General features: G+C 41.7%; 3 protein-coding genes across 3 annotated transcripts in view; 1 reads left to right on the top strand and 2 right to left on the bottom strand.

Moving 5' to 3' along the window:
* The window catches only part of LOC130157847 (prokineticin receptor 2), an 8,635-nt gene extending 6,118 nt beyond the window's left edge, over positions 1–2,517 (bottom strand). The window contains exons 1-2 of the mRNA XM_056357832.1: positions 2,358–2,517; positions 173–831 (exon numbers count right to left, since the gene is read on the bottom strand). Of these exons, the coding sequence (XP_056213807.1) occupies positions 173–669 (497 nt within the window). The 5' untranslated portion in view covers positions 670–831; positions 2,358–2,517. The remainder of the gene's footprint in view (positions 1–172; positions 832–2,357) is intronic.
* A 95,051-nt stretch (positions 2,518–97,568) lies between these two features.
* Positions 97,569–119,337, top strand: BFSP1 (beaded filament structural protein 1). The gene is made up of 8 exons (XM_056357855.1): positions 97,569–99,170; positions 106,505–106,565; positions 110,055–110,150; positions 111,008–111,100; positions 111,814–111,921; positions 114,338–114,558; positions 115,955–116,040; positions 117,949–119,337. Exons 1-8 carry the CDS (start codon positions 98,800–98,802, stop codon positions 118,878–118,880), a joined length of 1,968 nt encoding a protein of 655 aa, XP_056213830.1. The 5' UTR covers positions 97,569–98,799; the 3' UTR covers positions 118,881–119,337.
* Positions 119,338–121,416: 2,079 nt separating this feature from the next.
* On the bottom strand, positions 121,417–230,548 carry PCSK2 (proprotein convertase subtilisin/kexin type 2). Its single transcript, XM_056357564.1, has 12 exons — positions 229,987–230,548; positions 209,408–209,512; positions 177,040–177,153; positions 175,275–175,383; positions 173,219–173,256; positions 155,120–155,196; positions 148,478–148,566; positions 145,620–145,795; positions 133,608–133,823; positions 132,228–132,328; positions 129,502–129,729; positions 121,417–124,834 (listed from the first exon to the last, which is right to left on the bottom strand). Exons 1-12 carry the CDS (start codon positions 230,158–230,160, stop codon positions 124,348–124,350), a joined length of 1,914 nt encoding a protein of 637 aa, XP_056213539.1. The 5' UTR covers positions 230,161–230,548; the 3' UTR covers positions 121,417–124,347.
* Positions 230,549–288,358: the final 57,810 nt, after the last annotated feature.

Genomic DNA, 288,358 nt, shown 5'->3' on the forward strand with positions numbered 1-288,358 from the left:
GACCTCACGTGATTAAATTTTTTATGAAACAAGATACCCAGGTCTGCGTAGTACCTACCTGGACATCAGCAAATCCTGCAGAACAGCTGAGTATGTTCAAAACCTAGAGATCTGGACAGCCAGCCTCAGAAGCTCTGGCCATCTACTTGCGTAGTCATAGCACCCTACTTACCTGTCAACAGCTATAGCCAGGAGAGCATTGGTAGAAACATAGAGGGAGACGGTCCGAAGGTAGTTGACTGAGGCACAGAGGACGTGGCCGTGCTCCCAGGACAGCTGCCGCACCACATAGTAGTCCATCTCAAAGGGGCAGCACACAATGGCCACGATGAAGTCTGAGATGGCCAGGTTGGCAATCAGCAGGTTGGTGAGGTTTCGCAGCTTCTTGTAGCGGGTGAGAGCAGCAATGAAGATGAAATTGCCGATGCCACAAACCAACATGATGCCAACCAGAGCCACCCCAATCACAATCTTGGCTGCAAAGAAGGTGCGGGTTTTGGTCACGTCATCTTCACTGTCCAGTGGCAGGTCATAATCGCTGTAACTGAAATTGAAAGGGAAAGAGAAGTTTCGCAAGAAAGTTAAATCCCCATCGTGGAGATTGTAAATTGCTGCGAAGTTGAGGTTGACAGTAGCATTTGTTTTATGTTCAGCTTGCTCCATGGTCATGTCTGTCTTGTTTTGACACGTGGCTTGGCTGGCCCTTGGTTTCGTGTTAGAATTACAAGGCGTGGCAGGCGAGAGACCTCATCTAAAGCTTCCTTCTGAGCGGTGAGTCACCTTGTCTTTGTCCCCATAATATTATAGAGCAACAGCCTCATTTATCTCCTTCTGTGGGAACAAAAAGAGGAGAATATTTCTGGAGAGGAAATAACAGAAAAAATAATGTGCTTGAGGGAAAGCAATAGCCACCTTACTGCCCCACAGCTCTATAGCTGGCTGTGCACAGTGGGAAGAAATGCACTGTGAAAGGATGCTTCTGTTATCATAAAATCCCTTGAGTTGCATAATACACTGGTTGTTACACCCAGCAGTTTTATTTACCAGTGATGAAATTTTGTTTTCAGCACACAGCGAAGTGACAGTCTAGGAGGGGTGTAAAATCCAGTTTAAACCTTTGCCAGCCTTCAGGCCCACAGGCTGTCATGCTTATGCAAGGTAAAAAAACTAAAATGAGATGACACCTCAATTTGCTGAAAAGTACCTGATGTGCCTTTTGGACAAAGTTTTTGCTTTATTCTAGGTGTCTCGGTCAGAGCGATGTGATAGGTGAGAATGAAAAGACAACTGATGTCCTGGCTTCTAAGTACATTTCTTAATTAAGCAAGAGTTGCCAAGACCCAAGAAAACAGTGAAGCCAGCACTTTCCTTTTGGCAGCCATTAACTGAGTAGGGGGATGAAATCTTCAGCCAGCTTCATCTATTATTGTTTCTCTTAAACCAGTGGAGCTCTGACAATTTGCATAGGCAAGATTTTGCCCCGTGACCCAGCTTGTAGGGCTTTGCGGTGAAGGCAGATCTGCCATTCACAAGGAGAATGCTTCAACAAACAAGCTCTTGAGGTGAAAGGGAAAATCTTCCTTAGGCAAGGCAAAGCGCCATGCATTTTTGAGAATGAGGAGAAGCAGGTTCCCCTCTTTGTACTGCCGGTTGTACCAAATGTTAAAAATTGATTTATTTTCCACACTGAGGAAAGAAAAAGATCTAATCTACTCCCTAATTTTGCCTCTACTTTGTATCAAAATGCTGGGAGGGCTAACTTCTTGGATCTTCCCATGCCACATTTGGGAATCCTCACACCAGAATCCCAGCTGTCGGGACAGTCCCACCCCATCCCAGAAGGGAATTACGGGGCGTTATGACTTTTTCTGCTTTGAGACAGTGGGTCTTCCGGGTGTCAAATGCTATTGAACAACGCCCATCATGGCTACAAAGGACAATCTGCATAGTGGAGCTATTGCATCCTTCTTTCCCTGGAGCCACCCTCAGCCCCTGATGTACCAACACTTAATACATTTCTGAGAGAAACTCTCTTGTACAACTTCTGTCTCCACATTGCTTTTCAAACTGAGAGTTGCAGAACAACAGAATAATAGAAAGCCAAAGCCTGAAACTCAGTAACAGTTCAAACAATTGACTGCCTTACAAGGCATCCCCACAGCTGCCTGGAAATGTGAACATTCATTTAAGAGAAGTACTAAATAAATACTTGGATGCAAAATCTATATGTTGGTCAAAGCAAGGTGCAGCATCTGTTTCAGACAGGTTTCCCTGCAAAATACCAAGAGAGAGCTTTAAAATAAATACAGACAACACAACCATCTACAAATTGACACAACACTATCAGCTAACTGTACCTGCAGTTGCTCTCATCTTCTTGGAGGTCTCAGGCACCCTGGGGATAGCCACCAAGTTTCTCCCCTGCAAATGTGCTGCTGTGACCAGAGCAGAGAAAGGCTCACTGAAAGCAGCCAGAGGGCTTTGCTGAATGATCATTTCTCTCCCAAGCAGGTTTGCCCTGCTGCTCAGGGGAGGATGGCTCTGCTGTCTCTGTGCATGCATCTAAAGCCTTTTCTTAGTGGGAGGCACCTTGAAGCTGTCCATGCATTTCTGATTTTAAAGAGGCAGTGCAATACGGAGACAATAGAGCACAGCCTTTTTCTCTTTTTTTCTGCTTTAAACCCCCTGAATGCATCAAACTGGCGGAGCGGCTTTGTTACCAAGTCTGAGCATGGAAGGTATAAAAACCCAAGTCTGCACTTGTTCTTTGAGTTTTGTCTGTGCTGGGCAGCAGCTACCTACACCTGATGTGACACAGAAGCAAAACACAAACCTCCCAGAGGAGAGAAGGGGGAGGAAGGAGGTTGAACTACTTTCCCAGGAACCTTTCTCCATAGATCTCTCCCCGGCTATTGTGTTTAGGACTGCAGCTGTGGCAGCTCCTGCAGAAAGAGGGTCAAACGTTGAATAGCCATAAATCAGAGGACCCATGACAGCCTTCCTTGCCCTCTCAGGGAATTACTCAGAGCGGAAAAGCGGTAGTGAATCCTTAAGGACTTTGTGTCCTTTGCTAATGCGGCTTCCTTATTGCTCTGAAGCACTCGCACTGCAGGGAGCAGTTCTCCTGCTTCCCAGCTCTCCAGAAGGAAGGAAACACACAGCAGATCCCCTGTCCTCTTCTGCACCTCCAGCCTTATTCACATTAGCTGACATTTTCCAAGATGCATAGTTAAGACACATTATGTGGGTGAGACCGTAGGAGGCTGTAGAAGGTCATGAAGAGTGTAGAAGTTTTGCAGAAAATTTTAAATACGTGCCCTACAATGCACACTCACAAGACTCAGCTTTCATGAGCTTATGAGCACTTACCTCTGGAAAAAGGAGATAATGAAAGAAATCTGTTAATGTGAAATACGTCTGGGGTAAAGAGGCCACTACTGAAAACTTGTAGAAAGCTAGAGAGTCCCCACTGTCTGGATCCAGCAGACAGCATTAAGAATTTCATGGCAAATACTTTTCTTGGCTTTATTTTTAACAGTCAGTGTAATAGGTGAAAAGCCATTAATGGATTTTTAATATCCTGAAATGGTGCAACTAAATGAACAATGAGGAAATCAGATACAGTCCATTTGTTGATTTCCGTCACAAAAAATGTAAATATAGTAAGTATAGGGAAAGACAAAGTTAACTTATGGTGTACATCAGAACCACATCTCAAAGATCCCTAAAATGAGCCACATAAACCTTAAATGTCCCTTAAGAAAAGCTAGTACACTAAAGGGAGCTTTTGCAAGCTTTACATTAGGAACGTGCATGATCTCTTTAAGACTTTGCTCAGCTGTCTCACATTAAGTTATCTAGTGAGTTAATCAAGCAACATGATATCCAAATATTTATAATCCTTTAGGCCCAAACTGCAGCTGCTGCAGAACTGTCTGTCCCTGCTGATTCAAGGCAAGTTGGCACTGGATCCCTGATAACCAAACTACAGCCCCTCTGGATCTGCATTTCATGCTTGGGACGTAGGTTCCGAACAGCACTTGTTCACCTGCCATGCTCCAAGCAATTCTGTTATATGTGTCAAACTGTTTCTCAGAGAATACTAGTAAATACTGTGAAACGGTGTGATCTGCGTGTGCTGTGCAAGGCAGTGGTTTGTAGCTGCTGAATAGAAGCTTTTGAATAGAAGTTGTTGAATAGACAATGAAACCAATGGTGCTGAGAGCTACCTTTACAACCAAACGGGGAGAATGAAAGTTAAAAGGTGGGTCTAGAGCCTAAATAACTGTTCTGGTAACCTGCCTTGCTATAACAAGAGCTGGGGCAATAGTGGAAGGGTTCTAAAGCCATGGGGTATATGCAGGAGATTTTCCCAGCTGCAGATACTGTATAAGAAGTTCCAAAGGCTGCCTTCAAAAACCGTAGTCTCTTGTGACTTCTGGTGTAAATGTGATGAAAGAGCGGCTCCCTTGGGCAGCCGGGCTGTGGTATGGCTGTCCTTCTGTGCACAACTGGGATTTTTGTGGTCCCAGATTGCCCAGTCCAGGAGCTTTGCAGCCTACAGGTCTCCTCTTCCTAGAACCAGGCACTGGGAGGCTTGCAGACACTGAGAAATCCATCCCCACAGCACATATATGACATACGTTTGTCACATGATTACACTCTATTACATTGTATTTCAAAGTCCCTGTTATTTTCTAGAGAGCGCATGATTCTGATGTTGGATTTCTGCATAGGACCAGGTTTCTCCTTTACAGCATTTATTGGTGGTTCCCTGATGGTGTCACAACATTTAACAGTGTCACAATGCATTTCCTGAGACCAGTGCCACCAGTTTGACTAATTCAGGCTGAGAAAGAGAAGCTGATACTGAAAACTATCATGTAAACAATTTACTTCCTTTTTGTTAGTTTTTGTGGGTTTTTTTCATTAGTATGCTCACAGTTTGAAGAGGGAAGTTATTTGCAGGCTAAATGATGCAAAAAAGATTGCAACGTAAAGTACTTGTTTAGAGACTTTCAAATAATGAATTTCTAAAACTAGTATTTAGCTTGGGAACAGACCTAAGGACTTTGGCCTTTCATTTCAAAACAGCAAACTCACCAGCTACTGTCTAATTTTTCCTAATTGCTAAATAAATTGGACTCTGAGGGAGGTAATTAATCCCAGGGGATTTACGTAAGCTTTGCATAAAGTATAGCTGGAGTTTTACAAAGGTTGCTAATACAAATCAGTTGGTGAAATGTGACAAAAGCATCAGACATCCTGTGATTTTCTGGAAAAACAAACAAAAGGTAGCAGCACTCATGGGTTACAGCCATGTGTATTTCTGCTCACTGTTCCAACCAGACATTCAGCTCAGGGGCTTTACTAAATCTGAGAGTGTGTAACTGACATTAATGTTCAAGAGGGCACTAGACTTGCTTACATAAAGAGTTAGGTGTATTTTTCTAATACATGAAAAGAGGCCTTGTGGTACTAGAGAAAAGTGACTTTTGCATGGAGCTTGGCAAAAATGTGCACACAGGAGTAATCCCACCATACTCAGCTGTTCCAATGGTGACTTGGGCTGTGGAATAGTCCTGGGAAGGAGAGAGCAGAGAGGTGTTTGCCTTTATTCATGGATTATGTCATCCTGCTACACACCTCTTACCACCTCTTTCTGCTTCCTTCCTGAGTGATCATTTCTTGGCTTAGAAAGAGGGGCAAAGCATCTGAAGGAGCAGCAAGAGCAGGCTGTCAGCAACCACAGTAACACTCTGCAAACTTGGTGGTCAGTGCTGTTGGAAAAGCAAAGAAAAGCCTTTTTTCTTTCAGAGCTGCACAGGTTTCTGTGGACACTGGCATTCAGGCAGATGTCACAGCCAAATGACGCAAGGTTTAGCAGAACTGCACAGAGCTCACTTAATGTGCAAGGTGACCCAGGGGCATTCAGCAACTTCAAAGTAGAAGACATTTTCTTTCTCTTTACTTGTCTCTTTTTTCCCAGTTTTTATTTCTTTTCCTGTTTTGTTCATCATTTTGTGATTGTGTAAGAAAATGGTGTTTATTTTGCTCAGCTCAACTTAACAAGGCAATCTTCTGTGAGAATCACACCCCTGCCCTCAACAACGGTCTATGAAATATGTAGAAATAGCTATAAGAAGCTTCTGTTCCTAACTAGCACTTACCACCCTTACTGGAGAAGCCCATCTTACCTAAAGCAAAAGTGGAAGTATTTGGGGCAGTGCAGGAAAGCAGGAACCAGCACTGGGAATGTGCACAAGTTTTGATGCCACAGTAGTATAACATGAATGATCACAAAGAAAACATTTCAGTCTTTAAACAGTCAACATTTTATTTAATTATTAAATATTACTTTTTTTTCCTCCTCTCATTTGAATGTGTTTGTTGTGCTTTGTGGCTTTTTTGTAACTCAGCTTTCCTTAGAGCAAATGTTTGTTACCACAAACCCTTCTCTTGAGCAGAAGGCCTCTGAAAGGCCAGTGTCAAGTGCTTTTCTTCCCAAACTGTGCCTGGGCACACTCATAGTTTGGTGGATACTAATGTGCCGGTCATGGGCAGTGGCAGTGTGCAGCAACGTATCTCCTCGCTGTGGCAGAGGCAGAAGATTGCTGAGCCCACCTTCTTTGCCCCACTCACCAGCTTTATTCTCGGCCAAGACTCTTCGCTGCCACAACAGTCCCAGTCAGCTGTTAGGGACTGCTTAATTTTAGACTAAGACTGCCAAGCCCATTACCAGAGATTCCCAAAAAGCCACGTCACTGTAAGTTCTGTCTCTCCTGTGCTAGACATGTGGAATAGCAAAGATCCGTGCTTGGAAACTTTTGCCAATTGGAGATAAAGATCAGTTTAGCCAGTTGAAATGTTCTGTCTTGGTATCAGCCTCTAATGAATCTTACTACAATTACTTTGAATTTCTAGGAATGCCTTTTCAAACTCAAAACCTGGAGGTTTTACCTGGAAATTGGAAATTTTCCTTTTCTTCTGCCTTTGTTTCATTATAGAGAAGAACACTTACAAGGTAAGGTTTACAATTGCAGAAGGTGGACAGTTTGTCTTTATTTCTGAACATTATTCTAAGAGAATTAAGATAAAATAATGTATAGCTCATATAGAACAACATTTTGAAAAGAGATCTCAGGATTATCATCTGATCTATACTGCTGTTCCTGGGCTGTGTTATATATACCCAAACAATTCATAACAAATGCTTTCCTGGACTGTTGGTGAAGAAATTTTGTAATGTAGAGCTCACATCTTCTGTATGAGACTGTTAAGTGTTTCTTAGCTGTACCAGATAGAACTTAAATGGTCCTAGTTTAAATTCCTCATTTTAATATCTCTGATCCAGATCTGAAGTCTGCATCTGGCCTCTTCAAGAACTGGTTTACTCACAGCCCATATTCAAACCCCTTTGAATTTAGAAAGATCTAAAAGGATCTTAATATGTCCTGTATCTCAGCCAGGCTTGTCACTTCTTTGGATTTTAAGAGACAGTCTTGTTTATTTTGGATCTTACTCAAAGATACACTTAGTACATTTTCTCTTTCAGTGGGTGCTGTGAGCTGCAGAATGCTTTTGGAAATGAAGCAGCTTTTTAATTGAAGTGCCTCAGTAGGAGATACAGCCTTCCAAAAACCTGCCGAATTCTTTGTAAGTCTAAGTGGGAGAAGTTGTATGCTGCATTTCTTAAAAAATTTAACCATCATCCATTACAGCTACAGTCTCAAATTTAAGCTAAATTGTCAGCAATCTCCTTTGCTATTACTATTTTCTGTTGAGAAAGCCCTTTGATTTGTATCATCATTTGCCACAGACAGAATCCTGCTCCTTCATGTCTCCTCTTTTGAGTATTGTGGTGGTTTTGCCATTGCCATTTCATTGGCAATTTGGCCTTTCACCCTGTATTTATATGTCAGGCAGAACTGTTCCAAAAATTTCCCTCTGCATAAATTTCCCATTATCCCGCTTTCACTTAAAAGACACCCCCCTTTTCCTTATTTCTACCACCTCAGCATAAACATGCAGACCAGAGCATGCCACTCACTCTGAAGCCCTTGTATGTCAAGCAGTGCGAATCACGGAGGTCTGGCTTGCCTAGGCACATGCAGAGAGGCGTCTTATCTATTCCATGTCCCCAGTTTCTCCCTGTAGCAAGATGTGAGGTATTTAAAGCACATGCCCCATTCCACTGCCTGAGATATTTTTTTTTTTGATGATTCATTAAAAGTTAATAGTTCTCCTTTTCTCAGAAGTTATTGGAGATTTAAAAGGCTGACAGAGTTCAGTATCTACCTGAGAAAGGGATTAGTATACTGTGAAAGCCTTATTGCAGATATTATATATACTGCTTGTTATTTCTGCACACATTGGAAATGAATTCTAACCCAGCAGAGTAATGCCTAATGGTAGTTTCATTTGGAGTTACTCAAAGCATGAAACCACAATCTTGGCGTCGGGATGAGTCACAAAAAGATGCTATCACACCTTATTTCTGACTTTAAAAAAGGTTTTGTGGTTCTTCTGATGTGGTGTCAAAACTTCAGGGCCGGATCAGCCACCTTCTCATAATATTTTTGAAATCTGAGAGTAGCACTGTAGAAGTGACTGCTCTGACAGTAGTTGAAAGGTATGTCCGTGCTCCCCAAACTAGGTGGAGATGAAGAAAAGCCATCCCAGAAGGAGCACATCCATGCTTTAGGATGGTAGCTGTGCCCCTCTGGGCACCCCAGGGCTGACTGCTATGTGCATGGCTGTGAGTGTGGTGCAGCATGCATGCTGCTGCCTGTCCATGACTCTGTGGCTCCATCTTCAAAGGAGACAGATGCTGGTTTATCTGAGAGGGACAGCTCAGGGGCACGGATGTCAGAGCCCAGGGGTGCAATATATCGATGGAGTTAAATACCACGGGCCAGGAGCCACAAAATGACTGAGAAAGGCACTTCTTTGCTATTTGGTGGTGGCAGGAAGTCAGACCTGCCCTTCTCTCTGCTGGTGGTCGCAGCGGTCCTAACAGGAAGACCATTGCCCATGGAGCAGTTAGTGATCCACAACCAGTTAACCTGAGTAAGTATAGAGTGTGCTGTGCTGCCCTGCGTCCCATGTATAACTTGGCTTTCATGCCTGTGTGGTGCTGTGCATATTCCCTGCTACAAGATAATCTTGGGTGGCTGATTGTAACAAAGGAGCCTGTGGGCAGCATCCCCTCAGTACTGGCTATTATACCACCTGTCCGTCCTTATCTTTAACTAAAAGCGCAGCAACAAGTTCTCATATAAACAACCTTTTTGTATGATAGTAGGAATGATGAACAGAATTGTTTCGGTTTTTTTTTTCCAGAAAACCCTGTTTAAGCTCAGAAGATCAAAGTGGGATCACCTTTCTATGGATGGCACCGGCATGGTGTGCGGCACCACGGTTGGAGACCCATTCAGTACTGCACAGCTTAGGGGTCCCTGTCTGAAGGGAGTGTCAGATCATCTTGTACTATCTTCTCTGTAGTGTTAGCTCTAATAAGTGGCATTTTAGGTGATAATTAACAGTCTGAGTGCCTTGCTGACTGGCATCACAACAAATTAGCACCTCCTGGTTCAAAACAGTGGTAGTCTGTTTTTCACAGAATATTTAGAAACCATGTGAACAAATTATAGGCAGTAGAAGAATGTGGCATGGCTACAGCTGGGTGGGAAGGGGCGGCCCTTGGTTCCAGAATTACAACTCCTTGAAGAATAAAACATAAGCAAAGTCCCAACCTTTTCTAAGGTTGTTATTGCTTCTATTTGGTAGAGACCAAAATTTGCAGGGAATGGTATTGCTTTGAAATTAAACCCCATTGATCATAAGCATCTTAAAAGACCTACTGTACAGGGGGTTATGACACAGTCACACCACCACAAAACTCAGGAAGAATGGGCTGTTCAGCCAAACCTGCCATCTCTCAGCTTCATGGATTAATCAGCTAGAATGCAATCTCTAGAAGTTTTTTAGGAAGAAATTGAGGTGTTCAGAGTTCATTTGAGCCTGTTGACTACTGATACCAAGGTAAATTGGTAGAAGCTCACTGTGAAAAATACCATCCTGTGGCATATAGTGCACAAAGGCCAGCGTAGTGGATCTAATGCTGTTTGCGAATCAGAGCATAATTTAGCTTCTGTGAGATATCCTTTGGAGGAGCTTCTGTCCATGTGGCTGTAAGAGGGAGGCAGGGGAGAGAAGCCCTTGCAGGCTTGTGTGTTAGCTCCCGGGCTGGGGGATGTAGCAGGATGGCCTGCTGATGGACAGCCTGCTCTTTCCCACAGTATTCTTCTGAGCAAACTTGTATTTAAATGAACTTGAAATTTTAAGCCCAAAGTTTTCCCAGAAGAAATATTTCATATAAGCCCAGCTGGCCTTTTTCAAATGAAATTGTTTATTAACTGATTTGTTGTCATTAGCCACCAGGAAGCACCCATATAAAGATACTTTCAACTATATAAAAAATTCACAGTTTCCCAGTACCCTAATCTATGTAATTTTGCTGCAGGGAGTTCATTTTGAAGAGAAAAGGATGACAGATTAGATATTTGAGTACCATTCAGAAGGTTTTTTTAAGGGTAATTTCCCTTTCAGACCTACTAACCCTCTCTCAAATCATTGTCAGATTCTTTTCTATCCAGTACCTGAAACATTACCTTACCACTGCAGGTTTCTATCTTACTTTTGTATACCTTTTACTGTTTTTAGAGCTAGCTGCATATTCCAGCTCTCTAGCTGTCTGTTGAACCTGACACAGCCTTCAGCCAAAAAATACAATGAAAGAAGATAACTGGAAGTTGCCCCCTCCCTACTGCACAGGGACATTAAGCAATGTTCCTTCTGCTAGGGCAAATGGATTTTCCTGAGCTTTCTGTATTGGTTTCCTGGGCAGAGGAACATTTTTTGCTTGTGTTTTTATTCTGTTTGGCTGATTGAGTTAAGAGGTCATTTGCTAAAACACTCAGAAAACCAGACCATGTATAAATTTATTTCAGCCCCTTAGTGAGAAAGGCGCAGACACGATGGTGTGAAACATTGCGTGAAGGAGACCTGTGGGAGGCAAGGAGCCTACTCTATCCCCTGCTAAGGAAAAGCAATTTCAAAGTACACTTCGAAAGTCAAAGGACCAGTGCTCCCCAGAATACTTCAGCTGCCTGTTGTCTTCAGGGTATGCATTTTTCTACAGTGAGACATGGCATCCTACTAGTCTAGTTCTAACTGAAGAGATTAAGTCAGGAGGTCTAATGTCAGTCAGATGGAGATGTGTCAGTCTGCTCCTCCTCAGCAGTTTGCACCAGCCGTAGGACAGTCTGTAGTATAGCTGACAAGTCAGCTGGAAATATACGAGAAAATATTGAGAACCTTCCGCTATACCAATAACAGGTCCTAAAACCAGTGCCACTTATACCTGGGGCTATTCAGAAAAAAACCACCCAAAGATAATTTTGATAATTTTAAGGGTTGCTGCAGCAGCTTTAGAGTTCCTTCCTCTACCTGCGTTGCTCTGCACTGCCCCAGCACTGTTTTTTTTTCCTGAAACTTTACTAATATGAACAGAAATACCAGGCTGCTGAGCTCTGGTACACAGGTCCTCTTGCCTGAGGCAGCCCTTCTGCTGTTTTTTTAAAGAAAGTCTCCTGATGCTGGTGGGGTGGTCTAAGGTTTAAGCCTTAATGCTGGCAGGCAAGAGTCTTAAATTCTGCAATTAAAATGGCCGGCAACACAAATTGCCGGCTATTAAAAACAACGGTTCATAAAGGTGAACTATTGAAAAAGATCTTATTGGGACAAGATTAAAAATTAATCACATTATTTGGATTGCCTGGGATTGCTCAGAGATGATAAACCTCTCCAGAAGTCACACAGGCAGATGAACAAGTTACTGCTAAACTGGGTGGGGGTAAGGGGAGTTGGAAAGGGTTTTTTCTGTTGTGGATGTTCTGGCACCATGATAAGGCTGCTGTAGTTAACTTTATATTATGAATGTTGACTATATGAATTATGAAATGATACATTTGAAACAACGTTGAAGCCTTCTCTATCTGTCAATGCCTGCTTCACTCCCCTGCCAAAGGAAGCGACAAGATCTGTCTTTACAAAATTGATGTGATTTAAAATTTAAAGAAAAATTGTTTCTACTCTTGTCCAGCAAATATCACACAATGGATTTCAAGAATGACTCAGATGTTCTTCAGGAGATTATGTGACCTAACACATAAAGGGAAAAAAACTCCAAACCCTTTAATTTCCTGTAAGTTTCTGCAAGTTGTCAATACCGGATCAAACATTTCTGTTTACCTCCTGAAGGTTAGATTTTACTTTTTATATGATGATGCCTCTCAGTTTCTGACAGATCATTTCCGTGAATGGGATAGAAACATGGTTAATAGAGCCTACAGGACTGTATACAAATGGCTGAAAATTTCCACCCCTCCACCCTCCAGCATACATCAAGTATGAATTTCCCACAGTACCAAAATCAGTATTCAGGTATGCATAACTTTTAAAGGTTATTTTATTTTTCTCATTTGTGTGGTGGGTAGAAATGATGAATGATGGGACGAACCTTGTATTTCTCATTACTCTCTTTGGTAGGGTAAACTACCAGGCCAAGATTTCTCAGAACAGATAGTGATGTTGATCACTTTCAGCTTCAAAGCTGGCAAAGACACACTTTGTAGGGTCCCCTCCATTGCTCTAAACATCAGTCTGCTCTCTATGGGGGGAAAAATAATTTCAATCTCATCTTTAAACCGAGCTTCTAAAAAAGACAAAAAGATAAATCCCAGTTCTTCCAAATGTTGATTCCATAAACTCAGTCTCAGGGCTCTGTAGGCACTAATAGCCCTTAATGACCCTAACCAGACTCACCTGGAGCCTCTGCCCACACCCCTGCCCAGGGACCCAGGAGCCCAGTTTGGGGTCAGTCCTGGGCACATCCCCACCCTCTGCATCAGGCACACTGTAGCTGTGCCTGTCTGCTACGTTGCCTCTAGCTGTGTCTCCTGGATGGACCGTAGATTCATATTGCAGCTTTGCTTCCGGATCTCTTTCTTCCTGTTCTGGATGGATCTTGAGTTTCTGTCTGGAAAACTGCCTTTGCTGCAACATTTGCTTTGAGAAGAGTGCTTCGGAAACATGGATTTTATTTTGAATCTGTTATCTGCAGGCTCAAGAAGGATTCAGGTACTTCTTAGTTTCAAAGCAGTTTCTTATCCTTTATGGTCTGATGTATACAATGTGTAAGCAAATATGAAGTCATGTATATGTGCTGGGTTTAGGAATGATATTAGAATAAGCAGGTAAAAAACCCTGCTTTTGTGGAAGAATTGTGATGCTTGGAAAATAATATTTTTGAGATAGATATGAGATAAACATTACTAAATTTTAAAGGAAGCTCCGTAAAGCATACTTACTTGATGTTATTGCAATCTGGCATATAATTTTGCTTTGAGGCAAAAATTCTTCCCAAATCAATTGCAAAGTCTGCACACCAAAGAGAGAAAGTTTACAAAAATATGCCACTATATGTCTTGATATATGAATCAAATAGCTTGCCAAGGGCAGGGAAAAGAGGCTTAGATGCCCATACTATTAGTATTAGAACTTAAAGGTCATGGAAATTGATGTAGGGTCTAACAAAATTGTATTTCCAATAATCTTTGGGTTCTCATATATTAAGCTTGGGACTGGAATTTAAGGAAGAAATTGTGGGGTTTTGATTTGGCTATTGACTCAGTGGGTAGCTGTGGTTAACTTGCACACTTCCTTGCTTTTTCACTGTGAAATGAAAGGGTAATACCAGTGTCTTTTGAAAAATGTTTTGATACCTGAAGATGACAAGCACCACATAAGGCAGTCATACTATCATTTAGGTCATGACGAATTACTGATTATAGCTTCACAGTTAACAGGTGCAAACACCTGAAAAATTTTCAGAATTCATCTAACTCTAGACATCCCTCCTACCCACGCTGCAGGAGTCAGTTTATGCTCACTCTTGTTTCACAGGTCTGTTGAAAGCAGTTCTCCAGCTGTCTAAGGATGCACAGGTATTTGCAACTGTAGAACCTACATTACCCACAAGAAGGAACAGCTGGCCTACAAAGCAGTGGTTTATGTGAAGCAGGGTCAGCTTTGGTGATGCATAGAAGTGGGTAGCGTTCAAATACAGCTTTTTGGATTGCTGGAATATCACAAAGGGAGGTATTGATTGTTGGATGATATGCTGAATCAGACCTATGTTGACCAACATATGAATCTGTTTATGAACTGTTAGCTCAGCAAATCCTGGGTTGTACTAGGAGCTAGTATTTAAATTGATTTAACATTTATTTTCTAACAGTTTGGCACCACACCAGCCAGAAATGTCTCAACACTTATTCTAAAACTATTTTGCCTGGGATAACACACTTTACTCTGTCCTTGAGATTAAATTCAGGTCGCACAATATGCAGAAGCAACTGCTTTTGCCTTTCTAAGACTGTGGAAGGAAACTTGAAGAAGTTGTTTTAAATTCCTCATGGTTCTATAAAGCTTCAAATTGTTTTTTTTTTTCTGTTGAAATAGCCCTTTAAAGACATTTCTTTATGGATGTGATGACTGGCCTCTGGAACCAGTGTAAATGCATTATGAAGTAATGACAAGATAGTTGGAGATGTGACATGGTTCAACCTCTGGTAGTATGGCGAGTTGCTGAAACACTCTGGTGTAAATGCCAAGGATTTGACAACATGTTTCTTGAACAAATTTATTGAAGACAACAAATACGTGAATTAAAAGGCAGGGATGAAGATGTGGCAGAACGCACTGATCTAGCAGAATATTGTTCTAGCTGTGTTGTCCATACATAATAGAAGACAATCTTTCCCTGTGCGCACCCCCACTTCCCTAATTATTCTTCAGGAAAATTGTATTCACCTAGGCTTTTTAAAATATGGGAATGAAATTACTTGATTCTCTGCAAAAGAGCTGTAGGAATTTAGCTGAAAGAACAGGAGAACTAAAATCAGCCTCAGGAGAAAACTGAGGGAACAGGAGCTAGTGACTAGGGACAGATTCTGTTCTGAATTTTACACAATATTTTACCTGCCATCAGAAATTGTCTTACCGAAATGTCTTGCTGTTCTTTTCTGTTTTGGACCTTAATTCACTGCTGGGCTGTCTTTTCCACTGTGGAGAAGAATATTAAGAGGGAATGATTTTAGTTGTGAGTGAAGTAAACTGTGCACCTTCATGTTACATCTCATGTTGAGAGACCCACTTTTACCTTGGGAAGGGCTTAAGCTAAAAACATTTTCAGTCATTAAAAAAAAAAAAAGGGCAGAATGGGAAGTACTGGCAGTTTGTGCCTTCAGGGCTGCAAAACAAGCAAAATTATACATGATTGTAAAAGGCAAGCTTTAATTAGAGCCAAGCAACCGAAAAACCTGAACACATGGAAGAAAATCAGTCATCTGCTTTTGTTGGGAGCAGGTTGATAGAAAATTGTTTAAACATCATTAATATCAAAGGGTGACTTGTCAGCAGATGAACTGCATAGGAGATAACCGTGAACAATTGGGAGTTTCTGTGTAGATGGAAATGGGGACAGGTTATGGGTCAGGCTTGAGACTCAGAACCCCACCGAGGCAGGTGACCTACAACAGAAGTTTTCTTCAATTAAAGCTTTTGGTGTGCTACACAGGTGACCTTGAAAACTGCATCAGAAAAGACATTTTGCTTCTAAGGTGCCGATAGCTCTGTTATAGGCATAGTGTTTGATGGAACCAAATGTAATATCAATCATGCTTATAGCTGGATGGCCCAATGCCAAACTGCCGATTATAGCTTTTAGTCATGTGGGTTTTATTCCCAAGCTCCAAAATGTGAGATGAACTGTTTGTTTTCCTTAATAGCATTTGTCTTTTCTCCGTGAGTTATTCCAAGACTTAGAAATACCTAGAGACCAAAATTAGAGTGTATGGACCTGCCATCCCACTTTGCAGTGGCCTCTCTAGTAGGTTTGTATGAGTGAATTGAAACAGTTGGATCCCCAGAGTCCTGGCATCCGCAGTGCATTTACTCCTGTTCCCAGTGATGGTGAACGCTAACCTGGCAGAGCAGCAGCATTCTGTCCTCAGCTGCTGCTGCTTTTCCTTAGGCATAATTAAAGAGAGTGCAGGCATAGGGAGAGTCAGCCTCTAGAGCCATATTTGCAGGTCTGAATTAATTTGCAAGATAAGTTGGGAAATTTATAGAAACGTTCCAAAGCTCTGAGGAAAGATTAAGAAAACCTGTGATGCCATAAAGTTAAAGCAAGTTGCGGTCCTTCCCAAGGGCAAAAAGATTTTTACGGTGCCTATATACGCACCCTGTAAAATAAAGATAGTGTTGATAATGATATTTAAAACATCACCAGTATTTTAGTCTATTGAATTACTTTACTAATCTCCAACCTATATTACCTTCAGTACTGCAAATGCTGGGATTAACACGTTGTGATCTTGAATATGCAGTAGTGATTAGGAATGTTGCAGGTACACTTAGTTGATTCAAAGAGTTAGTGTAGAGATACGGGAATAAGGACAGTGTATTCAGTATGCTGAAGACCTTCTCTCCCTTTACCTGCTTCAGTAAGGAAGGTTACTATTCTCTTAGTTCCTAAAAGGGGTTAGGGTGTGCATAAATGCCACCTCAAAAGGCTTCATGCAGGTTAAATAAAATGGGGATGAACAGCGATTATGATCTGGGCTCTTGATAGCATGTTTCTTTCTGTGAAGTGTTTTCCATGCTGTTCGGACATCTGGTTGGCCTGTGATGGCCATGTCCAACACAATTGGGACTGTGTTGTTCTTACTGGCATCTGGCTATGCAGCTGTGTCCCTTCCTCTTGGGTGAAAAGCTTGCTACTATCATCCCTGCCTCAGCTTCAGCAGTGTTGTACAGTTATGCTGCAGTTTACTTCATTACTAAATGCTTGGATCTATTTAAAGTTAAATTTTGGCAGAGAATATGGGTATTCTTAGCACCTTGTCAGAAAGGCTTCTCGTGTTGACTGACTTGATGCTGAGTAGTCTCAGCTGGCTGCTTCTTGTTCCAAGTAGCAAGAAACGTATTTGTCTTTACCTGTATTTGCGTTTAGACACTGCTGCCTTCCTGGCCTGGGAGCCCAGTTTGAGTAGAAGCTCCCTTCATTTACAAGAGAAATGCCATTAGAAGGGAAAGGTCCACGAACTTGTTTTCAGTTTGGTATTTTAATCCATAGCCCAGCAGCTTACTTAGCCTGATTAGTCCTCAGCAGGGCTGTGGGTTGAAGGACCAGCAATTCTTTGAGATTCAGTCAGTGCAAGAGCAGAGTAGACGTTACCATGTTACCTGTACAGATCCGATGGTCTTGGACTCAGCTGCATTGTTGCATTAGACAATGGGTGGTTCTTGTTGCATTTGTTCTTTCAGAGAAGTATGAGCAGGTTAAGACTGTGCCATGAGCACACCACTGGCAGAGAGGTTGAAGGCATGACAGTAAAATTTTGTATTGAGAAACTGTGCACATGGAAAAAGTGCCTGAGGGAGTCTTTTGAAACCAATGCCAGTCTTCTCTAGTTTGGAAACAGGAGGATTTCTTAGGAGGGAGTTATACTCTATGGGGTTCAAAAAAGCTACTACAAAAATGAAACCAGGTATATAGGTTACATGTTTTTGTATAGTTTTGGTTCTTTCACATGGGCTGAAATGTGTTGGAGTCTGGCTAAAACTGTATTCCAAATCATGTCCATTTAGTGCAGGGGTCCTCAAACTTTTTAACCAGGGGGCCGGCGCGCGGATGAAGTGGCAGGCAGTCATCTGCGGCTGCTTGGTTTCCCCCCCCCCCAACCCCTGGCAGGGGCGGGGGGTGGGCGGGGGTTGGTTTCTGTAAATACTGGGCACCGGATTGAGGGCCCTGGGAGACCGTATCTGCCCTGCGGGCTGTAGTTTGAGGACCCCTGATTTAGTGTCTTCTGCCAGAAGAGAGAGAAGCAGAGGCAGAGTGCCCTTGGGAGCAGAAGCCTTCCTGGAGCTCCCTGCAGTGCTGAGGCCATGCATGCTCCTGTGTGCTCTGCCCCAGGTGCAACACTCCCCTCCCTCAGCACTCCTGGGGGTCCCCACATTCACCAGACCCCCATGAGAAAACTCCAGGTCTTCTGGCTGTGTGAGATGAGGTATGATGTGGGATGTTTAAATGTGCTGCTGATATTCTATGAAGTGCCTATGCAGGTCTTCATAAAACCTCAGTCACCTTCCTTAGAGAAACTGTGTGACTTAGTGCCAGGTAATTACACCTGTTGTAATATACTGAGGTTGGCGCTGCTTTAATCTGTGAAAATGCCACTTCGGAAAGCATATGTCAATGGATGAACTCATTGAACTTCTAATTCGCTGAAATCTTTTTTTATAGTCTGTTTTAAACCTTAGTTACTAGATTGTTTGTGAAATGTGCATTTAAATTTCTGAATGCCTGGTGCTGTGAATCCATTCCTTGTCTGTTCATCCTGCATCAGTGTGATGCTCCTAGGGAGCATTCACATAATCAGTACAGCCTTTTCATGCAGGATGGATCTTGGAGGATCTTGTGAGTTTTGTTAAATGTAAGATAAACTACTCTGCCTCCAGCTTTGGCTTTCTTTTCAGTAATGCACTGCATATGCTAAAACGTGCCGCAGCTGTGAGTTTAATCTTGGGCACCAAAAATACCTCTGGTAACATTAAAGTAGGACAGTTAGTCTAAAATTTACGTTGTTCACTCCTGCTGCAAAAAAGAATGGCAGTGCCTCATCTTCGTGTTAGTCTGACCTGTGTATTTTCTTTTTTCAAAAGTTAATGAGAGGAAACATTTTGCTTGCTTTTTCCTGCTTTTTCCTTTTAAAGATAAATCTGTTCTGTGTCTCAGAGCTGCTCTTTTAGATTATGGGGTAGTTAATCAAAGCTGAGGCTTAACATTTCAAATCCAGCTGTTTTCAGCAGCAAATGCTAATGGGTCACTAAATGCACTTAGCCTAGATTAAATATGCCTTAAAGCAATTCTCTTTGATTGTGGAGGAAACTTTTCAAGTTAGCATTTATCTTCTGTTTATCATTGGTTTTCCTTAGACTTTTGAGCTAGCATAGGTTTACAGCTCTCACAAAGTGCCCAGCAAGTTTGCAGCATACTAGGCAAACAGGGTATATTCCAATACATAGTTGTAGAGGAAGAGGGGTGAATCTTCAGGTGGTGTAAAGCCACTATTGCTCTGCACTGTTTGCAAAACTACGTAGTAGTCTGTCTACTCTTAACGAAACATGTGGCTTTTACTTCTGCTAGGGTTTTTAATATGATTGCTGGACATGTGAATGGTAGACCTGAGTTCTGATTTTGCTCTGTGGTTCAGGATTTTTCACAGGAAAACTTGGTATCTTTAGTTAGGTATCATTGACTTAGTACAGCAAAGTCTATTACATTAAAGTTTCAGCTTGTTAACAAAAGGAATACAGGCTGGGCTTCAGCATTCACTAATTTCCAGCATTTGGGAATGCTGAGGCTTAGCTTGGTCACCTACACTTTTTGAGGAGATAGTTTAATACTTCTGTTGCTGTGCAGAAATATTCTCTATCCTCTGCTGGGTTAAAAACCCCACAATAGTCTTCCAGTCTTTCTATGTTTTTATAGCTTTGTGTTACTATGTATTGCTAACCGGTTCCTACTGATCTTATTCCAGTACAGCTAAAAACATACATGAAAGCCAGACATGACAGTATAAATCCCTTCTTGCTTTTCCATATCTGATATAAGAAGTCATGCTGCTCCCCGTTCAGCTGGTAATGCTTTAGATTATTGGAGTGAGAAGCTATAAAATAGATCCTTGATAATGCATGTGTGAATTTAATGGTTATGAGTAGGTTAACCTTGATCCAAAGGGAGTGACAACCTTGTCTTGATTTATAACAAGTAGTTATGTTACCAAAGAGATGTAATTGGCTTTGAACATTCTGTTTTATCTATAGTATTGTATTGCATTAACTGCTGTACTTTTCATAGAGGAACTGTCAGAATTTCTCTGAGTCAACATCAAATGACCTCCGAAACAGAGAGCTGGCTCTGTTTAAGTCTCAGCACTGATCTCACACTGGAACATCCGATATAGATGTTTGATAACTGCTCACTGTTTATTTCCTTAAATAAAGTTGTACAGGTTCAGAAGGCATATATATATATTCAGAGCAATTAGGTTTTGTAAGCAGTGTTCTGACCTTTCTCTGAAGAAATCTCACTTTTCAGAAAGTCTAGCATCTTGATTACCCAAAATACAGCAGGTAGAATATGGAGCATGGTTAGAGGGATAACATTCCTTAGTAATAAACAAACCTTAATGAAAGAGAGCATTGAAACAAGGCATTACAGTATGACAGCATATCTGTTAACATTTTTTGCAAGCATCAGAAGGCACCTGACTGTACTAATATTGCATGGCAGCCTGAATGCTCAGTGACCTCCACTTTTAAGTGGATTTGCAATTTTAAAAGCCAAAATAATTTCACTAGACTAAATAGGCTATGCTTTGAAGCAAAATGTTACTGCCTATCTTGCCATATCTTCACAACTGAAAACTGCTTATGGCTTCCACATTCTCATGCCCTTTTATTTAATTCTGCGTGAAGAGTATGTTGAGGACAGGAATAGCAATAATGGGAGAATATCTCAGGCTCCTGGGATAAGAGGTGAGAAACTGTTATTAATCTCTCTTAATAGCTGTATTTTCAAAGATCTCATTTGTTGAAGTTCACTGAATGGCAAATTGCTTTAAAATGGTAAGAATGCAATCTATATTAAAATAAATAACTGGTGATAGATGATTTTATTGCTTTGTTCTTACACTCTAAAGTTATGAGAGAGATTTTATAGCCTTATTAAAATGGAAAGGACAAAGTAGCATGTTTATAGTTTAGATTTGCATACTGTTCCATGTTACCTGAAAATAAAATCAAAGATCAAGCCCACAAGGGATATATTTAATTTCATTTGAGTTACTGGCTGTATGTCAGACCAGCTTACACCACAGTTTCCATCCCTTCTGAAAAGCAGTTTACTTGGCAAATGGAATTTGAAGTCACTGATCAGGTTTTCAACTTGGCTTTCTACCACCAGGTAGATCTAGTAGGGCTGAAAATCGGCCTACTGTCTTCTGCAAGATGCAGGGAGGAGCAGGGAAGGAATAGCTGAGAAGTTACTAGAGGATTGTAGTTTTCTGGGGAAGCTTAAGATGCCCCGACATTTCCTAAATGCTTGTGAGGATCAGCATGTCAGTGGCTTGTATTGACAAGTCTGTTGATGGAAGATCGCTGAAGACAAGTGCATCCCTCAGTTTCCTGCATAACCAGAGAAGAACCCTGGTGATACTTGCTTCTAACTCACAAGTTCTCTAAGCCAGAGTACATCTGGCTGAAAAGCAAAGGGTTTCTGGTACACCAGAGTAACTTAAACACTTTAGAAGTGTATTGAAAACACAGCTGACCTACTTTTTAACTAGCTATCTCTGAAATAAGCAGATGTTTTCATACTTCAGTTTTCCTTATCCATTTTCCAACACAGTTTTCTAAGGATGACTGGCCAGTATTTGTATTTGAGTAGTTTAATGTTTATCGTTTCAACTCTTTACTACGTTTGCTCATTTTTCCTAAGCAACTGACACATTTCTTCCTCTTTACTTCCAGCTATTGGGGTATCTATTTCTTCCTGATCTTCCTGTTATTAGTTGTAAGGTCATCTTGCATATTTTATATACCTTCAACTTTTTGGCTTGTTGTCTCTCGGTTGACACCATCTGTATCATACTGCACAGCAGTTTGTCTCAGAGAGATGGGTGCTGAAGAGATGCAGTGAAGAAAACCAAATTAGCTTCCCCACTGCTGTTTGTAGCCTTGTAGCAGGGGACCATCCATGCCTGAAGGGATTTTGTTCAGCACAGAGACATCAAATGCCAGCATTGGGTATTGCACTTGTGCATCAGCAAGAGGGCAGTCCTGAGTTTTTCTGGGCCTTCTTGGTTCCTTTGGATAACAGATTTATTTGCGATATAGAACAGAATATTAGACCTTAGCTAGATCTTTTGAGACAAATGGCACAAGTCTTCCTTATTCTGCAGTTATTTAAGAAGGTTTGTGGTTTGTTGGTAATGCAGGTGAGTTACAGAACATCACTTTTGAATAGCACAGTTGTTGCCAATAACTGTCATACACCAGAACTGCAGAAAAGCAGTTCTGTGACTATGGTAATATTTCAGTTACAAGGTATAGGTGAAATAAAACTGCAGTCATTCTGTCTATAGAATGAACATCCTTGATAGTACTTCACAATCTGTTTTTCTTCTGATGTGGAAAATTTTAAAGGATGCACAGATGGGAACTTTTCACAGCTGGATATAAGTATAGCACACTCTGTTAGCATTTCTGCCCCTGTGCAGTCTGCAGAACAGCTTCTGTGTCCTAGGGCAGGGCACAGCTGCAGTCGCAGTATCTCCTGCAGGCTGCAACTGCCTGGCTGACAGGCCCCGCAGTAGGGACCCAAGGAGTCCAGCATCCTGGCTGAGGAAGGACATGGGTGCTTGTGAGGTGATGCATTTGCACAGCCTCCTATGTGGGGGTCTGTGAGCCTCCTAAACCTTTTTCACTTGGCTGACCAGAGCATGCAAACATGTCATGCTTCAAAATGCTAGTTTTGTGACAACATCCGTGAAAATAGGAAGAACTTGTTTTGTTCTCTTACCTGCTATTTAGTTGTCTGGTTGCAAGTATGTATTTTCACCATTCATTTGTTCTGCTGCTTTATAATCATGATGATCTTTGAAGCTGACTGAACTGGATTGCTTGTGCCTCGTGAGTGGCCAGCCCTACAAATTATTACCTGACTCTGAAGCTGAAGGGGTGATGCATTTATGTAAAAGAATTCTCGTGCTTTAAGAAAATTAATGTTGCAGGACATGCGATTCACTGGCATTCCTTGTTTTCTGCTAGGCTCTGAATTTAACTGAGTTTATGGGATGTGGCTGTGCAGTGAGAACAGTGGCTGTAAGAGATGGAAATCCAATCTGTAAATCACTTTCTTAAAATCACTCTTTCCACACTTGACTTCTGTCACTGTATACTCACTAGTTTGGTCACTGCTGATGGGATTACGAGATGTGAGTAGGGAAAACCTGCTATTTGAGAGGATGCCCTTAAGAGAAGGAGATAGCAGCCACATCGGCATTGTAATTTGGGATGTGTTAGTGCTGTTGGAGCAGCAGGAAACAGCCTCAGAAGCATTATATAGATGGTTTCCTGCATCTTTCCCTTCCTGTCAAAGCTCCCAGGTACTGGCCTCTACTTTGGCGTTTCTAACCTGATGTGATTTCCAGCTGCTGCCAAGTGTGTGCTTTGTGAAACTGTTGAAAAATGAATTGCTGATGTTAGTATCCTAGTAAAAGAAATGATCCTGTGGCTGTAGAAATGTGAGATTTTAATCAGAGGAAAATATGTGTAATGGTGGAAACCGTGATAGTTTAGTACTTATAACTTTCAGAAATCATTCTACCCTGACCAGATAATAGAATTTTATCTGTTCAATCATAAGTTGGAAAAAAAATAAAATAATCCATGCTGGCTGCAATGTCCAAATTGGACTTTCCGGATAATTATTCTGAAAATTGTCTAAATAGTATAGAATCTGAAGGCTTCTGAATAAATATAGTTAATTATATGAAGATGCATTATTTAGTATTCTGAGAGTTTATTTGCCACCCTTTTGTTTACAAAGAGTTGTGCAGAAGAGGCAACGTTTGCTCCTTTTTAATCCATGTAGATGTTGCATATTGGTCATGGATAATTTGTTTTCATACAGAAAACCTCCAAAATGAATGGATCATCCCACTAATTCATGTTCACAATAAAGCAGGGACTGAGACATATTTCTTCATGCTAACGCCTAAACGCTCCTCTGCTTTTACTTATCTACTCCTGCAGCTTTAAGATAACTTTCCAAGCACTTGAGCTAATCAAGAGTGTACATGGTGTAAGAGAAGATATACAGTGCTTTTACTGTCTGCCAGACCTGAACAGCTCATGCTTTGGCACATGTTTCATCAGAGCTGACAAGCCCCCTCCTAACACGCTCGGGATTAGTCCAGATAGTGAATAGATCCTGAATGATGATATGCATGTGCTCTGCTCTTGGCAGTCATTGCAGCATTGGCAAGGATGGGTTTATGACGCTCTTCCTTGCCAAAAAGGTAATGGGAAACAAGGTGGAATTTCTAGTATGTTCACATTAGTGCCGAGCCCGAGCCATGAGGACTGGTACCCTGTACATAGGCTGAGAACTGGATCCAGAGAGGGGGGCTAAGAGCACAGAGGATATAAAACTGAAAAAAGAGTCTTTAGAAATATTCCCAGCTTTTTGACAATCAAAAATGAACATTTCTTATGCACATGGTAATGTGACTTTGTTTTCCCAGGGAGGCTGAATTTCAGCACTTCATACATACCTGTTCAGCCTGCTCTTTTGTAGTGATCTGATTGCTGTTGATTACTGGTGATTGTCATGAGGGGCATGGCGATGGATAACTGTAACCTGTGCATTTCATCATTTGTAAAAGATAATCTGTTTATTTCTAAGGGCAGAAAACCAGCTTAAATTTTCACAAAATCAATATTCAGAAGCAGAGAGCCTTGAAGTGATGTCTGTGCCAGACTAATTGGGATTTGTGTTTTGAGATTTGTATGTGCTTTGCATGCAAGCATTTGGAGGAAGAGCTAGTTGTTTAATGAGGGAGACAGGGAGAAATTTTTAATTAAGCCCCATTTTAATTTAAAGAAGTGAAATCTTGAGCTTTCATACTTGTATTTAGGATTCTTCCATGGGTGTTGCAGGGGCCATATGAATAGCTTTCCATGAATAAATCCTAGAAATACACATGCTGAAGTGCTCCAAGTTACTGGGATGTCACTGTGCCCTACAGACTGTTGCCAGTACACTGGTGAACTTCTCCAGCAAAGCACAGGGCACCTTACGCTGACCCTGCCTTTGTCTGACAAGTGAAACGTTTCAGCTTTTGCACATCAGAAGTTCAGATGTGAGGATTTTCCAAATGGCATGGCCTGCCATGCTGCATGCTTGGTCTTAAAAACAATTTACGTAGGTAGGGTGCAAGTATTTAAAAGAATTCTCAGCCTTGAGGATACTCTTCTTCCTGTGAGTGCCTTTCCTGTGCTAGGAAAATTCACTTGTTTTTCTCTTCGGTCACTGCCTTGTATTGTCACTAATGAGGATAGATTGGAAGGAGTGTATTCCAAGCTTTCATCTGGATTTACAGAGTGCTTGCGTGCAACACACTGAAACACCCCAGTCTGAAACTCCTACAATTTGGAATGGTTAAGGTCAGAATGATGCATGTGCTTCACTGTAGCTGTCATGCTATATGCATGATCTTGACGTCTCTTTATTACGAATGATATAATGCGATTTCTTTGACTGTGCAATTAATACCTTTTTATCATCATGACAAAGAGTTGCCCCACAATGATTCTGAAAAGGTTGATGATTATTTTAGTCAAGTTTTTGTTTTCTCTGCAATTCATGACTGTGAAACACACGAGCTGCAGGAGGAGTTGCCTCCTGCATTTAGAGGAGGGCAGTTTATGCCCTCTGCTCAGCCATTACTTTTTTGGAGTCAAGCTGGATGATAGATGTGGGGCAAGGGTGGGAAGGCAGAGAGAAACTTGAAACCTGGGAAATAAAATACAGTAGTTTAATTTCTCAGTAGATGTTTTTATTAACAACACTGCAGGGTTTTTGACGACCCAGTGTATTTTACACAGGACAAGTCTGAATTATAACTCAACAAACCTGTTACAGTGGAGCCATGGAATCCTACTCCTTTGGGAAAGTCTTTCTGTGCCATCCATGTGTGGTAAAAAGCAAACCAGATAAATTCTTCACAAAGAAGAAAAAGGCAAGACCTGTTCTTGAACTCTTCAGCTGTTGTTACAGCTACTTTGTGAGAGATCAGTCTTGATCATTTAGAAGATAGCGCTGAAGAAGGGCAAACCTTAGGTTTGGCTTTTTTTTTCTGGCGGAGGCAGGCTGTGTGGGCTTGTGGTGAGTTTTTTTTTTTTTTGTTTGGTGTTTTTTGTTTGGTGTGTCTTGGTTTTCATTGGACAACTGCTACAATGAGAAAAAGCCCCTCAGGGCAGGAGCTGTTCAACTACAGAGGTAGGAAGACCGGTGGTTTCTGGGGTGCAGCCTTGGTATGGGGCAGTAAGAGTGTGTGGTAGAAGGTTGGGTGTTCCGTCTTGGCAGGGCTCTCTGTTTTATAAATACAGAGCCTGAAGTGACAGCTTAGGTATTCTGGGATTTTTTTGGTGGTGTGTTCTTTCATCAGCTTTAAAAACTAGGTGATGTTTTTCCAGGGTAGTGCCGAGTGAAGGAACACATTTGTTTGCCTCTTCAGTGAGAGTTAACTGCTACCTGAGCTAACGTGCTTTTCAGAGAGACATCTAGCCTTGCTGCATGCCCAAGAGTGATGGACTGCCACTATGATGGGCCCATATGATACCAGCTATATGCTTTCTCATAGCTTTGAGCACACAGGGCACACAACTGTAATGTGCACATTGTCCCTGGAGGCAGATTTGCTGCTCTCCTTGAGGTCAGAGCAAACACATTTCTGCAGGCTCAGGATCATCAAGCAGCAATGATGTAGGTGAAATAAAAGATGTCTCACTCCCTACAATACTTACTTCACAAGTCGGTGGAAGTGGGAAGAGACAAGCTTTGTCTCTTTTGGATGTACCAGTTGCTCCAGAAGAATACTATTGCTGCTTCTACAATCCCGTTAGAAGTGCAGGAGCCAATTTTCTGAAACACATAATGGTTCTTTAAACTTTTTTAAAAGGTGATAGGCTGCTAATGAATGAAACACGGCAAACTTCAGTGCAGGCCACATGTATTGCACAGTTCCAGTTATCCAGTCTAGTATGGTTTTTTTTCTTCCATAAATTATCTATTTTTGCATTATCATTCAAGTATATTGCGTGAACGTGTAATTACATACAGTGAGATGCCAATTAGCAGTAATGTTACAACAGGCATTTACAGGCCAATTTGACACGCATTTTCCCACCGTACACACTAATTATTAGCATTGTATTTCTCAGTAACACCTCCACGAAGTGACAGCAGTACAACTCGCCAGTTCAGTATTTCTGTTGTGTCTATACAGCTAAACTGCTGGAAAAGATAACCTATTATTTTAAAATCAGCACTGGACAGTTCCTACTGTATGCATGCAAAGTTACAGCAGACACATTGGAAAGAGCAACATAGCTGGAGGCAAGTCCATAGCAAACATCAAATGCCAAGCAGTCAGTAACTCAGTTGTGGGGACACTGAAACAACAGACTTTGCAGGTAGGAATACCTATTGGCGTGTTCCTTGAAAAGAAGGTACGACTAGTGTTTTTTTCCCCCCTCATTAATTATAAGCTAATAATTTATTGTATCCTTAAATGTCTTTATTTCCAGTGAAGAATGCAAGCATGCTGTCTAATGTGTAATGATGTGTTCGGAGTGTTCTATACAAAAAAATAATTGCTCACATCTCAAGAAAAAAGTGGTAATTTCCAGTTCTTTAGTCCACAACACTTGCTGCTTCTCTTTTACTGGAGGCTTCTGAAAGTGTGAATGTTCTTTATACATGATATTGGAAAGTACTGAAACAGGTGTTCTTTTTCCTCAGTTACTTTGTAATTACAGTTGCTAAAGTAGTAGTAGGTGTCAGTCCGTTTGACACTAGTCATGCCTTTTTAAGGCTGAGAATATTGAAAGGAGGAAATCTTCAGATGTTTATCAAAGATACACCATTCAGACTTTTGATCCAACATCACTTCAGCCAATGTGAATCATTGTAAGTAATGTATATAGAGGTATGAAAGCAGATATGAGAGACTACATGTTCTCAGGCTTTATTTGTACATCAAAAGGGTAAATAACTGCCTCTTTGGTGTGCTGGCTGCAGGGTGAATAGATCTTATGCAAGGGCTTCTAAATTTGTGCTTCTGACACAGGTTGTACCTTTTTTCTTTCTGACACTCAATGTTTTTATATTGTGAATTATCAGATAGCTTGATTGAAGCTATTTCTACTTTTGAGTGAAAGAATGATAGTTTTAGTAAAAGGTTTGAGGATGTAATTGTGAGTAGAGTACTAATTATATTTTTCTTAAGAACATCTGTGCGAACAAAATCATTCCTTCTATAAGTGTTTCTAGTATGAACAGCAGCACATGGATTGTGTCAAAGTGAATGGTAGTCGATCCTGTTCATTCATTTTAAGTGTTTCTCTGAGGTGAGAACATATGGAACAGCTTCTGTTGGTCTTGCTGTGGCTCTTCAGTAATGTATCTAAGGCAACCCTTGCAAATTAGGTTAAAAGCAGCATGCTTTGAACAGGGGATGGGTCTGATGTTCCTTCCACCTAAATTATCCTATGATTCTTATATTTATGTGAAATCCTATTATATCTAAAACAACCCCATCACTTACTCGGGCCTTCCTAGCTGCCACTTCGCTCCATTCTACAAGTCTGCCATGACATAATTTATTAAATATTTGGGTAGGATACAAGGAAAGCAAGAAAATTCACACTGTAGTGCTCAGCTGTGTCTTCTTTGTGTCAGGTGTTCCACAAAGTAATGGTGCTTGTGTGATGTAGGGAGGCTTTTTCAGGTTATATGATTGCTTTTGTCAGATTGAGCCGTAGCACCCTGCTCACTGAAAATGCACACTTGTGGGCCTTTGCTCATGTCCCTGCAGCTCAGTTCCTCATCTTGCAAATGGAAAATGGAGAACATGGAAGCAGGCATTGGTAAGAGCTGTGCTGAAGCATGGTAACAAAACTATCCAAGTTTAGGATTAGTATCTCTTTTTCCAATACGCCTTGTAACCCAGCCAAGCAGTGTTTTCTGAGGGGAAAGTATGCTGATGGATATGGCTTTCAAACCTATGTGAGACATCCTCACTCCTGGAACAAATGCTAAATTTGGTTCAGCTGCAGCCAAGAGGTAGAGCACTGGGTGACAGAGCATTTTGACACCTTAGTTCCTGGATCTGTGTAGGTCCTCAGGGGAAGTAAGCAGATCATCTCACTCTCCTCCCTTTCTGTTTTGGATGGGATGTACATGGGGCTTATGCTCAAATATACTTAAGAGCGTCAGCACAGGGTGCAGTAGGATAAATTATATGTTGCTATTGGGATGCACTCATGTGGACCCGTTGATTCAGTTTCTCAAAAGCTGCACATTACAAAGACTAGTTCATTTTTGACATCTGCACTAGGTCCATACTTCAGCACTGTATTGACACCTACAGTATAAACAAATCTTCATTGCCCTTGGTTTTGGTGACATACCAGAGAGAGGCCCTGGCCTCAGGTGGAGCTTTTACATGTCCCTGTAAGACAAATTGGAGTTGCTGAATAGGGACTGTGGTTTTACTTTAAAAGGAATAATAAAGGAAAAAAAAACCCAACACTCAAAAGATGATCAAAATGAACATTGCCAGTGCTTCTCCACTTGCATCTCAGGAGGGGTGGGGTGGGGAAGCTTGCTTCTTCCTCCTCTTTTAGTCACCCTCCTTAACATCAGCTAGACTCAATATTAGGATACTTGGATGACAGCTCTGTAATGACACTGAATCTATTAGCTCTCTGTGGGGTTTCCTGGTGGGCAGTATCATGCTACATTAAGAAACTTCCTGTGACTTTAATACAGAATCACCAAATTGTTTATTTATTATAACTTTCCTTTCGTTACTCTGATTAGAAAATGTGGTTTATAGGAAGGTGTTCTTTATGTTCCTTCTTAGTCTTATGCATTCTTGTTTTAAAAACAAAAAACACAAACAAAAACCAACCAAAACACCCCCACAAACCAACAAAAACCCCCAAACCAAAAACCCCAGTCAAACCCCCCCAAAACCACCACCTACAACATAAATTTAAGGAGTGTATAGTTCTGATACAGAAAAGGTGGCAGAGGGGGAATTATAGGACAGGCAACAGAGAAAAAGATAGAGAAAATTAGAAAAATATTGGTCTTTTAATGAGTCGGGTAGCACTGAAGCAGATGAGGGACTGTGCAGATAAAGCTGAATAAGTTACTTCAGAGCAGTGGATAGGATGGAACATGTAATAAAATTAATATGCCTTGAGTCCCTCTGGGTTAAGCTTTGCAGTACAAAGCAACAGAGCTGAACTGGCATAAATTAGCGTAAGACAGAGGGTGTCATTGGTTTGAAGGGCCTTCCATTCTAATTGTGTGTGCTACTCTGCTTATATCACTTGGGAGTAAACTCAGTTACATGTGGTGTTTCATAATTGCTTTTTCTGCCAGAGGAGCAATTCTGATCCCTGCAGGCTTAGGGTGGGTTTGGTGGTGTAATGGCTGGGTTATCTGTCCCAGCATTTTCCCTGTGGAACAAGGCATGGCCATTAGATGTTTCTCTCTGAACCTACTGACGTTTTTTTGCCAAGTGTTGATGGTATGTCCTTGCTCTTTTCAGTAGCGTGGCCTTGCTAAGATGCTTGCTGAATGGGGGGAAACTTCTGAAAGCTGGCTACAGCTTGGTATGAAACCATTCCATGTAATCCTTTACTCAAGTGAAAAGACTTTGTTTTGTGATTAATTCTTTAAGAAATTATAGTTGTTATCCTCCTTCAAAAAGATTCTGTAGAAACCCTGCTTCAGTTATGAGATCTAGTTCTCAAAAAGCACAGCTTGTAGGGGCATAGCATACTTTTGCCTAAAGATAGGCTTATGACCCTAAAGTCTAGCAATATTGCATTTTTCATTGCTGAACACTTACCCTTCCAAATAGCTTTGCCAAAACTCAATTTTTCTCCAATTCTGCTTTCAGTTCTCACAGATCAAATTATACTGGAGTTCTTAAAACATTCAGGTACCTCAGCTGCCTTCCTGACCAAAAAACCCCAAGCAGGAAAGACAGCTATAGGCTGACCACAGTTTTATTTTTATTCAGCCCTGCAGCTGTTATCTCTTTGTATACATAGATGATAAATACAGATGTAGGCACTTGAGGAGATTTTGCTTTTATTCGCTTGTGTGCGTGTGACATCTGAATCTCATGCCCTAGGGACTCTGCTATTGCAGTAGTATAAAGGGCCTTTAAATATTACTACCTCATTTTGATGGATTACCATAAAAAGACTTGAGTGTAAAGGAGAATCAATTTTGTTGTGATTTTAGTGGGAATTAATCACTGTGAATTCATGATAATCTTGTTATTCTCTTTAAATTTGTGTAGTCATTAAGAAGGGTTTGGGTTTTGTTCTTTTTTTTACTTCCTGAAATGGATTCTCACAGCCTCCACTGCAGGAGCCCAGCTCTGAGAGTGCTGTGCCATTCGCTTGGCCTGTGCAGTTCTTGGGGGAGAATACTTTTTGTTGCAGAAGAGGGCTGGAAAATAGTAGGATCAAGTTTTGGTAGCCCCTTGTAGCAATTGTGTTCTGTCTGTTGGCTCTCTAGGCATCCAGAGTCTGTGTTCATCACCAAATATGCCTTGTCTTGCAGAGGAGAAGACAGGAAAAGGTTTACGATGCTGTTAGGAATTACCACTTCAATCGCTTTGTGTGGCCTCACGTTGTAGAATTTCTTCCCAATCTAGTGTTCTGTTGTTTGTAGTTATGACCAGTGTTTGAGTCTCAGGATGCTATTGAGAGTAAGAGTGGTCACAGCAAAGTTTAAGGATTTAATCAGGGTAAGTCAAAGAATCCTTCAAACTGGGTTATAAAATACAGGATGAGAAAGAAACCAGCTTTATTTCTATTTGGATAAAGTTGTCATTGCCATGAGCAGGCTGAGAATTAAATGCTAGGTAAAAACAAGGCAAAGAAACATTGGTATCAGATGGCTATCAGCAGTTAGAAGAACCTTTCTGTGTCTGTAGAAAGTGCTTCTGTATGGTTAGAATCAGCCTTTATTTTCAGTGAAAATAGCTTACAAGTAGTGTAGTTATTTTCTTATTATCCCAGCCAATGCTTTTCCCCAGTTATCACTTTCCTAGTTTGTTCTGTGGCAGCTTGTCTACTGCTAAGTTAATACTGCATTCCCATACTCAAAACCTACATTTTTTTTTCATGTATACTGAAGTAAATCTAATTGCAAAAGAATGCAGAATATTATCCACGGATCACTTCCACAAACAAAAAGGACCCAAGGAACTTAAACCCCAGCAATGTTGGTTTTGTAATTTCCCATGCACCTGCTTTGACAGAGTAAAGTACATTTTACTGAGATACTTGTGAAGGAGTTGAATTCATCTTTTGTCTTGATCTTAATGACACAAACGTTCAACACTCAATATAGCAGATACAGATAGTGAAGTAATACCAGGCTACCAAGTTCAGGCAGTAACAGTTCTTCACTTTTCCAGTAATTTTATGCATTTGATCTCTTTATTCTCTGAATGGTTTTTCATGCTGGTATTAAACATACTTCCACTTCTGATAGTCTCATCAAAATACCTCTGTTACTATTTTCTATGAATTAAAATCTCTAAACCTCTACATTTTCAAAATTTATCCAGTGTTTTGCATGGTTAAGATACAAATCAGTTTATGATTTTTTTTTTTCAAATTCATATGGAATGTCATTTTTGAAGCTCTAGACAAATATTTATTCAATTCTTTTGTATGCTTTAGAAGACAATGTTTTGAGCATTGTGTATGACATCGGGGAGCTCATTATCATTTTGATCATAACAGTGAGAACTTCTTTATGTGTAAGAACAACAGCTGGCCACAATGTTTTACAAGCACACACAGTTTAGGAAAAAAGAAGTGCAGAACAATTACTTCTATAGACTTTGCCTTGCTTTTTGTAATCTTTCAGTGAGTATTTCAGCTCAATTCTTTTACGTTTGTCAATCCTTTTATTTTGAAGAGAGGAAATCAGTGACATTCTCTGTTACGGATGTAATGAGCTGACTCCAGCCAGAAAACCAGCACATGAGAGCTGCTCCTGGGGAGTTATGCAAATCCTTCTCAGCATTATCATTGTTCAACAAAAATAAAAACAATCCTACTGATTTCAGAGACATCATTTCTATACTCCCTGATTTCACACAAACATGCTGCAGGGCTTTAACTGCTGGCTGTCCCCTCTACTTTGGAGTTTTATCAACAATTAATCCACTTTGCAATGATGCTTAGCCACTTTAGGAAGAAAACATTATTGTTTGGACTGAATGCATGTTTATTTAAACAACCTGTCAACTAGATTTTTCAGAGTGAGGCCAGTACAATTCCTCCGGAATCCATAGTGTCCTAAAGCATGCAAGAGATCTGCTCCTGCATGATTACCGGTCCAATCTTCTTCAAACCAATACCTAGTTTGATATGTTACTCTGGCTTCAGGCACTTGGAGATCACTTTGTTTTACAAGCCACTTTAGTGTTGCAGCATCAGCACCTCAAAATCTTATTAATCACCTTTACTCCCATTCTTTATTCTGTTTGTTCATATATCCATGTTGCTGTTTGAACAATTTCCTTTCACAAGTCTCTGCATGAACCAAATGTAGCTCAGTTCTGGGAAGCTGCTCTAGTCACATTGTCCTTGTGATGAATGCTGTGTTGTCCTCTGTCAGTACCATGTTGGAAGATACCTGTGGAAGTTTAGGACAAGAACATAAATACTCTCTGGAAAAAAACCCCAAACCCAGAAGTATAGATGTTTTGATCCTGACAATCATAATCCTGATTATCCTCATTTCTATCATGGTCATGTTTAGAAGTTTTCTTCTGAAAAAGTCTTCAGATCATGAACTTGTCGTAGTGGGGTTTTCTTGGTTTGTGTTTTTTTGTGGTGTGTGGGTTTTTTTGGTTTTGTTTTTTTTTTTTTTTTTTTTTAGTAGAACAGAACTTTCTTTGAGGCACTGGTTTAGTGCCTTGAAGACAATCTCAGAATACCTCTGGGTTTGGAGCATAGAACACTGTTCCCTCATTTTATGGAAGACTACAGGTGCCTTGTGCTGAATTTCTGTAGTACCTTCTGACAGGGTGGTGACTGGCATCAAATTGCTAGTCTGTCTATTCACCAATGATATGAACTTCCCTTCATGTAATGATCTTGATACTAAGAGTAGTAATGAGTGACTAGGGGAGGAAAAAAAGGAGTAGCAGAATAGTGGAAGAGAAAAAAGGGGGGGGGGGGGGGAAGCGCCTCTGACAACTTTTTATACAGAAAAAAGTTTTAAAAAAGACTGATAACCTTTCTTTGGAGAAATGAGCAGGCAACACAATAGCATGACAAAGCGTCGTTTTAAGTTCATGGTCAATAAATTCAAGAGATAATAGTTTGGGAGAAATAATTTCAGCTACTTGGGCACCTTGCTGGGTGTTACATTAATGGCAGTATAATGATATTTGCAGTATTAGTGGCTCCCTAGCTGAAAGGGCTTGCCACATAGGCAGCAGCCATTGAAGAGCAACGAAATAAGAGGGTGCGTGAAGAGCGGGAGGAAGATACCAGAGATTTAATGACCTGAAAGTAAAACATTTGAAATATAATTACATGAAGAACATTTGTTTTTCCTCTTGTGATTATGCTTGAACAACAAGAACTGCAGTGTGTGCAAAGGAATTGGGAAGTAAATAATAGCTAGGGACTTAAAATCATGTCCTTTCTTCAAACTAAAGACAATAAGTGTAGTATTTGATTTAAATGATCTCTTTCTGCTAAGTAAGGGAAATGGAAAGTTGTTTAAGTCACAAGAGACCAGATCCCTTGTTACTGTGTACACAGATATACTCCAAGTAATTTCAAGGCGGTGGTTCTGATTTATTCCAACGGCGCTGTGCAACAGCCCCACAGAAGTACTGGGCTACCTCACTGGCATGCAGTTTCCATTTGCGCCTGGAATGAATGAACCGTGCTCATGCGTCTCAAATGAGGGAATGAGATTAGCCGTGTAGCCTTTGGACCTGAGGCTGTGTAGCTGGGAGGGGGGAGAGGCCAAGCATTCAGAAGAGGATGTATTTCACCATTTTCTCACTCTTCTCTGAGTTGAAGTGTTCCTCCTACTATCGCCAAGTGTGGTCTAACTGAAGAGCAGATATTGAGTAAGGTGTGGACTGCCCAGGGACTGCTGTGCTGTGCAACCAAGCTGGAAACTGCTGCAAGATTGGTTTAATTGTATAAAGTATGCTGCTCTGATATACTAGGGCTGTTAAAAAAAACCACCCAATATTCCCAGAAAAGAGGTTGGTCTTTAAAATCAAATGGCTGAAAACAGCAATTCAATTCAAGCTTTAGTACTTCTGGGAAGGGTTTTATGATGTAGCCAGAAGGATTGAGTTTACTTAATTTTGATAGTTTTCTCCCAAACATTGGCTTGCTGGGACCAATGCATGCCAAGTGCCACCATATAACTCTTAAAGGTTCCTTCAGGTGTCCTGCTCATGTCCCAGCTATTTGCTGGAGGCCTCTCAGCAGGGCACCCATCCTGCCAGTCCCTTGGGTGCTGCTGGTCAGCCTTGCTTGCTCTCCTTTTCTCACATGTGTATCATGGGTGAAAGTGGTTTCTCCTAAACTTACACTTCTGTCAATTAGACAGCCAACCTTAAGCAGCCTGTCCTAGGTTGAACATTTTATCCCAAACTTCATGCCATCCCATAGTAGTTCTCATCAGACAGTAAAGATGAAGCAGCCTTCAGAGGTGCCTTTTGAGCTGATTGACTGTAAAGAAGGCAGGTTGCTTGCTTAGTGCAAAAATCCATTCTCAGCTGCTGCCTTTCTGCTGCAGAGCAGCTAATGTTGAGATACTTCCCTGGCAAATGCTTTCAGCTCTTCTCTGTAGAGCTCTAAGTGGCTGTAAACTGACAGTAAGGTGTGTACGAAGTCGGCCTGCTGGAGGCTTAAATGCTATATTTGATGTTCACCCAGTACAAAGTAAATTTTTTCCCTCAGAAGTAAATATATGGTATTCATCCCTTTCATTTCTAAGGGAAATGATGCTTCCCCTAGGGACCCATAAGGGCTGAAACAGGTTATTTGAAAAGGAAAGTATTTTCATCTTCAATCTGCTCCTAGGTGCAGCTCAATACAAAAACCAGAAAGTGTGACAGGCAGGCTGTCAAAATCATGCTGCCTTTAAAACCTCTTGATCTGTTTAATACCCAAAGGCTCTTCTGTCATTTGGTTGTAACACACAGTGCTGCTTTAAGACTGAACATTACAATGAATTTATTTTTTTTTTTAAATTACAGTGTCTTTTCCAGTAGAGTAGGAAAGCTTTTAACCACTGTCACTGAGGCTGGAGGCAAAATCGATAACTACAATTTTCTGGCAACATGCACTTTCCTTAACTTTACTTTCTAGTAAATCAGATAGTTTCACTCTTTTTTTTTTTTTTTTTTTTTTTTTTTTTTTTTTTTTGGGGGGCCTAATTCTCTCTCATGCAAGAAAATGCACTTGATCATATAGTGGATTAGTACAAAATAATAAGCTTTACTAGTCTTACCCAGCCTTGCCACAGGTTTTTGTGCTTGCAGTTGTGTCAGACTGGAGTGAGAGGGTCTTCTGCCTGAATGCACTGGGCATTAAAGCAGTCTTTATCTACTGAATAGATATAGTATCCTCTGCTCAGTGCAAGCTGACCATGATTTCTAAAATTGTTCTAAAGAGACATATTTGTCTGTTGTTGGCATCAGTGCGTTGAGTACTTCTTTGTAATGGTAGTACTGGGGAGATGGTACTCTTGGTTTCCATCAATGAACAGTTCACAACTCGGTACATATAGGAAGTGGTAAATGGACTCTGAAGAAGCCACTTATGTCCTTTAATTCTCTGATTATGCATTAAACTCTGTGTGGATGGAGCGGGCCCTAATGTCCCAGAAGGCAGGAGTACCATGACATTAGTCAGAATAGGCTGTGTGACACTAAAATAAACAGGTACGCAGCAATGGAAAGGTCAGAAAATGTCTTGCATTTGTGACTGCTGGCTGCTAAAATACCTCTTAAATTTCAGCCTCTGTCTAGGTGAAATAGATCTTTTTCCATCAGCAGAACTGAAATCCGTTTGCCAGAATGGGAAGTGCCAGAGCTGTGCCAAAATTCTTAACTCCAGTGCTGTTTCTCCCACAGGGCAGGCTTTCGCAGTTCCTACGGGGATCAGGGCACTGGAGTCAGGTGCCAAAGCTCTGCGGAAGGAGGGGTGTTTTCTGGCTCACCCCTACAGTTAGCATTTTTTATGGACCACTACTAGTCCTGTAACTCCTCACACTTTCCATAAACTGCAGACAGAGACTCCAAGTTCCTGGAGCTACATCAAAGCTATATGGCTCAGGAATGCTGCTCTCTTTGATTCTCTGCCCTGGTTTGTGAATATGTGAATTTAGACAATGTTTTAAGGGATGAATGCTGGCAAACAAAAAGGGTTTGCAAAAGTAACCTATCTATTGCACTAAGCAATTCTTCCTTCCTGATTGTGCCTGGCATGGAGCAGGTAACAAGCAGGTTGTGCCTCAGTGGGAACATGTGGGTAGTCAAATGTTTGCTCAGTCCAGGCTCTGATCTTACCTTGATATGGACCAGTGCAGTTCGGAAGCTAAATAATGGGATTAGTGTGGCGGTGTGCACAAGCAAATGTGTTTTACCTCTGAGCAGCACAGCGATACTGCAGTTGCGCGGCTTGCCAGCCAGACCTGCTTGCACCTACCTGTTTTACAAGTGTGAGCAGAGCAAATGCACATCTGTCTGCCCTCCTTGGAGTGCACATGTTCTTTCTGCTAATATGGCTGCATGGTCACTGGTAGGCTTAGAAACAAAAAGTAGCGAAGTGTACTTGTCTGTCCATCCTTGAGGATGTTAAAACAATGGGGACTGCAAGACAGTCCTTCAGAATTGCTTGGCTTCATTTCCAGTTATCTGTGAAATGCCTTTGCCAACGCCAGGGCATTGTGTATGGCTCTAGTGTAAATCCTTTGTATTTATCTGTTTTTCTCCAAAGCATGGAGGTTCCTCAAGCACTTAATGCCATTGGTTTAAAACACAACAAAGCCGTTTAAAAGCACCAGAGCATATTGAGGATCATTGGGAATTCAGGGTGTGCTGCTGTTTTTGGCAAGGAGATCTAAGCTCCATAATCTTCAAGGGTATATCCAAACAGGTTCCCTCCAAAGGGTGCCCTGAATATCCTGGTAGGGCGGGACTGAGATACTCTGAACAGTGGACTCTTGCCTAATATGAAACATACCTCAGTCTTTCAAAAAAAATCAAGAACATAAGTAAGCCCAGCATTAAACCAGCCAAAAAAATTGCGGAGTGTTGTACCTTTACCCCCTTGCTCTTGACAATATGTTCCCTGCTGGGTAAAGCACCAGATGAATCCATCATTAACCACTGAAGCAGTCAGTCTGCAAAGAATCTCTGTCAGAACTGCCTGAAAACTTTCTGTGCCCCAAGTCCTGCCTCTAGCCCTTATACCTGGCACCGGTCTTCAGCAGACACCAGCACCTTGAGGCTAGAGGGGATGCTAATGTTGCAATGTGATTATTTTTGCATGGATAGCAAAGTCACAGCCTGCATGTATACGCAACCTAGGAACGTCCTCAGGTCCAATGGTGTGATGCTGCGTAGAGGAGTTAACCACAGTTAGGTTATTTCAATTTTAAACAGTTAATACTTTTTTGGGGTTTTGGGGGGTTGTTTTCTTTTGTGGGTTTTTTTGGGGTTTTTGGTGGTTTTTTTTTTTAATTTATTTATTTTTTTTTAGCTGAGCTGCTTTGTTTCACATAGCCGTGCTATATAAGTGTGCAAGTGATAGGGGGTCTCGCTGGGTGGTGGCAAGGCTTGTCACATTCAAAAGCCACTGAATAAAGTGCACAAAAATAGTGAGATTTCCTCTTCTACTGATGTGTGCAGTATCAATTCATGACTTGTGGCCCCAGAAAATCAGACGGGTGGCTGGTGTCAGAAATCAGAGGTGTCCAGGATCAAGGGTTTCTTGGGCAAATCTTGCACCAAGTAACATTGGAATAAATCAAAGTCCTGAGCCTGGGCTTCCCTCTGCAGAGGGGAATTTCCCTGTACTTGGCTGCTGTATAGAGAAAGTGCTTGTGTCCCATCCTGAGCTGGGGAAGAGAGAAATATAAGTAGCCTTTGCATCCAGAGTAGCAGAAAAAGTCTGTGTTATGCTTGCAAATCATGTTTCTCTGAGGATCACTGAAAGGTAATAAATCATTCACAGGCTTATTAGGGCAGCTGTCTGTGGCATGCCGTCTCTGTGGATGTAGCTGAGCTGATCTTTATAAAATCAGCTTTTCAAAAAGTAGGAATTATTCCCAGCTAACATGATACTTGGTTTTGAAACCGTCACTTCATAGCTGATATTGGGGGTTTTTAGCCAGTCTTTTAAATAAGTCCTATCTTTTCCATTTCAAATGAATGTTCTTCATTAAATGCTTTCATCACTAATTTTTTTTTTTTTTTTACACAGACCAAAAGATAGATATCCGTTTCCTTGGACGCCACATATTCTTCAATTTATATTCAACAAAGTAATGTTGCACATTTTTAATAGTGTACACAGAAACATTTCTCTTGGTTTTTATGATGTTTTAATTGAGGTGAAAAGTCAGTGCTGAGAATTTTCATAAAATGAAAATTAAAAACATCTGACTAGATTTGAAACATTTTGCCTTAATTCTGCCCTCTCATTTCTAACATTTACTTTCCTTTTAAACCAAAAGTGATTTCAAAGCAGAAAGGAAGCAGAGTTTATCAGAAATATGAAGAGGAACTTTTTCTAAATCTTCATAGCTTAAAGTTCAGATGAGAAATTCCTCAAAACTGACTTTTGCTCTGTTTAATTTTGTTAAAAATAAATCAGTATATTCCAATAAGAACTGTCTATTAAAAAGATTCTGACCAGCAAACGTACCACAGCTTGTGCTTGTGCATAGTCTCCCAAGGGGCCTCTGCAAAACTTTCTGCTTTGTTTTCCAAGGGGACTCATTCCATGCATGTTTCAGTTGCAGTTTTCCATGGGTAAAAGAAAGCTGGGACACACCCTAAATGATGAAACACAGGAACTGTTCATTGCCATCTGATCTGAAAAAAGGTTATTCAGCCCTGATACACTGGTAGGTTTCTTTGTGGGGTGTAGTGTCTGTCCACGTAGCAGTGTATCCATGTGGCATGCTGGAAGGGCCAGTGTAGCCCTGAGTGTGGTATGAAGAGGCACATAACAGCATTAGATTAGCTAAAGGGAAAAAATCTTTATCTTTACCTAGATGTCATTTGAAATTTCTAACATGTTGCACAAACATGAATTACTCTTTGCATTTACCGAAAAGATAAAAAGTATTGATATTATAAAGCCGGCATGGGGTAAGGGCCATGATACAGTTATTACTGCTGCTTCCAGATGTAGGACTTATTAAGCGGCAGCAATTCCAATTTAATGTGAAACTTCATCTTGCATCAGAAAAATGGTTTTGTTTTTTTTTTTCCAAAACATTCACCATCTGCCTAAACAGTTTCTGTTGAAGATCTGCCAGTGCCATGTGCTTCAGAAAATTAACTTGAGTGTTTTATACTTTGGGCATCTTGGCTGAGTATGTAATGAGAAAAGAAAACAAGAAGCAATGACCTGCATTGCCAACCCAAATGACTTCAGCAGAGAACTTCTGTATATTTGTCAGAGCATTGTCTCTTAGAAACCTGTGACAGACACTCATATTTTATTTAAGCAGGACAGAAGAAACTTTAAGCTCCCAAACCTTATGGCTCTGGGGAAATTGTAATTATTATTTCTTGGGTAGCTTGTTATACAATTTTAAAAATCAGTTATTCTTATGGCTTCTCTGGGGACTTGCCCTCTTGACTCCTCAGAGCTGGCAATTACAGTGTCTGGAGAAAGGGGATGGAGAACTCGAGTAAGATTCTCTCTGAAATGATCTGCAGTGCTGCAGGGTGGAGGCTGAGATGCAAAATTAGGAAAACTGAAAATGGATGATGAAATTTAGTTAAGTGGAGACAGACACTTGCATGCTGAAGACTCTTGACTAAGGCTGGCTTTTTGATGGTCTAGACTTCAGAAGATTTGGTGTCTGTCTTCAGACAAGTCCAAACAGCAGTTGCCTCCCCTGCCACATGCACAAGGAAATTCTGGCCTCACTGGGTAAGGGAGAGTGCAAGAGCTATGAATCCATGACTTGGAAGTCCTTCTCTGTATTATCTGTCTAATTCATTTTCACTGTTATAGAAGATAAGTAAATCTATCTGTGTGGAAAGTAAACCAGGTTACAAACTTTTTTTTTTTTTTTGGAGGCTGCTTAGATACAGCTCATGATGGTGACTGCCCTATTCCAAGTAAAAAAGTATGAAAGGATCAACACTCACCTAAACACAAGGTTAATGTGCAACCCTAATACTGGTTGCATTTCTTGTCTCCAGAAGGTAGTGTTCTTCTGGGTGGTTTCACCTCTAAAAGTTCTATGTATGGGTGGACATAAAAGTTTGTGTTTGTACAAGTGGAGATTTATTCAAGAATAGATTAAATATATGGCTCTTCCCTGTGTTCCAGCTATCTGTGGGACCAGGAGGACTAGCTTTGTTTGTGTAACAAGGAGATGAATCTTAATCCCATTTGAGTGTATGTGCTAGACAAGTAGTGAATTCACAAGTAGTGAATGCTGACCTGTGCAGGCAGCTTACAGACAGCTAACCGCATAGATATTCTCTAGACCCATCCCTCTGCTGACAGCTTATATTCAACATTTAAGAGAGACTGAATCATGGAGCTGTATTTACTGAGAAAAAACCCAGCTTCATCTTCCAAAGCTATTTCATTGGGTAACGCTTTACTTGTCTCCCTTCAGAAGTTTCTCACAGATGCTGTATTTCTGGTTTTGTGCTTTGACATCTTGAGAGTTAATACACGTCTCAAAGCCACCCTGTTTTTCTCTCTCTGTTTCTCTCTCTCTCTTTCTGGCAGTCACAGATAACAAACACAGAGTATATCATTCTGCGCTGTATCACCATGCTTCTATCACTGTGAGCTCGTTTTTTGTTTGACTTCTGGTTTCTGTGGTTACCATCTAGTGGAGAAAAATACAACAGGAACATGAATAACATACAATGATGTTAGAAAAGCTATTAATAGCAATTATACAATTCTTTTTGTGCCTTGAAAGTACCCAAAGCATTAGTTTCCTCAAACGCCCAAACCAAATGTAGATTTATTTTTTAAAATCTTTTTTCCCCCTGTAATTTTCTGTCGTATCTTAATGTTTGTCACCCTCTTCCTCCTATACTCTGGGAGAGGTCCACAGGTGCCTACACTTTTCTTTATCTTCACCGTAAGTACCACATCCTGCTGCAGTGTCCCCATCTATGAAATGCAGAGAATGACCCCATGATATAAAGTCATAGGAAAAAGACCAACATGTGTGGGCTAGGAGTTGCGTTAAGGTGATGACAGATGATGCTCCGAAATGGAGAAAAAGTAAGAGCAGGGGGGGGAAAGGAAATAATTGGAGGGTGCCTTGTGGTAGATTTTTTTTGAGTGCCATGAAATGAGTGGAGGACTTCTATGTGGTCTGCCTTGGTTAATCTTGTGGGCTGGGTGGTGCTGAGGAAAAGTGACTGCCAGATAGATATTTGCTATGACATCAGTGGGGTAAGGTTAAGAGCAATTGGGCTCTTTTAAGAAGACATATATGAGAAATAAAGCAATAAAACTTAATAGAAATTGAGCCCTTTTATTCCAAATAAGGAGAACCTGTGCAATGATTAATCTGTTCTACCTAAACTGGGCAAAGTGATAGAAATGCAATTTAATAGGCTTAAGTCCCATACATGTTGTACTTTCATCTAGTGATTTCATTGGGTATAAACCTCTTTCATGCCCGGTAGGAATAAAAAATGAAGCTACATTTGGCATCTTTGAAGATGAGCCTGCTGTAATTTACTGAAATTTATTTTTCAGTGCCTCAGAGATATCATTTGACATGGAGGTGCTTCAGCTTTACCTGCCTGGCTGTTTATCAGAAGTGGGAATAAGCTTCCCACCCCCCCCATAAAGAAGTCTATATTGATTTCCTGTTCAGCTTCTCATTATTAGCAATAAGTTGCTCTAATAAATACTTGAGGCTTATTCATAACAACAGGCAAAGATAAACAGCAGGCTGTGGCACTGAAATATCATAAGACTTTGGAAATAGCAATCACTCTATTCTTTGTGCATACCCCTTTCTTACATTGCTTTTTCCCCATGTGGGGATGTGTCCGGCATCCCAACTTTGACCACTCGGAGACAAATCAGAGGCTTTATCCAAGTTCTGCTGCAAACAATGCAAATGTCAGTTTACTGACTAGATATTTACTGTATTTGCTATAGTAAGTCCCATTTATCTGTGTATTCATGAACAAGTCCAAGTTGATATCCTGAATTTGAGTAAAGCAGTTGGAACTTCACAGCTATCTTCAGAGCATTCAGGGTTCTAGACTGCAGCAGTGTGGGGACCTTAAGAAGTCTGACTGCCTTGAAATATGATTGAAGTTGGCACCTACACTATGCATTGCTGTAGCTTAGAGTACATCTGAGTTGCAGAATAGCATGTATCTGTCTTTCTTTGGAAAACAGACATGAGAAAGGCACAGGAAACAGAACAAAGGCTGTCAGTTGTTTTTTCCCCAAAACACTTAGATAATTCATGGTCACCATCTACAGCAGACAGAGCAGACCCACAAAAAAACAATGAAACTGAGCTTGGGGTCTTTTTAGGGAAATAGTGAATGTCATACTTTGTCCTGGCATCATATAAGGGATGAGGCTTTTGGAGTTTGGGTGTGTCAGGTCACAAGGCAAGAGTATATTGGTAGTTTTTGAGTGAGTTCAGGGAGAGGGTCTGCAGACGTGGGATCCCACTGAGCCCCTGGCCTGTGCAAGTTATCTGTGCCTCTTAGCAGGAAACGCTCTCATACCTGAGTAGAGCTAATAATATTTCAGGAAACACCTGAACGTTTCTTAGGTCTATCTGTGAATGAGGACATGTCTTCATCTGTTCAGGGTCCCAAGACCGCTGCTGTGACCTGGTGATCAGTGTCTTGTAGAGTCTGGCCATCTTCTCCTTGAGGCATACCTATGCTAGAATGTTTGCCTCTGCTTGCTCCAGCTTTAACAGATAATGCAGCCCATGGGATGATTAGTGTATAAACCACTGTTTATAATTCAGGGGTTTGCACGCGGTCACATAAACCATCTCAGCCATGGGAGCCAACAGGGTGTGTGCCCACAGCCAGCAGTTCTGCTGGTGGAGGCTGGGAGAGCACTTGGGAGATGGTAATCCATGTTTGCTTGCCCTGACCTCCTCCTCCCAAGGTACCTGATTTGGCCACAGTCAGAGGTAGGGAAGTGAGCCAGATGGCCATCCTTTCGTTCCCGAGGCAGTAGAGTGCTTGCAAGTATGTTCAGCTTTTCATTCCTGGAAGGCATGACTCACATGACATTTGCTGAGGCTGAAGAGCACACACAAGGGTAGACTCCACAGCTCAGGGGATGTGTGAGTGTGTAACTCCACTGTGTGTCAGCCCCTGGAGGTGTTGGCAGTGGAGCTTGAATTTTCTGAATTACTTCAGTCTGCCCAGCTCTGAGCAGCTGGGGTTACATTTTACCTAGTGTAATCCTGTGTAAACAGTTTGATAGGTGCTCCTGTGAGTGAGATCCTCGTCTGTGTAAAACCACACAGAGCTACTTTTATTATTCGCAGCTATGCTCTTTTATATAAGGGCAGGACGTGCCCAGCTATGGAGGAAGTCTCCAGTGTCTTACAGCAGCACCTGCATGTTTGCGTCACTACTCGCTGGTGATGTGCTGCGCTCAGGCTGTCCGCTGTGTCCGAGATGGCAGGAGACAGCCGGGGGGAGCGTGTAACCCTGGCACCCTGCTGCTTTGGCAGGGGTTCTCGGCTGGTGCCAGCTAATGCTTTTGCAGTGACCACAGCACGACTTTCATTGCAGCTCACCTCAGCTGTGTGTGCTCTCTTGGTACTTACTCTACACTGGTCATTTAATTATCCACTAATTGTGGAAAAGCAGCTGACCCAGACTGTCTCAGCTAACGGAAGGCTAGCTAAAGACTTCATTTAAAACAAAAATATCACAAAAAACCAAACAACAACAAAAACAAACAAACCCAAAACACACAACACAAAACCCAGCCCAAACCCCAAAATCTAGAAAAGCGGTTGGTATAGTAACTCATTTAAGAACCTAAACATTTATTTAGCCATCTAAAAACTAATTTAAAAGCCTAAACCCTTATGAGCCTGCAAGATATGGTTAGATTTTTTTTTTAATTATTATTTTGTTTAGAAACAGCCTGTTTAGCATTTCTCTGCAGTATTTTGAGAGAGGTATCCTTGGTGCATTCTGGTCTTCTGGAAACCAAAACAAATTAAAAATTCCTCCAAAAGAAATACCATAGAATGCCTGACCTCCGATGTAATGCAGTAGTAAACAAATGCATTTCAGAAAGTTTTGAATGCCAGATTCTTGTTCTGCTACCTCAGCCTGAGCTGTGTTGCTCTGTAGTTACCTTAAGGAGGGAAGGAAAGGGCAAACCTCTGATGTTCAAGGAGTCTCACAGTTGTGCTTAGCTGAAACTTTGCAGCTCTTCCTGTTGGGAAATCTCAATGGCACAATCAAGAAGAGGCAAACACAATAATTCAATTTGATTTTTTTGTTTATTTGTGGTTTTTCTGTTTTGTTAAGCAAGGATATGTAATCTGAAAATTTAGGAAGTAGATGGTGAGCTTGTATTGCTGCAGAGGAAGCTTGGAGGGTAAGAGGAACTGTGGAGGAAAGGCAAGAAAATGAGCTGCTGTCCATTTTTCTTGTAATGTCTCGCAGCACAGCACTCTGCTTGATGGGTTGGGTTTCTACTCTCATTACTCAATTTCATGCAGTGCAAGGAAGTGCACAGTTTTTACCCTCTTTACCCAGCACGAAAAGGATTCGTTACGTATCAATCATTACATTATTTGCTTACAACTGTTTCCAGGTTTACTACATGAGGTCAAGGGAACCAAGAGTAACAGTGCTAATCACCAAGCTCCCAGTCCTGCTATAACAACTTTACTGTTGTCATTTGCATGTAATTAACATTTATCATGGTATTTTAAAAGCTCATATTAATTAGCCAGGAAGATTCATGGTGTTTTTCAGTATCGTTACTATCAACAAGTACAAAGAATTATTTTTTATATTTGATGTAGGTTGTTGGTATTTTTTTTTTCCCTTGGCAGATCAATAAGGCCAAAGGCAGCACTTCATTGATTAATGGTTTTTCTCCCTCTCTCTGCTTCCTTACTGGATTAGAAACCTACAGAACCGATTTGATACAGATTGTATTTACTGTGCTTCGTTTTTTTTAGCTTCATAATTTGATCAGAAAATTGAGCTGAAAAATAGCAGTCACTTGATATGCAATACTACAGCCAGGTTCCTAACCCAGACAGAAATCTGCACATACAAAAGGAAATAATTCCTTGTAAATTAAAGCACAGTCAGAGATAAAGTAATTTGGTGAAGTAACAGTAATAGCAGATGTCTAAGTTCAGAAAATTATTATCCATCCATGTATTTTGATTCTTTGATGTATAATTCTGTCTCACTTTTACTAGTTGCTCCCTTCTCAGTCATTATTTAATATCTTCAGATGTTAAAGAGAGGAGAAAGGGAGCACCTGGCCCCACCAGTTTGTCTCACAGGGAACCATGTTTTGGGGGTTCTTTTGGTCATTGAATCTTTCCATACTTAAATCACAGTTTTATCTGGGGGATCTCTCCTACAGTTTTGTTGCGTTGTAGGCTGCTTGTTCGGTTGAAATCATCTAAACAAGTAGTGTCTTTGTGATGTAAAGAAACGCTATTTGTAATCACGTTTTACAAAGGGGGAAATAAAGTACCGGCCCGGCAGAAACGGCAACAGATGCAAGCGAAGCTCTTAGCAGTAATAAACCAGAAGCTGTTAAATGCCTTGAAGTATTGAAAACTTTGCAGGAAATACATCTGCCTTTGTTTGGAGGCTCAGCCTTGCCAATACAAATGCTGGATACTTAAGGGAAAAGATCTTCACAATTTTGCTGATGAGAAATTGTGCGGGGTTTACAGAGAGGTAAGAGTTTGCTAATAAGCAGTAGCAAACTCTATACTGAGAGGCAGTGATTTATTACATTCAAATCGTGCTAGAGCTGGTAAGCCTGAAGAGGTATATCTGTATGTGGTCCCAGGTGTCTGAGCCATTTTCTTCATCCTCTCACAGGTTTTTAGTACTGGCTGTACTGTCGATGTGTAAGTGTTGATCTGTTGTTTCACAAATATATTTCAGTGGTGCAGTTCCTGCCCTTGGGTCTGCTTCTGCAAGGCCTTTTTTAGGGCTGGATTTGAAATTTTGTTTTTAGTGCAGTGTGGAAGGACACTTTTATACATTTATCAAAAGGAGAATCTCTCCAAATTAGACATGAAAGTCAAGAGGAAAAGTTGCTTTCCAGCACAGCAAATAGCTTCAAAGTTCACAAGAAGAAAGAGTTCTCCACCCTTTCAGCTTAACAAAAACAGGGCTCAGCACTGTCTGCAAAATTTGCTAAAAGCTGTGTTAACTCTGAGTTAATTAACATGCCAAGTGACATGTTACTGTGGCTATACAGCTACAGTGGTGCCATGATAAGCTGGGCATGTTTACTTTCACGATAGCACTGTGGACACATCCAATAAGTTTACCATAGTTGTAACTCTCTCTTTTAGATGCTAAATTGACTCAGTTTCCTCTGGTTTGCATTCTAAAGCATGTTCTCTAGAATCTGGAGACCTTTTCTTAACTTCTGAAACCTTCCCATAGTTGCAGCAGCATGAACACTAGAGCTATTGCCTACACACAGGTAATAACTCCCTATTGCAATATGACAGTCATCGACATATACAAGGGGATTAATGATAGGAAGAGGTTAATGAGAATAAAAAGTAGAAAGGATTTTCATAACTGTTTTGTACGTTGTTGCAGAAGTTTAAAAAAGGGGGAAAAAGTTTTAATTCTTCTGACCTAAAAAAATGCTGTAGTTTAAGGAAGACTATATTACCATGACATTTTTCATTTCTTACAAAAGTTTAATTATTTTTGAATGCCTTGATGGTAAGTCTTCAGTCAGCTCTGACTATTGATCAAATGGCTGAAGGCCAAGTGTTATTTACTACCCAAGAGTTACTTAGACCATAGCACACAATCAAAGGCATTAGCCCAATTATACAATGATTATTTTGGAAGAAGAATATGCCATTTGAATCCATAAATAATGCACTTCACCATCTTAACATTGTGAAGGGGGTACTGGCACTGAGTAACTGCAGGCTTCTGAGAAATTTCTTTGGGGAGATTTTCAAAGATGCCATCAGGGAGGCAGGCGTCTGGCTCCTGGAAGTCAGATGACAAATGGGTATCATTTGAGCTGAAGCATACCTGATGCCCATTTACTTCTGGACTGCTGCTTTTTGCCAAGGACCACTGTTGCCACATGGTCTTTCATGTGTTCTGGAGTAAAATGGGGACTCAGAGTAACAACTGCTGCTTGAACCTTCCCTATATTCTTGGTGAAGGACGTTAACAGCTCATCTCTTGGCAGACTCGTGTCTGTTTGCATATCCATGCAGACTGACAGTGTGCAGGAAAGGAGGTTTTCCTGGGGCTGCCGTCCTCCTTGCTCAGAGCAGCTCAGTCTAATGCTGGAAATGCCAGTTTTCCCCATGGATACTCACTCACGTCATGTTCTCGCAGACAGACCTAAGGGTTTCATGTTGCACCTTCCACTTGTGAAGGTGGTTACTTCCTCCTGCCCATACCCCTGGCTTTGTCCTCCAGCTGATTCACCTGTATCAGCTCTTGTGTTTGGGTAGGTGCAAAATGGGTGAAATCAGTCCACCAGGCCAGTGGACAATTCAGCTGGCAGTGCTGAAGGAGAAATTCTCAGATGAACGTTGATTTGACTCACCGTCCTGCAGCTGCAACATCAGTAGACTTAATACAAGCAAAGAGGAGGGAGGTGCAGGACGGCTTTGATCCATTACATTGGATGAAGTGCAGATCTTGAGCATGCATAATGGGTGTCTAATAAAAGACACCTAGGGTAAAAAAATTTGCAGTAATTCTGAGTAATCTTGGTTGTGGTTTGGGCTAGTACATTGAATGTATAAAATACTGTAAAAATACTACCTAATCTGAAAAGCTCAAACCTTGCCAGTCAGATGCAGAGCAATGCTGTAGTAATGCATGGGGTGCCCACAGGGAAATTCTTAGTGTTGTATCCAATTGAGGATCCACACTGGTGCAAAGTAATTTAGGCTCTGGAGTCTATAGGTGTTCAGTGAGAAGAGTGAAGTATCTATCGTGATGGGTGAGGGATCTTTTAGTAAAATAGTGTAAGATCTTGGTTTAAAAGGCTATGCCTTAATGCACAGGAATATGAATTACATTGACATTTCCTGATTTTTTTTTTTGCTGAGCTTTAGTACTTGCTGTGTATTACTTTGATTCTATTTAACACTGAGTTCTCTGCTGGAGCATTTGGTTGCCTATATCCTCGGTGTCTTTTCACTTTTCATGAACATAAAAGTGGAGGTAATGTCCAAGTTGAACACTTGGAATATGGACTTCGTGATGCAGATTTTTAATTTATTTACATGAGTAAATGCCTCATCTTTACATTGTCTGTTCTTGTCATGGAACTAAACTGACTTCCCTACAGTTGGGATTTCTGGAAAGAAAAAAAAATCCTATCTATTTACCTGTGTTAACATGTACACAGTTGGTGTTTGACCAGTAGCATTGTTTGGCCATGATATTTTTGGAATAGACAAAAGGCATCCCTGTAATCACCACCTCACTTCTTTGTCTTGGCTTTTTCAACTTGGGAAGTCAACGGCAAGGTCACATAGGAGAAATGGGAGAATGCTTCTTAGCAGGAATCTCTGAACAAGATTTCAGCTAGGAAGGTCAGATTTGGGTCTTGGCCATCTTTCCTGACTGCTCTGGGTCAAATGACAGGAGCATATTGCCATTACCTAGATCCTAACTGGGATCACCCTGTTATATTCAGTGAAGTTACTCTAGATTCTGTATTTGTGTAACTGAGTAAGGGAGATAATGCAAATTTTGACAAGACAAATGAAAGCCAACAGAAATTACATGTGGAATATATAGACGGGAAGGTTGTTCGTAAGGCTAGAAGAGCCGTATAAAAAATATTTTCTCTAAGACGTTGACAACATAAAGAAAAGAGATCAGCCCAAATCCATGAAGACAGGAAATAAATAAAAGTCAGACTTTCAACCCAATAATTTTTTAGTGATTATTCTGTATTGGGGACGTGACTTATTCCTTATATTCCTAGTTTAAGAGGCTGTATTTAGGAACTTCTTTTGGTCATAAGCACCTTAGGTTTTCTTCACTGGCATGTCCAAAGTAGCATACACAGTATTTCTTAAATGCAAATAGAGAATGCACATTCTTCTTTGTTTTCCAGACACTAGTTTATAGTGAAGTACTGAAAACTCAGTGAAATTTTGTTACTTATATTTTTCAGTAAGGAAGTCGTAAGACTAGCAAAAACCTCTACCAGTGACACTGTATCGGAAATAAATGTTGTGCCTGTTGTAACTTTCAGCAACAGTGTACATAGTTTGGAAATTTCTGTCTGGTTTTGCTTTATATTGATCAAACAAACCTTGCTTTTGATGATTTCCAGACAAAAGCAAAAGAAAGTGTGGTTTGTGTAGATTAAAATAAAGCTTTTCTGATTATGGACACAGAAAATTTTTTAAATATAAGACTCCATGCAAGACCTGATTTTCATATGTCCAAAACATCCCCTAACCCCTAACCATGTATTCATGGAAATGAATGTTTAGGCATTCTTTGGAAAAATGGAGATTTACTATGCTACACCTGTTCATTGCTCATGTAATAGGCAACTCTATATATATTTCATTTGTAGGCCGAGTTATTACCTATTTCTATCTAAAATATTCACAAAGTGTCTCTGAACAGTTTCAGAAATCATCCATTGTAGGTTCAGTTGTGGTGTGCAGTCAGTATTCACACGTGGCTTAATGCACGGTGGCAAAACCTCTGCTTTGCAGCTCGAGAGAGCATAAACATGGATGCTGCTAACAGAGGGGAAAGGTGAGGCTGAGGCTCTGTCCCCTGTGGAAAAGTCTGACTATTCTCTTTGCTCTGTTCCTGGGCTCTTCCCTCTGGCCCCCACTGGATCCTCCTTGTATGGGCAGGCATGAACCTAATGAAACAATGCAGTCATCTGGGGCAGGAAAGTGCAAAAAGAGAAAAGTGAAAAAACAAGGAGAAAAACAATTGATATCAGGGGACAACAAATAACAGTAATAAAGAGATTATGGAACGGCCTACCTCTGTATTCACAATTAGAGAGAGAAAGCTGACTTGTGCAGACCTTTGGTTTTTGACACGTTTTACTTGCTTTCAAGTTATTACCCTTGAGTCTGGAGGTGGGCAGAATGCAACTGTACATTTATGGAAAAATTTGCCCTTTAAGGCAAGTCTTTTACTAACTTCTGGAGACAAGAGTTTGCTTATGCCTCAGAGTGAGAGAATTCACATTTTGTTCTAGACAAAATGTATAATTTCACTGGTAATTTCCTCTTTTTTGATTATTAACAGAAAGAATGTGTATTTTAAGAGGAAATGGAGTAAAAGGTACAGGAGGTTAATGAAAGCTGTCCCTATGTTCTCCAACATGAAAGGATTGGACAGGAGGAGGACGTACAGCCACCCTTTACTGCAGATAGCCATTTCTGCTTCTCCTTCCTGTAGTTACTTGCTTAACCCATCCCAGAATATTTTTTTTTTTAATGAAGAAATATCAAAAGCTAACTGCTGCGTGCTGTGGAGCAATTGTTATTTATGTCCAGTTCTCTGTCTTAGGCCACCTGTCATGGAATTTGACATCAACTGGTTTCAATTGCACTTTTAAATGGGTTTATCATCTGGGGGGACGGGAACTTGTTTCATGATGGTTTATTACTACCAAAATACACTCCTGGCTGCCAGTGTGCAGAGGCTTGTAGCGCAAAACTGTGCCAAGTCTGAGATTCCTGTTTTGAGAGCCGTGAGTGATGCAGCAGGGCAGAAGTACCAGATTTCTACCTGCACTGGTCACCCTGTATATATTCAGTCTTCTCACCACCTTGTCTTCCTGAAATCAAGATGCATCACACAAACACACCCCTTTTCATACATAACTTTTTCTCCACTGCTGATACTGTTCTCCTCAACTCCCCCAAAGCCAGAATACCTCTGCTCTCTGGATTATTATGATGAGCTTTGTGTTTACTGTGTCCCTCTGTTGGAAAAATCAAGTTTGTGCTCACAAGCCTAGTGGAGAAGAAAAACAGCCTGTGGAAAGAAACTTGAGCCCATAATACATCGTTTGTATCTATTGTCCAGTGTCAAAGTAATTTTTTCTCATACTAAAATAGCTCTTAGCATGTTCTCACCCTAAATAAACTAATATCATAAACACAACATGAAAACATAATATACTCTGCAAGAGAAGTTTGCTGCCAGCTGCCCATTTGCAGACTTAATAGGTGTGCAAAGCCTCTACCCAAATTTGGCCAATACTAGGAATTGAGTTTCAGCGGGAGAAAGAAATAGGCACTGGGACTGGCAGCCTGGCAGTCACACAGAAATGTGGTCATACAAGTTTCATTGCTGCAGGAAATCATGCCATAATCTGACCCCTCAAAGTCTTTGTCAGAATTCTGTTTCATGAGATGAACAGCTTCTCTTTTTTTCAAAATTGAATATTTAAGTGTTTTTATTTTTTCTTTAGATTTTAATAGCATGTGATAAAAACAGTAAGTACAATGAAACACTATGGTAACTCACCATTTGCGATGTCAACATGTTGCCTCGAGATGAATGTCAAAGTTGATGTCCTATGTTCTGATTTAAGCTAAAATCAAACAGCAATATTTCAAAAGAGTTCACACAGGAAACTCCCATCTCCATGTAGCAGCAGATCTCCAACTTTATTGAAATATTTAATAAGCTAAATGCTTCCCTTTGCTTGACATGGCTAATAAAGTTCCAGTAAATTTACAAGTGGTAGCTGTTTTGAATAAAATCATCAGGGGGCTATTGGCAAATGCAGCCAGGCAGGTTTTGCCATACGGCTGAGTAGAACTGAGGTTTGCCTCCCCAGGGAGCACTTTACAGACCGAAGGGTATTCCTGAGGGTACCTCTGTATTTTTTTTGGGAGGGGATGCTAATGAGGGGACAAGACCTCCCATCTGGTCCCAGCACTGCTGCTTCAGATTCTGCTTGTTGGTTACCCAGACTCTGGGGCTTATTCCTTGCTTGTGGTTTGAGAAATGAAAGACTCAATGAGCCTTGAGGTTAATGTTTTCTGAAGGTGATGGGAGTGGGGGAGCTGCTGGGAAATAGGTAACATGAGGTTTTTTCAAGTTTCTTCTTTTCCAGTATGTGTTTTGTGCATCTCATGCCTCAGGGCTGATAAACCTGTACTGTTTGTGAGCCCTGAATTCATGGAAAGACTTTTAAAAGTGTATTTTGCAAGAGGCTTATTGGGTAGAAATCGTTAAAGAGAAATGAAGGATTCTTTTTGTGGTCCTGCACCGAATTCATTTGTAGAATCAAGTGCGCTACCTATTTGTACCCACAAATGCTGGCATCAGGGATCTTTTAAATTGCTTAATGTATTGATTAGGTCAGAGAGAACAAGTGAAGGGTGTTTTCTGTCTGACTTTCTGTCTGACTGAATACTGACAGAAGTATTTTGTAGGAGTTCTCTATAAACCAATTCCCCATGTTTGCCTGGTACTATGTTCTAATTTTCCATGACTTGAGCAAACCAAAAAACTGTGCCTTTCTGTAAGGTTCTGCAAAGTGTAGCCAACAAGAAAAGCTTGGGTTAAAATGAATTTTAGACATCTATTCTTCCAAAGGAAAATGAATTAGTTTTGATTGCTTCTCTTTGGGCATGGGTCATTTCAACTCATATATAAACAAGAAACATACACTTTAGCTGAGACATCTGAAACACTTATCTTGTAGACAGGTGATCATTCCTGAGACCACAAAGCATCTATATTGTGGTTATCTGTTATCATTTGCCATATAGTAGCAGCTAAAAGCCTCAACTGAGATTAAAAGCAAAGTTTTGTGCTAACACGCTGTGAGAGGCAGCTCCTGCCCCAAGAGATTTATTACTTAAACAGAGATGGGTAAATAACACAGCAAATGTGCAAGGAACCTGTGGGGAGTGTGGAAATATTTCATATGTAGAAATGTGACACTTTACAGAGCTGAGAGCTCCTTGAGAAGAGCTTTGCTCCCTTTCGTTTACAGCAAGAGTCAAGAGCAACCATCTTCTGTCATGGTGCTGCTAAGGAGTCACGTGGCCCTGATATTATTCTGGAGAAAACAGGAGTTTGAGTGTTGACTCCATAAATATCTCCCTCTTCTGAAAGCAAAAGCTGCAGCCTGCAGTTTACTATTTTTTTTGCTTGTAGTCCCACTGATTTAAAAACTATGTAAAGTGGTTTTCTGCTCAGGGACTCTAATTAGCCTTTAAGTGCTAACACTGGAAAGATGACTATACTGTTTTTCATGTTCACGTGGGATATCAGCTGGGTTCTCTGTCACACAGCTTCTGGGAACATGTTACAGTTTAGGAGCAGGAGATACTCGTTTTGATTTTTATCATACCAGAAAAATCCAAAATTTAGCTAACTGGGAGTGAGTGAGAGAAGCATCAATGATTAACAGTGACTGAGAAAGGTCCAGCATTTGAATCTCATTTGCAGGCTCTAAATGCTCATTTACCTTTACCCTGTGCTTGTGGGCCACTTAATGCCTGGAAAAAATGATTCTCCCTGTGCTGGGAATGCAATACAGAAAGCTGTGAGAAAAGAGGTGGACTTACAGTGCATGTGAAGAAACATCTTTGAGTAAAAGGTCACTTATTTCACAAAAGGTGCAATTCAAAGGGTATGAGAGTGTTTTCAACAGAACTTCTGATACTGTGAGTCACCTGTTGTAGTTCTAGATGGGTCTTGAAAGTACCTGCGCTGTGATAAGCTCAGAGATGAGAGCAGCTTCTCACGTTATAGCTGGAGGGACAGATGTACAAACTGTGTGGTTTGTACACACCTCCCTCATCCATCACCACCATGCAGCTTGCACAGTGTAAATGAGCATTTGTAGCCCTTTTCAGTGCAATCCAGAACAGAACAGCACAATTTATCACTACTTAGCCCCAAAGTAGATTATGAGCCCTCACACTGTTTGCTTTACTGGAGCTCAATAGCTTCCTAACTGTATAAAGATCTGGTTGTATAGAAAGGCTTACCCTGCCTGTAAATCCCGTACTAACCTGTCCGGATGTGCCTGTAGCATCATAGATAAGATTTTCAAGAGGTTCTAAAAAGAATGCATTTGGGAAAAGCTGGGAGTCAAGGCATGCAGTATCCATGTTGGAGCGAGTAGTGCTGGAGTCAGATGTAGCCAGCTAGGGACTGTTTTTTCCACTCCTGGCTTTCAACAGTGACTTGTGACTCTGTGTTGGTGTGTTGAGTTGCTGGGTAGTGGAGACGTTACACAAGCTGATGGTTTGATACCATTGCAGCTCTGTGGTCATTGATATCCCACTGGAAGCTGAGGACCTTGTGAGGGTATATTCACTATATGCCTTTACTGTGAAATTCCTATTTTAACTGGTCTTGGTGTTTGCAGTTTCTTTAAAGTCAGTGTTGTGGGCTTTAGCAAAAGCTGAAGAAGGTATTTTTCTCTTCCAGCATGAATGATACTTTTCAAATGGTAATCACCAACGTAAATAAACTTTTATTTACCTGCTGTTGGATGGCAAAGTCAACATGAAGAAGTGATAAGGCAGCTGGGAACAGATGAGAAAATAATTAAGCTGTAATGAAAGACATAAATCTAAAATGTGTATGAGGATAATGATTTTTCTCAAAAGAAATATGTGGAAACTGAAGAAGAAAAAGATAGAAATGTCTAAAGCTTTCATATTGAGTAAGAATTAAATGAACCACTGACCAGACTTGAAATGACTGTCTTTTACCAGGTTTTATAAATGCTGTGTTGTTTTTTTCTATTATTGCTTTGACTGTTGTTAGCTACAAGTGAAGCTACAGTGAACTACAAGTCATTTAACTGAAATCTGTTCCCATGAGATAACAAGTTTACTTCTTTGGTTTAAAATTATTATAGTGTGGAAAAATATTTGTGCTTACCTTGTCATATTTAGTTGATATGTATTTCTGAACTATCTTTTGCTGCGTACCATTCTGGAGTTTGGACCCTGCTCACCAACTTGTCCTGTTTTAAAAAAGTTTCTGACTACTCATGGTAAACTTCTGAACCTTGAGGGCCACTTCTTGACTAGCAGGAACAAAACCTCCACTTATGTTTTCAAATTCACATTTGCAAATATCTCGAGGTGCAAACAGTATAATCCTTTATATTAATGACTCTACTTGATGGAGAGAACGTGTTCACCTTCTTAGCATAATGATAGCATGGTGATTTTTCTGATCTGGCTTTTTGTATAGTTCCAGGAAGCCTTGCTGCATCTGTAATAGTATAAACTGTCACCAGGGTTTAGGTTCACATCTCTTGAGTTTGTCTCAAACTCACTTTGATCCCTTTCCTGCAGCAGAATCCAAATAAGTTAATTGATCATCTGGCTTGTTTCTTACATGAAAAACTGCTTGCCTGTGTGATCTGTCACGTTTTGAGTGTTTTTACCCCGTGGTGATCTGACAGGAAGATTAGAGCCAGACATTTCTCATCTATTTATATTTAATCAGAAATAGCCGTTAGCAAGTTTGGGACTTTCAATAACTATTTCCTGCTTGTGTTTATTCTTCCTTATCATTGCTTTCCTGTAATTCTTACATTAACCAGTGATGATGTATTAATTGATTGTGAGGTTGTAAACAGGTGGTTGAAACTGGTGAGTGCTTTTGATTCAATATAGGAACAGCAATGTTTCTGATAACTGACACTGCACAACACCAGATTTTTATGTTTACTCATAAACACACTTTTGTTTAGGTACTTCAAATGGCCTTGATGGACCTTAATAATTATCTTGGAATAAAATATATCTCCTAAAAGCCAGTTAGTGTCAGAATCTCAGCCTAAGCAGCTTACCCAAGACGTTTGCAGTTTCTGAAAAGTTCATCAAAACATTGAAATCAATTCTCATAAATTTTAGAATAGTGCATTTTTATTTCAGTAAATGTTAAGCACCACAAAGAGGTAAGTTGCTGCAAGCAGTTACTCTAAATCAAATTGGCTTGGATACCATTCAAAAAACAATTTGCATTCATTTTTAAAATAGTGTGATAATGAATTGCATTAATTGTTAATGTACATTTTCAATGTCATTACAGAACACATCCTAATCTTTCCCCACAGGATGACCAATTGGCAGTATGTGCTGAAAAGAGAAATGAAAGAAGCCTGAGTGTGATTATTTGATTGTAATGCTCAAGCTCCATTACTTTGGAGAGTGATTTTGCTCACGTGCTCTGAACTCTTGCAGCTCAGTGATAGAGGTCCCTGGCAGATTTACGTGAGCTGCTCACTTTGCATCAACAGGATTAACTTCATCAGGATTTGTACAGACTGAGCAGCAGGGCTAAAATGTTGTAAGTATCAGCTATTGTGTTCTGACACTGTTCAGATAACCCATTTCCCTTTTTAAATACTGCGTAAAGTGTTTGTCAAAAGGTTGTGATGTGAAGTAAAGCAAGAATTAAAATATGTACCCCGAAACTGCATACCATGGGGAGTTTAAATTATAAGTGCACTTAGTTTCACTTGTGGCTAGGGGTTATTTGGGTGTAACTTTTTTATTCTTTCTCCGGTCTCTGTACCACACTTGGGGGTCCACAGTGTTGGTGGCCTTCATCAGATGAAAAATGGCTTCCAAGCTTTAAAGGACCTTGCTTCTTTTGGCAATTAAGTGTTTATTGATTGTTAATTGATTGGTTGATTAGTTGGTTAAGCATTTGTTGTGTATTGACTCCAGCCACATCCATGAGGGCTATCCATGCATACAGGCTAAGCATAAGCAGTTGAGGAGCAGAAAAGTGTGAATTAATCGTTGAATCATAGGATCTGAACTCAGATTCTTGGAGGTATTACTGCACTTTCTTATGATTTATTTTTTTACCTGAAGAATGAGAGGGTCTTCAGGAGTCTTTTATCTGGTGGTTTATGCATATAAGCCATGCTGATAACTGTTTCCAGGAGCAGATGAAACAGAAATTTCCATTGTAGACTTGTTTGGAAGTGCTGGAATTCACTAGATCAAAATTAAGAACATTAAAAATATGGTCTGTTTTTGCTAGAGGTCTAAAATATTTAAGGGAAAAACTTCTTTAGAACAGTTTATAGCTATGAAAACCTTTTGCAGCGCCTCTGATAAGGTCCCTGTACTGGTTGGCTCTACTTGTACCCTGACTGTTTGAATTTATGCTGGTTGTCAAAACATAAAGCCTGGAGAAACCAGTGAAATATGAATGAGAGGTTTCCAAAAGCAACTCTTCCCACAGAACTGCCAGATACTGCTCACAGAGTTCTCTGCAAATCAAAGGTCAGGTGTTTGGGACGGCATATGGGTATGGGAAGAGACTGAGTGACATTTGGAAAAGGAAGGCAAGTTGAAATAGTGGAACAGAGAGGATGAAGAAAAATAAAGGATGGAAAGGTGAAAACTGTAAGCTTCCAAGAGAAAAATGAGGAGTGAGTGCTGTAGTAGTACAGAACTTAGAGCCATCAGGTACTGTTAAGGCAAGGATTTCAGTCTCTTTGATAAGTCATGCAAAGTAAGTAAATAAGGAGGGAAGCATGCAGAAGGCATTGTAAAATCTTTTCCTCATGGAGGAAACATAAGCCAATTCATCTGCTGGTGGGTGCCAGCTGCCCTGATAGAGGAGGACTGCCATAACACACTAGGGCCATAGGCTGCTTTGGAGCGTTGGCCATCACGTACTCTCATGTTGAAGCTGAACATTTTCCACAATTGAATTAAATATTTGCAAGGCAGGACAATATAATCTATCTTTCATTTGGTTGTTTCTTATAATTTATTGGCTTCTATTAACACACATAAAACCTCTCTTCCCCTGCCTGCAGAGCAAATACCCTGAAACTGTAGCAGTCAGTGACACAGCAAGACAGACATGTCTCACTGCCGATCATTAAGAGTCATGCTGGTGCCTAATTGCTTGTCATGGTTGAAGCGCGCCTCTGCAGACTGCTTGAGGAGTCGCAGACGGGGACACCAGCTAACAGATCCTTGGAGTGTTAAAATCTTGCTGCACATCATAATAACAGATGCTGGCATAGGTTGCACCTTATTAAGGGAGTCTCATCAAAGTAGTCACACTGGAGACAGGACATTTATTCCAAACAGCAGCAGTTTATGGGTAGGTGTGTTTGAAAATCCCTTCAGTCTTCTGCAGCTGCTTTACACCACCTGAAGGCCATGCACATTCTTGACCCATATAATTATCTTTACTCATTGGGTTAAATTTCAAGTAGGATATAAATTAGCTGAAAGAAATGAGGCATATTCAATAGGTGATGCACTGGAACACTGCTGAGCTTGTGAGTACACTGAAGTGGCTCACACATATAACTCGAAGGCATTCCTCTTTCATTTTGGGAAGACGATCCCTGGGTGACTAATGACCAAAGGAGGCAGACTCAGTAATAAACAGTGAACTCTTGCTCCACTGTGTACCATGATCAGATTTCAGGTAGACTGCAGCTAACCAGATACCAGAAAGGCTTTCAGCAAAGCCATAACTAACAGGGAAGCACTGCACCATTAGCAGCAGAGTCACATTAGCAGAGGGAAGGTCAGTTAAGAGCCGTAGACGTCCAGCATCTCTTGGGGTCAGACTCAGGTGCAGCTTTGGAGCAAACAGCCCAAATTCACCTAAAGTGTTCTCTTCTTCAAGGATCAACAGCCATGTCTCATCTTGCCAAAATGCAGATGTGTACTGTTGAAAGATGCCAGGCACACATAACATACAAGATACTTTGTTGTTCAGAATGATCACAAACATTACAAGAGGGGATTGGAGCTGATAGTTATTCAGATGCTGGCCTGGTAGAAAGCAGGTGGGTTTTTTTCTACTTTTGAGTGCTGCGGAGCCTTGATATGCCAAGTCCCCACTTGTGCTACAATCTGAATTCTGTGTGAACATGTACCCACATCTACACTAAAACTGTGCAGTTACTAACTCCTGGGTCTTAAGGCTGTGCCTCAGTTTACCATCCAAAAAGAGATTTATACCTCATCATAAATTTAAGGACTTTTTTCCGCAAGATGCAAATGACAGTCTTAGAACATGCTCTGTTCTTAATAATTGGAAGTTCCAGTTCTTCAGCCAAGAGGCAGGAAAAGTAAAAGGAGTCAGCTCTAACCACTTCTGTTGCCTCAGTTTTGCAAGAAGCAATATACCTGCGAGGTGATAGTATTGCTTTTCAACAATAAGTGATAAAAATCTCACTTTCTCCAAGGATTAGTGGGCATTCAACTGTTTTACAGGGAAGTGGACAACACTGATGGAAGAGCTCTTCAGATCAGTGAATCCTTGATTCTTTTCATGCAGAGAGCAATGGACTTAAGGGTGCCCTCACCTTCCCTCATGAAGCAGGTATCCCCAGCATGAGGAAACTAGCATTTCCTTTGCAATCTCAACACAAGGGGAAAAGTTATGTCTGATTCGAGCTTTAACAGTTATGTTACCTTAAGATGTCTGTCCAGGTCATGGTGTAGCCATGCATCCTTACGGCAGGGAAAGGAAAAGAAACAGCTTTCAAAGGCTTATGTTAATTATGAAGCTTTCACAAGAAGCATATGCCTGTGTCCACCTGAAAGGGCAGCCTTGCAGGGTTTATTAGAGAAATGTTTGGCTCCTCATGAAACAGGGAGTTCAGAAGCAGATTATGAGGGTAAAATGATAACAGAAAGTTGCCCATATGGAGGCTGTAGGCTCCCTGCCTCACTGGTACAACCTTTAACTGAGCTGTGCCTATGTCCCCTCTGTGTAGACCATGCCAGGTCCCATCTGCAGAGCTCACTTACCTAAGCCAAGCCCATGTGCTTTTTGAGGTGATTTCTTCTGATCATGCAGTCATCTTTCTCATTCTTTAGAGAGAAAGTGAGCTTTTTCTAAGCCTGTGTCTTGTAACTTCCAGGAAGGTGATCTTCCTGCTGTCGAAGCTGGGTTGCTGGCAGGGCAGCTCTCTTTCAGCTCATTTTTTGCCTGCAAGACTGGGATTGCAATTTATTTCGAAAGTGGATATTGCTAATGTTTGCATGCTATGTTGAAAGACTTGAAATGCTTTTTCTGGGGCAAAGAAACTTGTTCTGAAGCAGGTTACAAAAGCAACCCTGAGAAGCAGGGCTTGGTTGTTTTAAGCTCAGGAGCATGCTGATGTGTAACCTTAACTTCAGGGAAAATTTTCTGCGTCTAGCAATACTGACAGCTAGGAGGGCAGGCATGCATCTAAGTATATTTGTCCAGAAGCCTAAGTTTAAAAATACATGTGTGTGTGTGTGCATGTATATCTATGTATTGAAGATAGCTATTAAAAAAAGCTCAAAATCATCCTCACTTTCTTGGGAAAACCATAAAAGTTACACTGTATTTCTGGCAAGTGCATCCTGTAACTCCTTTCAGCCATACTGAATGAAAACAAATGAACCAGAACCAAAACCCTTGCTACAAAACATGAAACATCCATTGCTCCAAAAGTCAACGACTGAATGGTTAGTGCTATGCTCCAAGGTAGGAGAGAGGCCACGTTTCCCTTTCTGGAGAAGTCTGAATATATTGATTTAAATTGCCTGGAAAACCTTCCAGGCCCTCAAGAATTGCTAATACTTGTTTTAACATTTTCAACACCTTTAATTGGTGACATCATACAACCGAGGTGTGACTCAGCCAAGAATTTACTGGAGGATGAGGGAAGTATCACAAAATACCTGTTCTCACCGATTTCTGCCAGGTCTTGGTTTTTGTAGTAGACAGACTGTTGTGCAATGAGCCCTTTTTTAACCTTATTTGCTCTTACAGTCAAAGCACTCACAGCCTGGCGCTCTCGAGAACATCAATAATGCTTTGCCTGCTGACAGCAGCTGAGGACAGGAGCAGAACAAAATACGAAGCATTGTTTATTAAAGCACAGGACACAGAGCAATGGCTAAATAAGCAGCTCAAATTGACCTGCAAAATTCAGAGAATGACTCCCACAGGAAGCTAGTTGCCCACATTGAAGCTTCAGCTTTGGGATGGGACTGTTTGCTTTATACTGCATGAGAGAAATAGAGGCTTTATAAATCTGATCTGTCCCACGGGATGACCCTGCTGCCTTCACCTCAGGGCTTGCCCTCCAAAAGGACCTGTGAGTGACTTCCAGTTTGCTGGGTCCTAATGGCATTGAGCCTGCAACCTCACAATTCACGGTAAGGAATTCACTTGGAAATAAGAAATTGCAAATTCATTTCCTACTTCATTATGAAAAATTGAATTTCAATTGGCTTTCCTCCCTCTGTCTCCTTGGATGGCTTCAGTGACTGAAAATGTTCTGCCTTAGAAATAACATCTTCCAGCAGATCAGACAATATTGCTGAGCAATTATCAAAAAAGAGCCCTTGGCATAAATAACAGAGCTTAACTGCACCGCTAGCAATGCTAACTCCTCTGCCTTCTGGTCTGCCTTTGGTACCTCTTGCCACATCTTTCAATCATGGCTCAGCCAATGCAGCTATGGATTTATAGCTGAAACATTGCTCAGACAGTGCATCTGGCACCAGCTGGCTGATTTCACAGAAAGGGCAATGAAAGTGTAGGGCTGCTGAGAAAGATGTGGCTGATACACCAAAGTGGAAGACTAAAAAGGAGCTTCAGTTCAGGAAGGGAGACTGGGGAAACTGAGCTGAGCCAAAGGCTCAGGGAGAAACACACTGGAAGGGAGTATGCTGCGGGGAAGATGGTGATGGGAGCAGGAGAGGGGTAAGGCCGTGAAGAGATTTTGAAACCTTCAGATTTATGTCCAAAGAGATAAAGCCTATAATAAGGTTACCTCTTCTACAGCAGTTGTGTTTTTCTCCAATATTTTGCAGTGCATTTAATACTCTGGAACTTGACAGCCATAGCTGTCACTTGTGCAAGGGCTGAAATGCGAAGGAAAATAAAAGGCAGCCCACTGAATGGTCAAAGTTAGATATGCTGTTTCCTTGTGATCACTGATTAGTCCTCAACAAGTTTTAGATGGTTCTCAGCTATGATAGGCATATCTTTGAGGGGGATAAATAAAAACATTGCAAATTGCTTTTACAGGACCTGAGGCACCCTACTTCAGAGTAAGGCTCATTGTGAAATATGAAACAACCTCAGAGCAGCTGTGCTGGTGGAAACGTGTGGTTCAAGGTCAGCACTGTCACCAGCCCTGGCCATTAAGCAGGTATATGGAAAAGCGTAAGTACAAGGCTCATGTAAATGAGACTATCCCCTAATTCTCTCCCAGCCTACGGCTACTTCAGTTTGGAGGTTTTATGCATTTTGGCTGCTGAAGATTTCCCAGGGCATTTCTGCCTTTCAAGCACTTGTCCAGTTGTGATTAAAAGAATGTTGATATTATAAAGTAATGTGAGAAACAAGAGGTACCTGAAAAGCATCAAGGACAGACTGTGAATGCAAATCTTCTAATAGGAACAGCCAGAAACAGAAAGCCATGACTAAATCCAGGTTATGCTTTGGTGTAGTGCTACTCGGGTCATTTCACAAGGGTTTGCTAGACAGGGAGCAGTGCCTTAGTTCCATATTTGGGAAGGCAGTCAGCTGCTTTGCATCTGGATGCCGCAACTGTGCGGTGCGGGCAATTGCCAAGAGCTTCTGAAGATGCTAAAAAACCTCTAGATTTCCCATCAGAACCCAGTAGCTGGTGACATACTTCTCTCTTTCTCATCTTTCATGCTTAGTTTTAGGAGCAGACACTCCAGGAAACTTAATACTCATGCCATTCTTGCTCTCTTTCCTGTGCACAGTGACCCTTACATAGGTGTAAGAAGTTTCTTAAGGAAGAAAAAACAAAAAAAGTGATCCTTTATGTGAAGTGCTACCCTCCAAGCTGGTTTCAGCACACTGCTGTACCTGAGCAAAGCCCGTAAGCCTTAAGAGTGGGCTGTGGTTGTTCCTCAAATGGATCCACATGTTTCTCAGCAATTATTAGCCACTGTTGTATTAGATGTTCCACTAATTTCCAAGAACTTTGCCACCTAGGAAATGCAAGACTGAAGATGACTTGTGTGCTATTAATACATTTACTGAATGGTCCCTTGCCTTGAGATTAAAACTAAAGATATCAAAATGAGACCTATGAGATGGAAAATTGCTCATGGCTAAATTGGAAGTTGCAAAGGAGAAGGTGAGCTTTTATTTTAAATAATGATGCATTTGCTTGGCCTTTTCCTTGAGCAGGTTGCTTTGACATACTGAATTAAAACAGCCAATCTTTTGGGCTCAACACATGGCATGTGCAGGACAACCCAGGGATCAGGCCCAGCTGACATGGGTTTATGGAAGGCAGGTCCTGCTTGATGAACCTGATCTCCTTCTGACAAGGTGACCCACCTAGCGGATGAGGAAAAGGCTGTGGATGTTGTCTACCTGGACTTTACTAAAGCTCTTGACACCATCTTCCACAGCATTCTCCTGGAGAAACTGGCTGCTCATGGCTTGCATGGGTGTAATGTTCACTGGGTAAAAAACTGGCTGGATGGCTGAGCCCAAAGAGTGGTGGTGGAGTTAAATCCAGCTGGTGGCTGGTCACCAGTGGTGTTCCCCAGGGCCCAGTACTGGGGCCAGTTCTGTTTATCGCTGATGAGGGGATCAAGCGCACCCTCAGCCAGTTCCCAGCTGCCCCCAGGCTGGGGGAGCGCTGACCTGCTGGGGGGCAGGAGGCTCTGCAGGGGGGTCTGGGCAGGCCGGGCCGATGGGGTGAGGTTCCACAGGGCTCAGTGCCGGGCCCTGCCCGAGGGTCACACCAGCCCCCCGCAGCTGCAGGCTGGGGCAGGGGCTGGGAACTGCCCGGCGGGGAAGGGCCCTCAGCACTGGTGGGGCCACATCTCGCACCCTGGGGTGTTTCAGGCCCCTCGCTGCAGGGGGGACGCTGAGGGGCTGGAGCGTGTCCAGAGCCGGGCAGGGGCTGGGGACGGGGCTGGAGCACCAGGCTCACGGGGGGCGGCTGAGGGACCTGGGGGGTTTGGCCTGGAGAGGGGGCGGCTCAGGGGGGACCTTATCGCTCTCTGCAGCTCCTGGCAGGGGCTGTGGGCAGGGGGGTCGGTCCCTTCTCCCAGGTGATGGGGGACAGCACAGGAGGGAACGGCCTCAAGCTGCCCCAGGGGAGGTTTGGATGGGATGGTAGGAAAAAGTTCTTCCCTGAAAAAGTGGTCAGGCGCTGGAATGGGCTGCACGGGGAGGTGGTGGTCACCATCCCTGAAGTGTTTAAGAAACACTGGATGTGGTGCTTAGGGACATGGTTTCATGCTGGGTTTGGCAGTCCTGGGTTAATGGTTGGACGGGCTGATCTTAAGGGTCTTTTCCAACCTAAATGATTCTATAAGTATTTGAAGTTCATTTCTGCAATAAGGTGTTAAGAAAGTTCCTAAGTAGCTTATGGGAGATGATGAAGGGAGTGAAGACAGTGATTTTTGTGCTTTATTACAAGGGTTATCTTGCTTTACTCTTCCCCCTAGCTTTAGGTATCAACTTTAAAAGCTCAGGGATGTTGCTGTGAGTTATGCAGGTTTCTTTCATGTATCTCTAGGCATTTTTCAGCTTTGGAAATCTAGTTATCACATTAGACCTGTCGATTTAGCACACAAACACTTCTAAATATAATGAATCCTTTGTTGAAATCAATAAGTGTTTTGTCTTAAAAGGCACTCACATAGCCTGTCCTGATGGCTTCTCCTAACTTCCTCTCTGTACTTCTGTAGCCCCTGTAAAAGCAAAACAGAACAAAAAATGACTCCTATGTATTTCTTATTAGCTGGTGTATCAACTGACATCTGATTTTTCCACTGTCCTTTTAAAACAACAAATGTAATCTGTTGACACTGTACATCTTTAAAGAAACCATTCCAGCATAAGTTATCATATTTAGCTAAAAGTAGGTGTCAAAATACTCCTGCTGACAGTTACCACCTTCTAGACACAGCAGACCATGGATTCTGATCCTTTTCATTTGAAGTGGCTGAAAATTGGTCCAGTGTTCACTAAGATTTGGCCAATTCAGAGGGAAAGAAAAAGAAAGAATATTACATTACCCTCTCTCTTTCAGATCCTCTGGCATACTTTATATCAAAGAAACGTTAGTCTTTATTGTTATTCAGCACTTGCATTAGCAAACTCCTTAGTATCCGGGTCTATGGAATAGGACCTGTGGCACTGAACAAGATGACAGTCCTCCTCACAAAAGGTTACAGAGCATAGAAAAGGCCAGTGGATACAGATCTCTAGGAAGTACCAGGATAATAAGGGCGGGGAGAAAAGGCATACAACAGATTTCAGACACCCAAAGCCAAGCATGGCTCCTTTTCTACTGCCTTGGAAATGAATTTCCCAACGCTGTAATTTCAAGCCTTTTGACTGCTTCATGCATCCTCTGCAACACACATTTTAATGTATCCCAATAAAATGGGAAGTTTTAATTCTTTCATTTTGCACCTGCTTATTAAAATATGAAAGGTTGGTTTATGTAAGCATTTCGCAAAAATACCAGTTTACCTCATTATGGGCGACTAAGCTGTATCCAGACTATTTGAAGTGTTACTTTCCCATTATATAAAAATTTCCTGTGGGACCCCTTTTGCAAGGGCATCTGTTTCAAGCGTGACAGTCACTTTTCTCTGTGCAGGATGGATCTGTGTGAGGTGTGTTATGTGAACTGAATGGTGACAGTAATTTTGTTGACAATAGAGAATTGAAAGCTTCAAACCAAAACATCAGTGACAAATGTGCTAGAAATACAAAATACTAGCTGGTTGGTCCTCCCTGGAGGCAAACCTTTTTTTTTTTTTTTTTTTTTAATTAAAAGGTCTTTCTCTTTAGGTGGTCTGTTTATCTGTTGTAATTTGACAGTGTATGAAAATGATACCTGAATTTATTTTTCAGAAGATAATTGTCCTGGCATTTAGTTTAATTTAGTTTCTGGGTCATCCTCTAAATCTTTCCAACACTTTGCTCTTCTTCTGTTCTCAGGCAGATTCTACATCTCCCAAATGAACTGGTGTTTTCCCTCACATAGGCAGTTACTTGGTGGCTGTCACCAAGAGAAAATACCTGCTTGTATGGGGAGGTAAGCACAGGGAGGAATAAATACAGCAGACAGACTACAGGGCTTGCAAAGTTGGAAACTCTCCTCCCGTTAGCTGGGGACTCACTTGAGCACACTTCCCACACCAGGTAAACAAGTCATCTTTCTTTGCAGCTTGCTTTTGAGGCCTGGGGAGGTGTTTCTGTGTAATGATTGTCACAGAAACAGCCACAGAGGTCTCAGAGGGCACTGGGAACCCCTTATGCCGATCCCAGCCATCTCCTGGCCTCCAGTCCTGTTTTCTTCGCGTTCCTCCCATATTAAACTTACAGTAAGGGAGCAGAATGATTGCAAGCACGGCTCTGGGGCACCCAGCAGCTTTGTGAGGGTGCCTATCACTAGCCGGGGTCTTGATTGTGTCAGTTCCTCTCTAGTTCTCAATGATGATGTGTCTGATCAAGCACTGAAGGCCACTAAGGCTGCCCTTAACCACCAACAAATATAAAACTTGCAAAAGATTGTTTGGCATCAGATACCAAAAAGGTTAATTGTCATGGCTTTAGACTCTGAGCATAAGAAAAGAAGTTTCTGTGCTACTACACTCAGAGGACAAGGATAATTTGGTGATGAATAGTGTCAGTAACTGAGGATCTAAGGACACAGGGTAATACACCATCAGTGACCTGTTCAGTGTTTGCCCTGAGAGCCATTTTCTTACACTTCATTATTTTGCCATTCCTAAGTCAACACATTTCTCCTCTCACTGCCCCCCAAAATTTTACAACATGGGAATTTTAGTAAAATTGTTTCAGAGCCTTTTGTAATCTGTAGGAGTCTGGCTTTCAGGTTCAATACATATTTCATTCAAGCCTCAAAGGCTGTTTGCAGAAGCCCTGGGTAGTATATTCAAGGACTTCAGTTTCATTTGTTACCTTATATTGGATTACATTTTGAAAAATATTTGGTGCTGGCAATTGAGGTTTGACAGTGAGAACAGCTCAGCTGTTGTGTAAGCTTTTTAGTAATGTAGCAGAATTTACAACAGTGCTCAGCTTTGAGCGTCTGCAAATGTTTTTTTTTTTTTTTTTTTGTAGGAGCAATCATGCTGCTCTGAGGGTTGACAGTCTGGATCTTTTATGAAATGTCTCACTCGGTGAAGCTGGATGATGAACGCTCAAAAGCTGGCCCAAAACATGCTGTGATTTCAGTTTTGTTTTTTACAGCAAGTAAATTAGGATTGCTCCAGAAAATGCTGTTCTTTTGAGGACGTAGGTAGGATATTAATGAATTAAAATGAAATAAAATTAAGAAAATTTTAAAAAAATGCTGATGTCTGTTTATAGTCTTAGGTGTATGAACTCCCTTAGTTCTGTAATATGAGTAACATCTGTAGCAAACCCCTTGTCTATACTCAGATGCTTAAATAATTTTGGAATCTAACACAAACTCACTTTGGAATGTTTACCTTGAAGTCTCATTAAAAGTTATTGGGATTCCTAATCTTGAATGATTTCTGAAAGATGGAAGTCCTGGAAAATATTATTCCTGCAATTCTTTTAAATACTTCTACTTGTTATCAATTGCACGTTTCATTCTGTATTGCCGAGGTCTTTCATTAGTTTATAGAGATGTTTAAATTTGTACTTTTCTGTAGAAGAGATCTTGGGATATTGGATTCTAGATTTCGTCAGAGCCTGCTAGGAAATGGCTGTACATAATTTTCACATCTGTCACAGGAGGATGGGGAGGTCTTCAGGTCTTGGGACTATCTCAGCAGATTCACAACCTGGAAAGTTTTGTAGGTAAGAGCGATATGATCATATTTGATAATGATGGGCTTTTATTTCTCTGCAAATGTATGGTGATTCCTCTTCGCCACTCTTTTTTTGACTGTTTTTACAGCTTCTGTGCAGGAGGTTTAGCTTAGAGCAGTTCTCCACAGTGTGGAAGATGAAAAGATTTAGATGTGCAAGATGTTTATGCACAGAAGGGATCCAGTGATCTCCACAGCTTGGGTAGCATCTTCTGACTTGCTCAGGCCAGCAAAGACCTGAGGTTTGGGAAAGGCAGTGAATACAGTGGGGATGTGGGGAAGGAAATAGGCAAAACTAATTGGGTGCCGCATCTATCTTTCTTTTTATTTCACTCCTATTACCACTGCAAATAAATGCTTGTTGGGAATACTTTTATCCCATATGTGGTGGAGGAGGTGTACACAGGAACTGCTCATTCTGCTCCTTGTTCTTATTCCATTTCTTAGCAATTCTAGTAGGAGCTGCACTGCATGCAAGCAGTGAGCTATCAATTTCCTGCTGTAAAACAAAAAGAATATAAGAATAAATTTCATGTTGAACAAGCCAGTTACTCATCTGTTAGTAGATTTTCCCTCCTGACTAGCTTCACTGCAGCCTTTGGCGCCTCTCTGCTGGTTTTCTCCAGCTTTTTCCATAGTGATAGGTAACTGCTCCCTGTCGGCAGTGCCGCAGGGAAGTAAAACCCAGCCTAGGGCAGCAGGATGCTGTCTGTCATATCTCAGCATCACCATGGAGTTTCAGTCTTGAAACGGAAGTTTTTGTTTTTGTCAAACTAAAGTTGAACTAGAAAGCTCACCCTTTCAGACTGAGTGGGATGGGACCATTTCCCTGAACTGTGGCAGTACCTAAGTGGGGAGCAGCTGGGCTATAGCAGCTTAAATTTTCAGAAGTGTGCGCTGCTTCCTGGGAAGATGCGTGAACTCAGAAGCTAATGGCCAAGCAGGTACCTATGGGAGCTCAGCCTTTCCCCACAATTTTTAAAGTTGCTCCACTTTCTACAAAAGGCATCTCAGAGGCCACAAGGTGGAAACAAAGTAGAGAGTCCAATTATATTAAAATAAACTCCAAAATTTCCACTGACTTCCCTTGCTCCAGCTAGGGTTTGCCCTGAAGATTACAACTGCAGTCTGTTGCACACTGATACGTTCAGTGTAGCTTTCTACTACTCAATGTTGGTATCCAGGAAAGGTCTGCTCATTGCAAAAGATTAACAGATTAAACTGTTCAAGAAACTCCAGGAAGCTTTGGGTGCTGTTGGAACTTTATTTTATTGTATTAACATTCAGTTACCTTATCCTACTTCTTTTAAAAATATGACTAATTTTCCTCAAAATTTCTAGTTTTCAGAAACATATGCAATTAATTTAAAGTATTTAATGTTGCTTTCATTGAGAGTGTAGAAAAAAGAGAAACTTTGAAAGCAGAAAAATAAACATTCAAGGCAAATCAAGGTGAAAGTAAAGTGGCATGTTCAGATGAGATGCAAGATGAGAGCCCAGCCCATAATCTGTGCTTTTTTCAATCTATTTGAAGCATTTAGTCTACCAGCAAGGTCTGACGGAGGCTTGTCACAATGTTTCCACCCTAAAATGCTCCCCAAAATACCTTTCTTCTGAAAGCATGGGTGGTCATAACAGATTGAGGTTTGTGGTTGAGCTTCCTAATGAAAAGGATGAGGTGTTTGTAGTGGGAACTCTTCCGCTGTTGCTTTATTCTGTCAGTTGCTATACTTCTGAATAGGCATCTGCACTCTTGGCTAACAAAACGTGTTATCTGTCATACTCTGAATTTATTTTTACTGCAAGGAACAGCGATGCTCTATTACGGCCAGCACAGGGTAGCAGTGATCAGAGTGTGTCTGTTAATTGAAAAGCTGTACCCAGACACTGATCCTGCACCTCTGATGGATTATTAGCATGTGGTCTGCAGTGACCACCTTTCTGGATCACAACATCACCCTGTGAAAGAGGCTCAGGCAGCAGCATCCCATCTCCAAACACACAGCTCAGCCTGGTGGTGCTGCATAGTGGTACTTTTCCTCTGAGGCAGCTTGGAGAAAACAACCCCTAAAGCATGTTATGCTGCACATTATGGAACAGTTGGAATAAAAAATACTCAAGGCAGGGTAGTGCAAACGTGGGTCATCTTCTGGAAACACCTGGTTGAACCTGGTAGCTGCAGTGTTGTGGCACTTACTGAATGACAGCAACTTTAATGGGAAGCCAGCTCAATTAATGCTGCTGCAAGCAGCAAAATAGCAGACAGCTACTCTGCATGGGAGTGAAGGAGTGAATTAGACTCAGATGATGGTAATTAACAGCTGGCTGGCAGAAAGGCATTTTGCCTGCCCAGCCGTTGAAAGCTCTTTATTACAGATAATGTCCCAGCACAGCTAAGTCATGGCAACCTGCCTCTCAAAATGCTGGAAGTGGGGAAGCGAGGCGCTGTTTTGCGTTGGTGAATGTGCTACAGTATTGACAGGTAAATAGTATGTTCATTTTTCATTTTCACAAAATAGATTCTTCAGGATGCAGTTATGAGAAATTCATCTTGGAGCTCCAACATGAGTTTATTAGGAAAGCAGGGTCCTTAGGTCCTGGGCTAAAAGCAAAAGAAGTGTTCTTATGAAACATATATGGTAGATAGTTTTAGCCTTTGGTAAAAAAGACAAAACATAGATTTTGCGTACTAGAACTTTGTTTTGTAAACCAACATTTCTTTTGGGATCTTTTAAAATGTTGCTGAAATTACCCAGGTTTAATTTCATCTTATGCTGTATTACAAATCATAAGTTGATCAATAGAATCAAACTTATTCATCCTGCATGTTAAAAATACAGCATTGCTTTCCCTTCAGTTTTGGTAAAAGAAAAATGAAGCCTTATCCCTAATCTCTCAAAATATTTTGCAAAACTTCCAGTCATTGACTCCTGCTTATGAACAGGCAAACTATGAATGCTGCTGGGCAGAACACTGCTGTGCTGAATCCATGGGAAGTTTCAGTAATGGAAATGCGCTGTTGTCAGACCATCACTGTAACTGGTGCACCTGCAGTTACACAGCAAGCAGAAGGCCAGATCCTGATCTCAGACATCCCAGTAACCAGCTTTTTCTTAAACAATTCTTTCCATAAAAGTAATTCCCCTGGCCCTAAAAACTCCTTTGATTATCAGCTGCCTGTATTTTGAACAGACAAGACCATATTTCATCTGAGTGGTTTTAACATATATTCAGAGTGTTTGCTAACAATATTATAAATTGAAATAGCACAGTGTTCAACAGGTGGCACATTTCTCAGTGTTTGAATATAATATCATCCTGGGTGTGGTTTAATGAGAAAAGTTTGGTGCTGTGGTCCCACTACTAGACACAGGGTCCTGGTCCTATGATAGGGGTTAGAGCCCCCCCAGGAAGGCCTCAGCTGCCTGCAGCCCTCACTAGCTCACTGTCTTTTCCCGCAGGACAATTTTTTCCTAGTTGGTGTTACCCTACATCTATTTCACTATCTACCGGGTGGAAAGAAGGACCAAAAAACCCTAAAACCAACTAGGTGTCTTCTCTTTAAGCCTCACCTCACTTCTGCCTTTTATGCTTGGGAATTACCATTATTTAAAGGATGAGTTTACATCCTTGAGGGGAGAATCAGACGCTCGGGAACATGGCTATGTGGCAGTCTTATATCTCATGGCAGAAAGTGGCTCAGATATAATATCGAGGAGGAATTCACCTTCAGTTGTCTCCATGGAAGCACCGTTATTTACTCTTTTGTAATTGTAGAGCATCAACATTTAACAGATGTTGTTCCTCACTATTAATGAGCAAAATCATTTATCACCAGCTTCAATGCACCACTCATTTTCTGCCTGCACTGCTGGGAGGAAGCGGTGCAAGAACAAAGCTCCATGGAACTGGTTCTTGTGTTTAAAGCTGTGGATGCAACAAATGGCTGGCCGGGTGCAGGATGGGTCACCACGGCTGCATCCTGCTCCAGCCTGCTATTTTCCCCACCGTCAGTTCTGCCCTTTGTCAGCAGAGCATGTTGCCTGAGAAATATTTGTCCACCAAAGTGTTCCTCCCAACTGCCTGTCTGTGATTTGGTTACAAAAAGCGTTTGCATCTTTGAGCACTGCAAAGGCATGAAATATCTGTGTCCATAGGAGAAGGTGGAAGTGAAATATCCCTTCTCTAACTATCGCCTAAGTGTGACGGAATGTAGTGCATAGAGGGCATAACACCCCATTCGTATGAGGTTTCATTACTATTATTTTTCCTATGGACATAAAAAAAAAATGTTTTAATCCATGCCTTCTTGCTCTTCTTTTCCCATCCTTCCTTTCTGAAAAAGTAAGCTAGTTTGGATCTACTCATAGTTAAATGCAAACATAAACTCCACACTCCTTTTGATGTAGTGCTGATGAAGTGAATGTGAATTGACTTCAAAGCAGTGACCAGAAACCACTGCATGTTTCAGGGTGTATATATATATATATATTTTTTTTTTTTTTTAAATATACTCTGTAAGAATGTGCCAGTGTAATTGCTTGGCTGATTCCCGAGTCAAAAGTCACCATTTATTTCTATGCTTCTGAGAAGATAGCATTGAAAAAAAACCCCCTCTGTTCATTTGAAGACTCATCATGTGCTTTGTTATTGTACATTAAACATTCTTACTTTTAAAATAATGGCCTGGCTTTTATCAGCCACAAGATTCCTGCTTCTTAGTTTAGTTCAAAGACTGGGACATAACTGAGGTTCTCCCAGGGTGACTCTGAACACTTCAAGGACTATTTGCAGTGGAAAATATTTGTTTTGTTTGTGTCACGGAAAAGCTATGCTTTTTCATTTCCAGGCAGTATTTCAGTATTTATTAAGCAGTAAAGATTAGTGGTTCAGTCCTTAATCACTCAGTTCAGAACTGATGAGACAGGGTAAGGGTCTGTAGAGAAGTCAAGGACAGTGTTTTAATGGAGAGTCTCTATCTTGCAATTTTTGCCTCTGATGCTATGCAAAGCGTAAGGCTGGGTACTCCAAATGGGGGGGAAGACATGAGGCAGGGGGTGAGGAGATAAGGAAGGGGTAGGTAACTGAGATAATATAAAGATGTTTTTGCATTTCCTCCAAGCTACTGGCACCAGCCTCACCTCAAACCAAACCTAGGCTGCATAGACACCATGAAGTCTGATATGCTGATAAATTATGCCTGCTGTGAAGATGGATTGTGTAGGACAGGCCATGCCATACTGAGGGGTCCAGGGCTGAGCTGAGAACCACCACGGACGTACGTGGGGTAGCACTGGTTAGCCTTGCCTGACTGCTTCTGACTGCAGGTAGGAAGGGGAAGGGGACCCTGGGCTGGGTTTCCTTTTTGGGATAAACAGAACAAAACTATACTGGAGCCAAGCCCAGAGAAGGGGACAGAAGGAAATAGCTGGGATTTGAGGAACAAGGACTGTAGGAGCTGGTTTGATTTAGCTGCAGAATCAGTGCTTGCTGCATCCTCTTTCAGTAGATTCATTTGTAGGGAGGGTGTTTGTGAGGGTTCCCTTGGCTCTAAAACCTCCTGCCCACATGTCTCCAATGCCAGCCTTGTCACAGCACTTACAAAACTGCAAATGACAGTAATTTCAATGGAAAAATCCTGTAATTGGACATTACCTCACTTTAAGTTACCATGTTTGCTTCTGCAAGGTCCCCTGCCACTTCTCTTACAAAAATTTACCGGTTACAGTTTTATCCCTGACTCACTAGTGAGGAAAAGCACTGGTCACAGTGCAAAGCCACCCACCTGAGAGTGCATGGAGAATATGAATAATTTTTCTCCCCTTCAGCACTAACAGGAGATACTGATATCTTGAAAGCCAGCGTTCCTTGTTCACTTCGCACAGTGCTTAGGGGCCTCTGCTGAGCTTACAACCTGAGCGTGCCAAGCATTGTACAGGGACATAGCAGAAGATGGCTTATTCACTCTTTTAGTCAATGTAAACTTCATAAGGTAGAAGATATGTAGTTTTTTAATCCATCACAGTGTTAAAGTGCTTTTTGTAATATGATGGCATGCATGCTAGAAATGAACACTGCTGGACACTGCTTCCCCACTGCCAGCTCCAACCAGTTCAGTGGTAGAGCAGGAGCTGTTAACCCAGGCAGAAGATGGCCTTGATGGCTGTCTGTTCCTTCTACATTTGTTCTCTCAGACCAGCCAGGAGAAATAGCCATGCAAAAAGGCAGCCTGGGTTGTTCTGCCTGCAGGCTAGGGTCAGTCCCTGTCTAAGGCTCCCTGTCTATCATGGTGTGCACAACATGTGTCACATCTCAAGTGCTTAAGTGCACAGTGCTCCAGGAAAAGTCAAACATCATGGGTGATCTTCAGGTGTCAGGAACAGGGTACACAGAACGGGGTCAAATGTGGTAGTATTCAGAGCAAGCTGCTTGATGCAGGTAGATAAAAGACAAGGCTTCTTTAATTAAGGGATCTGCCACACACAAAATGCTACTTGTGTGCTGCTGCCATTCTCCTTCTTCAGCTCAAGCATATTGGCTGTTGGTCAATTGTTTCTCCTTCACCTATTTATATAAAACCTGGAATTAAGCCCAGATGAGTTTTCTCTTCCCCGTATCTCTCCACCCTCACAGCAAAGGACATTTAAAGACAGGTTTATATAAAACACCCACTGCAAAAAGCAGCATACTGACATGATGCACCCACCCTGTCATCAAATAGCATCTCTGCAAGCGCAACTTCTCTGCTTCAGAAGCAAGATGCTGCAGTCACTGAGTACATCAGGCTGAGGTACCACCTAAGGCTCAGCATTGCATGGCTGGGAAGCTCAATGGGAAATATCCTGTGAGAGCTGCAGTCTTTCGTAAGCTCAGTAAGAATCCTGTTTTCATATAAAATAAAGCAGGTTTATTTCCCAGTATCTAGAGGACTCTGTGTGTCAGCAAATAGCTGCTACTTTTAAGCAGAGGCCTTGCACGAGTCCAGGGATTGCCTGGGTCTAAGCAGTCGCTGATGCCACCTGGAGCTCTGGAGGGGTATTTTTCCGAGTTAACCTGGCTAAATACAAGTAAGTCACAGGTCTTCCTCCTAGGTTTAGCTTTAAGGTAACCCCAAAAAGCTCTCGCCGCCAGACCATAGCCTGCTTCACCAGCCCCAGCTCGCAGCCCTTTACCACCAAGCCCCTGCCACCAGTCCCTAATGCTACCAGCTCCCTCACAGGCTTCCTGGAGCAGCAGCTGCAGGAGCTAGCCAAGACTCCCAGCTCGTTGATGACTTCGTTACCCTAAACAGCCTCACCTGGGGCTCAATCACACCTGCAGGCTTATTTAAGGTCAGCCCCAGGCACCTAGAACCTTTTTTAAGCTGAGCTGTGCAGGCACTGCTCTAGCCCTGTCTCCTGGACAGATCGCAGCCAAGCCTAGGGTGTAAGTTACTTCTTTTTTTTGTTCTGGGGGCAGAACTTTTTCTCCTGTTTAAGGTGTGTTTCAGCATAAGGGTGATCTTTCTGCCCGGTAGTAACTCATCTGTGATAGCAGTACAGCTTTGCAAAGTGTTGGGCTTGAGCTTAGCAGCAGGGGGAAAGGGGGGCTTATGTTTTTGGATAACTCATCTGACTGCGCTGTAAGCGTTTAATACAGTGCATCAAAAACAATTGCATAAATTAGCTGCTTGTGAATTGTGAGCTGTTATCTTTTGGTAACATATCTTGCATCCCATGGTAATGCACATGGTGTGTATTACCCAGATAACTGCCTTGTGATCCGGCGTGTCCTGCAACAAACAGCTTGTCTTCAACAGCACAAGATTTTTGTACTGGTTCACTGATAAGCCTTGATTAGTCTAATTTCATTGAAGGAATCTGCAGTAACTTTAATTAAGGGAAATTGGACAGCCTGCGTGGTTTCCAGAGGCCCTTGTGTGTATGGTGTGTGAGTGTGTTGATGTGTTTTGTTTTTTGTGTAGAGCAGATTTCTCTCTACACTGTCTCTGTGTCCATCTGCAACACAGAGATTCTGATGCTAACTTGCACTTAGGTCATTCACAAATCACTTTTACGAGTACACATGCAGCATATAATTATATCTGAACCAAACGTACTCTCTTCTTCCAGAACAAATAAATAAATATGATATACGTATGGTCTGCCAAAGCTAAAAGGGTTCAGAGTCTGGGGGTCTGAAAGTGCTGATCTGCATTGCTTGGAGAAAGGAATTGATACGAGGCGTTTCTAAAACTAAACCTCATGGCTCTTCAACAAACCTGAAAGGCAGGGAGCAAAGAACAAGGAGCAAGGCAGCATGCTGAGGATAAGTTAAGTTTGTTCATTGGACCCTTGTGTGCCAGTTATTCCTTAACACAAACCCTCCTGTGCTTTTTCATGATCAGTGTCTATAATTATGGACTAACCTACCTTGTTCAGACCTGTAACTCTGCTCCTGTTCTCCTCTCTGTCTGGCAGGGGTCTGGTTTCTGAGCATGAGAGGACTATGGCTGACCATACTGGGCTGAGCACATGCAGAGTGGGGCTGAAATACTGTCTTTATTAACTGTGGATTAATCACACTGCAGCTCTGTTGTTACAAGGTTATGCGGCAATGGCTAAATGCAAGGAAACTAGAAAGAAGCCAGTCGTCTTAGCCGATTTATTGGTAATGCAATTCTGATGAGGGGGAGTGTGTAATTACTGCATACTCTCACTGCTCTCCTTTCTCTCAGCCCCTCCTAGAACTGATTTAAAGATGAAGCTACTGGTGTAACAACGACTTTCTAGTTTACCGAGTGCTGTGGTTTAAGGCAGCGTCAGTGTTTTCTGAGCTGCGTTTTCATGTCAATATGAAGACCCAAATGAAGTAGTCTGCTCATGTCAATTAAAAAAGAGGCACAGAAGGCTAATGTGAAAAACATCCACCAAATGTTTTTAGAGAAACAGAAAATTTACCAATAGAAGTGTGATTTTCCCCTATGGTGGTGGAGCACAGGTTGTGTGTGGCTGCTGTCCTAGCAAAAATAAAGGTGGCATCTGAGCAAGGAAAGGTGGGGGAGCAAGGAAAGGTGGGGCAGCAAGGTAGCCTTCCCTCTGAGGCACTCAATCATGGACCCTGATGCCAAATCTAAAATCTAACGAGCAAAAATCTCAAAAAACCCATGTATGGAAGCTTTAGTCAAAGGGATTAGTTTCCTTTTTCCTTATCTTTACTTGAAGAAACAAATGACCTTACAGCCATGCTTTATATAGTGGGCAGCATTGGAGAGATGTCTGAGTGGTTCAAGATGGTGCTGTAGCAACATGGAAGAATGATGTGAAAACTGGGTTCAGCTAAAAGCAGCATGAAATGTGACTCTGTGCTTAAATGCTTCATGCAAGCAAGGGCAAACCTCTCTACAGAGGCTGCACAAACTGTAATAGGAGCAGTGCTGTCAGGGAAAAAAAAGTGATCTCTGACAATTGACTAATACAAAGTGACATCTGCTAAGTGAAGAGCCAAGCCCTTTGCTGGTGCCAGCCAGCCATGCAACTGCAGAATTCACTCTGCTACCTGCTCTGCTTTGCTGTACCAGTGATGGGGCTCACGTCCAGAAGCATTAAACCAGAGAACACAAACCCAGCCGGACAGCATCAGTGAAATCATGAAACATGAATAAGGCTGTGCTGGTTCAGCACAAACCCAAAAATGCCTCATTAAGGAGTATTTTTGTTTGCCAGTGCCGCTGCTGGGGGACATACCTTGCATGCGTTTGAGAGGACTAGCAAGCACGGGGTACATTAGGCTGTATGCAAAACTTTGCCTACCGCATGGTGTTGGCTTTTGTGTATCAGTGAGGAATACACAGTATTAGCTAGGTGAGAGTCTGAGCGATGACACGTATTAATGAACTTTGCTGGCAGGCACAAGACTTAAAGCAGCCCCATATCCAGCAGCGGATATGTGTTATTTCAGACCTGCAGGTCTCCTCCAGGATGGTGTGATGAGCAGGAGCCCAACCTGTTGGACCTAGAGACTCTTATGCAGGCATGCCTTTGAGCAGCTGCTTCAGCTTTGAATTTGTGGTGATCGGCAGGTCAATCACCATATATTTGCAAAATAATATTTCTTACTATGTATGGGCATGTCCACGTAATGGGTGACTTCTGAGTGTTAATAATTCACTCTCCACCACACTCTCTCTAAAGAGCAAATTGCTGCAAGGCTTTCTACTGATTTCTTGACAGTAGAAGAAATAGACTGTACACAAGGCAATTTAAAATACTGGGCTTTGGAAACCATTAGTGTTTGTAGTTACTGTTGCTGCAGCACTAGCCTGTAGTTCCTACCCCTGTCCTTCAGAAACGCTGAACTACAAATAAGCAAACATACCCTTCACTGTTTATCCAAAATGGAAGACTTGTGACTTAATATTACCACAATAAACCTGAAGCAGACACTAAACCAAGAGAGTGAGACTTTACGAAGAGAGATAGGAGTGAAAGCAAATGCTTGTCCCCATCAAATAAGTGGTGAAACAAAAAGGGGGGAAAAAATAATCTCAAAGGCACTCTGAATTCAATGCATGAATAATTTTGGCTTAGTAACTGCTTGCTTCGAGTGTGATGTTTTAGCTGAGCACATGCAGAGATTGGTGGTGTGGAAATCTGTAAGACAGCGGCAGCCTGGATGTTCAGTGGTGGATGGACATCTGCTGTTATGCTCTTGGCTCGGTAATTAGCAACCCAGAGTTTCGGAAGCGTTGAGCGCTTGACAGCTCCAGCTGGCTTCTGTCGTAATGTCGTAATTATTAGGAGTTCAGTGTTCAAGTTCAATGCTTTGGAAGTGTTTTTTGGTTTAGTCCTACATTTAGAAATCTAAGTGTTGGCAGTAGTTTATTAAACACTACCTGACTAGCAGAACTTGTGGCTGATCCTCAAACCACAGTATTGCCGTAAGAGCTGGAGGTAGGGATACCTGCACAGAAATGGGTTTTAGTATGAGGGCTTCCCATACTGCTCTGCCACATGTCATTCAAGAAGGCTGCTCTGAGGGGCTTTAACTACTCTTCATTATCTGCTTCTCACAAGAAGCCTCCAGCTTCAGTGCTCTGACTGGCTCCTGTAGTGAACAGAGTGGACAACCATAAGGTTGGCGGGCAGAGATGCCAGGGCTTAAGTGTCCATAGAAAGTATTAAGAAGAAAGAATGAACTGTTGTTGGGTTTTGATAGACTCTTTGAGAGGGAGATTTTTTTTTTTTTTGAGAAAGATTGGTGTCAAAGATACCAGCAACACTTTGGCAAAAAGAAAGAGAAGCCAGTGAATGGTTTGTCAGCTTTTGGTCATTTATTGCTCTCTTACGCATTCCAAACAGAAAATTCAAATATGGTGAATATCTTAATGAAAAAGGGAAGATGCTTAAAGGAAAACCAGAGGTTGATAATTTATTACAGAGTATACTTACTACATTTTGACTGGTAAAATATCTGTTGTTAAAGTTGCTAATTATTTCCCACTATAGTACTCTAGTTGGATACACTTGAAGTTTGGTTGAAGTTTATAAGAATCTGGGGTGAAATTTGTGGTGTGGAGCTCTGAGCTAAAAATTTGAGCAAAAAGTTTCTAAGTTGTTTGAAGCCAATATTTTTACTGAACTTTTAAATCTCTCTCTCTGCCTTATACGAAAGGAAAAGCCTTGGAAGTTTACAGACCTCTTGTTGGAAAGCCTCAACTTTGTTGAGATAGCAGAGTTGAAAACTAGAGAGTCCTTGAGCACTTGAATATCTATTGATGAATAAGAACAGGTTATTACTGAGACCGTCTGAGAAGGTGTCCATCCAACTTAGCATTTCCTCTGTGTGTAGAATTAAAGTTGTAATGAATTGTAATGCAATTATGAATGGCTCTGGGGTACCTGGCTTGTGACACTGTTAATCAAATCGGACGTGCAGAACACTTGGCTGCAACCCAGGGCAATCTGTTATTCAAGGCAGAGATTGAAATAATTATTCTTCCAATGTCTCTGGTGGTTGTGTCTCCTCTAGTGCATGATGAAGTGTGGAATTCTTAGTATCAGCTCACAAAGTTCTGAAACAAGAGTCTTGATTTTCTGCACCTCAACAGCAAGATGTGAAACTGTACATTTATTTCAAAATTCTTAACTGATATCAAGTATTCCCTAATATCTCCTTGACATTGTTCCCTCAGTTTGGACAGTGAAATAAAATCGTTTCTTTCGGCCCTTCAGGGACTTCTATTAAGATACCAGAGGCCAGTTATGGTTTTCAGTATGATACAGTTGCCAGTGCTTCAGATCTTCAATCAGGAATTCAGTTAACAATTCTGTCATTCGAGCCTAGGCACTGTAGGATCTCACTGGTTTTGTAGAAAGGTGATTAATGGTAATGAAAACAATTAATAATGAAATGGCATTAAGTTATACATGCAATTTCAAGTGAATTGCATCTTGGTTACTCAGGCTTCTTAATGAACCACAACTGTAATGATAAGTATCAACAGATCTTGCAGGTGTAGGAGGTAAACTTACAAACAAAAAAAAGAAACATAACTAAACTCAGTTAGAAGGAAAGATGAAGTAACAAGCAGGAGGATATTCTGGGAAGAGGAATAATTACTTTGAGAGGGCTGAAGGGAAAACTGACCTAAGCTGAAGGCTGAGGAGGCCTAGGGGAGCGAGGCAGATGCCAAAACTCAGATCAGGCCACCAGAGCCAGGTCTATTCTAGGTAGGAACATCCTCTTCAGATCCAGTCAGTATTTTCTTCACTACATTTTAATGTCACATTACTTACAGCTTTTCAGTACCCTTCCCACTTGCTTTTCTGTCATTGCTACATCTGTTTGAAAACATCTTGAAGATCAAGTTATTTCCTGGAGGAATTCTTGTATGTTTTTCCCCTAGCTTGCAGTTAAGCATTTTTACCTGCTATATTCATTGTCAGGAAGATGATGATGATTTTTTTTTTTTTTTTTACATATACTGAGCAATTTAAACTGCTCTTTCTCATTTTTCTTTTTGGAAGTTTAGTTATTAACTAGCTCCTGCCTACTTATGGCATTTAACCTTTCTAGACGCTTGACTTCATTTGTTCCTCTTCTTATTATCAACCAGATACTCGGGCTTGGGTTTTTTTCAGAGAATCTGTTCCTGAACACCCCTCTCAATCTTCACTTGATTGAAAAGATGGAATGGAACTGATTACTGCATCTCAAGTCCCACTTTCTGACTCAAAAGAAAGCAGAATATTCTGCTAATTCACTCTACTATTTAGGAAACAAAGGAACTAAAGACCAAACATGGGTTGTGTGGAGTACGTCCTAGTGTAATGACACATCTATCCAGACATTAATTCATCAAAAAGCAGACATCCATTACATGAGATGCATGTCAAGCCAGGCAGTAAGCTTCTTGCATTTCATGTGACTGCTTCAGCATCCTGCCAGTGTTATGGGTATCTTTCCTAGAGAGGGCACAGAGATCACGTTATTCTTTTTCTATACAGAAATCCTTTTCGTATATGGAAATTGTTATTGGTTTCCTGTCACTGCTCTGAACGTCTAATGCTCATGCATCATGTCCCCATTTGATGTTTATCTTCCTCACAAACTGGAAGACATTGCTGACTCCCTGTTATTATCATCAATCCTTTTGTGCAGAACTGTCAGCCACCTAATTGCACCTCATCTCGTACTTGGGTAGATGATTATTACCAAGTAAATGTAGGATCTTTAATTTGCCCTTCTTTTTTCAGTCAATTATTGTAACTTCTCAAGGGTATTCTGAATTTTGTCCTAAATAGGCCTAGAAAAGCATATACATAATGCACATTCAAAATAAGAACTTAGAGGCGATTCATCGCTGCAGGACGATCCGGTGGAGTCATTGTTAAGGGGAAATAGAGGGCCCAACAGTGACGCTAAGAAACACTCAGCAAACCTAATTAACGAGGGAGCATGCTTGATGAGATGACATACCTAAGTAAATAGTTATGTTAAGAATAAATTTAAAAAAAACCCCTCAAACAGCAATAAAAGGATGCATCATCACAGGAGAAAAATCAAAGGTGCAGTCATCTGCGTTTTTAGATTATACCAACTGGAAGTTAAGGAAACAGAAATAAAGGCTCAGTTGCTAATGGAGTAGCATGGCTTGGAATGAGTCAAGGTAGGCTTGAAAATATCGGGGACAAATAATGTTTCTGAGAAACCTACATATATTTGCCTTGTTAATGAAGTTTGGAGTCATGGTAACAGTTTTCTGCTTCATCAGAGTTTGCTTGCAGTGGCTTTTTTTAATTGCAGTGTGTTCAATCTTTTCAGCAAACAGACACAGGAGGAAAAATGAAACACCTCTGGTGTCTGTTCGTTGACAGCGGTGGGGATCCAAATTGTAATACTAGTTTAAGAGGACCAAGCTATGTCTTTGACAAATCCCAGACCATGTAGCTTTCTTCTTTAAAGAAGCGGACATATAAGTGCATCCATTGATTTTTACTCCTAAAAATATAGGTGGCTTCAGTCATGTCTACTGAACCACTGATAGTGATGCAACTTTACTGCACAAAGTTAGTATGTCCCATGCAGTCAGCTGAAAAAGGAAAAAGAAAAAATTCTGACTTCTGAACGAAATCATCTTATGAGGTACCGGCTGCTGTCTTCAGGAGAAAAGAAAGGATAAGGTGTTTATTGGCTTGCAATTCCTAATTTATGGGGCTGAAGGCTATTTATTGTTGGCAGAGTTATTATTTCTTTTCAACAAATATAATTTGTTGTAATTTGGGGTTTGTTTGTGCTTAGGAAGGAAAAGCATCACTATATTAGTCATAGTAATTTGTGAGGAAGAAACAAACAAATGTTTCATGGAAAGGCTGTGAAACAATTTCTTTTTTAGAAGAGCTACCAGAGGAGGGTTTACATGTGCCCTCAAAGGCAAGCACCAGCTCTACCCTCCACAGCAGCTTTTCTTTTTTTTCTTCCTTTCCTGGATTGTGAGGGTGTGAGCAGGCTTGGAAAGCACTTTTTTTTTTTTTTTTTTAAAATCCTTACTTTCATTTCACCTCAGGCAGCAAAGAACCAAAATGATATTGCTTGAGAAATAGAGAGTTTTCTGATGCCAAATAGATGTCAATAGAGAGACATTTGTGATATCTGAGAGTTGCTGCTAAAAGAGAGAAGGCTTAAATAGGTATAGCTTTCTTTTAACAGAAAGCAACAAGAAGTATTTTCTCTACAGGGCAGAGGGGAAATGGAAAAATTAGCCCAAGTAACTTGTGCCCAAAGCCTTGAGGGCAAAACAGTGGCAGCCTGAAAATGGATAAAAAGCAAATGAAATCAAATAGCTTCCAGGGCTATTCACCAGCTACAACCAGGTGGACTCAAGTGCTTGCTGTCCTGCTGCTGGTAAGGACTGAAAAGCAGAAGAGATCTTTTTGGAATGTATGTTTAGCACTGCAAATCCCTCTGACCTTTGAAGAGCTGCTTTTCGTCCGAACCACCCTGAGATACTTTTTTTACTCTTAGGTGAGGGCATATGGAAAAATGGGAATCACCTGCTTCATTCAGGCTCCCTGATGCAGGATGCTATAAATTCAAAGGGAGTAATAAGCAACAGGGAAAGTGATAAACAAGCACAGCAACATAAACTGGGCAAACTAGTGATAAAGGATAGACTTCAGCCACTAGCTGATAGGCCACTAAATCTACAAGCATAGCTTCAAACAGGTTCAACCTGGACTTTTAACTGATAAGAGGAAAAGATGATTAACAGAAGCATTACGGGATACTGAAGGGGGAAGCGTGGAACTAACCACAATTTTTTTAAGGAAATCTCCCTGATTTATATACACTTTAATATGAATATGTCACCACGAACAACACTAGCTATAAAAGGGTGTGTCTGATCAAAGATGCCTTGGAGATGCTTGTGCCATTAGCAACATCATACGTGTGTAGGAATTACTGTGTTTTTACAGCCAGAGTGACTCTGGCCCACGCTTTGATTTGAGCTCTGCTTCAGAAGCAGCTAATAAATCAATGGAAAGGGAATAAGATCTGCTGGTGTGGGTGTGCCGCTCATTTCAAGTGCGTAAGGCTATGGCCTCCGCAGTGAGGGAACATAAAAAGCTTGCAATTACCTGAAATGCAGGACAGGTTTGTGCATGCTGGAAAGGGCAAGGCAGGGGGAATAATGAAATCCAGCAGTTGCTGTAGTGGATTGAATGCTGAACAGTTTTGCTTCTCACAAGGACAGGAGATGGTTGGAGGGACAGGTCACTCCCAAGTGACAGCGGGATGTGACTGCCCCAACTTTAGCTCTTCCCACCTTACACAGCCTCCAATGCTATATCGCTGTGCTTTAGACCCCACTGAGTGCAAAACACAGCTCAGTCTTGTGCTGTAAAATATCATTGGGGATGGCTTTCAGTGCAGCCACCAAATGTATATGGGGGGCTTTGGATACTTTGAACAGGAAAAACATATTAAAAATTATGTCTTATGGCACTTGTGGGCCGTTTTAGGCTGCAGGCTAACAGAAAGGACACCAGCTCTTCCACAGAGTGTAAGAAAAACAACTGCAACATGTGAAAGATTCCTCATATCAATGTATAAATAGTATTTTACATGCATGAGGATAATATTTCCCTTTGTTTTTACAGAAAACTGCCAGCTAAACCTTGGCACACCTTGGGACTACCTTGCTTTATGGTGGAGAACAGGAAACCTTGCTCCTGGTAAAGGCAGTGGTAGGTTTTACATGTTATTATTTTTTTTCTTTTTTTTCCTTTGTTTCCTTTTCTCAATTTTTGGTCTTAAGGACCCTGTGTTGGAATTGCTGCTGGTGTTGGTGAAACTGCTCCATGTTAAGTATGCTTTGGCCTTAGGCAATTCGAACAAAAAACAGCCCTGTGGCTAATAAAGTGATCTGCAGAGAGTATTTATGCACTATTTAAACAAAAAGCAGGACTGTAAGCTGCCTGTTTTTCCTGCTAAAGAGCTGGCCTGAGCGGGGTAAGCCGGCTGACTGTCACTCACTGTGCAATGACCCAAAGCACTGAGCAGGAACACAGCTTTGTGCCATGTTCACACAGATGATTTCTTCCAGGAACTTGGGGGTACCAGCGGCTCCATTCTTACTGGCAAAGCATGGTCCCTGAGTAGTTTCCTTATTTTACCCCTTACAGAGTAAAATATCATTGCCTTCTGCTGAACTCAAGAGAGCAAACTGGGACAGCACTTAGCAAATCTCTAAGTTCAGGCACACATCTGCCGTCCTGGAGCTAGATTTGTTTACATTATCTGATATTACCTTGCAGCAAGCTGGACATAAATTGAGAATTAAGCATGGCTGTGGGCAACTAGCTTTTTGTGCACAATTGCAGTAATAATTTAGAATAATTTCTTTTGCTATTTTGTTATGTCAGGTTTTTAACATTTGTAAGCCACTTAAAATGAAAAGACACATAGTGGGGAGTTTGTTATAAACATGCCTCTAGATGCCATTTAGAATAATTGTGATGTTCCAGCCCTGCACAAACCTTTCACAGGGAGGAGATAAACAACACTTAACTAAAACAGGAAATGTCCACAGTGAAGACCAATGTTAAGTGACTGCAGGAAGCAACATAAAAATAACTTCTTTCCAAATTTACTCTTTTTGGTGAACACACAGCCTTCACCCTGCCGCAATTGAAGTGCTTTAGTTAGTACTCACTGAAGGGAAGCTGTTTAAGGGAAAAAAGTATGAACTGTCAATTATATATGAAAAATCAGTGTTCATTAAATAATGACTCAGTGTTTTGATACTGTAGAGGATGCTTCAAGGTCAGGAAGTGACTGGGGAACAAGTGGTCTCTGAGTTTATTGGGACATATTCTTTTTTTTCCTAAACAAATATACTATACTGAAAAACAGTATCACACAAGGGAATAAATAGCTATGGTGTATACTGAGCCCTTGTTTTCTTGCAGGCTTTGGTATGGCCTTTCATTTTATCACTCAGAAACCTCAGAACTGCAAGACCTTTACAGAAGCGAAACGTGTTGGAAGAAGATTTCAGCTACTACCTTTAGTTGGTGTTACAAGTTCATCTACACACAAAGGTAAGGGAAAATTTTTGTCCCAGTTTTTTGGTTTTGCAAAACCTCTGAACAGTGCCAGGAACACAGGAGTTGGGTTGGTGAAAAGGCCAATAAAACTTCTGCTAATATCTGTTCTGTGATTTTATATGCACCTTATGGAAAATTGGTCTTAAGTCTTCACATTATTCTAGCTTCCAGGTGGAGTGGGGAAAAAGAGCTTTGTGAGGATAGAAAGGGTAAGATTGTGGAATAGAGCAGTTCAGTCTGGTCCCTGTTCTGGAAATTTCAGTGAAACCACTGAATAAATTACATGACACTGGAAGGAAAATTGTACATTGGCATGTGGTTCCTAATGATTTGTGAGATTTACGGTAAAACACTACCAATGCCAATAAATTGTGTTCTTTCTGAAGCTGGTAGCCATGCTTTTCTATATATTTTGTAGCAAGAAATAACTTTTTACACAAAATGCTTGTACATGCAAAATTGATAGTAATATTGAGAGCAGAAAAGGAGCAGAATTCAGAAAATGGAGCTATAGTGTGTGAGTTCGGTGTGACAAGTTGTGAAGTTGCTTTGCATTGCACAGATTGCAGTGGATGTGGCAATAGCAAAGCTGATCAAAGTAACTGCAGCAAAATATATGCGGAGGGTTGCAAACAAAACCAGCAAGTCCAGCTCTGAGCTAGAAGGAGGTTGAATTTCAGAGAGCAAAAGATCGGGTCAAACCAGAAATTGTGTGGTCTTAAAGCAAAAAGCACGTGGATGAGGTGGAGTGGATATGCTTAAAATAAGTGATGACAAAAGGATAAATTGGTCCAGACACCTCAAGAGAACTGGGAACTTGTGACTTGGGCACAGTCCGTTCACATGTGAAGCAGAGGCTGGAAGATAAGGGAAATGCAGATAACAAATGACATGAAGCGTTCCCTTCCCCTGCTCCCAAGGACACAAGGGTACATAGTGACAGCTGGGACCAGGAGGCAGCGAGAGGAGCAGCACAGGCGTTTGCAAACCCCAGCACTGCCAGGCCAGATCCTTCCCCAGAGAGCTGTAACCAGCGGTGGCCACGGCCAAGCAGTATGACGGGGGAAGAGCTGTACCACCTGACTGAGAGCCACCAGAAGATTTGAAAGCTGCTTTTCCCCATTATCTCTCTCAATGCCATTTTCTCTCCATGGCAATAAGAATTCCTATTTTCCTGGCAGTTCCTTCCTAATTCCATGACTCAACCTGCCAAGCATCAAAGGGAATTTGTGATATCATGGAGAAAATGGGAATCAATCTTGAGATGCATCTCATCACAGGGTACTTGGTGTCCTTTCTTCCAGCTGGCACTGGGGATTTCTCTGTCCCTAACACACCTCATTTAATTCACACAGATGATTGCATAGTAATGACCGCTTTCTGTATTTGTATTAGGGGGTCACAAAATAATACTATGTTTGGAGGACTTGGCAGTGACCCCAGAGTAGTAATTCTGCATGACCAGAGTTGGAGAATTTCCCTTGAGTGTTTAGGAAATAATTTCTAAACGTTGATGCAATGAATTCAGAGTGAATTGTATCTGGTTTCCTTTGGTCCAGGCACTAGCCTGATCGATTCTAGCATGGTTCAGAGCGCAGTTACTTCGTGTGCTTCAAGAAATAAGATTGTTCAAAGCACTGACCTGAGACCAAAACTTTGCTCCATGAAAAATACTTGGTGTTTAGGCAGAGCAAGTGCAGGAGGCTATTGAATAATCCTGCAGTGAACGCTGAGTGACGTTTTTAATGCTTTGGAAAGCAAAGGCCATGGCATTAGAATCATAGAATCACTTAGGCTGGGGAAGATTACCTCATGCGATGACACCTCAAAGTGCAGCATATCTGCTTTGCTTTGAGGGCTGTTAGCAGCAAGGGCAGATAGGACAGTATGGGTTTTCTGAAACACGGCTTCCCCATGCTGGAGATCTTGGCATTGTTTCCCTGTTTCTCCATTACCGCCTGCCTCACGTATTTTATCTGCAGGATCCTGACGTTTTGGCCTTTTTTCACTGCCATCCCCAGAGGGCTGAGGTTCACAGTCGTTGTCTTGCTCAAAATCGGTGCCAATACCTTTCACATTAATTCAAGAGGCAACTGGTCCCTCACCAGCTGCACACAGCCATATATTGACCCTAGGATTTATTTGCATAATGTTCTGATCCATTTTGTGCTGAAAAATTGGTAGGAGTGTTTTTGGACAATGATGACCTGCGTGAACCTTTCTGTGCACCTTATTAACTGTATAGAGACATGCAGCAGATGATGCTCTATGTAGCTTCAAGCTGGATGGTTTGTTGTGACACAAGTAGTTTCTGTATTAACACCGAGGGTATTTTTTATATTCTAGAAGGTTTATGATTAGCAAGTATTCACAGAGAAATCTAATTGGGGAAACAAGTAGTTATTTTTCTCAACAGTGAAGCAGTGATTTGAGTGTTTTCACAATGTGAGAGGCACCTTGATAAACTCAATTAGAGGAATACTTGTATTCTAATACCCTACATTTATTCACATCTGTGATCTTGTAGGGAAAGCTGCTCTTCTTAAAATTATTTTCTTAAAGAAATAAACTTTGTCTTTTCGTCTGTCTGGAGGATCTCAGAAAGGAAAGAAAACTGTGGCCTTTCTCACTGCTGAGAGGATCTTTCCTGATTGTAAGTTCATTTCAGAAGCTTGATGCAACTGACAGCCGTCTTGAACTGCTACCCTGCTTGTTGCTGTCGGTATTTAGATGCAAGGCTGGAGGCTTGATGACAGCCAGTGGTACCAGCAAGGAAATCTCTGATGACTCAGGCCACAGCAGCACTGGTATAAGACAGAGCTGATGAAAAGCAGATCACTTAAAACGCTAATTAGGACTATAGCCTTGAAGAGGCATTTTCTAGCACTGTTCTGAAGCTAGGGACAGATGAAGGTATGTACTTCACATTAAAAGTGCTACTCATACATTTTCTAACAAGCACTTTGTTTGCAAAGTACACAGGCTTTAAAATGCATTTTATAGAAACAGTGAGGTGTTTAAATAGATGAATCGTAACAGGCTGTACTAAGATACCTCCCCACCCCGCCACCCCCCAAAAAAAAAAAGAAAAAAAAAACCACCAGTGGCCATTTATTAGTGAGATGAGCAGGCAGCAATCACCAGGCAGGGTAATGAAGTACCTCCTAAATAAGCTGCGCTTTCCCATCCTGCCTCCAAATACCTGCACAGCTTGGAAACCAGTGCAGTGATACATTCGAGTGACCTGTGCTCTGTGTTACAGGAGAGCGATAATAGCTTTGCAGACCAGCACAGATGAGGGTAGGAAGTACAAAGGTGAAATCCCATGTTCAGGTCTACTTCTGCTACGCCTTCTTTGTGAGGACCTTTGTGAGGACCACAGGGGTGGTCTTTTTTTCTTTTCATGCCTCTGTGCAAGCTTGGGGGTTCCTAAGAAGCTATGTATCCCAGTGACTGATGTGTCAGAAAGACCTTACAACCCATTGGGATGAAGGAGCAGCTGGAGAACCTAAGAAACTCTCAGTGTCTCCAGGAGCTCGCTCTTCAAATACCCAGAGGCTAGTCAAGCAAGGGTTGTCATTATTCCCCCAAAATCTGAAATAGGCACCCAAGCCCTTCGTGGCAAGCTGCTCCCAGCAGGAACCAGTTAGAAACAGGCTGGGAATAAACAGGACTCTTATTCTTAAGTAGTTGTGAATGTCAGTGATTAATGCTGTGTCCATGGGCAACTTCTCTTGCTCATCTCTCTGATTGCCTACATCAGGGAGACTCTGTAAATAGCTTTATAACATGGAAAATCTTGGATTTATTGTGATTGCTGATGTTTTCTCCAATATGCATTAACCCGACTAATTTCTTTCTATATTTGTAGCCTGCATGTCCTCTAACCAGTCTTACGCCATAGCAACGTGTAACAAGCTGATTGCTGTACCATTGCAACCGATATTGATGGCAGTGGACAGGTGTATTGTTGCTTCAACAATAGCAAGGGTTTAATTTCTAAAAAATATTTATGTTTTTTACTCCAGTCATAGACATTATCTTCCTGGTTTCTGAAATTTTAGTGAGGGAAAGCTAATAAAGTGCTTTATGATGTTTTCTGTTTAATGGGATTCATAGTGAGTAGGACTGAAAAGCAATACAATCAGGAAGGGAGATAATTTTGTTGTCGGCTTTCATTCACTCAGAATGCCTTAGTTTATTCTTCTACATGTCTTGCATACTATAACATTTCCCCCTTCATCTTTCCTGAAAAGAAATCAAGGAAAGAGTAGAAGCAAGTAAACATGTGCCTGGTGTGTTGTTCTCCCCCTGCTTTTGATCAGTTTTGTTGCAGTTGGTGAATTCTCAGTTTCCTGCCCCCAAGACACAAACTTTGGGTTGTTTACTTATGCCTCTCTAAGTTTCAGTTTGTTGCTAGACTGCTTTGGCAGCTCTGAGGGCAGAATGATTTTCCAGAAAGACAGTGCAGGTTTTAAAAGTTGCTTTTTGAATTAGAAGCTGTCTGGTTCACTCTTGTGACGCTGCACTGAAGACATATTCCAGTAGAAATCAGCCCTGCTCAGTACCTTTCATTATATATTTGCTGCCAGAGAGAATTCAGACATCTTGTCTAGTTTTATAAACAACTAGAAATTTAACGCAGGATTTTAGCAGGTCTCTGCTAAATATTGAAGGAGGGGGAAGAAAAAAATCAATGGCACATGTTTACAATTTGCAGTCTTCTCTGTGCTGTGTGTGTAATGCTCCATGCCATTCTGGGGCTATGTGTTCAGCTCCAGCATCACGATGAGACATTGCTGAGAAGATGTGTCTGACAGTAGCTCCCTAAAGTGAGCAAACACCACCTTGTGTGGATGCTGTTAGGAAAAACAACATCGTTTGTCAGTTGTTTGGGTTTAGACCATGGACTCCTGGGCAGAAAAAAGCAAGAGCAGCTGCTGACTTCGGGGGCAGGGAAGGGGTGCTGTGCACACTCTGGTGCTGTGGTGGGGGGAAAGGGACCAGTGTCCAGCCTCCATCTCACTGGGTTTTTTTGTCCATGGAGGCAGAAAGGGCTCGTCAGCTCTGACTGCCGTTTTAATCTGGGTGGCAGGTGACTTTGGTAGCTGTAAGGATGATCAGAGACAGCTTTTCAGATCTACGTGTGCTGGAACATTTGTGGCTTGTAGTCCCACTCCTCTTCCTCTGTGAAGGCAGCTGAAGGCAACCATCTGTCTTTAACAAGACCTTCACACTGAGCCACACCTGGGGCAGGGGCAGGAGAAGAGCAGAGATTCAGGCTGTTCTGCCCTCTCCTCAGTCTGCTGGGGGCTCCTGGACCTCCCACCACTGTCACTGCTGAGATGCAGCCAGCTCTACCTCTGCATCGCCATTAGTTGCGCTTCCTGAACAGCCAGGTTGGCATGTACAGACAGCTGTTGTATACCAGCCCAACATTTAAGTTATCCTTCTGACCCCTCTTCAGGCTCTTCTCATGTCCCTTCCCCAGTTCTGTTAGTTCATTCATTCAGGGTATATTTCCCAGCAGAGATTGTACATCTCCTCTGGCTCCTGTTTTCTTCCTTCTGTCTGTTACATGAATTCAGATTATTGCCTACAGGGTTAAAGTGGAGTCCAGATTTGTCCAACTGCCTTCTCACTCCCCTGACATGGCAAATTGAACAAACATCCCATCAGAAAACAAAGCTGCCTACTCTTGTTTTTCCTGGGTGGAAGGAAAGGCTATGTGGTTTATGAAGTGTGGTACGTCATCTCCTTGTGTTATGAACTCTTCAGAGCAAAACCTGTCTTTAATTTTCTCTCTTTTATACAGTGAAGTATGTTATTGGCCCTATCAAAATTATGTATAAACTACAATGTTTTTCCCCAAAAAAGGAAATGGGAAAAACCTTAAGTTTGCATAGGAAAACTTGGGCTGAAATATTGCATTGCAAAGAGACATTCTGAATAACAAGAGTTGTTAAAATGAGTTGTTTGTTTGTTCTGAAGTACCAAGAAAATAGTCACAGTACTTAGTTTTCTGAGTCAACATGTTAACAAATGGGTGTTATTTCTACAAAGACAAAATAGGTATGTCAATTTTCAGCACTTTCAGGATGATGCCATGCAGACGTATCAGAGTATCTCCAAAATGTTCAATTCTTCCAAATAAGCAGTATTATTAAGTAATGAGCTATATGGATAGGGGCCATCCTGTGCCCCAGGTCAGAGGATGCTGAATGCTGAAAGGAGCGCTGTATGTGATTAGCTTAAAAACATTTTTCTTATTTTCTTCAGTTCCACTTTTTTCCCAGGAGTCTGAGGTCTAAAACAACTGTCATCTTCCAGAGATCTCATTTCTTTTTGATTTATTGTCATTTGCTGCTTTGTGAATTATTCGGAAAGGGAAACAAAAAAACCCCAGGTGGTTAGATTAAAAAGAAAGTAGAAAGTAAAAAATATAATCCAGAGAATTTACCTCATTTTTGTGTCTGATCCATTGACTGAAAGGGCATCTTTCAGAGTGGTGTTTCTTCTGTTTGTGTAGCCAAAAACAAAGGGAAAAAGAAATCTCTCAACTTAATTTGGTAAAGCTTGTTTGCCTAACACTGCAACTGGGAAACTTAGTTACTACTACAGACTTGCTGGTACAAAATGGATCAAAAATCTATTGCCATTTTTATTTTATTTGTGATTGTTACAGAAAATTAAGTGTCCTTTACTTTAATCCAGTTCCTTGTATCATGCCCAGCTCTCTGAAGAGCACAAGCTAATACCAGGGGTGTGCAGCAGATCTGCTGGCCTGGTTTCACCGTGGGAGCTTAGCAAAGGGTCTGTCCCAGGGCTGCTGTTACTCTGGGACATTTATTCAAGTTGGTTTCAGGGGACAGTGGTGTGTCCCCTGAACAGTGCAGCAGGTATGCACCTTTACAACAGCACATTCACTTCTGTTGGGGGGACTGAGCCTAATCTCAGAGGAGTTTGGTCCCCTTGAGCAGAAGCAACAGCTTGTTGCAGCACATCTACTATCATAATAAGGACAAACCCCAGCTTGTTTCATACTGCAGAGTGAATTCTCTGTAGGAATCACTGTTGCTACTGATGTCAGGAACTGGTGCACGAGGTACTGGAATCTCCCACCCACAGGCTACTCCTGCTGTAGGACTACAGCCCTCTGGTGGTACCTGATCATGTATTTTGCGAGAAGCTGCATAACGTTATAGCTAAAACTCAGCTTTGGGCCCTGACCTTTATGGTGTTGCCTGGAGAGGGAGGACTATCTCTGGGGGAAAAGTCCAAAAGGCAGGGTGCAAGTGAGAATCCAGCTGTGATGTACTACAGGGAAATCATCCCCCAGAGAATAATTTCTAAAGCAAACACAAAGACTGCATGCAAGGGTGCTTAAGAAACAGGAGGGTATGGAACTCTCAAGATTGGGAGAGACCTCAGAAATCATTGCTGGGGCCCTGGGGGCTCTAAGAGCCAGTAAGGGCCTCCCTCTGCAGTGTTCTGACAGTCATCTATAAACTCTTCTCCTTCCTAAGGTAGGATGAACAAAATATCCCTCAGTCCTGGGTGATATTTGCTTAGCCTGATCTTTAAAGTGCTTCGTTGACTGAGATTTTGCAATCTGTTTCCTGTGCTTCATTAGAGGAATGGTTAGACTGCTTTCCTTGTAACTCATTTATATATCACATTGTAAAATTTAAACTCATTATTTCTTGTCCTATTCACTACAGACATGGAAAAGAAGAAGAAACAAAACCTTTTGTTCAGTGTGCTGGACTCTTCCATATTTGAATGTAAGTCCCTTTGAGTCTTCCTTAAAGCTAATCGGCACAAATTCATTTCATCTTTCTCATCGGTCATATTCACAAAGCAGTTTGGCTTTGAATGCCTTTACAGCAGCTATTTTCAGTCATGTGACATGACGTACTTGGACATGGCTTCTGAGCATCGGTCCTCAAAATGCAGAATAACCTCAATTTCCATCTGATGAGACCTTGCTATGAAATACTCGTGACACATTTCGTTAGCACACCCTGCTCAGAAGTTTTGTTCCAGACCACAGAACAGGAAACTGAGGTATACTATCAGGCTTTGAATAAAGTAAAATAACTTGGGAAGACGGCAATAGTGACCTGAGTGCCACACCTCAACTGTACTGGTAGAGCCCCACTGCTGACTGTGATCATCTCATAGCAGCCGAGTAGGCATAGCAAGAAGCTGTCATATTATTACTAAGAAAACACGAAGCTTGGAGGATTAATTTGAAAACCCTGAGCAGGCTGCCTATGGGGATCTGTTTCAACTCTTACCCTGCCTCGACCCACTGCTGCCAGAAGGTTTTCCCCATGAGGCAAGGAGCAGAGCTGGAAGGGCCCTGGGTAAGGAGGGCACAGGAGCCCCGGGGCTGCCCCACAGCCAGCATAAGCTCCGCTGCCAACCTGGCAGACCACAGCTGGGGCTGGGCCTGTTCTTAGCAGAAAGGTAAGGATTCTTTGGATTGGTTTTAGTTTGTTTGGTTTTTTTATTTTATCTGTTTTGATTTAAAGCAACAAGGAGTACAAGCAGGTTGATGGCACTGCCGAAATAAATTGTGCATGAAGGTTATAGTCTGCAAAGGAGTTCGTAGTAATACAAGTAATTAAAGAAGAAAAAAACCACCCTCTTGTACCAGGAATTTATTGAGCTCGGCAGCAGTAGGTAAACACCTGTTCTGGGGTGATGGTGATGTATCACGTAGTGCATTTGAACCACGAAGAGCCTAGCCTTTAGGTTTTGTTCTCAGGAGAACAAATGACGTGTATTTTGTGGATGAAAAGGTAAAGATACAAATTGTTTATGTTCTTCTTGTTTATACTGCAGGCATGAGGTTAAAAAGTTTGCATATTTTGTGTACAAGTGTGTTTCTATACACATTCACTGATTTAAATCTAAAAAGCTTCCAACCAGTTTGTCAGATGCTTCATTAATGTGCCTAGATAACCCTTCAGTCTTTGAGCCATCTCTAAACAGGAAGCTGTGCACGGGATCCCTTTGTAAGAAATTCAGCTTGGTGGACCGTTAGATGAGCCAAATAATTCAGTGCATAGCAGGAGCAGATTGAATTTTATGTGGTTTTTTTGGATGCTCTTTGTTTGAAAAAAAAAGAATAATGGTTGCATTCTGGGCCAGGCTGTTTTTCCTTTCAGGCTGTCTCGTTCTGGTTTGCTGCACTGGGGTGCTCATGAGCTGTCTGGAGACCAGGGTCTCCTTAAGCCAACTAAGTCAGAGGCTCTGTCACAAGAAGGCGCCAACACAGAACCTGAGCCCTGTAAGCTTGCTTTGGCCTCAGTAAAGCAGTGTCTCTAGCTAGTCAGCAAAGGAAACAGCCCAAGGTGAGATCTTGGAGTCAGGAAGCCCACCTCAGAGAAATGCATGTAACAGCAAAACATGCTGCAGCATATAGAAATGCTTGCCATAGCAAATGCAGATTTTCCTAGCAGAAAGCATGGGATAAATTTTAATAACAAAAATTGGCGCTGCAAGTGTTCGCCTGCAGACAGACTGCTCTGTTTAGGGACACAATGGGTCACTGAGAGGCCTGGACAAAAATTTTCATTTCATTACCTAAGGAGTGAAGGTGTATGGTCAGCATGGAGTCAGTGCTGCTTCCAGCCTCAGAAAGAGGGATGGGATAGTAACTCATATAGGCTATTAGATAGCCTTTCAGTACAATAAAGCCTAAAAATCTCTTGCCATGAAAATACACCGCCCACAATCCAGCAGCATCTACTTTCTGATCTCTTCTAGAAGACTAACTTTATAAAAAGCTCAGCTCATTGTTCCGCTGGGCAGGCTTGTCCAGCCAAAGAGCTGCAAATGCCGACGTGTTCATGCAGCGTGAACAGTGATTTCACACTCACTTCTATGTAAAGATCCCAAATGTTTCTAAAAAATCTACCTGTTTTGCTATTTATATAGTTCAGAGGCTGCTTGTGGAGCTGCGCAATGCGTGTGCAGAGCCTACTTTGATTTTCTGAAAGATCATTTGATCTTTCCCCATTGCGCTTCAAATAATCTGAAGCAGAATTGAAAGATGCAGAAAACTTCTAATGAACTTTTTTTCCTTTTGATTCAGATCCGATGGTGCAGAACCCAAACTTTAGAGTCACCTGAACACCCAGCTTCTTTCTTCACCTCTGCACTTGCCATCAGTGAGGCCACTCTCTGTTAAGGTTTCAATACATGCAATTTAAATATTCACACAAGACGTGTGCATTAAAAAAATGAAAGGGTGACTTCTACATCAGTTGTTAACAGGGATCTCAGCATTGGACTGTTTTGGTGTTGGGCTTTTCGGCTGAGCAAGTAGATGTGCTTCTGGAACAACAGGCCTAAGAAATGGGATTTTGCAAAGGAAATATCTGGAAAAAAGTACTAGAGGAAATATATCTATCATTTTCAGAGAGACTGAAGCCTCTCAGCGAATGACAGCACATGAAATGCCATTACGGTGGGAGTGAAGGGAAGGAAGAAAGGAGGGATGGATGGTGGATCCCCATAGTATAATATGGTAGGTCCACCAAGTCGTGAAAAGACGTGGCGCTTGCTGTCCCCTAGGAAACTGGCCTCCCAACGGGACAGTGTTAAGCATGGGTTTTTTACTACCACTGCTCCTTTGATGCCTCTCATGTCAGGTGGAAATAGCCTGCAGAAAAGGCTGACACGAAGAAGCATGACGTGAGAACCAAATGGCTAGATCTTTTACTTGGGACAGGAGTCATGTTGACTTATACACCATCCCATCATCCTAAACAATTGCAAAACTGTCAAATAACAAAAATCAAGTGCTGCCATCCACTCACACCAAATTCCTGGCTCAGCAGAAGGCCTCTGCACACAGCCCTGGGGACACCGCCATGAGACAAAACTCGCCGCCCCCCCCCCCCCCCCCCCCCCCCAGCACAGCCATGAAAGGCTTTGAGCTCAGCCTCCAAAACTGCAAAGCACTTGTTTTGTTGTGTGTGGACAATGCTTTAATCTGCCGGGCAAAAGCTGGATGTTGCTCTCTTTTATTCTGGCTGCACACAATTGCAACACTCAAAAAGAAAAGCCCCTCGCCCCCCCGATACCTGCTGCTCCTCCGAACTGCTGACGCCTGGGTGGGCAGCCCCAAGGCGGGGCCATTGGGATTTATTTAGTTCACTGCTGCAGATGATGCCTTTAGTGCCACAATCCGCCCTGGAGTCAAGTCCTAATCATCTGGGGGGGTGATTATGTTCAGTTCTTCCTCCCCAAACCCCCCAGACATAATTCAGATCCAAACTGGAGAGACAAGCAGGCACACAAGAGGGGAACCCGGCACCGCACAGCCCCCCCGAAGCCATGTACAGGAGCAGCTTCCTCCGCGAGGTGCGCAAGGAGAAGTATGAGCGGTCAGATGCCTACGATGAGCTGCGAGGCTCCCCAGAATTTGACAGTTTGGCCCAAGCCCGGGGCCTGGAGAACCTGCAGGAGCTCAATGAGCGCTTTGCCAGCTACATCAACCGGGCGCGTGTGCTGGAGCAGCGCAACACCATCCTGCGCAAGCAGCTGGAGACCTTCCAGCGCATGGACGAGCTGGTGGGCTTGGACGAAGCCTTCGCCGGGCAGATTGAGTTCAACCGCCAGCGAATGCGGGAGCTGGCATCTGACCGAGCCAAGCTGGAGCGGGAGGAGAAGGATGCTCAGCGCATGCTTGATGAGTACCGCAACAAGTAAGTCTTGCAAACAGAGGGAAGATAGCTGGTACCATTTCTAGAGTTAATCTTTGTAGTAAGGGTGGGTTTGGTGTCACCGGCTGCTTTGGTGATACCTCTCTATGTGTATCAGACTTGTATCAGGGATGGCATGTAAGCCCACGGTGAAAAGCAAGGTTCCAGGACCTAGAGAGATCTAGCTCCATTTCATTGTCTTACTGCTACTAGATGGGCAGTTGCCTTCTCCCTTCTGTGGCAGTAGGTCCTCACATGGTACACGCTGGGACTGCTGCTTATTAGCTTTAGGAGGATTGTGCTCTGAGCTGCAAAGAGGGATTAACACAATTAAAAACCAAACAGCTTGAAGCAAGTCTCGTGTCTGAGCAGCACAGAGTTACATGACCCCAAACATCTCCTGAAGTGTGTGGGATATCTCTGAGAAACTTATTTACAGGCATTGTGGGGCACCTGGGCCAGTCTGTGCCAACCACTACAGATACCAGATAAAAAGAGTAAATAATTTTTTTCCTGGTATGTGAAATTTGCCTAATTCCCCTCCCCTTCTTCTTTGCATCCCGCTATTTCCATCTTATGTTACTAAAGCAATAGCTATAAGAACAAGTTTTCCCTAACTGCACCTCTTTAACCTCAATGGTGCCATAAATCAGAGTAGGAGCCTTGGGGGCTGAGGCATACGAATACGAGTGCCTGCAGCCATGTCTAGTCCTTTCCCCTCAGGCACAGGCAGTTTTGGCCCTGTTGCTTAATTAAATACACAATGAGACTCGGTGAGTATTGCTCGTAAAAGGGACTGCTCACAGGAGAGAAGGGTTCTGGCTCCCTGTTACGTATTGGTCAGGTTTTTCCCCCTAAATGCTCACCTGGCTAGTTCACCCAGGAAAATCTGGCAGCAGCATGGAGGCTGAAGAGGAGCTTTTGATCCTCCCCACCAAAGTGTGAAGGATGGACTCGATATAACATGCTTTTAGCTTAGAAAAACTTCTCACTGACAGTGATGGGAAGGAAAAAACTGAAATATTTTCAACAAATGCAGTTTTGGTAGAAGTGTAGCCACTCCCAGGCAACGCTTACCACACTTCATCAGAAACATTTTTGGTAAGGCAAAAAGTGAATCCTCTGGAGTGCTGTCTTGTAGCTGCAGAAATATAGGTCCCTCAAGATTTCACCCCTTGTCTCCATAACAGACTTGTCTGACTTGCTCAAACCACAGGATTTTTCAGTCTGATCCTCTACTGGTTTTCCTCTGGACTAGAAAGTGTAAGACTCATAATATTTTCCTTTTCTGTCTCAAATAATTTTTCAACTGGAAAGAGCCAGAAAACAGATGTGAGATAATTGACGTTGAGGCCATCTGTGCCTTTGGGCTGTGGTCTGATGATGTATTGCTATCAGCAGCTGTACAGTCCTAAAGCACCCTCATCCTGCCCTCCTGAGCCCTGCATGCTGCTCAGCACACACCATCTGACCTGCCATGCTGCCACAGCTACTTCTGTGGCCGCCTTGAGATTTGAATCAAGAAAATCAACCAGCTAAAAAAAAAAAAAACAAACCCCACAAAACAAAAACCATCTGCAGATCAGTTCAGCGGGCTGCCACACGAACAGCCCATGGAGGCTGTGAGCTACGGCACAGCTATAGATATGCCAAGCCCTGATCTCTCTTTCTCATCTGATGGCAGAGAATTGTCCATCCCGGGGCACTGAGGCTTAATGCTGGAAATGGTCAGATATCCGTGATGCCCTGGCTCGGTGCCAGTGAGTAATAAGCACTTGATTAGGCAGTTTGGTGTTCCAATATTTATGAGTAGGAAATTCAGCTATGAGCCAATCCTATAATTTAGCTGTTGACTCTGATACTTGTTCAGATGGTTTTATTATGTGGTGTCCATGAGATTTTGACTAAACTCAGTACTTAAAGGTCTAGCTGCATATTAATTAACAGTATGTGCAAACTGTATAGAAGCATGTAGTCCTGTGATACAGCTGGACAAAAATGCATACTCCTTGTCCGGGGTATTTCAGGCAGGTGAAGAGTCAGTGCAGTGAAACACACAACTCCCTCTTTGATTTCAAAAACTGGCAAGAAAAACATTAGAAAAACTGGCCAGAAAAAATTCCTTTGTCCTGGCTACCTTTCGATGGATGCCTGCATCCAACTGAGCAGTTTGTGGATTAACTGCCTGTATAGTTCCCCAGCAGAAGGCTTTGTGATCTGCCATGAAGATAAGTTACTTTTTATTAGAGTTGCTTTACACAAGCTGTAAATAGCTGGGGAAGCATACAGGGTGTTGAAAATCCTGGGGGGAAATGCCCAGAGAAGGGGTTGTGCTATTTGAAAGTGAGATTTAGGACCTGTTACAGGGGTAGCTAGTGATGACTTAAGAGAAAATGGATGGTGCCTTGTCATACAGTCCCAGGATGTTCAGTCAGCAATAAACAAAAGTAAAAAGGATACTTTGACTATATCCAAGCCAACATGTTGCCATTTGAAAAATGAAACATATGCAGGACCGCTACCATGGAAGGGCTCTGACTGACTTTTAACTGAGTTGCCTTCGGTTGACACCAAGAAGTGAATTTTGGGTGTATTTTTTCTCTCTTGGGAGCTGCTGAATCTGACCTGAAGAAAGACTTTGAAAGTCTCTTCAGGGTCTGAAAAAAAATTGGTTGGGTTTTGAGCTGCAGGTGTTAAAACAAGGCCAGTGCTCTGACACCACGTGCTCTGCCTTCTCACCATGTTTCTAGCTTACAGCTGTCCTGATAGTTATGATTTCAGCTACCTAAACTTATAAATAAAGCTCTCTAAACAAAATATGGGAGAAATAAACTTCTGTGTTGAGGTAGGGCCTTGCCATGCTACCAAAACAAGAAGATTCCTGTGCTGAAGACCTGCTTTCCTACCTGGGTTTGCACTGGGTTGGCAGCAGGCAGCGTGAGTTTCTTGCTTCCTTTTGAAACATTAAGCATCTACTTTTGGCACACTAGGACTTAAAAACCCTCTTAGAGTGGAGCATCATGTATCAATTAGTTGACGAATGTCTCTGTCCTTCACTAACGCAAAGAATTTTAGCTCTTACAACCCATTCCTTTACTCACATTAACAATTTGGGAAATATATTTATATATATAAGTAGACCTTTTAAAGCTACATTTAAACACAGTAGGGCCTGGAACTGCTGGGTCTGTACAATTAAATGCACATGAACCGTTGAAAAGTAGATCTTACATTAAAATTTATTTTTAAACCCTCTGTAGTCACATTCATAGCTTTTCACATTAACATGAATAATTCAAATTCTGTACCAGCGGAGAATTCTTCCTCTTGAAGTTGCAAAAAAAAAGCATTGCTAGGGATTGTTTGGATGCATCTCATAAAAAGGCTAATTATGCTAATTTTATTGAGCATCATTATTATAGCAACATTGCATCTGGCTGTGGGAAAGGCTTGTATTTCTCTCTCCATGATATTAGGAAAGATGCTGAAACCCAGATTTTAGTGCCCTTGACTGAACAGGATTAATTAACTTGAGAAATTAAAAGTCTTGCTAATCGATTGTTTCATTTAAAATTCATTCGCTGCTAATCTTGTGGGTTTTGCATGCAATATGATTCCTTGGAAGTCACTAAACATGGAAATTGATGCTGTGTTCTCCAAGCTGTGCCACGTGGTGATGCTCTGACCTTGGAGGCCACAGCAGAGACCCAACGCCTGTGTGAGAAAACAAAAACAAGTAGGAAAACACAATAGATGGGGTATGGGGAGCAGTAGGGACTCCACCAGCAAAGTCATCTTCAAGCCCTGTCTGCAGGGCTTATCTCTGCACTGCTGCCGCTTCTCTGGTGATAGGGAGAGTTTTATCCTGCTGTAGGCAGGGAGGTCCAGCCTGCCCTCCACCCCCTCCTCAGACTGCAAAATCTTGCCGTGTGGCTGTCAGCCCAGCCTCTTGATAACACAGGTAGCAATCTGTTCATAAAAGTGAAGTGCAGCCCCCACGGGGCTCATCCTACCTTTCAGGGTATAACCCACAAGCATTATTGCCCTGTTTGTTGTCCTTGCAGGACCAGCATTTTGCAGTTTGTGCTCTCTTTAGCACACAAATTGCTGTCATCTATTGGGAAAAGGCTAGTGAAGTGCCTCAGGGAGAGCAAAAAGGAGAAAAGTAGTAGAGAAGTTTAACCTTGGCTAGCAGCAAGCCAAGAGGATTTATATATTGCTGGAAGAGTTCAGTAGGGTTCAACAGAGAAGCAGCATTTCTCATCGTATTAAAGGTGCAGGCTTGACATGAAATTATCTGGTCATTGAGCATCACTTGGATGTATTGTGACTGTTTTCTCTTGGAGCGGAGCTAGCCTTTGCACTGCAGCCGAGGCAGGGTCCAAAAAACAAGGACCTTGCCCTGGCCCCATCTTTTAAAGAGTAAGCACAGCCTGCCTGTCAGCTGGGGATGGGAAAAAAGATTTACAGTGGTGCCGGAGCCATGGCTTTCTGGGTGTAGAAACAAGCCTAGCAGTGGGCTTCCCTCCTGTATGCCCGATGCTTTCACGGGGCCAGTGCCCTGAGCTGTAGGGTGGCTCAAGGGGCTTAACAAATACCTGTAAATCTGTTCGTGCCCCCAGAGAGAGCTGCTAGCTTAAGAGAGGTGAGGTGATGGGAACGTTTAAAGCTCTGATTTGCTTTCTCTGAGCCTGGCAGCCCCTGCTGTTCCGTTTCTTTTCCCCTATGTAAAAAAAAAATTAATATCCCTTTTTTTCTGAACAGTCCAAAAACATTTGTGGCAACCCTATATCTACTTGACCAGGTGAGGAAGTGTTTCGTTGTTTTATATTTAAAAACCAAGCAAATAAACTTATGGCTCTTACGGTCCAGGAAAGGCTGACCAGCAACCACCTAAGAAAAGCTTCACTTCTTTTCAACACTTCCAGCTAATTACTTGAACAGTGAAATCAGTTTTGAAGGATAACAGGGCTGCAATTTGTCTGCCACTGCACTTACATAGATACGTTTCAGCAGGCACAGAAGCATCATGAGGTATCTCAATAATTTCTAAGAGGTCCTTAGCCCTTTTCCACTGAGCTTCCAGAGTAGGTTGAACATCACTTAAAAGCAATGCTCCTTCAAAGGATAATCACATAATACGAACATTCTCAAGGCTGCCAGGTGGATTTATGGCTGTGTGACACAGCAGGTATTTGGGTCACTTGAGAGTGAAGGAAAATGTAGCTGAATATTTCAGTCATTGAGAGAATTTTTTGAGTGATAACCTAGCAACTAGGTAGATTTGAGCAGTTCTGAATGACATTAGGGCTGAGGTTTAGACCCTGATTGTTGAATGCTTGTATATTACTAGGAGTGTAAATCTAGCCTTTTATTGTAGCTGTGTGTTTGATTTTCATAAGCTACCACATTCTGCTTCGTTCTTGCTCAGTTATCAGAAAGAATCTATATTAACAAAGTGTTTATTGCCAACTGCACACAAAAAGTTTGGAAGATAGAAAACTGATTGAAGGTGAGCTACTTAATGAACAACAGAAACAATGGCAGTCTTGCTTTTGAAGCTGAATGTTCATGGGTGTATCCTTGGAATTGAACCCCATGTTAATACAAATTTACAAAAAGATATGGATTATTTTTTTTTTTTTTTGAGAATAGCACTTCAGCTGAAGAGGCCCGGCAGTCTGTAGGAGTGATGATGACATAAAACCTCATCATTTCCAATTGTTTCTTTGCTGTTTGTTGTAAGATTTGAAAACAGACCGATGACCAACGCTGCTAATATTATGGGATTTCAAAAGAAGGGAAAGTTGGGAAACGAGAGCACCAAGTTGGGTCCATTTCTTTGTTCTGCAAAGTTCTTCCTTTGTGGTCCTGGTCAGTTCATGAGTGACCCCATCCTTTCAGCTTTCCAAGACCTGTTGACAGAGATGAGAATAACATTGGCTGTTTGTCCTTCAGGAGGTAAAAAGAAAGAACTGAGGTTAACATGACCATTATAACTTGATTCTTGATAAGTTTAGTCCAGGAACGGACAAGTTCCCTGTTAAATGGAGCAAGTCCCTTAGATGCCACCAGCATATCTGGGCTCAATCGATGATTTGAGAAGACAGACAAAGGCTTATGTTCAATTCTGAATTTCAGCCAAGGTTCATGCTTCTGTTGATGTCTATTGCTTGTACTGCAAATGAAGGACATTCACCACCGGAATTGACTTGTCACATTGCCATGAGGTTTTCTTGTAAGAAAATGACAGCTCTTTATCCCTCTGTATCTCATTTTAGGGAAAGCAAAGGGATAAACAGGAATTGACTATATTTACATACTTCTGCACTGGCAGCAGATGGAGTTTGATGAGCTACTTGTTCAGTACTGATGGTGAAGTCTCATTGCCTTGTACTATAGGATGCTTCTGGCGGCTTGTTTTTGGTTTTTCTTTTTGATGGGGTCTCATTAAACCATATTTCCTGTTAAACATGTCATAAGTAGTTTATTTAGGGAAAAGCATAAACAACAATATTAAACAATTAGGAAGTTGTATACTCTGCAGTTAAAAGGGTTTTCTAGAAGGCAATTCTATCTAACATACACATAGAGAGTCCTAATTCTTGAAGAACATGTGCTGATTCCTGAAATCAAAGATAAATACAATATGCATCCATTGTTCACTCAGTACAGGAACATGCACATTGTGCTTTTGTGGACGTTTTATAAATGCATAAGAATACTTGGCTAAGTGCAGTCCTTTCTGAGATTCACATGTGATTTTGACCAAGCTAAAATATAAATTGCTATTAACGAGGACACACAGATTGATCCATCAAAGCATCCTAAATATAACATTATTCATATGTAGTCAATATGTGAAATTGCAACCCTTGTGTTTAAGGAGTCTGTCATGAAAATGCTTATTGAACAACGTCAGGCTGAACAGAAAACCAAGTACCATGTAATGAAATGCTAATGTGCTAATGTACCAAATACTCACGTAGCAACCACTGATGCACAGCTGTCACTCTAGTCCAATGCCAACCAAATATCCTATTATTGTAAGTAGTCTGTTCTTGGGCTTTACTGTGAAAAAATGATAGCAAATGTGTGGCATTCCCTTGTCTTCTGCTATGTAAGTTGAAGGCAAGTTATTCAACTCTAGAATTACTCTCAGCATCTGGGACCAAAAAAAAATAATTAGTGCTAATGCATAAATAAATCTTTTGGGCCCTTTCAAGATTCATGTTCTGCTTTAGTGTGAAGCATATATTGTGCATGATAGTGCAGACAAAAATGCAGTTTGAAGAAGGACAAACCATTGAACTTCATCTCCTTTGTTCTATTTGCAGGTATAGAAATGAACGTGAATATCAGCAGAAGCTAAAAGAAACCCTTGAACGCCTTAATAAGGTAAGCCTGGAAAAGTGGAAAAGAGAAAAGGTCTTTATAATTTTTTTTCTTTGGGTTTCATTTACTACAGCAAGCTGCTTTGAAGCAGCAGTGGGAAATTAAAATGTCAGAGAAAGACATTTCTTGTCATTATGCACTGATGAAAAGTTCTCCTTCCCCTTCATCCCCCTCCTGAAGCCTGGTGCAAATGGCTGAGCTTCAGCCTGTGTGTATGCACTGTGTAGCGCCCTGCTCTGTACAGTCCTGATTTTGGTCACGTAGCCCACAGCCTCAGCTATGCTCAGGACTTCATGAGTTTTTCAGGAAGACCAAGGGCTAGGAGGACCTACTGTGTAACACTCCTTTTCAAGCATCAGCAAATGCCTCCTGCATTCATTTTGGGATCTGCAATTGACACACATGTTGCTTCTTCCACACCCAATGTGAACTTTGAAAATTCACCCTTGCTGAAGATCTGGCACGCATTTAGGTGCCTTTAATAACTCTTTTTAACTCTTAACAATTTTTTTTTAAAGTTGAAAGACAATTTCTCTCTGAGCAAATTAGAGTCTACGCACAGAGGTAAGAAAAAGCCAAATTAGTCAAATCATGCAACCAATTCACATGTCTGAGTCCAAAATTAGACCAGAGAAAAAGTGTTGCTAAATACTTTCTCCGTATAAATTGAAGTATGTTTAGTACTGATATCATGGCATGAGAAAATGCCGATTGTGTCAAAGTTGTGAAGTCTGGTGTGTCTCAAAGCTCCTCAGTCCCTTGCAGGATGTGGTCATCCCTTACCAGGACAAACCTTCAGCTTGCCATTAGGTTTCCAGATAAAAGAGAAGCCCCAAAAAAACCCTGATATATTCCTTACACAGTAAAACACAAGGAAAGTTTATATTGAGCTGTACTTTCCTGAGTTATAATACCATGGGAAGAGAAATAATAACAACAAAAGAAGAAAAGATGAAAGTTTACTAACATATTTAGGAAGTTTCCAAGCCAGGTCTGTAAAACTGAGAAAACCTGATTCATCCTCTCTTGCCTACTAGCTTTTATCTGAGTGAAGAAAGTTGGATTATATCTTTCCTCAGTTCTACTTTTCACAGCTTGTCCTTCATCTTCTGTATTTGGGAACAGTTATGTGTGAATTAAATAGAGATTTTTTTTAAAATTACTGTTTCCCTGCTACAAGTGGCAGGAGCTGTTCTGCTTGAGCACTGTCATGTCAATGATAAGGATGTTTTATATAAAAAAGTAGTAGTGCATTTTAGCATTTCTGTCTCCAGTGAGCTCTAGATATCCTGCATCAGTGCTATTTTCCAAAGCGCTAGTAGGGCTCTTGGGGGCCCTGCAAGCTCTTAAAAAATACCTATGGAGGCAAATATTTTGTGAGGGGTAGCTGGAGCTGGTGGGTCCATCTTCATGGTTCCTCTCAACCAATCTGTAGCTAAAGAAAAGTTAATGGATTTGACAACCCTTGGCACAGCTGATAAGATCTTGAGCTGTGGAGGGAGCTTTTATCCCAGGCTGCCCCTGTTGCAGCAGCTCCTTGCACTGGAGCACCGAATGCTGGAGGGAATGCATCTGATTTTCTGTACGGTGTCCAAGATGTAGCCCAAAACCTGCATGTGCCGATGTAAACCCATGCCTGTTCTGACAGATGGAGAATCAGTTTGGAAAATCAGCAGACACTGGTTCTGGAGAGATCTAAGGGATTTCTCTTCCATGGTAAATGAAAATGCTGCTTCAGCACATGGATCAGTGTTCTGGAATCAGCACCTAAAGCAGAATCGTTTTTCAGAAGCTGAGTGACTAGCAAATACTGCAAAGTTCAGAAGAAAATGCGTTGGGCACTGTGCTGTTCTGATATACAGCATCAGTGAAGCTGATCTATCTGAAAGCTTCAGCATAAGGGAATAAAGGGGAAAATATTTTTCCCCTTTGGAGGAACATTTGGAAAACCCAATGCTGCTTTTGCTTATTATATGTAGAAATATTTGCTTATTGCTATTTTCTAGGGGCCTGGGGGCTTTTTCTGGCTCCCTCCCCCAGACCTCCCAACATGGCCATTATCCCACTGATCTTCCTCTCAATAGGAAGGCAGAGGAGTGCGGAAAAGCAGTGGGCATTCCTGATGACTAGCTCCGAATGTGCTGGTCTGGATGTGTCTGAATCAGCCACTGTCTCACAAAGCAGAGAGACTGCTGGAGAGCTCTCTGGCCGGGAGGCTCAGCGGCATAATGAGACAGCTAACATCTACACATTTTTGGAATAGTGCATGCTGTGCACATGCAAAAAGGAAAATTCCCTTCTACGGGTTATATGCTGCACCCATGGATTTCAGTGGTTTATTTGCAACCTGTGATCCACTCACTGAGACGTTTTTACAGCACGTAGGTAATTTTAAAGGGGGACTTTTATATCCTTGTTTTTTTTTTTTTATTTACACTTCGAGTTAAACGCAGAAATCAAGATTTTCTTGAGGAAAATTGCAAACTCGCAGAGGAATGTAGAAATTTTGTAGAGTTGCAAGGAAGATTCAGTTGACTACTTTCTCAAAAGTGGTATTTTACAGTATTAGTTAATGATAAACCTAACCAAGAAGGTGTGCATTAAGTAGAAAAATCAAGCTGTTGCTTTCACCCTTACATATTTCTGAAATATATTGCCAAGTTCCATGGAAATTACTCTGTGTTCAAGGGTTTGTATTGAATAGCATAACGTAGGAAAAAAGTCTAAATTACACTTTTGAACAGAAATGGAGATTTCACTGGATTTAAATACCGGTGCCACTCATACCTATGAACTTTGAGATCACGATTGTGAGTCATACACCTTATTCCCTGAATTAATCAGCCATTACGAACTTTTGTCCTCACAAATCCCAATGTATTAGAAACTTCTGCAGCAAGGTGATTTTTTCTGGACTTGCTCATCTGTCATTTTTATTTCTAGAAATGGCTCCAAACTGATAAACATCTGTGGTACTTGAGAACATGCCAAAAGGAGTGAAAATACTTTGGACCAGCCTGGATATTTTTTTTTTTAAGGGCTTCTTTACTGGGGATATTAAAAAGGCATCTGGATACCTCAGGTCCTGTCATAAACACTAAAGAAATCAATGCTTTAGTCTGTTGATGTTACCTGTTTTAGATGCATGCACTGTTGCAAGCTTTTAGTGTCAAAGACTGGTATTTCATAGCATCTATTACTTGGCTCCCAGCATTCATAAAGCATATGGTAAACAAATTTTGACAGTGCCAGTGCTGAACTGTATCATAAATTACATTTGTGCAGAAGACAAATGTGTACAGTGGGAGAACACGATGAATAAGGTGCCAGTTGTTTGTTGGTTTCATAATTCTTTTGTTTCTCCCAGTAGGCTTCAATCCTCCACGCAGGCTGCTACGCATGTACAATGACTCGCATTATGGCTAAGTGGCTGCTGTGTTTTTGGCACTCCAGGCATATGTGCTGACTGTGCCACGTGTCTCTGCATTGCAGGAAGCTGATGAAGCACTGCTGTGTAACCTGGAGCTGCAGATTGAGTCCCAGTTCCTGCAGGATGACATTAATGCCACAAAGGACAGATACAAGAAGGTAACTGGCCGAATTTGCCATCTTCTTTAGCTCTTCCTTCTAGAGACACGTGTGAAGCCTTGCCTTTCTCCATGGTCTGTTCAGTGGCAAATTAAAGCAAATCTTGTTTGTGTTTTGGTGGGTAAATATAGCACTATATATTTTCAGTGGGCCCAACAGCTGCAGCTGTGGAGGTCAAGCCCAACAGCTGGATGGCTGCAAGTTTCCAGATTCACTCCCTCAGTGTCCAGTGCCTACAGCTGTAGCAATCTCTTGAATTTGTTGACCTGTTACCATGACTCAACCCAGCATGCTGGTCAAGCTGTCTTGTATTTCATGCTAAGAATCTATTTCTTTCATCAGAAGGGGATACCCAGTTTTCTGGGCCAGAACGTTCCAGTTAATCAGCAGACATAATCCTGTGGCCATATTTTTACACTGCAGCCAAATTTTAACACATGCAGCCCCCTTCTCCTTCCTGGGAGAGATATGATGCTTGGGGTCAGGCCACTGTCCCATCTTTACTGCTTTTGAAAGAAGAGACTTACTTTTTTGGACCACATACAAAGGTATTTGTGGTTCTTATTTTGAAAATCTCGTGTGAAATTTGAAATCAGAGAATCTTTAATTAAGACTATGAACTATATTGTCACTTAGTCAAATGCCTGTAATGCACCCTTAGTATGATGAAACTGTTAGCACACATGCACTCAAAATTAGGTCTAAAACCACACTGCAAAACCAAGTCTGAACATGAACTGGACTTTTATGTACTGAGAGAAGTAAATATCTAGGAATAAGCCCCAGAAGTGGAGCACATTAAGGGGAGTACCTTGCTATGGCATTTTCTGATGAAAATGTTTCTTTCTTCACCACAGAATCTTATGGAAATCCAGACCTATGTCAATGTTTTGCAGCAGATCATCCAGACAACACCTCGCGTGTCCCCTATAACCACTGGCATATGTGAGGTAAGTATTGCTCTGATAAATGCTTCAAGTCAGAGACAATGTTTTCTCCTAAAGCACCCCAAGATCCTCTAACTCCCATTCCAAGGTTACATGAAAACTGCAACAACTATGAGTAAGTACATAGTAAGTATGAGTAAGTACTGAATACGAGACAGAAAACTAGCTGTAGCTTTGAAAAACTGAATTGATCAGGAGAAGAGAGATAGAGGTTATGTTAGTCAGGTGCACCCCGGTGTACGTATTAGCCCCAAAAATGGCTTGTTCAAAGTTAGTTGAAGTAGTTGTGCTGCCTGTCTAAGGAACTGGCAGGGTATCTGAGTATTTACAGAGAACGTAAATCTTGTCCTGAAGGGGCGAGATGTGGTGAAAATTTGTAATCAAATAAATTGCTACAGACAAGATGAAAACTTGATTTCCACCAATATGAGTTGTTATCCAAAAACATTTATTAGTTGGAAGAAGATAGGAACAGCTGTATCTATAGGGTCTAATTTCAACATAAGCTGTACTTCTACAGTCCTGCCATTTGACATCTTTTATTCTTAAAGCCCTGCCACAGGGGTTTACTTGAGGTTCAGTATCTATCTTTTTATTTGTCTCTTGTAATTTTCTGTTTGTCTTTACGGTTTATTTCCAGTAGTGGAATTTCTTTTGGCTCTTTTAAAAAGAGTGTAACGTACTTTCCTGTACACATGTTGTTTTCTTCCAACCAGGAAAAACTGATAGCAGAGAGGAGGATCCCTGTTCTGCAGAGCCAGCTGGAGGAATACAAGAGCATCCTCTGCCAGCTACAGGCGCAGAAATACAAACTGCAGACAGAGGTACTGTCATCACTAGCCACAAACACAACCATGATGCTCATGAACTCAGCTCTTTTTATGGTCACATGATAAAACCTGAGTGGCCTTTATCAGGGTCTTGTGAACTCAGTTGACTTGGAGGTGTGTTTTCTTTTTAGTTTTCCATGTTTTTCTTGAGCTGCTTCATTCCCGTTCTCTGAGTGGTCCAAAGGTCCAAATTGTCAGGTTTAGATGTCCAGGGGGGGCTGTAAGTATTATAACCAAAATAAAGCTGTCTTTACTTATCGGAGTAGCTGGCGGGAGAAGGATTCCACATCGTAGCTGGATTCCTGCAGGACAGACTCAGCAGGTCACGGATGGAAAAGTCACACAGGGCCGGTCTTGCTTGTTTTCTTACTGAGCTCAGGCTGGAAATTGGCTCCATGAAAAATGATGGGGGACCTTCTGGGCTCTGCCCAGTCCTTTCCATCAGTACCACATCCAGTGCTGAGCTTGCTGTGAGAAGGACTGGACAGGCTTAGTAATCAAAACTGAAATAGGTATCAAGCTACACTGGCAACCTGTGTTCATCCCTGTCACTGCTAAGCACTGAGTCAAGGCCTCTCCTGTGCTTAGACGCTACCCGCACCAAAACCATCTGCTTTTTGCCAGTTCCTGATTTGCAGAAAATGCTGGCCAAGGCTTTGACTCACTGCTCCTGCCCATCTCCCAGCCAAACCTGCTGTAAATCAACCTTCCTTCTCCAGCCAGTGTCTCCAAGTGAGAGTGCAATGCAGGGATGAGAGTGGCAGGAGATGGAGGAGCAACTAAAGTCAGTAGAAACCAGACCTGAATAATTTCCCATGGCAGGTCTATGTCCACACAGTTGAATGTTTCTTAGCAGATAGGGGTGGAGAATGACCACCTTATGGCCTCCAAATCCAGCTTCCTTTGTGCCTAGAGTTGTCCATCCGGGGTGAGGGGAATGATATGATAGCATAAAACACCTTTTGGTGGGATTTTGGACTCTTCTGGACAGCCATAGCAGCAGCTTTGAACTTTCTGAGCTTAATACCTTTCACTAGGGCACTTGGGGACAGTGCTCCCACAGGTCTTTTCCTTGGTCTCTTTCTCATGTCTGATGCTCTGGTGGAAAGGACACATGCACTCTGGGAAGGGCAAGAATCAATACGGTGATAAGTGAGATAACGAATCAGTATAGAAAAAAGGGGAGAAAATCAGCCTTCTGCTGGCAGACGGAGAGAGGCGCTCTTTGGGGAATTAATCATACTGCTTCCAAAATCAAATCTTCATGTCCCATTTAGAAAGAGTTAATTAGTTCATTCATTCTCATGCCCTGAGATTAAACGAGTGTAATAACTTTATGAGTGGAGGTTGATGGCATGATTGCTTGTGACAATGAAGGCTGGATCTGATGACTGAGGTGTCCTCGAGCTCTTTTGCTTTCCTGTTTCTGGACCTGATGACTGTGCTGCTGAGATGTTATTGACCCCACCTTGTGAGCACTAAATACTAAAGAGGTCTGTGGAACTTGTTGGTCCACTTGTACAATGCAATGCAGTCAAACTAATGGCAAGGGACTTAGCTCGTAAATTTAGGCTCTGAAAAGGCTTTTGAAAATCTTGCCTGTAACATGTAGAAATAAATCAATTATTAAAGAATCCATTAGTCAGTTATTGCCCTATTAGCTTTTTGTGAGTTCACCTCTTTAAAAGCTGTTTGAAAAGGGGAAAAAAAGCCCCCAGGTGATAAAGGAACTATTATAAAAGGCTGAAAATAGCAGAAGAAAGCAAGAGCAGAATTACACCGTCACATAACCCACCGGTAACGCCTGCCCCTTGTTTTTGCAAAGCACTTATCGCCACCTCCTGGGTGATGTGCTCTCCCATGGCTGGAGTTGAAGCCTTACTGCACAGCAGTTACTTCTACTGCTGAAGTAAAAAAGCCACGGAATTGAATTTAAAAAGGAAGCTTTTTATTTTTAAAAAAGACCCTTCCTTAACCTTCAGTGCTTGGTCTCGGACCACAGAGAAGGAAGAACAGGTTTTGCCCAGGTGCATCTTCCTGGTTAAGAACTTTTGCTCTCCTTGTAAGACACGGCTGGCTCTGCCGAGGCCATCTCTGCTGAGCTGCGAGTCATGCAGCGAGACATCAGCCAGGCTCCTGTGTGTGGGGCAGGAGACATCACACAGCTGTTCCCTTGGTTCATGCTGATCCCATCACGCTTATTGTAGAAGAGAAGCCGTGGGATAGATAAGGGAGCGGGGGACTTACTGATTTTGAATACCCAAACAAATGCAGTGAAACGGCTGCTGTGTTTCAGCAGTGCAGCCTCACGCAGGGTAATTAAAGGCAAGACATGTTTTATTACACTTGAAATATGGGGATGCTGAATGCTTCAGAGCTGCTTCTTTTATGCACCAATTTTGTTTACCAGACAACCATGCTGGAGCAAGCGATTAAAAACACCCAGGAGAGTTATGACGATGAAATTCAGCTTTACAATGAGCAGATTGAAAACCTTAGGAAGGGGATAGAGGAGGCCGAGAGAACCTTGGAGAAGTACACGACCGACTGCCGCCAGCTGGTGATCTACCAGCAGTCCCTGGAGAACGAGCTGGAACGGTACAAACGTATCATCGAGAACGAGGACAGCCGGTAAGGCTGGATTTCTGGACTCCTCCAAAGGGGCCAGTGATCTCTTTTATCTCCTTTGAAAAATGTATTTTTAAGGGCATTTGATCCACCCAAAGCTATGGCCATTTCATACCTCTCACTGCTAGATATCCAGGGACAGGAATCTAAATAGAAGCCAAATCTGGTCAAGCCTCTGCCGAGGAAAAGGTCAGAGCCATTTTGAACGTCTCTCTTCCATACAGTCCCCTTTTCAGATACTGTCCTGGCATCAGTACGCAGAAGTCAGGAGCATATATATGAAAGCAATTTGAACGCCCTCTCCACTGCCCAGGCGTCTGTGAAGCTGCTGCCGTACAGGCAGGTTGGTTTTGCAGGGCTCAGGCAGGGCAAATGTCCTGTAAAGCAAAACACTTTCACAGCAAACCCATTCTTCAGGCAAGGTGGGAGGAAAAAAGGTAGAATATAAGAAATTTGCAGGGATTTGGGTTGTGCTTAAACCTACGGAGGAGCGCTGGCTCCCTCTAATGCCAACCATCAGCCTCACATGAGAAAAGGAGCTGGGCTTTCACAGCAGGGCCTGCAGAGGCAGATGCAGCAGGGCCAGACCCCTGAGCGCCCAAACCGCTGCTCTGGCTTGTCCAGAAGATGCAGGGGAAGGACACTCACTAAGAGTCAATCATCTCACGCAGGGAACAGATATTTTATCAATTTTCAGTATTTCATTTTGGACACCAAGTTCTAGTTAGGAGTATTTGATCAGTATTTGATATTCTCAGTGCCAAAAATCAAAATGTGCATCTCTTGCGTATCTACACAGGGTATATATCTTCCCTAAAGGCCAAAATATTCTCTCAAATTCGGGCAGAGCAGAATAGAAGGGCCACAGATACAGTAACTGGTTTGCATATGAGCCAGCCTCTCGGTTTTAATTTTTAGTCCTTAATACCACTGACTCCTCAAATACTTTCAAAGGAAGACCGCTCAGTTTTCTTCTTGCCATTCTGAAAACAAGAATACGCAGGTAACTTTGTAACGGCTACCAAATGGCCAGCATGTACGGCGCTTGCTGACCTCTGATAGGCATGGATGGACCGTTTGCCCATCCAAAATCTTCCCATCCTTTCAAAGTGCTGTGCTAAATTACAAACCTGGTGCTATGGGTTTTAATCACTGGTGTACCTCATACTTAATGGAGCATCTCATGTCTCCTGCTGGTGGAAACCAGCCTAAGTCCTGTGAAGGTGCTGGGGCTTTGTCGATTCTCCCCAGATAAGAAACAGGCTGCCATCATTCTCTTTGAATCCACACCACAGAGAAATACATTTCTTTAGCCTCCATGGTTCATTTTGCACAATTTCACTTGCTCTTGATGGAAATGAGGGGGAGAGATCTGACTGATGTGTGTCTTCTCTGGCAGGTTAAACTCCGCTATAGCAGGAACGCCAGTCACACTCTTCACGCAGATCTATAGGCCTGTCCAGCCTCCAGCTTCGAGGGGAAGAGGTAAAACTGTGACATGTCTTCCTGTCTGTCCAGAGCAGCAGCACTGTATTTTAAGATGTTTTTCCATTTGTCTTCCATATGAACGCCAGCCGAGACAGCCTGACTCCAGGCTTGCTAAGTAAATACGACAATTTCAGCTTACCTCAGCTGGCTTTGGGACAAGCTGTCAAAGGCCAAAACCACAAGCAAAAGAGCTTCTTTGCTAATTTCTGCAATTTACTACCTAGGCCAATCAATAGAGCAAAGTCAAAAGGCACCTGAAACTGTGGAAGGAGCCAGGGGTTTTGTGCTGAGTTGTTGGCTCACACCGCAGTCACATGCGAAGAGCAGTCAAGGCATGTTGAGCGCTGCAGGCAGGCGGAGGGTGCTTTTTTGGGCCTGTTTACATCCCGTGGCCTGGATTCCTTTGAATGGTGGTACCTCCGTGTTGTCTGATTGCTAGTTAGGATTAGAATGCTTGTAAACCTGGTGACAAAGAAATGGCCAGGACTAAAGTAGCATGGCTGCTTTTAACAGAGGGGAGTTGGTTTATAGAAAGGTACTGTAGGTACTAACATATGGGATGACCTTAGCGTAGCTTAAACCCAAGGCTAGCTGTGCTTTTACTAATAACTGCCCTGAGAATGGAGACAAACTGTCAAATTGAGGGGGTTTTAGAGTGCAGCTGTAATTTTTCTAACAACTGCTCTGTGTACCCTGGCAGAAATGGGTCCATAATGCCTGAGACCAAATCCTCAGCAGCTGTAAATAACTACCTTGTTGCAAAGTGTTGTTTTATACCTGCTGAAGATTCGGCCTGTCTCCAGCCTCACCTCTGCTTCCTACCTGCAAGGCAAACAGGGCATTTCATGTATATTGTGATACCTGTGACTTGGGACAAAACAGCTTCCTTGGGGAAAGCATATTAATATCTGTCTGTCAATGTGTTTCCATAATTCCCAGTACCAGCCTCTGTGTCTCTGCTCTAGCTGTTTGTGCCAGGGAAGCCAGCAGCCTGCCTGTGCTCCTGTGGCTGCTGCTGCTCAGCTACCGTGGGGTTTGGGACTACTGACAACCCAGGGGATCAGAAATAGCCTGCGGGCAGGACGGCCCTCTCTGGGGTCTAGAGCTCAACATTGGTGTTCCGGTGATGCAGGATGCTGCTCCTCGGCACCGTGCTGCTGGCCTGGCGGCTGCTTAGCTCTGTGGCCACTTGCCACACCTCCTGCGTCTGCCATACCCCACCGCATCACATACACCCAAGTGAGTGGGGGTGCCTGGCTTGCCCTTAGCCCCACGGCGGGGCGTCCCCCTGCTGAGCCCATCTTCAGGAGCACTGGAGGAGCTGGTGGTGACACTCACCTGGTCCGCTCGCCCAGCAGCCCTGCGTTCAGCCAGGAAGTTTTTAAATAGGGCTTTTGGGTTTTGTTCCCCCCCTAAACCCTAGCAGGAGTTGTAAAAGTCAGACAAGCCATTTGCACTTAGTCCTTCTGCAAGGCCGTGCCTCTAACTTGGGGCACCTGGCTTCAACCTCTGCCGTAGGAGATGATGCTTCTTGTCTAGTTAGCAGGGCTGAACCCTGCCACGGCGCCTGGGAGGAAGGTGCTGAGCCTGGCAGCAGCAGCCGGTGCCCAACGCTTCTGCTGAGTATTAGCATGGGCCTGATAGGTCTGCCTCTCCCATGCATGGTTGTCCTGTCCTCACGCTGCGCATGACAGTGGTGACCTTAGACACCAAGCGGCCGCTTGGCCGAGGAGAGGCTGGTTAAGGTTAAGAGGAGAAGCTGGTTAAGGTGCTGACTGAAGCCGTGCTCACTGCTGCGGTGTTCAGCTCTCCGCCTGCAGCAGTGAGGGTGAGAGGCGGCTCTAGCGTTTGCAGCGACTGTGTTCAGCACTGTTTGTTGTTTGCTTTGTTCTAATTTTTCCCTAGATATCACCCAGGCTGTGCAAGACATTGCCAGTGTAAAGCCCAGACAAAAAGCTCTGACAAAGAAAATTGCCAGGAAAAAGGAGCTGATGTCTAAAGACATAACTGACGGTCTCTCGCCTGAAAGAATGTATGAAAGAACTCTCGAAGGTTTTGACCAAGATCCGCTGGAGTTTAGGCATGAAGGCTCAGTCACATGTGAATCCAGGCAGGAAGGATTAGAACTCGAAAAAGAAGCAGGCCCAGAGGACGTACCTGATGGAGCCCGCATAAGTAAAGCCTTCGATAAATTGTGTAACATTGTGAGGGAGAAAATAAGAGTCTGCAAGAGACCAGAGCCTAAACCTGATACCCATCCTAAGGGGCGTTACGTGCTGGTGACAGGGGAGGAAGGCTATGAAGAACCTTGCATCCTGGCCCCTTCCATCCCAGCTGGGGGAGGCATCACAGTTTCCACCGGCAACGGGAAGGTGATGAACGGTGGTGATGTGGAACCCATACCAGAGCTGCCAGAACCTGCTGAACCATCAGAAAAAGAGAAAGGGGCTATCTATGAAAGGAGAGAAGAGTTTGAACTCCAAGAGGAAGAGAAAGAAGATGTGCTTGAATGGGGCAAAAAAGCAAGAGGAAAAATTGAGCAAATCACAACGTATCCAGACATCTCTGAGCCTGAGACAGTTCCTTCCCCTGGTTTGGTAAGCCCAACTGAGCCAGGTGTCCTTCGAGAGGCAGAATATGACCGAGAAGATAAGCAGGGCCTTTTATTCAGGGAAGCAGGCTTGCCTGGCTCAATGAGCTATGAGAAGGTGGAGGTGGTAGAGTCCATTGAGAAGTTTTCAGATGACAGGATTCAGACGTACGAAGAGACAGCGATGATTGTGGAGACAATGATAGAGAAGACAAGCAAGAAGAAAACAGGTGACAAAGGCTCTTAAGTGACACCCCCCCACCCACCCCGATAGTCAACTTGTCTGGCATAGTTATTAAATGACTGTGGTTGTTTGTGTTTTGTTTTTTGTTTTTTTTTTTTTTTTTTTTTTCCTGACCGAATGATACAGTAGTGAGGTTTTTGCTGTTTGGTATGGAACAGATTGATACCGTGATGGTAATTCTGTCTGATGTAGGCTCACCTTTGGTGCAACGACCACTAAAGTGCTCCAGGGCAACAAGTAATAGGCACATCCTATGCAACTGATTTTCATGATTAGGACAAGTTGAAAGTAATTATTATTAATTACAGAGCTACCTGGCTTTCCACAGTATCTGGAACGAATCTGCGTATTCCTCTACTGCTCCTATAGCTGCCGTACGATTCCCCATCTCTCAGACAGCTGCAAATGTTAACTTGTGACATCTGGTTCATTTAATAAAAGTTTTGCCTTCTAATGAAGATACCCACTGTGGGTTTGTGTTGCCTTTACCGATGACTAGAAGTCTCTACTAGTAAACGTCAGCCGACTGGGTGTGCAGTGTTTTTTCCAGGGAAAGGGCTGGATGCCTGTTAACCTAGATCTCTCTCAATTTACAGTCTTTAGAGATGAGCTTGGCAGACCTTTCTTTTTGGATCAAAAGACAAACTCTATCTGAAATAAGCTCTTACTTCGTATCTTCTCAGAATAAAACTAGAAATTCCACCAAAGTGGGGAATAATTCTTATAAAAGATACTAAAGGCAATATTTGTCCTTTTCCCAACACAACTGAGGTATTTATGGATGCCAACAAGCTTTTGAGCAGACTGCAGCCAACTCAAAAGACTGTGTGTTTTGGTATTTTCTTGTTAAGTACTTCCTCAGACCGTAGCGTTTTACAGAGTGTAATACTGCCAAGGGGCCCTGTCACAGGCCCGTCACCGGCAGTGCCACAGAGCTCCATGGGGTTGCTGGAACAAGCACCCTGGGGACGCAAAAAGCAACACTTCTTCAACAGTCTCATGCAGTTTCCAGAACCTTTTGCCTCTGGGGGGGGGGGGGGGGAGGAATAAAAAAACCAAACAACAAACTGCTACCTGTGTATGTGCAAACACTGCTGCTGCATCATTTAGCCCTCGGCTTGACTTCAGGCATACAGATAATCCCATTAAAGCGAGGCACATACTGGAGTGCATCACTGGTTTGGGCTCTACATGTTCCTTCTCCCATCCCATCCCAGTTCTCAGGTTTTGTTTCAGCTGCTGGCATTGTTGTGCCTTTTCCTTCTGGGTGATTGCTCCCATCAGCTGTGCAGGAGGGGGCTGGGCACCACTCGCGCTTCAGGACTGCCTTCTCACATCACCTAAGACTTTCCTCTGTATCGTGTTGGGTTTTTTCATTTGGGTTGGGTTCCACCACTCTTTGCTGCTGACACTGAAATTTTTTTCTGGTGCTCGTCAACCTTGTTCAGCAGTTGTGCAGTATAAATATCACTCCTAAAGTGGATTTGGTGGCACGTGTTACTGAAGAAGTCATGTACTGCATTGCACAGGCAGCAACTCGAGGTTCAAGACTTGAACCGAGCTGGTGGTGAGTTGCACCACGGACAGTGGCAGAAGTCAAGGGCCATGAAGAACTAAGGCCTAAACTCTGCTATGATCTCTGACCTGCTTGCCATGGGGCAGTTGCCCAGTAAAGCTGCAGACGACAGGCATCCTTCTGTGAATTTGTATGAAAATTATAGAGAAAAAACACTAGTATTCTGTGTTGAAAGGTACAGTAAAACCTGACCGCTGAAAGGTACAGTAAATCTCATGATTTATGGGGTATCTGCTGCTTGAAATGCAGATTCTCAACCAAGTGTTCAAATGCTAACGCTGCAGTGTAATGGTGAAATACTTGCGAGCAGCTATTCAGCAGAGCCAGTCAGAACTGTGCCGGGAGGTTCCCTGCCAGCTTTTACCGCTGCAGACATGGTAAGAAATGTGCCCCGTGCTAGGGGAATGTCAGCTAAAAAGTACTCAAAGGTGTGGGTGGGAAGTAGGGAGGAAGAGGGCAGTGGTTTTGCTTTTGTTCTGTTTTGTTTGCTTGCTTGCTTGCTTTTTTGTTTTTTGTGAAGTGCTCCAAACAGCAGATAAATAAAATCTGCCGCAGCCTTTCCTTGGGGCCAGAACTGCTTACGAAGTGGAGTGCAAAAATGTCACTGTCTGTCCGCCTGAGCATCCGCTTTCCCACTGAGGGCAGCAGTTCAGCACCCGCATCGCTGCATGCCTCTGCCCTTGGAGCCAGCAGGTTTGAACCATGTAAGTAATGCCCACGGCTCTTCCTAGCCTGCGGCCTTCACCTTTGGTGTCCCACTGTATCGGAGTTAACACAAAGCCTGTTACTCTCCATCTGTTGCTGTCAACTCTTTTGGAGGACTGTGCTTATTTTCTCAATATCCCACACACAAAGGATACAAATTTCTTTATCAGTGCAAAGAGCAGAGGAGTAGGAAGTCATCCCACTTAGACAGCATATTACCTCCGTGTACCTTCGGATAGGCAATGATGATAGGACCTGCCAGTTTACAACAGCTCTTTATTTTACTCATATTATAAAACATCATCACAGGGCTTTAGTTAAACAGTGCTCACCTATTTCAAATCATGAGCTTCATTTTCCCCTTTATTAGAAATACTAACAAATTAACTTTATTTTCCATCAGCAATACCATAAAAACTTAGTCTAACTGGACATATTTTTCAGCGATCCCCTGATGCAAAAATCCTGATGAATTTGAAGATCTCTATATTGTATATACACTTAGTTTTATATATACTTATATCAAAACTCACCGTTTCTGTATATCACTCATTATCGTGATCCTTCACTTAATAAATTATGTCAGCATTATGAAAATATGAACAACCATCTAGTTATTTTGCTGCTTAATAAGATATTTAATGATTGAACAAAGAACTGTAAAATTACATGAATGCAATGGAAAGTCATGTACATGTTCATCTAAGATTTCCACATGGACTTTGCTTATTCCAAAACTTCTCCCACCTTTTACAAGTCCTTCAAAAGCTTCCAGTTACCTCTTTCTTTGAACACATACACACCAAAAGTTACGATGTGTGTACGTGTATTGTACATTACATACCATATGTAATTCTACATATATTTATAAGCAAATATATGTAACAGACTCTGAATAGACATATTGTATGTAATAGAGATACAGATGTGTTGTATGCATTTAGACATACAGGTGTATGCATAAAAATAGAGAGATATATATGGTAAATTCTTCCCTCTGATATGCATATGTTGCTCTTTCTGAAACTGGGTGCTTTTCACGGAAACCTACTGCCCTCAGTGTGATCCGTTCACTTCCAAAGACAGCAGCAAACCCGTCCCCAACCCGTTTGACTTCAGGGAGCTCACGCCTCCTGAACTCCAGTTCATGCTTTGAAATGGACCCATCTTGTCCTTGGGTTAAGTTTTAAATCACTAAATTAAACACAGTTGGCACTATAATGTATTTGAACAAATAACCAAGAGCACTTCAAAAATAAAAATCACACAGGGCCTGATTCTTCTCCTGCCGATGCCTGTTTTACTCCAGTGTGACCTGATTGTCTGAAGGGACTGCTGCACGCAATGAGGAACCTGTGAGTAGCGTGAGGCTGCTTGTCTTGCCTTTAGAGTGTAATTCACATAGACTTTGAGCAGGCTGAGCTGTTTATTTTGCGTTTGGATTTGTAAAGGAAAGAACAGGCCTCTTATGGAAAGATAAAAGATGGATATTCACAAGAAGTAACAGCATAGATAATACATTCTTAAGTGAAACGTGTCCACCATACAACCTTTGGGTTATGTTTTTAATTTATTAGATAAATATTTACTTACTGAACGTGTTTCTACTACTATGCACCTGATCAACCAGGACAACTTATTAAAATGTTTTAGATTAATACTCTGCATATTAAAAATACATAATAAAATTCTGAAACTAGTCACTGCTAAAAATTAGATCTTGGATCCTGCAAAGATCTGAAGCACCTGCTTAAAAGTAGTACTTGAGTAGGTTCACTGGTAGCCTCTACTGTAAAGCGAGTACCTAAATATTTGCAGAATCAAGACCCTTTATTGTTCAAAGGTTAAATTTTGGATCTCAAACCTGAGAACATGTAGTGGTTGCTACCATGAGTAATGCCCACCAAGGAGGATGTTATGTCTTGCAGCAATAGCCAGAGCAGATTCTGAGAGACTGATTTTACTCATGTACGAAAAGCGAAGGTGGGACTTGACTCTATAAACAGCAAAGAGCAATGATTACCAACAAATCTTCCTGAACACACTACATTTTATTTCTCAAGAATGCCAATTTTGCATCACACATTAATAACTTAGGCATATTTTTCTCCTTAAATATATATGTTTAACATAAAAATAACAAATCTCTATTTTTAAAAATGAAAGTTTGAATAAAATATTGCTTTGGGACGGAAACTGCACACTTCAAATTTCTCCCACAGCAATGTACTGCCAGGTTGTAAACCCCAGAAAACAGGGGTCTGCGGTTGGAAATGCTGACACAGCCTCATCTTGCGCTGCTGTAGTACATCTCAGTATAGAGACAAGCAAATGCACTTTTGCACACCAGAAATCCTACAGCTCATTCCCTATGTGCTCATTCTGCTGTAAGATGGAAAATTGATTTAAATTGCCAAAATTCAAAAAACAAAACAAAACTGAAACTTGTGCTTCTAGAATGCCCTGACCCTGTTTGCAAAGCACTTCCCCCTGTCACCCGGCTTTGGCATCGCTTTGCCTTCCTTATTGCAAGCCTGTTGACCCATTCTGCGGCTGAAGCGTTAGCGTGTATGTTGTGTAAGTGTACGTAGTAAAGAAAACTCTCATGAGAATTGGATTGCTAGATTTTCTTCATCTCTGGGTTATTATTTTTTGTAGGGTCTAGTGCTACTTTGGTTGAACCCAATGGGGAAAGTCCCACTGAAGTCAGTGACGCAGAAGGAGCTGTTAGACGTTCACAGACCTCTCCAGCCAACCTCTCTGTGATTCCCTCTCTCACAAGAGTTTTTTAAAAATGTGCCCATTATCACCAACTGCTGATGTTAATATTCACTTGTCTTTTTTTTTTAATACAAACAACATTTACCACAAAAAATATGAAGGGAAAAGCCATCAACTTCTTTGCAGGTTATTACCTATCTGTATGACACAAAAGAAAAATCATTTACAGTCACAAACTGTACATAGCATTTGGTGGGGGACAGTATATTTATGGTTTAGAGTAAAAAAAGGATTGCTTCAGTGGTAATTAAAATAATTATTGGCGAGACATAAGACTTTAAAATGAAGAAAGTGTGATAATTTGGCTACAGAGACGATCATTGTAGTATGTCTAACACGGAGGTTTGGATAGTAGAAAGGTGAGTAGAGGGATCTGGGGAAGGAAAGACACCGTCATGCAGAACAGCACTAGTTCTTGCTCAGTATACTCTTCAGGCTTCTCTCCACTGCTTCGTCTAATTCATCTTCCAGCTCTTCCTTCTTGGACATGGCCAGTTTGGACTGATAATCTTTTACTATCTGGTCTATATATGGTGCGCTCTGGGTCCCATGCAGCATCAGTGTCCACTCCTTCAGCACGCCCCGCTGTGGCAGGCTGCCGACAAACCCAATCTCTAGAGCCCAGGTGCCTCGGGGGTCTTCTCCCCAAGTGTGTGTGGTCATGAAAGGCCATTTGTCAAAACCCACCTTGGAGTCGTCATCCCTGGGGCGCCGGCTCAGTAAAATGGACTTTGTTCCCATCGGCGAGGTCATGTTGATGTTGAGGTCTCCTCGCCTGGTGGAATTCACAGTTATAACTGCTTGGACGTGTTCAAGGTATCGGACAAAGTTTTCCTTCCCCTCACAAGCATCAGTCGTAAGCGTGAGGACCAGCTTGCCACTTGGTGGTATCTTTCTGCAGGTCAAAAGACAGATAAGCAAATTAAAAGGATATACACAGCGCAACATGGCTCATGCTAAAGCTACCAGGTTTTGGTGCGTCAGAAAACCCCATGCTATTTTCCTTACTAATATATGGAAAAGTAAGGAAATAACAGTTGCAAACTCAGCCAGAAAGAGAACATTCGCTTTTTAGAAAATATTTGAAAATACGTTATGAAATGCACACCTACAGAGAGAAGCAATACAGTTAGGAAGTACATACTGCTCTTTAAGAAATATTAATGTATATTTAGTAGTGGCTTTTACTTATCGCTAGTATATTGTGTAATAAAAAAATAATAATGTGTGTATTCAGTAAAAGAATCAAGAGCGGTCAGTCATGTCTGAACAGTCACTTTAAATTTAGGAGCAAATGGCTGTCTGGAGCCAGAGGAGCCAGTTGCACGGAATTTCAGTGCAGTCACATTAAAATCCGCATCTTTGTTCTGATCTGGAAACCAGCACAAACATGGGATCCCAGCGTCAGCTCATTTGAAAAATATTTTTCCATAAAAATTGCTATCTTTGAATGGCTCCTCTATGGCAGCACACACACTGAGCAAAGACATCACACTTGTTGCCAGTGTTGCTGCACCTTGAAGTCACAAGTTTCTTGGGTGTTATAATTCAGTCCTCATGAAGGCAAATGAACCACTCACTGCAAGGACACCTGCCTCAAGCATTACCAGACAGACACGCAGCTGGAACACAGGCTCAGTCCTGCTGCACTTATCTTGCAAGAACCGTGTCATCGAATGGAAACCAGATCCCCGTTATCAGCGCACGGGGCTCCTTTACTAGAGAGAGTCAGACACCCGAGGATGCAACGCCGGAGGTCAGCACGCCAGGAGAAAACCACTTCGCACCTGGGCTGTGCGGGCACTCAGCTGCTAATGATCTTACCAGTGTCTGTCAGCGGGATGAATGAACACCACAGGGAACACCACCACGCCGGTCGGTGTTCCTGGCTCCCTGTGTGCTGGGCACCCACAGTGTGGTTTGCTCCACCTGTGGCTGAGGAAACCCACGAGGCAGCATCATTTCCAAAGCGTGCCGGGGGACAGCACAGTGCATTCATGCCCTTCCAGCTCTCACAGAGGGGGCCGGGGGCCACTGTGTGCTGGGCAGTCCCGCCTGGAATCTCAGTGCAAGCCTAAGGGCACTGGTGCCTGGCCCGGGAGCAGTGCCCTGCCAGCAGCTGAGGCTGCCGAGCGCCTGCTAAGCCCCACAGGGTCAGGATGCAACTGGCAATTACCAGTTGCCTCATTTGGCTGGCAAAATGCACCAGAAGCATAAACAAAAGTCTCTGTCTTCACCATCAGTGTGCTGTGAGCACTGCGACGCTTTTCCCTTGTCTAAAAGAAATACTTGAAAGACAAGAATTACTGCAATCATTAAAAACGGGAAAAAGTCACAAAAGGCTTCAGTCAGCTCGTCATTACCTGTTCCAGTGGCTTCTCCCTGATCTAGGTTTTTGCAGTAAAATAACCGAGTCCCTTTTAAAGGGCACTGACCACACCGCAGTAATGAACAGCTTCTTTTCAAAAGAAATGAATACCAGCCTTTTCCCTTTGCTAATGAAATAGCATGTTCTCCAGAGACAAGTGAAAATGTTTCATTCAAGCCTAGCTTCCAGGAATTCTCTTCTTGAGATGAGCTCCAGGTATTACAGCTTAGTACATCGCTAATTGGCTCAGGCCAATCTCAGCCCCCCTTTTGTAGAGTATTGCCTTCCTGGGAGTACTTGCAGAGTAAAATGATATTCAGGTCCAGGTGCTCAAGGCATTGAAACACTTACCTTAAACTGAAAAAACTGTGTTGTTCTGAATCTTAAGGATGTCCTGGAGCAGAAGCTGGTATAACATATATGTTCAAATATTTCAGCTATACAGTATTCAATACCCTCAAGATTTATTTGGTGTGCCAAAGCACAAGGAAAATGCACTATATGCAGTCAGAGACGAAGGCTCATAATCTCGCAATTGCCACATGCTTGTAATTTCTCTGCATGGGGAGCATCATCCCCAAAGCAATCTGAAGTCATGTTGTCTTCCAGCAAACTCAGTGGACAAAGCTGTGTCAAACAGTGCTTCATTGATAGTTGTGGTAAGTGCTTTGTATCTTCTCCAGTAAATGAGGGAGGACACCACAATGTGAGTCTTTTCTATCTATCAACACCAAACCCAAAGAAATAAGAGCAGTGTTACCACTCCATCTGCTTTGCAGACAGCCTGGCAGCTGCAGACAGCTTTTCTCTCCACCTTCTTAAGTGCTGCAGTGCAAAAGTTATCTCAGCTCTCTAAAACACACACAAGAGAAAAGGCTTGCTCTGTTTCGCCCTTTCTGGTTAATTAGGATCCAATACTCTCTGCTTTGCTAGGATAATTACTATAGTCCAGGTGAATTTCCCCAAAGAAACAAAGAGAACCAGGGGTGGTGGAAAAAGCCTGACGCAGAAGGAGCAGAAGAGGAGTTGGGTTTTTCAGACCCTCGCGGTGTGCCGCTGCCCGAGTGCTATATATATAGTATATTCATTTTTGCATGAAATGCAGTACCCAGTTAGAGACGAGCTGGGGGAGCCAGCTCTCCCTACAAGCACGCTCCTTTGGCTCAGCTAACAGACTTCAATGTTCTAAATCATCTTCTGATCTCCCTGAACCAGCCAGACTCAGACTTACCAATTTTTTTTCTTTTTCCTGACCAACAAAAATCCCTTTTCGGGGAAAGTTCCCATTGCTAACAAGTGTTTCTACATGCAGCAGAGATATGTTGCACTTCAAATACTGAGTGCTTTCAGCACCCTGTATATTCTAGGCTGTCAATCCTGTGCTGGAGTCTTTCTGCCAACTGACGATGCTGCTCTGGTACACACCTCTGTATCAAATGCCTAAATATAGATATATTATATCTATACTTATATAAACATATAGAATATATATAGAAAAAGTTGCTCCAGCAAGGCCAAACTAGAAAAATAACCCAATTATCCATGGCAGAAGTGCAGCGTCGTTTTCATTTCCAAATGATGCTGGGACTTAACTAGTTTTATTTACAGTGTAATTTGAAGTATGTAGATGTTGCAAGTCATAATGCTTATTATCTCCTGTCAGGGACATTTTCATTGGGGAATGTAAATACTACAGCAGTCCTATTAACATATAGATATGTTGTGCAATTATAGGGGGGCACCCATTCGGGCCACACACTGAGGTTACATTGCAGTAATGTTACGAGGCTTAGGTGGTGACTGACTCGGCTGAACTTCACCAATCTGTGTGCTGTAAGCACAGAGCCTGTTCTGGGTGCTGCTCTCTAACGACACAGATACAAGGCAGTGTATTTCTCAACTCGGGAGCTTGTTAGGCAACGACAGCTATAGGGAAGCTTTACTACAGTTCCAGATTCCTGGGCTGGAGGAAACGCACCATCGCTTCTGCTCTTCTATTTGTTCAACAACAGAAATGGGACAGAAAAACAAAGGCAGAGGGAAACAATACTACTGCGTAGCATCTGCCTGACTCTGGCTCAGTCTGTTACCAGAATATTTCTACCACGTTGTCTAATGCATGGAGCCAAGCCTACGGAAAGAGATTTTCTCTCTTCCTCCAGGATTTAATTCCAATAAAGGGCTGCACTACGATAAATAAGATTATTTGTCTGTATTTAAATTACGAATCAACTAAGAGATAGCTCAAAATGAGCTTCAGCACCCTCTCCTTTATTTCCTACCTGTGAGTATGTGTAGGCTAGATAAACTGGAATTCAGACCTCAGCTGTAGAACCTTGGATCCTGTAAATACAAACCCACCTGGAAGGTTGGGAACCAACTGATTCTTTGCCCAGCTGAGCTATGTGCCCAGGGTGGCATACTGGTTTTCTTTCTTTTTCCAATAGAATAACTATGCCTTCAAAAATGGCACTGAAAAGTCCAATTTCAAACAGTATAGGCATAAATTGGCCATTATTAGGTCAGTACTTCAAATAATTAAATTGAACTATAGCTGTTGCAGTCAATTAGTATTAATACATTCACTTGTTGACTTATTCACTTTAGCGCATGAAGGTAAATCAGAAGATAATTTGACCACCTAGCCTGCAATTAGAGATCTGAAGAACACAAACCAAACACAATTAAATGCTGTAGTGTTCAAACTGAATCACTAGTACCTGTAGATGATTGTTTCAGTACTCTGGAGATAAAATTGTCTGCTGGAATATGTCACAAGGAGATATGACCTGGCTGACAGATATTTCATGTGGCAGCAGTTTATGTAATTTGCAGTGCCAGCCTCCCAGCTTTTCACTTGTGCATGGGCTTTTTATGTCTCTGTCACAGACATACCTGTAAGTACCCAGGAGAAATGGATGTTGCTGTTAATGCTACTGGCACTACCAATGATGACACAGATGAGCTGCAGAATGCACTCCTGCAGCAAACCATGAACTGAAAGGTCACATAGTGCATTTATTTTATCAAGTTATTGAAAGAGTTGGAATGCTATTGGTAACGTTAAGCTTTCATAGAAAGAGAAGTTCATTATGTTTCTTTGACTATACATGTCTTTGTCAAGGTTTTTGCACACTTGGGGTCTCCTAAATGCCCAGGAGCAGCCAAACACACGTACCAGAGTATTTACTTACTCAGGTTCCTGTATTGACCCTCCAACACAATGGAATCTCTCGGGAACAGTCTTCCAGTCTTTTGCCATCTTAACCATTGCTCCTGCATCTAGGACACCATAGCCAAACAAATGGTTGAATTCCAGCCCAACGCCATTTCTACGCCACTGATGAACCTCATCATGAAGCTGGTTCCTCTTGGAGGTGAGCACTGTCAGATGCTGCATGTCTCTCCATGTCAGGTCCAAGCTGTAGAAGAGAAAGAGGGAAAATAAACAGCACAGTACTTCCAAGCAGATATTAAAGAAAGTGTGTTTGAGTAAGCCTTTTGGTAAAATTTGCTTCTATGGATCACATAGAAATTGTACCTATACATGTTTCAATAAATAAAGCTTCTGTTGATTTCAGTGGGAACAAGAATAGGTTTTAATTGTATAATACTTCCCCAAAATATATTCAACATAAATGCAAAATAATTTCTGATTATTTCCCTATTCTTGCAAATAACAGCTTTTAACTACCCATTATAGGTCACCATGCAACTTCTAAGTTAGTAAAATGAGTAGGATATTATACCAGATCCTGAAAAGAATACAAAAAGAAAGAAGTCCCAGTCTGATGAAGCAGATGAGCTACAACAGCCGAGGTGTCAGTAATTTCAGTATTCTGTGACTCTGGGTTCACGGGCTGCGGGCGGCTGTAGGCTCACATTATAAGGTATGGTAGGGGTTTGTCACCCGCGATACACTAGCATGGATGGATGCAGTCAAGTAACATTTGTCAAGATTCGACGATCGTTTTTCATCATCAGCTCTTGTCTTCCTAGATTTGCAGTGATTATGATGACAGGAAGGGCACTTACAAGTTATTATTCTGGAAGCTTTAGAACTGACATTCTAATTCTACATAACTAAAGCTATTCCAGTTGTTTTATGATGAACTCTTTCAACATTACAATATATCTGATTCAAAGCATCAACCTAAAAGGATCCGCTTTTCAGCTTTCCGTGCCCCAAGTAATAAGCACGTGTGCATGCCAAATGCACACCACAATAGCCAATTACTGTCATTTTTCCAAGGTGACACAAGATAGCTGAACACCAGATAACACTTGCATCATTCTTACTGAAATCTTTTAAGAGCTACTGCATATCTTAAAGCTGTATTTTCCATTTCACAGATTGGTCTGTGTTTAGGGACATGTCAGACATACATTGTATAGGCGCTGACAGACACATTGCAGGCAAGAGGAGTCTGCATGGGAGATTGCTCATGATCCCCGTGAAGCCTGGCGTACCCCACCCAGGGTAGTTCTGCATGACGCAATTTAATAGACCCAGCCTGGAAGGAGCGAGGAGACACTGCCAGTTCTTTCTCTCCCCCGCCTTCCTCTCAGCAAAGGCTACAGACTCAATTGCAAACCAGGGGTATCAGTCTCATTTCTACTTGTGATCGTTTGGCAAGAGTAATTCAAGTCTTCACAGACAGATCAAATGAAAAGGAATGATAATTATTACTGAGGTATTAAGGTTGTAGTCCCAGTTAAATGTTCAGTGGTCAGAAAATTCATTAAACCTGTATATTTTTATGATCATATTAATATATTACATAGTGGCTGTACCACTGAATGAGTTTGACAGTAGAAGGAATGATCATCCAAGGTTAAACACTTGACATGTGTGTTTTATGTTATAAAACTTGAAAAATTAGACTTGGCCCAAGTCACGCTCTGAGCACAACCATCACTGCTCTGGTAACGATGCAAACTTTGTCTCTGCCAAACCTTAGTTCTTCTGCAGTGCTGAAGAAAACTATGTACACAGTGCTCACTCCAGGCTGTGGTTACAGCAACCAAAGCTGTGTAACTGAGCAAATGTTGCCTTACTTCACAAAATAATTTAACACAAAGTAAAAAAATGGTATAGGTTATTGTAAGGAAAACTTCTAATCATTAGAGAAGAAGATAATGAAGCAAGACCTATGAGAGGGCTCCAGTGTCACAAACAGCACCGAGATGGTAAATAGCCAATTGGAAATCTATTCTTTCACGTAACAGAGCAATTATGTAGCACAGAAGTTAATTACCAGCAATAGGTTAAGAAGAAACAAAGGAAACATTCCCCACTACCATTGCCAAAAAGCATTATTACTGTGGAACCGATTGCCACTGGCTGACAGGGGTGCCAAACACAGACAAGCTGAAAAAGACTTAGTCAGACTCAAGGAAGATAAACCTGCCTGTGGCTGTTACACAGGACAGGCTGACTGCTCTCAATCCAAACCACCGAGTGCCAGAGCTGTTGCTGAAGGACTGCTCTTAATCCCCGTTTGTTGTACTCTCCCCTGAGCATCTCTTATTGCAGACAGTATGTGGCACAAGGTGAACTCCTGTCTGATATTACAGGTTCGTTCGTACATTTTTGTGGGCTGGGTGTTCCACGCTGGGTACGTGAGGAAATGAAATAATCTCTCTCTCCAAACTGTGCTGGAGAAAACAAACCCCTGGAAGCAGGGGATGGAGAGGACACAGAGTGAGCAAGTCAGCCAAAATGCACCTGCTATACGGCTTTGGCAGGACTGCTGCTCCATCTGTAAGTTACCCTGCACGTCACTACAGTAGCAGGCAGCTTGTTAGCTGCTCGTTCTAGCCCTGTGCCACAGGCAGCCAACTTAGATGATGAACAACATTAAACAAACCACAGGCCCTCTCCTCTCTAGAGCTCACAAGGAATTTCTCAACAGCATACTTAGCCTCCAGGGCCAAGGCAAACACTCCGGCTGCTTCAGGGGCAGCTGCAGACGTTCCTGAGTGACGCAGGGTGCAGTTTCCATACAAATCCGTTGTAGCCTGCAATGACATTAGACGTAATTAACGAAACCAGCTAGTCCATTTTCCTTACAGCTACAGACTCAGAAAAATACAGAAAGTGGAGTTTGCGTCCTTGCTCTGTAATTGTGTGTTTGTGCCTAGGATCTGTTTTCTTCTTTAGAATCATGTATCCCTTTAAAACCACAGAGAGACATAGTTACAGAAGGTGTGCATGCAAGAATAAATCATGATGTAGCAACAACAATGTTCACTGCCACTTAGAACTCAAACTCACATAGACGGCATTTATTTCTGATAATCACAGCTTAACCAAAGGCCTTCTGTTGTGGCTATCAGAGGGCTTTGAAACTAGACTTGTTAACAGTATCGAGCTTTCTAACATCTGTGCAACTCCAGAACCAACAGCAGTACCAGGCTGCTACCTTCTATGCAGATTAGTCACTAGGAGAGACCAGACGAAAACCTTAGAAATAGATTTTATGGTGACAATTACAAAGGTGCCACAGATCCTCTTGGCCGATACCAGCAGAGACCCGATACCAAGACAGAGAACAGTATTTTTCCATCTGCTACTGCACGTGGGCATTTAGGATCATACAGTGTGCCTTTGGGGTCTGAGACAGGGCCATGGAAAATGCGTAACAGCTTTTGGCAAAAACTAACCTTGAGTTACTGCACCTGAATTTTCCACTCTGTGGATCAGACTACGGCCTGGCTCGTGTGAAAGCGCTGAAGAGCCGTCATCAGGACAGCGGAAGAGAATCACCTGAACAGAAACTGCGTATTTTCCAGGTGTAGGCATGGCCCTGTAAGGGACTCGAGAACGATGCTCCACACCGCTCAACAGGAGACCGAGGGTAAGCTGAACCCCCACGTTTCCTCTGTGGCTGACAATGTCTTTCTGCTCCATGTAGCCTGTAGTACAGCAGAAGCCTGGCTCCTGACTGCTCTGCCAGTACATGTAAGCATGATCTCAGATGTTGAGACCTTTCATTTAGATTTTTACAGAGACCTTTTGTCACTGTCCTGTGGAAAGACTGCAATTGAACTACTAAATCTGGTTTCTGGTAAAGGAAAGCACCAACTATATGAAACTCTAAGAGATGGAAGATCATTGCTATTCTCAATGTTAATCCCCCATCTCCTCAGCTGACAGTTTTGGCACCATCACATACTGCAGATGAGAAAATATCCATCTCAACAAAGAACCATCTGCTGCTCCAAAGCTGACAGAGTTGTAATAGGTCGTGGGAGTGCACAAAGACAGCAGCAACAGCACAATAATATCTGGACTCACCACACCAGCCTCTGGATTTCTCTTCCTCCCATTACTAAAGGTGGAGGCTAAGGTTGAAGAGCAGCTTTCATCATACAGAGCTGTCCGTCCATCATTTATAGCAGAATTGATGGAGATTGTCCACATGCTCGATGCGTAACCGTCACAATTACAGTCATCGTAGCTGCCCCCATCTCCAGAGGCCCAGACATAGATGCTTCCTTTGCCACCCCGGCCCTGTGAAAGGGGAAAATCAACCCTCTTGGGTTAAACTGCAAATAGGAGATAGCAGCTATGTTACACTGCACATCTGATTGTAAAGCTAGGCATCTATAAAGGAGAAAACTGGTCCAAACAAAATATACATCAACCTTAAACTGACATAACATGGACTTCTGCAGGTTATTAAATCTGGCTAACTGGCAGCCCCAGACAATGCAATCTTATGTACATTTATCTCCTGTTTTGCTTGACGCCCTGAAGGCTCCTGTGCCAGACGCTAAGACATTTTATAGATTCATTAGCGTTTATGTCAAGGACTAAGTGCTATGAGGAAAGTGTTCTTTTAAAAGGGATATAGGCCATCTCACACACTCGGTTTGTAAGATCCAATTAGGTTCAGGCAATGGCTAAAAAACTCTGTAAAACTGGCACCTTTTTCTTTCAATAGATCTTTCTCCAAAGGTATCACTGACTCAAGAGCTGTTTTTCTGACAAACCAGCTTCTACTACTAAGCAGAAAATAAAGCTATGAGGCCATATAAATCATCTACAGAAAGACAGTCTAGCAATTACGCTGAGAAAGCGAGAGATGGACAGGAGAGACTGAAGCTGCAGGGGAGCTATAAAGGCTTCCCATTAGTTAACAGAAAGAAATCTGTATCCTCTCCCCAGCTTCCACATGGCAAGGAGTGGGAAGGGATCAGCTCGGTTCCTTCTCCTCACCCCACAGTAAGAAAGAGGCAGGGGCTGCCTGGAAGAGGGTTAGACCTGAGAACCCTGATGCTCAGGGAAACCCAAAGCTGAGATCTCCCACCGATTCCAGCACAATCGCTTTCTCTCTTGCGTTTAGTCCAATCTAATCAAACGTTTACTTCCAACGGCACCAGAAGGATGCAAGGCCTCAATTTAACATGCTGTTCATATGCATTGGGCAGAACATAAAAAGATCCCTTCTGCCCTCTTCATTGTCTAGCATTAAATGGAAGTTAAAGAATATACAAACACAGTAACCTGCAATGCTATTTTAATAGGGAACCTTTTCTGTCAGGAATTTAAATCAAATTTGAGCTCCCAGCAGTAGCTTCTATTTTTCATCATACCCCACTGAACAGAGCAACCTCATTATTTCAGGCACGTTAGTGAGCTGCATTATAATCCACTGAATTGCACAGCAGGTCTGCTGCCGCTCGGGTATATAGCATCTCAGGACACAGATTTTCACAATAAAGATGATAACTATGAAAAAGCTTATTGAAATCAGTCTAAGAACTCCCACAAAGATCTGAGATCAATCATTTGAGTTTTAAGGAAGGAGGACACTGTTGCAAAAATATACACTCTAACAACAAAATAATTCCAGCAAATTATGAAAATATGATAAACAAAGATCAGCATAACAAAAACAGTTATGCCTTTTTGCCCTTTAACTTTTCCCATATCCCACCTTGTGCTCTGACTGCCGTTAGCCTACAGGGCCCAAACCTGGGCTTTGGACTCACTTCAGAGGCCACATCCCAAGCTTGCCACCGTGCCCATGTACACCATCACACCACCTTGCCACCATCTGGCTCCTTTGGACAGCCTCTGCGGCAGCTCGAGCACATCTCTGTCTGTCCCCAAAGGACAGGCTGCTGCCCAGCGCAGAGAGCAGGTGGCTGCTGCTGCCAGGAGTAGCACGCTTGGCATGTATGACCCTGTTCTTAAACAACCTTTGCCTTCCAGCCATTTTAAAGGGAGAAGAAACACCTAATTTTCATGTGATAAATTCACAAAAGTAGTTTGGTGCCTGGAAGTTAGCCTCTGCAGCGTTCAGCATAGGGAAACAGACTCAGTCGCGCTCAGCAAATTGTTCCATGCTGCCAAAACCAGGTATTGCTGCAAAGTGTTTCACCCCATGGGCAGGATTTGTGGCAGAATGGCAGAAAACGGGTGTAACAGATTGCTGGTGGGGAGCAGGGGGAATTCACAGAGAAACCAAAATTTGGGCTTGAGTTCATGGCTGGAATTGGCCCACTGAGTCCTGCTGGGGCCGGGTTTTATGCACTTTAGCATGAGAATGACCTCAGGGTATCACTTCTATCAGAGTCACATCCACAAGTGTGGCTTAGTGTTAAAACCCATAATTCACCTCTTAACACTCTAATTTCAATTGCCTCTACTTCTTAGCCAGAACTGGAAAGGGGAGCAAACGCTACTGGAATAAGCTGATAGCAGCCCAAGTGCATTATTTGCAATGATGCTTCGGACTTGCTGCTTACATTTCCTACAGCCATATCTGCAGGAGTGGGACAGTTTGCACTGGCAAACGTTTGGTGGCCATCCTCGGGCACCAATTCATTTACCAAGCAGAAAGATATGGCTTCAGGGGAAGTGAATACTACCACCTCTGGATGGTAACAGCCTAAACCAGAAAAATCCCAGTTGGGTCAACTAAGTGCCTTATTTAAAGTGAACTGAAAGCCCCTATTTGCATCTCAGCCTTCTATGAACCTAAAAAGTTTCAGTGCTGTGACTCAGCTTGGGCTGCTGTAAACTTCAGGCAAAAGGAGGATGGGAGAAGGTGGCAGTAATACATACTACAACGACCAGAGGGAGTGTGACAGAAGATCAAGGAGGAACAGAGAAGACCACCGAGATAATAAGATAGATTTTTAAGAGTATCTTTCCTCCAGGATCCTGTTGAAACCTGCTCATTTCCCCCAAAAGCCATGCACAGTGTTGCGCCCACTCTTCTGAGCCACCTGAGGTTGTATCCACTCAGAGCTGAAAGTGGATCTTGGTGCATTTGTACCAGCACAAAAAGAGGCCCACCTCTCAATCCAGGCTAAACCAGAACTAAATCCTGGACGAGGCTAGATGCTTAGGAAGTCTCAGACAGCTACCGAGAAGCTCTCTTTGCAGAAACAGCAGGTTTTCTATTTCCAGCATCCGTGGGATGTTGTGCCACCAGCAAAAAATATCCCTGAGACATTTTCTTACCCCTTTTCTGATTTTCTGCAGAGAATAATCCCAGAAAAACTTCCTTACTGAACTACCTTGCAAAAGTGAGCTGGCAGGGGACTGCAGCCTAATTCACCTTATGTAACTTCAGGCATATCTTGAGCTTTTTTTTTTTTTTTTTTTTTTTTTTCCTCCTTGTTACTGCGTTCATTCACTGTGCTTGCTGGGCTAGCACCAAAGCCAGTGTTTCTCAAAGTTTTGACTAGTGAGTCACACTTTCCAGATAAAATGGGTGGTATTTGACAAATAGATCTCCTCCAGCTTCCCTGACCCTTCCCACCAAGGCTGGCAAGTGCCCGTGGGCATAACAGCTGGGCCTCTAACATGGCACTACCTCTGCAATGACTCCTCTAGTTCACCCACGCCCACCTGGCCATCAGGGTTGTTAAAGATGGATGGAAACAACCGAACAGTCTTTACAACATGTTTCTGATGCCCTTTTGCTTTGGCCTAATTCTTCTGTCATGGATCAGGACTAACAGTTTCCAACCAGCACAAGATAAAAACAAAGAACTGCCCTGAAAAGCCAAACACCAGGGAACAACAGCATCAGAACACCACCAAGCAGATGGGCTCAGGATAAAAAGAAAAAAAAGCAGCACCTGTCCGTGAGGAGCTTTTTTGTGTTGTTTTTTAAGCATGGTGAAAAGGTATTTCAGGATAAGGGCAGCCAAATGGTTTGCTGATGTTTATGGACTTTCACATTTCTAAGGAAGAAAATGCAGATGGAGCACATCTGAAAAAAATATGAAAAATTACAGAACTGGAAATTGCTTTCTGTAACAACTTCAAAGCATATATTATTTTATAAGCATCCTTCTTTTTGCATGACATATGATAGCTATTTTGTAATTCTTCCCCTTAAGGAAACAGAAGTGTTTCAGCACCTTCTATATAATTTAATAGCAATTTATGTGCCTGCTACGGTAGGAGAGAGACTGTTTTTCCGGGAAAAGCAAAAAATACTACAGCTTTTTCAAGTCTTTGCCATGGGTCCTACTCAGTTATGAATTGGACTCAGTTTCTATCCCCCATTAATTTTGACTGTATTTTCCTCTGAAAAGAGCATTTCTTTCTCTTCAGGACAAATTATTTGAAAATTCTTATGTGTTTCCTAATTTAAAACTGCATCCTTCAGTAATGATTGCTAATTATCTCAGAAAGCACATTCTGCAGCCCGGGCAGGCAACACAAGATCATCGCACCCGCAGGCTGGGGCATGCCAAGGCAAGGGGGGACTGTGGAAGAGCTGTGGGACCACTTGCCCGCTGTCATGACTTGGTGGGAGCATTGGGCTGGGCTCTCGAGACATCCAGGAGCCTACGCGGAGACGCCACTCTGCCTTGGTCTGCCCACCCCTCCTGCGCACGACCGGTCTGGCTGTGCAGCGTAAGCCAGCTGGAGGCAGCGAGCCCTTGGCATCGCTGAACCGCTGCTCATCCTTGGCACTGCCAGGGTTCTCTGGAGCCTGCTGCGTGTTCCTGCATCCCTGACATGGAGCCAGCTGGACAGCCCATTGAGCACTCACTCTCCTGGCTCCACCAGCTACTTCGGCATCTGTCAGGCTGATTTGCCCAGAGCAATCTGGGAGCCTGTGATTTTCTGGATCCCCGTGCTCCTTTCCTATACTGATTTCTTGGGGAGTGCTAAAATCTAAAGCAAAATCTAGGCAGGAACACATGCTCGACAGCCAGTCAACTAATCTCAATTTAACCCCACAGACACCAAAGTTTTAAGCTGGAAACATACCTTATTTCCAAAGTTTGCTGCTGCACGCGTTCAGGGGAACAGCCGTCTTATTTGAGCTGTACACCTTTAGCACCTCTCCCACATCCAGCCCCTTCCAAAAGCCTGGAGCTGCTGTACTGTGCCCCTGGAAAAGCCCAGGATGTCTGGCCTGCCCAGCACAAGTCATGGAGTTCAGCACAGAAGAAAGAGCAGCGGGGTTATCCTGCTCACAGTCACTGCTGCTGAAGGTGTTGTCCCTTTGCTGCTGGCCTGTCTAACCCTCAGGCATTCAATGGAGAAGGAGGAAAAGCCATTTTGGCAAAGCAAGAACTCAGCTAAGTATTTGGCTGCTATGCAGAAGACAACCATCCTTCAGAACCATGTTTCAGTCATGCTTCTCCCGTTTTTGTCCCTTTCATCTTTTGTTGCCTGCAACAACTGGTTGTCTGGTTCCCCCTAGTAGATTTCTGAAACTATTTGGGTCAAGTAATAATCACCAAAGTACAAGAGACGTCTGCATATGAGATTCTCAAAGAACTACACCCTGCAATTGTTAAACTCTAACAAAAGGCTTTATGTAACTTATTCTAAACTTGGTCACAGAATAGTACTGAACTCCCATTCACCAACCCCTAATTAATTGCATAATTGTCAATACCTCCTTTGGTTAAAAATAATGCTCAAGCCACTTTCTATGTCTAAATTACTGTTGAAACTGGATAGACTTCTGTTAGCCAAGAGAAACAAATGGAAAATTACACTTTCGGTGAAGAGAGGCAGCATTAGGTTTCAATTAGGGCTCAGTCCAGCAGGAAAATGGGGAGGGAACTCTGAAAATGATGAGGCAAAACCTTCTAATTATCTATTCCTTTTGTGTTGGATCCTGGGCTGTGTACCACAAGTAATAATGCATTACTCCAGTCCAACAATTCTGCAGGCCTAATTTTGGTATCAATAGTATTTGGAAAAATCAATCCCACCCTCTTTTCAGTACTTCTGAGCTGTATTATCACTGAGAAAAAATTTCTAAAGGCCCAATTTACTTTCCACCAGTGTCAATGCTAATTTCCCTGCCCAGGGCTCCCAACTGGTGTGACCAACCCCATTCTCACAGCCTCACCTGTGGCTCTTGCAACACAGCACAAAGGTTCCCCACCTTGCAGCATCAGCCTTGCTGGGAAGCTATAGCATGTGGCTGCTGAGTTACAGCAAGAGAGTAGACAAAAACACTCCTGGGGTCAGAGCAAAACATCAAAGTCTACACTCTGAGGCTATATTATTGCCTAGCCTCCTTAGAAAACAGTAATTTACATGTCAATAAAGAAAATATTTACATTTGGAGCTTACAAATGCTGCCATGCTGGCCCAGCCTATTGAGGCAGCAGCTTTCTGCTCTTCATGTGACAGCTGTTTGAGTCTTTGTGAAGGGCAATATTTAACCCGGTCACAGGCCCGTGCAAAGCACAAACCTGCAACAGCCATTGACCGAGGCATCCCTGAGGAGACCAGTATCACAACAGAAGTCAGCAGCACTTGAGATTTGCCCCTACCCTGCCCTCAGAGGCACATGTCCATTCCCTGAGCTGTGGCAGGATAGCAGATGGTCACAGACTGATCTCCAGACCTGGGTCACGCACTCAGACAAAGGCTGTGTGGGTACAGGTCAGAAAAGCTGGCCGTGCTGTTTTACAAAAGCCTGAAAATATCCCATCAGATGAATGGGGTGACTTCAGAATTCCAAGCAGATATAACGTACTCATGTGGGGTTTTAATAAGGTTTGATTTTATCTTATATAAATAAGACAAGGCATGGAATCATAATGCATATTCCAGACACAACAGCAATACGATAGTAAAGGGCTCGCAAGTTATAAAGAAGCCTGTAAGGCTTCCTCAGAAATGGAGTAATCAGATGGCTGCCAGGTCATAAACTAATTCCCCTATCCTCATTTGGCTGTTGAACAAATAAAATAACATTAGAGGTATCTAACTGCATATACTCTATTAACATGCTAGCTTCAGCATATTTCAAAGAACAATAAAACAATGTCTGTGGCCTTGGAGAGGGACAAATGAGAAATATTTCCTTTCATTTTTAACACCGTCCTTTCTTTTTTCATTGGTGAGCCCAATTACAGAGCCATGATGAGACTATAAATTCTTAATACTGCTCCCCTGGCAATTTGTACTTGTGAAGCATTTTCTTAGGTAGAACTGTATTATGGAAGCAATAACGTTTTCACCAGCACAAGCACAAATGGATCGCATCTTATATAATCTGGCTGAGCAGAAGAAGTCTCAAAAAATTAATTCAGTCCATGAGCAACTCTTCACAACATACAAATACAAAAGCCTACATCATAAAAATGCAATAGCTAGAGACCAGCTTAGCTCGATTACTTCTTTTTACTGCCTTAACTTCCAACAGCCGAAGCTGGAAAGAACTGGACTCATGAAAACAGCAAATAAGAAACGTTTACTGGATATTGCATTAAAGGCAGGACGTACCATAAACCATGGGTGGAATTAGTTCTTGATTGTAACCTGTTCCTGTTTAAGATGACTGCTAATACAACTCTGGATGCAAGGTACCAAAAAGAACAAAAGGCCTATATTTAAGAGAGTTGTGCTGTCACAGGAATCCCATCTACCACCACTACCTCCGTCTTCAAGTTGTCTAGCCCCCAAAGTAGGTAAGCACAGGTCAGACAAGGGATATGTAAATTGCACAGCATTGCTTTCTCCAGCCATACCATATATAAAATGCTATCACTGGCTCACTCTTCACTTCTCTGCAAATAAAAGTACCTCTCAATCAGGTGAGACAGCTAGCTGTGTTCACCACCAGGCTGCTTGTTCCCAAGTCCATCATCCTGGTTTCTTGCTCTGCTCTGCCTTTTAGTTTGTATTTCTGCACCTGCAGTAAAATCCCTCCATAGCTCATTAAAGAAATACATCTGCAAATGTGTGACACAGCGATTAGGAGCAATGAAACTGAGCATATGAAAATCCTGGTCTTGGTGCAGGGCTAAGATACCTGAGGGCAGCCCAGAACAACGTTAGGTTGATGATTACTGAGACTGTACAGAAACACATACCTTTCCTCCCTAGACCCCATAGCCTGCTGATGATCACAGATGTGGCTCAGACAGTCTGGAGGCCAGACAACAGAATCTCATTAAGGGTATTGATCTTTTGCAAGTGCAGGTGTGTTTAAAGAAAGAGAGAGAGCACGCATGACAGCACATTCTCTGGATCTCTCTTTCATCAGAGAGAGCAGCACTTGTCCCTTCGCCTGTTGCAGGCTGCCCTAATGGTACCTGGCTGCTCGGGCACAGGCTAGCAGAGTCTCCTGTCACAGCTGGCAGCCAGCACTAGATGCCTCGCGGCAAAGGGTGAGTGCAAGACCCCCTGATTAGGCAGGCACTGGGTACTCACAAGTTTCAACCTAGCCTTTGCAAACTAGAAGCTGTATTAAGTCCTTTCCAATTACGCCCCAAATATATCTTTTCTAGCAGCTGGAATTTGCATTAGGTAAGGTTGTTCGTCTGCGTCAAACCAGTGCCGGTGACTGCCAAACTCTTGTGGATGTTGCTGTGAAACTCTCCCGGTCCCTATTCTCAAGCCCCTGTTAATTCATCTGTGAGCTCGTTTATCTGTGCAGTCCAACTACCACTTTCAGTGACCCAGTTACACGGCTGACTATTGCCCCTGAACAAAAGTAATGAGATAACACAGCGAAGCGTAGACTGCACTAAAAAAATGAGTCTTAATAACAAAAAGCAGCTTGAGTCCCCTTCCCAATACCTTCTGATTACATGTATTACGCTGACACCAAGTTCATGCGCACACCATCCCCTTTCTGTTCAGCCTTAGAAACGCAGTCAGTAAAAGGGCCCTTAAAGGACTTGCCAATGTGACGGACAGATTCTGCCATCCTTAATAATGCTATTTTAGTGCTGCCTTTATGCATGCTATTTACCTTACAAGTGAACAGCACACCAAAGTGAAGGTATGATTAAGGCAAAAGGCAAGAATTAGCTTAACTAGCTTAACACCAAGAATGGGAAATGGAAGAGGAAAGCTAAGATGTGTCAGCCTTAGCCCACCTGGTTATGGCTGCACTGCTTCAAGCTATAAAACCAGACACATCAATCTCAGTTTCTGCAGTTTTCATCATCTTACCATTACCAGGTGATGAGCTACCCCTGGCATCCCAGCAGCTCTGGAAGGAGGACTTGTAAAGGGCGTAACAGTGGAACAGAGATTGGGGAAGGATGAAACAGTGAGTTTCTCCTTGAGTCAGGTTCGCAGGTGTGCTGGCAACAAGGTAAATATTACCTGTGTTTGTTAACTTGGTTAACTGCATATTGCCTGTAAGAATTCTGTGTCACTCCCCCTTATTTATTTTTAGATTACTGCATTAGAAGTAAGGATATTAATCTTGCTCTGTACAAGAGATGTTACATTTCCTTCTAGGACATTTGAAAGTGTTGCCCTTAGTTTAATAACACGTTTTTATTCTCAGCATGTTGCTTCTTCCCTGCCAATATTTCAGCTTCATCATGAATTTGTGAACCATCCCTCTGGTGAGAATCAGCTCTAGACTGAGAAAGAAAATTCCTACATTTATTTGTCTCTCAGTTTATAGAAGATACATTTATATTTCATAAGGGAGGATTTTATCCTGAAAAATTATCATAAATTAGATTGACATTTGTTCAGTCAATGAGAATTTGATGCACATATAGACCTAGACTAGGTAAAAGGGTATTACATCAAAGGCCATTTAGGCTTCCTTTACATGCAGGAATGTCTGCAGTGGGTTTTTCAAGCACCACGGAGAGTGCCCAGCACCCACTGACATCTTGAAATATCTTTGGAAAATCCGGCCCTCCACAAAAAGAGATCAGAACAAACTATAACCAAAAAAACCCCATTCTATGAAAGGAAATGTAATAATCAAAACAAGGGTAGCTAAAGCTATGATCACAATGCAAAGGGAATTATTTGGGGCGGAGCAGTCTCTTGGGCTTGTATTGCCAGGAGATAGCTGGGACACTGCCATTAGGAAGAATTAGACAAGTGTAATTGTCCCTGGACAACAGTATCTTTCTTAGGTAGAATCCACCACCATTCCTTCTGCTCTTAATTCTGCAATGGCTGTTAGATAGAACTGGTTTCCTAATGCAGACTCTCCTGTTAATTTTATGCTTTCTGATAAGGTACAAGAGCAATCCTTCCCAGAGCGCAGCTCACCGTCACCATTCCCCCTCCTTCGCAAGCATTCAACCCGAGAGATCTCAGGGGCCCTTCTGATCTTAATATTGCAAATTATTTCTTAAAAAGAATTACAAACACTTCTGAGAGGAAGACATTAAAAAAGCAATGTGCCCAACACTCCCAAGTATGGGACTATGGCTAGACAGTAAAACAGAAATTAAAATCCCTACTCCTATACTTAACATTCAAAGAGGTTAACTCCACAAACTAAAGCATATGGTGATAAAATAACAAGGTAATGCAAAGACATCTTAAATACCAAATTGCAAAAAAACCCCAAACACGACTAAAATTTAAAATCTGCTTCTCTGTAGGGGTAAAATATCTCTATCTATTAGTTTGCATTCCTCTGCCAGGGTTATTAGTGCCTTTTTCTGTTACTTATAGACAAGTTCTGCATGGGAGGAGAATAACACAAAAATTATGTGGGAATTTTTCTATATTCAGAGTTTATGTCTCCTGTTAGTGGAAGGAAGACCAAGTGTCCACTAAGTATAAGACATCAAGGCGTTGCAAAAAATATACCAGCCAGGTCACATACCTAAGAAAGATTCTCCCCAAGACAGGAGTATTTAAGGGGATCCTTACGGAAAAGACAAATGAAAGTGATGAGAAGAAACACCAGCTTGTGTAAGATGACTTCAGAGGGACTTCGAGCTTGCCAGAGGTTTGTAAATTTTATACTACAAAACTGAGCAGACTTGGGAGAAATTTCTTATGAGTCTTCCTGAGTTATTGAAGTACACTGCCAATTTTATTGGCAAGAGCATGAAGATGACTATAATTCACCTGTTACAGGCAAAACTTTTGAGGCTTAGGATTTAGGAAAGATTTAGATGCTCCGCTACCTACCACAGCAGTGGATTTAATTACCAAGTCACAAAACATGGTAAATTGAATGTGCTTCTCACTGTGAGGTGGTGATGAAGAGTGGGAGAAACTGGCATAAGTAAGAGGAAGAAATAATTTGGATGGAAAAATGAGTAATTGCAGAGCTCCCACACAAAACTACCCCAGACAATCTGGGGAATTTCAGGTCTTTTCATTGTGGAAACCTATCTACGAACAACCAAGGGGAAGAGGCTCATTCCCCACAGCACCAGGAGCAGCTGTGGTTGTCCTGGCTGCATGACACTGAAGAGATGGAGTTTGTTTGTTTGAACTTACTCGTCTTCTTTTTGAGTTGTGGCACACATTTTACCCGACCTTCTAACAGAGTGCAAGTTTAACCAGTTCCAGGATGATACTGAGAGACCATAGACTGTTCCTACAAGGAGGTGGAAAGGTGGGAATAAACAAGGAGGCTCCTGCTGCTGTGGAGTAACATTACTCCATGGATACCTGAACAGCTGTGGTCCAATCACAGCTATAATAATGACCATATATGAGTGACCTGAAAACCACTACAAATCCAAAACTATAATTAAATTGCTAGCACACCAAACCAATGTGATGTTGGTAGTACCACTGGCATGTTTCAACTTGGGGCATATTTACAGGATCAAGCTTTTCCATTTTGACTGTGAGGGCACAGAAAAGCATATGTAAGCTGACTAGAGATAAACACAGTTTCATGTAAGACAGCACAGTATGCCAAGACTATACAGTAAAGGCAATGCCGCAATATTGCAAGAACATCAACGGACCTTGGAATACGCTGAAATCTGGGATAGTTTACACAACTGCATAGCGTTCTGCAACATCTATGGGAGGATCGCACATTCCCAAGTCATTGGTTTCAGCGTGAGTGTGTACATGTCTTTCTGCCCCAATAACCAGATTATTTAATAAGAGTCTTACCTTGTTCACACCATCTGCCATCGCTTGCAGCGTTAGCTCTCTAGGTCCATCCACCGTCTTCCCATTATCAGTTGGTCCCCAGCTGGCACTATATATATCTATGACTTGAGGCATATGACTGATAGAGGAAGCCTCAATAATGTCTGTCATAAATGGCTGGTCGAGCATTCGAATACCTGCCGATTTAATCAACATGAACGTGAATTATACATTACCCAGCACAAAATGAAATCTCAGCACCTGGAGAAGTCCCACAGTTACAGGTATTTTACTTCTCTGGCAGTTTCACCCACTCAGTAATTCCGCACTCGCCATTCACATTTCACCAGGGTGTGCTTGGCCGGCAGGATGCCAGCACTTAAACACCAGCTACAGCAATGCCCAGAAAGAGAGAGTGCTTTATAGTTAGCTAACTACATTGCGTTTTCCATCTATTTGAAAACACTTTAAAAACAGTAGTATTCAGCAATCTCAGCATTTCATAGTGTTGAAGCAATATTAATAGTATTTACAATAGTATTTTGTAACAACTAGGGAAAGGATTAAGGCCTCCCCATCTCTAATTTATACTCAGTGATGCACCGACCCTTCATTTTTCAAGTAATTTTCCTGTTTATTTTGGTTCTTCTCTAGAATTTAATCAGAGAGGGGAAACACACTACACAATGATTTCCTGGAAAAATATAATTGTGTCAACATGCAGATGTAATAGCAAAACATGGCCAAAGCTAACTAAAACCTGCTTCCTTTAACCCATACAGCAGTAAAAATCAAGTCAGAGTCCTAATGATACAATCCTCGCACAAGCCAACTTCATAAACCCTCAGTGTTGGCCCTAAGCAAGCCAGAGAGTGTGACCAAGACCAAAACAGCACAAGCTGTTACATCCACCATGCCCCCCACACAGGGCAGTTTCACCGACAGACAACCTCTTGGTGGCCTTTGGATGAGACCTGAGTAACCAGGGGTACATTCCAACTCTCATTGGTAGCCTTAAGTTGCAGTTCAGTTTTTCCCAACAGTTTTAGGACACAGAAATCACTACCGCTGTGAATGGCAGCGAGGACCCCGATTTAGAAGCCAGTGCTTTTACTATATTAAATACAAAATCCATGTGCCAAATGCGAGGCTGGAGCAAGTGGTATAAACCTCGACTAGAAACCAGGCCAAATCTGGATATTCCTGATCTGCTAATTCAAGCTAGAAATTATGAAGTCAAACTCAATGAGTTTAAGAAATGCTTTCACATGCTTTTAAAATGAGGTTCGGCACTGAAACCACGGAATTAATTATTGAGCCTGGGGAGGCAGGGGAGCCACAGGAGGAGCCAAGCCATCTGGTTTGACTCTAGGGCAAAAAAGACAGACAAGAAGCAAAACACACGATGCCCCAGATCCTTCGTTACCAATTTCCAATTCCACCTTCCACAGACCCTGAACCATGCCAGCAGCACTCTCAGCTCTAATCAACTTCCACGTTCCCGCTGCCCACACGATGGTGCTACAGGTGCGTACTGTCCTCAGGCAGGAAAGGCTGGCACTTTGAAAAATCTGTGGGGATTTTGAACGAAGTGGAGAAGCACAGAAAATGATTTGTAGGCTGTTGGTCAGCAAAAGAGGCTTTCACCTCTTGATTTTTAAGCAATTATCTTGAAGTTATAAAGTTGTACTAATAATACAAATGAGGTCCCGTAAAAATCCCATACTTAATTCACATTCATCTAAAAGTGGCTATTGTCAGAATGTAAGTTTTGGAAAATGTCCCATCCCTGAAGGGGACGCTACTATTACTGAAGAAAGGGGAAAAGCACTAGACCTGCCTTACTAGCAGTAAGCTAGTAAGTGAGTTACTAGCTCTCAGTGATTGAGTTACTAGCTCTCAGTGATACTTCTTGGGGTAACAGCTTAGCAACATTGCTTGGTGCCCTCCTACAGTGGAGATTCAGCCTTCCATCACGTAGGCGACAAGGTGAAAGGCAGCCTCCCCCAGACTCTTCTGACACCGGGGTGAAACGGGGACTGGCCAAGCAGAGCAGAGATGCTCATGCACACACACTGTAAACCAGTCCCAGGAAGCAATGGATACATCCACACTGGTGTTTTGGTGTGGACTGGGAATGAAAATGAAATTTATAAGCATCTATCTCTGTTCGCTGTGCCTCAGTTCTCATCATGAAACAGTCTTACAGTGGGAAAACTAGATTTCTTCAGATTAAACTAAACCGATGCATGCTGTTCAAGAGCCTAACTCACTCCAAGCCTGTATTCAGTCTCTCAGTGCAGACAAGAGCTAGTTAGAAGTAAAAATACCCAACACACCCGCAGTATGAATGCTGGGTCCTAGGCACCACCCATTTCATTCTGTGCATCTGCTCCTACCACTCTGCATCACTTGTTAAAATAAAGAAAACCAACCACTGCAGAGATTCACAGCACTGCAGGCCCTGCCCTGTGAGAGCCTAAAGAATAAGAGCAGCACAGGATTTGCCTTTTCAAATAGTTCCTAAGTTCCTAAGCAGGAATTTGTATTTTACCTCCTGCGAAATGAGATTTGTCACAAATGATACTGCAGCTACGCAGGGAAGCAGCAGTGAAAATCAGTACACAAACAGGAGCTGGCATAAGAAGGAACAGAGCTGTTCCTTTGCAATGTCATTAAAGAGGCTCTATAAGGCCCTCAATTGAAAAGGCAAAGCCATGGAGAAATTCCTCTCCCCAGCTGCTGTGAAAAGTAATAAACACATGGCCCAGTGCCAAGCTGCAGTTGGGTCCTGGGCAACGCTCCCTGTCTCTGCTGGGAAAGCTCTGCCTGAGGCACAGCGTGTTAAGGACCACTGACACCTTGAACTGCTACCGTACCTGCTACCTTGGAGTTGTACGCAACTCCCACGCCGCAGATGTTGTTGTTGGCCGCAGCAGACACCTCTCCCGCACACCTTGTCCCATGGCTGCAGAAGGGAAGACAGAGACACCATGTGAATCCCAGCTAATACACGTGCTGAGTGGAGGTGGATCACCATGGTCTTGTTTTCGCCTCGCAGTCAGCTCCCAGTGCTTCAGAGGAAAACCGTTCCATGGCCAAGTGTTGAATGCTGCCCTTGGATACTCAGATGAGCTCACTCCTTCCTAAAGCAGGAGATAATCAACTTCCCCTCTGCAGTATGAGGGATGCTTGCTCTGAGATTAACGTGCATACTTATGCTGCATTCGGTTGTAAAGTTATTCAGACCTTTTCTTTTTAAGTCTGTCAAACAGGTTCTGCCTTGTTACCAGCTATTAGTCAGCAGAAACAGGCCATTGACAAAACAGTGTAAAAATAAGATCAATATTAATTCCTTTGGGTTTGTGACTTGACAGTGTGACACCCGTTATTTTGAACCCCACAGAACAGAGCGTGATCCCCTTTTTGCTGTTCAAACACGTGCAAGGAGCGTATCCCTGCCCACAAAAGAAATGCTACGGAATGAGGGGGTGCAATATCAAGCTGGAGTAGCAGAGGGGAGGACCATGATGGTCGCTGCACTCCTCAGCAGCGGAGCTGTGGCCTGGCTAGCCAGGCCCAAAACTGGCCAAACCTAAGGGCATGTGCATCGCTCTCCTCCAGTGCCTAATTCCCAGGAGAGCTGGCAAGGCGCTCCAGCTGTCAGCTCACAGAGTTACTGCTTTCTGCTCAAGTGGGAAATGTCTCTGCTCTGACACAGGGGTCCAGGTTCAGGTTGACACATGGCATTTCAAGAACACTTGGCATCTGTGAAGTGCTTTACAGCTCTTAACGGAGACCCTGTAACTGGCAGTGCCTCTGAGGCAGTCCTGCAGGAAGGCAGACTGCATTTCCCTTCCTCCTAATTCACCACAGAAATTAAACCACAGAGAAGATAAATATGGACGATATAATCTAGTTTTTAAAAAATAGCACAGCAGCAGTGAAACCAGTGAAACCTGTCAGTTTTTTTAAGTTTAAGATGTTGAATCAATATGAATCCATCCTACCGCTCACATCAATCCACTCTGAGTTAAAACTGCATTGCTCCTACAGCAACCTAAGGACTCGTGCAATTAGCAGTGCTGTGCTATAAAGGCTATACGGAGTACCAGATCAACCATCCCAGGAGGCAGCAGAACTGTTTTGTTTTATTAATCTTTTTTTTCCCCCCCTCTCCTTTTAAGCACCTCTGGCAAAGGTGAGTGTAACATTAATGAAGAGGTGAGAAGCAACACATTCTTTTTCCTGCTGTAGTTGGAAGAATATATTTTTAAAAGCAGCTCCATGAAAGAAAATCAGTGGCCTTGAATGTACAGTGTCTCAATCATGAAAGGGAGAAGATCTTATGTGAGTTCCTTTCACAAATGGGGCAGAGAGGACAGTGATACAGAATTCTTATTCAGCTGCTGGAGAAATTTCTTTCAACAATCAAGCAGATTTTCCCTCATGCCCTTGTTCAAGGAACTGTGAAAAAAATATACCGTTGCTAGGCATTCATTATCTAGTCACCTGTGGTCTAGCTGCAAGCCACAGAGCAGAATAAATGGCTTTGTTAAAAAATTGTCTTGACCGATGCTGGGGTGCAAAAGAATTGGTGACACTGCCAGGTGAGCTCTTTCTCTCACAGAGGGAAAAACTGTATTAGGACCTTACTGGTGAGAAGATTTTGTCAAGGGTCCTTCTCCCCATCTCATCTCCCCAGTGCACTGGCCTGCATGATAGGGACTGCAAGCAGACCTGTTCCTGCAGCTCAGGGTTTAGATACTGTGCTGCTGACTGGAGACAAAAAAAATCACATGTGAGTTAGTGGAAAAGCATTTGGTTGAATTATTAATGGCAAATAGCAGACTTTTCCAATTTAGCCCTATCCGCTGTTCATATATCATTGATAAACCCATTGTGGTTTCTATGAAGTGACCCATGCCATGGGCACAAATCACAGCTTCTCTCTCTCCAGCGTTCACCCCTTCACCACTATTTCAGTGTTTATAACAAAGGAATAGAAAACAATTATTTTCACCTATGAATAAATTACTTCAAAGGTAAACCATACATTAGCATGCAGAGAAAGTGTTCTATAAACATTATATAAATGCAAACATTTTACATGAACATTCATGAAAAACTAAGGTAGGAGAGGGTGATTCAATTGAAAAACAGTTTTGCCTTCATCTGGTTTAAATAACACATCTGTACTAGTTATGAAAATTTCACTTTGCTTTGTCTTTGAAACTATTTCTATTTCTAAAACCCACTGCCAAGGCTATTCTAATGCCCTTCTATTGACGTATTTTTTAGAAGAGTCAAAGATGGCACAGATTTCATCGAGGTTCCTTTTCATCTGGTTTGAAATGCTTCTGCAGACAACAAAGGACAGGATCCATCCTTTCTAACTTCAGCTGCCTGCAGGGGAGGGCTGTGTAGAGCTGCACTCTCAATAGCTGGGACAATCTGCCTATCTTGATCACTTTAGTTGCTTGCATTGGGCAGCAGTCAAACATGCAAAGCTCAGAGGGACACTTTTGTGGGGCAAACGACATCCCCTTTTTACTCACATGACATTGTCAGTTTCTGAGCACTTGAGTGTTTGCACAAGTGAAAGCGTTCCCCTGCTTTGGGGAGAGTGCCACTCTGCCTGCATCCGAACACGCCAAGAACCAGCAGCAGTGCCGTGACTTCTCCCTGACACTTGTGCCGTAACACTGCAGGTAGAAAGAGCTGCTAAATCGGTTTATACAAATTCTCAATTATTATGTTGTTTTGTTGTTTCCATTGCATCGATTGAAAAAGGAGGAGGAGCAGAGTAGGTGTTTTTGCCTTGTTAATGACCACTGTCTGGAAGCCGAGGGGAGCTCTTTCCTTGACTCAGTGATATTTTGTCTGGATCCAGAATAGGTAAAGGACATTTCTACCTCTGAAGAATATGGGGTTCCAGGACAGAGAATAATTTTTGCCCTGATAACTCATATCTGAGTGAAAGAATATACAGAATACAAAGGCTACAGGAGTAGAAATAATTATTGGCTATTTGTATCATGGCAGAAATTTGCAATTGCAGTGCTCTGGGATGGGAAGCCCTGAATCGTTCCTTCTGCATGCTCACAACAAGAAATCAGGGGGCCGTACAGACACGTCAAGCTACTGCTGACTCCTGTGGGTACCTCTGCACTGCACAACATGGTGCATGCCAAGGTACTGGATGTGGTTCAGGGGAAGTGCGTGTTAAAAATGACAGGCGGTATCCAAAGTTGTTCCTAAAAACCACTGTGAGTGCTGTGGGGCTGCCTCTGCTTTTGGCAACAGGGCTTGGTTCAGGTTCCTTCACTGCTCAAACACAGCCCTGCCCAGTACTGCACCCACTGTCCCCTTATCCTGGCTTGGTCCCCAGGCTGTGGGTCTGAACACAGTCAAGCAGTCGGTGTGGTAACCACGGGAATAAATCCCTCAGCTACCCAGTCATCTATGTGCCTCTCCCTGTAACAGCAGCCAAACTGCTGGACTGCAATTCCCCGCCTAAGGCACCACACTCTCCCCTTCCAAAACCCACCCCGCTTGGTTTCATAGGCCAGTAGCTGCTAGATGCAAAGGCCAAAGTGCTTCCAGAAGCCTTAAAAAGCACAAAGTAGAAGGGGAATCTGTGCTTACAAGCATAGCAGCTGCAATTAATGAAATACTCCATGCAAAAACCTATCCTTTTTTTTCTTCAAGTGTAATGACACTTTGCACATGCAGCTGGCAGCTCACAAAAGCCCCTTGGTGAACAGTCCTCTGCTTCTTGTTCCACAAATCACTTGAATTGCTCACATAGAAATGTATTCTTTATGGAAAAAGGGATATTATGCTATCCTATTTTGAGTCTGATTCTCCTGCATGCATAAAATTCGATGGGAGATATAACACTGACTGCAAACTGAGCAAAACGGAGCCTTTACTGCAGGTTTCTCTGAATGGCTTTTCTGTGTAACTACTCTCTTCCCAGACGCACCTGTGCGGCTACACATATGGATAGACAGACTGTGTCACAGGTAGACAGTTGTAACCTACCAGTAATAATAATCCAGGAGTCAAAAGCTATGACAATAGCTTATATATGAGCACATCAGCTTGATTAACAGCATAGCAAAGAAATGCACGGAATAAAACATAGTCACAACTACTCCTGAACAGCTGGATATGGTGTGTTGGTTTGCATCTTAGCCTGGAGAAAACATGAAATCTTGCAAAGCCTTCTTGAATCATGCAGGAAGGAAAGGGCTGCTTTACTGAATGTGTTGCTCCCATGATTTACCTTGCAAGGCAAAAAATTCCCTGTCTCACCAAAGAAATCTCAAGGTTCATGACAATGAATACTATACTTCCTAGATATCCAATTTTTGGGAAAGAATAACGAAAGAAACCTGCAAAGCAAATCCTGCATTGTTTTCCTCCTCCTGAATTGAGCTCCCCATCCCCTCAAGAAAATAAATAGAAAAAACCCACCCTGAATCATGTTGTTCTCAATGATTACAGATCGGGTCACCGGTGACCATGCTGTTCCACCCTGGATTCTTCACTTGGGTGTCTGAAGTTAGCCAGAGGCACCTGGGGCCAGAGACCATAACCCTTGCCACATCCAGGATGCGTGAGGCCCATTTTATGAGACTCCAGGAGGTAATTCTGCCTCCAGGGCCACCTTGCAGAACACGTGAGGACTGCAAACTGTGCCCCACTATAAAATACTTGATAGCAGCACAATCAGTGTTAATGGGGCTTGGCAGAAAACACTTAGTTTTATGAAGTTCCACACTGAAAATGACAGAAGCTACCATTACCCACTAAAGCTAAATTTAATTTTCCTCCGTGCTGCTCCAGAGCTAAGTGATACCTTTCTCCTACAAAGATCCTTTGCATAAATAAAGTGAGAAAGGCAGCAGACCTTCACAAATTAGAGCCCTAGTCTTTCTCCAACTTTCCATTCACTAATTGGATTCATACTAGTTTAAAAGTGTCAGATGCCCTTTCCTGAAATGAAGGAGAAATCTCATTGGCATCTTGCTTCGGCTGAAAAATGGCAGGACTACAAAGGAAGACATAACAGCTCCTAAATCTGTTTGATCCGTTCCAGGAAGCCTGTGTCTGAGGTGGAAGCACAGCTGCTCCACTTCTTTGTTATGTCACTCTGACAGAACTGAAATTAATTTGTTTAGAAATAAAAACAAAACCCTCATACAAAACTCTGAGACCATCCATACATAAATTAGAGATGAAAACCACATTAAATAGGCTTGAAATATTTTCTGATAAGCACCAAGACTGAGCCCTGAAACATTTAGAAGTTTTCAAATTCTCAGTGGTGCTGCCATGTAAATGCTTGCAACATCAGTTATGTTTACATCCAGAATACATTTGGAAATTTCATCGAAAATATCCTGAAACCATTTTTGCAAATCCAAGCTAGAACCTGAGACCCTGAGGAGTATGCTGCAGAGCCAGAGATGCTGGATGCAGAGATCACCGGGTATAAACACACCTTATAGGTGTGCCTTGGACTCTGCACCCTTGCCCACATTAGCATCTTGCTAGGAGCCTGACAGAAAGGGCTTTTTCATGGGACAGATGCAGAACTCAGGGCACACATGTTTTTTAAAGAGCTGTTGAAACATCTTCCATTTTAAGAAAAAATAAGTTTAGGGAAGCAAAAAAGCCACACTTTCCAAAATCTGAAGCCTTTTGTTCTGAGCCATTCTTATCTAAACCATACCTTGAGGATCAGCCCTTCTCCTGCTGAAACTGGGTAAGTTCAGAACACACTGAAGGAGGAGTGGGCTGTGGGCAATCACGATGTGTTCAGGGGCAATAACACAACAAGAACAGCTGCACTGTTGGTTCCAGGTTTATAAACACAATGGAACAGGTTCCCAGTAGAGTACATGGACTTCAATTCCTCCAACAGCTAGAAATAACTCTGAATCAGCCCTGAAATGCCACCCATGCAGACTGTCCTTAAATCAAGTTGAAAAGACAGACAATCCAGAACTTAACATATGATTTAATTGTTTTTAAACTGGTCATTCTACACCATGCTGCTTTTCTGCCCTCTTAAGTCTATGAACAGGTGAAAAGACTTTTTTCCCCCCAAAGCCTTTTCCTGTCTCTAGCTTACTCCCTTTAAAATTAGCAGTGATACTGCCTCAGACATGATAGACTGGAAACCAGTTTATACAGATCTGGGTTACCCTCACATCCTAGGAGAGCTGACAGAAAAAGGTATGTGGCTATTACGTGTTCAAACAATCTAAATATATACTCTTCTGAAGCAGCAACTTCATTTATAAAATGTTTGTTCGGTTCTGTTTAGAGGTTACCTAAAAACCATGAAGTCATAATTAACCTCTAATTTTCAAGCAGTAGTGAGACTGCAGCTTCTGTTCTGGCAACCCCTGAATTTAGTAGAAAACAGGCATTCCACAACTACCAGGAAATACTTGCAATTTCTTTAGCAAACCAAAGCAAAGAGTAGGCTGATCAAAATCCATTACCTGTTAAACCAGTCGTCTGTATAGCGGGGGTAGGGGTAGGGGTCATTACTGCTGAAGTCGTAGCTGGCTTTGGCATTCTGCAAAACACAAAGTTGTTCAGTAAGTCAGCAGGAAAACAGATACGCAGGGCAAAGCGGAACACAAATTGAAGGGGGGAGCTGAGGATCATTAGCAAACTTTGTCCACTTCATTCTGTGCGATGCATCTGGACACAAACCAGTCCTTGTTGTGCTGTGCCACTTCCCACACCAGCCACCTGGGGAAAGATGCTTTCTGGAGTTCAAAGCCTCCTGCAGACCATTAGTATTTCCAAACTGTGGGCTAATTGGTGAGGTGGTGTGAGAGCTCTGGTTACTGCCGAGGGACCGTTCACCAACACTCACAACAGTATATAGGTGTTGGGCTATTTGGTGTGGCAGGACAAAAGTTAAATCCCATTTCCCGAACAGTGGCGGAAGTGACCACACTTGAGTCCGTCACATAGAACTATTTTTTCAAAAACTCATTTGTGGTACTACAACAGACAGATTTCTAGAAGCCTTTCAATGCCTAAGAACATACATTTATCAAAATTCAAATGTAAAAACTGCATTAATGGTCAGCACATATGCCTGAAAATCCCTTTGCATATTTTCTTGGTCCTTTAGTTGTCTGAACAGCTTCACAAATGCAGCTTTCAGGCGCTTTTCAAAATGTCAGCTCACGTCTCTGCTTTTCATATAAATCTAATCGTTTCTGATTTTGCCCTATCAGCAGAGTTAAGGACACTCAGCAACTTTCGGATGCTAAATCTGAGAAACAAATGGAAAGTTTCAGAAAGTCAAGTGCCATCTTCCTTCTTCTCTCTTAATGAAAAAATAAATAAAGGGTGACTGAAATTAAGCTTTTAAAAATATTTAGAAGCTTCCTCTCAAGTGTATGTTCACAGAGTTTATATTTTAATAAACACTATACTCAAGGAACATAATTATGTTAATTCTTAATTAATGTGTACGTGCATTCTTTCTAAGATTTGGCTGAGCATGCTATTGAAGATAATTTGAGACTCGTGAATGAATAGCTTCGCTCCTAAAAACATTCCCCTTCAGCAGATTCTCAGTTCCTGGGGTACAGGAATAGACAGTCCATTGGTAGCACCAAAGTCTTTGGGCTTTGGATTCAAAACTCCTAACTCCCCCAAACTTGTGCCAGAACGAAACAGGGACAACACTGTCCTTGATCCTTGGAGGGCAAAAGTAAGTATCTTTCAAGTTACTGTACAGTGATTTTTTGGGGTGATCATTTCAGAAAGCCTCATTGCTTAGATTCAGCATGGACAATAAACAGTTTGCAGCATTTGAATGGCACAGAGATCTGCAGAATGGTTATCACACGGCTTGATGCTGTTCTCATCTCAGACACAGGTGAATATCCTTGTTGATCTCTCCGTATCTCTAAACCAAGGCCCCGATTTTCAGCCTGAAGATGCCTTCCAATATTGTCAGCTATAGCCACAAATTCGCAGGGCTTCTAAGTCTCTGTGACCAGGTGTGTTTAATTTACCTCTTTAATTACCACAACTGCTTATACAGCACTCTGAATGGCACAGATTTGTATGAACTAAGAGTAACCAGAACATGACTTTTCAGCCAGGGAAAGAAGGGGAATCTGACAGTGGTCTATAAATCATGAATAGCACAGAGAAGGTGGACAGGGAGTTATTATTTACTGCTTCTCATAATGCAAGAACTAGCAGGAATCCGTAGCAATCACTAGAGGGGAGATTTAGAAGCAGTAGTGAACAAGAAGTACTACTTTTCCACAGAACATGTGATGAGTTACAAAAGTCACTGTCCCCCAGCAATGCAGAGGTTCAAAGCCTGAACGAAATAAAAAAGTGGTTAGACAAATTAGCAGAAGATAAATCTGGAAGAGATATTAGATGCTGTGCTTCCTCCTTCTCTAACAGTCCATGAAACAGTGAATGTAGAAGCTGGGAGGCCATAATCAGGTAGACAGGAGACAGTCTCTGACTAGGTGACCATACTGGTCCCCAAGCATCTGCTGCTGGCCACCAGCTGGGGGCAGGATCTTGAGCTAGAAGCCTTCGGGCCTCACCCAGTGTGCCTGACAAAAGCCACGTGGCACAGACGTCCCATCTTAATGCCACAGAGCAAGTCTGAATTCTGCAGTGTCCAGGGGAGTGGTGACAAGGATTTGTGCAAGGGGCCGGGTTTCATCCAACACATGGCAGTAAAAGAAAATGAGCTTGTCAGCAGAAGATCCAGTCCTGTTCTTTATTAACGAGTGCAGTTATCTGCTCCTACCAGGGCAAGCTGGAGAATCACATCCTACAGTAAAGTCAAAATAGAAACGATGACTCTCTCAGAGTAATTTAATTAGCAGATAAAACCTACTCTGTCACAGAGTTTAGCTTGGCAACCTTTGGAGAGAAATGCATTTCAATCACAAATTAATGAAACTTCACTGCCTTGGACCAGACGTGGCCTAGAAACTATGCAGACTGCAAATAACTAAGCTTAGCTGCAGTGATTTCAGATTGCTTCTTTCAGGTAAGTATGGTCTAACTCACTACTAAATGCAATTAGTTCAATACATTGCCAGTTTCTTATTCAGTCAGAAGCTCTGTTTTCACTCTAAAAATATTGTGCGGGCGAGAATTTAAACTCAGTTGCGGGTCTGCTGTGTTTTTTTCCCATCTGGAAGAAATGCAGTCCTACTTACATAGAAGACCCTAAGCTCACAGTGGGTCTGGTGAGACTGAATTTTCAGGACATCATCAGACATGCAAGCACCTTGTGGTACCTATCAACCACTCTAGAATTCCCTTGTGCAAAAATTACACACGGAAAAGCCCTTCTAGCTGTGCAGATGTACCACTCATAGCCAGAGTAGCAACAGGCAAAGGAATTCCAGCATGAAAGATTCAGCCACCCTACAGCAGACTGCAGCTCTGCTGTATGTCCCATGAACCCAAATGTCAGCTTATGGAAAGGTTGCTTTAGGCAGGCTATAAACAAAGTTTGCAGCACTCTTCCACATCCTGTGTCTCTTACTTGCTTGATTTTGGATCACTGCACTCAAAGGAAAAAGATATCTAATGTGGCAGGAACCATCCACAAAGGGCAAAATTAAGAAGAATTCTTGGAAAGAAAGCAACTGCTGACTGCACAATTTATCTTCATTAGGACCTTTGAGAAAAGACAGTGAGTTTCAGCTTCATGAAGGAATATTCCGCCCACACTATGGAAGCAGTGGAACAGGCAATGAAACAGCAGCGACAAGTACAAATGGACTGCTTCAGGTTCCTAATTTAAAGATCAAATCCTCAAACATCTAAGCCTCAACCTTTTTTAATTATTTTTTTTTAAAAGCACAAACCAGTGACAAATTAAATCAGTTTCAACACCGGACCAAAAAGGGAACTGCTTCAGTGGATAGCTAGAATATTTCATCTTGTGTTTTGAGAAGTGAGTATTAAAATCTGTGGTCTACCATTCTCCTCCACAGGCTGGACTCCCCATCAGGCAGCAAGTGGGAACTTATTGCTAGGATTTAATCAGGGTAGGAAACCAGGAGGTGGCAACCAAAACCAGTGCAGATGAGGATCTGCAACGGCATACTGAAATGAAAACACTTTGCTTTTCAATTCAGGTGACTCAGTTCCCAGTTTTAATGCAAAATCGTCTGGCAGTTAATTCTCCTAGACTTGAAGTGTCTAATATTTGGTTTTCAAGGTAATTGCCTGGTCTTTTTCACCAGGGAGCAACTCCAGCCACCAATCTTAGGCACTGATCACAGACTGCAGTCCAGCCTTAGACTAGTCATTAGGCACACAGTGCCAGAATGAGATAATCCTATCCCTCAGGTTCAATCAAAACCAGTTTGTTGTTGCAAAGCAGTTAGAACCTGATGTTTATCAGTCACCATCTATACACAATTACTTATAAATAATGTCTATTATATAATTAAAATGCTATTACAGAAAGGAATGGTATCGTATTTTAAGGCATATCTCTATTTTTCCTTTCTAGCCACTACCCCAAATAAGATGCTAACAGAAGAGTACTGGATGAGCGGGTGAGATTCTTTCAATCTTTTATTAAGTAATGGCTTATATACCACGACATGAATAGACTACTTTTGCCTATGTATAAAATTCTGCTTGCCTTAAAAATAATCTTAGACTGACATTTCCCAAAGAACTTGCCTGTACTTTTAAAAATACATGCAGTAAAACCTTCTGTGTAAAACATTCATTATGTAAAATATGACAATAACAATATATCAGTTGTCCCATGTGTTGCTCAGATGTATAATAAAATTATGTACCTTGAATAATGCAGCAAGCCCATAATTTTTTATATGGCTTTACAAGCCTCTGAAGCATAATTCACACACACTTCTCTTTTTCTCTGTGACTCAAGAAATGTGCCTATGCTCACATGCCAGTCCAGGAGACAAACAATTAAAGACACAAGTCCCACTGGTCACAGTCTGATTCTATTCATGATGTTAAAGCACTGCTGAATTTAGCCCAGAGATTTGTGTCTTTTAAAAGAGGAGAAAGATTTTTAACACAGGTGGCATCTGGTCATAGCCTCTTCAGGCAACTGCAAATCCTTAGAGAGCTGAGGCAGAAAGATACCTTTTGCCTGTTTGATTTCTTTACTGATCCAAAGAGTGAGCAAACCCCTGGGCTCAAATTACAACATATAACATCTCAGAGGAACTGTTCTAAAATAACACCGAATGTCATGTGGAAAAATGAAATTCAGTTTTGTACACACAAGCTTTAAGAAAATGGAATACGCTCACCAGGAGGCAACATTTTTCCTAGGAGAGGTGCTGTAAGGCACACAGGTCACTAATGAAAAACTGAGGCACTGTTGCTAAGTCAGTAGTCAGTACAGTAAGCCCTTTTCTCTCTGCCATGGGAAACACGCTATTTTGCTTTGTTTTGTGGATTATTTTTTTTTAAATGGACATGAAAAAAACCTGCAACTTCTTAAATAGCTCTGCCTTTACATGAACTCATTTACATATCCTATATTACTATCCAGCAAATTCAGAGCTGCATTCAAGACCTTGTGGAGACCGAGAATACATCCACAAAATAATGGGCCATGGTCAAAAATATTAACCTTAAAGAGCAAATTCATTGCCGGCAAATGCTGTCATCTCCCTCCAGAAACATCAGCCTTTTACCCCGTTTTTACAGGTGCATCACAAAAGTAAAAAGACACAGCCAGACACCAACAGCCAGATCTTGAATAATGGATAAGACTGCAGCACACTCTTGCGCCGTCCTTTTCAAAACAGTCACTGAATAATAATACATTGAGCATCATTTTAAACGCATTGAGCAGAGAAGTGTGCTGGGTCCTGAATAACACCTGAGGTGCCCATAAGCCGTCCCAGTATTCCAGTTTCAGGTATTCACTAGTGTCCCTGCCTGCCACAGACAGAGCAAGTACAGAGCACACTGCAGTGGTGATTTCTGTTTGTAGTTACTTCACTTTCCTCAACATTCACCAAGCATCTGGGATTAGGTCAAAAGCAAATCTAGTGCAATTATAGCCAAAAGAGGATAAATTGACTACACACAACAGGTGACTACTGCTTAATTTAGAATAGTAAAAATAGTTGAGATAACAAGCAGTAACAATTCTAATCCTCCAGTTCTTAGAACTTATAGGAAGACAGGCTGGCTGTCCAACCTCTGATGTAACTTTGTATTTTGCAAAGCTGAAACTTTTTTCACTGCTTAGGTTTAAAAACAAACAAAAAATGCGGCCAAAAAACCTCATGGAGTCTCATGTTAACTCTTACATTTCTCTTAATTAAGACAGCATTATGTTTAAAATTACAGTTATGAAGAAAAACAGTTTCACCAAGATCATCTTACATTGTGTTCTTTCTCTACATTGAACAGATTTCGTTTGTCAAGCAACTGATGTTCCTCTCTACGTATCACTTGGCACTACAATGTCACATAACCTCTTGTTTTTTTCAGCACTAACTTCCTTCCTACTTCCCCTGCAGACAAATCAGAAAACCAGCATGAGTTACATTGCTGGCTGGTGCTCTCCAGCACGTATCTTCAAAAAGAAAGGCTGGGGATAAACAACTTTTTATTTCACATGGGCATAAAGCACCTGGGCAGTACAGCGGTGATGTATACCACACAGGTAGATCTAAGCACAAACTTTTTAAAGCTTCAAAGAACAGAAGAAATGATCAATTCCATTTGTAGGTACCAACACTGTTGAATGTTTTTCCAGTAAACAAAATGGAATTGCAAACACATCCAACTAAATGCCATCTAACTCTCTGCAGCTGTTTGCTAATGCTCAGCTCAGGGGTATATAGTCAAAGAGGACACAAAAAAAAAAAAAAAAGAAAGAATCACAAATATGCAAAGAAAATTTAGGCTGGGCAGAATTTTTAAGTAGTGGAGAATTACTTTTTTTTTTCCTAACAAAAGTTTTAATAAATAAAACCAGTTTATTGAGATACTCTCCATTTCCTCCAGCGGAGCCTGCATCTTCACCTGACATAGGAAAAAGCCTAAGAAATTGAGTCAGGCATGAGACTTTATTAAAAAGAAAGCAGCCAAATGAACTTGTGCTTGTAATAAAGAGGCTGCTTCACAATTCACCTCTTGGCATTCTTAGCCTGCTCCACAATTTTCAAGTTGATGTGGAGGAAAGCTGAAGCACATCACCAGTTGTTAATTACTTGGATCCACAGCTCTGAAGGCAACAGCAAGTTAACCTACAAAAAACCCGAAACCTATTTCTGCTCAGTCAAACATTCCTTAATTTTCAGAGGGGCTGCAAAAAAATCTTCAAGCTATACCTACAACATACTGAAGGGGTACTGAATGTTCATAGGGAGGCATATTGCTAAGACAACAAAATTAGTACAATAAAAATAAATTAGGCAGCTAGTTACTGTTAAAGATTTTCAGGGCATGTAGCAAATTTAAAGCTTTAAAGTTTCAGGCTGTGGAATGAACTCCTTGATATCTTTAATTTGGGGGGGAGGGGGAAGAAAAAACCTGGCATCTAACTGGCTAGAGATAAATTGGATTATTTTATCATAAAAGCAAATACAAACACTGTAATGACTTTTACTGAAACATACTGTGAACACACGTTTCATCTAGCTTTAGTGTTCCATTTTATTAAAAACCTGGCACACGCTTCCTTGCCAATACATGGATCTTTTCTGCCTTCAGATACTTTGATTACGTATTAGCATGACCTACTGAAGTTGAGAGAGCAATAGAGGTATAAAGCTGGCAGCAGAGAAATGAGGTTCAGGTCCATTATTCTTTGTTATATTCCTGTAAGAAATAACTGACAAGTTTGTCCATACATGAGACACACGCCGGGTGCTGAGCTGCAGCACAGGTTGTGTTGGCAGTGTTTTGATGGCAGCCAGCACTTACAGCCTCTTGGAGGGATGAGCTGGAACTGAAGGGAGCTAAGCCCTCCTGTTCCTGCCCATGAGCCCAGACTACAATCTACCAAAATCTGCCATGGGCTCTCGCACCAAACACAGCCCGCTGGGTTCAGATCACACCCAGCATAGAGGTCTCTGAAGTGGGAAATGGTGGATAAGGGATAATTTCTTCCATCACTGTAAGAAAATCTATAGCTCAGTTTTCCATACAAACTCAGCAGTCATTTGAATCCAGTCACTTAGCATGACACAGTCTGGGTGAAGAGTGACCACGTGCACTGGGAGAGCAAACACTTCCCTGCTGCTGTGCGTGGCTAGAGGGTGCTGACACCCACATCACTCTTGTGACCGCAAAGGCTGTGCAGTCACAGTCGTTAAAAACTGATCAATTATCAGCAATTTGCACAGAAAAGTGCAGGAATACTGGACATGCAGTTATAATGGCATAAACCAAATTTGGCAGGATATTCAGGATGACCACTTTAACAGGTTACACCAATCTATTGTTACAAAAGAGGGAAACTGCAGCTTCCCAAAGAGGGAAATCGAAGTGGCTTAGATGGTTTGGGGGTTAGCTACAACAGACAGACCTGGTCTGCAGTGCTGAGGGAGAGCGCAGGACAGGGAGAGCTATTCTAGTGATACAAAAGAACTGAAAGGAAGAACAGATGAGACAGAAAAGCGGTTGGGTATTTTCCTTCTTCTCAGCTGACAAGAGAAGAAACTGTTAACAACTGCTCAACTGGTACCTCACCTAAATTGCATGCATATGGATGATGATGAATGACCACATAAAAGCAACACTGTAGGTGAATCAAAAGGAGTTGAAAATTTCAGAGAAGAGAATCAAAAACCATAATACAAACTATTATTTACATTTCTTTTGTCACAAAAAGCAAACACAGGTTGATTTGCATGCCTTCAAGTTAAAAGGTCTTGAATATCTATTTTGTTTTATCCCAGTTGCATGCTAACCTCATTAGCATAGTTTGAGAGCATCCCAGGGGAGCATTAGTAACATGACTATCTGTGAAGACATGCAGGGTTCTCAGGGATTTTAATGGACCGCTTTATATGCTTTTGCATTCATTAAAAAGTTTGCATTGTTTATTCCATGTGGAATTAGCAAACCCGATGGACAGCTACATAAAAAGTTTCAGGGAGAGAAGGTAGGATCTTCAGAACAGACATTCTCATGTAAATCCACACACACTACATTTTGCAAGTGTTCATGCTTTTCAATTGTACATGATCATTACAGGCTCTTCTCTTAAAGATTAGTGTATTTGATCATAGCTAATGTTTTCACAGTAATTTACTGGATGTGTAAATTTAAGAAAAATCCTAGACACCATTAGCTGACTGAAATAAAGATTCATAATTACATCAGTCAGACACGGTATCACTGTTGACTAATTCTGCAACTGAGTTAAGTGCCACTGAATAAAAGTGATTTAGTTTCTCACAAGAAGTAATTCTAAAAAAACGTGTGCTAGCATGGGAATTATTAAGCCCTTGAATGTAGCACAGCCTCTGTGCTCTCCTTTGTATATATTCAAAGACAGATTCACCTCCTTTAATAAAATCCAGACCACAACCTGCCTGCAGAACATCTCCAACGATCCCTAATCTATATCAAAGCTTATGAGAAAAGACAGCACAGGGAACGTGTGACTAGAGGTATGCACTACCATATCCATTTAACTTTCACCAAACAACAGCTACACAGCACTGGAAATGGCTGAAGTTTCATCAAATACAAGCTCCTGTTCTACAGTAAAACGTGTTATCCTGGGCAGTCATGTTTCCACAGCCCTTGGTATTATTTGCTCAGTTGAAGCTAGGAGGCCTATACATCTTTCTGTGATGATTAAAAAAACCCAGAATACGGAATACACAATAGAAGAAACACTACAAATGTGTTATTTATATGATCTGCCAGATTTCTGATTGCTCTGAACTTAATGGAAAAATTACCAGTGACTTCAAAGAGGCCAACATTTTATTAGACATTATGCTTATTGCTTCTGTTGGGAATGCAACAGAAAAGAAGAACATTATATTTAAATCAAAGCAATGTGAAATAGGGCAGGCATTTAAAAACATCTTCACCACCTACACAGCTACTGAGAAGTAAAATATTAATACGAAGAACGTAAATGTATACAACTAAAATCAAACAGTGCAAAGCAACCATGCCAAGATGAAGTGCCAGGACAGAAAAAATTGAATTCATTTCAGATGAACCAAATTAATCTACATGCTCAGTGAAGGAGAGGTGTTTAAAGTACTGGAGATCATCTGCACCTTTATCTACTGTATTTAGGCTGTTACAGTTTCACCGAATAAAGCGGACTCCTCGTGCCTCTCTGCTCTCTTCTGCAAGTCTGGCTTATCCAAAGGGCTTGACCAAAACTCTCCTTTTAAAACCAGTTGCATGCCCACTAGTTAACAGTGGGTTTGAGACTCTGCCAAAATCATGACTAGGCCTGAAAGTCTCTCCCTAACACCTGTGAAATTTAGGCGAAGCTTTGTGAGGGACTAGTGTTTCCCACACACCCCATCTAATTCAGACTTCCCTGGTAATACCTTGGCAGCCAAAATGTAACTACAGCATGAATTTTAATTAAGTTCCATTTAAATACTGATGGATATTCAGGGATTTCTACATTGGTTAGTGTCTTAAACAGTATAAGAGGTTAAAATAACTATTCTTTGAATAATAGAAAATATAAAAAAATACCAAAACACTTCAAAATGGAAAAATCTTCAAAAGTGGTTTTGCTTTTTTTAAGCCCAAAAGTGGTATATTCACTTTGGGGAAACAGAGCACTTTATTTCACTTAGTTGAACTTGGTTTTAAATTACACGCTGTGCACCGCCTCCAGGGGACTGTGTGTGTGTCTGACCCTGTTCTCCCAAGTGGACCACACACCAGAGTGGGATTTTGTTGCTGCTGTTTTAATTCAGCATGTTCTACAAGCCAAACATTTAAAGTGAGGTTGAACTGATCCAAAATAGAAATGTTTCACTTTTATTTTCCCATGGACACCTTGATTTTATAAATCACTCATCTTTACCAGCAAAAATATTGTTCCAATGGAAGATTTCTGGACAGTTCCAAAAGCTAATTTTTGGAATTCAGAAAGAGAAGTAACAAAAAAGCAAAACAAAGCAATACCAGGTCCCTTCATGGCAAACAGTAAGTACTAACATCTTCCCTCTACTTTTCTTGCCCAAATAAAAGAAGAATTTTTTTCCAAAAAACTTACTTTGAGAAATCCTGGAGAGAGGCACAAGCCAATTTCAAAAGCTCCAGCCAGAACTGATGCACAAATGTCCTTATCTGCTCTCTTCTATTCCTGTGCATTTCTCATTTCAGCAATCTTAATTTACTTTCCACTGACGATGCCTTAAGTGAAAATTAATACCACTGCTTAATGATTAAAGCAATTAGCCACCTTGCACTTTCTCAGTGTGCAGCTGATTAATTAAGTACATTGATTATAGAGAAAAATAAATGCTGCGGACAATGTGAGGTCTTTAGCTTGCAAAGCAAGTGTCTTTGGCAGCATCTCACGTTGCTTGCACACCAGGTACGCATTTAACTTGAAGATTATCCCTTTTAGGTGGTTCTAATCTAGAATAAAGCTGGAAACTTTCTGTAGCATTCATTGCTCTGAAAATAATCTCAGGCAAATGCAACTACAATATATTAGTATCTTATTGATTCCAAAAGAATTGTACTTTGTTTTTTACAGCCAGTATAAATCAGTGCCTCTCCCTGAAGAGACCAACATCAGTAGAGCAGCACCAACTCCAGCTATATAGATAGCGTGAAGCACCAAGCCCAGAATTTGCCAAGCATTCAGGGTCCAGATCTCTCACACTGGCTTCAGCAAAGCAGTTAGCAGAACATCTTTCAGTGAGAGAAATCCAGTTTTCAGCTGCAAACACAGGTCTGTATGTGGCACAAATCATCTCTCCTTAAGGCAATCACACCTCCTTTACAAGTTGCAGTCTCCTTTGCAGAAAAAGCCTCTTTCTATGCCCTCTGGCCATACGAAATAATCCAGAGAAATCATCTTCAAATTCTGTTTGCTGTTCCACCTTTTTAATTGAGTTGAAAGCTAGAAGGCTGTTATAACGTCTACCATTACAAAACATTTTTATCTTTCACAAAATAAGAAGACACTGACATCTCCTTTACATAGCACCATGGCTTCTCTCTCCCATTAGCAGTGCTTGTATTAATTAGCTATAAGGCAGAGAAGAGCAGCTGTGCAGTCATCTTATTTAGACTTCAGTACACGAGCACCACTGTGACATGTACTGCAAAACCAGTTACTGTTGTGAGCAGGGGAGGACTGTCTGCACAACCGCACTACGTTTTCCAAGATGCAAAGCATTTTCTCTATGTGACAAACCCAGGACACTCTTCCAAGTACACAAAGAACCTTATTTGCCTGGCTGATTTTATCAGAGAAGGCATCATCTCTTTTTCAGCCTTTCATACGTTCAGAGAAAAACCCCAGATTGCACAGAACAGAGAGATGAGCCCAGAAGCTGATCCTGCACAGAACAACAGAAAAAAATAGCCAAGTCTGAAACAGAGAACTTCATTCTTTTCCCAGTAACTTCTAATGTATGCCAGTGAAACTTCATTGTCTTGCATGTCCCAAACAATCATCTTTCTAAATGCCAAAACCAGCCCCTTAGCTGCATGAAGCCACCCGAGCAGCGCAAACAGCCCAGCAGAAGGCCATCAGTTTCAGTTGCTAAGGCATCCGTCAGCCTGGCATTTAAACACTTGATCCATCTTCCTATCCTGGCAAAAGAGAGGTTTCATTTTGTCTCAACAATTTCTTGATGAAATTTCTGCCACCATCTGCTTTAACAGCATGCATCAAACAGTGTGCTTACTGAATTTTCAGTGTTAGTAGAAGGATGTATTGGGAATTTATCCCAGGTTTTGGTTGATAATTTGAAATTGTTATGCTAGAGTTTATTTTAGAAAACCTGTCTGCAAAAAAAACCAACTCCAACCAATGTGCTGGCTGTGTTGAAGCATCTGAAGCAGTTTATTCTGTTCTTTATTTTTTTGATAATGTAAGTGATACTTCAACACTGCAACTAAAAATAGGTACTAGCAAAATCACAAGCACAGAGTTTGCCCATAAAATACCGATGTATTAGCAGGAAAGGTTTATTGAAATTAAGTGTCTACTGCATGGGCTCAATAACCCTTTGAATGGCAGTGTAGGAAATGGCAGTCTCTGGCTCTTTTGAAAATCGTGCTGTAGGAATCGGATCTCCTATACCTAACTGAAATCACCCGCTGATGCCAGGCAAGTATGAACCTGACTTGCTATGGTTTGGCTTTACTGCTGATCCCCTGGGCTGATATTAATGACAGTGCTGAGACACTGGGAACTTTTCAAGGTCTTCAGAGGGTTTCCAACAAATTTCAGTCTTGGCAGGGTATCATTTTTCTTGCCACCAGTTATACGTGAACTCTGTTTGACTCGGGGAATTACATCAGCTGGGATTTCTGTGGGGCAGATCATCAGGGTCAAAGCAGCACGGTTCAGTAGATGTCAATGGAGCTTTGTCAACTTACAAAACCCCACAACTAGGCCCCAGTGACTTCAGTGGAGATACTGATGATTTATACCGGTAGATCACTGAGACCAGGCTCATGGCCTCCAGCACAATTTGCCGGTCCTTTTGGCAGCATGCAAGGAGGGCCAAGAAATACTCAGAAATTCACGCTAATGAAGGAAACACAGACTTTCTAAAAGATCCTTTATGCTGTTGCTAAGCTTCACTGCACATATTGCAGCATCTAATTTATTGCCTGTACTATTTTTTATTTCTTTCATGGCCGTAAAGATTATTCAATAATGTTTTTGTTCCTCTAGCAAACAATGGAAATTGCAGCTCATAACAGAAGTAGAACATTTCTCTGCTTCACTGCTTATGTGATAAGATAATTATTCCAAAAATATGCTTCTGCCTGCCTCTCAGCAAGGTGGGGGAAGCTGTTAGCATATTAGCTGGTGACAAGTTACCAAAAGTTGTGAGAGAGAGACTGCTTTGTGTTTGGAGATGTCACCAAAGTGGAAGGAGAAGACAGGTAAGGCTACCTGCTGTTCACCTTTGAGTAAGAAATAGTAGATGTCAGAAAACTTTGGCTCCAGAAAATCTTCCCTCATTCCTTACATGGGGCCTTTTTAGCTCAGCAAATCCTTTCCAGTGTACAGCTTGAGTGACAGCTGGGAAGGACCCTTGGAAGATGGAACATAAGGCTGTACCGTAAAGACACGTTACGGAGAAGACAGAAAGGGGAAGGATGGCAACAGAGCACCGCTAGGATGACTGCATGTTGGTTTGTGCAAGTTAAATATGTGCCATTCCAGATTTCAAAATCTTTTTTGTTACCTGAATGTTACATTCCTATCTGTTACTAAGAATGGCCGGACGATTCTCATTTCACGTGTATCGGTACTTTGTAACACAGTTACCTATTCACAGCCACCTCCCGTTCCCCTACAGTAAATGCTTGTCTTGTTCTTTCTTCCTCCGCAATTTCTTTAAGCAAGCTTTCAACTTCAGGCAGAGTTCAGACACTGAATTTTTTACTCCTGGCCCAAGTCTTTTGGTGGTCTCTCGTCTCTCCTCACTACTGCTGATCAGGGACAAACCCACTTACATGGGATGATCAGCTCCCTCCTGCTGTAAACGGTATAATGCAGCTACGCTGACCTTCACCAGCAGACGCTGGCCAAGTATAGAAGTACCACAATACAAACTGGTAAGAGAGAGAGATCAGCTTATGTTTCTGTTTGTGGCACAACAAAGCTCCATTTGCTCTCTAAAATTTTTCTTTAAAACGATGCACTGAGATTTGTAATGTATACACACACACGCACACACACACCCCCCAGCTGCTGTTCTCCTCTTTTATTAGATATATCTAATACGCAGCCCTTGTTACTTCACTTTTCTTTCTCAGATGCCGTATCTTGCAGGAGTCAGTCCTGAAAATCGGTGGCTTTGTATGCACAGTCTGAGTTGAAAGAAAACCATGGAGTACACTAGGCTTCAGCTTTTTAATTATCAGTTCATAATGAAGGGTTCTCTTTGTGGGGAAAAAAATAATTTCCTGAAGGCTGAACCTCTGCAGGGTTTCCAAGGCTTGGAAGAAAATATTGATTGTTTGACAATGAGTCTCTCTGCATTCACGGTGCAGAATGGAAAATTCCAGCTTTGCCATAACCCCCTGATCCCAGAAAAGCAAGCAGCTATACTGCAGCAAGCTGGGAGGGGGTGCTGAGAAAGCAGTCCATCCAGACTGAGCAAGAACACTCCTTTCCACATATATAAAGTGCATTAAAAAGAGAAATAGATGATTTAAGTAGTAAAGCTCAGAAACTGCAAAGTAAAATATGGATAGAAGTGCACTCCATATGATAGGTCATAGCTCAGCAATTTGTAGGAGAAAATACAAATTATTTTTTTCTTTAGAAAGCTCTTTTTCTCTTCCCTGACCCTCCATTTTGTCTAAGTGCTAACACCCATTAATCTATTCAAGGAAGAAACCCAGAAAATCAAAAACATAAAAGCCAAATTAAACTGAGTAACCAATGCCAAGTTTTTATACTTGAAAATGCTCAAGTGCCAAAGACACCACCTTTGAGAGACTTTCTAATTGCTCCCAATTTTCAAGCAAGTTGCACAGACATTGCCAGGGTATGCAGGATTCACACTCTTGAGAAACACAATCTGTAAAGTTTTAATTTCCTAAAAATAAACAATATAACTTAAAAGAAAGCTGCTCCGAGGTGCAAGTGTCGTGAAACACCAAACGTGTAGTGTAGGAATTGTACAAAGGTGACTGCAATTGCTATGCCAGCTCAAACTGAGTTAACAACTCGTTCCTTGAGACTCGTAGCGTTGCATTTTTACATCTAACTGATTTTTCCTTCAGTTGAATTTAAGTCCTTGTCCTTAGTTCATGCCCAAATTACTACCTACTGGGAAAAAAGGCCCCCGTATTCTCTGAGACACAGAAGATGCTGTTAGAGCAGGACCTCCTAGGACTCAAGGATGCCTGCCCAGCCTTGTAGCGAGAGGAGGAGAGGCAAAGTCCAGGTGAAGCAAGCCCTGCAACTGCTGTTCTGTACCTGGGCACGGGAGGAGATGGCGGATTTTAGCAGCAGGAGCAAGAGCCAACCTTGCCCTTCAGGCAGTCATCTCTCAGACACAGCAACTGCAGCTGGCTCTGTGTGAGGAAGTGCCAGCACCTCTAACTGGTTACAAAGTTTACCCTTTTACCAGTTACCTTGCATATAATGTGTTAATTTACCAGCACATTTCCTTGCTGTGTCCTCTGGTATATTCAGCACAGGATTAAAAGTGAACGTTAGGCAATACAGACAAACTACGCAAACTCGAGCTTCTTTTTTTTTTTTCCCCCCCTTTTTTCCCCTCTGTGCTGTGGTAGCCTAGAACCACAGATTTCATGTGATAGCTCATATTTAGTATTTCTGTATTAAAAGCATTGGGGAGATATGTCCTTTAAGACTATGATCTTTCAGATGGGGTTTCTGCTGGTCCTTTAAAGACTGTCTTACCAGCCACTTGCTCCTCAGTCTTTTCTCCTGTGTCTGACTATTGATCTGCCCTGCACAAGCCATGCCCAATTCTGCGCTCTGCATTGGCCAGACAATCTTTCTTTGTCCCTCCACAGCCTGATCATTGCCCCACTACTGGACCACTCCTTGCCTGGACAAAGTCATTCCTACACAAACCTTTTCAGATTCTCATCTCAAGATCAGTCTTCTCACAAGCCTCTCTTGACTGCCATGAAATGTTTGTTGTTCCCGTACCCAGACAGCTCTTCTCCAGTTTTCATCCCAGTGTTTCTTTTCTGAACTCTCAGACTTCTCTCCACCTCTAGTATTTTCTGGTTTCCTTGCATCGTATCTGTGCACTGTCATTCTCTGTGTCATTTTCCATTAATGTCCAGAATACTATTGCCACTCTAAAAACAATACATTTCTGCTAAGCCTGACAAGCATTTAACCCCTCAAACACAAAACATTTTTAGAATTAAAAGAGAAAACACTGCATTGCTGAGACACTTACTTTTAGTTTCTGGGCATGATCCTAGGTTCACTGTTGACAACAGAACAATTTGCTATTGTATCAGATACAGTGTAGACTTTTTTGCTTGTTAGTTCAAAACATGATTTTCAGAACCAGAATATTCCCACATACTCTTTCCACACCTGCTGCTGAAAAGTGAGTGAAGAGCGCGTGCTTTACCCAAATCATATGCTAGAACATGCACACGGAGCACAATTCCTGCAAAGAAAATTACTGCCTTGTACAAACTTCCTTGTACAAACTTCTTTATTTGTATCAATTTATGGGAACAGCCTACTGAGTTACTCTTGGGAGAGAATTTTGCAGCCAGGGGACAGGGTTTAATTAGCTGCTATCTAGTTATTACACCAGTTCACAAAGAGTGAAACTGGCTGTCCTGCTCTTTACGTCTGTGGTCAGCTATTTCCCAAACTTCTTGCCCAAAGTAAATGCCTTCTTTATCCATTTATTCTCTACCAAATGCGCTTTGCTATTTGCAACAACAAACAGATTTTCATCCTGCGTGTTATTATTTTCCACATTGCAAGTATGTAGAAATAACTGTTTTACTCTTTGTCATTTTGGAGCTGCTCTCTCTGAACGGCTCATGTTTTAACCAAAATTTCCAGTTGTCTTTGTCTTCTTTTAATCAAATTGCCACTGCAAACTAAACCACGTTGCTCAGCTGAAGAAGCCTGGGCTTCCCTCAGGAAGCCACTGCCTGCAGGAGAATAGCAAGACCTAAAGCAGAGACACTGCAACCCCCCCTGGCAAGGAGCCACAGCTTCCTGAGCCTGCTGCCCACCAGCCTGCAAGCACAGCGTGAGGGCAGCGTACCACTAAGGCAGCCTACAGTGCATCAGTGCTGGGAGCCCTTGTAGATGCTTGGGGACAGGAGTGCTACCGTCAGTGGGGCTGGGGAGAGCCTGGAAGAATAAAGAAAGATAAAAATCCTCTAGTCTGAAGGTCTGAAGCCTGAGGGAGGTTTGAGGAATAATCAATGGACACAGCATGTGCTGAGAATACACAATCTGCCCTGCACACGCTTCGAAGCACTGGATCAAATCACCTGTTACAAAGGAATTAAGCTGTTCCTGGAGGTTTCAAAGGCTAATACGTGCCTTGCCACAGCCCACAGCTCCATGGCCCTCCAAGTGACAGGTGAATTATGCATCTTAATAGCAGGATTTAAAGCCGATTCCCAGGTTACTCATTCCTGTCCTAAATCCAGTAGTGCAAGCTGCGGCTTATTTAATGTGAGGCAGCACTGTCATTCCTCCGCAAAAAGCCTTGTCACCTTTCCATTCCCTGCACAGGCAGTCCCCTTTTTAGTCTGCTTCTTTCAGTGTGTAATTTATCATCTGTAAGATTAGCAGTTCAGCTGTACTGTTGTTCCACTCATTACTTAAAATTTTGTAGCAGAGGGACTATAACAATAAGAAAATCCACATTTTACAGAAAAGGTCAGCATGTACTTACGTAATTTGATGCAAGATCAGGATGCAGATAATCAATTCCTGCAATAAGATAATGACAGAACAGAAAGCAAAGGTTAAGAGTTTCAAATAGGATTTTCTATGATCACAGAACAAGACAAGAAAACTTTGCAACAATAGGAAAATGATCAAGGCAAATTATGCAACTGATTGAAGTGAGATTCCAGCTTTTAAATGTGGACCTTTAAACTGGTGTACCATTTCTGGTGCAGTCCCAGCTCAGAATTTTCAATCATTTATGTTAAAATCTAGGTGCCGATTGAAAAGGTAAGCTCAGTGACAAAATTTATTGACCTGTTTTGTAGACTAGATGATATTTACTTATTAAGGTTAATTTAAATCACAATTTATCTTTGCAACTCAAAGCACACCAAAACTAACAAGATCAGTAAGCAGTGGATCAGTACAGGATGGAGTATTTTTAACCACTGAAAACTGTCATCTAAGTAGACAGAAAATTACCTAATCTAGACTTGGGCAGATAACTAAGGCAAATATTTTGGATTATGTATATGAAAGAACTTCTAATGTTAGATTAGACCATTTTAGCAAATCTCTGAGCACAGGCAGCACACCTTGGTAGTGTGCTAAAGATTATCACAGTGCAGTGGTGTGGAACATACTCATTCTAATGCATGGTATCTTTCTACATATGGCAAATACACAAATCCCAGTGGATGGTGTAACAGAAGCTGCAGATCTACACTCGGATGGGATAAGCTGACCAGTTAAAACATACAAAGAAATGGCCACCAATCTCATATTACATTTTGATCATTACTCTATCCCACGTCACCAACCACCACAGTATTACATGCTCAATTTTATCTCCAAGGAGGATGCTGTTATGCTGGTTATTCTGATGAAATGAATACCTCCCATTATTCAGGGTCCTTAGCACTAGATTTGCATGAAAACACCCTTGTATCTGTGGAGAGCCTTACTGATCTAAACGGCCAGATGGACAGCATCTGACAACAATGTCCAGATGGGCAGCAAAAATCTCAACAAAGAATCATGGTATTCAAGTGCTCTCTTCCACAGTTACTGGAAGTGAATATAAGGCAAATTAACCCCTTCTCCAAAAGCTGTACCTGATGGGCCAACAGCTTTATTTGACCTGAAGCTCAAATAGTTTGCCATCATACCCATCACAGTCAGGCCTAGCTATTCTGAAAGCCAAGTCCTGTCTCTGGGATCAGGGAAATTGAGTTTTCACATGACATCATGTAAGAGGTCATGTCTCATGTGATTGATCTCTCTTCAACATGCAGATGTCTGAGTCTCCTTTCTTAAAGACTTCCACAAAAACCCTGCCTTGGGAATAAGCAGATGAGGAACAGAATTAAGTGAGGACAGATCTCAGCTGACTCTAGAAAACATTCATGGATCCAGACATTTTACTTACTTGTTTTTAATATTATTCAGTCACCATAAAAGGAAAACATTCAAAAAAATGTAGCCCAAAGAAAAGTGCTGAGAGACTGCACAGAATTCCTGTACTTCAGCAAAGAACCCATGAGAAGAACAGCTGTGACTTCAACCGTACCTTTTATCTTTTTCTTCTCTGAACTTAACCTCAAATTAGTAATATATTTAATATGCAGGTCTTTATTGACATTCAGAATCAAAGTGTTTAATTATTTCAGCTGTCAAGTATGACTTTGAGAATAACGTAACCCAGAAAATGTTTTCTTAAATAGTTTTTGCACAGCAATTACATTCCCCAGTCAGTGCCTACAGAAGTCAAGGGGAGTCTCTCCTTTGGCTTAATGGCCATTATGGTGTGCCCTGGAAGATATCTGAGTGATAACTGCAAACTATTTTTAAAGCTTGGTTATCCATGCTACAGTACCCCTAGTGAAGTCTTTATAATGTATTTTCCCTGAAGATCTCAAAGTCTTTACGGAGGCTGGTAGTCTTGCCACTATAAGCAATCCATTATTACTTTTTAATCTTTTCTTTTTTTTTTTTTTTACTTTGATTATATGGAAAAAGCGACTTTAAAAATATTAAATTAGCACTCAGTCTTCACTTACCATCATCCATAATTCCTATGGTTACTCCCTTCCCTGTGTATCCCAGCTCCCACGCTTCAGCTACGTTAAGGTCAAGTCCAGGAGTCCCATCTGCTTGGCCAGTGTTAATCTAATACATTAGTGAAAAAGAAGAATACTCTCTTTTACTTGACAGATACATTTCCACAGCCGCTGAATTTTGCTTTATGTCTCTGCATGTATCTTTTGGTATGGAAAATATATCCCATTTGCTTTGGAGTGCACATCTGTACATAATCATATCTACTGCAATAATGCAGCGGTAAAAAAACCTAAACCAAAACAAACTAAAAAAACAACTCTGGGTAAATTCACTTCTTTGTGGTTTATAAGATTTTATAAGACTCCTACTTAAGCCCGTCAGGGCAGTGGGTCAATCCAGAAAAAGTTAGATCAATAGATTTTACATAAGACTTTTTACGAGCAGGAAATACTTTTACTCTTGAAAGGACAGATCAATGTTCATGACCACTGGGTTTAGTACCAGAAACAACATCTTTGATAACCAAGTGGGCCCTTCTTTAAGCAGGAAAGTTCACTAGATGAACTTCAAGAGTCCTTTCCAACCTTGTGTGTGTGTGATTCTATGGTTCTGCAGTACAGGCAATCCCCTGTTTCATCAGGCATTACTCATGTTCCCCAACCTCATTCACAAATTTCTCAAGTTCCAGGAGAAAAGTAATACAGCTTTTGCTGCTCCTGATGCAAAATTTTTCAATTTTGTGTCAGACACATCTCACTTCAAAACACATTTTAGTGTACTTTATAATCTCAAAAATTTATAGCTTCATAAAAATGTCATTTTTATCACTGCAATATTTTGATAGAAGTACCAGAAAGAAGTGAGTTAATCCACACTTTAGTTTATCATCTCATTAAGAACGAAGCCCCATCTATGCTAATGGGCCTTCATTCATCTGAAAACTCTTGTCGCCTTAGAGCGGAAAAAAACCCTAATAGTCAGCCATGTCAGATAGAGTCATAAAAGATAAGAAACAGATTAAAAGGAAAGAGAATAACAAACACTACTCTTAAGCAAAAAGACCTTTCTTAACTTAACAAGGCAGTACATTGACTAAGTATTTAATCATAAACAGGTTGCAACATTAAAAACTAGCCAACATTATCAAATTTTTTAATAGAAAAAATGATTTTGGCTACTTCTATGTAAAAGTTTAATTTTTCTTTTGAGATTGAAGACTTCTCCCTACAAAATATGACACATTAAAAATGAAACAATTTAGCAAAATATTAATTTCTTTTGACATTAGCTTAAGCTAAAATTCATCAGTTTTCAGCTGTTCTGCTTCTGACAGAAGAAAATAAATTAGAGTTCAGATTTCCTTAAGAAAAGAAAAACCTCAACTTTTTCTAGCCAATACACTAGAACTTTTTTTGAAATTCTATAACAGTATTTTACCTGGCAACAGCTCAAAGACATGATTCATATGCAGTTTTAGGGGTCACATCAGCACACCAGGAATGCCCACAGGACACCAATACAGTTCTCTTTCAAGCCTTCTAAGGATCTTTCCGTTGACTGAAATGAAATTTAGCTCTTGAAATGTGCTGGGTCCTCCCAGCATAAAAGAGGTACAGTTAAAAACAATAGGACCGAGCCTTGGGTCCATTCCCAAGTTTTTGTGACATACAGGGGAAGAACTCTTGCAAAACATTGCAACAGCACAGAATGGCTTGAATGCCAATTATTTAGTTACGATTACTGTGATTTTCTTTCAAAACTTACCAGGTACCATTGCTTGGTAAATAAAGGATCATTCATGTTGATGTCAATGTCATTGATGTCTCTGTATCCTCGCTTCCTTCTGCTGAAGCCTTCCTGTTGCACAGCTTTTCGTACCTGGAAAGGTTAATTTTTACATCTTCAGCTCAACATCCTTAACTACTTATACAAAGACTTTTTTAGCCTTGCTTTCACGAGAGGTAAGGCTTATGAAATCACACTGTTTGTATCTGTGTCATTCATTTGCAACTTCTAAACCGGTAACTGATTTCAGTGAAAATTTGCAAAGAGGTAGAGAGCTCCAGGACTACTACAATGGCTATGTGGGGCAGAGACACCCACAAGTGTCCTGCCTGGAGGAAGGCTACAGCTTGAACATGTTTCAGGCTCCCACCTATCTGCATAAGAAAGAGCCCCTATCCAGGCATCATTATTATCATGGATCTTCTTGCCATACATTACTTTTCCACTGCCAGCAAAATCAAAACATTGTTGTTAATAGAAGCCAGAATTATTTAACTAATTGCCAATATGTCACTGTTTCAAGCTGCTGGCATTTGATAACATGAGGATGCAGGTCTCAACCACGCTTTTACTTTTTCAGATTTTTCTCCAGGGCATTTTCAGAGTATTACATAGCCTTTCCTGCCAAACAGATTTGCTGGGAGAAAAAAAATCTGGTGTTGTGTGCTTTCGGCATACTCCTGAGGTTCTCAAAAAACACGTCTTGTAAAGTGATCTACTTTACTGCAAGGAAAATCCCTGAAATAAGTGATAAATAAATATACTGGCAAGAAAAACTACATGGCAAAAAAGCCACTAAGCTGACCACACTGGCTGAAGTATAAGATATGAAAATGCTGGTTATGAAACACAAATAGCTATAGGTTTTTTTAGAGATCTTTTTCTTTATGAAGAGCAAATCCATAGAAACATTTAAGTAAGCACTGTAAAAAATCAGAAAAGTCAGACACACAAATATACTTGGAGGCAGGAACTACACATGTCAGACCATAATCATGTTATTTGTACCCACATAAAAGAGCACTCCTAAACGAGACCACTGAATGGTTGTAATTGGAGTTATAATATCTGCTAACATATTCTCAGACCTTGCAGAAGTGCTGTCAAGTTTGGCATGCTCTTTTTGTATTCTTTAGCCTAACACTTGGAATGAAGACAGCATGAAGAGTCCCAGCATTTAATTAAAAAGAAAAAAATGTTAAAAAAATCTAGCCTTGATCAAGGAGAAATGCTTAAAACCATAAACTAAGCACACCTTGAGGTGTGCTGCAAGAAGGCAGTAATACCACCAACATTTCCTTGGCATTTTCTTGAAAAAAATGCATGGTTATTAAATAAATCTAATAACTCAGAGAACCACTTCTAGACATGTGGCTTTGGCATTTCTGATTAAGAATACATATACAGGAGTCATACTGCTGTGTCACAGTAATTCATACAGTGTCAGTGAAAATCAACAGAGGAGAAATTCATTCAAAGGCTAAATCAGATCTTAGGTCAGTTGAGTCATTCTTGGAGGTGTCCTTCTGTCTCCGTTAATTAAAGCAGAAGCCTCAAAATACAGTGCTCAGTGAGGTGCCTAAGGCTCAGATGAAACTGGGATCTAACTGATGGGGGCTAAAAGCTATTTTCCTCACAGCTATATTGCTTCACTATAACCCTGAAAACTGAATACCAATTCATAGTGAGCAGGATGGAGCAGTGTGCCCTGAAAAGGCAGTGTCAAACATGCCTAAAATTCTACTTGCATGAATTCTAACTCCTAAAGGTACCAAATGATATAATACTGAACTGGTGGGTGCTTTACCAAATGATAAAATACTGAATTGATTGGTGCTTTCATTTATATGTATGTTTCTGTTACTTGCGCAGGTTCATTAAAAGTGGAGCAAATTGAAAATAAAGAAAAAAACTGATACAAAATAAGCTGGAAGGAGAACACTGATTAAGCAGGACCCACGCTAGGTGTACTTAGTGGTGCCAGGTACCTGTACAGAGTGAAGAAAGGTATAAGCATACTGTTTGATACCTCTAAGATAAGGCTCAGTGATGCCATGGAGACAACAGAGCAATCACCTGTCATTATGCTTTCCTCCGTTACCACCCCTGCCTCTCTGCTTGCGACTACAAACCCTGAGCTGTCACCACAGAAAATAATTATGAACAGAAGCCAACCCTCACTTAGAGGGATGCCAGAGAAAAAGATTTCATGCGTTTGCGCTCCCACGCAAGCTTGCTGGCTCTGCAGGACATGCTGCATTAAGGCACTGAATTAGGATTTAGTACAAAAGGATTTCTGCTAATTAAAAAGCAATGCTGCGGAGCCCTGGCTTTTCTTTAAGACAACCTGGAGGAAGTGAGGGAGCAATTTGCAGAAATAGCACAGGCTGCTTTCCCGCTTCAGGATCATCTCATTTGTCTGATTTGTTCCATCTTCACAACAAAACACAATTTATTTTTTGTATTGTATTATATTACATTATATTATAATTTCCTGAGACAAGGAAATATACCCCTCGAGGAGTTATAACCCTCTCTGAACTAAAATCACTCTGTAGGCTGTTTTCTGAATAGTTCACATGGAGAAAAGGAGTACAGGATGTTAACTAGCCACAAATGTAAATTCAGAGGCTTCTTTTTCACTACAGAATTAAGGGTTTTTTCCCTTTGGTAACTCATAACCATCAGCTCACAAGCATCCAGAAAAGGTTGAGCATTTCTGTCATGAAATAAGTTGAAAGCTTTGGGTAAGACTGTGGTAGTTTCTCACTTAGGTAAGCTATAAATTGCCTCTATTCAGTTGCCTTGTATGAGGATCTCAGCCTGAATGTAAGATCTCGCCTTTCTCCTGATGAAAACGTATCTAGAAGGCAATGATCCCACGAGCAGACAACATCCATATATTCCAGAAAAAAAGCCCAACAGAACAAACTTTGAAAATGATAATGGAAATCCAATGATTTGAGTGGAGAACCGCTCATTTAGGGCTGCAGATAGCTGACTCGGAGAATCCTAGTCTTCTTGCCAATTGGATATCTACAGCAGAAAAATGGTGTTTTCTAGAGCTGGGAACTTGTGCTTTCATATCTAGTCTGGATCAGGAGAGGGATCACATCTGATTCTGCTTTTATCTTCATTTTCTCCTTACAGGAGATGAGGCTGTCCCATGACATCAGTAATATGAATGCATTAAGTGTCATGTCGCAGCTAGTATGTTTCACAAACACACACAGGAGAGAACAGCTTTGCATGCGCAACGGTAGAAAATCATTGGAAAACGTTCTGATCTTGTAACAGCCATAATCCCATATGCCTGTGTCAACTTCAAACCTTGACTCCAGCCCTCAATCCAATGCACAATGCAACCTCACACCATCTTTTAAATACTTTTTTCTCTACCTGAAGCAGGAAAGATCATATTCATAAGACTCAGGGTTCTGATAATTGCATCTCTAAATTATTTGAGCCTGTGAAGCATGATACTTATTAGAACCTAGCGATGGAATGAGATTTTCTTACTAAAATAGTATGAATTTTACTGTCTCAAAATCAGGCTTATTTACCAGCATTAACAGCCTTTTGTTTATTTCATTCTTAATTAATTTATTCCTTTTTCATCAGGATACAGGATTAAGTAGAGAGCAAAATCTGAGCATCTACTTTATTAGCATGTGACTAAATCATGCAAAAGTTATTAGCTGTGTTGTAATGAGAATAAAGGTCATGTATGAACGAAGGTAGCCTATGGACAATAAGATCTTCATAAGGAAAAAAGGTTCAAGTATTGATTTTTAATATACTTGTACTTATGCATGGCGCATAAAGTCACTTGGATAATAATAAACCAGCAGGATACTGATGCAGAACAAATCAACAGAATAATCAATTGACTGCAATACTGCTCAGGGAGGGCCAGAAACCGCAGCACTAACTGTGCTCTATGCTCCTATGAATGCCAAAATAATCAGCCCCTCATTTTGACAGAACAGGGTTAATTGTACTGGTGAGCTCCTGCAGTTAAATGGCTCTGTTATACTAAGCATAAATGACAGATTTACTGAATTATACCAGCGGGTGCACAAAAGTGGAACAGTACATGGAACTCCAACCTGAAGAATCAAGAACTTCAGGACAGGAGAATTTGGACCAAATTCCAGAGGCAATATGCAGTCCCACTGATGACATCTAATAGGCATGGCTTTAAAACAAAAACAAAACAAACAAACCCAAACCAGAAAACCAACATAGCAGTGAGATGACCAGCCAAAGGAAGCAGTGGTTCTTCTTACTCTAAAGCTTCAGGGTCAATACAGGTCTGTTCCTGAAGGTGACTAAAGAAGTTGGAAACTGATCGCCTGCATTTGTAATAGAATCATTTAGGTTGGAAAAGACCTTTGAGATCATCAAGTCCAACCATTAAACCAGGACTACCAAGTCCATTACTAAACCATGTCCCCTAAGCACCACATCTACGCATGTTTTTTAAGTACCTCCAGGGATGGTGACTCAACCATTTTCCTGGGCAGCCTGCTCCAATGCTTCACCACCCTTTCAGTGAAGAAATTTTTCTGAATATCCCATCGAAACCTCCCCTGGTGCAACTTGAGGCTGTTCCCTCCTGTCCTGTCCCTCATCACCTGGGAGAAGGGACCGACCCCCCTGTCAGGAGCTGCAGAGAGCGATAAGGTCCCCCAAGTCCTCTCCAGGCCAACCCCCCCCAGGTCCCTCAGCCGCCCCCCGTGAGCCTGGTGCTCCAGCCCCGTCCCCAGCCCCTGCCCGGCTCTGGACACGCTCCCAGCCCCTCAGCGTCCCCCCTGCAGTGAGGGGCCTGAAACACCCCAGGGTGCGAGATGTGGCCCCACCAGTGCTGAGGGCCCTTCCCCGCCGGGCAGTTCCCAGCCCCTGCCCCAGCCTGCAGCTGCGGGGGGCTGGTGTGACCCTCGGGCAGGGCCCGGCACTGAGCCCTGTGGAACCTCACCCCATCGGCCCGGCCTGCCCAGACCCCCCTGCAGAGCCTCCTGCCCCCCAGCAGGTCAGCGCTCCCCCAGCCTGGTGCAGCTGGGAACTGGCTGAGGGTGCGCTCGATCCCCTCATCAGCGATAAACAGAACTGGCCCCAGTACTGGGCCCTGGGGAACACCACTGGTGACTGGCCGCCGTACAGGGACTCCTTCCCCGAGCTATCTTGCCACTCCTTGGTAGGTGCAGTTAGAGCCGCTACCACAAAGATGTAGCAGCTGTTTAAGCACAAGTCCTTTGAAACTACAAAGCTTATCAACACAACCTTTGCTGCCATTTCTAAGCAAAGGACAGAGGAAGACTTTTCTTCTTTTTCAATTTGAAAGATTTCATTGAAGTAAAAACACGTCTTTCCATCAAAATACTTTTATCACTCTTGCTTTATACATTTTTAAATGGCTATTTTCATAATGACAAACACAGACAGCATAAGAATTGCTTTGATTTCTAGGTGAAGTAATGTCAACTGTAAAATACATCCATTTTTCATTGTTCTTACCATGTCTCTAACTTGCTGTTACTTCTTTCTTTTGTTACTAGTTGAAACAGTGTTGGATATCAAGGACCTGCTGGGGGTTTTTTTGTTTATTACGCTTAGATGTTCTGGACCAGTTCTAGTTTTCTACTTTCTCTAACCAGCCCCATTTACCTGCCCAAACACTTCTAGGTTTATATAGACCATAAGCAGATACTAAAGCCTCTGGATACTTACACTGTCCCCAGGCATCCCTCTTGGGATGTCTTCTCAGTTTTACTTGACTCCACCTTGTGCTCTTTGAACTTCCCACCCCCTTTCTCTGGACATGGTATTGCGAAGTGTCACACTTCCAGTAGAACAAAACAGGGACAAAATACTGCACCATTAAAGTGTGACAAAACTGTCACTGATTGCCTTGCACAGCAAATCACGGGGTAGTTTGGGCTGCTTACTAACTTTCTCTGCAAAACCCACTGCAAATTAAAACATTAGAGGTATGGCCATTTAGGAAACTGCCCCAGAAGTTCCATATCAATCAAACAACAATAAAATATGAAGGTGAACAGGCTGAACTCAAAGGTTCCCCTCAGGCAATTAACCTTTCTTGATGGAAATGCAATTTAAAGAACTTGTGTTTCAACCAAGTTCATATTTTACAAAAAAGTATGCAAGAACTGACTTGCCTCTACCTTGTTTTGTGACCTTTTGTTTTCCTGATATTAGTTCAGTGCTTGGTAAATAAGGAGCTTTCAAAAATAAAAGAAAGGGAAAAGAAATCAATATTTTTGTCCATTTAGCAGGCCTCTCACAGTTCAGTGACATTCAGGAAGCAGTGAGTAAAGAGAGAAGGAATCAATGTGTAAGAGGAGGCTGCAGATCACATTCAACCTGCTCAGCTAAGCAATCAATAGCGCTGCTCTAGCTGCTACTTTGAAATGTGAGTTGTTTAGGCTGCAATGTAAAATGAATGCTGAGTAGGGATGGTCTGCAATGGAAATGCCAATCTAGTAAAACAGAAATTTTCATAGGATCATGCCCTCTTTGACAAAGTTTTTTTGTTCTGGGATAGAATTTATTAAGGGGAAAGACTGAGACAGCAAAATAAGCCCTGTATATCTTGATATGCAGCGCACTGCCTCAAGAACAAGCAAACTGCTTCACACCTCTGCTCTCTCCTCAGTTTGGCATGAGGGCTGTACCAGGATCTACACTATCACAGGTGCTAGCTATTCTAGGAACTCCGTTCTTATTTCCAATTTTTTCACTGCTTAAACAAGCCAACAGGAGAGCAGGAGCATTTCTGAAATCTTAAGATGTTTCCAAAAGGAATGAAAAACTGCTTATTCTACATGGAGAAGCTGACATTACAATTTATGGTATGTAACAACAGAAAAGTAAAAGTAATTCACATTTCAAACAATGTCTTATTGCAAGACAGCAGGACAGTCACTACAGTTACAAAATCAAAGACCTCTGTTAAGAAAGAAATTTCCCAGTGATGGGCTATAACTGCAGGCATTGGTCTCTCCAGTGGATCTGGAGAGGCTGCAAACCACAGGGACACTTTATCAGCAGCTTGTGGGTAAATTTCACACTTTGCTGTCTCACCAGTTACATTGGGCCACAAAAATGATCAGTCTTTCAAATTAATCAGAATAACCACCTCTCAGTGCAGGTGTAAACAGCAGCATGCCTGGTGACAGAAAACAAAACTGGGCTCCGTGCACGTAGAGCACTATTGACTGCAGATCCTCCCTTCTTAGCTGCAAAATTGGTTGCTACAAGTCACACTTTTCTCTTCTTTTACATCCCTTTGCCAAGTACTGCAGATACGCCTTTCTTAAAACATCATGTTAGGAAAAACCCCACCATTTTCTTCTTCTTCCACAGTAGAAGTCTTTTCATGGAGTGCTTTTCATTATTACAAAGGCCACCATCAAGCTTTGAGATGATATTCAAAGTAGGTCTACGTTACATTTGCAACCTCTCTGTGGTATAAAAGGGTTTTTGTTCAAATGGGAATCAGGCCCAGTTCATCTTTAAGACTGCAAACCTTTTGGCATTGAGACTAGCTTTTGCTTATATCTGTGCAATACAAAGAAAAGAGGTGCTCAGATGATGCTGAATCTTTTAATTTAATAATTTACTCTTTATCGTCATTTGTTCATTTATATCTTTGGATCATTTCTTATATTCCTGGGCAGACTTCCAGCAAAGGACTTTCCTCCTGCTCCACAATAGCTCACTGGTCCTACAAGGAGAGAGGTACTACAGAGTCCACCTTTATATAACCACCTTTTCAAAGATTCCATGAGTATGGTTGCTGCTTCCACACAAGCAATGAATATCTGATACATCCCAAGAGAACAGGAGTGCTCACAGGCTAAAGATTCCTCTAACTCTGTTGATTATTAGTTAATTTATTTCATGAAGAAAGTCTCCAGATAAGTGGGGACTGTCAGAAAATATCACTTTGGGAAAAAATCTGTTCAGTTTGGTTTGTATGGGAAGACTCAACTGCCAGGTAAAGTTACTATCTTTGTTGAAGCACACCCTTGACTCACCCTGATGCATAAGAGACTTCTTGTAAACACGTGGATTTGCCTACTAATGCCCAAACACATTTTCAGTCATAAAGCATCATTTGTAGCAGCTTTACCTCACTTCATGTATTACCTTTCTAAAGATGCCATTTTGCTTTACAGACATAGACGTACTCCATATGCACAGACTAGACGTGCCTTGTTATATGCCTGTGTAAGTATGCATCATCATTTAGAGAAACTGAATCAGCAGGGGATTGAGACCTCAAAGTCAGTCTGCAGCATGTGCTGAAAATAGATCCCCCTGGTCTCCAAAGTGATTCTGCACCTAAAAGCTGGCTTCTGACCTGTGCTATAACTCATCATACTTTCGCTTCATTCTCCACAGCCTCCTTCCCACTCAAAATTCATCTAATAGCTCATCATTCACCATGAAACATCTGCTTGGAAAAATATAATGCACATTTTCTCTCCTGGAATTGCTGGCATGGTTCATCCTCTTCTCATGTTAACAGCAAATACACCACAATGTCAGACTCGTTGAAAAGCTGCATGTTGCCCTGTGATTTATTTTGCTTTCTATGCGTACTCCTTTTCTAAACACCAAGTCAAAAACCCAAACCATTTTTATATAACTGCCCCGCAAGCCCAGTGACAGCATTCAGTCACGGTAACTGTGGTAGGAGCTATTTGAGGTTCCTCTCATGCAGTGGGGCTTAAAGTAAAAGTTTACTTCAGGCTCCTCTGCTGTTTATGGCCCTTCTGAGCAGATGGGCTCTACTGGACTCAGTGGTGGTGAAACATTTTCATACAAAATTGTTGCCAGGATCTCAGCTGAAGAGCAGCTTCCCAAAATAAAAATTGTATCATGGCACTAGGAGGGAAAGCAGGCAGACTAATGTCAGTGCTGTTGCCCTACATGCAGTGCATGAACCGAGCTGAAAATCAATTTCATTTAAATTCATTTAACAAAGTCTGAATTAAAACCATTACTTAAAACTAGCTGTGGGTCCCCCCTCAAAACCTGAACTCATGGGGGTGACAGCGAACAAATGGTTGGCTCCACCATACAGAATCCAGGCTCTCTCAAACCTGGGTTCAGAAAGGGCAAGAGTGCTTTTTGATTTCTTTTTCCCAACTGCAACCCTGTCAGGGTCCTAGAGAATACAACTATTCTCTTTTGTTCCCTCTTCAGCACTGTCATTGCTAGAAACAGTTTTTCCTTTCCCTGCTTCTTCTGCTCTGTGAGCAAACAATGCAGTTTGAATCGGGGCAAATACCTCCTGAAGAGGCATCTGTTTCAGTCAACATGGAACGGAGCCCCTCCACGCAGACAGAGGCAGCTGTCCCAAATGCCCACTTACTCTTTCCCCGGCAGCTCCCGCGATCGCTGTTCTGACTCAGGTCCCCGCAGCACCATGCAGCAGGCTGCTACCACTGATTGCTGCCCGCTGCTGTCAACACCTCCCCAGCCAGGTGGTAACGACATCTGCAGAAGGCCCATTTAGCCTTAATAAAAAACAAAGCCTATTTTTACAAAGCTGCTTGCCTGGAGTGACATAGCAACAACTGCCAAAAAGTCTAAGCTTATTCTAATATTTCAAACCTGTAATACTTAAACTTCAAGGTCCACATGAGCAGCAGTGATATATTAGTGAGCCTTTCTTTTCCATTTTTAACGCCTTCAGAGCTCTGTTGCTATCTCAGTGGGGACGAGATACAGAATTGCAAACCACTGATCTTCCTAAAGTGCTGCCTGCTGGGAATTACATGGGCTGTACAACGTCTTCTCTCAGGAAATTTCATAACTAGAAGCCAGACACAAAACAGAAGCCAACCTTATGACAGAGGGAAAACTGCAATTATGCTGCTGCTCACATTCACAGATCTGCTTATGCACCCAACAGCAGAGTAGTTGTTTATAGCACAGCTACCACTTTATTCTATTACCATAAATACACTGGACAGAAAAGACAAGGGAGCTTGCTCCCATGCATGCCTTTCCCAGCCCAGGAAGCGACTGATGATCTGTATTGATTGGGCCGTGCACTGTAAAGGTTGCAATTGCAGTTCTTCAGCTCCTAGATTCAGAGGTTTATGGATCCCTGTCACAGAGCACGTTAATAAAATCAGCAGAGGTTTATGTATCACTGCTGTACTGCACTGGGTTAGTGGTGTAGAGCTGCCAGGGACAGGCCATCTGCCACAGAGGAAGCATCAAAACAAAACTGTTTCTAGAGAACGATTTCTGTATGAAGAGGAAAGATAGGAGAAGCCGGGAAGTAAGAGGTCAGTTTGCAAAAAGGGAAGAAACAGCCAATGTCTTACTGTTCTGGTCTTTACCCAAATCAGTTTTTAGTTTGATACTTTCAAAGGACTGACCTTGATCCTTGTCAAGACATGTTGTACGTCAGAATCCTTTAGTTAAACATCTTCAGTTCCTGCCTTGGAGCCCACAGAGAGCACAGTTGCAGAGTTGCTGGTACCCAGCACAGTGGCAGAGAGCATGGCCAAGGCAGAGAGGTCTCCATCAGGGCACTTTTCCCAGAATCTGGCTGCCATCAAGTGGCAGAAACCTCCCCCTTCTGCCCCTGAACTCCCGACCTGCCTAGCACCCAGCTTGAGAAGTGTATCAAACACACATTCCCCCAGGCAAAGTCTACAGCTCTGCTCTTGTCAAGAAAGTCACCAGGACACAGTGATTTGGCAGAGAGATCACCATCTGGCAGGAGACTGTAGGCAGACCTAACACTGTGCAGTGGTGGGGTCAACAAAGCAGGGAAGAGACGTCCTGCTGGGGCACAGAGTCGGCCCCAGCATAACAGAGCACACCGCAAAATAACAGAGACGGAAAAACCTGTGAAACTGAGACAAGTATTAATACACTCAGAGTTTATCCTAGCCGAAACTCTCCTTAGCTTCTCACAGAGACAGGGCAGTATGAGGCACAGAAGCCTGGTCTGAATATTCTTTATGGATCTTCTCAACAGCCCCCTTAGCAGAGATGCTTTTTACATCCCTGCCCATGTTCTCCAGCAGCCTGTCCCACTGGCTGCTGGCCAAGCCTCTCTCCAAAGCACATCTGCACAATTAAAATTGTTTTCAAAAATCTTAGAAACAAAGGGGTTTATGCCTTGATTTCAAGGGACTGAGATATCCAACTGATTCTGATTTGTCACAATCCCCTCTATTTAGCCACTGCTGAGAGCTATTAAAAATGGCCCCCAAAGACTACAAAACTCATTATAATCAGAGTTGGATTTGCACTGGCAGGGATTTGGTGCCAGAATTTTCCCTTGTCCCCACTGGGTCAGAGCACAGACTGGCTTAAATGAAGTAATAACATGATCATCCTGCTGCAAATTCTTTGAACTATTGCTGCTTTTTTGGCCAGGAATGAGGGAGTATCTTTTCAGTTCAGTTATTAGCATAAAATAATTAGACTTTGGGGTATATTTTCCTTCCAGCACACATACATAACTTGCATTAATATTAATAGGGACCTCTCTATTCACACTCATTGAAAGGGAGGTGTACCCCAAGGGACTGAGAAAGACTAAACCCTAAATATGCTTCTGCTTATCACCGAAGTTTTCCATATACTCCTGTAAACTGCTGTCCTCATTACATACTTCTTGCTCTTCCTAGTTTATTTCCACTGAGACAAATATTTAGCATGCCATGGAAGAAAATCCTTTGCTCAGGCTTCACAAAACAGGCAATCAAAAATGATGCATGCAAATTCTATGGAAATCGTTCTTTGTGTCCAGACTTTGAGACCCAATTCATATTACGGTTTTCACAGAATTAAAATTTAATGGAAAAGCTTCCCCCATGAAATTACATTTCTTTGGTATGAAAAGTGATGGATCTCTGGTTAATACTAACAGTGCCTGCTGCACACACATTTAGGGGCTCTTCATATTTCCAAAAAGCCAGCACTAACCTGTGTTACAGCAAGCACTGAAGAAGTGGCTTGAGACTACCAGTACTTCACAGAGTAACAAAAGAGAGATCTGGGGAAATAAACTATTACAGCAGAAGGATTGACTTTATGGCAGTTTGAACAGCTGCCTAGACTGGGGATATAAAGTTCCACATGTCTTGGGTCACTGCAGTCTGAAGAATGCAGAACATCTAGTGCCAAATGACAGAATCATGGACTTGGCAAGCTGTTGACAACACAATGACGTCAGAGATGATGTCCTTTGTTCTGGACCTTTCCTTTAAGAGCAAGGTGAGCTGTACCTACGAATGACCATTACGAAGGAAAATGACAAACCATGAAGCGCTGCCAGAGATACACCAGAATTATGTAAGGGATGAAGCTGCCAAAGTCTTGACTCAAAATGTCATTTTATGACACGGAAAGTAACAACATTATTCTCCAAAATGGGGAAATACGAACAAAAAATAGGGGAAAAACCCCCTGAGGCCCCTGAAAAGGACTGAAAATCACCATCCTTTCTACTGGGTAGTGCCCCTTGTTGTTCCTCACTCCCCTTTCAGGAAGGGCCAGCACCTTACCACGTGCCACACTGGACTGAAATGCAAATGAGATCAGGAAAATGCTCTAGATTAGAAACAAGTTTTCAAAATGCAGTCATACGCCCTATCCCAACACCAGCTAATCCTGCAACAACAACAACAAAATAATAGAAATTATGTCAGAAGAACAAACATTGAGGACAAAGGAGGCAGGAATACTTAAACTAAGGAACACCACTGAGAAAAACATCAGGTGAAACCACCACAGTGGAAGAACAGTATACATTTGGTATAAGCTTCTTGGCTGAGATTCAATTCTTCAGAAGTCCAAAGACCCAGGTGCCACCTCCTCTTGTCCAAGGGTAAATACAGACTCACTCCATTCATTTCAGTGATACTACTTCAGATCTTCACTGCTGCATATTGGAGAAATGTCTATCTCTTGTGTTTAACACCATCCCTGGGAGGAGAAATCCTGTTAAAAGCCTCCCTCCGGTTGATCTCAAGTTCGGACTTGTGGGGCTGAACTTGTGAGGACGAGTTATTATTCTTTGCTTCAGGGTAGAATGCCTATTTCCAAAGAAGTAACCAAATATGCAACCCACTGGTGAGGAAAAGACGCTGAGATACTGAGGGGGTACGAGTAAGCAGGGATGCTCAGAAGGTGCATGCTACAAAGCCGGAGCAGCATGCAGAGCCTCATGAATTAGTATGTTCAGGCTCTTCAAGCAGCAACAGCACACAGACATGACCTGCAGACCTCCTGATGTAGGTGCGCTGCTGGTGCACCTCAGAAGTGGTGGCTCACAGGTCACTTCTCTCCAGCATTTCCATCTTGGAGCTTGTGGAGGAGTCAACATAAGCACCCATGACCAACTGCACAGAAATACTGCAAAAATCCCAGTGTTAGCCTCACCTGAGACATGTGTTGTCCCTTCATACGCTTCTTCTCCCTCCCATTTAGGCCAGGTTCCCTCTTTCTCCACAGGTGCCTACAGGTGATAAAAACTGTCCAGGAGAATTTTTCTTCCCTTTATCGTAACGCGCAAAGCAGCACCATTTAGAGAGGAAGAAAGCACAAGCTCCTTGTACCTTACACAAGCCTGTAACTGAGGTCACGGTTTGGTCAGGGATGAAGGAAGCAGATGGCTACTTTGTTTGTTTTTCCTTGAGATCTGTTATGAAAACAGAGTCCTGGAAAGCTACTTGCATTGCCCAGTACAAACTCATCTGAGGCCCTTATGGAAAACATGGCTGAAAAGAAAACAAATTTTTTTCCTGTTGTCAACCATCACAACAAAAAATAAAGGCAGAACCGAGAAAAGTTCTCTCCTATTCCCCCTTAATATGTCCTATCTCAATTTACCTCAGGGCTTGACCAAAAAACTCACATAAATCTCAAGAAAATAATTCATCCTGTCTTTCAACAAAATCAGTAGTTCCTCTAGTCAGGGGCGGTAGATAGCTGCTGTTTCAATCAGGCAAAACATTAAAAGAGGTTTCAAATCACCTCACGAAGGTGACAAAAACTATTTATCATTTCATTCTACATCTTCACCAGAGGGTAATGCACATGGAGACAGAACCTCAGCCTGGAGGCAGTGCTGCAGTTTGGGATCAGAGCTAAGAAGATGCCTTGTCCTGCTGTACTACCGCTGCTCCTGGCAGTTAGGGCAGGAGAACTGAAAGAAGCTAAATGTCTGCTTCCTACGTGCAGAGATTCAAGAGAGCTCCCATTTCCATGAGCAAATATTATAATAAAACCTGTGAAACACCTACATAACCCTAAGTGGTAAAAAATCACAGATACATCTGGCAAACCATACCTTCCCCAGCCAATCAACACACATTTGGGGTCAGTACCATCATCTAAAGTAGGTCTAAACTAGCACAAAGACACAAAATTCCCTGACTTTCTGCTTCTTTCCATCTGAAAATGCAAACACAGAGGAGTGTTGGATTTTACCTTCTGGGAAACACTGTATATAAACCTGTATATTCTAAACTGCAGCATGTTCAGTCAAATAACTTGTGCATAGTTTCTGCAAAAAATTAGTTGCTTATTGGACAGCAAAGAATGAAATAGGTAATGAAAAAATGTTACTTAGCTCACAGTCTCCTGAGCACAAAGACCTCCCACTCAAATCTCTGTCAACACTAGAGAGGTAAATGTATTTTCTCCATCTGCTGCTGCTGTTACCCAGGTCGAAGAAGTGCCATCCTGGGAAAAGCTGGAACGAGCCATAGAGAAGCAAGGATAGGAGCAGAGGCAGGGCAACTAGTACTGGATTATATTCAGGGACAAATGCCTCCATGCAATTCTGTTATTATTTTATGCTTAGATAGCCTCTAGCACAGTAATTTCCCCTGAGCCTCCAGATCATGCATGTGGAAGCACTAAATGACAACAGTAATTACAGTTTAAGGTTACCGTCCTTTGCCTAAGTCTTTCAGGCTTCAGAGGATCTGCGCTAATCTCTTGGTTTTTATTTTTTCCCCACTGTTCTCATCTCAGTTTTCTTATTGCCCAGGTGCTGTAAAGACCACAAATGGCTGTAATCCAACCTCTTCTTTTTTTTTTTTTTTTTCTTTTTCCTCCCCCTTCCAGAACAGTAGATTGGTCATCTAGAATCTACTCCTACTTCTGCTATGCTTTGCTGTATGAGCATTTAGAAAATTTAAAGTCCCCACTCTCTTCATTTCCAGCATTTGTGAAATGGGCATAATCCGTATTTGAAACATGCTTTGAAACCTGCAAAGATTACTTCATTACATACTGTAAAAGACCACAAATTCTGATGAACAGACAGATCATTTCAGTGGGAGATCTGCAAGTATTAAGTCACCAAAGCAGTCCCCTTCTCACTGTCATCTATTTTGTAGGCAGATAGCAAGTATTTGGGAAGATTTGACTTTCTGGTTTACACTGAATTATTAATTGTTTGCAAGTCAGGTAGGTAATTCACCTTGTGCACACTTCTCAAGTACAGTGCTAATAAAACCTCGATGGGTAGATTTTTCTGACAAAAAACATTCTCAGGTAAACACCTGTCTTTACAGAAACACGTCCTTTCTCTAAGCAAAAATGTTCAGTATTCCACAGAACGTCAGGGCACCAGCAGACGTCAGTTTGACTCATACTCCTAGCAGCAATGTCCTTTTTCATACCTTCCAATCTCAATCCGGAATTTGCACTTCTTCAATACACTCAAACTTTCTTCCAAACCTCACTGACACATGAAAGTGAAAACATTCATAATTAAACTCTTGAGTTCCACTAAGTCTGCATATGGCAGCTTTGAAATGAAACAAAACCCCACTTTTTTTTTCAGAAAAAAGTTTTCTTTCTTAGAGCTAACTAACCAAACCCAATCATTTATTATCCCCTTTTCCAGGTTTTTCTCCAAGTAGCTTCCTGCTGCTGAAAAAATATTTATACCTCATCTTCTGTATGTCTCAAGTTAACTACTGGGGGTTTATTATTTTCAGTAAATTACAGCCTATGAATAAAAAATAAAATACTTCCTCCTTTGGAAGAATGCATCACTTAGCCCCCACCACCTCCTCAGAACAGGGTTTAAGCAGCTGCTAAGTATGCTCTGACTGAGGGAAATCTCAGCCTCCTTAGATGGTTTTAGCAAAGGCAGGATGAGTTGAGCTCCCCCGGATCTGTTTGTGATAAACTCTTCAGGCAGTTTTGGGTAACAATGGCTTCATAGACCAACATCCAAACAGGACTAAAAAAACCCCAAAACTTTTGATGCAGATGTGCAGCGAATTGGCATTGTTCGGTGAATTAGCGGTAGAAGCATTTAGCTTGTGCCAAGCCTCATTGCTTCAATTTTTCAAAATGGCCATGGACCAAAGAGCCGGTGGAGGCTTGCTGGAGTTAACCAGCATGACAGCGTTGTACAGCTGTGAGAAGCTCAAGCCCTCACAGTAGCACTGCTGCCTCTAAGTTTGTTCTTAGCCATTTAGAGACAATTAAGAGCGGTGAAGTGAGCAGCGAGTTACCCATTTCTATGAGCAGAAGGCTGTAACCCTGGCTGACAGTCAGATGCTTGTTTCAAATGTTGTCCCCCACTAGCTATTTTTCCATGCATGCAACATACTTTTCACATTGTGGGAACTGGAGTCAGACCTACGGATGTCTGGAAATAGCACATTCATTTGGAAAGAATGAAACTGAAAAAACAGTCAAAACCGATAATGAAACAAAAATCTTACAAAGGTTCCAACCAGAAATGTTGAAACAAAATTAAACTCTTTGTTTTCTAAACAAAATAATTTGGCGCAATAAAATATTTTTGCCCTGACTCAGTATTTCAAATATGAAAAAGTAGATTCTGCTCCTGTCACTCTGTGACTGCACTATCAGAAATAAAATTAGTCGAAGTCTTACAAATATTTTTTTCCTTTACAAAAATAATCATTTTAGCTAGTTGGTTGTCAGATAAAAAAAAGCTTATGAAAATTTTTTTCTACAACTTGGGGAAAGACCCTTGAGATTTATGAGATATGAATACAGTTAAGTCTGGAAACAGGGAAGTGAAAATTTAACATCGAGGTTTTCCTTCCTCTTTTCAGAAAATAAATAGCCCAAACACAAATCCTCTTCCTATAGCAATCAAGGGAATTATTCCAATAAAAGCTCGTGTTCCAAAACAAATAAAATGGATTCCAATGAACATTTTCCCAGAAGAGCATCACAGCTGAGGAAAGAAAATAAAGCAAGCACTCTTCAATTATGTCAGTATCTCCCGGCCTAAGAGAATCAGCGTTTTTGTCCAAACTCTGCCAGAGATTGCTTGCTGCCTCATGGTATCAGATCCATAAAATCCATGAGGCAAGCTATTACAAGAAGAACCCAGATTGTTCTGAGTTAGAAAAAACAAAAGTTACAATGGTACCTGTAAGGATTATAAAAGGTATCTCACTTTTTGAAGACACTGTGCAGACGCTGAGTAGAACGTGGCTTTTCCAAAGAGCAGAGGGGCTGGGACAGGAGCTCCTTGTTTTGCCGGGAAAAAAATGCCTCCTGGCATAATAGCACTGACTTGGGTGGAACCACAAGTAGGACAAAAGTGATCCAGTGACCCAGAAGCTCTGCAGGGGAAGGCTGGCTGAGCGCCAGGGACATCAGTAGCCTAACACAGAAAATGGGCTCAGTATTGAGTTTATCGTATTTGCCCGATGACAAAGCCAAGTTAGATGCGAACAAATGTAATCAATCACTCGGCCTCAGACTCCAAGACACAACACAGGGCATCTCCTGGCCCCAGCGGCTTATTTTGTTTTTCAGGTTCTTGATGAGGATACAACCAATGCATCTGGATTTCCTCCAAAGAAAAGGAACAGGAGAGAGTGTGCGGAGCTGGTAAGGAAGAAGAGAACCAGCTATTAATGTTGAGCATAGCACTGCAGCGTTATATAACCTAGAGCCCAGCAGTAATCAGCTTAGTGATACTGCTGCGAGACCAGGAGCATAAAAATAATAATTAGATCTGGTTCTTCTGTGAAGACTTCACATTTGCAAGGCTCATGGACACCTTACTGTGTATCCTCTGTATGAAACAATAATGCTTGGAATCAATAAAGATAAAATGAATGGAGACTGAGTACTTACATTTATGAAATACCAAATCTGTACACATAATAAGAGCATATTTCTTTTTATCACTCAGTCAGTAGATGACTATCAATACAAAACATAAAGCTGTATCTTCACAGAAATTTAGCCGTTCAGCTATCACTTCACATAAGCAAAATTGTAATATTGACCTGAGTCCATGTATGATAGTATGGAACGGATACTATACAACTAATTAGGAAAAATATGTACCATTGAGATATTAAGGTATTTCTTTGTCTTTCTGCAATGTTTTATCCTACTCAGTCCTACTCTGCCCCTCAGTACAGAAGTTTACAAGGTCAAGAAGCATTCTTCAACTTCACTAATCTATGACATACATATCAGCATTTTAATTACTATTGACTATTCTCAGCTGTTAGAGGCACCCATTTTGCTGAAAAGCCATCTTCCAATGCAGCATCAAATAATTACTGCAGAAAATATTCAGAAATAATTTAAATATAAACCTTTAATTAATTTCCACTGTATCACCAAATACCACAATCAACTTTCTTTGACCTTTGTAAATCCCTTTTTGTATTCATGGAACACAGCATGTACAGAAGCAATGATTTCACAGATGTATTTATAACTCCTTGTTGGCTACTGGGCTGTTGAGTTGGTGGCAAAAAAAAAATTAAAATATTATACTTAAGATATTGCATGCACACTTTGAAGATCTAGAAACACAGAATGCTGATAGCAAAAGTGTTTCGGAACAGATTGCAATAAACCAATACACTGAAATGCTGTTCACAAAAAAACCACTCATCAAATTTTAAACTACAGTAAAGTATGTTAAATGGCATGAGTGGATGCACTACATAATATATTTATTGTGTGACATAGTAACATATGCTATTTTATTGACTCTTTTAGCTTGAGTCTCTAAGTAGCAAGGTGGTGGGTTTTTTTAACGACACAGCCCTCAGATGCAAGCCCTGCTCAGATACCCCAGAAAACTACACCAAAAAAACGTTCCAGTCTTATGTTGTTACTGATTGAACTGTACACCCTCAGCTGCACTGCCTTTTATTTATTGCCAATGTCATATACAGTAAATGGTTCCGGTCACCTAACTGTACACACAAGAAACCAGTCACTGTTTTAACAGCCGATTTCCTAAAGCCAAGAAAGAATAGATATAAACTGTTAAAAATTGAATTTGTTTCTGCCATGTCACAGTCTAAAATGCATGGCCATCATATACTACCAGATACAGTATTTTAACTAATTCTATATTCTTTCCAAAGTATATGTCAACCAACATTTCCAACCTTTCAAAAGAGTCTAACTCAAATGCAATTTTCCAGTATCCAAATTTTCTGTTAAGCTTAGAGATTTGCTAAAAGAAAATAAGACTTCAAAATGTCTTGCGTTTTCCTAAGGAAGTTTTTCTAGCGTATAATTTACCTATATTGAAAATAAGAAGGTATAGCTGCATATACACACTTTCTAAACTGGAAGTGAAGTTAACCCTGAAGACGGGCTTTCCCATGGCAGTCTGGATTCTGTCATAGCTCCAATGTGGTGACGTGGGAAGGGAGAGCACTTTTGAAGCCCACATATTTGCCATCATCAAGCAGAAGCACTCCTGGGAAATGACTGACTCTTCCAAGTCGACCCCAGCTGTCCTGAACTGAGCCCTGGCAAGAGGAAGGGAAAGCGTCACCACACAGGGCCAGGAGATGCTGGTGTGATGACAGCCCAGAGAAGACTTTCCTTCATCTCACCAATGCAGGCTGGCTCAAACTTCCCAAGGGAGAAAGGCATGATTATCACCAACACTATTGCCTGTGGATTCCTGGATCCAGGGAACGCCAAGATACTTACAACCTTCAGTGACTGTTAGCTCAGCATGTCAAAGCACCGCATTTGATTTCTTATTCAAAACCAAACTTATCCCACACTAAAACAAACTTGTGCAGCACACTAGGTTCCATGTTAATCCAAAGTCACTGGCTCACACTGTCCATTCTTCTCAACATCCTAAAAACCCTCAACCATATTTTCACCACTGCTTACACTACAGTATTAAACAGACCCCACTGATGATTCAAGGCTGGAAATTGCACAGGCATATTGCACAGACAGAAAAAAGCCCTGCACCACAAAACAGAGACTCTATTTGTCAGGCAGGAAAGAAGAGGGAGATGGAAAAAGCAGAGGGAGACTGCAGAGTGATGCTGCAGTCAGGAGAACAGCCCTCAAGAAAGTAGAAACTTAACTAACGCCAGTTCAGCAATTTACAGGCAGCAGACTAGAGGCTGAATGTCATCATCAGTCTCAAGAGGTTTATTGTAAAATTACTGAACTTCCACCTGGTTACAAGTATTTTTGAGGGATAAAGCTCATTTTATTGCCTTGCCCCACCTTACCCCAATTACCACGTCCAGCCATATGAAAATGATACAATAAATGACTGGAAGCAACTTTAACAGGCCAACTGAACCACCCCAGGGCCCTGGGGAGGAATCAGCCACACCTGAGTCAGTTATGATCACTGTCTAACCCCGTCTTAAAACCACTGACCACACAGAGCCCACAGCCCCCAGTGGCACCAGGACTGCAGCGCATCAGTACTTTTATTTTTGGAAAATTCTATGTGAACCTGCACAGCATTGTCTTCACTTATCAGTCTATTATCTTGCAGTACATTCATTTATTTCCCTTCTATGAGAAGCAGTTTTAGCTTACCCTGTAATTTTAGTTATATACTACTTCCATAAGACGACACATGTATGTTTGAGTTTGATGTCATTTTGATGGTCTGTTATTTTATTGTGTGCAGCTAATGGTGCTTTTTCATATAATACAGCTATAAAAGATTTCCAACATTCTTTAATGCTGATGTTGATGGATTGTTTTTTTTTCTGCTGGAAGCTGTCTTTCTAGTTACAAATAAAAATAATAGATCAATTCAGCTCTAGCTTTAACATCATGCGGGATACCTGTATTTGCTCCAGTAGCAAATTGTTTGAAGTATTTAATATTCCATACTCAGTAATGTTTGTAATATGGAACAGCAGAAACTTCACTTAACTGTGGCACAGAAAGACATTCACTTGTACTTGGACCAAGGGCATTGGTAGCAAATCGTTCAAAATTTGAAGACTGAGACATACCACTCCCATTGTCTGCATCATTTTGTAAGCACGAATGACACCACAAGCCAGAACCTGGGCAGAATCAAAGAAAACTAAAGACCTGGGGGGTGCAGGTGAAAAATTTTGGTGCCCAAGTTATTTTCTCTTCCATTTTACCAGTAAGAGAAAGGGGTACAGCCAGAAATAGGTGTGTAATGTGCATCAGCTTCTGGCTTTGCAGCTGGTGCTGTCATGAGAGGTCTGGCTTCTGTGACAACAGGACATTCTTTGACTATAGCCTGTTAGGGAGGGATGGGATCCATCTGTCTAGAAAAGGCAAGGGGCTCTTTGGCAGCAGGCTGGCCAGCTTGGTGAAGTGGGCTTTAAACTGAAGGACTTGGAGGGAGTGGTCCAATGTGGCAATGTTCATGCCATCACACCCAACTGGGGAATAAGCCAGCCCAACCAGAGCAGCAGTAGATGTTCCTTAGCTGCCTCCCAAGGTGAGTATCAGAAGGCCAGCCATCTCGAGGATGCGCATGACTACAGTGGATCCTCTTGCACCGCTTCTGGGAAACCTGCACGCTCAATTACCTTTCTGAAATGCCCATACACCAACACACGCAGCGTGGGGAATAAACAGGAAAGATTATAGAGATGTGTGTGTGGTCACAGGGCCATGATCTCATTGCAATTACAGAGACATGGTGGGATAGCTCATGACTGGAATGGACAGCTACGTAAATTTTGGGAAAGACAGGCCAGCAAGGAGAGGTGGTGGAGTTGCTTTTTATGTGAGGGAGAAACTGGAACATATTGAGCTCTCCCTTGGGGTGGATGCAGAATGAGTTGACAGATTATGGATGAAGATTAAGGGGCAAGCCAACACAGGGACACTGTTGCGGGTGTTTGCTATAGACCACCTGATCAGGAAGAGGAAGTCAATGAGGCTTTCTACAGACAGTTGGAGGTAGCCTCATGATCACAGGCCCTGGTTCTCACGGGGGACTTCGATCTCCCTGCTGTCTGCTGGAAAGACAACACAGTTAGGCTCATGCTGTCCAGGAGGACCTGCAGAATATTGATGATAACTTTGATACAGGTGTTGGAGGAGCCAATGAGGCGAGATGTGCTCTTAGACCTTGGCTTCACAAAAAAAGAATGGCTGGTTGGGGAATGCGAAGGCTGGGGTCACCCTTGGCTACAGTGACCATGATATGGTGGAGTTCAGGATCCTCCATGGAGGAAACAGGACAACAAGTAGGATTGCAACCCTGGACTTCAGGAGAGCTAACTTTGGCCCCTTCAAGGAGGAACGTGGAAAAATCCCACAGGTTAGGGTTCTAGAAGGTAGGAAGTTCAAGAGAGCTGGCTAATATTCAAGCATCACTTCCTCCAGGCTCAAGATAGGTGCATCCCCATGAGTAAGGAATCAAGTAAAGGGGGTAGGAAGCCTGCATGGATGAGTAAGGAGCTTCTGGCAAACCTCAAATGGAAGAAGGAAGTTTAATGGGATGTGGAAAAAGGGACAGGCCACTTGAGAGGAATATAGGGATGTGGTCAGAACATGCAGGGACGGGACAAGGAAGGCTAAGGTCCATTTGGAATTAAATGTGGAAACGGAGGTCAAGAGCAACAAGAAAGGCTTCTTCAAGTACATCAGTAGCAAAAGGAAGACTAGGGAAAATGTGGTCCCACTGCTGAATGAGGGTGGTGCCCTGGTGACGAAGAACACAGAGAAGGGGAGATACTAAATGCCTTCTTTGCATCAGTCTTCATTGCCATGGTTGGCCCTCAGGTATCCCAGACCCCGGAGGCAAGAGAGGAGGTCTGGAGAAAGGAAGACTTTCCCCTGGTTGAGAAGGATCATGTTAGAGATCACTTAAGCAAACCTGACACCCACAAATCCATAGGCCCCAATGGGATGCATCCCTGAATGCTGAGGGAGCTGGCAGATGTTATTGCTAAGCCACTCTCCATCATCTTTCACAGGTCACGGAAAACAGAAGGGGTGCCTGAAGACTGGAGGAAAGCCAACGTCATGTCATTCCAGTCTTCAAAAAAGGCAAGGAGAAGGACCCAGGAAACTACAAGCTGGTCAGCCTCACTTCCATCCCTGGAAAGGTGATGGAACAGCTCACCCTGGAGGTCACCTTGAACACTGTGGAAGAAAAGCAAATCGTTAGGAACAGTCAACATGGACTCATGAAGAGGCAATCATGCCTGACCAATTTGATAGCCTTCCATGATGGAATGGCTGGCTGGGTAGACAAGGGGAGAGCAGTAGATGTTGTCTACCTTGACCTCAGCAAGGCTTTTGACACTGTCTCCCACAACATCCTCAAACGTAAACTCGGGCAGTGTGGGTCAGATGAGCGGACAGTGAAGTGGATGGGGAACTGGCTGAAGAGCAGAGCTCATAGAATTGTGATCAGTGGCGCAGAGCCTGGCTGGGGGCCTGTAGCTCATGGTGTTCCCCAGGGGTCAGTGCTGGGTCCAGTCTTGTTCAACTTATCCATCAGTAACCTGGATGAAGGGACAGAGCACACACACCCTCAGCAAGTTTCTGGCGATACAAAACTGGGAAGAACGGCTGGTACACCTGAAGGCTGTGCTGCCATTCAGCGAGAGCTGGGCAGACTAGAAAATTGGGTGGGGAAGAAACTAACGAAGTTCAATAAAGGCAAACATAAGGCCCTGCACCTGGGGAGGAATAACCCCACGCAACAGTACAGGCTGCTGCTGACCTGCTGAAAGGGCAGCTCTGTGGAGAAGGACCTCGGAGTTCTGGTGGACAATGAGTTGCCCATGGCTAGCGGTGTGCCCTGGTGGCCAAGAAGGCCAGTGGGACCCTGGGGTGCATTAGGAGCGTGGCCAGCAGGGCGAGGGAGGTGATCCTCCCCCTCTGCTCTGCCCTGGTGAGGCGCATCTGGAGCGCTGTGTCCAGTTCTGGGCTCCCCAGTTTGAGAGAGGGAACTGCTTGGGAAGGTCCAGCAGAGGGCTAAGGAGATGAGGAGGGAACTGGAGCATCTCTCTTACAAGGAAAGGCCCAGAGAGAGCTAGGCCTGTTTAGCCTGGAGAAGAGAAGGCTGAGAGGGATCTTATCAATGCATACACATCTCTTAAGGGCGAGTGTCAGGAGGACGGGGCCAGGCTCTTCTCAGTGGTGCCCAGTGACAGGGCAAGGGGCAACAGGCACAAACTGCAGCACACGAAGTTCCTTCTGAACATGAGGAAGAACTTCTTTACCTTGAGGGTGACAGAACCCAGGCACAGGCTGCCCAGAGAGGCTGTGGAGTCTCCTCTGGAGATGTTCAAAACCCACCTGGACATGACTGTGCAACCTGCCGTAGGTGACCCTGCCTTAGCAGGGGGTTGGACTAGATGATCACCACAGCCCCCTTCCAACCCTGGCCATGCTGTGATATTTTACATTAGGACTGTATTGCACATCACAAATACAATATACATAGTCCAAATATGAGCCAGTATTGCCACACTTTATATCAGGAATTCAGACCCAGAAACTGGGAAATTCTTCAGCAGATGCTTAACACACTCTGCAGTGGACTACTGTGTCAACCTACGTGACAGCTTAAGTATCTGAGTAACTCTAGGCCTCGTTATTTTTTATATCAGAGTTATTTTTATTCTTATTACAGAAACTAACTCCTATGCAATAATTGTAGTATCTCAAAGAGCAGTGGAAGTGCTTTACAGTTGGAGTCATTGTTGGTCAACTATGCAAGACATAGCTGGACAGAGCTTTCTGTCAGCAGTTAATCCCCATCGACCCTTGCTGGGCACGTATTAGAGTCTGCAGGCCACTGGCATCAAGAAATGGGACTCCCTGAGATTCAGTTTTCAAAAAGCAATCACAGGGAATTTAGCAGTCATTATTTACAGTGACAACAGCCACACTATGTGTCCAGTAGAGTCATGAACTGAATTTGCTACTTCACTGAATTTCCAGTATCTTTTGTTTGACGTTACAACAATTTCATGGCCTAAAGACTAGTTTATCCTTCATGCTCCCAAGGCACAGCAGTACCCCCTTACTTCTGTCAGAGCACAAACAGGGCAAAGTAGTGGGAAACTTTTTTCCTCACTTACCAGACACCTAAATCTCCTCTGTGCAGCCCAGTCAACTTCTTGTTTGGAATGACAAAGATCATACAACACATGTAGCATATTTCCGACACTTACTCATTTTTGTCCTACTGGCTTTGTCTTTCCATATCTGAAGTGCAGGTTGAATTCCATCATCCCATGAACTGACACTAATTGCATCTGACTTTAACAGTATGCTTTAATCTCTGCTGCATCTTCCTTTTCTTCTTCTCAGATAGCCCCACTCCTGAACCTGTACATTTAAACAGCCACTTGCCAACATCTGCAAAGGGTCTAAATATCATAAAGAATATTCCTTCATTTAAAAGTTAAATTCTCTCAGTAATAAGACGTACACCAGATCAATTATCAGATGGTTGATTACATATATCTGACTAGAGGTTCCTCAAGAAAATAGTTGGGTTTTTTTCTTGTAATGCTTGCCAACCAACTTCATTATGACTTAGAAATCTGCAAAATGGGCCCTGAGCTGTATGACAAAGCAAAACAAATTGAGTTCAAGATGCTATCAACCTGAAAAAAAAAAGTTATTAATACAAGAACAGGCCTCCCTGTGTCAACTGGAACAGACTCTTGGCACCTCTTCCTCAAATACACTGGGTAAAGCATAAGACAACTTACACCTGAAAAAAAATAAACCAGGGATCCATTCGTGGAAGACTTTGACTCTCTTCTGCACGACACGCTTCATTTTGTCAGTATGACTGATGACAGAAATGCCTTCCGTTCTTGTTTGGTGAACAAGCTGGCAATGCATCTTCAACCAACAGTGTTTGAGGGTGGCTGCTTTTTTTTCAGCATTGGAAAGAAGACATTTCCTCTAATGAGTTTTCCTTGGCTGTTCAGTATTTATTACAGGTACTTAAGCAGAGCTTTTATTACTTAATGTTCCATTTCTTTCCAAAAGGATAACACCAATGCTTGTGTAATGCTGCCCTATAGTCTCATAAAATTGATAGCAGCTCCAAACTTTTCCTGGGCATAATCCTACCAGCGTGCCAGTCCCATGATAGCATATATTATGGCAATGCTAAATAGGCTTCACTGGGAAGTCTGTCACCTCTACCATCTGCAGCATGAATCTACATAAAAGAGCTGAAAACACGAAGAGTTTTTTATCCTGCTGTTTTCTCCCGTCTCTCTGTCCTAACATACACATGCATACCTCCCTGCATGGCAGAATGGCTGGGGGACCCAACGCCTCCCCCTAAGATGTGAGGCTGGGTAGCAAGTCCTGGGCATTACATCCACTTTACATAATGTTTACCCCCACAGAGGCTGAAAGTTTTGTATAGATCTGGGGTCACCGCTGTGGTGAACTGCATGGAAATTATTCCCTCTACCCACAAAGGGAGTCAACAGCAGGATTACAACAGTGCACAGGTCAAGTGCTGGCCCTTTCCTACAGGGTGGATTTTGGTATTGCTGCCCCTTGCTTTCAGGAGCGAGCCAGTTTTCTTCTCAGAGGGAGGAAGCATCTTGAGATACCTTCCAAGCTTTGATCAGAAACTTATCAGGGAATGAAGATCATTAGCGCTGGTCAGGAAGCTGAGAAATCACCACATTGTGCATGGAGCAGGAGTAAAGATGCCAAATGTAGCCATTTTAATAAAAATGACAGCAAATTGCTCTTATTTCTATGTTCCAGGCATGGAATTGCCTGTCTCTGGTACTAGAAGGCTGGAGAAATAGGTTACAGCTCCACAGCATTTAGAGAGCATTTAGATAACAAAATCTGCAAGGAAAGCTATAATGGCTCCTACCCCCTTGCAGCCCCAGGTCACCGCACCGTACACTTGCTGGCGAACTGGGGAGAAATGAGGACAACTGGGTTCTCCTGATCTTACCAGGAAGATTTTCATTTTTGCAAATGGAAAATCTGTGCTGGCATCTAAGGGAGCGAGGCAAAAGGCTCCACCTTTAACCCATCTCAAGCCTGTCATTAATGCTGCCAGAAATGGCACTGACAGTTGACTTACACTGCATCGCCAGCACTAAGGGCTGCTGCTGGGTAAGTGGCAGTGCTCTGCCCAAGCTGCCGGCCCTCCTTCCTCCTGTTAAAGGTGAACATGCATGAAATATCCAGCTGGCAGCACTTCCACCTTCATAGGTTGCCATGGTCTGACCACAAGCCAGTCACGTTAAGGGGCATGGGAAGGATACAGAAGAGTTTGATTTATTAAATCATTTACAGCCCTCTTTTCTTTCCATGTCCCATGACACAAGCAATGTGGAAGTACTGTTAACCATGGGCACCTAGAGACTGCGCCTTGAAGAAGCTACAGTTCTGCCCTCCCCAGACTCCTGTACCAGCTCGGGTATCAGCCAAGTCTCCTTTCTTAATCCCTTTCTGCAACATAACAATTGCCATCACTGGGATGTTTATTTCCAAAGAAGTCATCAACTAAGTGCCAAACTCACTCACTCTCAGTGGAAGATTTTCATTTCACCTTCCTCCCTCTGCACATATATATTTATTCCCCCAATACCAACACAGATGCACTCGCATATAGATACCAGTAATGGGACTCAACTCTTCCCTGTTTATTAAAGCCTCTTTCTTGAGCGGGATTAATCTTGGCAGCTGTCTGACAGGAGAGACTGTGTGGGAGGAAAAAGGTTTTATCTAAAACTTGAAAGAAAGCAAAATAATCTTTGAGAGAACCAACTGTGTTTCAACTCTTGCTCCTTCAGTGAGAGACTATTTACTAACAGAAAATTCTCAACAGCAGCAACACTACGGAAGCATTGCTCTGAAAGGTAACATAATGACCATGTATTTTTTCTTTCCTTTCACTTACGTGGCAACTTTTCAAAACATTTATTAATAATACAACTGAGTCTCTCCATAGGAGGCTAGAATCTAAGTTGGTTTTGAAAGTCAAAGCGAAGCAAATCCCCTGGTTTTCTTTTAGCAATGGTGGAACAGAAAAGGTCTCCACTTCCCACGCCGCCTCTACGGTACTTTCTGAGACAGGAAGCCTAACAAACAAGGCAGTGTGAAATATTGCTGTATTTCTAAGTTACTCTTCCAGAGCAATCACACTGATGAAACATACCACTGTTTCTCATAATGAAAGTTTGCTCTTACAGAAGCTGTATTTCCCCTGGCTCGTACAGCTGTCTCCCTTGAAAAAGGTCACCTTGCTCCAAGGTTGCATCCTGACCTGCACTGGGAAGGCAGAGTGCTTTGATGTCAATGTGGACGCTCTGCTTCTAGTCTCACCAATCTACCCCTGTGCTTCTCCACGTCCTCCTCAGCTCACGGGCTGGCTCTGTGCCCAAATCACTCAACTATTTTTCCAGCTCTGGGCTCTTGTTCCAGCCTGTCCCACTTATTCTCTCTTCACCTTCACGCTGATGTCTGGTTCTATCCTACACTGGCCCCTCATTGGCTTTATGTCACTCGGGGCCCTTGCCCCTTGCTGTCACCCTGCTGCTTCCTCCTCCCAGCTGCCTGTGCCCAGGGGCCATGGCAAGGAGTGCCTCCCTGCCTGCAACTCCAGGGCTAAGCACAGCAGCTACTTAAGTCAAGTTCCCCAAGGCAAACCAAGCCTAATGGCTGACCTTTCGGTCTGAGAAATTTCAGCTGAAGCAATTAACAGATAAACGCAGACAAAAATGCAATTTTGCACGGCAAATGCTGGATTTCTAGCTGCTATGCCTTATCTCATTAAAAATTCCAGCTTTAACATGTAAAAATGTTAGAGACTTCTCATCCTGCCCCCCACTCCAAATCTATTTGGCACCAAAGGCACACATGGTAAAACAACAATATACAAGCACACCTGGAAATCATGGGAAGTTGCAACTGATGCAAAACAGTTGTTTCTGAGCAAACCTCTCCTGGAAGGTTCTCTGTACCTCAGAGAATTTGATTTAAATAACTAAACAGTCTCCATTTGAAGCAGTTCACTGTGGCATCTGCCATTCTGACGCAAGGATCCCTGAGAGGATGTCAGTACAGACTGCAAAAGCCACGGTGCTTCATCTGCCTGCACTTTTCTTGAACAGTTCAATAGCACGACACACTATTTGCCACTATTACATCTGCCTTCACCTGCTGCCAGTGCTGCTTCAGGCTTCAGCAACGCTGATGTATTAATGCCAAATTGATCATATTTGAGGCTGCTCTCCAGAGCGCAGGTTCAGTTCTTACTGGATTCTCTAGGAAGGCACCTTAACGCTCCATTCCCACCCCTTTGACAGCAATGACGTTTATCACACAACTGCTCTGTATGTTTAGCATATCTCAAAATTATTTTGGTAAAAACAGAATAAATTTTACACAACAAAGCTTTTTCAAGCATTTTAAAAGACATGCAGAGCATGAAAATGATGCAGTAACCTGTTCACATACTGCTCTGCCATCTATCTCCCCAGACTCTTGAAAAACTGACATGGTTCCTCAAGGGACTTACTTGATTAAAGAACATTAATTAATTGAGTGAACATCTGTGCTGTTTTGCAACTAATAATTAAAATTAGCTAGGAATTGTAATCTCCTTAAAAGTGAAAAGTATACAGAAAAACTGCAGCCCACCTTCTCACAACACTTGGGTAGGGATAAGCAACTACAGCAGTCACCATAATGGTTCCCAAGAGATCTGTACAGCCCTGCGGTGGAAGTTTGCTTCCTGGCTAGCCTGACAACAGGAACATTTTATTCTTGGCTTCATGCATTAACATATTAACCATGACAGTGCTGACATTTGTTGCTAAGTAAAATTGAATGTAAATGGTCTAGAAAGTTGCCATTAAATTTAGAAGTTATTTTTGGAGTTTGAAATTAAGTACTGTCAACACAACTCATGTTTCCACTTATCTGCAAATATGACAGGAATTTTAATGACTTCTCCAAACTCCAGATATAAAACAAAGAAGGGAAATAAAAGTAATTATTTTAATTATTACAAAACTGTATTACAAAAAGCAACTGACCTATACGGTATCATAAGAGCTCAAGGACTATCCAACAGGACAGAGTAAGTAGGAGGGCTAGACAAGAAAAATGTCATGTTACATGTGGAAATGAAATGTTGCTTCCATCCCCCTTCCAGCCACCAGCACAACCACTAGGTCAGGATACAACCAGGATCATCCTTTTCCTCACATGGGTGATACTCTTAGTTATTTAAACATGGGGCTTTATTCCCTCAGATCAAAGGAAGGAGCTGAGGAGAGCTGAGCTATTGGTATGCAGCACCAGGAAGAAGTGGAGATTAACAGCAAAAATGGGATTTCATTGCATGTGACAGAAGCCAACTAAGAGTTTAGAGACCGCAAATATCAGATGACTGTGAAACAGAGCGTCTTTGAGCAAGAAGGTAGATTCATTTAAGCTGTTCTTAATAGCACTGCAGACACTTGGTTTAGAGGTAGTCAATGCAAAAGCCAGTCTGGAATTATACGGGAGTGCTCAGCCATGCAATATGAGACTGCAATGAGAATTGGTGGATTCTTACAAGTATCACAGATATTTGTAAAATTGTCAGAGGATTATTTCCAGTATAGTCACCTGCACAGTGACTGTACTCAGTCACTGGTTTGCAACATACTTAGCTGTATGCTTTTTCAGAAATGGCTTTTAACAACAGCAGGTGGTTCAGGGAAATGAAAGACACCTCTCAGGACATTTCCTTAGCATCCGCTAATTGTGGATGGTTTCTCAATGGTTTAGTTTCCAATCCCTGCTCGGTAAAGAAAACAAGGGAAGTCTGAGAATTTCTGTGCAAGGCAGGTTGAATGCGTCTCTTCCTTATAGCCCCTCACCTGTATCTGGTGGAAGCTTTAGAGAAGGGGGCCAGGAAGAGGTACCTCAGAGCACTGGAAGACCAGCAGCAGCCTCAAGGAACCTGCCAGCACTCAGCATCCCAAGATGAAGTGATGGGGCAGGCAGCACCTAGAACCTGTGTAGTTCACTCACATGGCTACCAGCTGCAGGAGTGCCCAGCCATGTGGATCCCAGTTTGACCTGGGCCCAGAACCACTTGAATTTTCTGTAGGAAAATTAAGCTGGGAATTCATCAGACCTTGCTTGCTCTGGTGTCACAACAACAGTGACAATCTTATTTAACCTATTTTTCTTTTCTTCCTACTCAGTTTTTCATTTTCATAGGTGTTCCAATACCATATAATATCTGGCAACAGAATTCTGTCTGGAATAAAATTGCTCCCCCCTCTTTTTTGCTCACAGTGTAGAGAGTTTAAATCCTACTGAAGGATTAAAAAATAATCTATTTGCTGTCATGATATCATTCCTCAGGCTTATCTACTTTCTTTGGGCAGTAAATACATTTTTTGTGCTACCTGGCCCCATTCCAGCCCAGTATTACACTGGTGTAAAAACTCTGAAGAACAGAAAAAAGAATGTGCTAGTGCCAGATTGTAGCCCTCTGCAAAAGGGGCCTTAACCTTTCGTCTGAGGGGTTTATGCTTCTGAAAATAGAGCATGCCATTTGTAGGTTGCAAGCAAAAGCCTCTGAAAGAAATACTGAAGTTTGACAACATACACTCTCTTAGCGTCTGGTGTGTAAGCTACTCCCCAAGAAAAAGTCCCCAGTGTGACTGAAGAGAAAATGTCATCGTTCACACCAAAAGATATTCTGGGGTGGATAACCCACAGACTAGCAGGATGCATGGTGTGGGGTGGGGCAGGGTGACTGTAAGATATACCCTAGATCACCCCTCCCCAGAGCACAGAGTGCACCAAGATGCCCTGGAGACTGTGGCATCACTGAGTCTTACTGGAGACAGCATACACCTCAGAGAATGTAAGTATTTGTAGTAGTGAAATAAAGATAAAAGCTGGGGCCGTCTGGGAGGTGTGTGCATACGGCAGTTACAAAGCTTGGAACAAGCATGGGGAAAAATGCATACTCATAACCACAGATTTGATCATCACCTGGTCTCATGAACAATAGTCTGTGTCACAAAGATGACATGACAGGTGCACGTAATGAGTCACTTACCCTGGAATCCTTTTCCAGGTGAAGCTTGTGTTGAAGACTGCGTCTTCTCCTGGCCTTGGCAATGCCATTGTGATAAAAGAAGTATCCAGTATCTAAAAAAGGGAGCTGAGGAAGAGAGAAAAAAACATCATGAAGCTATTGGCTACTAATAAGGATGACATGGAAAACTTTTACCTGTGAAGAGACTCAGGAATCTAGAGTAAGACTTACAAAGAGTTACACCAGAGGACCCAAATCACTCTTGAGAACGTCACTCTATGTTACTTTTGAAAAGTGTGCCCAAAACACTGAAGTTATTTGCTACAGGTTTACAACGCGTAACTTCACTTGGGTTAAAGTCAACAGTGCCAGTTTCTGAAGGGCTTCACAAATCACATCAAGATTATTTCCTGAAAAATCTACAATAAAAGAACAGAATGAACCACAAATTATTTGAAACTACCACAAACCATCCTTCAGCCATAAGGCGTTACACAAGTGCTTTTCTGAGCCATTACAATGCACCCGAGCTGATGCTGTAAGTGGTAAGGCAGAAGCAGAGTGACTTCCACTCAGAAAAATATAATATATGGAATTTCTTCTGAACACCAGCAAACAGAACGTACAAAGAACTTTAAGGAAACAGACAGCTCACAGTGTCCAGCTGGGAACAGTCTTGTATAACTTTACTGTCCAAGACATTCAGGCAGCAAGCAAACAACTCCTGAGGGCTTTCCAGCCCCACCTGAGGCAGGTGCCAGGGAAGGAAGATGTATGTCTGATATTAAATGCACCTGTCTCCACAGGACTGGCAGAGAGTGACTGGAAGGCTAGCAGACATTTAGCTTTGGGAAGGCTAAAAGACATGGTATTAGGAGAATAGCATCTCACTTCTAGCAGTCAATTATAAAGCTCCATTTGCAGCTCAAATTGTACAGCTTTTTCCTCATTCCAATTAATAGGAAGATTCCAGTTGAACATTTAAATCTAAGCAAGTAACTGTCTATTTTTAAGCTATGCTTGTCTTTGTAAAAGTTAAAAAAATTTCTTGTTGGGAAGTCATATGTTAATGCTGTGAACATTTTGACTTCAAAGGTTAGACTACCCTGTATGTAAAATAACTACTTAAAAGAGATACTCCAGAACAGCCATGACAGCCCTGTTCCTCTCTATTTTATTATCCATACTTCATAACATAAACCTCTTAGCAGGAGTTCAAAGTTCTTTACTGAAAAACTGTGACTGACATCTAGATTACTCATTGTGAAAACCAGGGCTGGATAAGGGTAGCAGGATCTCGCTGCCATAAAACAGTTTCCATGCCTGTATACAGGTATGCATAGTTCACAAATACAATTTTCATTCTATTAAATTACCTTCTGTTTCATTAAATCTATCAGTACATCTGGTGTGGTTCTGCAAACATGTTTTAGCATACATGTGGAGCGGTATAGGAATGGAAATTTCACAGTGAATTCTGGAAGTTTAAAATCTGGTAACTTTCCAAAGATGAGTATGTGAGTTTTGTGGGTTTCTTTTTCTACAAATTCTTTTTTTTATGTTAATTGAAACATTTAATACCAATGAAATAAAAGCATTTCGTTTTCACTTTTAAAATTGCACCGTGTATGACACATAATATATAAATGCAAAGTAACTTAAAAAAAAAAAACCACCACAAAGCATTCTGTTCTGATAGAAAGACCTCTTTTTAAGTGTATATAAAAGGTTAAGGAGATTTTGTCAAAATCATTATGGTTCCTTGGAGCTGATTTGCAGGGCTGACTGGAGAGCTCTTCTGGGCAAATAATCAGATTTTTTTGCATGAGCTCCACATGCATGTGAAGAACAGAACAACTGAGGCAGAAGGAAAAATGAGGCTATGAAAGCTCAGGGCAGTGGCCACAGAAGTCTCCTATACTTCCTATCTACCCCTCAAAGCCACAGATCTTAAGGCTCAAATTCTGTCTGGGTTTACATAACTTTTTAAAAGGAAATTTATGTTTAAAATGCCTGTATCTGACATCTTTACCAACTGGGAATCACGTTATTTCCATAATCCAGAGAGTTTGGCAATAGGTCTGACTGTCCAGGAAAAAGCCCTTCCCCACGTCAGATACATTACTCTATGCCTCAAAAATATGCAGGGGAAAAAAGCCCAAATAGCCAGATCAGTTACAGCCTGAAATCCACTCACTGTACTAACCATTGCCATCCATCGCAAACTGTGGTCCAATTACCCCTCTAATTCCCTCAGTGAAATCAGGCTATTTTCCTTCTATCTCAGTATCAACCATTCAAATCAATTCCGGTCAAACGTTGATCTTGATGTTCTTCCATTAAGGAAGATTCTCAGCAATTTTGAAGATATCGGCAACATACAGCTCGTATTCACGGTTCATTTTCTGTGCAGGGTTAGTTTCCAGTGCCACTTAGAATGAGGCAATATATGATACAGTAAACGTTTAAAGCCAGCGTATTCAAGGCTGACCATAAACAAAAGTAATTACAGTTAGTACAACAGTGATCACACTTATGGACTAAATTAATAAATTTGAGACTATTCCACTCTTTCCACAGATAATCCCAGTAATCTTTCAGGAACTCAGATATTTTACAATTCACATGGTTTTCACACTTGCTTAATGAAACTGGGGGCGGGGGGGGAGGGGGGGGACACGACAACAGACAGGAAGGCAGCTAAGTGAGGCAGTACGTGAAATATTAAATGATCAAACATCATGGATTGTGATTAATTAATAGCAGAAACCAAGCAATTTGCTGGAATAATCTAAATTCCACAGTAAATCCTTAACACTAATGAATGTACACACAGGAGAAGTGAGATGCCAGCAAAAGGCCTAAAACATCACACACTTTGACGAGCATTTTGCCTTGAGATCTGACGACAAGCAACCTCTGAAGTGCCCCTGCTACCGAGCCAGTAACTCCTCTGCGGCAACCGAACGGCAGGACGCAGGTAGTTCCCAGCGGGGTTTACGGTCCCACAATTAGCTCCTCCAGGAGGCCTGCTCTGATGGGAGCTAAAGCAAAATAGCGAATAGCAAAATGAACAGTGCATGTAATGAAGCGAGACGAAAACAGAAGGGCTGCTGTACATAAAAAAACCCAAAACTCCGAAGGGTCAGCAGCGGTAACTACTGGGTATTATTCTCATTGTAAAGCTGGCACTGTACTTGAGTGAAATTCCTGTTTCAGCAGCAGCAGGCTCTGCATGTAGCATGGAAAAGTGATGCACTCAGCCTGGTGGCTCAGGTTCTTTCTGTAAGACAGAAAGAAAGCTTCCTGCCCTCAGAGAAAAATTAGCAATTATGTACGATAACTAATTACTGGAAAGCACCTGAATATTCAAGTGAGGATTATTTAGGGTTAGAAAAGGGTCTACTACTGCCTTGATACATAAATATGGTCCAATATGAAGTACAACTGAAAATCTCAGGAATTACAGACACTTTGTTACTTGCAATATTTGTATAAAATTACTGGTCAAAAATACACACAAAATCAGAATCACAAACACCACAGCAAGTAGAGCAAAATCTTATACATCCACCCGTCTCCTCCTTTTCTTTAGATTTGCAGGTTCCTTGTGGTTATTAACAATACTATCTAAAGATGAAAATCTTAAGTTTAACTTCCTTCCTGAAAAGGGTATGGACCAGAAAATAACTTTTAAAAATTCAGTGTTCAACTAAATGCAGGAAAGAAGCGTCTTCCATTTAAAGAGGCTTTATCTAGAACGCAAAATGGCTTGGAGGTACCGTTTGGTATAGAAGGAAGCAGGGAATGCTTCATATCATGCACAGTTTTAGCACCGATACCTCTGACTCTGAAGTATCTTGGTTGTTCTTAGACTGCTGCTCCACCAGAGAAGTCCAAGTGTAATTAATATTGAAATAAAAATAAGTAAGTGAAATTCATGGTTCCCAGCCTTTCTGCACTCTCCTCCTTACATCTGACAATCTTTTCCCAGAAAAAAAAAAAAAAACCAAAAAAAAAGAATAGAGAGCAATAAGTTTACTCTGTGCTGTCCTTGATGCCACTCCGCAGGAAGAATGGCTGTAAATAACCAGCTACAATTCTCCCCTGCAAGGCATTGCTTCTGGGCAGTCATTCCCTGGTGCTGAAAGGGAGAGGGGGGGGGAAAGAGACACAGTCCACTGCTCAGCCTCCAACCACTGATCTGCTCCAAGAAAGAAAAATCAGGTGTAAGGTAGCCTGTTCATCACCAGCACCTGACCTAGGATGGGGCTGCACACACAGCTCCCTTGGAGCTGAGGGCTCCCATTCCATTTTGCCTACTTGACAGAGAAAATCAAACTGCCTTTCTTTGTGGTCTTGCCTTGGGCAATACACATGGTGGCAGTAGATGTAGTTTTGCCTGTCATAAAGCAAAGAACATCGGTATCAGCTGCAAAATGGTACAGGGGTTTAAAGAAAAGAAGCCACAGAAAGACTCAATGCAGACGCTGTTCTGCATTCTAAAACAGCAACACTGGGGCCACCTTGAGCAGAGGTAACGCTGAAAACAACTGGAACAGCATCAGTATCATCTGACCAGAAGAACCTAGCAATAGCAAAGTTATCACAAAGCAGCAATAAATGCTAACAAAAAAACCAAAAACCAACCAAACAAAAAACACAGTTAAAAAAAAAAAGTTGAATAAAACTGCCAGTGGCATCAGGTATTTACCTGGCTCTCAGTGAGAGGTCCAGCATTCACAGCCTGTCAACTAGTTTTAAGAGCGGACAAATGCAACACAAAAATAAAGAGGAATCTTGGTTCCCAGGCTTACCTTTAACATTAGATTTTACTGACTCACCTCAGGGTTCTCTCTACATACCCCTAACAAGCAAATTATGGCGCCCACAAAAAGCTTAAGAACAGATTGGATTGCCCCCTCCTATTTTAACAGGACTGATGCCCAGTCTCGCCACACTGTCTTTCATGCTACATCACATAATGCAGCATTCCTACAGTACATCACTAGCTTTTGTGCATCATTTCCAACGACTTCTCCCTGACACTGTAATGTTCTAAAACTGGCAATGGAGGCTATGGTCCATAACAACTTTCTTTTGAGCAAAATAATTTAGAAATACAAGTAGAGGATGATTTATAACAAGTTACCCCAGGGTTGCCTCCTTTGATCATCACCAAAATCAGCATAAACAGATCCATCAGTGAACAAGGTTCACAGAAAGCTCTCATCCAGCCAGGCTGACAAAGACCCTCCTCAAGGCTCTTTGCCTGCCTTAGCATGAATATGTGGCCAGGCACGCAAGGGTTCAAACAAACACTGGTGCTAAAGAAACCCTTTGTCTGCTCTGAGGAAAAAAAACAATATCTATTCCCCAAAAGAAAAAAAAAAATAAATAAAAAGATACTTTTTTTACAAAGTGTAACAAAAAGCATCTCTCCCCCACTGAGCCCAAGTACAGCTCCTGCCTTTAAAAGGGGCCATAAATCTACACAGGTGAGCTCTTTCATCCCATTACCACTCAGTAATTACACCAACGGAAAATATGACCCAAACCTGGGATAAGTAAATGTATTTGGAGCCTTCCCGGGCCCCACAGGCCTCACTCCTTCAGCTGCCATTACTGCTGAAGCACAACAAAGTGCCTCCCAGCAGAAATTAGAAACCTTTTAGAAACCTTTTCATCCCAGTTTCACCAAATGCACCGAGGATGCTTATAAATATTCAATATGAATTTTTAAACTCTTTCTCTCATTTTCCCTCACCCCAATTAGCATTAGAAATCATTTTACTTTTAAATACACAGATGGGAGCCAAGTCTGAAGTCAAAGGCATGCACTCGCTATAGCAAAGAGAGCCATGTAAGAGGAGAGCCAGCTAGAAACACAAGCAGCCCCCGGCATCAAAATAACATAGAACAAAGCACGAACAGGAAAGGATTAAGTCAAACATTAGCAGAGAAATGTGAAATAGCACAGAGGAGTAAAGCTGTGCCAGAGCTTACCCAACTTGAAATCCAGTCCACCACGTCCACGCAGCCCCAGGCAAGGATTTCACACTTTCATTAGTGTGCTATAATTACTCTGAAGGCTCAGCATAAGGATCTCAGGTGAAGCTAGAGATCTGCACAAGCTCCAAACGACCCTGAAAGACTGACACAGCCAGGTCCAGGTCTGAGCGTTATAACAGTCTTCCTAGCTCATTACTCGTTGCACCTGTGTCTTATTCAGCTGCGTCCACTAAAGCCTAATCTGCTTGTCTTGGCAAATCTGGCAGGTGGGTCTGTGAGCCATAGCTTTAACACTCCCAAAATATAAATCTCATATTAAAACATCATCAGAAGACAATCCTTGTGAAATTAACTTATTAACACACAGTACAACGTTTCTCCTACAAAATAATTCAGAAAAGCCTCACTTACGCAAGTACACGTTTTCAGCTGTGTTTCATATACACATCCAACCACCTCCTAACGGAAACAGGTGATCGTAATAAGAAAGGATTGTGACTACTTGGTTGAGAGATCCAGAAGTCAATGGAAATATTGCCATACACATGGTAACAGGGCTACCTGTTATTGTTATTTAGGATATTGGTTATCCTGTAAGAACACGGCAACCTTGCTTAAAAAGTTCTATGAAGTCTTTCTCAAGGCAGCAGAAGCAGTTTCAAATGGTTTCTGAAAGGTTCCCTCACCCCCACAGTGTAATGTCTTTTCCTCTAGAAACAGTGTGAAGTCAAATGTGATATCCAAAGACTTTGAAGAATATAAGCCTTTGGATTTTATTTTATCCTAAAGGATAAAACAAAGCCTTTTATCTAGTCCCTCTTGCATGTAGCAACCATGAGACTGAACAGTCTTCCCAACAGCTGGACATGAGGAGTTTAGTAAATACAGGGAAGCAAATGGAAGAAATGGAACCAGTCGTTGACTGCTTTATGCTTACATGTCCAGCCTATCCATGTAGAATTCATCTGAGCTCCCCATACAATTCATGGCAAAAAAAAAGAAAAGGCACTTTCAGACCATGATTCATCTGACCTGTTTCAGGTGGCCATTTTAAAATGAGTAGAGCTGAGCCCCAGGAGCACCTCTTTCAGCCCAGGGACTATAAGAGCAGCACAGCTGTCTATGTTCAGGTAGATCAATTCTGATGTTACACATTTAGCTCTCATTTTCTCATCAGTTTTGTTCTTACATTATCTAACACAGTGCTTCCAAGCACTTACAAAACACTGTTCCATTGGTTTGGTTTCAAGTCTGCAATATTTGGAATTTGATTTGCAATTGGATGAATCATCCACGTTTAACGTTTTACTGTATTTATATCGCTGTTAAGTTTGTCACTGAAGAGCTTCATCCTGCAAGCACGTAACAGTCATATAAGTCATCAGTGCCAAGACTGTGGATTTGCTGATAGCTTTATCAGTGAATTGGAGAAGCCATCTGAGGCTTTTAAAAGAGTTATTCTAGTTTACGTGAATGGATCCGTGCAGTTTAGAGAGTTTTATCTGTTACTTCCCAGTAACCATAAAACCCATTATTGATTCTGCCACGTGCACTGTTGTATCTACTTTTCAGATTTGGAGGAGAATGTTCTTGCTTATACACTAGCACTCGCACTGGACTGTCTGGATTAATCCAGGTCATCATTACCTGGAACAGGGGATTGTTACTGTTTGGCTGACAGCCTGAAGTGAAGGCTTAGCAACCATTATGTCCTCTTACATAGATGTTGAGGATCCTGCAAGAGCAGCACCTCAGGCAAGCCCTGGGCATCAGGAAGAATCCTGGAGCTCAGCACCCTGAAGTCACTGTGAGCATCTAACAGTTGTGTTGTCATTTTTAGCAGCAACAAATGGCCACTGGCAAAATGAGACAGCCCCTTCCAATCGTTCAGCTACACAGCTCCGTAACAACCACAAACACAACAGATAAACATACACATCATTTGGAAAAATAAAGTAAATATGATTCCATCAGAAGCTGAATCAATTAAATTTTCTTAAAACACATATCAGTAGCACAAAATGAAAACCTTCCACAATTTGGGAGAATTCTATTTATCCTGTCAAAAGAAAAAAACCACAAACACCAAAACCACCAAACAAACCAACTTCCCCCCGCCCCCCCCCCCAAAAAAAAAAAAAAACCAACCAAAAAAACCAACCAGAAAAAGACCCCAGACATTCTTTAGGAACACTTGCCCCTAGGCTTAACTCTCTTAACTTGCTCATTTTAGTAGTGACTTCAAGGAATTGCTCCTCAACTGTGCAGTGTAAATGACATTACAGCCAGAAAGCCGGTCAGTACTTGACCCAGTTAGTTAACTGTCATTCATTTTACCTGTGACAGTCAATGCTTTAAGAATTCAGGGGGAAAAAAATGGATGGTACCGCAAAAGTGGCTTTGCCAGTTCTACAGTTTGTTACCACAGGCAAACAAAACTGCTCTTAAGTGCCTGTTTGGAGCACTGGGGCTCCTCCGGGTACCCTGCCACTCTTTCAAGGCTCTTCTGTGTTTTCAAAGTGTCTCCCAAGGTGATAATATTCTGTGAAAGTTTTCACACATCAAATAACCTTCTTGCCAAGATCATTCTATCCAGGACTGTTTCATTTGCTTTTTCCCCTTTCCGCTGTTGCTTTAAGACAGAGCCAGGACTAAAACTCACAAAATGTAAGTTTCAGCATCTTCAGAGATGCTTGGTAACGCCAGCACCTTCTAATACTACAAAAATCTCAGGCAATTACAGCTGTAATATTCTTGTTTCAATTGCCTTACATGTAAAATGGCACAGTCTAGTAAGCATTTGTTTAGTTATTTTATTTATTGATAGGATTCATGTAATTAATGTTTGCACAGCACTCTAGACTATGCTATAAAACTATGACTATAAAATGTCAAGTGCCATTGCAAACATATTAATGCATATATCTCTACATATATATGTATGCAATCAGGTACCTCTTTAGCAACAAATATTTAGTAAATATTTTAACATGTTTAAATAACACATGATGGAAATGTCTTCTTTGTATCAGTAAATTTGCCTTAGGGAAAACACATGTTATAAGAAATAGCTTGATTTAGTCAGTCCACAAATTTAAGTGACCATGGTATATTTCTAACCCAGCTGGATCAATACTGCTGACACCAACTAGCACTGCCAACAAAGGTCACTTTGCTTCACTCCCGATCTACACCCCACCTCTCCTTTTAAGCAGGTAACCAAACAGCTTGACTACTATTGTCACACAGGAACCTGGTGTCACATCAGCTTTAAAAACTCTGAGATAAAAGCCATGAGATAGAAATTTGCTGTTCTTAAAACATCATTAAGATGCAGTGTGCTGCAGCCACAAATTGCTAGTACTTGTATCTCAAGGAAGGAGAAGGGGCAAAACATGGCTACACACTGACATGCTGAACTTCAGCAGAAATTCAACAGAGCATTTCAGCATTATTTTTAAATCTATGTCCACACAGCAAAGCATGTAGGGCAAACATGTGCAGCTGCTCGGCTAACGTAGTGCCTAAAAGCAAAGTCATGAACTCAGGCTCTAATGAAGTGGTGCTATAAAAGCAGCTCAGACCAAAATTAGTTGGTTACTGACAAGAGCTACTCAAGAAAGGACAGAAAAGGTGAATTGCACTAATGCAAAGATGCTAGCTCTTACCAACACTTAAGGAAGATTTGTAGCTCTCTTTCTATTCAAAATATTTATCCTTTCCTTTTTTTTCCCCGTCTGTTTAATGCTAGGCTGCCAAGCAATAGCTGATCGGCAAAGAATGCTTCACAGGGAAGTTTCTGTTGTTAGACCACACTGAAGAAGTCTTCCAGTTCCAACAGGAGCAGTTAATTCCTAGTGAAAAGCATGTGCTTTGCAGGAGTGAAGCTGATGGGCAACAATTCGAAACAAAACTGTGACATTAAAGTAGAGACAAACACACACACGTGCGTGCTATATTGCTTCTATCTTTTTTCCTAAACTTAAGATAGTAGACTTGGGAAGAGCAGGACAAGCAAGCTTTTAGAAAAACATTTTCAGCAGAGCCAAGCAAAAGAGAAATTTTGGGACACTGCTGTTTTCCTTACTTTTGTAAAGTTGCTTCACTCTGCTAAGAGAAAGTCACAGACTCTAATCCCCACTATTAAGAGATCAGGTCAAAGGCAAATTCTGCCATTACTAACGCCACCATGAACTGGAGAGAGCTCCTCTCGGCTCCAATACACAGCAGTACGATCATCACTTCGCAACAGAGACCAACTGCCCTGAGTGCCTGCAAGAGCTTCATGTTAGATGGAAGAAAAAGGATGACCCAAATCTGCCCCAATGCTAGCAGTAATGATGAGAAAGAAAATAGCACCACCACCTCTCCCCCTTCTTCCCAGGACCTACCTCACCGACCCTTCAGGCAGCCGTGAAAGAAGTATTTTTACTGTTTGTTGTCACCAATTAATAAATGACATAAGTTTACTGTTGGCAGAAACTGTGGTCAATCCAGCATGTGCTGATACATTTTCTTGCTTTTATTACATCTGTCAAGCAAGGCAAATGTAGGTTTTTAATTAATCACTCAGCATGTTCCAGCCTTTAGAGCCTGGAATACTAGTTTCCCTACCAAGGTACAATATACTTAATATGAATCAAATATGTACAGTCAGGAGGGGAAAAAAGGGATTTTACAGAATGAAATTGAGTGTTTCAGTACAGATCAGAAGAAAGATGAAAAAAATCCACTTGCTTTTCTGTCTGGGTTTTTATTCTGAATCTGTATCTAAATGGTAGGAGAAATGGAATGTTTTTACAACTAAGAGAAAGAAGGAAAGTACATTTGCCTCTGAAGTTTTGGGGTTTAAACAGTAATATAAAAATTAAGAGATGGAAATGCTGTGAAGACTAAACTTCAGATGATGTCCTGATCCACAGCTGTCATTCCACCAACGTTAACAACTGATTTTTCCAAACCTGCAAATGTGTTTCAGTCCTGATTTTTGATACTTCACCCAAATTCAGAATTGACAGTTCCACTTAACAACTGGTTCAGAGTAACTTCTGAATTACTAAAATCATTTGAAACACAGTTCTAAAATTAACTGACAGAGGGAAGCATAAGGTCCCAGCTTCGCGGGACTGGTGCGAAGCTACCCAGCGTGGTTATAGCTAACTCACCATACCTTGGCTGCAGCTAAAAGCCTTGGTGTTGCACAGCAGGTGACAAAGACCGCGCTCACCCACAGAGCAGACTTCAGAATCACACTCCTTCGTTTTATTTGTGTTTCATAAAGAATGAGTAGGCAGAAAGGAAAGGGAGAAAAGTCATCAGGAGAGGGGAGGCTATATCCCACTCTTTCACTACCCACACAAGGAAGAGATTCACCTGTTTGGCCATAGTTTGATAACCCAATACCTGTCCAATGACAGCACAAGTTTCTCTACTTAACAACAGTAATTAAATAGATATTTGTCGGGTTTCAAGTTTTCACAGTCTGGTTCTATACTCTAGGAGAAAGCAGCTCTGACATATTACCATCTTACTCATCAGGTAAGCAAATAATCTAGTTCAGACATGAGTATCTGGGACACGCTTGCCAACTGGTTTGATGTAAACACTGAGGTCACTCTTTCCATTTGCTTTCTGTGGACAAAGTAGTTAAGAATGTAACATTTACACAGAAGTTTTGTTTGAGAAGGTAGGTAGTACACGACAAAGAACGTTACATCCCAGTTCACTCCTTGAGTAAGTAAACTAGAGCTATCACTACCTGATTTATTTGTCTATAATCCCAGTGTATAAATGGTAAGACTGGGCTAGCTCATAATTTCCTTTTTCAGGTTCAAGCTGCCACTACTTGTTGAACACTGCCAGTGTTCAGCTGAGTTAGATTTTTGAGCTACTGCCATAAATCCATGGCCAAACTGAGATTTCAGACGGGCTGATAAACTGTGTGTGGTGGCCATGCAGAATTTCACACAACACACCACCAAATTCAGCTCTCTCTGGGATAGCACGCTCTGTTCAAAAGCACAGCCTGGGATCACTGAGCTGAAATTAAATCTCCATTTCAGTAGTACAGGGTTGACCTTTTCAGTGAACTTAGGAGAGTTAAAGGTAGAACTTGCCTTGATTTACAACAAGAACAACACACCAGACTGCTTCAAGTTAGAGAAATCCTGTCTTTGAGAAATAGTCGAGCAGTTCATCTTCTTCCCACCAGAGGCCAAGGATGGATGGAAGCTGTGGGCTGCTCGCTGCAATATTTATAGCCACCATGCAGCCAGCATCCTGTAGAGACCTGACCCACTTAATTATCTGAAAAAGTTGGAAGAAAAATTTAAAAAACCCAGGGTTTCTGACAACTATGATAGCATTACAAGACAAAGGTAAAGTTTAGATCCATTAACCACAGCACTGAGTTTGTTACTACAGCTCTCACAGAAACTAGCCACCCATGCGACAAACTAGAACTGCACAGGAGGCTTTCCCAGGTATAATATTTTAGTAAGAACTGGCAGAACTTATAATTTGTTTTAGCATTTTGGCTTGATTTCCAGCTCACAGAATTTTCCATGAGCACAGACATTTCTCAGGATTTACTAATTGAAACTACCTACCAAATAAATTCTACATATGTTTCAGCAACTACTTTGTAGGTACTTTATTATAAGCATTTGAAACTTGAGTTGCACAGATTAATTAATTGTAATAATTCCATAGATGGATGAGGGAAAGAGTCTAGCTACACTGTAAAGTATTACTAGTACAACTATTCCAGTAAGTCTGAAGCTCTTTTTTCCTTTGTTTTATTGCTGGGTGTGGTTTGTTTTTTAAATCAACATGGTCTTACTGGTAAAAGCTCTAGTATAAATGAAATTTCTGCTAATATTGTTCTGACTTGGAATGAGTTAAACATGTTGGTACTCCTACACTGATAGTAACAGTGCTGCAATTGGGTTTGTCTTCCAATTTTAACGTCAGTATAGATACAGCAGTAAAAGTTTCTAAGAGTGGGTAGGGTGTTACATCTTGTCATCTGTCACATTTTGTGAGAAAGATAGATGGCTATCATCCACCTTCACACAATGGTTGGATCTTCTAAAAGATAACAAATTTGAGTACCTCAGTGCTTTTCTGAAGGAGCCAAGCCTAGCAGCACTCCCGGTCTCTGGGACCATGTGCCCACTAATAAACAAACGCCAAGGATGCTGCAGGCTCTCACATGGAAGCACTTCAAACTGGGAATGAACTGACAATGTATTTTGGTCTAGAGTTTTAATCCGGATTTGAACTCCCAAGCTACAAACAAAATGCTCTAGCTCATTTCCAGTAACCTAAACCATCTGGGTCTGGATGTAGGCATGACAATAGGATCTGTCCATCTGGCCTGATACCAAAAACCAAATCTTCAAGACAGGTTACTATTACAAAAACAGTTATCCTTTTGCTGCACAGGTCTGCAACCTAAGGCCAGGGGACAAATTCAGCTTTAGTGTAGGTTAACAGCAATAGATACCCATATCGCCTCTTAGAAACGGCTCTCAGGCTGCTTTCAATACCTGAAAAACCTGCCTGGAGGAGTAAGAGCTTCAAGTAGGGCCACAGACAGAGCCACAGCATATGGGATCTCAAAGTTCAAACACATACAGGCAATTAATATAGCTGTATGTTTTAGAGTCCAGAAATAGCCTGGAAGTCATCTGCAAGAAAGCTATCTGGGCAGAAGCAAGGACATCCCAGACTGACAGCCAGGCCATACTAATGATCTCTGTTTATCTAGTGCTGATATTAAAGTAACATCTTTGACTATAAATTCCACGGCACAGGTCCAAAATAGCTAAGGAACTGGCAGACTTGAAGCGAAGGAAACAAAGCCAGAGATTTGGCTCTCCACTTGCCATCATGACGCTTTCACACAGAGATGTACAAAGAAGAGAAATAACCTGGGAAGCTGAAGCCACTCCACGCAATACTTTTCACAAAACTAGGAAAAGGAGCATCACCAGGGTTAGGAGACACAGCATTTCCTGCCATAAAATGTCAACAAAGAACTTGTGGCTGCTCTGCTGGGGGTTCCCCCACCTCGCAAGTAGCCTCTGGAGCAGGGGCTCTAGAAAACAAGTCAGGGGGCTGCTGGCTACTACTGGTTTCCACAGTGCCATGCCATCCTGAAACTGCTGGCCTGGGCGACTGGCTGCAGTCTGGTGGCATGCAGGAAGCCTCCGGCAGACAGAAGCCCAGGTGAAATGTTTCTGCTCCACCAGCTTTTGGAAAGTGGGGAAAGGAGCAGTAGGCACACCCCTCGGCATCCATGCTTTCAACACTGATGCTCCTCAGCTGCTTATGCCCTTCAGACGTCGAGCTACTCCTTGGAGCAGAAAGCTGTCCCTGGTGTCTTCATACCACACCACCACAAGTTTTCATCAGGCAGGCACTCGGGGCTAGACTGCGGGAGATCGGCTAGTACACACCACGTTCAGTTCTGGTGTGCTGGGACCACAACACTCTGCAAATGCTGTTCACTTCTTCGTATGTTTTCTCTTTCTGTTTTTCTCCTTGACACTGGCAAAGCTAAATATAACTGAAGTGAAAACAAATAACTGCACATCCTCAGTTAGGCTGCAGCATCAAAAAAAACAAGTGAAAAAAGAGTTACTCAGAGCGCATTTCCTGGGTCTCTACCACATGTTCAATTTTGCCAATGAGCTCAAGCAATATGGAATAAACAAAATTATAAATGCAGGCAGCTTTATAAATAGCCATATTTTCATATCTTTGTGTTTACTGAGCTGTAGCTTAGCAAACAAAACAAAACTTCTCTGTAAAGGTAAGGTTTAGTGTGTGTGTTTTGCCAAGAAACAGAACTACACCGTGTATTCAAAACAGTAATGGAGCAATTACAACAGGGAACTATAGTAGGGGAGTCTGACCTTGTTTTATGCTCAGATAATAAATGCTATGAAAATCTGACAAGGTAATTATTTTATACCTCAAATAGAACACTCACCACCAACATGCAGTTGGTTTGAGTCTCTAGTAGAGAAGCAGCTCTACAGAAACTGGGTTAGGGATGTACTTCAGCCTGTGGTTTACATTCTTCTTGTTGATACTTTACAGCTGTCACATGCATAAGTGAGTACATTTAAATAACAGGGCATTTTTTTTTTTTGTTCTGAGTTAGCCAGTTATAGTATTTCCTCCCGGGGCTGCACCTGCATCCAAGGCAGAACGCCTTGGATAAAATAAAATAAAATAAAATACCCCAAACCAAAAAAGCTTAATTTTGAAAGGAATACTGTATTTCCACATACGAGGCAAACTCTCTCCTAGCACAGCAAAACTCTTATTTAATTGCACTAACATTTCTCTCAAGTGTAAACAGGAGCAAACAGGACTTCCCAGTCTGTGCTGGGGGATATGCCCAGACTCCACCTGTGAGGAGCTGACAAGGGTCCCTCCCTGCGCAGATGGCTGCTCTCTCTGCATCTCCTCAATTACTTTCTTCCAGGGCTTTTCTGGAAAAGGGAGTTCTCCATCACCACCCTGCAGTGTGCCTTCCCACAGCAGGATCAAACTTTTCCTGCTAGTTAATTGCTTCTTCCCCCTAATTTAAACACACCAGCTCAGACTATCTCTTGGAAACTGAAGCATTCACTGTTATGGTGTGATGACCTATTGAAATCTCAGTAGTTGCACAATTAACATTTGCATGGAATTTACTTTTTCGTATCTTAGAGCAAGATTGCAACATACTGCAACAGTGAAATCTAGGAAATTTAAGCTCTTGATTTCCTCAAGAAAATTACTTTGCATCTTCCATTTATAAGAGATTTTTCTGTTTCTTTAATAAAGGATTTCTTTTGCAAGCAAACATCTTTCCTCTAAGGCCAGCATAAAACACGAAACTAATTAATTATTAAATACGTCTTTGTGCATGGAAACAATGTAGTCTGAGGCTTGATCTTCAGTCCTTGGACTCCAGCGGGCCCATGTGGGGAGGCCTGGGCTCTCTGCCTCCCCTTTGCATGGGATGCTCCATTGCTTCAGCATCCATTTCCACACTGGTGCACGTCTGCACCCTCCGTGCTGCCTTCACCTAGCCAGAACTAACACTTTCACGAATGCCAGGGTTAGCAGCACGTGTGAAGATAACACTGGCACGTTTCTCTGTAAAGTATGGACCACCATGTATGTGCACAAATTGGCTGGTTAATATATACACACACAGGGTCAGCCAGGAGCCTGGCTAAGAATTCACCCTTCTTTCCTCTTCTTTGCTCCAAGCACAGGTATTAGGGAAAAAGGAACAAGAAACATATGTATCTATATAAATACACATATCAGCCCACATCCGCAACCAGCATTTTTTACATGCACAGAATCCCTTCTGTCCATCACAGTGCATTCCAGCCATGCAGAAGCAGAGCCTGGCACCTTAAATACAAAGATTGGCAAACACCTCTCCTGAGGTTTAGGGGCTGATCTGCACAGGAGGGGATTTTCAGGGCTTTAGCGCATGGACCTCAGGATGAAGATTTCAGGATCCCTGAAGGAGATCCCTGCAAAGAGCTCCTGAACCTGCAAACACATTTTTCTGCCTCCTGGTCTGCCTTCCGCACCACGTAACTCCCACCTCGCAGGCTCCCAGCCTAGATGCAGAGAAGTGGGCTGCTGCAGCAAGAAATACACCTTCTTTATCTGTAAAGTTTTGCTTTCTATAAGTCTGTATTTACGCAATGTAAAAAACCTCAAAGCTCCCAGTGTTTCATCCAGAAATTCCTGGTCAGCTCCAGAAAGCTTGGTCCTCAACCAGCAGCCTCCTAAGCAAAACTGGGAAGCACAAAAGTCACAGCTGTAAGAGGTAGCTTGAGTTTTGCAAGATTTAGAGGGAGAGGTGATAAATACGCCAAGGAAAAAAAAAACAGACCAGCTTTGCAGAACATAAAATTCTCTATGTTTTTAAATCCATGTTTGGTTCTTATTTTAAAATCTAATTGCTTAAAAACCTTCACCTCAATGCTACCAGAAGTGGAATATTTAGCTATTGTGGCATTGATTAGATTGTCTCAGTGTTGTTGATGAAATGGAAAGAGATGTCTAAACTCTGATCTCCAAATAGGAGACCTTTCCAAATGCTTCTTCCAATTCCCTGTGTTAGAAATTAATTAAGAGTTGCAAGGCAAGGTCAGAAAGCAGCTTTTTTTCATCCTGCATTAAGAAACGCATTCTAGTGGCAACCATGCCATGAGACAAATAAAAGGAGGAAAAAAAAAAAAAAGTTATTCCTTTTGTAGTTCTCACAATCTAACACGTAGCTATTTAGGGGGGGATCCTCATGACTCCTGAATGCTCAAAGATGGTAAGGCTAACCATATTATGAAAATAATATGCTTTATCACAGTATCTGTTTTACCAGTAATACATAGAATCAATTTTGGCAGGTACAAATGGATTGAAGAATTGCAAATATATATTAAAAAAAAATAATCAGAGAGCACAATCAGAGTTACAAAGAGGTCTGTATTCAGGATTAATTCAGGGAAGATTGAAGAAAAATTGACCTGTGTTTTTGAGATTCTGTCTTGTGTTAGGATCCTAAATCTAAACACAGGTGTCTGTTCATGTAAGTATGAGCCCTTCTTAATCAATTCATCAATCACTGAATTTAGAGTACACATTTTAGCCCACCTGAAGTCTTGTAGTGGTTTCTGAATGATGGTAGGAAGCATGGCCAAAGAATCAATTAGAAAGTGCATCGCACGGTTCATAACATTAATCTTCAAGGCAATGCTTTCTCTTGAATTTCTGCAGAAGCCTGCCGTTAAGTAATGTAACATGCACTTGCTCAGAAATTGTTTGTTATTAGGAAGAAAGTACGTGAACTAAAGATATGTAATTTAAAAATCAGCTCCTGTAAGGTCATGTTAAAAGAGGTCTGTGATACATAGCAAGTGTAAAAGAAATCCCTTGCATATACGTCTTAAATCCACACACAGAAAAAAAAAAAAGAAAGCTGAATCTGACCTTACACTCCTATTGGGACAGTCCCTGCATGGAAATAAAGGTGATTATTTTCAGATAACATATTTTCTCCAATATGGGTAAAGGTAACTGGATTTGCTTTAAGTAAATAACTCATATTACTTAAACAGTATGTGTCATTGAAGTATGCAAAGATAATTTCTCTTTGTGGTATAACTTTTTTTTTTTTGCTATTTGTTGAATATTTTATTAGACAGCATATCTACACATGGTGCTTTTCCCCGAGCGTTTACCACTAACAGCTCTGTTTTCATACACACACATGGCCATGTTCAACTTTCTGCACTGTTGTTATCGCCATGAAAGCTAAGTCTGCACACTGTAAGAAGAGATGCTAGACAAGTCTGATGATAGCAAAACAGATCAGGAGACTCTTCAGTTCAGCAGTACTGAAGAGTCAGGAGTAGATGGCACAAGCTTTTATTAACGGCTGCCTATCGCCACCCAAGCCCCGTTACAGATTTCCCCTGCAGAACGGAGATTGCTGATAGCTCTCATCGATTACCCTCCGACACAGGCAGCTTAATGCCAAAGCCTGTGAACTTTTGTCATTCCCTAAAATTTCTGCCTTGCTGATAGCAGGGTGACATTTCCTCCCACATTTGGGGAGGAGAGGGGGGGAGGATTTCTAGCTTTTCAGGGACCAGGATGATGTAATCTGGAAACCTCTTGGGACAGCATGTGCTCCGTACAAGAGCCACCGCCACCATCTGCCCCCCCCAACCCTGCAAGCACACGCACATCATGCCACAGCTCAGCTAGGCTTCATTCCTAGAGACACCCGTGTCCACGGGAAACAGCCCCCTCACGGCATGTACTGGAAAGCAGGTACTCTCCTCTGGCACACCCGAGGGACTTCCCTCCAGCTCTCTGCTGAGATGTGCTTCAAGACTGACTGCCATGAAGAATCCGTATGTCTCCTCATGTGCCCAAGGCACCCTGGGGAGAGGCATGGTGGAGGGGAAAGGATTCTAGCAGCCCAGAAACTGCATTGCTTCATCCTACAAAATCCCCTCTCCCTGTCTCTTCCTTACATGGGTCACAGGACTTCTGAGAGCGTCTAGCAAAAGTAGTAACAAATTCAGCCATGCAGAAAAGTACCCCTCCACCCTCATAAGGCCTATCCGTCAGATATCCCCAGGATAGGAGGAAGTGCAAACAGGAGGGAAAGGAAAAGGGAAAACTGTTGATCAAAGAGCCGTACCTAAGTTTCATGTAACAAGACCTAATCCCCACAATGGATCCTTTCCCAAGGGCATCAGCAGCCCAGCTCTGTCAGTATCAGGACAAGGCTGTGAGCCCAAAACAAAAGCATCTTATCAGCAGCAGGAGTTGGCTGTGGTGAAAGTAACAGTGATCTTGTCCTCATTTCTCTAACGAGCTCCCACTGGAGCTGAGACAAGGCAGCCCGAGGGAGAGAGTCTCACTTCATATGCTTTTTTGATATTTTTTTTGTTTTTTTAATCAAGATCTTAAGCCATTTCACTCATCCAAGTTCACAGTACCATTCCAATCCATTTCCTTGGAAGGAGGATCAGACTCCCATTGCATAACTACCAAGCAGAGAACAAAACCCTACACAAGCAGCAGCAGCAGCAGGAGCGCTCACAGCTCGCTTTCCACTCTCCAAGCCCAGTGCCACCTGAGCATTAAGTCTGCCAGGAACTGTACTGACCAGGGTTCTCTGTATTAGCCTCTCCCTGTCTTCATCCGAGATGTGACTATACCCTAAAATATTAAGAAATCTACTTATTATTTGAATAGGAGAGATTTCTAGTGGACCTGGGCTCCCCATGAGCTGGGAAGAGACTCCCTGCCACTGTGGCTACCCAGGATTTCCTGGGACCTCAAGGAGAGAAAACAACCTCCAATGGCACTTGAAGTTTCCCAGCTTACATCCATTAGTGATAAGCACTGATTGCTTATCATGCTTAACATGATGCAGCTCCTCCAGCCTGGGGGGCATCCTGTTTCTCTATGCGAACAACAGGGATATGAAGAAACCACCAGCCTCACAAACTTGAGTGTCAAACCCCCTATGAAATATTCCGTTTAAATGGTGTGCGAGCTTCTCCATGGAGATGGGCTCTCACTGTTCCTGAAATACTCCGAGCCGTTTCGGTTGCAGCCGTGCCGAGGCAGCCCCGGGCGGCCCCAGCCGCTCCTGCGCCCAGCCCCGGCGCCCGAGCCCCGCCGGATGGGCGCTGAATTGGAGGATGTTTACATAGTAAGTCAAAAGGCACCGAGCTGCCATGTGGGAAACTCCTCTGCTTTCCAGTCCAAGAAACCCACCCTTCTGGGCCGCTGCTGAGGAGCGCTTGCAGGAGCTCCCGGCACCGCTGCTCCTACAGCCCCCTCGGAAAGGGGGGGTGGCCGCGGGGCCGGTCGGGACGCGCTCCGCTCCCTCCCTTCTGCCCAGGTAAGCAGCCGGCAGGACCGTGCCGGGATACCGGGATGCTCCCGGAGAACGCCGCATGCCCTCAGCCCAACGTGAAGGGCACCGCGCCGCCCGCCTCCCTCCCTGCCCAGCGCCCCGAGCCTGCGCGGGGGCTTACCTTCCGCACCCCGCCGAAGCCGTGCTCCGCCGCCACCCGCTCGGCCTCCGCCTGGTCCCCGCCGTGCAGCTCCACCAAGAAATGGTTGGTGTAGACGGCTCCCCGGGCCGGGGCGCTGAGGAAGAGGAGGAGGAGGAGGAGGGCACCCCGCAGCAGCGGCGGCCCCGCCGGCATGGCCCCGCGCTGCGCGCCCGCGGAGGCAGCCCGCCGCGCCGCGGGGAGGGCGCCGGGCGGGCGGGCGGGCGAGGCGGGGAAGCGCCCAAAAGATGGGAGGGGAAGGGGAAAAAAATACTAATTAAAATGAAAAAAAATTAAAGCGGCGGAGGCAGGAGGGGAGCTGGGCGGCGGGGACCGGCCGGGCGGCGGCGGGCTGCTCCGGGGCGAGTGTGAGAGCGCGGGTGCGCGCTGCCAGCTCCGCATTGCCGGCCCCTCCTCGCCTCCAGCTCCGCGGCGGCCGGAGGGGAAGCACCAGCCGGGAGGGGAGACGCGGCGCTGCCAATCATGGGCGAGGAGGATCGCTCCGGCCCCCCAGCACGCAGCTCACACACCCCGCGGCCCTCGCAGCATCCCTAGCGCCCCCCCTGCACCCCGCGCACCCCCCCCTCGACAGACCCCACCCCACCCACACCTCGCACACCTTTCACAATCCCCCCCTACGGAGCCGCCCCCCGCCCCCCCCCCAGTTACACCCGTACACCGCGCGCCAGCCCCCGTTCAGCATCCAGAGCAGCACCCCGTACCCCCAGCCTAGCCCTGGACCTCCCCAGTCCCTCCAGCTCTTCTTCCCGTGGGGCTGGGGAGGGGGGCGAGTGGAGCCAGACCCCCCAGAGCAGGAGCCCACAGCAGCTGGCTGTAGGGTCAGAAGGGCTAAGCATTTTGGCAACACACACAACACCCACACCCCCCCCCGCCAGCCAGGGCCAGCACCCAGCTTCTCTTTTGAGCGCAGGGAACATGAAGTGCCTGGCAGAGCCCCTGCACACCCCGCTCTAGCTTGCACCCCACACCAGCTGCTCACAGGGCAACAAGCAACATGTTGCCATCTGTCTTTCTGCAGAAGCTAAGGCCCTGGGAGGTGGTCCCAGGACGAAGCCAGCGGAAAACTTCAGGCCCAGGGTCCCCCGCTCTGCTCTGACCACTGATGTGCACTGCCAAGCCACTCAGCCGCGCAGGGACACGCAGGGGTCCAGGCTTCCTGAGCAATCCCCAAACATGAGTCTGCAGGGAAATCACTGGCAGGAAAGCACCTGGGTGTTCCCTGTGATGAGGCAAGAGAGGATGGGGAGCATTCCATGCACTGGTGGGATTTCAGAGGTGGCAGCACCTACGAGGACGGAAACTCTGTTCTGCAAAAAAACAATCTGTCATCTGCAAAACTCCAAGTGGAAACAAATGGTACAGTATATGCAAGCTTACATCAAGGTATAGTTTAGCTTCTTCCTACAGGTAAGTCTGTGAATTTGTCATGCCGAAGGTTAATCCTTTGATGGATCCCTGAATGGTCCCCTGGGAAAGGCTTAGGGCACAGAAAGTTAGTACTGCCTTTAAAACAAACAAAATGATAGATTTACAGTTTCTGTTGCACAAATAGTCAGATGGAGCACAGACCTTAAATCAATCTGGGAAAACAAAGGAAAACAGCAGAGATCACAAGCGAGACTTCTTCCATTATCCTAAAATGCTTTAGAAAATGACAGAAGAACTCACCACATGATTGTGAATCCAAATAAGCATTGGTTTGTCATGACAAATTATTGATTTCCTTCCTCTTGATAAACAAAAATCCCTATTCAAACAGAAAGGAAATGGTAACTTGGAGCCTGATCCAAAGCCCATTTAAATCAACAGAAGTGCTGTAAATGAATGACTGATGTTGGAAAAAAAAATCAAGCATGAAGGAAAGGTAAAACATTAGAAATGACACAGCAGAGAAGGAAAACATCTTTGCAGCCTCTTTAAGAGACTATGTCAATAGAATATTTTTAGATGCCTGCTCTAAGCGTAGACAGTTATTAAAAACAACTTTATGTTATTTCTTTAAGCCAAGTTGTTTGTTTTCATCAATATTCTACAACACTTCTCCTTACAACATTTTTCCCAGTGTTAAAGCAGATCCTGCTGTATTACGTGTTTCTAGGTGACTTGGGGCCCGTGAGACTCTCAGATCAGTAATACCTGCAGGCGACTGCTTGACAGCCAGTGGAGGCCCTACTGGTTCCATCCACAGCTGTTCCTTGGGATCATAAACTAAAGGAAAATAAAAAAGAAGCAGAGGAAAGAGATTTTCTGTATTTTAAATTTCTGTCTCTGAAAAAAAATACTATCTTTATCTCTCTATATATACATACGTAAGCCTTTCTGCTCCCGGAAGTCTTCCCTCGGTTGACATACCTCTTTCCATTTTGTTGCCAGTCCACAGAAGGAGGAACATCAATAACAAAGGCAATATTATTAACTTCTGGCTCTCTCAAATCAGCAAGACAGCATTCAGAAACTAGGACATATCACCTGTCTGGGTGACAAGTGTGACTAAGTCATTCACTGCTCATCTCCTGACACCCTGGGCTGACAGTATTACTCTGCAAGTTGGTGCCACTGAAGAAGTATATGGCAGGGACATTGCGGTGATGAGGAGATAGCACCAAAAAGAAGAAAGAGAGAGGAATTAGGTTAGGAAAAACTGGCTTAGAAAGTCAGATATGAATACGCCAAGCGAAAAATCAAATCGAGGAGGCCATTTAAGTAAAAGTAGTCATTATGAGTTAATGAGTACAGAAGTTTAAGACCAGAAACAACCACTGGGATTTCTCACCTTGTGTTTTATGTAAACTGTAGGGCTTATCTGTATTAATTCTGGCTTCTGGTCTTTTTCTTCTTTTTTTTTTTTTTTTCTTCTTTTTTTTTCCTTTATGTACCAATCTTGACTTAAAAATCAAGACTGATCTATTACAGCCATCATGGAAATGTTCTAATGATTGTTTACAGCCATTTGTAAAAAGTTGTAACTCTGCCTCTCTTTAAAATAATGATTGGTCCTGCATTGACTTCTAGGTGCTGGTTTTATTATTAATTTGTCCATTGAGCTGCTGAACTATTATTATCCCCAGATAGCTTTAAGATTGTGATGATAAAGACATCCAGCTAGCACTCCCTGAGTCTCTTTCTGTAAGGCATGTTTTCCATCCCTTCAACCATTCCCATTAAATCTTTTTACTCCTTGAATTGTGAACCATAGCTGCATCAGGTATTTTTTCAGCAGAAGTCAGGCCAGTGCTAATGGATGTTACGTCGTATTTCTATTCTTAATGGGTAGCCAGTGTTTCACCAAGGATTTCATTCAGTCTCCTTACCACTGAGTGTCCTTGGTGTGCAGCACAGCACCCCTGCTGCCTCGTACAGTTCTCATCTCCTTCAAGCCATCTTCAGGAGTGCTATTCCCTAGGACAAGTTATTATATCCTGTATGACCAATGATCTTTGTCCCTAGATATATTACTCTACTTTACTGAAATACACACAATTTATTTGCATGCAGTTTTCCAAACAATCCAGATCACTCAGCACTCCTCTTTTATAGTTTATGACTTCCTTCTTTAACCTACAAACTTTACTAGTAATGAATTTACATAGATGTACTGGATTTAGCAAGATCTTGCAGAGATCATTTCTTGGCCCCGGTCCTCTGGAACCTCTCCAGAAACAAATCAACTTCAGCAATGATTCCCACTTTGTAATTATACTTAAGAACCTAGCATTTAATCAGTTTTTAGTCTGTTTCATAAAAGCCATTTTGGGTTTGTATCCAATTTATTGCCCAACATGTCATGCAATATCAAGGGTCTCCTAGACACAAGCAATATTGTTGACATGATGGATCAAAAACCTCATTTTTTTCCCCCAACTTCTTCAGTTGGTCCAGTAAAAGACACTAAGATTCTGCATAAATTTGGCTTATCTAACAGAAGGCAAATAAACAAACCACTATTTTTACCAGTCAAAACTACAATAATGTTTGAAAAATGATATAAAATTAGTTTAACAATTCCAGTTCCCAAATGGATTTCTAGCCACATCTTAAAACAGCTGTTAAATTGCTACAATCGTTTTACAAGTAGTTGGCATTCAATGTGAGGTGAGCAAAGTACTGACACAAGGTGTTTCTTTCCCTGGGGACGACACAGGATGGTAGTAGCATGGCAAGAGACCAGTATATCAGAGGAAGTTGTAAGAACTAGTTTCCTTGTTGTGGAAGTCAACCAAGGCCTAAGTACAAGATTTAAATTGCTTTCATCTTTAATTGTTCATTCTAGCAGGAGCACGAGAAGTAGCATTCTGAAGAGCTGGAAACAAAATATTGCAATAGTCAAATTTCATGTGCTATGAGACCGCAAAACACATGAGCACCCTTTCGCACAAGTCTGAGTCTCCCTTAAACCGATCTTTCTGAAGCTTTGAAGTGAGCATACAACCACGCTTTAAGTAGACTCTGAAGCAGGCTTAAAGATAATACCTATATTTGGAGCAACAGAGATGTGACTAAAAAGGCATAAGAAGAAATTTCAAAAGGAAAGAATTGGATGCATAGTTAAAAAGTCCACATTGAAATAAAGTGAAACAGCATTTGATAATCTTGTTTAGTAGTTGCTAAGGCAGAGAATGAAAGAGCAATAAAAGCAAGAACTGGAGCTTTATATTCTCTGCATATCAAGAACACCAGAGAACCCATGTAATTGAATGTACAGTATGAAAAGAACAGAGGGAAATGCTATCAGGAACTGCCATAGCAAATACGTGGACCAGCTCGCCGCTGTGAGTTGGTTGAGTGGACCAGCTCACCACTATGAGTTGGTTGAGTGGACCAGCTCACCACTATGAGTTGGATGAGTGGACCAGCTCGCCGCTGTGAGTTGGTTGAGTGGACCAGCTCACCACTATGAGTTGGATGAGTGGACCAGCTCGCCGCTGTGAGTTGGATGAGTGGACCAGCTCGCCGCTGTGAGTTGGATGAGTGGACCAGCTCACCGCTATGAGTTGGCTCACTTCAGCTACAGGATAAAAGTCACTTCAGAAAGATTCAAGAATAAGCACTCTAAAGGTGCATCTATTTATCAACCTTGTTGTGGATCATCTTGTAACAGTGTATAAGAACAAGCTGTAAACTTGTTTGTTTCAATATTGAGCATCATGGGGTAAGAGGAAAGCAAAGCAGAAACCACAGTAAATGAGTTCACAGAGAGCACAGCTACTATTGCTCCACTTTGGACTGATTGCCAAATCAGCCATGACTGCCCTAAAGAGGGTTTTCGTGAAACAAATCCGGGCTGTTTGAGCACAATGATGAAAAGATGGATGTATGAGTTATCGCAGCAAACTGACGAAGCCAAGAAAAAACAGTGGTTCTGTGTGGAGGTTCTAGGTTAAAGATCTTGGGATACAGCTGTCTTAGATGATTTCAAGATCATTTGGCCTATTTAAAAGTACTTGCCTGAACATTTTCATTGCTTTATGCTACTGAAATATTTTATTGCTGTGACAAATGTATTAACAATGGCAGCATTATTTACAGGCACATGGCTCCTGATCTGCTATATGTTATATTAAATGCTGTTAATGAGGAGAGAGGGATAGAGCAGGCACCGCTTCATACCTAAGATACATGAACCCAGGAAGGTTGGCACAGGAATTAAGAACTAAGATGAAGTATTTCACTGTGGCGGACTGCATGGGCCTTTCAAGCTTAAAGGACACTTGAAGACTGGAAGCCTTATCCACAGTTTCTGGTTACTTAAAGTTCCAGGCAGAATCCTCTCAGCATACATTTATCTATACAAGTGTTATACTGCGAAGTGTCAGAGTGAACAAGAACTGTATGTACTAATTTAGTGACACGATAATGCAAAGAGTAAAAAAGAAGAGTGTAGGAATTTGTTTTCAGCATCCGTTGACTGCAGGCCAGCTGGGCTGAGCAAAGAGGATGGGAGGAGGAAAGGTGTCATTTCCTCCTCAAGCAGTTTGTGTTTTCTTTCATTTATTACCTCCAGACATAAGGAACAACAGAGGGGCTGGTAAACAACATGGTGTCTGACAAGCAGAAAGTGAAAACTGTCGAGATAACCAGTCAAAGCAGTCTCCCATGGTTACTTTATGAGTTTACAATCTGAAATGGACAGAGAGAAATGACGTACATGTAAAATACAGGTTCACAAAACAGAAAAATAAAAAAAGTTCTTGAAAGAAGAGTGTGTTTAAATGAGCATCTGAATATGCTTAAGGTAGTCTCATGCTGAAAGCCTCCTGGATTTCACTGGGACTACAGCATGTACGTGTGTTTGCTACATGGGAATATGATTGCCCATGTACTGAAGTTGTTTCCTGAATCTGACTCTTAGCCACTGTTTAATACCCACATAGGCAAACGTTCAGCTTGGGCAGCCATGGCAGAGAAGTGCTAAAAGTAATGAAAATATGCAGTTCATTTATATTAAAAGGACACGCTTGACACATTTACCAGGCTTGTCTGGGTTTTATGCTACTGAGTTCTTTGCTGAAGACCAAATCTGTCTGGAAATGACGCCTGTGCAAATGACATTAGAGAACTAGAATTGCTCGGCAAAGTCAGTTTGGAGCAGATGCTCTCGGTGACATTTTAGAAGATAACAATGGGTGAAAGAAAGCTCCCAAGTGAGACCTGGAAATACTAGCATAAAAAACAAACCAAAACCCAAACCCAGCAACAGCGGCAGATATAAGGGAAAAGGACAGAAGAAAGTCAAGGTAAAAAAGACATTGGTAACTCACGGGAGTGACTGGGCCAAAGGCAAATGGCTGGATAGGTGGGGTTAGGGACAAAGATCATACATCAGAGGAAAGACTGAAAGTGGAGCATCAAAAGATCCAGCAAGATGATCTCCAAGAAATCTACCCACACGTGTGATAAAACTTCCATGAATTACTAACAGATCTAACTGTTTGCCTTGGAAAGCTCCCAACCGTTTTCCAAATGGATTACAGAGGGGCTCAGGGAAGCTGGGGAAGAGAGCACTATTTGCGGTTCATTCAACTTTCTGGGCCCTTGTAATTGTTCATCTCTTTGATAAAGAGAAATAGGTGACAATATACAGTTGCGGCACAACTAATAATGAGCTCTTCGACTCTGGTGGAGCATTAATTGTGAATGTTTGGCTGAAACATGGGACAAAACAGCTGTCCACCAAAAATGCAGTTTATTGCAATCAAAACCTATATGCAGTGTTGACAATTTCCATGAAAATTTTGTTGGGTAAAAAACAGGTGTTTGATTCCTAATTAAACAATGTTGAAAAGTTTTGGTTCTACTCTTGTCCATTTCATTTTTTATTTCGTTCAAATGTATGCTCCCTATAGAATGTTTAATAACTTTAATCTCACTAGTTAGCATCATCAGTATGAAACAAAGATATGTTTTCAGATTTATTTTTTTTAATTTCCATGCATTAAAATTTCAGGCTTTGCTTCTAATCAAGAACAAAAACTCAGAAAAGCCTTTCCCCCCCCCCCCCCTCCAAACTCAAGTGCTAAAAAAAAAAAAGAAGGAGGTGTGATCACAGAAAAATAATTTATAAAGGCAAGAGTGAAGATAAAACAAGAAGTTGCTCCTGTCTGAGCTGAAATCTCTCTATGGGCAGACTTAAGTTACGCTTCCATAAATTAGAGATGTGGCACCATGTATTTAGGTAAGTGTAGGTTTCTTTTGACTTTATCTTTGAGATTCCAAGTTTCTAAAAGGTAAATTAAATGCTTCCAGTACTAACTTTGTTCTCCTTGTTTACAGGGAAGTAAACATTTCAAGACTTCATTGTGTATATATCATTTTGATGGAATGAACTTACAAAATTTCTGTATTTTCCATTTCAAATTAAAGCCTTGCAGCCTATTGAAAAGTAGAGGCAAAGACAGGAAAACAGTCTTCACCATGTCTGCTGGGCTGCCTAGATCACTTTTTTCATAATTCAGCTGCCAAGTACTACCAGAGTTAGGTACCTTGATACATGACCGAGGTGAATTTGTCTCTGCTTTTTCTTGTACCAATTTCACATGCCTGCAGTTCACCTCCCACCCTGGAAAAGACTGCAAACCCACAGCTTTTCCTTCATGTCATCAGGAATTAAAAATAGTTTTAATCATCACTATAAAAAAAACAGAACATACCCCCACCCCAAAATAGTTTAAAGCATCATGCCAGAGTAACAGTTATAAGTTAATAAGATATTTACCCCTATTAAGGTATTAATTTCCTTCAAGATCTGTGCATAGCTACCTTTAGATTTTGTCATGTTCAGCTGTCTCATTCCCAGGCTCTGCCTAAAAGCCTTTCCCCTTGCAACCAGTGACCTTCTCACACTCCTTGTATGGAGGCGCTGGACCTGGGATGCTGACAGAGGACAAAAACTGTGGCACAAAGCTCAGAGGATGCTGCAGTCTTCTACAGATACCTGCTTGGGCATTGGGAGGCTCAGTGTGCCACATCCCAGCATGGTAGCTTTGAGTGTCGGCTGCCACCCCCCACCAGCCCAGCCCTCTGTCACTAACCCTGCCACAAAAAGCTGTTTGCTAGAGGCCACAGCCAGCACAGAAGAGACAGATTAGCTATGGGAAAGGACATAGGGAGAAATAAACACTTGGATTTTTCCCTCCACTTCACATACACCTCGTATAATGATTACTAAGACTGTTCGCACAATGAAGCCTCATTCCAGTCCGAGGTTCAGAATGCTGTGCTGTAGACAACAATAAACAGCCTTCTATAAAGAAAAATGGAGGATTTTCTAAAAGGCAGGCCATACAAAGCCTACTGAAATTCAATGGGAGGTGGATGATGAAGCCTATCTATTCTTTGAAATTCTCCCCTGGCAGAAATAATTTTGTTTGGATTTTTACCATGAAAACAAACACATCTATTCCTACGCCTTCTTTTCCATAGTGCTGTCCTTTTCCAAATCATTACAAAGTGTATATACACATCTTGTCACACTGAGCAGTATCATGGCTTCCTAAACAATTACCAAAAAGCCACTGCACATTCGTAATTGAAAAACAAAAAGTCAATTCTGACAGTGTAAGAAAAAAGGAAAAAATATGAGAAAATAAATCATTAGGAAAAAACATATCATTTGTCCCCTAAATTGCTCTCATATAATCATTCTCTTAATAAAGAAATGCATTACTTGTTATTCCTTCTGCTGTAAGAAAACAATAATCAACATCACAAATACATGGGCAGGCCCTGCTCACAGGCTCCCTTCTAAACCACTGCAAAAATCCCATCTTTGGCAAATCTTAATTGTACTTGTAGAAAATAAAGAAGCCATAAGGAGCAGAGGAGAGTTCAAGCCTTCAATAAACATCTTGGTATGGCAAAACGGAAGTTTAGTTTAGTTTGGCTTTTGGTTTGGGTCTGATTTTGTTTTTGTTTTTACTCTGCTACACAATTAGATTTTAAGGAGTAAGAACCTATTTTCCTTCAGAACTACTGTGCTGGCTTCAAGGTGGGGGAGCCCTTCAAGAGACTTCTCAACAATTTTTAGTTCTTTGCAACTTGTACCTCTCAATGGGAGCAGAGCTACATCAGCATCCAAAGGGAGGACTTGGGATACAGCAAATTTTCTGTTTGAATTTCACTTCAGAGAAGAGACTACAACAATGCCAAAGAAAGAGGAGAGGCTGACACTTCATTTGAAATCAAGTTTCAAATTCAAGACGAAGGAGTTTAGATGGGAAAGGAAGCAAAAGGTTTGGTCTTAAAGACAGGTTTGCCTTTGTATATGTATCTCACGTAATAGATATGATAGGACAGTGGTCTTATAGAAGTCACAGATCACTACTTTAAAAACTCTGCCCCCCGTCCCCAATGTGCATTAATGTTTTGCCCAAAGGTTTGTTTTGGCAGGTTCTTTTAGCCATGTCCTGTTCGGGTTACTCTCAGGAGCCATCCTTTTGAACCATAGTGATACCTTGCATGAGGAAATTAAGCACCAGGTTCATCACATCATGAAGGGCATCGGAAGACAAAAATAATCTCAGCAGGAAATATATCAATTCAGCCTTCTTATGGAAGTGCATAATATAGAACAGTGCAAATAATTTTGGCTATTAAAAGGTCACGGTAAATGCATCATAGATATCGAATAACCATTTGTGTTACCAGGAAATATAATAATGGAAAGAAATATGAAAAACAGAAAAAATGAACCCTGGTAAAGGGAAAGAAAAGCCTGCAGTGTTCTATTTGCTATGCAACAGTCACTGACCTCATCAAATCATACCCGTGTATCTTTGATACAGACTCCTCGGTGTGATTGTTGCTGAAATGTGGGACAAAGTACACCCTATGTTTAATTGATATAGGCTGAATAACGTTAAGCACTGAGTAGCATTAAGCACCGAATAAAGGGGTTTTTTTGTTTTTTATTTTTTAATAAGGGACAGATGGTCACTTTATTCAAGCAGCTGTTGTGGGGGGGTGGGGGGAGAGATTCACTATCAGGCATGAAAGGCTAAAAATTTAGTCAGATTCAGATGCATTCCCTCCTGCTAAGTAGTGGTACCAGCACTCAGCCACTAAGTGGGATAAGACAGGAGAAAAGTGAGGCAAGAGGGCTCGTCCTGGTCAGCATTACCTGCTGCTCTCGGTGGGATACGTGCCATATGTACAAATCCAAGCTGCTGCTGAGCAAAAGCTCTAACTACACCTCAGGGCATTTTTGGCGTCCAAGTTAAATGCTAACAAGTGGAATTGCCAAAAAGTGTAGTAAAGGAATAAGCATCTTAAAGCCTGTAAAATTAGAATTGACTTATTTCGGGAGATTATATTTTATCACTAGGTGGCATTGCTCTAAATCTTTCAGTGCCCCTCTTCTGAGCTCTTTACTGTATGGGTAATATTCTAACAGCTGGTGAAACACACAAGTTTCACTGAGGTGGCACCAGCTATGCCACTCAAAATGTGTATACAAACACAAAGCAAAACTATATAGTAAGAGATTGTATTCTAACTTTGGCCTCAATTCTGTTTAGTACTATAGACATAAACACGGTCCATAACCAGAATGTTCAATTACTTCAAATGAAAGCCTCAGCCTACTCAGCAGCATTTATAAAATAACCCCAGCCCCCTCTGATAGCTCCCCCCTTCCACAATTCACTCCCACAAACCTTTCCATCAGGGACAATACAGTTGGTTACAGCTCATGTTCGTGTCTTGTACAACAGCTGTAAAGCCAGGGCTTTTTGCCAATTCACTGCACCACTGGGTTGACTCATTAGCCCATGGAATTAGAAAAAAAAAAAAAAGTTTAAAAGTTGTGAACTAGAGGAGTAAGAAAGAATTAGCATCTGTATTATCTCTAAACCTGAATAGTTTTCAGCAGCATAGAAGTGATACAAGAACACAAACCTCCATTTTGAAATAACCTTAGCAAAAAAATAGTGTCCAATTAAATTTTTAAAACTACTGAAATCTCATTCTGACTCCAATAACTAAGTCCTACGTATTGTGTCTAAGGCTTACAATACCACATCCCAAAGAAGGCTTAAAGCTCCAAGGAGGTAAAGTTTAGCCATGCCCAGAAACACAATCCTGAAATCCCTTAGCCTGTAGTTACCTAAAGCACAGACATGACGAAAAGTCTTTTTATGCACTTCGTACTCAGGAGTCACTGGATAAGAAATATTGCAAAGTCTTGGGAAAGGGACTAGAGCTTGAACTTCCTCACTGTTACCTGAGGACCTCAGGCACCAGCTAAGAAATCATGATCCTTCCACATCTATATTTGAGAGATAACAAGCAAGGACATTCAACCCTTTGCATGAGAAATCCCTGCATATTTACTACCTTAACAGCTACAGCCCCAGTTCCATTGCTAGATTTTTCTTCTTCCTTTTCAAGACAGAGCATTTAATAAAATGTATTCTATGGCCTGGATGGCACTATCTGCTTTTACAAATTTGACAACCTGATTCGTGTTTGCCTCTGTTTCAACAAATCAACTTCATTAAGTCAAGAGCAATGACCCTTCCCTTTTTCCTGAGCTTAGAGCAACGCCAAGAGGTCAGAGTAGCTCTTGACCAGCAGTGCTCATGTTCAACATATTTTATCCTAGGAATGAGATTATATGTAACAGTCACATGGCCATTCCAGTTCCTTTGAAACCATTTCAGGGCAAAGACAGAGTGCTTTTCAGTAGAGTAAAAGTAGACTCCTTTTCCATCAGTCAAAAGAATAGCTATTTTCAGTTTCAATACTATACAGAGTTAATTTCCAGAAGTGCAAGAATTGTTATAAAACAACCTTTATTTCCTTTATGATCCTCCTTATGTGCCTTCTCACTCTGATAAACACACATGTGACTGTCCTTGAGCTCTGAGAAGCAAGAGACAGCTTTCCTTGTTCTCTGGGCCCATACAGCCTGGGTTTCATTCACTAGGTTCTCCAACAATTGCTTCAGGTCTTTGCAATTGAGCATGTGTAACTATTCAATCAGATTTATAACACTTACTCATCCTTGCAAAGCACTTGAGCTCTGGGGATGAAAGCAGCTTAGCACAAATGGTAACTATTGTCTTTAATCTACAAAGGCCTTGAATACATATTAGGAAAAAAATAATGGGAAAAAATATTTAGCAGTTTAGCTGAATCAGTTTAGAAACAGCTTGCATAAAATCAGTGAACCTGCATTATGCTGGCTCTCAAGAAAGTGTCTATAAATCAGTTTCTGAACCATTAAGTGGAAGCAGGAAGAGCTGTGTGCTGTGCTCCCAGCCCAAGGTGCATGGCACAACGCTGGCGTGCTGCTGGCCTGAGAGACACCACTGATGTCCTAACACAACAGCCCTCCTTCTCTCCCTTCTTTTCTGAAAGATATTCCCTGACAGGTACAGCCAGAAAACAGCCCCTCCTTCATGAAGTGTCCAGGAATTTTTGTTTGTTTGTGTTTTTTTTTTCTTTTCACTTTCATCCAGTCCAGCAAATGCCAGCCACTGCTTAACATCTCGTTTCCACTCCTGCTGCCTTGCAAGTACCATTTCTTCCTGAAATAGCCCAGTACAGATGGACCAATGAAATTAATTTGTATGTACTTTGAAAATCATACATTGAATGAGCCTGGTTAACAGGTGACTATCATAGCTTGACACTGCTGTATAGACATGGGCTGAGCATACCCATTATGCCATCGAGGAATAACCGAGCAGTCTTAATCTTAAAAATGAACAGTGATTGCTATTAATATATTAGTCATCTCAAGAAACTACCCACATATACATGATAGATGATGATGATGATGATAGGATTTAAAAAGGAAAACCTGTGTGATAATAGCATGCCCTCAAAGGCAGTGAGCTCCATGGTTCAAATACATAAATTCAGAGATTGAATTCTCTGTCAGGTCTGCCACTCAATTCCAGTGTTGCACTCACCCACAAAATGGGGGCATTTACATATATTAAACATCTTCAATTTAATCATGCACCCAGTATTGGAATATTTGCATGAAAAATTATGAGGAAATGCAAAACCCCACATTTGCTCACTCCAGAAGCAACTGACAGGGACTCTAAATTTTTGGCAGAAAACCAAGCTTTTCCTTCTCAAGAACAGACCACTCAGAATCATTTATCCCCTGCCCGCCTCAGCTGCTTGTTTGAGGTCTGGCATTTCTCTGCTCAGGAAGAGACTGCATCCTTTTCTGTAGCATCCCTCATGAGAGTCTCAACAGGGATGAGCACTGAAATGAAAGGTCACTAGGAAATCAAAGCAGGAGTGGGCTGTGAGCTGGCACTCATGACAGCAGGAGAGGAGGACAGTTTTGTGGCTACAGGCACATAGGCTTATTGCAGTTTTCTTGACCTCCGAGGATTTGGCTGCCAGCTCTGAAATTCTTTTATTGAATGTACAAAGTCAAATGAGGCAAATGCTAGAAGGAAGAATGCCTTCTGGAAAGAAGACATAATTATAACATTATAGGAACTACTCATGTATATCTAAAGGAAATTGTATCTTAAAATCAGTATTTGCTGCAAGGTTAAAATGAAAGAGCATCTGAGATTGAAGTATTTATTAGCTATCTTTCTGCTGGTAGTCATTGGTAATTATTAGTTACCTAACATTTCTGACAAAAGCAGGGTCTCTCTCCTTAGTCAAGAATTTGATGAGTTGCACTGGGAATATTTGGAATAACGTGAACAATTCTGGTCACTCAGATTCAAGGAAGATAGAAACTGCTGTAGATATTTAAAGAAAAAATCCACAACAAAACAATGGGGACAGTCATGGGAACCAAGAGCCAGCCCAAAGACTGCAAAGTCCAGCTGTTTTTTTTTCCCACCCAATCAAAGCAACAGAAGAGCAGGGTTAGAGCTGCTCTGAAAAATCACAGTTACAGAATCACAAAAAACACATTTAGGGGAAAGCGCTGACAAGGTAATGACACTTAAAACCAGGTACAGTATTGTTATAAGAACAAATGGGTATTAATAATCCAAACTGAGGCATGATTACACTGGAAACTAAAAGATAAAACATTAAAAGAAAAGCATTAAAGGAGTGAGGTCTTCTGGCTGAGAAATAGGTTTTAAGATATAGCTTGCTAAGCTTATGGAAAAGGTTGCGATGTGGTGCATTTAGTAAGGTGGAACTGGAATTGCTAACCTGGTAGAACACTCCCAGTTCTTCATACCAGTGCTTCTTTTAAAATAATAAAAAATAATAATAATTAAAAAAAAAGGCAGGGCTCATATAAGGCAATTTTCTTCAAGAACAAACACAGGAAGTAATCCACATATTTTTCCCCCTTGTGGATTTGCAAAAAAAAATGTTAAACTTCATTTTTCCCCTATTACAATTAAAACATTTGCTGTGACTACATGGTGAAGAAAGGCAAAGAGCTAAGACTAAGCATTTTATCAAAGGTTGATAGATTTCTGATAAGTCTATCAGCAGGGCTTGGCAGCTAATGAATAAATTACAAGCTCATGCTAGATAATAACCAAGTTCTGTGGGTTGAGCAAATGCCAAACATGGCAGCTGATTTTTTTCAGACTACAGAAACTCTCCAGCAGCAAGGACGGTTTCCAACACAATGTACTAACCCTTTGTTCCCGAGGCATGTTCTATAGTACACATCCCTCTGGCAGAATAACACCTGTACCTTTTGTATGAAACTTCACCAGTTCTGACTACATTAGACCAAAGATGACTGGGGGCAAAAATCCCAAAATATATGGTTAGTATGTCTCGACCTGACTTTCTTTACAAAATGATACAGGAGACCTAAGTGCTCCTAGGCAAGGCTTGATATGAATATAACAGCTCAGGTACTTATTGTACCTTGAGGGCCTCCCTGGGAAGGATGCCAGTCTCAGAGGCTCCCTGAAGAAGAAACTGAGAGGCAGCTCCCCTTCTGAGCTGCCCTTCTCAACACTGCCTGGATCAGTTCAGCGCTGGAGGAACCATGTCCTGGTCCTCCTCTTTCTCAGATCCAAGGAGTACCTGGAGGATGTTACGGTTTTAAGGTCTCAAGAAGCTGCAGCCCTGCTCCCATTTGGATGTGGCCAGGGTGATTGTACCCTACCAGCTGGCCCTTTACACACTGTCCAGGAAAATGTAGAGACGAAAGAATGTAGGAAGAGTAGCAAAGTAAGGGGGCTGAAGCAAAAGAGTGCACGAGACTGAGGGAAAGAAAAGCAGGGAGGGAAGGCAATGGGAATGCAGGGAAGTATGGAGGAGGGAAAGAAGTGGAAGACGGATAAACCAAAGACAATATACAAAACAAAGATGATATGAAAGGAGACACATAGGGAAGACATGGGGGCAAAAGATGTGCAAATCCCAAACAGAACAGTGGGCGAACCTGCTATGAGAAATAAGAAAGGTGAGCGGATATGTGAATGAGATGTACTTTTATTTGTCATGGCAAACCCACTGCCTCCTGTCTGCCTCCTTCCAAGCAGCTTCCCTGCCACAGCTTGCATTTCTGGTACATCTGCCCAGTAGCCTAAATATTCATCTCCATATCTATTGATTCTTATATGACATAGCATCTTGCAAAGCACCTAAGAACAACTCTAAATAATCAGCTAGTGAGCTCTCTGCACAGCTGTAAGGGCTGGAATGCAGCACCTTTTCAGTACCGCACCATTACAGCATGTCTTTAAGCCTCTGCAAACAAATCCAACCAGTGAACAGTTGTTGATTTATCATGCAGTTCCCTGCAGCCACAGTAAGGTTCAGTCCGCCTACTAGATTCACCACACAAATTCCTGAGAGATTGCTTGAATTACATTTTTTTTTTTGTTGCAATATGAAAATGTTGAGGTGTGAGATGCTTCCACCCCTTAAAATGAACTAAATGACCTCATTCCAGGAAAAGTAAAGGTGCTGCTTCAGCCTCATCAGACAATACAAGTTCTACTGAGGTTGACACAAATTCCACTGACACAAAGGAGGCAGAACAGATTGCAGTTCTGCACTGTTTTTATGTGGTAGTAAACATCTCTAAAGCAGACTGTGCCCTGAAGCCTGCTTTCATACAAACCTGGTGTTCCCCCAGCAGGACTGTTCATGTGAACAGAATTTGGCAGTAGCTGTCTTAGGTGTAAAAGTGCAAATTTTATACTCATAAGCCTGTGTTATTTCTCCAACGCTTACTTTGCTCCTGGCATCCAAAAGTTTCCATAAGCAGAAAAACTACAGCTTTTTTTGTGATATGACAGAACAGTGGCAGTCCTCCCAGCTGCAGAGCTGTGAAAAGATGAGGGCTGTTAGATGTGCTCTTTCTGACTGTATTTTTACCGGAGGAAATCAGTGTGGGTATGCACAATCCAAGGGCACTTCCTCAAAGATGACAGTTTAAAGCAGCTTTTGTTGGAAAACACACAGAAAAATCCTCAGGAGAACAGAGCTGCTCCTCTGAGGGGAGCTCTCCCTAGCTCACGAAAATGCCTAAGAGTTAGTTCCACAGACCCCAGCATTCCTGGTGTATCTGCAGATGCCCATTTGGAAATACCGTGCCTCTTTTCTAGTGGTCAGACTTCTCTCGTGCTGTTCCACAGCTAAGGGAACACAACCCAAACTCATGTGTCTGTTCCTAGGAAGCCTTTCACCCAGTGCAGCTGGAGACTCTGATCTGTTAATACTTAATTTGTTTCTCAAGATTACAGGGATTCCCCAGCTCTAACTACTCCTGCCTGACACACTCTCTGCTGCTTGTGTTTGAAGAGCTTCTATAACATGTTTCAGAAGCCGCTGTCTGAAACTAAGAAACAGAGAACTTCGATGTATCTGAAGATGCTTGTGACAGTATTCCTGGGCTCTTCCTTGGGCTGAGATAGTGTCAGTGATATTTTTGTCTAAGGATGCAATGACAGGAGAGTAAGGATTTCCAAAATTTGGCTTGGTATTTTAGCAACAGAACTGATGCAATGAGAAACAAAATTCAGGCCTGTATGTACTTTATATATATATATATATAAACACATCAAATTGCTAAAAGTTGTAAAAAAAACATACGGAGTTTCTGTCTTTATCAGTTTGTTAATTTCAGTCATGAAAAAAGCTATGATTTCAAGTACTTCCTAGAACTAGGGTCCCAAATGCACCAAGATTCATGAGCAGCTTGCCTTTCAAAGAGGACCAAGGATGCCAGTGAAAGCAGAAATTCTCTCTACATTCTGAAACAGTTTTATGAGCTAAAAGGGTCTAACCAATAATTGTAATTTAAAAAACAGAGCACATACTTCTGCAGAGATGGAACAGATGCAGAGTGGGCAGGTAAAGCCTTTTTACCTTGAAACACACTATGTTCTCATTTCTAAGTGATCTTTCAATCTTACAATTTACTTATTTGCTTTTACCCTCTGGCACTTTTGAGCAAAAAAACAGGCTTTTGGAACTGCTGTGTGTCCTAATGTTAATCAGCAAGAAAAGCATCCATGTGCATGGGATAGGATGCTGACTGTAAGTTTTAAATCTGGGTTTAGGGTCCCAAACCAAAGACTAAATTTACCACTGACTTTGGCCCCAAGATCCTAGCACTGGTCACCTCAAGTGCTACATTGCACTTAAATATAAAACTAACATTCAGAGCTTTTACAAACGTTTTCTCAGAAGGGGTTGCACGAATAAGGAAGAAGGCTGACCTCAGAACTCGGGGCACTGTCCAAGACATTACACCTGGGTGAGAGCTAGGAGCACTGCTGGCTCCACCACAGGGCAAGAAATTACAATGTTGTACTGGAAGTCATATCTCATGACACCTATCATCATTAAGGCACTGTTTATGTGGGAGTGGTTAATGACATAATGAGCACTAGAAAAGAAAGTACAAAGTATAGGGCCAAGGAAAAAAAAAATAAGGTGAACAGTTTAGGTAGCCTTTAATGTTTGATGCCATACAATTTGAGTCCTTGCACACAGCAGGAGGCATTTGACATTTTCCTCTTCAGAGATTAGCACTTGCAGGTATTGTTTTAAACTAGGATTTATACTGTGACGGCCATTTTTATGAAGGGCACAATAAGAGAGATTAGCAAGAAATTGCTAGGCACACCATCCTTAATCAGCTGCAAACTGTTTTCATCTGAAACCTGCAGGTTCATCAGCAAAAGCAAAATGCACATAACTAAGTGGGGTAGCAGGAAAAGAGCATGCAGGCCGACAGAATAAAAATAGCTACCAAGAAAGGGTGCCATAAAAGCTTTTTGGTTTTCACTTTTGTTCTGGAACAGATTCACAATTCATGCCACCTCTTTTTAAACCTTATTATCTGGTTTGTATTAGGATGAAAGTTTCTTCTCAAACACCAAGCTCTCCCCATGGCCTTTACAGGACATGGGTTCCACCTGAGCACGTCAGAAGGCTGCCAGGCCAACTTCTCTTTTCTCAAGTCCCTTGCTGGATGCAGTCTAAAGTAACGTGCATCCCTTTTTCCAACGTAGGAGTCTTCCTTTGGAAGAAGTAGGTTTAAAAACAATGCATAAGGAAAAAGCCCACCCTGCTCTGTGTGAATGAGACCTGATGACTGAATGAAGGATTTTCTTTAGCACACATACAAGTCTTACTCCTTTCAAATTTCAGTAAGAGTTCAGCACCTACTTGGTTCTCAGTGCAGTTTACCCAGGTGCCTTTCAACACGCCTTGGCCCTCTAATCCATTCTGAAAATGCTATATTTGCCTGCTTGACAGTTACAGAGACATCTGCTACAGCCAGGTGTATTTCAATTTCAAAGGATAAAAATTGCAGGAAAAAAATTTTACATTTTCTGCCTCTCTTCTAGTTACCCAACCTCTAAATTAAAAGCAGGAAAATGGGTGCCTCTTTCACTGATAAAGCCTGTTCAAAAATTGGTTTCCTGTTTAGCCTGCAACATGGCATTTCAATTATTTTATTCTAGGAGTTACAAAGCACCAGAGGCTCTTGCCTTTGAGGAAAATGGGTTAATATTTACAAGAGTTATAGCTTTCTTGATAAGGTTTAGTCTTTATCAGTGGTGCTCTGATACAATAGAGCTGTTTCTGTTAGGGTTAGGTTCAGGCATCAAGCATAGCAGGTTTTGTTCACTGCCTGGATGAGCTTAGGTAAAGCACGATGCTGGTCCCTGTGAGGTACAATTAATCTCCTGAATGATAAAATCTTTTCTGTTGTGTCTACAACTAATGAAAATTTCACAACTTGCTTGTAAGAGAGAAATATGTTGAAGCAGCTCCCTATCGTTCATACTGCCTTTTGAGCTTGTGTTACTGATGCAAAGATGACTGAAAGTGCATCTGCTATGAAAAGAAAACCACGGAGCTGAAAAAGTGGGAGAGCTGTCTGTGCTGTGCAGGGACCATCATGGGTTTAAACACACTGTCTCAACTGTGCCTGCTGTTGCATTCCTGTAGTGCCTGAATGGACCCCCAAAGCTGTTCCTGCACTTATGTAGGCAGCCAGTTTCAGATCTAATTTCCTCTCATCACGTGCCGAAAGGTTACGGAGGCCAGGCTGTGCTATGCTACTTCTGTCACAGGAATTGACTAGCAAAAGAGGAAGGCTTGGGACAGAGACATCAGGCCTTGGTGGACTGCTTTGGAGGGAATTGGAGATGTGAGGTGCAGTCACAGTTCTCTCCCACCCTAAACAGCAATTTTGCATCTGGAATTGATTTCTCATGCTTGACTTCCCATGCCTCTGGCCTAAAATAAGTAGGGGGAACATTTTGCTGTTCTTAGCCTGCAGCCTACAGTTTGAGAAAACAGCTTTCCTCATCTGCAGCTGTCAGATGGGAAGCTCTCAAAGGAACAATGTCAAAATGCAGCACACCTCCATGGCCCAATGGGGCCAATTTATGATGGCTCAGGATCTGACCCAAACAGCTTCTCTCATTTCTCTGCTACTCAATCTGTATTCAAAATGTTTTGCTATCAGGTTTATCTCATGAAATAGTAATGCTATTCTGGCTTAGTGCAAAGGTTGGGCTGAGGGATGGCAATATATTAATGCTCCAGATAATCAGCTCAGCAACTCCCAACTGTCAGTTACAGCTCTCTGAAACTATCCTGGCAATAATAAATGTTTTCAGATATGCTCACTGCTGATGCTTTAAACACAGTATCAAGCAGATGTGAGTCTTACCTCTCTGTGGATACAATAGGTCTAACCTAATTGCAATGATCCAATCAACCAGTCAGAAAATAATTTTAATTCTTGTATAAACATCTATTTTTTAAGCAGGGATACACAACCAGCTCCGGAAGAACTCAGTAAATGTTTTAACATTAAATAAAACATAACTTAACATAATTCAAGTAGAAAGTGAAGACTATTGTGCCCAAAGAAAACATAAAAGCTTCTGGAACGGGTAAAAATTCTTCTTTTATGTTTATTTTAGTAGGGCTATACTTTTAGTTAGACCACATTTAAATTACTAGACTTGACTTGAAAAAGAGAATAATACAGCAAAGCATCCAGACTGTATAACCCTCCGTAGGTTTAATCTCTAGAGAGCTCAAGGTTTCCTTTTGTGCATGAAGAGATAGGCCAGCTCTAATTCTTATATGAAAGTTGTTTCAGTCCAGTTTTAGAAGAAAATTCCTGCACTACCAAGCCTCTCCCTGCACCATATTTAATATTTCCTTGATCTCTTCCTATTAACAAATAGTTTATGGGATTCTCCGTGTCTCAGTCTATCAAAAGCTTGCTCACAGTAGAAATACACTAAGCCTTGTGATGGAGGAATAGTCAATATAAACAAAGAAGACATTTATCCAATTTCCAGTATCTGGTATGTTTTTAAATTCCAACTTAAATCTAAGTTTTTCTGCTACCGAAATCTAATTCAAATAATACTTTGCAAAGAATGACAAGAGCTTTGTGCTCCTTCAGCAACTGTCTTCCTCCTGAAGGACTGTCTCCTTTTGTAGGGTTGCTTTCCTCCATTTTGCTTTCCAAGTAAACAACTTCACCTGACACCTTATTCATCATCCACTAATGGTGGAGAATACAAACGTGCTTGCACTCCTGATTTGTTACTCTTTTTGTCAGACAGTGTAACGAGACTGAAGACAACGTTTTCTCAAGGGCCAAATGCTAGCTAGTGAAATTGTTAGCACTCAGTGATTAACTGTAAGCTAGAAATTGTCCTTGCTTTTGCATTACCCACTGACATACCAGCTGCCTGACACCTCTGAGCAGCTACACCACAATTTTACTCCCTTGACAGCAGCACTGATTTAGAATTAAAAATCAAAACCCCCAAGCCATGAAAGTACAGAGACTAATTGGCAAGGGAAGAAGCTAAAATCTATGTTTTGGTTACAGCTGGCCAGAAGTATAAAAAAAAAAAAAAAAAGCTCCTTACAAAATTGGAAGATAAAATAAGTTTGGTTTTGGGGGATTTTCCCCTCCTCTGTAAATACCAACATGCAGTATTTCTAAGAGGAAATCATTCCCATGTAGCCTATAGCCCACAGAACAGAAAGGAAATCTGGACAGCATACTAAGCAATTACAGGAAACACCCAGAAGGATCCCAGGAAGAACTGCTCCTTGGGGCTCATAGAGTCCCTGCTCTCTAATAGGCAATTAGTAGTACTGACACAGATGGACCTTCTCCAACTGGAAATCATCAAAACATTTTGATACTCGGTCTTGATCCAAATCTCTTCCAGAATTAACAGATCTTTCCTGAAATCAGAGGGGTTGAAAGAGCTACTCTGTCCTGGAGCTGAACATCTAGAAAACATCATCTTTTAACCCTATAGTACCCCAGCTGCTGGACCATCCCTATTGGGATTCACAGACATCAACGCTGGATTCAACCAAAACTTGTCAAACCCCAGATACACAGGAGCATCTCTCCCTTTATTTGGGAAAGAAATATAACCAACAATTTCCTTGTGCCCCATATCTGCCCTGGGGAAGGTGCTGAAACAGTACTCTCTCTACAGGCTTCCTGCAGCATCCTACTGTCTTTTTGCAATGTAGTCTGAGATGTCCTTAGGTTAGAGTAAGACTACTTGAGTTTTCCCTCATATGCACATTCCTCCCAGGAGTGGATGACTGTACTTCTGTATTTACATTTCAATTACCAGCCTCTAACATCAACTCTGCAAGCTCTCTGCTATTTGATGAAAACATACTTGTTATCCTGTAGACATGCACAACATTTTTTAGTTAATACACCCCCAGACCTGAGAAGCTGTCAATGAAGTATTAATTTGTTGTGCTGCTTGAAGTACAGTTCCTAGCTGGGCAAACTAAAACGTCCTCTGTCACAGGAAAAGGTTTGTTACACTTAATTGCATGTTTTACTCTCTCTTTCCAAGTCATCAAAAGATTCGAGGTCTTTGCATAATTTCAAAATACCTGAATCAAGCATGAAACGCTAACAAGAAAAAAAAAAAAAGGAAAAAAGCTGAGTTTTGTCTTACACTACCCCATATGATTGAAGAAAATTAGAGAGATTGAGCAGAAAAGCCCTAGAGTCAGGTATTGGGCAGGAATGAGTATCTAGGGAGCTGCTGAAAACTGCTAGCACTTGGGAATCTTGCAGTTTCCGACTGTGGAAGGTGAAGTAATTAACCTACAGCCTGTGTGCCTCGGCCAGCCCAGGAAAGAAGCGAGGAGATGAGCAGGAAGTCGGTCAGACCTGAAATTTGTGACAACTGCGGTGCCTCAAGGGAGCTGATTCCAGCAGAACAGGTCTTGGGGCAGAACACAGGGCTGAGATTGAGAACAATGGAATTTTACTCCTGCGTCTGCCTATACAGAGAGAAAGACATTTTACCTCCCTGTTCCCTTTCTTATCCCTTTGTCTGCTTTATCAACTTAGATCAAGATTCTCTGTGTGCTTGCAAATCGGCACCCTGATCCTAAGCAAGACTAAGAAGTACAGCATGCTATAAATAAGCATCATGTTATCAAAATGACATTTGCCCTGGAGGCCACTTCACACATTAGGTCAGAGGTGTCATTCCTGCCACACTTCCCAATAACAGCCATTCCACAGGTAGACAGTCTCCCTTCTTGCTGTGCTGGCCAAAGCAGACCTGACTGCAGGGCGATTGGGGCAGTAGGGTTCAAAACCCACTCCACAATTTGGGGCTGCCTTCTATTTAAAACAGAGCACCCAATCACCTATAAAATATCCCATTAAAGCACATTCAATCTAAATGAAAGATTGTATTCCTGCACAAGCGATCCAAACATCAGATTTGGTCTATACCAAACAATAAGAGTGTCTTCAAACAATATGATAAGACATTTCTAAAGGAGAAGGGCTGGGCAGATCTCCAAGTAGGTTTTAGACTTAGAAAGTTCTCCCCCAGATAAGACCTACATAAGAAAAAAAGGTCCTCCTGTAAACCAGGATTTTTCATTTCTTCAGTATAGGTAGAAATGACTCAAAAAGGTGAAGGAACAAAGAGAAGCAAAGGACTAGTTCCTCATGCTGTTTGTTGAGGCAGGCCCAATGCAGCCAGGCAGCAATCTGTAGTCCCTCAGGTAAGTGCAAAACAGATTTAGAAACACTTTGGCTTTCTTCTGAAGTTCCTCAAGGGGAAATAGAGCTCAAACCCTTTTATTTAATAAAAACCTTTATCCAGGAAATATTACACTGTCCAAGCCCACACATCACATAACATTGTCCCCTAGTACTGATAAATTAAGATGAACACTTCGGTAAATTTGGCTTACATAGCCATTGGAAATCTCTTGGAATAGGGTAAATAGTTAGGAAAAGTCTTCTTATGCAGATGCCAGGAAAGATGCGTATTAGGTTATTGCATGCATCTGTATCCATATCTGTGCCTTCACATCTATCTAAAAATACAGATCACAGGTACTTACTAGTTTGATAAGAATGCCAGTGCAAAGACAAAGTGGCACATCTTTGTTTAATATGTCAAACATGAGAGCATATCTGTGTTACGCCATCAAAGCAACTGCACTTCTTATACGGAAAAGCCACAGGATACTTTTTGGTGTTGTGCTGCAGAAAACAGTGGGAAGGTTTGACTCTGCTTGGCCTCAGTTGATTTGTAAATAGTTTTTGTTCAATAGAATAAAGGTATTTATGTTTTAGTGAGGGAAGGCATTATTTTTTCAATGGAATAGGGGGCTTGTATAAAGATTAACTGACAAGGGTAATTTAGAGGGTTAATTTAATTTCCATCTCTTCCTCTGATCCCATGTTGTTATTCTCTGGCCCCTCTGCACCAGCCCCATCCCCACACCTGACATACCCTATCAGCTGTTAATGTATCTCCTTTTACATCTTTTTACAAAAGATAACTCCTCTTTTAAATCTGGCACGTTTCTTGACATGACACAAAATGGTAAGTCAATACATTTTAGATGAAATTCAGTGCCCACATTATTGCAGTTGGGCTCAGTAGCTATTCATTAATCTATTAAGAAAATTAAGACTTACTAAAAGATATGGGCTGAAAAATACACAAGCGTATATTAAACATTTTACCAGATCATTAACAATCTTGCAAAATTAATAGAAAACTGACTTACGGAATCAAAATCCATTCCCCCTCTCTCAACTCTAAGCCTGGATATACCACAAGAGCAAGCCATATTAAATTTAAAGCTAACCTGATCCAGGCTTTGCTGTCACTCTTTAAGGGCAAAGATTCCTATGATATTTGGAAATGGCAGCTAGTTACACACCATGCATTTTTCAGTAGCATCCATTTCAAAATGATATCATTACATGAATGAGCTCTACTCACTCACTACTTGGGGAGAGCTTTGCTTGGTCTGGTTTTATTTTTTTTTTCATTGGAAATGACTGTATAGTATAAAGCTCTGCGTAGCATGCATTTATGAACCTGAGTAGAAGTGTACTGATATTTTCCCAGGAAAATTGTCATTATAAAAACAACCAGCACAGGGTCTCTCATGGCACTTGCCTTCAGAAGACAATTGATCTCATGGAGCAGATACCAGCAGCTGCATTATCAAATAACCTGAAGACTGTGCTGGATAAATAATAAGAAATGGATCTCTGAGATGGAGGACATGAAAAGAAATTAATCTTTAAAGCTCATCTTCAGAAATCAAATAATATACCTGACCAATGAAAATCCAAACTGAAGATGGTATTACAGCTGCACATACAGACAGCACTTGTTTTATCAGACAACATAAATGCACCAAAAGCACAAGAAGACAGATCTTACCTTGTAGTTTCTAGAATCTAGTATTTAGCCCAGAAATCTTTTAAAAGACTACCTAAGCATCATACATCAAATATAGAATTATCTGCAGAGACAAAAAGAAAACAAATGACTGTAAATATACTGAAACCCAATAAAAATGCAATATCACCAACTGTATATGTATTTCATAAGCAGTACAAAAAACCCTCTATCTTCAATGCATCTTGTAGACAAAGGTTTCAGTTTCTTGCCCTTACTACCATGAGTTTTAAACTCTGAAAAGCAGAATACTTCAGAAGATGAATAACTGATTATCTTGAGATATCTTGAGATAATCAAGATACTTAACAGTGATGTTGCTTCTTTGTTCAGTGTGAACGCAACTATTCTGCAAAGAGTCCATTTCAGCCTGTTGCTAACTTATTAGCCATCAATTCTGCTTAATTATTTCTAGATAAAAAACAAAATGCTGGTTTGGCATGAAACAAATTAATTAACAAATTTTCCAAGAAATTAAAATATTTATTCCTTTGTTTGTTAACTGAACCATCAGTGATGCTTTCTCCATATACCGCTTAAGACTTTAGCTATTATTCTAAACAAATCAATTCAGCACAAAAATAGAAACAACCATTAAAAGATAACGCTACTGGGTAATTCTTGCTTCCAGTTCTATCTATGTACATAAGTTTAAGATCTTCATGATACTCCAATCAAGCTGAATTAATATGCTTTCCAAGCATAATTTTGTGCTATATAAGCTTGTCTCATTAAAAATTAGGAAGGGGGTGGGAGTGGGGGTGGGAAAACCCCAACCTTGTGACGATGAACTAAAATAGTACGGATACTGCTTTTTAAGAACCAGGCAGACTGTTTGAACTCTCAGATTCCTTGTTTTTACAAACGAAAGAAAATGGTCATTAGGATTCAGCATTTATCTGGAACCTCCGAGGCAGAACTTACAACAAATAATAAGGCATCAAGCTGGCCTTGCAGAATTCTCTTATGCCCCAAACACAGCAGCACTGCATGTAGTTCAAGGTGTCAAAGTGGCAGAAAGTGACCCTCTTATGTGCAATAGCTGCCTAATAGGTCTGTTTTGACAACAGCACCGAAGGGATTATAAATAATGATCATCTCCAGGCAGATTTTTCTTACATGTCTCCCACTTAACCTCAACCTGATTATGAGGACATGTAGTGGTTTTGCAAACCCTGGTGATCTGAAACATTGCTCTCTGCACAAGGTTTTCATTTCCCAGTTAAGGCAGCCTAGTACATAGTTACTCTGAGGCTCCTTTTTATTCCTTTGTTGCATAGTGAGGTTAGAAAGAAAGTATCCAGCATGCCAGTTTTCACATTACTACAACATGTCCCACGCCTATTCAAATGGAGCAAGTTCCTCAAAGCTACATGTGTTTCATGCTAGGAAGGTTTTTGCACACAGGGTTCCCAAGAGTGATCACGCAATTGCTGTGGAGGAAAAGGGATAACCTACCCTGACGGGCAGGACTGTCCTGAGCTGAAGCAACAGTCCAGAACAATATGGATTTGCACAAAACAACTTGAAGCTGCAGAACAAGAGAGAGAATCACAAGAGGTTTTTTATTCCTGATTACAGAAGAGCCGAGACCCAGCAGAGCTTTCCCTGATTTTCATGATCACAGAAGACTACTTGCACAAATTCTCCACGGGTGAAATTTTCTCCTTCAGTCATGGTTGTATCAAGAAAGAAGGGAGGCAGACAAGAGCAGCTGGTAGGGCAGTAAACCAGGGCTTTGAGCAAGCAGGAACACTTGATCCTCTCTTCTTCTAATTAGCTCTAACACAAAAGTAATGCAACGACGTATTGACTTCTTCCAATCCGCTTTGTACCGTATCTAAAGTGATTACAGCTGCCATTCTGTCTCAGGATTTTCCAGTTCTCCATTTTAAATGTCACAGCTGACTCCAGAGCCAGTGCCAGGAGAATGAATATGCAGTCACCTGTAGAAGTGTTAGCACTAACAGGTACTTTCTGCCTGTTCTCTTTTCAAAACCATTCCTCATCTCACCATTTAGACCTCAGGGATAACATGACCTAGAAAACTGTCAGTTTCATAGCAAAATATTTTTGAATAAAACACTCTGCACAGATTCAAACTCCATCAACCCATGATGTGATGGTGACAGAGTTGGTAGGTAGTGAGAACATCTTCAACAAATAGGATGTTGAAGCACGCTCTTATCCACAACTTGACTGGCTGCTCTTCAGGTGGTTTCAAGTTTGATAGCCACCTTCAAAAATCTGTGTTTCTACTTGGCAATCCACATGGAGAGTCAGAAATCCATGGGGAAGGAAATGACTCATAAGAAATGGTGTCAGATGAACAGTGGCAGGTTAAATAGTAACCACACTCACTTCTGTTTGTTAAACAGAACAACAGACATCGTAAGGAACTGGAGCCAAAGGGCTGCAGGCTATGTCAATACCAAGTTGATGGCCAAAAAAAAAATGTGTACACTGATACACCAATGGCTCCAAGAGAGTCTGGCCTTTCCTCTCTTTCTATTTCTCCTGATTTCTCTGATCTAGGCAGGGAAGCACACATAAGCTACCTGGATTTTGGAGAACAGTAATTGTAGTGTGATGCCAATGCTTTGGTTTGACTGGACAGGTAGGAGTGGATCAGTGGACTGAGAAGAGACATTCAGAGCACTCTTCCCATTATCACCTTTCTCCTACAATGTTTGCTGGTTTATCTGTGCATATACAGCTTAGTTATGGCTTCCAAATCACTTCTGACTAATTCTCCTGTAAGAACAATACAGGCTAGAGCAGAACTTCAGAAAAATACCTTAAAAGGATGGGAGAGAGCTGGGCTTTTTCACTCTTTGCACAGTGCTGCTGTGCAGCTGAGTGTTCAGCCCCTATTGACCAACCTCAAACAGTTGCTTGCCACTACCACATTTAGTTGCTCTTCTCTGCATACAGAGGCAGTTGCAAGCAGGATCCCATGCCATAACAAGGAAGATATGCCCACTTCATCACACCACCAGTGCAGAGCTGACCACCTGTGCCTTGGTGAGCCATCAGGGTTCTTCTTGACATGGTCTCTGTATTTGTTCTATGCAGTAACATTATGTGCTGCATTTAATTGAACAGCGTTTTTAAATCTCACTTGCTATCAGGTACACAAAGTAAATCACTAAAAGGCAAGGAAACAATTTACAGAAGTGAGGTTACACCTCTTCATGCTGGACTGTGGGGTAGATTTAACATGTTTTGTGGAGCAGCAGTGTTTAGACCACATAAAGGTCTGGTCCAAATTTTATGACTTCTCCTTGGTCTCAGTGTAATTCCCAAGCTACACAGGGCTTGTGGTGTCAGTGGCTGGTTGTCTCTTACATTTGCTGTTAGGGACACAAAAGCACGTCCCCATGACCACACTGATGATAATGTCACCTGTGATTACAGCATGATTAAACATGTGCAAAGAGGGTCGTTTCCTGGCAAAATGACTCCTCTTCCTTGTTGAAGATACTGGCCTTTTTGCTTTCATGAGGGAAGTTTATCATTTGCTTCTTATATGGTTTTCAATTTTCTTGACATTTAAAAACAAAAGTACCTTTGGCCTTACTAACTCTCCCCACACTGTTAGTACCTGACACCGCCCTGCTGACTGGGCATATGACCTTCTGCTCCTCTGAAATTAAATGAAGGCTTAGAGATTTTGTTACCAAGGCAACCCCTTTTGATATTTGTATGAACTTACATGCTTTGGAGGGAACCTACAAAGCTGCCAAATCCCACAGGAAGGACACCTGCAGCTTGCTCTTTTAGGCTTACGCACAAAGGACCAGACCCAATACAGGCTGAAGTTGTAACAAACTCCTGTAGCGGTCTGAGTGTGTAAATCTGTTTAAAACAGGAGGAGCTCCATTTGTGAAAGTAGCAGCAGCTTGCATATTGCTAGAGAGAATGAGAAATCTTTGCTAAACACTATTGCTTTCGAAGATAACTTAGCGAAAAGGACAACACAAGCAATATTTCCACAGCCCAAATGAGAGCACTACCTGCAGAAACACAGAATAGCTTTACAAGAGCAATAAAACTGAAGTAAGCAAGTATGTCTTGGATGTGGCTGTGCCAGAGGTCCCAGTGGGAGAGGAGGTTTATTGGACACAATTCCAGAGGGCAATGGACATGTTAATGAGAGCATTTTTTAATTTCCCATGGAGGAAAACCAAAGCGAACGTGAATAAATTACACTGAAATGACTGAGACTGTTAGAGTGCTCAGGACTTAACAAAAGAAAATTGACTGCCAGAAAAAGAAAACAATCCTAACTAAAGCTCGTGCTGAGCAGTGCTGACAACTCCAGGGCATGGCAAAGAACAAGTGTTTCCAGCAAGGGCCAGAAAGCTATATCAGATATTCCTGTAAGCAACAGAAGTCGTGAAAATGAGAAAAGGATCAGTCTGCCATTTCTGGTGTTTTAGTCCTTGCATGGACTCCACAGGCTAACATAATTAATGAAGTCAGCAGGGTTTTTCTATCACCATACAAAGAGACCATTGTAGATTTGTTCTTTAATGCCGTTACTGTTATTCTTACAAGAAACCATATACAATCCAGTTTATAATTACTGCAACTAGAATTCACCAACATTTCCCATTATAAGATCCTATTTTCAGTTGCTTACAACTTTGTCAAACTACCAAAATTGCAAATACAGCTTTATTTTAGCACTTCAAATATTTATGCTTTCAACTTTGAGCCTTAATACCTTTATTTTCTAAGGTAAGGCTGGGCTTGGGTTTATCAGAGAACAATGGCACAGAGTATAAAATCAGCAAACTGAAGACAAAGGGGAAGGCTAAGTTTCTAGTTAATTCAAGATTTCATTCCCAATTCTGCAGCATGATTTCTGTACATACAGTTCTGTGGGGGTGAAAGGACCTGGCTCGCATACATTCCCAAGGTGAAATAGGCAATGATTCTTCTTTACTAGCCTTTGTCTGCCTATGTCTAAAATATTTCTTTTTGGTTTCTGCCTTTATGAGGGTGTGAATCCCCACAGATGACAAGCGTGAAACAGGCAGTGGTTTGGGAAATGCCATGTCAGCCATAGATGGACTTCTACAGTGAACACTGAGGTCCTGCTCAAGACAACAAAATTGTCTGCTCCATGTTGAAAAGCTCGTTCAATCATGAAACAAGAACTTTCTGTGACTTACAGAGTCTTGACAATGCTACAACGAGCAAGGTCATGTGAACTCACTGAAGTCTGTCAGTGGGAAGGTCACAAGCTACCAAAGCCAGTTTGAGTGCTAGGACTGACTGTTGTTACATCCCCTAATTATGGTAGACATGAAATATCATATCTCTGACAAGAAACCAAGAGCAGAGAGACAGCCCGGAACACACAGGCCTTGCTGCTCTATTTACTCAATAACAAGACACAATGTCCTACTTCTTGAAATACGGTTGCCTGACTTTCTAAAAATAATCACCAACATGACTGTTTCCAAACATATAGCCCTACTCCACCCTGAAAGAGTACTTCAGTCATACAGAGACCTGCCCATCTCTCCTGAAACAAGTCATTTGAGGAAGAGAATGCACCAAAAAAATTTTTGTTTAGCAAGTACAAACTTGATCAAAAAATATCAGTAAGGAAGCAGATAAACATTGTAAATATCTGCATCTGTGTGAACTAACTATATCAAGACCTCAGTTCAAGTAAGTACATAAATATACCTTTACAGAAAATAACGTATTGTTTTCACTAAAGATTTCTGACTTCAAGGGCATCTAGAAACAACAGAACTGAGCCATCCCAAGTTACTGTGAAATTTGTTGGTTTGTGTTTGCTTGTTTGGTTTTTTTTTAAATAGTAGCATACTTGCTCTGTTCCTATAGAATCATTTGGGGTTTAGGTAAAAGGGATCTGTAATTATAAATTGTGAGGCAAAATTAAACTGAATTGAGCCTCTGCTGTTGTTAACAACCTTCACTCATGCTTTCTTTTGGATTTCATGTTGCTTCCTCCCCTTAAAGGAACAAAGCCAGCATCTCTGCCACCGAGGGAAAATATTCAGCAAATGCAGTAGCCTCCAGCCTGACTAAATCCTGATGTAAGTCCAACCCAACAGTACACAACGACCATCATCACTGCTCCTGGTGGACTGTTAATTGGGTTCTCTGTCTTATTATACTCCATTATAGTAGCAACTGTAATCAAATGGCTGTGTACAAAGAATACATCAATGACCCACTGCATGCAATTTTTCCTGAGACATGCTCTTATTTTTCACCATCAGCCACCATTCCCTAGAGATATACACAGAGAATCTGTACCATCTATCAGACAGCACCTAAAGGAGAGACATGACTTATTTCTTCCCCTGAGTTTTTTTTTTTTCTTTTATTTAAACCAGAGCAGTTATTTGAGGAAGGAAAGCAAAACTGGCAGAGGAAAAGGTGATGCATAATTAAACAGCAATGCTTGCATAATGGATGGCGTGCCTTGTTAGGAATCTTTAATTGCTTTTTGCCATTTGGTGCAAGTATTTTCAGATACACAACCAAGCCCCTAAAGATTTCACTCGAGAACTCCACAGAGCACAGGATCCCTCCACCACCACAACAGAGTACCCTCCTTTATAAAAGCAGGCATATTTACAGTGTCAAGGCTAATTAGAAAACCAAATACAATATTTAAAGCATGGATGCAGACCCTACATTTAGGTATCACCATTTACTGGTACTACTGAAAGACTACCAGTCTTGAGCCCTTTATATGAAACTTCAGCATTAGGCAAGTGGCAGGTACAGCTCAAGCGCAAAATGGTTTTTGAGAGGTTTGCAAGACTTCGATTTCTTGTGCTTGGCCTCAAAATTACTTGGCAGCATGACAAAAACAAACAAGATATTTTTTTTTCTCCCCTATGCAATACTTAGTTTAATTCCAGAACTCTCCATTCTGTTGTGGAAGCCAAATTATAAATAGGTTGAAGAAATTAGACTCATTCATCATTGGTGGGTATTAATCAGGATGGCTCAGCCAGTCACCCAGACAGGAAAACAGTACTCGGCAGATTACCAAGAGCTAAAAACCAATACACGTGGGAAGATTTTTAGGCACACAATGTGTCACATACTCTCTTCCTCAGTTTTTCCTAAGTAGCTACTGGTTGAGACCATTTGTTAGGATGGATCAACTTCTGGACCAATCCAGAATAGCAAACATAATCCTTCTGACATAGAAAAAGAACTAAGAACTCTAAAGTAATTCCAGTTTTGTTTGTTTTCCAAAGTTTGAACACTGAACGTGAGCTGGAGTTCAATAGAACTGCACTAACTATTGTTAAGTCTGCACTGAAAATATCTAGATATTTTACGGTGGAATCACAACAAATATGGTCATGTAAGTTATCCCATCCCTCACAACAGTCTCTCCTGATCTAATGAAAAACAAAATTAAGCACAAAAACAGATGGGACACAAAGAACAATACATAGCAAATTCATATGCAGAGCAGAAATGCTGCAAGGTTTGCACTAAAGCAGCAAACCCAAAGCTTTCAGAAAATGGGTGAGCTTCTTTCCATTTACCCCCCACAGAACAACACGCTTTTTTAGCAGTCCTTTGAGATTTGCCGTTTGCCACCAGCTATCTTAATTGCAGTTAGGAAACTACAGCTGTAGGAACAATCTTTCCTTATGATGTTGCATTTCTTGTGCTGCACTTTTGAAAGTGCTGTCAAATCACAGAGGGGAAAAACTTCTTTCCAACTGCTTTTGAATAAGACTGGGTACTGCAGTACCACCCACTTCCAGCATGTGACATGAGACCTGGGTTTAGTGTGTCTTATAACTCTGCTTCATTGCAAAACGTTGACAAAAAGCCTGAATCTAGTTCCTCAAGTTGTCTCCATTGACATGCACCAATTTCCATCAGCTCAGGATCTGACCCACAGACTTGACCGGGAGCTTGACTTGGATCACTGCCCTTGGAAGCAGCAGAGACAGGCATCCCTGGAAGCACGTATCAACCGGTCTGCAGCTGCTAAGGGCCCACCTAACATTATGAAATAGAGACCCATGCCCATACGTATCACACGATTGGACTACACAAATTTTCAAACCTTTCTTGAAAGTATAAAGTGTTCATTCACCTACAGACAGGGCCCCACATGCTGAGGAACCAACCCCCACAGCAATCTTACATGGAAAATACTTCATGTCCCAGAGAAGCAAAGCATTTGCCACAAAAAGTGCCAAGAATCCATTTTTAAATAATGGAGTTTGACTTTTTTTGGCAGTTGATTTAATTTTTCAAACAAAATTTAGATTCTTCAGAAGAAGTATTTTTGTTTTTTTTTCCAAGCTCACTATTTTGCTAGGAGAAGTACAGTAACAAAACAATGGCCTGTTTCTTCTGCAGCTGTGCATATTGCACAGACCTTCTCCTCTACAGTTGAGCAGGCTTGTTCTAATTCAGCAAACCAGCAAATAAGAAACAGTCATAGGGGAACAGCAGAAAAAGCACAGACTATAAAGAAAATTACTTAGAAAATGCATGGGCAAATATCAAAAATGGAGAAGGCAAATAATATAAAAAGCAGTAGTACAACTAATGACATTCAAGACAAATATTAGGTGGGTTTAACGCAAGCTGGATGAATAAGGTAAATATTCAGAAGAGTATATGGAGAGCATCCCATGTCTGTGCACCAGGGAGGACAATGATGACCACTCCTCTGAGCGCAAGCTTTTCTACAACAGTTCTCAATTCAGCAAGAGAGGGAAGGAGGAAAGCTTGTTGACTTGCCAAATACTCCTGCCAAACGGAATCCAGTAAACAAGAGCAATATCAACACACAACACAAGGCCTTTTTAAAAAGCCAAATTTTTTTTTCATCAAGCAACTAGAGGACAACAAAATTTACGAAGTGAAATTACAGTGTTATATATTAAAAAAAATCAGTGTTGTTAAATTTTACACCAATGAGGAAGGAAGGAAAAAAATATCAAAGAACTTGCAAGGGAAAAGGCTGAATGGAAGTCATAACACATGAGGTTCATAAGAAATACTATTTAATCCCATGGTGAGTATTGCTGTATTTCTGAAGAGATGAAACATGCAGTGGTGAATTAACCTAACCCATGGAGACAGAGATGGTGTAGGGCAACTGTTTTATTTACAAACTTTTCATCATATAGACAATTGATGAAAATGCATTACAGCATGTATATTGCAGATAAGATCATTTAATATCATCAGATTTCAACTTCCTTTAGTTTGAAATCTTAAATTCAGATTTATATTTTTTAAGTAGAAAGGAACTATCACCCATGCAGCCCACTGAAAAGCATGTTTTCTACGTGTTTTATAAAGAATATTTACAGTACTAATGTTTATGCTTAATACATTTTGGCAGTTCTGCTTGGAAATCTCTTGGGTGCAACCAAGACAAAACTCAAGCCTGTCATTGTGTTGCATTAGGCAACACAGTAGTTAGTGATAGACTAACTACTAAGTTAGTCTTAGCAGTAAGATAAGACGACTTACAAGATAGTAAGTCTTATCGCAGCCACACAGCTTGTGTAAAGTAGAGCATATAGCTTGTGTACAATAAAGTGATGGGCACCATTAGAATACAATTTAAACATTCATACGCCTAATTCTTTTGTGATCATAACGAATGAGATTCCTCACTGTTTAGCTTAGAACTATCATTGCTGTCAAATGTACTGACCCACTATAACACTGTGAAAGATACTGCTATTTGCAAATCATTGCTTCTCCTCTACCCTGTCTCTCTATTTTTTATTTTTTTTTTTATGGCTTGGACAAAAGTTGCTTGATGCCATTGAGGAAGTACCTCCATGTTCAAATCTCCTGTTGCAGGTTTAGCTTTGACCCAGTTTGCAGGCTGACTTGACTGGGAAGGCGAAGGAAAGACTACAATCTCCAGGAGTACTATACTGTACCATGCAAAAGAGGAAAAAGCATGGGCCACTTCGGGTTTCTTTGAAAGGAAGAGACCACTTCTTGCTCTGCCAGGTGTCTCATAATGTCACTGCTCTATATTTGTACTTAAATTTGTAGCTGAATTTAAAGGAAACTGTCAGTAGCACCAATGCTCTTATTGCTCCCCATTCCTTCATGGTTTATGACAGAGGTTCTGCTGGGAGGTAGATTTACCCTTGTCCTGAAGAGATGCCACAGCTCCTGAAATAACGAACCCAAAGAGTGGACCTGGATTTTCTGTGGGTTTTTTTTCACCCTGCCTGCCATGCTACCATCTGCGTGCTTACTGAGTTCATGCTCTCTTTCGAAGAAGAAAAATCATTAATAACTCCTAAAACAGTTGGAACCATTTCCAAAATAATAAGAGAACAACACAAAGCAAGAGCAGCTGAACTACTTGAATAAGACTGGCTTGATAGTAGATAAAGAAGAAAATGTAAAGCAGAATATAAACCATCAAACTATTATGATGGGAGAAAGGGAATGAATGTTAGTTGCCTGCTCCACCTTGAGTTCTGGGTTAACTTAGACATTCTTTCTTAAAAAACCTATATCACATTGAGACAATGTGAGAAAAAAGAGAAGGATCTTCAAGTCAGCCTTTCCTCTTTATGAGCAAAGATGAAGGAAGCAAAGAGAGTGCTCTAAGTGTCTCCTTCAAGAAAGTGACATGAATAAGTTCCCAGAAAGTAAAATAATGCAGGGGAAGAGATAATAAACACTAACTAGATAGGAAAACATGACCAGTGTTCCTGAATCAAGATCAAGAAAGAGCAAAAACATCTACTGTGAGCTGATTTCCCTTTCTGCAGGAAATACATTGGCATGTTCTTTGCAGTTGTCCAGCTGCTCAACTATTTTCATCAAATGTAACTAAAAGTTGACTGACTCAAAAATCATCAGGGAAAAGGGAGGACAAACTACAACATCCACACACACTTAAAATTACTGTGTTTCTGCAAGTGTCAGATGCCTTGGGCAGCCAAACAAAACTTCAGAAAATTGTTTCAAAAAAACCCACAGGAACTGAAGGTACCATCTGAACTAACAAATGTTAAGAGCAGAACAGAGGGAGTAATGAAGAAGACAGTCTTTAATGATCAAGGCTGATTACCAAGAAAACCAAAGTGCATTTATGCACATCAAGCAAGGACAATGAAACTTGTCCTAACTCAAAGGCAGATGCGTGCCTAAGCAATTACAAAGGAGAAGAAAACCCTCAAGAATTTGCCGTCACAGAGGGGAACCCACCAGTGGAAGAGAAAGAGAGGAGGTGGGAGAGACAAGTAATTATACTGAAGTCCTTGTATTCCAAACAACCTGTGCATTATGGACAGGTAAAATACTCCAGCTGAGAGGGATTGAGGAGCAATGTACTGAGCATCTATTAATCATGAAAACACAAATTAGATGAAAGTAGCAAAGTGATAATTCATTTTTTATCATAACGACCTGCATTCCTGCTCCTGACACGTAACAGCTTCAAGGATTCACCTGGGCAGCAAGTCTCAACCCCAAAGATCAAACCTGAAGGGAAAGAAACGGATGGGAGAGGTGAGAACAACAGCTAAGTTGCAGTAGTGGTTACTGCAAAGTCCTTCCAGTAAAGCAAGCCCTATATCTGAACTCACAGTGTGGCAATACAATAGTAACAGGTATCAGACCAAAAAAACCCCATCTCTGTGGGAACTATGAAATTCAGTGATGCAGGTGGAGTGGGAGGCTGTACAAAGATCTTTAGCACAGCAAAAATCTTGCAAATCTATCCAAGGCTTGGCAAGTAATGCATGTGCAGGTTTCTGTCACTTAAAAAAGATAAATGGGAAGAATCAAGCACAAGGAATGGTTTCAAAACCTCAAATATTTGAACAATCTGGCAACGGGGAAGACTAAGTGAGGTAAAGGTAAGAATCAGATAAAACCACTGAAATTTAGTGACAAGTGTAGTAAGTGTTAGAAAAATAGGTGTGGTTTTACAGAGATCAGGATTAGAAACTAAGGAGGTCAATTAATAATGGAGAAGCGGATCTTGAAGACTCAAAAATATAATGCCATCCTGCTTGGTTTGGTTTGGTTTTCTAAACTGTCTCTTCTTACCATGAAATAAAATATTTGCACAGGTTTGGTAGACTATACAGTACTTTGTAAACAACCTACTGATAGCTACAGTATGAGGAAATTCTAAGAAAATGTCAGGATAAGGAATCAGTTATATCACTTGAAATGCCCCCTGGGGTAGTACAAACATCCAAGGACTGAGGATGATTTTACATTCCAATTTCCCTTTCAGAGTATCAAAGCCAAAAATTATACTGTCCCCTGCTTAGATCACATAGCTGGCTTGGAACAAGATGAATTTCCTACTGATACTATGTTTGAGGAAATTGCTCATTGCATGTTCCTGTGGGCTGGATGCCAAAAGGAAATTAAAGATACATTGGCCAACCTGGCTGCTATGCAGTAACAGCATCTGAAAAACACCGCTCAAGATCTTTGTCATGTCAGGGCAACCTCTCTGCAAATGAAAGCTAATAAGATTTGGATTGAAAGGAATGGTGATAAAGAGTTTCTAATGTCTGGCACAGACTCTCAGCTGCTGGGACAGCTGTAAGAGCCACGATAGAGTACTTGCTGAGGACCAGGATGCACAAAATTGTCAGATCTATTACCCTCCTTCCTACCAACTGATTTGTAACAGAGAAGGAAAACACTGCAACTCACTGAGAAGCAAGATTTTGTCAGCATTCAGAACAATGCTGATGTTTTCTAACTGGTAAAAGTTGGAGTTTTCTGACTGCTGATTTCATTTGGGCAGGGGGAGGAAGGGGGCTGAAAAGAAAGCAGCATAATTTTTTTTCTTCCATAAACGTAATTCTTCTTTAAAAACCCCTCCAAGATATATATGGCTGGACAATCTTTACACAGCTCTAAACAAAAATATCACCTTGAACCAGCCAGCTGTTGAGAAAGCAGCACAGGAAACAAACCACTAAATAATGCAGCTGTTGATAACGGCACTGGGCTCTGATTGCTTTCACCTTACTGCATTCCTTTCAGAGGCAAGGTGTTCTCAGTCACACAGATATTCAGTGGGATACCTGTCCTTTGAGATACTGAACCCTGTCCTAACCCTGAACAACAGTCAGAGATCAGAGTGTTGATGAATGAGTGTAACTCATTCACATCGCAGTATCAATGACAAAGACAGCACACTACAAAATCCAGGATTGAGCCCATTTTGGGTTGTCTATTATCTACATCACTCCATCCTTCCCACCATTGCATCACTGAGAGCCACAGATTTGTGTGTGTTGCTTTTTAATACTCCTGCAAAGAACAGCCCTTTGGAGAAAGGGAAAACAGTTCCACACATGCATTTGGGCTCTTCTGGGCTCAGCTAGACTTAGTTTTTTTTGAATGTTGCAGTCATTTGAATTTCCCCTTTAAATCTTTATTGGGCCAGTGTCCGTGACCAAGTATGATTTTCAGCCTTAGCCCTCATATGATTGCAGCATATCTGAAAGATACTTTAAAGGCTCTGTATGTTATGACACAGAAGCTAAGGAAACTAGGAGTTAAATGTCTGAGTATTGCTACACTTCTCTGGATGCTCACAGAACATCCCCCACAACAAAATATATAACAATATGAAGAGGAGGTGGGTTTTTATAGATTACCTTCTCCTATGTTAGCCACAATACTAAATGCATTCCAATGCACTGTCATATAGTGACACTCACAAGTTGGACATGCCACTTGCAGGAACACACCACTTAGCAGGGTATGGAAGCATGAGCTCTTCTTCTAAACTAAAAAGGAAAAGAAAAGGATTTCTTCCAAGCTTGCAGGGACAGGCTGAAATTTGTGGCTAAGAAAAAAAAAAAAGAAAAGATAATTTTCAGCATGAGTTGACTACTGCAAGCATTGTCAGGGCTCGCTAACAATAACCACAGTAAGAATGGGTCTCCAATGCAGAGGGAGATGTATCAGTACTCTCCATGGTTACAGATTTCAAACATAGCCATGTGAAGAGTGAGTGCCTTCATGTCCCATTTAGTTCAATAAAAGCAGAAGCATCTTCAAAAGCAAGTCACAGATCCTACTTAAATCACAGCCAAAAATCCTGATTATGCTACCTGTAACAGCACACACTTCCCAGAAAACACAGCATGTTAACGGGATCAGTAAGATATATCTGGGACATAAAGAAGGCACATATTCAGCAGGGGTGAAGGCTTGGCTGATGTAATATGGCCAAGAAACTGTGCTGAAGAAAGTCATAGATCGCTTAGAAAATGATTACAAGTCTAGAAGGCATGACCTGTGAGAGATGAAATTAATATTCAGTTTAAAGAAGAATCATCTGAAAAAGGACAAGATAGAAAAGCATTCAAAAACCACAAAAAACTGCTGCAAGAAGAGAACCAAAAGGAGAACTTGGGAGAACAATCCATTGCAAGTTACTAAGCAGAGAAGCCACAACAAGGTGAAAAATTCCTGTGAGCCAAAATGGATCTGGCCGTGCTTTTGTAACGTGACAGCATCACAAATGCTTATCCTGTTTGCAGTCCTCCTCGGGCATCTTGTTGTGACGGCTGTTGGAGACAGACTTTTTTTAGATAGACCTTTGCTCTGGACCACAAGAGTAGCCCTTGCAATCCTACATGTTCTCCACACCCATAGTAAGTAGAAGACAAAACTACTAGGTTTAAATCTACACAAAGGAAAATTCAGGTTAGTTATGAAGAACAGGAGAACCAAATGTTTTCCTACCAATAAGGACAGTGATTCTTCAGACTGCTCAGAGAAAAAGGTAGGATCTCCATCAAAGGAAGCTTTTCAAAAGAAACTCTTGTCAGGAGTGACGCAAATCCTGCCTTTGTAGAGAAGAATGGACTGAATGACCACCAGGCCTTATCTCACAATATGAGGATTTAATATTGAAAGGTTGTTATAGCCCAACACCCTCCCTGCATAAAAGATCTCTGGACTGCTTTCAGAGACCCAGGCTAGCTAGAAGACATCTGGTTGGAGCACACCCATCACGCCATAATATTATTTTCTTAGGTGGATTGCTGATTAAAAAATGGTGAGGAAGACTGTCTATCTACCTAAGGCTGCAACTGGGACAGTTATTGAACACTAAGGAAGGTATATCTGCCAACAGGCTCCACAAGCCTTCTTTGCATGCTGAAAATATCTTTCAAATTGGTTGCTAGGTGCTCTGCTCCTTGACATTTACATGCTCGAGCAAAAACTCATCTGCTGTTTAGCAAAACATCATAATAAATGTCATTTTTAAACCTTGTCCTCTGCAATTCTGATTAGCTTGTAAGTAATGCATGAGCATCATTCCAGTTCTTCGAGGGAAGTCCTGTTATGTGACAGCCAAATACAGGTTGTCTCTTAAAATGCTGGGGGCTGGTGCAGCCACTTGTAGAAAGCAAGTTAACATTTTTTTACAAATCTGTACTTTACTGACAGTAATATCCCAATGTAAAATCTTAACCAAAATAAATGGCTTTGTAGGGATGTTCCTATTAATTCATCACATCTCGGTAAAGCAAGCTAGAGAGAATGTGAGTGGGTTCATGCAGTCCATTACATAACCCAAAAAGAAAGGAGAGCACGTACCTTCAGCACACATTAGCCTGGACCTCAAAAAAAGAATAAACTTGTGTTTGAACTCTGGTTGTGGCAGATGCGTGGCATCTGGATTAGTAGCTTATTATCCCTATATGGATTTTTTAGGTGTTAGAGGAAAACAATGCTACTTTTGTTCAGTTTAGTTGCAGGGGCTGTCCCTCACCTTTGGTAAATGTTCTGGGGGACGGCTGTGTCAGTACAGAGGCAGAGGCAAACACTACTAGGTGGCTTTCAAAGATGGAGTCCTATGGTTTTGCTGGACCAATAAAAATGACAGAATGTTGCAAAGTGGTGTCCTCTTGGCAGCTCTTTACATCAGCTTTGAATGGCTAAACATTTGCTAGGCATTTCAGGGACTCACTGCTATTGTGGCTGGCTGGGCGAGAGGAGCATTCGCTGCAGCACCACTCCAGGGAGGAGCTGGACTGAGAACAGTAGTCCAAATCCCTCAACTCCTGCTGAGCTGCAAGAAGCTGTGAGAAGGGCAAATGGAAAAGTGGGTTCTTATTTCATCCCTGCTGCTATTATACAAATAAAGCAATACAGAGCAGAGGCTTTCAACCTCTAAAGCCAAGCCAAAGTGACAGCGATCAAAGGCCTTTACTGTTCAGTGACAATGCACAAGGGAAAGAGTTTGAGTAGTGTGACACCGGCTCCCAGGGGGTGTATATCAGCATTGCAAGACTGACAGCCTCCGAATGACAGCAAAGAAATGAGTGACTATACGGTGTTACAGGAGCTTTGGGTACCTCACACATCTACAGCTTCTGCAGTACCACTCAGAACATACACTTGGGCTAGGCTTGCAACCTTCAGCCATTGCTTCAGACAGAGAATAAATAAGAGAGAGGAAAAGGTCTTAGCTGATCTGGCTGCTGGGACAGCAAAGCGATGCAAGGCAGCCCATTGCAGACTGATCTGACAGCCTCCCATAAGCTGTTACATAGTGCATTCCATGCTAGTTTGGCTGGACTTTCGTAACCAAAAATATCTTCTGCATCCCTGGGTGCATTAAACTACCCTTTAGCTGATCAGATCTAAATTTAGCAACATTGAAGAAACAGCACAAGCACCAGATTTGTCATGGTTAAGGAAGCTGGAGAATCCTACTACATACTGAAGTGTACGAATCTACATCTAGCCACAACATTGCATAGAGTATAAGGTTAGAGAACTTAGAAGGAAAAAATGGTCTTGAGTAAAGTATAAACTTGCATTAAAAGGAAAGGAGGAAAAAGTTGACTTACGTAAATTAGCATTGCAGCACAAAAAAACTAGTAGGCTGCAACAAGGCTTTACCATTGGTCAGATTCTACTGTCTGTGCTGTTTCTCCTTCCTCCAGAGGTCAGACCATGCTGCTGCTCCTCCACCCAACCCCCTCTCCCACCATCCTCAGAGTTATTTAACCACTTAGTGGGAATGAGCTACAGCTGCACATCATCCATGTCAATCAACCCACTGCCTCTGAGGCAAGGCCACAGCTATACATCGTCAGTGCAAATCAACCCACTGCCTTCATTCCTCTACAAATTAGGGATTCTGGAAGGCAGAGATACTTGCAGTTAACATAAAGCTGATCTAAATATTAAAGGACATATAAAAGCGCAGGTTTTGGTGTTTTCACAGTGTATCTTGCAATACTTGGTGCTTGATTTGAAGATCGAGCTCCTTGAGAGAAGAAACAGCATAAGCATTTCAAATTGTTTCTTGCAAGGAAAAACTTGTGGGCCAATCAAGAACCAACTGTAACCTGCAGGAGAGATAAAAGGAACCATAAATATAACTATGGTGACAGACCACCTGTGTTGGGATTGGAGATGCTGCAGTCCGTGCTTCTGGTTTAGATACTCTCTAGAAGCAAAGTCACTGTCACTGGTATAAGACAGAAAGCCAGATTTGCCTGGTCACCAACATCAAGCCCAGGGCAACGACATTAAAGCATCTTTCATTCATCCTTTAGATACTATGTGTGGGCCCCATCCACGTTCTTACAGACATGCCAAAACACTCTCTGACTTCTTGTGAAATAGGTACTTCTGCAAGGGGGTAGAGGAAGGATAAAGGCCACTGCTCTGCTCTGCATGTTCAGTGGATTACATCATTGAAAAAGGTAAATTAACATGCTGAAGGATTTCCCATCATCTTGAGACTAAAAGAGCACCAATCTGGTGCTTGTAAGCAGGCACACCACCAGCTATTGTTAAAAGTGATGTATTTGCCCTGAAACTTTACTGCTCAGTCTGTTGTAATGAATCTAACAGTCATAATAATTAAAACTTCCACTTCTGTCATAGAAGATGAAAAAGGAGAAATGATAATACTATGAGAAAGAGGTTTATCAATATACATCTGACAACACACATTTCTAAACAATACAGATAATACTAGCAGGCATTCAAATTCCCTGACTGTGTAAATCTGTGTTAATTAGAGCTACAAACAGTTAGCAGGGGAGGTTTGTTTCACAGCATCTGATGTTTATGCATGTTTTGGGGGCTATTTTTAAAAAGCTGAAGGCAGAGTAAGGTTATTTCAGGAACATTTCAGTGCACTGTTTCTCACAAAGCCTAAGTGATTAGTACCGAGGGCAATTTGTGTGGCAGTGTTTATCACCTTTGTGCTACTATTTTTTCTATAGTTTTTCTATTAATTCAGCAGTTGGATACCCTGCTGACACACTGAGGGCTGATACAATGGAAAAGCAGACACAATACTACAAATAAAGACCAGCTCAGAGTGCAGGCATTTGACTGAAGCTGAACCTACTCTTACTAAGAAAGAATGGCATTTTTGACTGCTTTCTGGAAAACCAACAGCAGACAGCTATATTAAAACAAGTTGAACTAAGCACAGAAAAAAATAAGTTAAATTTCTATGAGTTATTCAAGGCCATGTATTTAATAACTGGGTCTGGGAGAAATCGAAAATTGAGATTCAGGATCCTACCTTCTCCCGTATTTTCTTCCTACAGCTTTCAAATGTCATATAACTCAGTCAATTATATAATTGAAAATGGATAGTTTTGTCTTTACAGTAATAGACTAGGAATCTAGTTCATGTTTAAATATTAAGAAGTGTGCATCCTATTTGGAAGGAGGAGAATCCTGTGTAAATCTTTGCTGGAGTGATCACAAACATTTCCTTATTTATGGGGAAAGGCATATAGGGAAAGGATATTAGCTAGTACGAGATAAAGAATAGCCTAAAAATTAGGACTCCAGCTTGAGAGAATTATATTAAGTTCTAAATTGTACAATAGCCTGCCATGAATCTCGATCCATTTTAAGCACTCCTCAGAGTTAATGGTAACTATATTAATCAACATGTTTTAATTCATTGTAAAGATGATTACAATAAACCTTTCAGACACATCAAAATGCCCTATTCAGATGAAGCCCTTAAGGGAGTGAACTACATAAGAGAAGTTAACATTTGAATCACAGCAAAAAAAAGCTACATAAAGGAAAAAAACTCAAATGCATCACCCCAATGCAGTTTTCTTAGATGCACTCTGACAATTAGCTCCATCATTTGCAATAAGAAAGATACCTTTTTGAAAGCTGAGCCCTGTGGGGGGCTGGTCCAGTTACTATAACAAAGCATAATGCTTATAATGCTTATAACTCATTCAACATGCAAGCACAAAATCTCATGGAAGGTGGACATAGCCTTCATTCCACCCATTGTAGTATAAACTGAATTGTTTAACTAATGGTGACTTTCTGATCACATTTCTGCATTATACTGCAGACCACAGTTTTAGAAACTGGGAACGTGTTACTTAAGTTTTTGTTTAAGCTTAAATCAAAATCCCTTCTTTTATTCTGACCTTATCACACATGCTGGCAAACTCCACTTCTGTGTTTGCTGACACAAGAGATCTGACATCTCTGAATCTGAGTGCAAACAGATCTCCTCTGTAAGCATAGACTTCCTCAGAAATAATTCCAGAGCTGATTACCAGACTGAGTTGCAGCTCCCTGATATGCATAGAAGAAAGATTAGCAAGACATTTATCCACAAAACCATTGTTTGTTATGTACTTTGTAAAAAAGCAAAACACAACAAAACAACAAAATCTGTGATTGGGAGAGATTTCTTATGACTAAGGAATTAAAAGTGAAAGAAAATGAAGGCTCCTCAAGCTTGTAATATAAAAATATTACCTTTAAGAATATTATATATGGGCTTGCCTAATCTGAATAAACAGACAAGAGAGTAATTTTTGCCATTTTAAATAAATGTTTTACAAAATGTTAGAAAAATATTTTTCTTGAAGTGTCCTGTCTCTGTAATTTATCTTTCTAATTTACTAAAAAAATAGAGAATAGGTCAGATTATCAAAACCTACTCTGTAGTGCAGAGATGAGAGTGAGTAATCTTGCTTCATGGAGCTGTAACCAATGTCTGAGCAACTCCATTATTAGTATCATTATGTTATTTTTTTATGCTCTGTATTGCTAAACTCTCCACCATAAATAGTCTTCAAATGTAAAATTTGCATAAGCATATATTACTCCAGAGTTTTGCAAACAAACTCTTGTACAAGTGAAGTCTCATGCAAGACACTATGAGATCTAGAAGGTCAGGTTCAGACATCAGTTTAAGTCAGCCTGCCTAAGAAGATACTGGCTTTGCCTTTTAACAATAAGAGCAGCTAAAATGGGTAGAAAATATTCTAGCAGCAGAGTTGTGATGGGATTTTATTCTTGCTAGTGGTAATTACAGCAGCTTTCTTCAGGAGCATCTCTGCCTGGACCATTTCATATTGACTATGAGACCATATGCCACAGCCAAGCTATTCTCCTTTTAGATTCCACTTGTGAACAGCAGGATCTTTTTGGGTGGAACAGTCCCCCTAAAACTCCACTGAAAGCAACAGAGGAAATTTCACCATGAGCAAATTAAAGCATAGCTGATAATAGTAATAATAATTATAATAACAACAACAATAACAATAATAACTAAACTGAAAAGGTCTCAGGGCAAGTGTCTTGGCTGCCACCCACTGAAACAGCTCTTTTGTGTTGGCATGCCTGCTGTGGCACATGTGCAATAGCTTTGATGTTCACCTGGGATGCCAGCAGTCACTCAGCCAGTGAAGGGATGCCTCAGATGTTAAACAAATGGCATTAGCTCAGTGCACTAAGAACACCTGTGGTTTCTTAAACTGATCTTTTTTCCTAGTAGCAAGAAGGGAGCACCTTTGTCACTATTGTTCACCAAATACCTATTACACTAGTACCACCCAATGACACCTGTAAGGACTTAGGACAATGACACCCAGAATGCCTGACAACCCAAGACCTCCCCAGCACCAGCAACAAAATACAAAGACAAGGAGTGCAGAAGCTGCTTTGTGACAAAACCCCCAGAACCACCTCTTCTAAAATATGGAGAAGTCAAAGCATTTCCATGAGCTTGTAAAGCCCTGGGTCCCTTTTTACAAGTCAGAATAGGTACAAAGTTTGTTTTATGTATTAAAACAGATAGTTTTATTGAAAGAAAAAAGGAGTTGCTCTCATCAGCTTTGTTACCAAAATATTCAATAAGGTGGTCAAGGCCTAAAAATAGACAGCAGTCCTACAGGTCTATGAAAAAGTAATTAAATGTCTTTCTTAATTAACCTCAAGCACAAGAGGTATTGCATATTTCATGACACTCCGTTTTACCTGGTAATACAGGTGCAAAGTAATATTTCACAACCTCCAAAAAGAAGATCTTATTATTCCAATATCAGAAGCTACATCCTGTCTAGTGATACAGAAATTAAATGCTATCCTGGAGATATGTGCTTCTTAATGTCACCGGTCTCTGTCCAGGTGAATATTAAACAAAAGCTAACAAGATATGGAAAGCTATTAAAAAGCCAGATCCCCCTACAGACCACTGGAATAAATTAGCTGGTTTCAGCTGAAGAACGCCACACAGATGTCTGTGAGAGAAACAAATGCAGAGACTGAATTTCATTTATGAAGGAGTATCAAAAAAACCATAAAAATAACTTCTATTGCTGCCTAGAAGTAACAAAGTAGTTGCCTTCACTTGTACAACTGTATGACCACAAACTTTGAGAGCGCACACATTCAGCATGGTTTGAAATGATAGCCTTTATATTGATGCCTTTATAAATTCACAATGTGAAGTTTGGATATCTATCACTATAACATCCCATGCTGCTACAGAAATGAATCTGCAAGGTGATTATCTGGCTATTCTGTCTGTGGCCTATACACAATCTTAATTTTTATGCACAAGCTACTGAGATGTTCTGACTCCTTCAGATTCAGATGAAAGGAATTAATTAAAGATGGAAAATGAAGGCTTAAAATTGAAGCAGAAGGTCAGCGCTTTGACTGGCATGGAAGAGCTTAGCTCTGGTGATACAGTTTAGATGACTCCAGTTAAGCAATCTTTCAAGTCCACATGAAAACACCAAATCTGAAAGGATAGCACGGTAAAGAGGGATGGTGGTGGTGGAAATCACCTCTCCTTCCATTCCAAAGTGACAATGTCATAAGTACATTTTGTGTTCACTTATGTGATAGAAAAGTTACGTAAGTATTTACTTTGAAATTACTGCTAGTGTTATACAGCATAATCCAATTATAGTGATGCCAAGTTTATACCAACCACTTCCATTTTCCAGTGTTCTTTGCCAAGATTTAGGTCTGGACTAATGGAGATCTTTCAAAAACCTGATTTTATTTCTGAACAAGCATTAATTTATAAGGATGCAGCTAAAGCAGTGATTAATTACCTCGAGCTTTGCCTTAATACCCGCTGCCAGTCCTGTCTTCCTAAACACAGGACACGCATCATTCTACAGCTTGTCTCCTCTCAGGTGTTTGGCTCGACAGACATCTACAGAAACTGCAAAGATGAGAGGGGCTGTGAAGATGGAGCCATATTCATGCATAAGCAATCCAGTGCAGGGAGATTTGTCACATGTCCCATCCATGCAGTACTGCTTTATGCTATGTTAAAGGAGTAAGAAATAATACAAAAGTGGTCAGCATTGCCTGTAGGCAGTGGGTTGCTCTCCACCAAAAGAAATTTCCCCAAGTTGTTGCTGGCAGCTGTCCCTTATGGGAACAGCATCAAGATGGATGAAAAGGTACCTTAGTTAAATTTAGCCAAACTCAAAATGAAGACACTGGAAACAGGGCAGAAAACTATCAGATGATACCATTGGCACCTCCATCCAGCTGCCATGATCATTACAAACAAGCACTTCACGGCAGAACTTCTTATCAGAAAGATCCTTTCTAAGAAAACAGCAGATAATTTCTCAGCAGCATATGAAAACAGGCATTTGATAGCTCAATTTTGTAACCAGAGCTGTTCTGCATCCTTCAGAGTCTTCTACTGCATCCCTAGTTATGTGGTAGTTTACTCAAAGGAAGACTGCAGAGGATGAAGCTTGAATGTTTATCACAGCTGATGATTGCCACAGAAAAGCAAAGGCAGAGCCAAAGAAAACCCCAAATCAAATCAGAATCCAGCTGTGTAAGGGAAAGCTGTTTCTTTTAAGAGGTGTGGGACTGCCTTGCGCCTGCTGATCTGTGTCGAAATTGCACTCCTGTAAATTGACAGAACTACTGTACAAACTAACCCTACTTAATGCAATATTGTCATATACTTTGTATTTATTGATGTCAGTAACCATAACTGGCCCAAACACATTGCAGTCAAATATTAACCTAGTGCAGTAGAAGATTATTTTAAAATCACATTATCATAACAGATGTGCAAAACAAATGCAGTGGTGAATAAGCGCCCTCTTAAGGGCATTTGGTACAAATAACGTTCCTTCAATGAATTTACGTAATTTTGAAGTTTGATACTGAACATTTTGCACAGCTAAAATGGCAGCTTCTTACATTCCCCCTTTCACAATATTTTAAAAATTCTGTGAAATGGTTTGAAATATTAGCTAGAGTCCCAGTCATTTCTATTTCTAAAAATATCATGAGTCACTGGGGGTACTGAGTTGGCAAAAAGTTATATAAAAATATTCATTCCATTGTATGATACTCACTTATTCCTTTCCACTAACAGGGACTAATAACAGGATGTTTTCACTTACTGGGGAGGGGGGAAGAGATAAAGAGAGGGAGAATAACATATTTAGTCTTTGGCTGCAGTAAGTCAAAACAAAAATAAGTAAGATGTCTTCCTAATTACTCATATTGCAGACATTGTTGTTTTCCCAATCACATGAATATAACTTACCCTGAGAGGAAAAGAAAAATTCAAAGTGCCATTTTGTGTTACTAATCAATACAAAAGAACCACGTCAGGCATGAAATTGCCTTCAGAAACTATAGTAAGAGACCTATAGGCAAAGACCTACATGCTGTTCAAAAAAAGACTGAACCATGCCATGTGGGATCCTTTGGGAGAGCTCCTACAAATTTAGGATGCTCTGATAGTGAGACAGAACAGTAACCTCACTTTTTCCATAACACGTGGTTATCACAGAAAACAGGCTTACCAGAAGCTGAAGCTTGCCCAGAGTGGTCTGTAATACAGTCTTTGCCGTTTAAGAGGTCTCATATGATGAGTGGCAATTTCAGGCTCCACACACAAAGTGTATAAGTTCAAGAATCTTCTCTCTTTTGACAGGATATCCTAATGGTCATTTTCACATCTTTGGTCAGTGGAGCTAGCATCTCAACATAAAACAGATGTCTCCTTGCTTACAGCAATGCTGCAGAGAAAACATACCTAGGATATTGTCTGATTTTACTGTCATATACTTTCAGCTGTAAAACTAACTTAAACCAAAGAAAGTAACTTCTACAGACAGTTTTCCAGCTAGCAGACCTCCAAAATCCAGGTCAACTCTGTACTTCAAAGCTGCTCATCAGGTCAGCTAACACTACGTGGGCATCAAGGATTTGCTTAGGCTCTGTTCTCACATAGCTTAAACAGGGTCAAAAAGAGTAGATAAAAGCATGTCCTTCTGGTAAGTAGACACATGTGAACTGGTGAACGTGGAAAAGTCTTCCCCCAGCTTTGCTACTTTGTCCCCAGGCAAACCAAATGGTAATACCAGTTGATCCCCGTGAAGGCAGTATGTTTTGGTTGGGGTCGGTTCTCACCGCCACCACCACCACCCCCCCACTCCCCACCCTGCTTCTTAAAAGGCTGGATCCTATTGTTCCTTTTGGTATGTTTCTTAAACATAGCCTGGTCAAGCAACTTTCTACTTTCAGAGTAGCTATAGCAGTCATTGCTTCTGCAGGTATACCAGCCTATAAGGAAAGATATTTCAGGAACCCCAAATCTGAGGAAAGACTACTTTTGAACACCACACCTCTGTATCTCCTCTCCTGTAATCTTGTATTTTAGATATTGCTTATGGATGGAACTCTAACGTTTCTCAAAATAAATTGATCTAGAACTATTTGCATTGAACATTTATAGAGAAAAACTTCCTTTTGGAGTGTTCTTTCCAATAACATGCAGCAGTAGCAAGCAGAAAGAGCAGCCCTAGGAAAAAACGTTACCAGCTGTGGCTGAAAGAGATGGCCGTATAAACTTTACCTAGCTTGCTTTTGGAAGGGATTATTTGGAAGTTCTCACTTCTACAGAAACCACAAGAGAAATGGGGGGCAGAAGAAGAGACTGAAAAGAGTTTGTCTTAAGGCTGACAGTAATGTTCCACTGAGGTTTCTTTTGCTCCTTTTCTTGTGTGTGGTTTCTTGGTTTTTGTTGTGGTCTTTTTTTAACTTTAACAGCAGTTCCATAAGGGTAGGATGCATCAGTTGCTGTGACTGCATAACATTATACTTTCAAATCAACACTTCTGGCTCTCCACTATCTCAGTGGGCCAAGCAGGAGAATAACTAAAATATTGCTCCCATTTTTCACTGAAGATGTCTTTTCAGCAGAGACCTGGCAGCAAATGAAGGCTGGTAAGAGAACACAAAATTCCAAAGCCACAAGCCCAGCATTCCACTGCTGCACCTACATGCATCACCTTCCATTGTCAGCCACCTGCAACTCCCCAGACTCTCCATATTGGATAAAAAAATTAAGAGGTGTTACATAAAGTACTTTAATTTCTTTGATGAATATTTTTCTTAGTAACATACCTCTTTTAGGAACCCATGGTGATCAGATGAGTAACCAACAACAATGACACCGCAGTGGAAATTGATTTTTACAGATTTAAACTACTAGGTTACAGAATCACTGTGGAAATGCTAAAAGTTATTCTCCCATAGCTGTTTTCACTTGTAAGAACAAATATTACTCAAAATAGCCTTTGAACAATTGTCCTAGTTGAGCATAACCAGTCATCACAGGATATATTCATCATGCAGTATATAACTGACCAGCCCTGTGATACAGCGATACCACTGCTAGTCACAGCCCGTAAGCTTTGTACTGAGTTTGCAGGACCTCAGGACTGAGACTTACCAGGCTTGCTCTATCTGTAAGTGAGAAGACTTACCTTGACCTGCTTGCAACTCAGTTTTAGCTCCATTTAGCTGTATGAATTTTACTAATTGACTAGATATCTATGGCTAAATCAGTTTACTTCTGTGTATCCTTGTGTGGTTCTATGACTGACATCACGCGGTACAGAGAAATGCAGCATCATATGACAGGCCTGTGAAGTGCAGACACAGGCCGCAGTGTAGAAGCACAGGGATGGGATAAGAGATGGGCCACAGGCTTGGCAGGGGAACTCCACAGCGATGAACAACAATGGTCAGTTAGAGAAATGCAGAATGAACCCAGAAAAAAAATCTTGGTTTAAGAACAAAAGAAGGAACAAAGAAATAGTATCTAACACAAGCAAAAGGCCATATATAGTAAATTGGAATGTAACATGGAGCTGCAGAACAACGAAGAAAAAGCAAAGGTAAAAAAATCTGTTGCAGACAGACAAAAAGGAGCCCAAGTATATCCTAGGTCAACAAGTATTCCCTAGGGTAAAGGAAGAAACAACCAACAAAAAAATCCTGTTCTTCCTGGTGAAGGACTCCAGATGCTAACAACTCACCTCAACACCCCCCACCAACACCAGAGTGAAGCAGGTTTGTGGGACTTCAAGAAATGGAACAGCGATCTCAGTGTAGTTTGCAGTTTGGCAGTAGACTGGTTTATGTACTTCAGATGTTATTACTCTGTCACGTAAATATATTGGGACTAAAGTGAGGAATTCTGAAGCACCACTGCATTGCACTAAACAGCACATATCCAAGCTAATACAGAACTTCAGCTGAGTACTTTGCCCAGTCCCACATCGCACTGTAGTCCTGACTTGAGACTTCAAATAATAGAGAAACTCCCATAATAGACCATAATCAAAATAACTGCCCACAAGGAAGGCTCTGTCTGATGTTATTGTCCCAGATATACATCCTCAACTAATACCTAAAAGCAACCTGCTTTCCAGTATTATCCCAGTCACACGTGAGTTTTACTAGAAACAATTTTCTCTTTAGACTAGTACTTAGCACTTCTTAATTACATGCAAGGCTTTTTTTCCTGGTCAGATTAGACTCATATGTGTGGGGCTCATTTCACTCAGGTTTCCCACAGTCTTGGTATATGCAGGAAGACAAACTGAAGGCAGGGAGAAGGAGTTTTCTCTCCATCACATGGCTGCAATCATAGACATAGGGTAGTGCTAGCAGCAGAGGGGACACCGCTAGCTTTGCTCTCTTTCACCCAGGAGTCTTCCTTTGTCACAGCTCTAAAATTACACTGCCATGGAAATGCTAGTTTCATTTACCATTATTCTCCCCAGTATCTTAGGCTGAAGACTACAAGTTCTTTACAAGTCTGTTCCAGTTGTACTAACATAAATAATTTTACATAATGTAAACCAAATATTAATTAGTGTATCTAGGACTCTACAAGCAATTTCTTAATTTCTTTCCCTGTGAAGACCTTGAGCTGGAAAGGTCTTCAGGAAGATAAAAATTGCTCTTCCTGTTTCTCTATAGGAGAGGACTTTGAGAGCTAGTTATATCTGAAGTGTGCTCCTTGTGCCTTCACAAGGTAAACCATCACATTTTTTTTAAGTATCTCCTAATAACAATGGATCCATTACCACATAGTTATGTCCATTTCTCAGACGAGAAGATAGCACGTTTATTGCTTCCTCTTATTTTGGAATCATGGATTAATTCTGATTTAGTGTTGTTGCTCTTAACAATGCATTACTGATAGCCTAAGTTTATCCTTTTTACAATTACACACAAAGAAAAAAAAATGTTTCTGAGATGCAAGCGAGGAGACGAACGACAGCTGGAAAAGCAATAGGGGTAAGTGACTAATGGACAAGTTTGCTCTGAATATATTCTCTGTGGAAACTTTCTATTCCTACTCAAATTTGCTCTATGAGATGACATTCTCACTCCCCCATATGCCCATTTGCATTTCACACACAGGTCTGACCAACAGTAACCGAGGAAGAGAAATACTATTATAGACAGTAAATGTGCAAACCTGACCTTTTCTCTAATTGGATAATGTCTCCTAAGACATTCAGAGTCTGATTTTGTTCTCAGTCACATGGATGTAAATCAGGATGAGTTTCTTCTGAAATCAGAAGAATTATACTCTTGGCCTTTATGCCTTCTGGCGGTCTATTACACAAAAGCACACATGTCCTTCTGCCACAGATAGCTGAGACACTTGTCTGTAGCACAAAATTGCCACTAGGATCTAAGATGAACCAGTCTCCTTGATTAAGATACAAGGCAAGATCCAATAGACATTGACAGTAATAATTGATTTGCCCAGTCCCTGAATCACTAGCACCTAAACTACAGTTTGGTCTTAGGTGACGTGGCACACAACCACGTTACTGTGTAAGGAAATCTGTTCGTGAGGATTTGCATTCTTCAGGCCAGCTTTCAAAGACTAGGTCCTGAAGGCAATAGAAAATTAAAAAGCTTCTATAAATTGATAACAATTAGCCTCTAATTCATCTGTACTGCTTAACATGAAAGTTTATCTTTATAATCACTAGCTATAGAAATAAAACTAGCATGATTGTTTCAAACAGAATTTCCACAGTTTTCTTTTGGGAGGAGACTACCTTCTGGCTATAAAACTGATGACCCACTAATGAGAGGTTTGGGAACAGCATGTAAGAACTTGAAAAAGCTCTCTTGACAGAATTCAGAAGTTCTTATCTTCATCTCAGTTTTAACCCAGGAAAAAACTGTTTTTGAGAAAATGTCCTAATTAATTTTAAAAAATTCACCAAAACAGCATTTGTGATGAAACAGATGATGAACATTGATATACTTGGAACCAATTTTTCTAATTAGTCACAGGAAGTGTTGCAATAGTCACTTTTAATGACTGAAAAATAAATTACTTGAGGCAATGGACATAAACCACTGAAAAAATGCAGCGTAGCTGAAATCCTGGTCCATAAGCTTGTAGAAGAATAAACATCAAAGCACTTTAGGGCATTAGCAAGTGAAGATGGATTTAATCAAAAGAATATTTACATATGAATAATATAGCTTGTTCACATTTATAGTCATCCATGGACAATTAAATTAATTTGCAATGCAAACCAACTGGGTCAGCTAACAAATGCCAATGCATGATGAACACCACTAATGACAGAACTGTATTTAATTGGTTTAAAAAAGTTTACTTTTTTTTGGTAAATGCTTATTGTACACCATAAAGATTTTCTAATAACACTGTGCAACTGGAAAAGAGACCAGCAGTGGGGGGAAAACCCGTCAGAGCATCTTTGTATTTCCTTTTATACAAAAAAGAATTAGCTTAGCCAACAAAAAAAACCTTAGGAAGTGTGGTTAAAAAGATGGGGAAGCCTGGCAAAATGCACTACAGTTGCAATTTATTCACACCTATTCAAAAAAAGACACCATTGCATGGAGAAGAAATCTTCCTGGTGGCATTTCAATATAGCAGCAGGCACCCCAATAATAACTGAAAGATAAAAACTAACTTATCTTCTCTTCCCCACCTTCCCGTCTTTTCCATTTGTATGTTTAATGTATCTGAGAGCACCTTAGTGAGGGTTTTTCCACCAGCACATGATGGAGGACAAAACGCAGGGTACAAGGTGGCAGCATATAGTGTGAGGCATCTCAGTGAAGACAGGTAGATAGAGGACAGAGGAGCAAAAAACTAACTGGAGTGAGCAGTCAGGTAAACAGCTTACCATGCAAACACCTCAGAAAGACAGCAAAGAGAATTAGAAACACTATCAAAATTAACCACGTTCCAGTCTCCCCCCGTGACAATCATCCATACATAATGAACATTCGATCAATACAAGTTGAGAATATTTGTACCAACCAGATTTTGCCTTGGAGGTTGCTGCTCCCATCTCAGGTGTACAGAACTGCCCAGAACCCTACAGAGCATGAGACCAATAACACCATCACCTCTAAAAATGCTCCATGACTGTATTCCCAAGCGTCACTGGTACAGGAGAGTCTGAATCAATGACTGACCCTTTGGTCAGCTTTGAAGCCCTTTTGGTAGCAGCACTCAGTCCAGAAGGCCAGGCTAAATCTAGTCCCAGACAAACTTGACAAGCAGCACACAATATTGATGTAAGGGCTGTGGCATCTTGTTTTCATCTACTGGGTGCTAGTGCACCAAGTTACTAACACATATAGATATAGCCTAAGGGCAACAGGCAAAGAAAACAAATTTTCTTAGAGGGCTTCCTGCAGGTTTAAATTATACACAAAAGTCATAGAAGCTGGTTATTGAGACCAGTGTCAGTAACAGCTTGCTATCTGCAAAAGCTAATGTAGAGACTAAAAATTATACAGCTTGTGAAAGAGCAGGTAAGTATCTTCAGATGCATTTGCTTAGAGTAATAGTAGATAAGGTTTCTTTAATTGAACCCAATATCAACATACCCTCATTTCCCATCCAAACCCCAAACACAGATATTTTGGCACACCTAGAACACAATTACAAACTATGTTTCAAATGATTTGCAAAGGCAGTGGCCAAGATAACTTTTCCCTATGATTTACATTAAGACTAATATCACAAAACCAAATATATATATCTAACATCAGGATGTAGTTTATATTTTTCATACCATAGAAGCAGCTGCTGCCCAAGACTGATTGTAGTAATTAATTAGTAGAAAGATTAGGATTTTCAGTCACATCCCTCTGGAATTGTCAAATCTGAAATGTTTCAAGGAAATCCATACTGAGGAATGCTCCCCAAATAAACGCAAGAAAGTTAAAGGCACAATTCAGCATTACTAAGGTGTGCCAAGTTTTGATCATGGTTTATTTCATATTTGTTCATGAGGTGCTTTCTAGCCATTTTTATAGGAAGGAAACAAGTTACTGGTATGTTCAGGGCAATAAAAAACACTAAGATTTGAGGCACAATGAAGGAAAACAACTGAAGATACCAAACACCCGAAGAACTGAACTGTGCATAAGCTCCTACTCTATCTGCCCAGAAAATATTTCATAAGGCAACTTGAGTTAACACATCCAACTAGCAAAATATCAAAGAAGTGAAAAACACCCTCCCCCTCTAAATAATTATACCTTTCATTCATCAGTGACATGCAGTGGTTAGGATTCATAAGAGCAGATCATGAAGCTGTCTTTTCCATATTCTGCCATCTGGAAGCTTGTAATATCACACACCTCCATTCCTTTTGGTTAGGAGACCCAATAACACTTCACTGCCATCTGTTATTTTGGGACTCTTCATGACTATTCCATGATCCTGTCAGAGTGCCGCTTTGCTGTTATTGTTTATTATGGGGGATGAACAGCTAGCTCTGACATTGCTATGTGTGTAGCTGCACATCCTGTGGTATCTGAGATGTCTCCTGCCTCCAGAGCCTCTTGTTAGGGGAACACAAGAGCTCATAAATGGGGTGTGCAAAAGTAAAATGAAATGCAATCCTTTGTAGTAAATGATGTGTGAATTTGATGATACATGTTCCATTCATCCATGATTATTAAAAGTTGGAAAGAGGTAGCTGTGAAGGCCTCTTTGTCCAACCCTAGGACATGGAAGAGAAATATCACATTACATTTTTTTAATATAGGTTGTGTTAAAAAAAACCCGGTACTTAACAGCAGATATGATGATTTTGCCAAAGCCCTCTTTGAACAAGTGAAGTTCTGCTCAAAATTATGATTAAATTCCTTCTAGCTAAAAAAACAACTCAAGAAGATATGCATTTAAGTATCTTGAGTGTGCAAAACAGGTAAAAGTACAAAGAGGGTTTAGTAGTTCATATGAATCTCTTCATAGAAACACTGTTGCCATAACAACAGCATGTTAGAAGGATGGAGGGGAAATGACAGAACCACATAACTTTAATAATGAAAAAGATCTAGTGTCAGGTCTTCTCTATTATATGCTACAGCTCATTTACCACAGCTAAATAAGCACAGACTGTATGCAGTACATTTCAAACCAGCAAGCATCTATTTTTCTTTGCTACTCTTTACCTTTATCATATCTAAATACTTCAGGAAGCATTAGTTATTACAGTACCCTCGTGAAGGAAGTGTCTTTATCACTGCTATTTGGCATTAGGGTAAGTCAATCAGCACCAATTAACCTGCCTGAAGTCATATTAGAAACCTGCCACAGAATCAGAACCATATTCCAGACTGACACAATCATACATGACCTTACCTTCAGGAGGTCTCTCTTCCCACCAGTGCTAAACAGATGCTCACCCCCTTCCCCAAGACTCGGGAAAGGTCAGACACGGATATTTTGGTAACAGAGAAAGTGCTGTACTGAATAGCTGGTGTAGTGAGCATTAAGGATTCCCTCCTGCATTTGTTCTAATTACAAAACAGGCTCCCCAGGTTCCACTAAAAACAGCAAAAAGATTTCCTCATTTGCACAAGCTGTACTATGTGGAAGGAAATGCCTGGAATGGGATCTCTCTTTAAAGGGACAATGGTCTCCAGAACAATTTGCAGAGCCTAAATTTATCCTCTGCATAACATTGCCTGGAAGAATTGCCCCTCAGGACAAAGGTTGTTGATCTACT

The sequence above is a fragment of the Falco biarmicus genome, chromosome 12, assembly GCF_023638135.1.
Source record: "Falco biarmicus isolate bFalBia1 chromosome 12, bFalBia1.pri, whole genome shotgun sequence".
Taxonomy (NCBI): Eukaryota; Metazoa; Chordata; class Aves; order Falconiformes; family Falconidae; genus Falco; species Falco biarmicus.

What these genes read in the sequence shown, in the direction of transcription:
- BFSP1 (XM_056357855.1), top strand. Translation starts at nt 98,800, where the DNA reads ATGTACAGGAGCAGCTTCCTCCGCGAGGTGCGCAAGGAGAAGTATGAG. An exon ending in AATACAAACTGCAGACAGAG is followed by an intron (nt 111,922 to 114,337) that starts GTACTGTCATCA and finishes TTTGTTTACCAG; the next exon opens with ACAACCATGCTGGAGCAAGC. An exon ending in ATCGAGAACGAGGACAGCCG is followed by an intron (nt 114,559 to 115,954) that starts GTAAGGCTGGAT and finishes CTTCTCTGGCAG; the next exon opens with GTTAAACTCCGCTATAGCAG.
- PCSK2 (XM_056357564.1), bottom strand. Translation starts at nt 230,160, where the DNA reads ATGCCGGCGGGGCCGCCGCTGCTGCGGGGTGCCCTCCTCCTCCTCCTC. An exon ending in CATAGGAATTATGGATGATG is followed by an intron (nt 173,257 to 175,274) that starts GTAAGTGAAGAC and finishes ATCTTATTGCAG; the next exon opens with GAATTGATTATCTGCATCCT. An exon ending in CTGATCTTGCATCAAATTAC is followed by an intron (nt 155,197 to 173,218) that starts GTAAGTACATGC and finishes TGTGTTTTGCAG; the next exon opens with AATGCCAAAGCCAGCTACGA.